At 40.8% G+C, this 243,793-nt stretch overlaps 2 protein-coding genes and 1 long non-coding RNA gene across 14 annotated transcripts; 2 read left to right on the top strand and 1 right to left on the bottom strand.

Moving 5' to 3' along the window:
- Positions 1-414: 414 nt before the first annotated feature.
- On the bottom strand, positions 415-14,350 carry LOC105483451 (RNA binding motif protein 11). Its single transcript, XM_011744351.2, has 5 exons — positions 14,172-14,350; positions 10,685-10,847; positions 9,207-9,279; positions 4,256-4,355; positions 415-1,913 (listed from the first exon to the last, which is right to left on the bottom strand). Exons 1-5 carry the CDS (start codon positions 14,265-14,267, stop codon positions 1,500-1,502), a joined length of 846 nt encoding a protein of 281 aa, XP_011742653.1. The 5' UTR covers positions 14,268-14,350; the 3' UTR covers positions 415-1,499.
- Positions 14,351-14,409: 59 nt separating this feature from the next.
- On the top strand, positions 14,410-125,295 carry LOC105483449 (lipase I). 8 transcript variants are annotated; one of them, XM_071095490.1, is made up of 12 exons: positions 14,410-14,887; positions 15,443-15,493; positions 19,656-19,917; positions 41,364-41,749; positions 44,665-44,773; positions 47,237-47,338; positions 56,484-56,573; positions 57,561-57,728; positions 59,458-59,562; positions 70,094-70,205; positions 78,002-78,178; positions 123,632-124,303. In XM_071095490.1, exons 3-12 carry the CDS (start codon positions 19,872-19,874, stop codon positions 123,717-123,719), a joined length of 1,383 nt encoding a protein of 460 aa, XP_070951591.1. In that variant the 5' UTR covers positions 14,410-14,887; positions 15,443-15,493; positions 19,656-19,871; the 3' UTR covers positions 123,720-124,303. The 8 variants fall into 8 exon arrangements, 7 of the variants coding, with proteins under 7 accessions (XP_070951591.1, XP_011742651.1, XP_070951587.1 ...); XR_988287.3 differs by lacking the exons at positions 14,410-14,887; positions 15,443-15,493 and adding exons at positions 16,779-16,902; positions 124,497-125,295 and having other exon boundaries at positions 123,632-123,825; XM_071095488.1 differs by lacking the exons at positions 14,410-14,887; positions 15,443-15,493 and adding exons at positions 16,781-16,902; positions 39,127-39,177 and having other exon boundaries at positions 19,656-19,809; positions 123,632-124,297.
- A 22,762-nt stretch (positions 125,296-148,057) lies between these two features.
- On the top strand, positions 148,058-194,919 carry LOC105483446 (uncharacterized). 5 transcript variants are annotated; one of them, XR_988283.3, is made up of 5 exons: positions 171,451-172,765; positions 173,213-192,666; positions 192,750-192,920; positions 193,022-193,142; positions 194,438-194,919. It is a non-coding gene; the product is annotated as an uncharacterized lncRNA (long non-coding RNA). The 5 variants fall into 5 exon arrangements; XR_011622670.1 differs by lacking the exon at positions 171,451-172,765 and adding an exon at positions 148,058-149,557 and having other exon boundaries at positions 173,213-192,920; XR_011622669.1 differs by having other exon boundaries at positions 173,213-192,920.
- The last annotated feature ends 48,874 nt before the right edge of the window (positions 194,920-243,793 follow it).

Raw genomic sequence — 243,793 nt, 5'->3', positions numbered from 1 at the left:
TGACTCACAATTCAGCACTGCTGGGGAGGCCTTCAGGAAACCTATAATAATGGTAGAAGGCAAAGGAGAAGCAGGCACCTTCTTCCCAAGGCAGCAGGACGGAGTGCCAGCAGGGGAAATGCCAGATGCTTATGAAACCATGAGATCTCATGACACTCATTCATTATTTCAAGAACAGCATGAGGGAAACTGCCCCCATGATCCAATTACCTCCACCTGGTCCTGCCCTTGACATGAGGGAATAATGGGGATTACAAGTCAAGGTCAGATTTGCGTGTGGACACAGAGCCAAACCGTATCAGCTACAAAAGGAAAATTGTTTTGCATTTTGATTAGCTAGAAATAGACTAATATTTATGTTTCAAACATCACTATATTATATATTTATAACCAAGATTAAAATTCAGTTACTCCCTTCATTAAAAACATATCTTTTTTTTTTTTTAAATAATAAATATCTGTAAAATGCTAGGCAACATGCAAAAGAAACATCCAAGCATGGCTTTTACTATTGAATTGGGTGGTTAATTCCCAACTGAGTTGCATGACTCCTTCAATTAGCTTTAGTAAATACATATTTTCATCACTCTAGTTTGTAATGAGCTATAAACAAAAATGCTCAAATAAACAACACATTTTATTTTTCTTTTAAAATAAATAAACCAAAAATAGGAAACTTGATTTAGACAATAAGTATTACATATCATACATTAATAAAATATTATTCTATTTACTTGCTCATTTTCATGATTTATATATGTTAATATATCATCTCAAACCTTGCTAGCAAAAGAGGTGAATAATACACACTGACATAGCCAACTTATTTTAATGACATACAATTAATACATGAGAAGAGGCAGGTATCCCTATAAATACACAATTGTATAAAAAGGGAATGATCCAAAAGTTGGTTTCATGAGAATTATCTTTCCTTTGGTATCATTATCATATGTCCTCGCTTTATAAAATAAGCCTGAAGAAGAGTATGGCTCAGAAACATCTTTAGATACTAAAAGAAAGGGGTACTAATGTCTTATTACATCCTCATTAGGAACAATATGCAATCCTTAAATATCTGCACGACTTTCTTTCAGGAAATCCACCACTCCACATTGAATCCCAGCCTATTTGCAGTTGTGTGTTGGTTACAGGGTATAATTAAAGGGAGCGTGGTGCTTTATCAATGTGTTCAATAAGTGACTTTTGATTAACAGTTTGGTGAAATGTCATCATTGGTACTAATAAAATGACAATAGTCTATTTATTTCCAATGGGTCAAAAATATCATGACAAATACAAAAAGTGGTACATTACATTATTTTTAGAAAGCTTTTGTCATTCAAGGCAAAAATTGAACAGCAACCAGAGATAAGTCTTATTATTATATATTTCAAAAGACAAGATAGCCATGACATTGGTTATTTGATGGAAAAACATCTTATTTTTTTCATAAGAGAACTAAGATCAGTATAGGTAAGTTTCATTTGTAGGAAATACTAGTATCTTTTCTTCTTCTTAGACTTTCGGAACTTTTGGCTACATTCATTGCCTCTGTTGTTGTCTGTGCTACTATCACTATCACTTGTTTGCTTTTGCCTCTTTCGTTTATTCATCTGATAAAAGTCAGAGTCACTTGGTTGTTGGTGTGTCCATTTATATGAGGTGGGTCCAGCCTCAAGATCGGGAACATGATTCAGTGAGGAAGACACGGATGCACTACTAGGAAGTGGAGCTGTCATCTGATAAAGGTCAGAGTCACCTGGTTGTTGGTGAGTCCATTTATATGAGCTGGGTCCAGCCTCAAGATCTGGAACATGATTCAGTGAGGAAGACACGGATGCACTATTAGGAAGTGGAGCTGTCATCTCATAGTAAGGAAGCTGCAGCACTGGATTATACGCATGCCACTGCTGTGAAAACAAAAGACATTCATCTACCAAAGCAAATCCAAAAGGTTAAGGAAAAAAGTTAACAGTTTACATGTATTATACAATAGCCATGAATAAACTAAACTGTGTTTTGGTATAAGAAAGACAGTGATCTCTCATAGTAGAAAGGTAGGTGTTTCATTAAAGGGCCAATATAAAGAGTTGAGGTTGTGTATAGCTCACTACAATACAGATTAGTGCTATCCAATGGAAATAGTATTTTGTTTGTTTGTTTGTTTGTTTTGAGACAGGGTCTCACTTTGTTGCCCAGGCTAGAGTGCAGTGGCGTAATCTTGGCTCACTGCAACCTCCACCTCCTGAGTTCAAGCAATTCTTCTATCTCAGTCTCCCAAGAAGCTGGGACTACAGGCGCACACCACCACACCCAGCTAATTTTTGTATTTTTAGTGGAGACAGCATTTCACCATATTGGTCAGGCTGGTCTTGATCTCCCGACCTCAGGTGATCCACCCACCTCGGCCTCCTAAAGTGCTGGGATCACAGGCGTGAGCCACTGTGCCCAGCCCTCATGTAGTTTTAAATCTAATAACTGCAATACAAAAGTAAAAAGAAACAGGTGAAATTAAACAATGTATTTTATTATCCCAATATATCAATTTAAATGATATAATTTTAATATGTAAATAACATAAACTTAATGAGATATTTCACTGTTTCTTCACATGAAGTCTTCAAAATATGAGGCATATTTTATACTTACAGCATATCGCAATCTGAATGCTAAATTTTTCTTGAAAATACCTGATCTGAATTTAGATTACATCAAATTTAGAGTTGAAAAAAATATACTCACATGCCCAAGTTGTTTCAAATATACCTAAAAGTTTTCTGAAAACTGAACCAAGTAGCGGTTTTAAATTTTAATTTAAATTAATTAAAATTAAATAAAATTTTAAAACTGAGCTTCCTAGGTGCACATGTGGCTAACTGCCCCCATATTGTACAGCATAGTTATTTATTGTTTAGACAGAGAGATACTTCCTTTAAAAACAAACAAGCTCTTAACTCAAATTTCTAACTATTCAAAGCAGATTAAAGATTAATAGAGATACCATGAACTTGGGTCTCCCTCCTACCCCATCTCTACCAAAAGATAAAAAATGCTCAGATGAAGATATTTAGAGTTTCAGATGAGAACTGATTGCTTACTAATGTTTTACCATAATTAAGAAAAGGTTGTTTTTTTTTTTGTTTTTTTGTTTTTGTTTTTGTTTTTGTTTTTTACCAGAAGTTTAAAAGTATCATTTTACAGGAAAATTTTTTTCCGTTTAAAAATTGAAGATGGATATTTAACAAATCTCAACCTCCTGTATACGTTGGGTATTTGCAAAAAATAACAGTATGTGAGTCAGAAGACCTGGGTTAGTCCTACACCTGTCACTAACAAGCTGAAAATCTTGGGACTGTTGATTAACAACCCTGGACTTCAATTTCTTATTTATGAGGAATTGAAAAAAATAAGTTCCCCTTTCACAATGAAGTCCATAATTAAGATTTCTGGGTCAAAACCAATTTTTGGTAGTCTCTGGAAATAATTTAGTTTACTTGACCAATTGAGAACCTTCATATAGTTTTGTCTTTAATTAAAAAGAGAAATTTACTTTCAAAATCCATGTCCAAAAGCAATCTATTTGGGACTGATGACATTATATAAAAATACTTCACTAAGTGAAATTATTGAAATTATTCAATTCTGCAAACATCTTTTTTTTTCTCTCTCTCTCTTTTTTTTGAGACAGAGTCTTGCTCTATTGGCCAGGCTGGAGCACAATCTTGGCTCACTGCAACCTCCACCTTCTAGGTTCAAGCAATCATGTCTGAGCCTCCCGAGTAGCTGGGGTTACAGGTGTGCACCACCCTACCTGGTTACTTTTTTCTATTTTTATGATGGAGAGGGTTTCACTGTGTTGGCCAGGCTGGTCTTGACCTCTTGACCTCAACTGATCCTGCCCTGGCCTCCCAAAGTGCTGTGATTACTGGTGTGAACTACCACGTCCAGCCACTGCAAACGCCTTTTAAAATAGTCATTTACATTAGAACTCTCTACTCAAATTTCACTTGGACTGCAGTGTGTCGTCACTGCCATCCACCCCTTTTCTGTTGACACCGTGGCCATTTGCTAAGGCGTTAGAAGTGAAATTTAGGATGATGGTGTTAGGGCAGGACAGCACTGGAGGACAGTGCTGGGACATCTTGTGCCTTCATCCCAGTTTAGATTTGGGCACCGTATGTTACAAACAGTCTTCATGTTCTTCATAGTTTGTATCATATTATACACTGAATAAAATGCATATTAAGCTTACCATCTTCTGAAAGGGAAAATATTCTTGAGGTAAAGAAGTATTATGAATTGGTAAACACTGCATGGGAAAGGAAGATCTGCCCACCACCATTTCTTCATTCCTTTGAGGACATGAAAGAAGAAGTAATAAAATCTTAAAATTCCTCTTACAAATGTCATTTTCTCTTAAGAAAAATGTAAGTTCTTCATAATTACAAAGATAGAGAAGGCAAGCTTATCGGACAGCATTCAGTTAAAGAGTAATTAATTACCTTAAACACATACACAAATAATCAGTTATTATTACTGATAACACAGTGACACAGCAATAAATCAATTACTAAATATTGAAGCCTTGATACTTAGAGTCAAATCTGGCTTTCCGATAGAAAATTGCTGGACAGTATTCTATTTATATAAAGATGAATAATACTTAGATATTGAAAGAGCAAAGCAAGTTGTTAGTATTTACAAAGGGTACACTTCAATCTTTTCCAGATATAAAAAAAATTTAAGAAGCCAGAAATTTTCATCAGTTTTTTAAAATGTAACTTAATTTTTTAAAATTTTACCTTAAGTTCTGGGATACATGTGCAGAACATACAGGTTTGTTACATAGGTATACGTGTGCCATGGTGGTTTGCTGCATCTAATGACCTGTCTTCTAAGTTCCCTCCCCTCACCCTCATTTATTTATTTATTTATTTATTTTTTTTTTTTTGAGACGGAGTCTCGCTCTGTCGCCCAGCCCAGGCTGGAGTGCAGTGGCGCGATCTCGGCTCACTGCAAGCTCCGCCTCCCGGGTTCACGCCATTCTCCTGCCTCAGCCTCCCGAGTAGCTGGGACTACAGGCGCCCACAACCGCGCCCGGCTAATTTTTTGTATTTTTAGTAGAGACGGGGTTTCACCGTGGTCTCGATCTCCTGACCTTGTGATCCGCCCGCCTTGGCCTCCCAAAGTGCTGGGATTACAGTCATTTATTTTTAAAGATACCTTTACTGTTTAACTATAAAAATTATGCTCTTTCCTAAACCGACTGCTAATGCTAACATGAACACATTTGCTGATGTCTTCCACACGTTAATTAATGAAACACCTAATTTAAAAACTGTACCAAAGTTTCATGTATACATTTATAAATGTTATATGTGCTTCTATGGAGAGGTTACAAATGCTAGCCAGATTCTATGGCTACTCTTAAATAGTCTACTTGTTAATTTTAATGCTAATATTAGTAATTCTTAGGATAGGAAGTGTACCATGAAGAAGGCTAAAATTAGCACAGGAAGGTGGAGACAAAGATGAGTCAAGGAGAATGACAGGAAGCAGTCAGATGGCTAGGCAGAACCCCATTTACAAGTGGTGAGAGCACTACTACAGAAAGGCAGCAGAAGCAAAAACTCCATTAAGAAAAGAATTAGGTGTCTGTTGTTACAGGAGAGTAAACTGGATAAGCACTGGGTCCTCTGAATTGCTGGTCAGAAGGTACCCGATAACCTTCAAAAAGAGCAGCTTCTATATAACAATGAGTTTGAGGCAAGAATGGGAAGAAAGGATGTGAAGGATGAAAGATTTTTCAGTAACAGAAAGAGAAAAATATAACAGCCTGTTAAGGAGAGAGTGCTCAGGAAGACCAGAACGCATGTGGGGAAAGTGACGGCAAGGAACAAGATGAAAGGTAGAGTGAGGTTACCGAGTGGGGAAGATATGACTCAGTAGCAGAAGTGGTGATATTAGCACCATGATGAAAACAGCTGCAGATAAAACCACTGTCTTTCCTCAGGGGATGCAAAGTTGTCTGCATAGGGGAACCGCATGTAAATTTGGAAGTCTGATGGGCTGACATGTCTCCCCAAAATTTAAGTCCTAAACCCCAGTATTTCAGAATGTTACCTTATTTGGAAAAAGGGTCATTGCAGGTATCGTTAGTTAAGATGAGGTCATATTGGAACAGGATGGGTCCCTAATCCAGTATGAGTGGTATCCTGATAAAAAAGGGAAATTTGAAGACAGACTGTTTTAGTCCATTTTCTGTTGTTACAACACAATACCTGTTTGTTATAACAAACTGGTATCATATAACAAACAGGTACTCTGTTTGTTATGAAGAAAAGAGGTTTATTTCGGCTCGTGGTTCTTCAGGCTGCAGAGTCCAAGATCAGGTAGCTTCTGGTGAAGGTGGCTATGGTTAGCTTCCGGTAAGCTATACTATGTCATAATATGGCAGAAGTCCTCACAGGCAGGAGGAGCTCACGAGAGATGGCCAAACTGGCTTTTACGACAGATCTACTTGTGATAACAAACCCATTTCCTCAATAACCAATTAATCCAATAATCCATGAATGAATTAAAATATACATGAGGGCAGAGCCTTCATGACCCAGTCACCTCCCAAAGGTCCCCCGTCTCCACACTGCGGCACTGGGGACCAAAATTTCAACATATGAACTTTTGAGGGCCACATTCAAACTACAGTACAGATGCCCACAGGAAGAATGCCATGTGAAGATAAAGGTGATCTCTTGGCAATGCTTCTACAAGCTGAAAAACACCAACGACTGACATCAAACCGCCAGAAGCTGAGGGAGAGGCATGACACAGATGATTTCTGATAGCTCTCATAAGGAAACAATGCTGCTGACACCTTTATCTTGGATGTCTAGCCTTCAGAACTATGAGACAATGAACAGCTATTGCTCAAGTACTCTGTCATACTTTGTTACAGCAGCCCTAGCAAACGAATACAGGAAATATTCATAAAAGCAGAAGGTACAAGAAACAACAAGAAGTATAAAAATCCATTTCCAAGGAAGAGCAAAGACTGTTAAAAAAGCACCATTTTTCTCTGTAAATCACTTTGGGGACATGATAACCCATTTTTTTATCCTTTCTTTATAATATCAGAAATATTAGAAGAATAAAGTATTATTAATGAAATGTCATATCCAATATATACACATAACTCAGGTTGTCTACTCTAGAAGTTGTGATGACTTAGGGTGAGTGTACCAAACATAACTAGAAAATATCAGAGTTTTCCTGCTACATTCTAGTGCCCATCTAGTCTTTTCTCTTCCGTCTAAATCTTACCAATAGCTTGTTCCTTTCTAACTCCCGAGGAAGACGAGATCTCTTTTCCCACTTGGTACTAGTAGAAGAAAGAAGCTCTTACATTATATACGTGGCTCGACACACGAGTCTATATAGTGCTTCCCCCACCAAAGTAATACATCCCCCTTTATGCCAACATTTGCGGAACGTTGTATGCTCAGTCTTTTAAGCACCTTGTGTTAATTATAAAATTCAATTCTCACAGTAACCTTTTAAAGTTTTATCCTCATTTTACAGATGGGGAACAGAGTGGTAAAATAACATATCCAGTTCTTGTCTGAATTTGCATCTTGCCTCTGCTACTTTATTAACAGTGTTAACGGACTGTTAATAAACTGTTAACTGACGTTAATAAAGTGGCAGAGCCAACATGCAAATTTAGGCAATCCAATTTCACCACCTCCTTTCCTAACTTCTGATTTCACTGATGTAGAAAAGTTGGGGTGAATGAAGACAAGGAGCACACTGTTTTATCTGGGGTGCAATACTGCTCTGAAAGGTAACCCTGCATATTTGACAGTCCCGAGGGGCCACTCTCCTATGTTCAGAGGGTTGATATAACACAAAGGGATAAAAGGGTCAGCTATTGTTAGTTTACTTGAGAATATTCACTTCTGCCAAAGAAGACAAGAAAAAAAGCAGTATGGACGATATACATGTCTAATGTCTATCATAGACTGTAAACAAGCTAGTAGAGCAATACTTCTCTCTCTATATATAATATCTATATAGAGGTATGTAGATCTATATCTCTACTCTGAATAGAGTATATCTATTCCTCTCCTCTATATATAGATATAGATGTCTACATCATACATCTATATGATGTATCAGAACATAATATACCCTGACCTATTCTATCAGCCCGTGTAAGTTAACCGGACAGTACCAGAGAGCATGATGAAGCCAAACATTAAAAAAAGAAGAAGAAATGCAAAGAGAATGCAAAGAGAAGCACTTTCCCTTTGCAAGAATGCATTGTTTTTGTTATTCGTATTTGTTTTTAGCATAGCAAGAGAAATTTAAAAACCAACAAGTGATACATGAAAAAGCCTGAACCACTTAGAGAGGCTGCAGAAGTACTGCAGTCAGGAAGGGGAGGCTGATACAGCAGAGAGAAACAGGGCATGTGTTTATTAGTGTAACCACAACTCAGCTAGTTGGTCCTTCTGCCTGCTTGCACCTTTTCCTAAGTGTGCTAAGTTATCCAATATCTTTCTTCTTGCTTTTCATTGCTTTTAGAATGGATGTAAAAAAAAAGTGTAATTTGAACATTTTCATTTAGTGTGGGAGCCTTTCAGTTTCATGACCTCTGGGATAGCTTGCCAGATAGTGTACGTGGAGGCTACGATTGCATCAATAACTCAGGCTATACAAAATTCTAGAAGAGTTTGAAAATTAACACAGAGACGTTATTTCAAAGAGTAAAATAATTAATTGAATGGCTTAATGCCAGAAGGCTTAGTTTCAAAGCTAGGACTTTATCATCCTGTAACCTTAAGAACTGGTTAACTTTTGCAACTCCATTTACTCAAATGTGAAGCATAAATAACAGTATCTCTATGATCCATGATGAAACCTTGTATGTCTAAATGATTTAACAGCTATGAAAAGCATGTGGAAAACTATTTTAAAAAAACTACAAATATAAGTCTCTATCCCCTACTACTGAAAATATTAAGACTGAACTTTAAATGAAAATATTTTCTATCACTTTTCATGGGCTCAGAAAAACAAATATTCCTTAATTTTATCCTATGCCTAAAAAGTAAGGTTTTACAATAGCCCAAAATATATAAAAACTCCTCTTAGCATAAGAACATATTTGCTTCACCTTTAATGAGGAATATTTTTAAAATTACCTGTAGCTGTATGAATTTATCTTAACACAGCTCTCAAAACTTTGGTTAGCTGGTTCAGAAGAGTGAGAACTCCCTTTAAAAGAAACAGAGTAACAGGTTACTTCACGGTGCATTTTTCTTTTTTTTGAGTTCTAATATTAAACCATAAAATGACTCAAAATATTTTAGGACATAGTAGTGATTTAAAAATTCTATACTCAGAGAAGATATATGCATATCTGACCTCTCAAATCATATTTACAGATTGTTTATAGTACTATGTATCAATGAATTAAAATCAAGCTTTGTCTAAATCAATGACTGTAAATAAGAATGACACTGACATTGGACTTTGTAAGATACATGATGGTTTGTTCTAGACACCTGTAAACTAAAAATGGCAAATAAACAAATGTTATTTGCTTCCAGTGTACAAGGTAGGAGTTTAACCCTCATGGACAAAAGCCAATTCAACCTTATACATGATGTGACAGAACATAATATACCCTGGCCTATTCTACAGACATTAAAAAGTAATGGCAAAGCCTCACTTACTTTTGCACCAACCTAATACCAGGCTGTGTAAGTTAACCAGAAAGTACCAGAGAGCATGATGCAACCATGTATTAAAAAAAAAAGAAAGAAAGAAAGAAAGAAAGGAAGAAAAAAAGAAAAAAAATGCAAAAAGATGCACTTTCGCTTTGCAAGAAAGCATTGTTTTTGTTATTACTATTTGTTTGCTTTTAGTATAGCAAGAGGAATTTAAAAACCAACAAGTGATAGATCAGTAAGCCTGAACCACTTAGAGGAGGCAGCATACATATTGCAAGAATTAACAGATGGCCTCTGTTAGTCTCCTGAAACATGAAAGGGCTGGAGTAATGTTATAACATTCTCTGGGCAGCTAAATCACGAATGATCTGTTCCTGACATGTGTGCAGGAGAAGGTGCTGAAGTCATTCATGTCAGGAAGTTTTTTCCACCACTAGGAAGGGTAACTCTACAGTTGCCTTTCGCCACTTTGCTCTTACAGGGGCTTAAAATCCTGGGCAACATGTATAGAAAGGTTTCCCCAGATGGACTAATGCCCTCTCTCTATCTTCCAAAGAGTACGGATTCAATACCATACATTAGCAGTGACAAGATTAGTAAATACTCTTGCTATATAAATGCTACAGTTGTGTGACCCCAGTTCATTTAGATTTGATCAATTTATAAGGGCCAATAGTAACCATCATAGCTATATGCTGGCTGATACTAAAATGAGTATCTTACATTTTATTTTTAGAAAAGATGCTATAGGTTTGTCAAGACTAATTAACTATATAACATTATGAATTAGACATGTGTTCTGAGAAAATTTAACAGTGACCAGATGGTACTTTTATTTTTTATTTTTATTTTTTGGTCTTCCACTATATAGGAAACAAATTGCTTACACCTCTGAGAATAGTACCAACCACAAAACACTCTGAAGATTAATCAGTGACAGGACCTACCAAATCGATACTGCACATTAATTGGTCTTCCATATAAACGAATTCCATTCAGCAAAGCTATGGCATAAGACACCGATTCTGGGTGTTTAAAGCAGACAAATCCAAAAGACTTCGGCTTTCCTTCTCTGTCTTTGCATATAGTCACTTTGGTTAGTGGCCCCGCCTATAAGAAACTTAAAAATTATTTTCTCATAAATCCAAAGATTTTTTTCATACTCAAATAATTCAACTTTAGACTAAAGAAATGTGTTAGCAATATCTTTATGTGGCTCTGCTGATAATGTATCTTTCTAATAATAAATATTACACTTCCTCACACTTTCTTTGTATTTTCTGGCTCACTGGGGAAACATGCATGGTGTTAAGAACAGGAAATTCTAGGTATTAGTTTCAAACTGTAAAAGAAATGGTAGACTATCCTTCTGTGAGGCTTAATAAACCAATTTAGAAAACACATAAATCTAAGATTAAAATACTACTTTGTCTCCACATATATTCACAGTGTTGAATTCAAAAATTAACTGAAATGAGAAATTCAATTTTGGTTGAGTTATCCTCAAAAAAGCTGGCAATGTTATATCATAGTTTAAATTTTCTGTCATGAAGATTACATATCTTTACAAGAATAAATAAATTTATTACGCATTTTGATTTGGAAACTCCATTTGGTAAATTTCCAAAGGAAAAATGTTTAAATATGTTTAAGACTTTTAAGTATATTGCATTATTTGTAAGTGTGAGAAATTAGAGACTCTAAATCTAACAACTGGAGATATTATTTCATGGTGTGTTATTAAAATGGAATAAAATATAAACTATAAATATTCAGATTATATTGACAGAAAAACCTATAATATGCAATGAAGATTTAAAAACACAGAGCCAAATATCATAGAAAATTGTTAATTACAACTAACAAAAAATTACATCACAGCCATGATAATGACGGGAGGAGGCACTTACAAATACAAAAACTGATTTAATGCTGAATGGTTCAGACTTTAATGACTGATTATTTTTCTCTGTAGAGTTGCATACATTAAAAAATTGCTTTTACTCTCAAGAAAAATATTAATGATCATATTTAAAATAATTCTGTGTGTTAAGATTTAGTCTTTTCCTTTCATTCTCTGTGCTCTCCCAGGGATTAGCTTCCCTTCCCATCTGGCTTTAAGGACCACCTCATCAACAAATCTACTTTTCCCGCTATGTCTCTTTCATGGAGACATCTCCTGGAGACATCTATGTTTTTGTACTTCAATCTCAACATATTTGAAACTGAATTATGTTTTCTCCAAATCTCAACTCTAGTATTAAAAGTGCAATGATAATAAATCTGATTTTCTCATTTCCAATCAGAAATTGGAAAGAAAACAGTAAAAGGATAAATATACTGTAATATAAACAAAACTAATAAAATTGGTGATTTTTATACTGATATTAAATAGATGTAATCAGTATGGGACAGAATATGCTTACATGATTTGAATTTTGACATAAATTTAGATAATCCAAAGCATTTTTAAAGATAAAATTCAACATGAAGACTTATAGCAACAATCACATTATCTTATAGTATTTTTTAAACCACAATGAAATACATAGTGTGATAGCTGTCAAGTTTTGCTGGGTGTTGGAAGCCTAAAGTGGAAAAGAAATTCCACTTTGGCAATTCCTTTCAATATCTAGACAAAAATAAGAACTTATGCTTCTTACCTGATCTATTAAATAAAATTTACATTTTGCTTAGGTGGAAGAAGGAAATTATAAAAAGTGAGAAGATAATATATAGTCTTGTGGATCCACACAACTGATATTGATCGAGTCCTGATTAACTAAAAATAATGGTTATTGGATAATGCAATCCCACCCTAGTCTTCCACTTTCCTTTTTTTTGAGGCTCAGAGTGAAAGAAGTCTTCTGGAGAAAAACAACTCTAAGTTTACTTTATATTTCTTTCGGTTTTTGGTTTTTTTTTTTTTAACTTAATATAGTAAGTTTTAAATGATACTGAATGAAAAAACTGACATGGATTAGAGCTGATAAAAAAGGAGACACATTTACAAAGATGAATTAAAAGGATGAACCTGAAAGTCTTAAAATCAAAAATAGTTTTCAAATAATAAAAAAAAAATTTACGTCCAGGAAAGGAAACTGTATTTCTGGAAAGAACCCTCTCTACCAAATTGTATCTATAATCAAAAGAGGGTTGCTTTAGTTGTTTAGAGACAAAAGTAAGTCCTTTCACAACCAAATAACCCGTATGACCCATTCAATCCTGAAAATTTAGTTCTGCAAACGACTCCCTCGGAACCTTCCCTTATTCTGATAGGAGGAAGTAACTATTGATTTCTCTTGATGTTAGTCTTATCACTAATAACAGCAGTACCACTAGCAGTAGTAGCGGTAGCAAACAGTGAGTTATTATGGCTATCATAATGAGTATATGAGTGATAAATGAATATATAATGAGTGATAAATGAATATATCACTCATAAATGAGTTAAAATGGCTATCAGCTGTAGCCATTTTACCATTAGGCCATCTATTCCGACAGCCACATTATACTGCAGATCCTATTACTCTCTTTTGACATATAAGGAAACTGAGGCACTGAGGAATTCATTGACAGGCTCAAAGTCACACTGCTGACCTCAGAACTCGCACTCGGAACCACTTTTCTATCTATGTCCCCTTCACTTTTTATCTGTAATTTTAAGTTCTCCCTTTTAGGAAGATGAAAGGGTGTCTCTTCAATTTGTATTCCCAGCACCCTCCTTAGTATTTGGTAATTCCCGATCATTACACGGTTAGCGGAATGGCTGAATGACGGTATCTTTCTGGCAAGTGAGACCTAGCTGTATAGGACAATACGGTAAGTGAGCGTGTATACAGGACACAGCAGGCTTAATCCTAGAGGTACGAGATCTCAAAGTTTCTGAAGGTCCTCTTGGCATAAATGAAAGGGCCTTGGCCAGGGAACCAACTGATCACAGTCACGGTAAGTTGGCTGCAAATCATCTCAAATCTCACTTCTCATGCTGGAATAAAAATACTCTCCGCATAAAAGGACTTGAAGGAAGAAGCAAGGTGTAAAAGGAAACATTATAAAAGCGACCTCTCTCCTTTTGCGGGATGTCAGCGTGCTTACTACTAGACGAACAGTGACCAGGCGGTTTTCGGTTCTGCCTGAGCACACCCGAGGCCCAAGCAGCCTCTTGAAAGCCCTTAATCAGAAACCGGGGTTGAGGGAACCCCGTCCCTGCCCACCCCCAGGACTCTGCAGCGGGAATGGGGACGGCGGAACGCTCCATCACTTCACTCCCCAGCCGCTCGCCTGGAGACAGGTGCGCCAAAGCGAAACCAAATTAAAACCCCTGCTCAGGATGGGGCGGAAGGGGGCCGGGCTCCGGGTGGTCCAGGTGCGCTCTATGCTTCCGGCCCGACGGGCTCCGCCCCTCCGCCGCCCCTTCCCGGAGGACGGTACCTGAAGGAACAGCTCGTACAGAATCTCTTCCCGAACTCGGGCCTCTAAATTCCCCACAAACACGGTCCTGTCGGCCTCCTCCTGAGCAGGGAACATCCTCCGGTCTCGGCCGTAGAATGAAGTAGGAGCTGAGACCCCGCCCCTTCTCCGGCTTTACGGCTCCGCCTGGGTGAGGGGGCGCGGCCGGCGCCGGGAGCGCGCGCCGGGGCGAGGCGAGGTCTCAGGGCCACGCCCCCAGCGGACGTGGGGAACCGCCCACCGCACGGCTCCCTCGCCTGCCGTAGGGCTGGTTGGTGGGAGAGTGGGTGAGAGTAAGAAAGATGAATGCAGAAAGGGCCTTACCCTTTAGCTCCTGGGGTGGCTTCCTTTTTTTCTGGCACATTAATTGATTTTGGATTTATTCAGTCAACATTTTAAATACAATGACTGTAGAGATTATTTAAATTGTAATAACTTCATTGCAGAAGCTCCCAGGCGAATGCAGGGAGATTCATTTCTTTGTGTCCGAAGAATAAAGGAACAAATCACGAAGATATTAAATTATAAATAATTTTTGAAAGAATCGATGTTTGCATGGATGTGGATACAACAGAAAACTAGAATTAAAGTTTATTTTCCTAGAAAGTGCTCCCTAGATGAGTTTTTGAAACTGGTCACAGAGGTTTTAAGTGGACTCCAAAAGGAACTTGAAAAAGCGAATACCAAGGGATATACTGGTGAGACTGAGCAAGTTTTGTGTCTAAGCCAGTTTTTAAGGATGGCAGCTGAGCCGGGCGCGGTGGCTCACGCCTGTAATCCCAGCACTTTGGGAGGCCGAGGCGGGCGGATCACAAGGTCAGGAGATCGAGACCATGGTGAAACCCCGTCTCTACTAAAAATACAAAAAAAATTAGCCGGGCGCGGTTGTGGGCGCCTGTAGTCCCAGCTACTCGGGAGGCTGAGGCAGGAGAATGGCGTGAACCGGGGAGGCGGAGCTTGCAGTGAGCCGAGATCGCGCCACTGCACTCCAGCCTGGGCGACAGAGCGAGACTCTGTCTCAAAAAAAAAAAAAAAAAAAAAAAAAAGGATGGCAGCTGGGGCTGTGCTTTGTTTCAGGGCTATACTTTGTATATGGTGTACCAGGCTAGAGGCTTAGTTCTTTCTTGGGGATAATTTTGTTTTTAATAAAAGTCTTAAGAACAATAAAATTACAAGAAAGGAGAGAGAAACCTTAGAATCTCAGTACTTTGATAAATCAACTGCCAACTGTTAACTTGGTTTCCTTTCTGAAGCTACCATACGTCTACATAGGACCTTGAGATCATCCCATGAATATCATATAGGTAATCAAAACATTATTTGACCTTTAGTTTCGCATCGTGATAAAATTTCATTTTGAATTGAGGAAGCATGCTTTTATCTGGTCGATGGACCAACAAAAATCATCTTTTCTAATGAAAAGGTACACATTTTAGGAAATCCTAATTTCTAATTGATCTCTGACATTACATAGTTTTATTACTTTGAACAAGTGATTTCTCTTTGGAATTCGGATTCTGTTTCTTAAGGAATGGATTGGACTAAATATAGTTACTTCATTTAATAGGTATTTTCTGAATGCTTAATTCATGGAAAACAAAGGTAAATATAAAAATCTGACCTCCTAAAGCTTATATTGTGGGAAAGACAGCCTTTCTACCCTCACAAATATAATATAAATGCTAGTGACTTCGGTAGTTACCTTCAACTGATATAAGTCCTGTCTCCATTTTTTTTTCCTTTTTCTTTGCTTATCATCAGTATAGTTGTGGTACAGTAAGAAGGAGTTAAGGAAACACTCATATTGTAGGCAAATAAATATATGTTGATCAAATAAATGGATACTTGCAAGTCTCTGTTATGTGTAGACCTCTCGATTTATTAGTATTCATTTGCTTCATAAATCTTATCAAACCAACAGATTTCTTCCTTAAATTCACCTCAGACATTTCTTATATGGGAGCTGTATCTTCAGGTTTCACTTTAAACCACTGCATGCATATGAGTGTGTATGCTACGAACCTTTAACTACACTTGTAATTAATGTTCATATTATATTGTTCTATTGAAATTTGCATCCTTATTTGTCTACAAATGTGCATAATTTTGGTGTTCTAATATCCTCTTCTAGCTGTACATAAATTTATAGTGCTTATAATTCTAGAGTACTTAGTTAATATTATGAACTCTGAAAGTCAGCTCCTGTAGTTAGCAATTTTCTCAGAATATGATCTCAATATATCATTTTTCTAATGTAAGCATACTGTGTTTCTTAACTCATATTGAATGCATGCATGGTAATAAATCTAGTAGGTTAAAAATAATTCACTTCACTTTCAGTATTTACTGGACCGTTAGTCATATATCAGGTTTTAATGGGTTAAATACATGTAACACTCTATAAAGAGCTAGCCTTTCTTCATTTATATCAGGATGTCTGATGTCCCTAACTGAATGAACATATAATAAATGAAAATATATGTATATGTACATGTATACCTCTGTATGTCTATATATGTATAATTAGAGCTTCTTTATCTTCTTTTGCCCAGCCAACTCTTTTTTTTTTTTTTTCTTTTATTTTGAGATGGAGTTTTGCTCTTGTCGCTCAGGCTGGAGTGCAATGCCGCAATCTCAGCTCACTGCAACCTCTGCCTCCCAGGTTCAAGTGATTCTCCTGCCTCAGCCTCCAAGTAGCTGTAATTACAGACAGGTGTGTGCCACCATGTCCGGCTAATTTTTGTATTTTTAGTGGAGACAGGGTTTCACCATGTTGGCCAGACTGGTCTCAAACTCCTGACCTCAGGTTATCTACCTGCCTTGGCCTCCCAAAGTGCTGGGATTACAGGCGTGAGCCACCGTGCCCGGCCTTGCCCAGTCAACTCTTACTCTCTCTTGTAGTTAAGCCCAGGCAACATGTCCTGCAATGCTTCTCTGAACTCTGCCTTCCAAATTAGCTGGCAACTCCACTTGTGTGGTTCCATAGTTCCCTAGGTACACTTCTGTCATGTCCTTCTCACCAGGAGCTAGTATAAATATTTCTCAGTACCTAGGACAATCTCTGATACACCTGTGGGTGTATAATAAATAGCTGTTGAAATAATTAAGATTAAATAAATGAACGTCTTTACTTTGTATCCCCAACAACAAAGTCTGTGCCTGGAAATCAATAGGTACTTAATAAAAGCATAAATGAATGAACAACTGAAATGGAACAACTGAATGAACAAATGAATGAACAACTGAAATGGAAGGGAGGGAGGGAGGGAGGGAGGGAGGGAGGGAAGGAAGTTGGCCAATTACTATTAAGGGATTTTATTGGATGCTTTTTTAAATTGAACTCATTTTTGTCTTCACTTTTTTAAACCCTTATTTTGTCTTTATTCTGATTTTTTCCTAACCATCTTTTTGTCAAGTAAATACAGTTTTTAAATTGTTTTACATGTATTAGATGTTTATTGTAAATAAATATTTTTAAAATTTAAGGAAATAAAGTAAAAATACTGACAGATTTATCATGCAGAGATAACTATTTCAGAGGAAAACCTTCCAGACTTTGAAATATATATCACACTTTAGGAAAATAAACCACGCTATATAATACTGTTTTTCAGCTTGCCCTCTGCCCTCTAAAACTGTAATGAGGCCTTTTACACCAATAAATACTGATCTATCTGTATCATTAGTTTTAATCCATAGTAGATATCTAATTAGACTAATCTCTCATTGTTAGATTTTATATTGCTTTCATTTTTTGACTGTTATTGGAAGGGTGAGATGAACGTCTTTGCTCATATATTTGTGCACATGTGGGCCATTTGCCACATATAAGGACCTTGGATGTGTCTGTAGGAAAGTGTCTTGGATTTCTGTAGGAAGTATCTTTGATGCTTAATTGCTGAATCAAAGGGTAAGACTGTTAAACATTTTGACACACTGACAAATTAATAAAAGGTTGTGACAAAATATATTGTGATAAACAGTGATTTTCCATCTCAATAAACACTAATTAACTTACTTGTAAAGTGCTTGAAGAACGCCTGGTGCATAGGACTCAATAAATTTTAAATCTTCATCGTCATCATCACATCATCATCATGAACATCCCCTTTGAGTTAATGTTTATTGTGAGTGTGTATGTAAGCTACTTACAATCATTTTTTATATCCAAGGAGGACTAAACAAGTGCTTAAATAGATTATGTCTTACTAAACTATTGGAATTTTGTAACTTTGTCATCCCCCAATATTTTCCTGTTTAAGGCAATAAACATTAATAACCTCATCTTTCTCATATTAGCAGTATGTAAAATACATGATAATGAAGACGCATAATTTTAAATTTTGAAACTCTGTATTATACTGCCTGATATGCCAGTATTTTTCAGTATGAACTCTTTAGAATTGTAAAGATGAAAGTAAATGTGCAAGACTCATAGTGCTGCGTCGAAAGCACAAAGAAAAAAGGAAATTATAAGTGACGGAGGAAAGATTTGTATTTTAATTTATTAAGTAAAGCTTGTTAGGAAAAATTTGTTGTAGGAGGTACGACACATTATCTTTCTTCCCATATTCTGAAATGATGTGGCTTATTTACATCTTTGTTAGAGAGGTGCAACTCTTACAGCTAAGCGCTGTGGAAGGACCTAGATTAGTTTTGGTCTCCAAACAAATTGTAGTGGTGGTATTGTTTTAAAAATGGAAATCTCGTGTAAAACACCCAGAGATCAAACGGTTCAAAATAATGATGGAATTTCCTCAGCAGTTAAATTTTCGTGATTATTTTTAAACTAATACCTCATTTTGTTTGTGAATTTTCTCAAATACTTCCCCAGACCTCAGATTAGTTTATGCAGATTTATAACATATAAAAAACACTCCTGTTCTTACTGTGCTTTTGGAGCTTTAGAGAAACTTGAATTTTTGAAAAATGAATTTAATTTTTAAACTTGTAATTTACGTACTTAGAACAACTCCCAATTTTTCTTGCTTACTAAAAGTCCACTGCTGGTAAGAAAAAAAGATAATTATGTAAACATGTAAAAAGAAAATGCACGCTAATTTTAAAATGGTCATCATATTAAAGACTTTTTTTAATATAATTTTCACCTTTTAGCCTCAAGTGATGAGCCAGAATTTTGAATTTTAAAATAGCCTCTGCTTTGGGGATGTAAAATAACATAAATATGAAAAGCTCATATTTTATACTTGACAGAGCTTGGTGGATATGGATTTCATTACTGATTTATGGTATATAAAGATATCTTAGTTTGTAATCAAAGTGAATATAAACCACAACTTTTTCTGACTCTTTCCATTTCTAGCATTTTCTAACATCACATTTGCATATTTTTCCTGACCGCTTCTGAAATCCTGAGGTTAAAAGGATACAGAAAGATGTAATTAGATTTATCATTCCCTTAAATTCAACTTGTGTAGCTGAAGGTTTGTTTGTGACTTATTACAGAGCCTGTGTCTTAAAAATCCTTCCCACAACCACAAGCTAAAATGGGAGAAAACAAACTACCTCACCTTTTCAACCAAGAGGGAGGAGCAAAAATCAGTGAACTTTTACAGTAGAACCTGCCAGCCTGTGACGATCCTACCAAAAAGAAACCTCAGTGAGTTACGGAATTTCCTTTTTGGTGAATTGAGTGCTGCTTTTGCTTTTCTCAGATTCCAAATGAGAGTATACATTTTTCTTTGTTTGATGTGCTGGGTAAAGTCTGGTAAGATATTAATAATTTGATTTATCTTTAAAAATTGCATATAAAATAGTGTGGTCTATATTCTGGGATATAGAATGTTATGATATAATGGGATAAAAATATGCTATGATTATTGGTACTAATTATAACAAACATTACTATCAAGAAAACTTCTGTGTGTGTGTGCATGTGTTTGTTTAATAAGTTGACATTTTGCATTTTATTTACTTGCCAGATAATTAGTAACTAGAAAACCTTTTTTTTAAAAAAAGATGTAACTAGAGACTAAATAGAAATACTCAAGAGAAAAAAAATTCGGTAATGGAGAAATTAATTCGGTATTCAAAATTATGCCTTAAATATCTTGTTTCAATTTTATTTGTTTCACTAGCTCTACTTTTGAAGAAAATTCTTACTTGGATAAATTATTGATTGCAAAACAAAATAAACATATACTACAACTTTTGCTCTCATTCAGTATGACAAAAAACAAAGCTGTTTTATGGTAATAAGGTAGAACTTTATTCTGGTTTATTGGTGTATAGTAATAAAGTTTATCAATATTAAGACTCGTTTTCTACTTTATGATAAAGTAGAATTACTTGTTCAACTTGATAATTTGTTCTGCTTTATGGTAATAACAGTGACAAATTTAAAATTGAAGATGAATAGTTTTCCATAGGGGTTTTATGAGAGCAGATTATTTCCTTTATGTTTTAAATTTATTTGAAATTTGTTAATGCATACTTGAATAACTTTAAAAATTAACTAGAAATTAACGTTATTTCTTATGTTTTTAATTGGCTATTTGAGATAACCATAAATTCTGGAACTATTTGAATTTTATATTTAAATATAGAATCTAAATAATACTGATATGCAGTTTATAATTTATATTATTACTCTGAAGTTTCTTGATAGGGATTTTATGTTATTATAATGTATAATAGTGGCATCTTAAGTTGAAAGCCAGAGAAATTTGAAGTCTAGGCCCCAATCTTATGTGTCATTTTTAATGCAGTTATAAACATTTTAATATCATAGTTTACATTAAAAAGTTATTTGGCAGACTTTCTGATATTATTGTTTTGATTAGTATTTAGTCAGTTGCCTACATTTTCAGTTGGGAAAATTCAAACGTAATTGCTTTGTATGTTTCTGTCTGCTAATTCTTCTATAATGGTGATTAAAATACAATAGTAGAACTTTTAGATATTAACAGTAGTAAATAGAAAATAAGTGATTTAAAAAGTTTACTGATCCTCAAATTCATTTTTACCCCATGTAGACTCTATGCTTTCTCTCATTTTCCTTGAATCTCTACTTCATTAAAAAATTTTGTTGATTTTCAGTAGTTTATTTCATACAATTGTGTTTTATTTATTACACATGCTCCTTTCTTCTCCACTAGAGATTCTGATATATACCTCCAGGAGGGCATGTTTCATGTTTCTCAACATGAAAATCATTGATTACATCTGCCTTTAATAAAGAAATGATATTCTGAAAAGCAAATTAGTCAGGTGTTTTTAAAAATTGTAAGTAGAATAAAACGGGAGGGGAGAGATAGGTCAAAAAACTTTATACAAATATACAGTACATTTGTGTATCTACATATTCAAATTATATGCATATATGCATATTTATTCTTAGTACAATTGCCAACTTATTGTAACTATTTACATTGAAATTTTTGTTGTTGCTATTATTATATTGCAAGGGTCAGAAATTCTTTTTTTCTTTGGACAGGGTCTCATTCTGTCACCCAGGCTGGAGTATAGTGTGAAGGTCATGGCTCACTACAGCCTCGACCTCCTAGTTTCAAGCAATCCTCTGGCTTCAGCCTCCAGGGTAGCTAGGGCTACAGGCACACACCACCACGCCTGCTAATTTTGTAATTTTTGGAGAGACAGCATTTCACTATATTACCCAGGCTGGTCTCCAACTCTTGGTCTCAAGTGATCTGCCCGTCTCAGCCTCCCAAAGTGCTGGGATTATAGGCGTGAGCCACTGAGCTGGCCAGGAAATATTTTTGTAAATGACCAGATAGTAAATATTTTAGGTTTTGTGGGCCATACAGTCTCTTTTGCATCTACTCAGCTTTGTCACCAAAGCAAGAAAGCAGCAGTAGATAATGCATAAACAAGTAAATGTGCATGTGTGCTAATACAACTTTATTTATGGACACTCACATTTGAATTTGTTGTAACTTTCATGTCACCAAATATTATAATTTTGATTTTCTCCCAACCATTTAAACATGTAAAACACATTCTTAGCTTGTCAACCAGACCTGACCACAGGACATAGTTTCCCACTCCTGTGTGCTTTGAAAGAGATGTTAAAGACAGATTAATTCAGGTTTCTCATTTCACAGTCGAGGAAAGTGAAATGCACAATAAAATGGAGTTATTTTTGTAAAGTCACACAACTTGGAGTATGTGGTAAAAATGCAAATTCTTATCCATAGGCTGGAGGTGAAGCCCAAGATTAGCAATTCTACTAAGCTCTCACGTGATGCCCATGGGTACGCAGACCACCTTCTATAAGGAAGTTATAGAACCTTAGAAGCCTGTTTGTAGGGCAGTAATCTTTCTAGAACCCATGGGATCCTGAGCTGACTGCCTCAACAAAATCATTATTTTTCTCTAAATTGTGTCAGTATTTTTCTGGTATGATCTGTGATTAATTTTTCTTGACTTACTAAAATCAGATGCCCTCAAGGAATTTTAATTTATTGTACCACAATCTCTTTAAACAAGGATCATGTGAAAGAACATGAAATTTGGAACTAAAAGACCCAGTTTCATGTCCTGGTGGCATGTTATCTTGTGCCAAGTCACTTAACCTCTATGAACCTGTTTCCTCATTTCTAAATGCAGTTAATACCTGTAATACTATCTCACTCTATCGTGAAGCTCGAAGAAGGTAATATGAATGTTGATTTGGTCACGTAGAAAGCAATATTAATTAGGTTAGAATAATCCACTGTGTTTTCTTCCGTGTTCATTTTCTCTTTAATTCTTTTAGATAATTTCCAGATATAAGACTTCTCCATGTGTGGTTCATGAACTACCATATGAGAATTCTCTGGGTTACCCACTTAAAGAGTGCCAATATATCTACCAAATCAGAATTTCTGGGGATGGCCCCAGGAAATTACATTCTGAAAATTCTGCTGTTCCCAGTCATTTTTTTTTTACATCCATTTTTAAAATCATTCTTGAGAATTCCTGGTATAAAGACTTGTTAGACACCCTACTTTATTTTGCTTGTGTAGTCCGATTCATTTTCAACAGCTTTCCTAACATTTGCATACATGAGTTGCTGACTGAATATCTTGTTTTTTCATTAAAAATTAATCAACATAGTTGTGCCTATTATTTCTAGAGTACATAGTAATATTTTGATAGATATAATGCATAGAGATCATATCCAAGTAATTAGTGTATTGATATCTCACACAGTTATTTCTTTGTGCTGGGAACACTCAGCATCCTCCTAGCTGTTTGAAACTATATATAATTGTTAACTATAGTCATTCTACATGATGTAGAACACTAGAACTTATTTCTCCTATCTAACTATAATTTTGCATTCTTTTTAAATGTGTGTTTTTGATTGGTTCATGACTACATAATTAATGATATATTTGCCTTTTATTTTGCCTTCTGCCACTAGCGTTCAGGGATTTTAACGTTTTACCTACAGTGTTGTGTCTTAACTGGCTCTGTGGCCATAGAAGCCACTGTCTTTGTAGCATCAAGTGGGTCAATTGTTTCGTGCTTGGAATTCTGCTGGCCCAAAAGGGTCTTCTTTCTTATTACAGATGAATAAACAGAGAGCTAGTGAACTTCTGATAGGGTCTTATTTATGTTACTCAAATGTTTACATAATAACTTGTGCCAAAAATATAGTGCTCATGCTTTTCAGTTGTCACCCAGAAATGTCCTGTGGCTTCTAGTTGTGTGCCTGAGATCATTTAATCTCTTTTAACTTCACTTTCTTCATATATAAAATGAAGAAAAGAATAGGAAATATAAAACAACACTGGACTTGCCATGAAGTGATAGCTAAATATAAACTATTATCATATGATTAATATTGTTGTTGTTCACAAATCCATGTTTTTCCAGAAATGAGGAAAGAGAAGGAAGGAGGTTTTCATGTAGGATTTTTGGGATGAGAATGGGGGTTTAGATTATCAGAAAAAAAGGGTTAAATCTTTCTAAGATGTATAGGGATTGTAGCTTTTTATGACTAAGTTTTAAGGCTCTCTGTTCTTGACTTGAGTCAGCAAAACTAGTGGTTTTTTTGTTCATTTTGATTACAAACTAAATTCTTTATACACCATAAAATCAATAATGAAAACACTGAAAATTGCAAGACAAACTTGTCTCAGCAGCTTGCCCAGCATGAAAAAGCACTTGAAATCAAAGAATGTTGCAGTAACAGGAGATCATTTCTTTCAACTCCTTCCATTTAAACATGAGAAAACTGAGGCTCAGAGATGAGAGGTAAATAACTTGCTCAGAGTCACAAGAGATTTTTGAGAGAGGCTAGAGGTACTTGAGTCAGCTGTTCACGTGCAAGGCACTATGCCTGCCTCTGGACTGTCTGTTTTAATCTCCTTGCTCTCAATTTCACAGGCATTGTAACTGTAATGGAAATATGTTTCAGAGAGAATGCTGGACAACCTACAATTACTATTTATAACTTCCCCATGTGTCTTTGGCATTTTTAACATTTTTGCTGCTTCTATAATTTGAAACCTAACAAGATTTTCAGTATTACTTCTCAGCTTACCTCTCTGTTGAGGTTACTGCTAGAGTCATTATCTTCCTACATCTTTGGAAATAAAGTACTATATTATGTACCTGCTAGTGAATTTTGAATCACAATAGAGTTACTTAGTCTATTTCTCAGATCCTCAATTTGTTAATTTTTCAAACAGGTACAAAAATTAATACTAATCTTTCTGTTTTAGATATATTCAGTTTTTTGCTGATACCATTCATTTTGGCAATTTTTATTTTTAATTAACTGAAGTCTATTAAATCTATTTTCTCTCATTAAAAAACTAAGAAATGAATATTTTAGATATAGAAAACTAAAAAATATTAAAATAGAGACAATAGAAATCACGCAGAGAAATACAGATAGAGAACACAATTTAATCAGCATCACTGCAAACTACATTTGTGTTGGTTAATATCTTACCCAATAAATATGTGTGTGTGTGTGGGGGGTGTGTGTACAAATATATGCATGTGTTTACAGTGTATTATATATATGCTATATCACGGATGAAATATTATATAAATATGGGCTGTATATATAGAAATAGATATTCATGTGGTTAGTGTGTATGGTTTTCATTATCTTCTTATTGTATTTCATTTTACATAATACATGTTTTCTGATGTTATCTTTAGTTTTCAGAAACATAATTTCTTTTTTTTTTATTATTATTATACTTTAAGTTCTAGGGTACATGTGCATAACGTGCAGGTTTGTTACATATGTATACTTGTGCCATGTTGGTGTGCTGCACCCATCAACTCGTCAGCACCCATCAACTCGTCATTTACATCAGGTATAACTCCCAGTGCAATCCCTCCCCCCTCCCCCCTCCCCATGATAGGCCCCGGTGTGTGATGTTCCCCTTCCTGAGTCCAAGTGATCTCATTGTTCAGTTCCCACCTATGAGTGAGAACATGTGGTATTTGGTTTTCTGTTCTTGTGATAGTTTGCTAAGAATGATGGTTTCCAGCTGCATCCATGTCCCTACAAAGGACACAAACTCATCCTTTTTTATGGCTGCATAGTATTCCATGGTGTATATGTGCCACATTTTCTTAATCCAATCTGTCACTGATGGACATTTGGGTTGGTTCCAAGTCTTTGCTATTGTGAATAGTGCCGCAATAAACATACGTGTGCATGTGTCTTTATAGCAGCATAATTTATAATCCTTTGGGTATATACCCAGTAATGGGATGGCTGGGCCATATGGTACATCTAGTTCTAGATCCTTGAGGAATCGCCATACTGTTTTCCATAATGGTTGAACTAGTTTACAATCCCACCAACAGTGTAAAAGTGTTCCTATTTCTCCACATCCTCTCCAGCACCTGTTGTTTCCTGACTTTTTAATGATCGCCATTCTAACTGGTGTGAGATGGTATCTCATTGTGGTTTTGATTTGCATTTCTCTGATGGCCAGTGATGATGAGCATTTTTTCATGTGTCTGTTGGCTGTATGAATGTCTTCTTTTGAGAAATGTCTGTTCATATCCTTTGCCCACTTTTTGATGGGGTTGTTTTTTTCTTGTAAATTTGTTTGAGTTCTTTGTAGGTTCTGGATATTAGCCCTTTGTCAGATGAGTAGATTGCAAAAATTTTCTCCCATTCTGTAGGTTGCCTGTTCACTCTGATGGTAGTTTCTTTTGCTGTGCAGAAGCTCTTTAGTTTAATGAGATCCCATTTGTCAATTTTGGCTTTTGCTGCCATTGCTTTTGGTGTTTTAGACATGAAGTCTTTGCCCATGCCTATGTCCTGAATGGTACTACCTAGGTTTTCCTCTAGGATTTTTATGGTATTAGGTCTAACATTTAAGTCTCTAATCCATCTTCATAATTTCTTAAATGCTGTATAGTCCTCATCTTAGAAATACATGATAATTTATTTTTCCAGTCTCTAATTTCCATGGATTTAATTGAATCCTAAATATTCTGTATTGAAATGTTGCAATATACATTGATGTTAGTAGTCAATGAGTATAAAGGTAAAAATGATATGGTAATTTTACTTTAATTAAAATTTAGTGATTTTTTTAAGGAGACTAAGCATATGTTAATACATTTATGACCTCTCTGAACATTTTTAGAAAATGTCGGTTTATATCCCTCACCTGGTGTTCAACTATAGTATTCTTTTTCTTTTTTCTCATTTACAGTTTTGTATATCTGTATTAGTTCCTTTCCTACCTTATATTGAAAACACTTCCATAGTTCATTTTTTGTCTTTTGTCTAGTTTATAGTGTTTCTTTATGTACAGATGTTTTAAATGTATGTGCTGTGAAACCTATTGGCTTCATGGTTTCTTTGTTTTTATGCTGAAAAATTATTCTTCAATCTGAGATCATATATATATTAACTGTATCCTTCTTCTAGTTTGTATAATTTTACTTTTACATGGACTGCTTTAATATAACTAGAATCAAATAATTATCCTAACATTTTTTATTTAAAAATCCATCACCTTTGACTGCTTTTAATTGCCATAATTATTCTAGCTAAAATGGTGTATTTCTGGGTGTCCCCATTCTATTTCATTAAACTGTCTATCAATTTTTGGTTCTGTTTCACAGGCCTCTTTTTAATTGGTTTATTATGTAAACATAATTTTAATCATGGTCCTATTATCTTCAAAATATCATTTATTTTTCTTACACACTTTCTGCCTCTCCTTAGTTATAGTATTGAGACGTTATTTTAGAATTGCACTGCAGATATACATTAATTTGAGCAGAACTTACTTCATGATATTAATGCTTGTATTCAATCATGATGTATTTCAGTACTGTATTTTTAAAAATTTCTTTTTTCATTTTTTCCTTTTTTCTCTTTTCCTCTTCTTTCTGTTTTCTTTTCCTTCTTTTCTCTCTCTCCTCCTCAATCTTTCCACATCTTTTTAAAAAAAAACTAATTTGCAAATCATAGGAACCTAGTTTAAACCAGCTTAAACCCACTCACCCTTCAAAAAATAGGAATTTATTATATCATATAACTGAAAAATTTTGAATTAAATACTACTACATTTATTTATACCACTGCACGTATTAAGCCTAGCATCCATTAGCTATTCTTCCTGGTGCTGTCACTGCCCCTAACCCCCATGAACAGGGCCCAGTGTGTGTTGTTCTCCCCCATGTGTCCATGTGATCTCAGCGTTTAGCTCCCACTTAAAAGTGAGAACATGTGGCATTTGGTTTTCTGTTTCTGTGTTAATTTGCTAAGGATAATGGCCTTTAGCTCCATTCATGTCCCTGCGAAGGCTATGATCTCATTCATTTTTAAGGCTGCATAGTATTCCATGGTGTATGTGTACCACATTTTCTTTATCCAGTCTATCACTGATGGGCGTTTAGGTTGATTCAATGTCTTTGCAACTGTGAATCGTGCTGCAGTGAACATGTGTTTTTTTAATAGAATGATTTATATCCCTTTGGGTATATACCCAGTAATTGGATTGCTAAGCTGAATAGTTGTTCTGTTTTTTAGCTCTTTGAGGAATTGCCACACTGTCTTCCACAATGGTTGAACTAATTTATGTTCCCAGTGATATCATGTAAGTGTTCCTTTTTCTCCACAACCTTGTCAGTGTCTGTTATTTTTTGACTCTTTAAGAGCCATTCTGAATGGTGTGAGATGATATCTCATTCGGTTTTGATTGACATTTATCTACTCATCAGCGATGTTGAGGTTTTATTTTCATGTAATTGTTAGCCACATGTATGTCTTCTTTTGAAAAGTGCTCATGTCATTTGCCCACTTTTTAATGGAGTTATTAGTTTTTATTCTTGTAAATTTGTTTAAGTTCCTTATAGATTCTGGATATTAAACCTTTGTCAGATGCATAGTTTGCAGAAATTTTCTCCCATTCTGTAGGTTGTTTAGTCTGTTGATAGTTACTTTTGCTGTGCAGAAGCTCTTTAGTTTAATTAGATCCCACTTGTTAATTTTTGTTTTAGTTGCAGTTGCCTTTGGTGTTTTTGTCATGAAATCTTAGCCTGTGTCTGTGGTCTGAATGGCATTGCCTAAGTTGTCTTTCAGGGTTTTTGTAGTGTTGGGTTTTACATTTTATGTTTTTAATCCCACTTCAGTTAATTTTTGTATATGATGTAAGGAAGGAGTCCAGTTTCAATCTTCTTTATAAGGCTAATCAGTTATCCCAGCACCACTTATTCAATAGGGAATCCTTTCCCATTGTTTTTGGCAGGTTTGTTGAAGATCAGATAGTTGTAGGTGTGCAGCATTATGTCTGGGTTCTCTACTCTGTTCCATTGGTTTATGTGTCTGTTTTTGTACTAGGATCATGCTGTTTTGGTTACTGTAACCCTGTAGTATAGTTTGAAGTCAGGTAGTGTGATGCCTCCAGCTTTGTTCTTTGTGCTTAGGATTGCCTTGGCTATTTGGGCCCTTTTTTGGTTCCATGTGAATATTAAAATAGTTTTTTTCTTGTTCTGTGAGTAATCTCAGTGGTAGTTTAATAGTAATAGCATTGAATCTATAAATTGCTTTGGGCAGTATTATCATTTTAATGATACTGATTCTTTCTATCCATAAGCGTGGTATGTTTCTCTATTTTTCGTGTGTGTCATCTCTGATTTATCTGAGCAGTGTTTTGTTGTTCTCCTAGTAGAGATCTTTCACTACCCTAGTTAGATGTATTCCTAGGTATTTTATTCTTTTTGTGGCAATTGTGAATGAGAGTTAATTCCTGATTTGGCTCAAGGCTTGACTTTGTTGGTGTATAGGAATACTAGTGATTTTTGCATATTGATTATGTATCCTGAGACTTTGCTGAAGTTCTTCTTTATCAATTTAAGAGGCATTTGGGCAGAGACTATACGGTTTTCTAGAGATAGGATCAGGTTGTCTGCAAACAGCAGTAGTTCGACTTCCTCTCTCCCTATTTGGATGCCTTTTATTTCTTTCAAATCTTGCCTGATTGCCTGGGTCAGGACTTCCAATACTATGTTGAATAGGAATGGTGAGAAAGGGTATCCTTTTCTTGGCTGTTTTCAAAGGGAATGCTTTCAGCTTTTATCCATTTAGTATGATGTTGGCTGTGGGTTTGTCATATATGGCTCTTATTATCTTGAGGCATGTTCCTTCAATACATAGTTTATTGAGAGTTTTTAGCATGGAGCAATGTTGAATTTTATTGAAGGCCTTTTCTGCATCTATTGAGATAATCACGTGGTTTTTGTCTTTAGTTCTGTTTATGTGATGAGTCACATTTATTGATTTGTGTATGTTGAACCAACCTTGCATCCCAGAGATGAAGCCTACTTGATCATGGTGGATAAGCTTGTTGATGTGCTACTGGATTCGGTTTGCCAGTATTTGTTGAGGATTTTTGCATTGATACTCATCAAGGATATTGGCCTGAAGTTTTTTGTGTTGTTGTTAAATCTCTGCCAGATTTTGGTATCAGGATGATGATGGCCTCATAGAATGAGTTAGGGAGGAGTCCCTCCTCCTCATTTTTTCAGGAATAGTTTCAGTAGGAATGGTACCAGCTCTTCTTTGTACATCTAGTAGAATTCATCTGTGAATGCATCTGGTCCCAGGCTTTTCCCAGGTTTTTTTCCTTTTTTGGTTGGTAGGCTGTTTATTACTTCCTAAATTTCAGAGCTCATCATTGGTATGTTCAGGGATACCAGTTCTTCCTGACGTCTGTCTTGGGAGCATGTATTTGTCCAGGAATTTATCAATTTCTTTTAGGTTTTCTGGTTAATATGCATAGAAGTGTCTATAATATTCTCTGATGATTGTGTTTCTGTGGGTTAAGTAGTAATATCACCCTTATTGTTACTGGTTCTGTTTATGTGACTCTTCTTTTCTTCTTTATTAGTCTAGCCAGCAGGCTATTTATTGTATTAATTTTTTCCAGAAAACCATCTCCTTGATTCATTGATCTCTTGAATAGTATTTCATTTCTCAGTCTCCTTCAGTTCAGCTCTGATTTTGGTTATTTGTTGTCTTCTGCTAGTTTGTAATTTGTTTGCTCATGGTTCCCTAGTTATTTTAGTTGTGATGTTAGATTGTTAACTTGAGATCTTTCTAACTTTTTGATGTGGTCATTTAGTGTTATCAATTTCTCTCTTATCACTGCCCTAGCTGTATCCCAAAGATTCTGGTATGTTGCATCTTTTTTCTCATTAGTTTCAAATAATTTCTCGAAACGTTAATTTTACCCAGGATTCACTTAGGAGTAGGTTATTCTATTTCATGTAATTATATCATTTTGAGTGAATTTCTTAGCCTTAATTTCTAATTTGATTACACTGTGGTATGAGAGACTTTTTGTTATGATTTCATTTCTTTTGCTTTGCTGAGGAGTGTTTTACTTTCAATTGTGTGTCTGATTTTAGAGTATTTGCCATGTGGCCTTGAGAAAAATGTATATTCTATTGTTTTATGTGGAGCTATCAGGTCCATTTGATCCAGTGCTGAGTTCTGGTACTGGATATCTTTATTAATTTTCTGTCTCAGTAATGTATCTCATATTGTCAGTGGATTGTTGAAGTCCCCATTATTATTGTGTGGGATTCTAAGTCCCTTGGAAGGTCTCTGAGAAAGAGCATGCTTTACAAACCTGGGTGCTCCTGTGTTGGGTACATACATATTTAGGGCAGGTAGATTTTCTTGTTGAATGGAACCCTCTATGATTATGTAATGTCTTTGTCTTTTCTGATCTTTGTTGATTTAAAATCTGTTTTGTCAGAAACTAGAATTGCAACCCCTGTGTTTTTTTCTGTTTTATATTTGCTTGGTAGATTCTTTTCCACCCCTTTATTTTGAGCCCATGTTTGTCACTGTATGTGAGATGGGTTTTTTGAAGACAGCATACAAATGGGTCTTGGTACTTTATCCAGTTTACCACCCTGTGTCTTTTAATTGAGGCATTTAACCCATTGACATGTAAGGTTAGTATGGATATATGTGGATTCGACCCTGTCATCATGATATTAGCTCGTTACTTTGCAGACTTGTTTATGTGGTTGTTTTATAGTGTCAGCAGTCTGTGTACTTCAGTATGTTTTTGTAATGACTGGTAATGATCTTTCCTTTCCCTATCTAGTGCTTTATTCCAGAGCTCTTGTAAGGCAGGTCTGGTGGTAACAAATTCCCTCAGCATTTGCTTGTCTGAAAAAGATCTTATATCTCTTTTGCTTATGAAGCTTAGTTTGCCCAGATATGAAATTCTAGCCTGGAATTTCTTTTCTTTAAGAATCTTGAATAGTGGCTCCCAATCTCTTCTGGCTTGTAGGGTTTCCGCTGAAAGGTCTTCTGTTAGTCTGATGGCTCCCCTTTGTAGATGACCTGGTTTTTCTCTCTTGCTGCCTTTAACATTTTTCTTTCACTTCAACCTTGTAGAATCTGATGATTTTGTGTCTTGGGGATGATCTTCTTTTAAAGTATCTTACTGGGGTTCTTTGCATTTCCTGAATTTGAACGTTGCCCTCTCTAGGTAGGTTGGGGAAATTCTTCTGGATGATATCCTAAAATATATTTTCCAATATATTCTCCCCATCTCTTTCAGGTACACCAATGAGTCATAGATTTATTTGGTATCTTTACATGATCCCATATTTCTCTGAGATTCTTCCTTTTCATTCTTTTCTCTCTACTCTTGTCTACCTGTCTTATTTCAGAAAGGCAGTCTTCTAGCCCTGAGATTCTTTCCTTTGCTTGGTCTATTCTGCTGTTAATACCTGTGATTGCATTATGAAATTCAATCACAAGTAGTGTGTTTTTCAGTTCTAGCCAGTCAGTTACATTATCATCTATATTGGCTATTTTGTCTGTCAGCACCCGCAACATTTTATCATGATATTTAGCTTCCTACTTTTCAAATCTTAATGCTACATTAGAATATTAAAAAATAATACATAGTGTGATAGCAGACACTTTTTATACTTTTTAATTTTAATGGAAATATGCACTAGTGTTTTATCATTAGTATGATTATTCCAATTGGCATAAAATAAAAAAGCATTCTGTTATTTTATTAAGTTATACTTCTATTCTAACTTATATTTAAAATAGTATAAATTAATTTTTTGTTCTTACGCTCTGTATTTTTGTGATTTGGGAATTTTGCCTTTAGATTGTTGTATGGGTCGGAATGACATATCTAATTTATCTGGGTGTGTGTGTGTGTGTGTGTGTGTGTATTTGTCCTATCTTTATGTTTGACATTAGGATTATTCTAGCTTTTAAGAATTATTTGTTGAACTTTATATTTTTCTATTATTTGAAAAAGTTTTGGATCTTTAAGTTTCTAAAAATTAATTTTATTGATGTTGAGTATAAATACAATAAAATGTACACACATTTAAATGTACTTTGATTATTTTTTGTTGTTGATGCTGAGATAGGTTCTTCTTCTGTTGCCCAGGCTGGAGTGCAGTGGTGCTACCATGGCTCACTGAGCCTTGATCTTCTGGGTTCAGGCAATCCTCCTACCTCAGCCTCCTGAGTAGGTAGGACCACAGGTGTGTACTACCAGACCTGGTTTATTTTTCACTTTTTTTTTTTTTTTTTTTGTAGAGACATCGTCTTACTACCTTGCTTAGACTGGTCTTGAACTCCTAGCCTCCAGCAATCCTCCTGCCTTGACCTCTCAGAGTTCTGGAATTACAGATGTGAGCCACTGCACCAGGCCTAATGAGTTTTGGAAAAAAAAAAAATAGGTGCATCATACTTCTTATGGTATATAACAACCATAAAGTCAAGATATAAAACATTTCCTGCACCCTTAAAATTTAGCTTTTTGCAATTAATCCCTTCCACACCTCTGGTTCTATATAACCCAGACCTTCTTTATGACACTATATTAAATATTTCTTTTGTAGAATTTCATATACATGAAAATTTAAAATATGTGCTTTTTTGTTTCTGGAGTCTTTTGCTCAGCATAATGCTTTTGTGATTCATCCAAGTTTTTGCATGCATAAGAAGTTTATTTCTTTTTATTGCTGGGTAGTATTAATTTATTACAATTTAATTACCCGTATACGTCTTGTACTTCTTGATTGACTTTTTTTTTTTTTTTTTACAATTTAGTGTCGTTATATAAAAACAAAACAAAACAAAACAAAAAAACACTATGAACTTGTAAATGTAGTAAGGACACGTTTTTATTTCTCATGCGTTAACATCCGCAAGTTAATTTTTGGGATCATGTAAGTGCATAGAACATTATAAGAAATTAACAATAATTGTATCATTTTGTCATTTTCCCCAGCAATGTACAATGGTTTCAGTTGTTTTACATCCTAGTTGGTTTTGTCAGTTTTTAATGTTAGCCAGTCTCCTGGATATGTAGTGGTAGATTATTTTGGTTTTAAATCACGTTGTTTTGATGACTAGTGATGTTGAGTATCATTTCTTCAGCTTCTTAGACATTATGCCATCTTTTGTAAAATGTCTTTAACTATTTTGCCAATTGAAACATTGAATTTTCTTATAATACGTATACATGTTAGTCTAGATACAAGTGTTTTTCAGATACATAACTCTGCATATTCATATTTTTAACAATGTCCTTTTGGAAGATACGTATTATTATGTAAAACTCTAATTTATCACTTTTTTCTGTTTCATGCTTACTGTGTATCTTTTATTAGAGTCCTTTGCCTATCCCAAGATTGTTAACATTTTCCTTAAATATTATATACATAGCCTGTCCTTTGTCGGAGAATGAGGCTGAATGAAAGCAAGCAGAGCTTGGAGAATAAGAGAAGGAGGATGGCTCTACATTCTCTTTTATTCTAGACCTGGTTTAGTGCCATTTAAACTAAAGTCTGACCATTCTAGGGATTCTGCTGAATGTTCCTACTGTTTATTAAGGTCTTCCTACTTTGCCTAGTTGGAACTTCAATCTCTCCTAGTCTAATGTAACCTCGAAAATTGTTCAGCTTTCAGCTCTTTGTGGTTCTATCCCATGTATGCAAAGGATCATATCCAGCAACATATGGATCCAGTAACATCCAGATATAAGCGACCCCTATGCAGATTTCAGAGCTTTTCTTCTGCCTGGTTCCTTCCTCTCTGGCACTTTGCCTTTCAAATTCTAGTTGTCTCAGACTTCCCAGACTCTGATGTTTCTCCCCAACTTGACAAGACTGCTATACTCTGATTAACTGAGCCCTTTTTACGCAGCAGTCTGGAAATGACCTCCAAGCAGAATGTTATGAGTTTATAGGGTTCAAATAAATTGCTTCCCTTTCAGCAATCACAATTCTATGTTTTTTGTTGTCCAGTGTCTAATTTTGTTCGCATATATTTTACCACTGTTCTCGTTGTTTACAGCAGTAAGGCAAATCTGGGATGAGGGGATGAGATATCTGTAATGACAGAAATTGGATTCTGAATGTTTTGTTTTGTTTTCTTTCAATTGTGGTCAAACACAGAGAAAAAATTATGATTTTAGCCATTTTAAAGTTTATAGGTTAGTGGCATTAACTGCATGCACACTGTCATGCAACCATGATCATCACCCATCGCCAGAATTTTTTAACTTTTCAAACTCAAATTCTGTACACATCAACTCTGTGCCTATTAAATGATTCCTCATTTCCCGTTTTCCCTCAGCCCAGAGCAACCACAGTCCTACTTTCTTTCTCTATAAATTTGACTGCTCTTGGTATCTCATTTAAATTGAATTATATGGTATTTGTCCTTTTATATCCAGTTTATTTGCACTTGACATAATGTCTTCAAAGTTATTCTTATTGTAGTATGTGTCAATTTAACCTTTTCAAAGCTGAACAATATTCCATTCTAGATATCTACCAGGTTTTGTTTATTCATTCACCTGTTGATGGATACTTGTGTGGCTTCCATCTTTTAGCTATTGCAAATAATGCTTCTATAAACATGGGTATACAAATATCTTTTCCAGTTACTGTTTTCAATTCTTTTGGGTGTATATACAGAAGTGGAATTGCTGGATAAAACGTTAATTTTATTTTCAACTTTTGAGGAGCCACCATACCATTTTCCACAGCAGCTACGCCATTTTATATCCCCATCAAGAATGTACAATGGTTCCAATTTCTGTACATCCTTACCAACAGTTGTTATTTTCCATTTTTTTTGTGTGTGTGTATTTTTAGCAAGTTATCATAATAGGTAGGAAGTGGCATCTCATTATAAGTTTGATTTATGTTTCCCTAATTATTAGTGATAGTGATATTGAGCTTCTTTTCATAAGCTTAGGGAACTTTTGGATATCTTCAATGATATGTCTATTTAAGTTCTTTGCCCAGTTTTAATTGGATTGTTTGTGTTTTCGTTGTTGAGTTATAGAAGTTCATTATAATATTCTGGAATTAATCCCATATCAGATATATGATTAATAAATATTTTCTCACATTCAGTGGGTTGCCTTTTTACTTTGTTGATAATGTCCTTTGATGCATAAAAGTTTTAATTTTGATTAAGTCCAATTTACTCATTTTTTTTGGTTGTCACCTGTGGTTCTGTTCTTGTAGCCTTCAAGAAATCATTGCCAAATCCAACGTATGAAGGTTTCACCCTTGTTTTCTTCTAAGAATTTTTACTGATTCAGCATTTTAATATATTTGTCTCTTGTAACAGATTTTAACTTAGTTAATTTGCTTGATATTAGTGCAGCATTTCTGCTCGCTTTTTGTTACATTTTGCATTGAATATCTTTTTTCATTCTTTAAGTTTCAATGTATATATCTTTAAATCTAAACTGAGTCTCTTATAGATAACATATAGTTTGATCCTGATTTTTATTCATTCTGCCAATATGTTTCCAGTTGGGGGGGTTGTTTAGTCTACCTACATTTAAAATTATCATTGATAGCAAAGCACTTATTTTTACCACTTTGTTATTAGTTTTCTGTATGACTTAACGCTTTTTGTCCCTCATTTCCTCCACTACTGCCTTTCTTTGTGTTTAATCGATTTTTTTTTTTTTTTGGTAGCAGTGTGTTTTGATTCTCTTCTCATTTTCTTAAATATTCTATAGATGTTTTCTTTCTGATTACATTGAGGATTACACATAATAGCCAAAAGTCATTATCTTTTTAAAATTGATACTGACTTAACTCCAATACCATAACAAAATTCTCTACTTCTTTACAGTTCCACCCTCCCCTACTTAATTTTACCGATGACACAGATTACATCATTATATATCGTGTACTCATTAACATTAACATGCATTCATAATTATTTTTATGCATTTGTCTTTTAAGTCTTGTAGAAAATAAAAAGTAAAGTTACAAAGCAAAACTGTTTTTATTTGTCATATATTTGTCTTTACCAGAGAACCTTATATTTTTATATTTTTGTATGACTTCTAGTTACTTGTCTAGTGTACTTTCATTTAAATGTGAAGGACTTGCATTAACATTTCATGTAGAGTGGGTCTAGAGGTAAGGAATTCCCAACTTATGCTCGTGTAGGAATGTTGGGATGTTTTAATTTCTTCCTCATTTTTAAAGGATAATTTTGTTGGATATGGAATTCTAGGTTGACAGTTTTTTCTTTCAACATTTAAAATATATATTTCCATTGCCTTCTGCCCTGCAAAGTTTCTGCTGAAGAGTCCACTTACAATCTTATCAGGGATTCCTGTAAGGTTTTGTTGTCTAGAATCTTATTTTTCTTTCTATTCCTAAATCTAGCAGAATTGAATCAATTTAATGTTCAAGAGTTTGACAATACATTAGTTTACCTTTTTTTGTATCATTTGATAACTGTTTTGTTGTTGTTGTTTGTTTGTTTGTTTGTTTTGAGACAGAGTCTTGCTCTGTTACCCAGGCTGGAGTGCAGTGGTGTGATCTCGGTCACTGCAGCCTCCACCTCCCAGGTTCAAGCGAGTCTCCTGCCTCAGCCTCCCAAGTAGCTGGGATTACAGGCGCCCACTGCCATACCCAGCTAATTTTTGTATTTTTAGTAGAAACGAGGTTTTACCATGTTGGCCAGGCTGGTCTCAGGTGACCCACCCAGCTCGGTCTCCCAAAGTGGTGGGATTATAAGCATTAGCCACCGCACTCACTGTATCAGTTGATGACTTGTTTTTATTCTCTTTACTTGATATTAATTTTGCTGATGAAATCGACTATATGATGTCACAGTGATGCCAAAATAAAATAAAACTCTTAACCTTCAGTGGGATTTGATGTTAAGCAGCTATTACTCACACTTGTGGAGTCATATGGGAGGTGGTTAGGTAACTCTGTTTTTCCTGGTTCAGTTCATGTCTGGCTATTGAATGACTGTCAGTCAGCTGGGGTGACTAGAACCTAGCACACTGGAGAACTTTACACTATTACACCTGTCTTTCCTTTTCTAACAGGCCAGACTAGGGATGCTTTTGTGGTGATAGCAGAGGTTAGAATGTCCAAACCCACATGCACAAGCTGATTTTAAGCCTCTGCTTGCATTAAGTTTCCTAAGGTTCTATTTTCTAGGGCAAGCCCTACATTTGTGTCCATATCAAGGAGTGGAACAAGTCACCCCACTTATGATGTAACTAAAATTTCCAAGAGAAATGAGAAGGATTCAAGAGTGGTAAATTGGTGCCATTACTGCACTATAACACACCAACCTATTTTATTTTTATTTTATATAGAATACATTTAGTTCTCTATTTATTTAAAATTGCCTGTGTACCTCCTTTAAATATCTTGTTACTTTTTTAAAAAAATGTTTATTTTTATTTTTTGCTTTTTAATAGGGTACAGAACTGCTCACATATCATATATATTCTTTTCTCTAGTGTAATATCATCATTTTGTTTCATTCTGCTTTATATATTTCCATTTTCACTTCTTCTTATATATATATATGTACTGTTTGCTATAACTTAATATTTTCTAGTGTGTAGAAATTTATGTGTACTATTTTACATAGCACAGCATTTAACATTTAAGGTTTTTAATATCTTTTTTAAACCTCTACTTATGTATCTATGAAAGTCAAAAAATAATAATCTTGCAAATCCCTCAGTTGATGAATTTTTGCAACAAGCTTACTTCCTCTGTATTTTTAACTTACATCTCATCTTGTTAGTATAATTTGGAAATACTGTACAAGAATGATTTTTGATACCACATTCATGTTTTACCCAGTTTCATAAATTTAAAATCAATATCTAATTTTATTCCATACTCACTTCAAATCTTTGTATACCGAAAGTTTCTCTGGATCTTGTCTTTGATAAATCTACATTTATTTAATAGTGACAATGTCAGGGACTTTACTATGCTTTTTATGAGTGGTGTACTTTAGGAAAGGTATAAAATTATTAGGGCACAAAACATTCCACTTGATGACATTTTTATCTATCTCATGTTTTATTTTAAAAAAGAGAATTATGAAGTCATTAGAACTTTATTCCTTCATACAATAGAAATTTGTAACTTGGATTTTCTGCCTTGATATTTTTAGGGTATTTTTCTCTTTCATCGAAATCCAAACCAGTTTCTAGGAAGTCTCTTGGTGAGTCTGATTTACCGATTTTATCTAGATTATGGTGAGCCTTTTCCATGTGCAAATCCCTGTATACAATTATTTCCTTAGTTGTTGTAGCTGCTACTTTCTCTTACCCTCAAATGATTACCACCCCACCTCAGGGAAACAGCAATCATTTTTAATTTGAATAAGCAGACCCTGTCCTCTATCTGTGTTTCCCTTAATAATTTTAATATCTTTCTTTCTTCAGTTCTTACTATAAGAAGAGCTTTCCATGGTTTGTTATAGCATTTATAATGCAGATTTTAATTTTGCAATTGCATTTTTACTTTTTCTGAATTGGAATATTTCATTACTGTGTTTTTCATCTGATCCTATTGTTGTTTTCTTAATTTTTTTTTTTTTTTTTTTTTTTGAGACGGATCTCACTCTGTTGCTCAGGCTGGAGTGCAGTGGCACAATCTCGGCTCACTGCAACCTCCGCCTCCCTGGTTCAATGGATTCTGCTGCCTCAGCCTCCCGAGTAGCTGGGATTACAGGCATGCACCACCATGCCCAGCTAATTTTTGTATTTTTCACTCCTGCTCCGGTTTTTGAGATGTAATTTTTCTTGCATTCTAATGAAAAATACTTGTGTATCTGTTAATAGATAATAGATATCTTTGTTGATTGTATTAGGTGATGATTTATTTCTGTTATATTTATCACCAGGATCCTACTGGTTTATTCCTCATTACTCTTTCTAGGGCCAGGTAAAATTGACTTTAGCTTGGAGTGGACCAGGACTTTGGATGTATTGATTGGTACTGATATGTATTAAATTCTTGTCAGAATTCCAGGTGGTGGGAAGGTGGATGTATAGATTTCCCACACAATTTGCACAGTGTAGCTTGCTTTCATATTGTATTGTGTTTCAATATATTTCTCTTCCTCATTCTCTGATATTTACAACAAATGAAATAATTTTTCCAAATATCTCTCAGCTGTTAATATAGGAATGGAATGCAAGTCTTGCTTCTCCTTTATTGCCTTCCTTATTTTTCTTCATCTAATCAATTGTGACAATATTGTGAATATACTTGAAAACTAGAATTATTGTAGGAAATGCATATTATCTCAGTATTAAGTTTTTCTGGGATAGATTCTTTAAAGTGGAATTACTGGCATAAAGTGCACTAATACTTTTGTTAATTTTTGGTATGGATTGAAAAATTATTTCCTAAATATTCTTATCAAATTAAAGTGCTAGAAGCAGTATGAACATATACTATCATCTGGAAAAAAAAACACTATGGGGATTATTTGCTTATTGTGAAAAAAAAAATAGAATCACAAAAATCTGTGAAAAAGAAAACAAAAGGCAGTCATCATTTCATTGTCTAGCAATGACTCTTACTATAAATCTGGTTTAGTTATTTTATTTTCTGTCCTAGTTCTTTCTAGGGTAGATAGATAAGTATATAGAGCAATATGTAGACAGATAGTTAATAGTGATAGAATGTACACATGGATGAAAATACTATAAGGATGAGATTTAAGATGTTTTACATTTTTGTCCCATTATACATAACCCAGTGATTAATGTCTTTACACTTATTACAAATGGTAAGTCCTAGAAAGAAAATTAAGAAAAAGATTTGTTAAGTTTATGTGTATAGTAAACACACACATGTAAAATTTCAAAGGAATGTTGTATCAACTTATGATCTCAACATTCATGTTATATTAATATTTATTATTTAATTTTCTAAAACATTTTAAATTTTATGAGGAAAATATTACTTTATTGTTTTGTATTGATGACCAGTTAGGTTAAATATATTTTATTCTAATGCTTATTATACAAGGACTATTCTGTAAAACTTTTGTTAAAGTTTATGATCAATTTATCGACTTTGATTAGTACCCATTGCACTTTATTAACAATCTTACTGTTTTCACTCACACCATTATTGTTACATTTTGTACAGATAAAAATCTCTTCTTAAATTTTTAACCAATCACATTTGTATTTTCCATTACTTTTAGTTCAGAAAATCTTTTTAGATAATTAATGCATTACCTTAAACATTGCAGTTGCTCAGTAAATTATGTTAAAGGGCTAATGAAATGAAGTCTTCCCTACACTCCACATTTAATTCTGTTCTTTGCAACAGCAACAGGAGTAAAATATTATTCCAGTACTTAACTTGATTGACATTTTCTTATTTCAGAGAATGAAAGACCATGCCTTGAATTCTCTCATCTAAGTATAAAGGATTCCTTCAGAGATTTATTTATTCCAAGAATAGAGATAATTCTGATGATATATACAAGGAACAACCTAAATTGTGCTAAGCCACTGTTTGAACACAATAACTCACTTAATGTTAATTTCAACACACAAAAGAAAACAGTCTGGCTTATTCATGGATACAGACCAATGGGCTCCATCCCATCATGGCTTCAGAACTTCGTAAGCATTTTGCTGAATGAAGAAGATATGAATGTAATTGTAGTTGACTGGAACCGAGGTGCTACAACTTTTATTTATGATAGAGCGGTTAAAAACACCAGAAAAGTTGCTGTGAGTTTGAGTGGGCACATTAAAAATCTTTTGGTAAGTCTTGGAATTTTATGTATTATACATGCTATACAATATACAGTGTGCTACATTCAATACCCCAAAGTGATAATAAACGATATACTTTTCCCCATAAGCATTAACAATTACTGGTTTAATATACTAATGTATGCAGCCATCTTTTCTTTGTCTGCCTAAATGAATAATTCCATACCTAGAAATATCTTGTGTTATTTGTAAAACATTATATTAAAATTTAGTAGTTATTATGTTTTATTTAAAAATCTTCTGAGATTTCTTTTAACACTACCTATACCAACCTCAGAATAAAATAGTTATCCTATGTGGGTGGGGGAAATAAACTTTACAATTATTACATTCTTAAAGTATCTTTAAAAATATATGGCTAAAATATTGGCATATAATTAAGTGTGAATCGGTAAAAGTAAAGAAAAAATCCTTTTTTTTTTTTCTTTTTTTTTTGAGACAGAGTCTCACTCTGTCACCCAAGCTGGAGTGCAGTGGCACGATCTCGGCTCACTGCAGCCTACACCTCCCAAGTTCAAGTGGTTTTCCTGAGTAGCTGGGATTACAGGTGCCCACCACAATGCCCAGCTAATTTTTGTATTTTTAGTAGAGACAAGGTTTCACCATGTTGGACAGGCTGGTCTCAAACTCCTGACCTCAGGTGATCCACCCACCTTGGCCTCCCAAATTGGTGGGATTACGGGCAAAAAATCATTTCGAAAAGTAGCATACTTCTGTCACCTTTGGAGGCAGACCTCAGATTCATTCGAGTCTGCTCAGGATTTGAATGGATCAAATAAAGTTCAGGCCAGTTCTATGTTATCTGTATTGTGAATGATTTTTGTTTACAAAGTCAACCCTTTGGGAGATCCATGTCTATCCTAAAAGAAAGTAGGTGGTCGTGGGTACTTGAGAGAAGGAAGGGTGCTATCTGGTTTGGGGGCATTATTGGGCTTGAAATTTGAACTTGAGTTGTGTTGTGCTGAACTTTCCAGACTCTGCTAAAAACGGAACAAGTAACAACATTTCCAAGAAGCAGTTATGTGTAGTGGCCAGGGGTCAGACTGGATGGGTTCAAAGTATATGTCCATCTTTTATCATCTGTAATTTTGAACAATTACATAGCCTCTCTGTGCTGCATTTCCTTATTTGTAAATATGGAATAACAAAATGTTACCAAAATATTTATATGAAAATTGAATTGATATATATGTGCTTAATCAGTGGGTGACATTGAGTCATCGTTGAGTAAGATCAACTTTCATTATTAATTTTACACCCCCAAATTTGGACAAAACAATACCGTTGCTGTAGACAGACAGAGGAGATAATTGATTCAACCATCCCCACCAACAGACTTAATTACATCACTGATTTTTCCCGATGTTACTGGTGTTTTCTCAACTAATAAATATATGCCTCAAAGTGTGGAGAATGTGAATGTTAAATAGAAATATTTAGGAAAATTTGTAATATTAGGGTAAAATTCTAACAGTGCCTTTGCTTACAGAGGCTTCGTATTACAGAGGAAGATTTAAATGACCAGCAGCACTGGAGTCTTGAGAGATACTCCCTCCTATTTTGGGGCATGGCTGTGAGATCTGAAGGAAATCATAACCTTGTGCCTTGAAAGCCTGAGTGTAGTTTTTCATTAGTGGCAAGTGCTCCACATCTTTCTGTAAGCCATCAGACGTGTCACTGTGTGGGCTGGACCGTGATCTGCCCACAAGTCTCACACTAGCTCCCGAAGAGTGTGGTGAAAGTACACTCTCATGTAGTCTCCTAATTCCCTTCCTGGAGCTGAGACTAAGAGGTATTCAGAGGTCGGCCTTGGAAGATTGGACGCATCACTCCTTAGCTGGTGATCAGGGGAAGTCACCTAAAATCCATGAAATTAATTTTATCATCTCTGAAGTGAGAATCATTATTCAACTTTTGTGAATCTTCCTAAGGTTTTTGACACAACCTGATCAGATAAAACAAGAAAGCAAATTAGCATAAATTTTGGAGTGAGACCTAGGCTTGTGTTTTAGTCCATTTGGGCCGCTATAACAAAATACCATAGGCTAGGTAGCTTATAAACAACAAAAATGTATTTCTCAGAGTTCCAGGGTCTGAGACATCCAAGAAGAAGGCATCAGCAGATTCAGTGTCTGCTGAGGGCCCAGTTCCTGGTTCATAGATTATGCCTTTTCACTGTGTCCTCACATGGTGGAAGAGTCTAAGGAGATCCCTCAGGTCTCTTTTATCTGGGCACTAATCCCTTTCATGAGGGTTCCACATTCATGACATAATTCTCCCAACCCACAAGAAGGCCTCACCTCCAAATATCATCACCTTGAGGATTAGAATTCCAACATATGAATTTTAGGGAGACACAAACATTCAGAATCTATCTTTTCGTCTTATGAATCTATGTGGCTTTGGGAAAGTCATTACTTCTGACACTGTTTCCTTAATAAAATAGGAATTGATCCAGTGTTATTTATTTAGCATTTAATAGGTGCTGCTGACAGTTTTAGGCATTAGGATAAAAATGAATAACTCATAATGAAGTTGGAAGTATTAAATATGAACTTTATAAGGCCCATATCGAGGTAGCTAACAGAAAGTAAACACCTAGTAATGTTGATTATTATAAAACGCTTTGCTAATTAATTGGATTTTGCATATACTGTTCTGCATGAGATGATACAATTTTAAAATAAAAAATTAATATTGAAAATGAATAAAGAAAAATCAAATATTTTAGGCAAAAACTGAACAAAGATATAGTTGTTTTGAAATTGTAAAGTCTCTTTCCCTGTATCCTCAAAATGAATTAAGCCAGAAAAAATAATGAATTTTAAAATGTTGATATGTGAGGGAGGCATGATTTGTTATTACTTGAAATGAATACTGTAATATTGCCTTTTTAATTGCAGAAGCATGGTGCATCTCTTGACAATTTTCATTTCATAGGTATGAGCCTAGGGGCTCATATCAGTGGATTTGTTGGAAAGATATTTAATGGTCAACTTGGAAGAATAACAGGTAAAATTATTTTTATAAAATTATTGCTTTAGCATACTTTTAAGTCTCAGAAGTTACTTTGCTAATTTTTTTTCTTTTTCCTTTTTTTTTTTTTTTTTTTTTTTTTTTTTTTTTTTGAGATGGAGTCTCACTCTGTCGCCCAGGCTGGAGTGCAGTGGCCGGATCTCAGCTCACTGCAAGCTCCGCCTCCCGGGTTCACGCCATTCTCCTGCCTCAGCCTCCCGAGTAGCTGGGACTACAGGCACCCACCTTGCCCGGCTAGTTTTTTGTATTTTTTAGTAGAGACGGCGTTTCACCGTGTTAGCCAGGATGGTCTGGATCTCCTGACCTCGTGATCCGCCCGTCTCGGCCTCCCAAAGTGCTGGGATTACAGGCTTGAGCCACCGTGCCCAGCCTTCTTTTTTTTTTTTTTTGAGACAGAGTCTCACTCTGTTGCCCAGGCTGGAGTGCAGTGGTACAATCTTGGCTCACTGCAACCTCTACCTTCTGGGCTCAAGTGATTCGCCTGCCTCAGCCTCCCGAGTAGCTGGGATTAAAGGCACCTGCTACCACACCAGCTAATTTTTGTTTTTCTTAATAGAGACAGTGTTTCTTAATAGAGACAGTCTGGCCAACCATGTTGGCCAGACTGGTCTCGATCTCCTGACCTCAAGAAATCTGCCCACCTTGGCCTTCCAAAGTGCTTGGATTACAGGCGTGAGCCACTGTGCCCAGCCACTTAAAATTTAGTGGGTACAATAATTACTCAATAGAAATTATGTACAAACATTTATTATTTTCTATGTTATATTTAAATATTGGCTTTGTTTTAGTTAGACTCTGAAGTTTTGTTAAGCTCTCAACAGAGCTTAAGTTACCCAAATGGAAATGGGAGAAAAATACCTATTTCTGTAGTCCCAGCTAAATTTTAAGGACATACTATCCTAAGAATACAGAAGTAAATGTGACCCATTGAACAAAAATACTTTATGTATTAGCTAAGAATATAACTATTTACTTAGTTATTACAAACTGATGCATTTCAACTCTCTAAAAATTTTTACTTGAATGCTACAAAGGAAACAGGGGTTGTATCCAATTTGAGGGGCTCTGGGTCCCCCTTCATATTTCTATAACAAAGTTACTGCATCCAGAAAACTCGGTCATCTAATAAGGCTGACATGGATTTTCATTCTTTCCTCTATGAGTGGTAGTGATTTTAGGAATAGGAGGATAATATTCCTTTCAACCAATTTACCTTTTTTATTTTGAAAAAAAAAAAAAGCAATTATTCATATATATGGCCATAAAAGACTTATAATAACTTTAAGTGTTGATAAAAGAAAATAGCGTCTTTAGTTAAGTTTCAAAGAAGGAGGAGAGAGGTGAATAACATATAGATAGTTATCTTTGCAAACCTTAAGCATATCCTTACTCTGATTAGTTTTAATGTTAACAAACATGTGTGAAAACATTAACTGAATGAATGTAGGAGGGTCAAGAAGTAGCAGTTTAGCCAGGATTTTTTTCTACAAAGTTCCCTAGTGCTTAAAGCCCATTCTATTTCAAAAACCACACTTGCTCAATTTGTACTTAAATTGCGTTTACACATATTAGTCTAGTTTGAATGGCCCCAAATACCAGGCAATCATCAGGGACTAAAAGGCCACCAAACATGGAAGTTCTACATCAGAATAATTTATAGGAAGATAGATGATTCTGTCTCATTCAGTCAAGTGGGTTAAATAAAATGGGGATAATAGAGGTGTTTGAAATGAAAAACATTATATTTTACTTTCAAATATCTTTTTAAGATGATTGTTTCTTCATTGTATAGATGTTCTCAAGAAACTGAATTTTATCTTCTCTCTCCGCTTTTTGACAGTTCCCAGAAACTCATGAGCCTAGAATTTTTATTTAGAAATTAGGATATCCCAGAAATAATATTCACACTCCACAGAATTTAAAATATATTTTCCTTTTCTTAAGAGTGTGTGAGAAAGTCTTATGAGAAATGGATAAGATAACATGGTTTATCCCATAGCCCAAATTATATTTGGCACCTGAAAAAGCTTTTCAGGTCTGTCTACAGATGAATCCAGAGTGAGCTAGTAAGGTACAGAGTTCAAGAGAGAACCAGATGGTATTCATTATTTTTTTCCTTCAGGAGAAATAGTTGTAGTTATTATTAAATGTAAACTACTATATTACTCCTAATTCAGTCTCACATAAAAATTCTCCAAAAAATCCTACAATATTTTGTTGTGGCTTAACTTGAAAAGTTCTGAAGGTTAGTATTATTATTCAAATAATGAAGTTACCTGCTATTCATCCACTTTCATTTGTTTTTAGATATGTTTTTGGATAGGTTTAAACTAAAAGTATAAATGCTTTTTATGTTTATAATGTAGTAATAATGGAAGTATGCAATGTAAGGAGCTCTGTAGACTTGATTAGACTGGTAGTTTCTTTCTTGCTTTCCAGGTCTTGACCCTGCTGGGCCAAAGTTCTCCAGAAAACCACCATATAGAAGATTGGATTACACTGATGCAAAGTTTGTGGATGTCATCCATTCTAACTCCAATGGTAACAAATCAGGATTTATTACCTAATTATTTGAAAATGAAAAGGAAAATGTAGACCCTGGGCAAGGGGAGAGCATAAGAAGAAAAAACATCATGGATAAAATGATTTTAAATCTGTAATTATAGAATGATAATATTTCCCAAGTAATATTTCTTAGGGTTAGTGATTTCCTGCATTGTCAAATGGCACTCTTTGACTTCAGTTTGCCTCCTTCAGGTTTCAAGATGTGTCATGTCATCCTAAAACACTGAAATAAATAACGAAGAGTTCATTCTGTTCATGCTGTTGACAGTTTTATTGATTTGATCACATTTTCCCCCATGTTTAACGTTCCTGATGTATTTAGGATACCATTCTCCCCACTTATTTTCTTGCTGTGATATATATCAACTAGAACTGAACACAGCATTTCAGCCAAAAATAAAGAATAGTCTTCCTTAAATGTAAGGAAATAATTTTTCTGTTGTTTTTAAATTATCTTAGCTGAAAATCTCTAACAGGGTATTGGATTTTTGGCCAGAGTACAATTGAACAGACACTTTTAAGAAACAGACTGTCCTCATGCCTTTCCTGATTTGAATTTGTTGATACTAATATTTATTGAGCACTTCCTATACATTAGGCAGTGTTTTGAGTGCTTGTATGAATTAATTAGTGAATCCTACTAAATTTCCATTAGATAGATAACAACTATCATTCCCTTTACAGTTGAGGAAGCCAGAATAAAGGTTGTAAGGTCAGTAAGTGGCAGAGTCAGAATTTGAAATCATATGTTTTGATTCCAGATGATGCACTTAACCAGTATATTATTCTTATAAACTGAATCAGGAGAGGATATGGTGCTGAGATAGAGACAAGGGCAGTGACACTAAGATTGCTCCTCTGAATTAATCTTGTGGTAATCTATACTACCATACTAGGGTGTGTGTGTGTGTGTGTATGTGTGTGTGTGTGTGTGAAATACGTAAATGCCATAGACGCAATTTTTCAACCCCCATGACTACATGTCAATAGACTGAGACTCCAGTGGTAACAATTCTGCTCCTTATTTGGAATCTATGTTCACCTACTTCTATAAGCAGTCAAAACCAAAGGAGTCATAGTTGTAGTGTTATCCAAACCTCTCATGTCTTTATTATCTCTAACTCTTTATATCAGCTTGGCACATCCACATACAATACACCTATTGGCCAATTAATCTGTAATCTCTTGTCTGAATTTTTTCTGAAACTCTAACTTATTGGGAGAACCCACCCCCAATATTTCAACGTAAGTTCTTTCTATTTTCCATAAGTGTCGGCCGGCTGAGAAATAAAGAGAGACAGTATAACGAGAGGAATTTTACAGCTGGTCTGCCGGGGGTGACATCACATGTCGGTAGGACTATGATGCCCGCCTGAACCTCAAACCAGCAAGTTTTTATTAAGGGTTTTAAAAAGGGGAAAGAAGCCAAGCGCAGTGGCTCACACCTATAACCCCAGCACTTTGGGAGGTGGAGGCGGGCAGATCACAAGGTCAGGAGATTGAGACCATCCTGGCTAACACGGTGAAACCCCATCTCTACTAAAAATGCAAAAAATTAGCCAGGCGTGGTGGCGGGTGCCTATAGACCCAGATACTTAGGAGGCTGAGGCAGGAGAATGGTGTGGACCCGGGAGGCGGAGCTTGCAGTAAGCCGAGATTGCACCACTGCACTGCAGCCTGGGCAACAGAGCAAGACTCCATCTCAAAAAAAAAGGGGGCAAGAGTATAAGAACAGGGAGTAGGTACAAAGATCACATGCTTCAAAGGGCAAAAAGCAGAACTACTGATAAGTTTCTGTGTTCAGCGGAGCATGTATTTTCTTGATAAACATCTTAAACAACAGAAAACAGGGTTTGAGAGCAGAGAACTGGTCTGACCACAAATTACCAGGGCGGAGTTTTTCCCCACCTTAGTAAGTCTGAGAGTACTGCAGGAGACCAGGGCATATCTCAGTCCTTATCTCAACCACATAAGACAGACATTCCCAGAGTGGCCGTTTATAGACCTCCCCCCAGGAATGCATTCCTTTACGAGAGTATTAATATTCTTTGCTAAGAAAAGAATTTAGCAATATCTCTCCTACTTGCACATCCGTTTATAGGCTCTCTGCCAGAAGAAAAATATGACTCTTTTTGCCCAACCCCACAGGCAGTCAGAACTTATGGTTGTCTTCCCTTGTTCCCTAAAAGTCACTGTTATTCTGTTCTTTTTCAAGGTGCACTGATTTCATATTGTTCAAACACACATGTTTTACAATCAATTTATACAGTTAACACAATGATCACAGTGGTCCCGAGGTGACGTATATCCTCAACTTATGAAGATAACAGGATTAAGTGATTAAAGTAAAGACAGGCATGAGAAATTATAAAAGTATTATTTGGGAACTGATAAATGTCCCTGAAATCTTCACAATTTATGTTCCTCTGCCACGGCTCCAGCCGGTCCCTCCATTTGGGGTCCCTGACTTCCCACAACACTAACTTCAATTCTGCCTATGGCCTTTTGACTTAGTTCTTCATACTTCTTATTATTTTTGTTTGTATTTTTTACTTATCCTAATGAACTGTTTTGGATTTTCTTATATTCTCAACATCTTTTGATGATGCAACCTATCAGATCTAACCTGCCACTAGAGGCCACATAGTTGGAACATTGGATTGATCTTTATGACTATCACAAATAAGAAACACAGATTTTTGATGCTGCATATGTACCTGTCCTGAGGAATTTCTGAATGATATGCGTGGACTCAGCACATACCTGGTGAACTGCCTTTTCCTTGAATACTAGACAATGACCACATCTTCTACTTGCCAATAATCCTCATTTTTACTCAGTTGTGAGTGTTCAAAAAGCCATGTGGCCTTTCAAATTTGTGGATTAGATAATTAGGGCATACATTCTTGTTGAGATATTGGGGAAAATTATGAGTCCAATATCCAAAAGATAGATGCTTTTGAAACCTTCATATTGGGTTTGCAAAACATCTCATCTGTTATTCTTGTCTGGAACTCGAAAGGACATTACAGAATCATAGGTAAAGCTGAACAAATGAGCCTTCTTATGGTCGGCAGGAAGCTTCTAGTTATCTGAGTTGCCTCCGCCAAAATCACATTTACTGAGTTTTTGTTTAAGTAGATTCTGAATTGTTAAAGCTCCTAGTTATCTGACAGAAGCAAACAATAGCCTTCTTTGTAGGAAATTCACATAATTCAGTGTCAAATTAATTTTACAAAAACAGTTTAAAATAAATGTTTAGCATCCAAGATAGCCAGGCACACTTGAAGCAAGACAGCATGAATGAGAAAAAGCAGAAACAACAGTAAATAGACAAGACCCATAGGCCTCCAGATATTGGGATTATTATACACTGGCTATAAAAAAGTGCTTATTATTGAGTTGGTGCAAAAGTAATTGTAGTTTTGCTATTAATATTTTCAAAAAGGTAGAAGATAAGACCGAAAAATTTAACAGAAAATTAGTAAGTATAAATTTGATCAATTATATTTGACGAAAATAATGAAATTATTCTTACCCTAAAAAGTAAAATAATTGACTTCCATTAAATGGGTTTAACAGAAAATTAGAAATGGGTAAAGAGAGAGTGAGCAAGTGAACTAAAAAGTAGGTGAAAAGTAAATTTCTAGACTGAAGCAAATGGGTACCAAAGAATAGACAATATAGACCAACAGTTAAGAGATGCATAGGATAGGCAATGAGATGGTATATTACATTGTCTTAGAATTCTGGAATAAAACTGCAGAAAAATGGAACAGAGGTTATATTTAAAGAGATATTTTCTCATAATTTTCCCAAACTGAGTAATATAATCAATCCACAAGTTCAAAATGCCCAATTAAGAAAAATAATAAAGATTAATCTCCATTTAGATGAATGATAGTGAATTGCAGAAAAGGCCATCATCAAACCATACAAGTTTATTTAAATAAGGTGAATAAGATTGACCAGAGTTACAACTGAGTTCTCATCAGAAACAATGGAATATAGGAAACAACAGAATGGTTGCTTCCATATGGTGAAAGGAAACAACTGCTAAGATAGTATCCCAATCTGTTTCAAGAATAAATGTATTTTGTTTCAGGTAAATTTAACTAGTTAAATCTAAGCATATGCTGATGGCATAAAATACTGTTAATAATTTTTTTATGGATTTGAAATATAGAGAAAATTAAAATAAGCTAAAATAGCATATGATTTTGGGCAATAAATGAATTTCAAGCTTTCTGTGTTCCTTTCATTGTATAGAAAGAAGGTGAAAGTGACCTTCAATAACTGAGGTTCATAAGTATAGTATTCATGTTGAATCTTTAGGGTATCTAGCAAGAAAAGAATAAAAGAGTACTTCCAAGCTAATGAAGGACAAAATTTGAATAAACTTTTTATGAAGTCAAAAGAAGGTAAGAAAAGAAAGAAAGAATGCATAAAACAGCTAAAGCAAATAGAAGGTAGATAATAAGATAGTAAAATTAAACACAACTATACAATTAATATAAATGGACTTGGCCGGGCGCGGTGGCTCAAGCCTGTAATCCCAGCACTTTGGGAGGCCGAGACGGGTGGATCACGAGGTCAGGAGATCGAGACCATCCTGGCTAACACGGTGAAACCCCGTCTCTACTAAAAATACAAAAAAAAAAAACTAGCCGGGCGAGGTGGCGGGCGCCTGTAGTCCTAGCTACTCGGGAGGCTGAGGCAGGAGAATGGCGTGAACCCAGGAGGCGGAGCTTGCAGTGAGCTGAGATCCGGCCACTGCACTTCAGCCTGGGCGACAGAGCCAGACTCCGTCTTAAAAAAAAAAAAAAAAAAAAAAAAAATGGACTTATGCTCTAATTAAAATATTGTGGTTGTCAAACTTGATTAAAAAGACAAAATCCAACTCTTATTTATTAAAGACATATATAAAAGCAAGATAAAAGCAAGGAAGCAAAATATTTGAAAGTAGAAGGGTGATAAAATATATGCAAATATTATCCTCCAAATGGTGGTAAATCTATATTAGACAAAATTGATTTTATCATACAAACTAATAAAAATATGGATGGACTTTAAAATAATAAAACTTTGAACTCACAAAGAAGATATAACAATTCTAGTTTGTATCCATCTAATAACACAGCTTCAAATACGTAATGCATTATTAACAATAACACATTACAAAAAAAAGGCAACCGCATAATCATAGTGAATAATTTTAATTAACACAATTGATCTCATAGACATTTATAGAACATTACACTTGAGAACTGCAGAATTTACAGTCTTCTGAAACACACATGGATATTTTACCTAAAGTTCACCATATACCGAGCCTTAAAAAAATGCTGAAACATTTCGATATACCTAATGTAAATGACAAGTTAAAGGGTGCAGCACACCAACATGGCACATGTATACATATGTAACAAACCCGCATGTAGTGCACATGTACCATAGAACTTAAAGTATAATAATAAAAAAAGAAAAAAGAATACATAAATAAATATAATCAGAGATATGAGGGCATTAGCCAAATGTAACAAACAAACAAAAAAGAATTGAAAGCAAATAAAAATGTTTGGATCTGAAAAAAAACAATATTCTCAAACATTTCAAAGTGTAGAAATCATAGAGTAATCTTCTCTCTCTTTAATGCACTTAATCCAAATAAATAACAAAAATATAACTAAAATCCATACATTTTTGAAAGTGAAAAATCACACTTAAAAATAACTAATGAATACAATAATAAATAACATAAATATGAAATATTTTGAATTGAATATTCACATTATTGCATATTAAAACTTTTTGGATTCAGCAAAAGTCACGTCTAGAAGTTAATGTATAGTTTTGAGTACAGCTATTTTAAAAGGCTGAAAAATCAATCACTAATCTAATAATCTTGAAAAATTAAGAATTAAACAACATAAACACACAGAAATGAAGAAAGAAGCAAATATTAAACATACCAAAGAAATTAATGGAATAAAAATTATGAATTGCAGATGCTTTAAAAAGCCAAAATTTGCACTTTAGAAAAGATAAAAATTAATTATTATTTTAAAATTTATTTATATCACTTTTGCCTTCTTTCCATACAATGAAAGGAACATAGAATGCTTGAACTTCATACGTCTCTTCTAAAAATAAATTCTTGGAGAGAAAAAACAGAAAGAACAAAAAGAGAAGACACAGCTAGTATCAGTAATTACGTGGTTCTGTTTCCGTCAACTGGATTCTGAAGCTGAAAAAAAACCTTGCACTCATGTAAAACACAAAAATTATTTCCTTGTGGTATGCATAAATGTGAAAGGAAAATAAATGGTTTATGAGCAATTATTTTTAAAGCCTTCATAACACTGGGATAATGAATAATATTTTCCCAAAGTACACAAAAATCTCTAACCCAAATGAAAACATTAAAATGTCAGATTATATAAAAATTGAGAATGTTATAAATACTTTAAGAATGTGAACAGCAAGCCATAAAAAAAAGCAGGAAAAGAGATAAAGACCCACTATCAGTCAATAATAAAGACAAAGATAACCTCGTTAAGAAAAAGTCAGGACATTAGGAAGGATACATCTGAATAGGCAATAAACATATAAAAAGTTCTTAAAGTTAGAAACAAATATAAATTAAAACCCAAATAAGAAGCCACATGCTTAAAATTCAAAAGTTTGACAAGAGCATTTATTGGCAAAGATATGGTACAACTATTCAGCATTGTGTATTAAATCAAAGATACTCATATTCTATAACAATTCCACTCCTAGGTATATAACCAACTGATGTACCTTCACATATGCTTTAATATATGTGTTCAAAATGTTCACAGTTTGAACACATTAGCCCCAAATTGGAAACAACACAAATGTACCACAATAGGAGAATGGAAAAATAAATTGTGATACGTTCATACAATGAAATACTATATGACAATAAATTACTGTTTTTACACCTGACAATGTGGATTAATAGCACAAACATAGTAATAATCTAAAAAGCCAGAAACAAAATCATACATAAAATATGAGTAAGTTCATATATTTTTTCAAAGGGGAAATCTAAACTATAGGGTTTTGGGAGTCATCCTTAGAAGGTAAAGAAGAAAAACAGGCTGGGTGCGGTGGCTCACACCTGTAATCCCAGCACTTTGGGAGGCTGAGGCGGGGGGATCACGAGGTCAGGAGTTCGAGACCAGCCTGGCCAGCATGGTGAAACCACATCTCTGCTAAAAATACCAAAAATTAGCTGGGCATGGTGGCACGTGCCCGTAGTCCCAGCTACTCGGGAGGCTGAGGCAGGAGAATTGCTTGAACCCGGTAGGCAGAGGTCACAGTGAGCGGAGATCATGCCATTGTACTTCAGCCTGAGCGACAGAGTCAGACTCCGTCTCAAAAAATAAAATAAAATAAAATAATATCAACAAATGATTTTATTTTTAAAAAGAGGATGGGTTAGCGATTAGGGGACAGAAAGAAACTTGTGACTGGGTAAGGGCACAATGGAGGCTTCTAGGTGCTATTTCTTTACATGAGTGTGGTAGCCCCATGGCTGTTTGCTTTATAATAATTAGCCTATAGATTTACGTTGAATGTTCTTTTTCTGCATGTGCCTTATATTTTACAATAAAAGGAAAATTAAAAAGTCATAGCTGCTCTCCCCACCCTTCTTGAAACCAAGAGAATGAATGATCTAAACAGACCAAGCTGCCCCCCACCCATCTGATAAAAGGGAAATAGCATGCCTGAATCAAGGGCTGCTTGTAAGTTAATGACAAATTTCTTTTTTTTCCCTCTGATTCCTAAGGAGCGCTGTTGGTTTGAGTCTCCTTCATTGGCAGATTGGAGAAAATGACAGTTCCAAACTGGAAACCCCTAGTCTTGGAAATCCATGTGGAATTCAAATATGAGGAAATTTCACAGATCTCTAACACTGTTAATTTTTTTTTTCTTGTTTTTAAAACTCCCCTCTCCCCAGCCTCAGTGTACATGCCCAGTGTTCTAACGTGCTACTAACAACTCATCAGAGGTTCTGTTACATCCTAGAACTAAGTCGAGTTGCAGCATCTAAACCCTTATTGTCAGAATCATCTATTTATCTTTGTTTTATACTAAATCTATGACTGATCTCTTTCATGAGTTCACTGTGTTGTAGGAAATCTTTTGTGCCCCAGATTAAAGCATTGTAATCTTATTTGGCAGCACAATTTTATATCAAATCACAGTCCTGAGTATTCTGGGCTTGCTAGCCCTTTTCACTGTTAAGGCTTCTCTGAGTTATATGCTGGTAACAGGCTCAGAATCAGTACATTCGCCGGTGCCCCAATGATCTACAGGGCTACACAAGCCCTTGAATCAAAGCTTTGAGTTTCATGTCACTCTGACTCAAACTGCTCCAGCCGAGAGGCAGCTTAGTTTTTAGATTTTTTTCCAGTTAGTGCATCCAGCACCAGCAGATCTTAAAAATTATGACCCAAAGTGAAAGCAAATCATCACACTGATTGAAAAGGCTCTGTAGGACTTGGCTTCCTTTGCTCCGAAGCTCCCTGTTACACATTAGGCTTCAGCCACGCTGGCTTCTTCCCCGAGCATATTCACACAAATATCCATGGGGCTCACCGCCTCACATCCTTCACATTTTTGCTCCACTCCACCTTCTTCAAGTAGCAAATTCCTTAACCAAATAACTTAAACATGCAACTACCACCCTCACTAGACCCTTCCTGTCCTCTTGTTCTACTGAACTGTTCTCCGTAGCACGTATTATTGTTTGACATACTCTGTATTTACTTGTTTATTATGGTTTCCTTCCACTATAAAGTATTTGTCACTGCAAGTCATTTTGCTCTATTTCTTTTTTCACTTATGTGTTCATACCACAAAAAACTGTGACTGACCCATAGTAAACTGGTGACTGGCAAACATGTTACATTAATGAAATATACTTTTCATGAAGAATTTATAGAAGTAAACCTTATCTTTATAAAAACACTTATTTTCAATTCTAATATTTAAAGAATAACTTTGAATGGATTTTATAGGATATTTTGTTTTGTGCAAGCTAGTCACCCGATTATATACACATGATGATCCTTGGTGCTTTTCTTCTCAGGTTTAGGCATTCGAGAGCCCTTGGGACATATAGATTTTTATCCAAATGGAGGAAGGAAACAACCTGGCTGTCCTAAATCAATTTTCTCAGGTATACTGATAGTATTTTTGAATGAATTATATAATATTTGAAATGACGAAAGAAAATAACTTACTTTCCCCCTCTTCATCTGTAGGCAGTGTTTTGATTTCATCACCATTGCCCATGACTCAGGAGAGTTATTGGTTAACAGTGGTTTAATTTGACCATGCTTAGTTCATAAAGGTTACCAGTAGACGTCCATTTGGTCATGGATGAGACCTCTTATATTATATTTTTAATAATTTTAGTTCATCATTTTGAACATTAGGAGAAGTTGTAAGTCACTGTGAGGAAGCACACGTAGCTAAAGTATCATATAATAACACTTTGATCTCAGGATTTAATCTTAACCATCACAATATTACTGTACAAAGACAAATTTAAAATCTCTTGACACTTGATTGTTCTGTACATAAAGATAGCCGAGCAGCTTCCCCAGGTGTGGAATTTGGTTCACGTCAGAGCCATTGCAAGAAATGTTCTCAGGTCCACAACGGCAGCTGGTCAAACAACACGTGACCAAAGGCCACTGTAGCTAAAGAAGTTTGGTGAAAAGCATGAGGATGTGCAAGGTTGGAAAAGGGGTTGGAAAAGAAAAGAAAGGTAATAAAGTTTTAATGTCACCTGGTTTCATGGTCATCTTTGTCATTAGGTGGAAACGTTAGGAGTACAGGATTAGAAGGAAAAGATGTGTACACTAGTGATTAAGTATAGTAGCACTGTGTAGAGCTTGTGAAACACTGAAATGAAACATTTTTGCTGTGTTAATTATTACTTTAAAATTTTATTATAAATCTCATGCAAAAGACATACTACATTTAAGTTTTCATTGGTACTATTTGTTTAGTGGTTTGACATAAAACTGTATTATAGTCAGTAATATTCATAAGGTACATAGTATTTAGCAAAACTTCATCTTTACTTTGTTTTTAAATGTACTTGAACATGGATTAATACATCTACAGTTCTTTGCTTTTTTTTTTTTTAACTCTTAAGGAATTAAATTCATTAAATGCAACCACGAGAGAGCAGTTCACTTGTTCATGGCATCTTTGGAAACAAACTGCAATTTTATTTCATTTCCTTGTCATTCATACAAAGATTACAAGACTAGCTTATGTGTGGACTGTGACAGTTTTAAGGAAAAATCATGTCCTTGGCTGGGTAAGAGAGATTATTATAGTTACTATCACTCTTATTTAATATGAATAACATAATTTTTAGTATTTTCTGCTGGAAGCTAAACTGTGTACTCTGTTTACTTGTTAATACATGACCATTTTATGGAAAAATTATCTGTAGAGATGTGGTACAGAGTAAATATATCATTCCCTACTAAACATTTTTAATATATTTAATGAAAGGAACATAATCAATTCCTTTTTATGTTCAGCAATGTGGGCAGATTAGGTGGCTTTATAATGATCCTTGTTTCTGATGTACATCTAACTATCATCCAACTATATTTTCACTTAAAGAAAGAAACTTGCACAGTCTTGGCAACACCGAGGTGTGGTTTTTTTGTTTGTTTGTTTGTTTTTGTTTTGTTTTTTGGAGGTCTTAGGCACAAGTGAAGAGGTATGAGCCATGGTTAGCTTCTTATTTGCTATCAGCAAGTAGACATGAAACATGGTTACATGGTTCACACCTTCTAAATGGATAAAGCTTGCTAAGAGCAGTTCAGTATTGCTACTTCTGATAACTAAAACCTGCCAATAGGAAATTATAGAGAAAAAAATCCGCATAAAAATATAATATTGGAACTGGAAAGAATTTCAGAGGCTGTTTACTCAGGGTTTTTCAAAGAGAGCACCAGATCCAAGCATGCCGTGAGCATGTAAACATCTGGTCAGTATCGTGGCAGAATTCTCCAGAGATGTTTCCAAAGCCAAAGGGGTTCAAGGAATGGGTAGTGATTACAAAGGCTAAATTAAACCAAACTCTGAAGCACGATTAGCACACATTGAGAACACCCTAGGAAGGGGATGCACCGTTCAGGCATTGCCAATTTGATTTTTCTCATAGACCTTTCTGTCTGTAAGACATCATGTGGGATTAGTTTTCTTCAGACCTCCTGTTGTGGATTGCTTTTCTGGTCCCATCCTTCTTCCATGTAATGAGAAAATTGTAACCCAGAGTGAATATATAAATTACGTAAAGGCATAAGTTAGAACTTGAGTAAAACCTCTGAATTCTTAATTTACTATTCTTTCTACCATATTCAAATCACAAATTTGGAGGTAGCAATATGGGAACAAAGAAATACATGAAGCATATTAAATATATATTAATATAAAGTTTATTTTATAAGTATTTTTATCAATATATCAACATATTATAATAAATATGCTACATGTACACATAATATATTTATCTGAAATATGTATATTATATGCACAATATATAGTACATGTAAAGTATACCTATACATATATATATAATATATATAATGTATGCACACGCATGCCATATCTGTATGTATTATACGTATTGGAGAATTAGGGAGCTATACTCATGGAGCTATATTGTATGTTTAAGTTTTATGTAGTCAATTTACTCTGCTGAATTTATTAGAAAGAATTACAGGTAAAATTCTGAATTTATAACAGTAAAACTTCTACAAATGGACTATAGCCATATGGATAGAGTATGCTAAGCTCTGATAAGATTTTGAGGGAGCAGATTTATTTGTGAATCCTGAATTTAAGAGTTGTTATTGTAATTAAAATAAATGGAATGCTGCGTTATTTGAAAAAATGCTTTTTAAGCTATCAAAATCCACGATGATCATGATGATGATTATACACACTGATCTTTTAGTTACTTTAGTGATTTGACATTTTTGTTACTTGATGGAAATCCAATTTCTAATGTTCTATTTCTCAAATCTCAGGTTATCAAGCCAAGCTATTTAAAGATGTTTTGAAAGAAAGGATAAAAGGAGGACCTGTTAGGACCACTGTGTTTTTGGATACTAGTGGCATATATCCATTCTGTAGTAAGTTAACACTTTCAACAAATAAACACATTTTTAGTTTTTTTTACACTAATCTACATTTGATTCAAAGTGTTCTTTGCACCCACTCAAATTCCATCATGTTCTTTCAGGCAAATTTAAAATTTGCTATAGCAAATTATATTTGCTATAGCAAATAGCCAGTGGGACAAATTCAACTAAGGACTTGATCTTTTTTTAGATAAAATGGAGAGACGCTTGGGTAATATTTTCACAAAGAAACAATCAAGGTTGCACTCCTTCATCCTAAATTTACATATTGCCCTTTTCACCTCTAGAGTTATTTTGGCATATAACATTTTAAGGAGCCATATATATTTTATATATATATAAATAAATATATATATTTATTTATATATATATATACACTATATATATATATATATATAGTATGAACACCTATTTGGAAACCAAAACTAGATTATTAATATATAAATATAAAAAAAGGACAAGAAAGTAGTAATCCTCATAATACATTCAGAGTTAGACAAGAGGAGAAAACTTGTAGAACAAGAGAGAATCTCATAGAAATATAATAAATCATTAGATTTATAAGGAAGTATTAAAGCAAAATTATTCTGTTTGGAAATGAAAAACTAGAAGTGGTTTGCAAATAAAATGAGTCCTTTTATGTGAAGAATCTTATGGAGGAAGTTTCGAATGACTGTCATTAATTTTGATTACTGAGAGATAAGTACTTAAAATAGATTCTCATAAAATATTTTAGGTCAGTCATTTTTAGTGTCTTCCAGTCACAGTCACTACCAACTTCAATATATTATTCTTCAAACATTAGTGATGTGTCCTATCAAATAGAATTGGAGCTGTCCATTTTTCAAATTAAAAATTTTATTGAGTTAATTTTATTGAGTTAATTTTAGATTTACATGTTGACATAAGAAATAATACACAGAGATACTGTATGTACTTTAATTTCCTTAAATGATAACATTTTGCAATGCCATAGAGTAGTAGACATTGGTACAATCCACCCATCTTAATCGGATTTCTCTATACATCTGCCTGTGTGTGTGGCTATATGTGTATTTGGCTCCATACAAAATAGTCACATTTCTAGGGCTCTGTATCTACCACCACAGTGAAGATGCTGAACAGTTCATCACCCCAAGGAATCTTTGTGTTGTGCCTTTATAACTACATACCCCATCCCCCACCTGTTGGTTTCCAATCCCTGGCATCCATTCATACATTTCTAGAACTTTGTTATTTCAAGATTGTTATATAAAGAGAATCATCCAGCATGTAACCTTTTTAATTGACTTATTTTTTCATTCAGCATAATACCCTAGCGGTTCATCCCTGTAGCATGTATCAATGATTCACTATACTTTTAGTCACTGAGTAGTATTCCACAGTAATATATCCAGAGATATGATATAGATATCACTATATATCGATCTATCTATCCTTAGGGATAGAGATATATTCCCATGGAATACTACTCAGTGACTAAAGGTATAGTGAATCATTGATACATGCTACAGGGATGAACCTCCAGGGAATTATGCTGAGTGAGATAATATATATCTCTCTCTATATATAAATAGAGAAATACATATATCTCTATATTATATATCTATATTATATTAATATATTATATGTAATTATATATAATATGTAATATATAAATATAGAATATATCTATATTGCATCTATATATTATCGATATCTATATAGTAGACCTATTTCTATATGTAATGTGTAATATATAGATATTATGTCTATGTATATATAATATACATATATAACATATATATCATATGATAGATATTATATATCTATAGATAAAGATATTACTATCTACATATATTAATGTATATTATATATAACTATATATTACATATACATCTATAGGGATATATATCTATATATAGATACTATTTATGGAATATACATATACATTTCCATAGATATAGGATGTACCACCATTTGTTTAACCAGTCACCTGTTGAAGAGCAGCTGGGATGTTTTTAGATTTTGGCTATGACAAATCAAGCTGCTTGAATATTGTGTATTAGTTTTTGTGTGAATATGTCTTCATTATCTGTCATGAATTCCCAGGAGTGTTATTGCTGGGACAGAAACGAATTGCACATTTAGCTTTGAAAAAATTTGACCTTTTTTTTTGGAGTGACTGTACCTCTTTACATTATCCCAATTAAAATATAAGTGATCTAATTTTTCTGATTTTTTTTTGAATTTGGTGTCATTATTTTAAAAATTCTTATGCATTCTGATAAGCATACAGTAATACTTCAGTGGTTTTAGTATTCATTGCCCTGATGACTACGAATGTTGACTATTTCTTCTTATCATCTTTGGTGAAATGTGTATTCATGTCTTTTGGACATTTTTCAATTGGGCTTTTTTTCTAAGCTGTTGACTTTTGATAATTCTTTATATAATTTCTAAACTAGTCCTTGTCAATATTTGATCTACAAATATTTTCTTACAGTTTGTAACTTGTCTTCTTATCTGTTTCACAAAAGCATTGGCAGAGAAAAAGTATTAGTTTTGATGAGGAGTAATTGATCATTATTTTCTTTTGGTATGTATCATGCTTTAGGTGTCAAGTCTAAGAACTCTGTGTTGAGCCCTAGGTCCTGAGAGTTTTCTCCTATAACTTTTTTTCTAAAAATAATATAGTTCTATGTGTTACATTTACATCTGAAATCTATTTCTATTTAGTTTTTTTATAGCTCCAGCATCATTTGTTGACAGGTTCTCTTTTATTAAGTGCTTTTGCATCTTTATCAACAATTGGTTAAAATATATCTCTGATAGAGATATATAATATAGATATCAGTATGTATCGATATATTTATTGACATATTTTTTGTACCTGTTTGTGTTGGGTCTATATTTTGATCTATATACTTTTTTCATTTATGTATGTGTTCATTTCTTTTTCTAGTACCACATAGCATTTAATTAATGTAGCTATATAGTAAGCATTAACATCACGTAGACTGATTATTTCCTCTTCATTCTTCTTTGTCATGATTATTTTAGATCTTCTAGTGTATGTGCATTTCAATATAAATTTTAGCATAACCTTGTGTATATCTGCAAAAATTTGTCTGAGGTTTCAACAGAAATTACATTAAACATATCTTTCAGTTTGGGGAGAGCTGATATCTTTACCATGCTGAATATTCTAATTCATGAATATGATATGTCTTTCCATATACTTTGATTCTTTGATTTCTTCAGTCAGCATTTTATAATTTTCAACATACAGATCCTGTGCATCTTTTGTTATGTGTATACCACATATTCATTTTGGTAGTAATTCTAAAATGTATTTCTAAATTTTGGTATCTCCACATTCATTGTTAGTATATAGAAATGAGATTGCATCTGTTGTGTTGAATTTGTTTCCTGGGAACTTGCTGAATTCATTTATTGTTTCTAGGTTAAAAAAATAGATTCATTGGAATTTTCTACGTAAGCAATTATGTTTTCTGCAAATAAGAATGCCCTTATTTCTTCTATTACAATCTGTTTGCATTTAATTTTTTTAAATCTACTTATTGCAGTGGCTAGAACTTCCAGTGCTATTTTGAATAACAGTAGTAAGCACAGATACCTTTGCCTTAGAGAAAAAAAAAAAAATCTAATCTTTTGCCATTAAAGCGTGATGTGACTTATAGTTTTTTTTGTAGGTACACTATAAAATTGAGTTAGTTCCCCTCTATTCCTAACTTGCCAAGAATTTTACCTCATAAATATGTGTTGGATTTTGCCATATGCTTTTTATGCATAATTGATTATGATCATATAATTTTTTTCTTTAGTTTGTTGATATGTTGAACTACATTAATTGATTCTAGAATGTTGAACAAGCTTTGCATTCCAGCAATAAATTCTACTTGGTCTTAGTGCATATTTTTAAATACATTGTTGAATTTCATTTGTTAATATATTGTTGAGAATTTTTCTAAGTCCATAAGAAGTATTTGTTAGTAGTGTTCCTTTCTTATTGTCTTTGTCTGATTTTGGCATAAGAGTAATAGTGTATTCATATTACTATAGTAATACAACGTCATAAAAAAAAGTGAGCAAGTTTTCCCTTCTCTATTGTCTGTTCTGGAAGAGATCATGCAAGATTTCTGTTAATTCTTTAAATGTTTGGCAGAATTTTCCAGTGAAACCATTTGTGTCTGGAGATTTTTTGGGAGGAAGTTTTACTACAAATTTAATTTATTTAATAACTTTAGGACTACTTGGATTATCTATTTCAGCTTGGTTGAAGTTTTGTAGTTTGTGGTTTTTGGGGAATTGGTCCATTTATTTTAAGGTGTTGAATTATGAGCAGCAGGTTTTTAAAATTATCTTTTTAATGATTGCATTATCTTTAATAATGCCTTTTGTTTTATTCCTAACAGTGATTTGTGTCTTGATTCTTTTTATTTTGTCTGTCTTGCTAGACAACACGGTTTATTGATTTTATTGTTTTTTATTCAAGAATCAGATTTTTGTTTAATTTTCTATCATGTTCTTTTATTAAATTTCATTAATTTCTGCTTTGTTCTCTCTCTCTCTATATATATATATATAATATATATATATTTCTACACACACATATATATTTCTACATACACATCTTTTCTTCTACTCTATTTGGGTTTATTTTATTCTTTTTCTATTTTCTTGAGGCAGAAACAAACTATTGGCCTCAGATATTTCTTCATTTCTAATGTAATCATTTAGTCTATGAAATTTCCTCTTGTACTGCTTGAGCTGTGTCTTATGTGTTTTGATATATTGTATCTTTTTTATTCTGTTCTATGTATTTTTTAGAGAACTCTTCTTTGACCATGGGTTGTTTATAATCATGCTGTTTAATTTCCACTGTTTAGAAATTTTCCTTTTGTCTTTCTGTTACTGATCTTTAGTTTAATTTTATTATGGCTAAAAATCAAACTCTGTATAAATTTTTTAACAATGTCCTGAGGTATTTTTAGTAGTAAAGGATTGATTTCTTTAGGCTCATGCTTCATGGGTACTGGCAATACCCATTCGCATTTTTGGGTATAAAATAATATTTTGTTGGCTGATCTCAGACATCATCGTCATTACAGCATCAACTTAAAGTAAAAAATTCTCCTCTAAACTCAACAGGTCCAAAGTTCTAAATCTTGTTGTCTAATTCATCTAAATCAGATTTGGCTAAAGCTGTGGATATAAGTATTTGGACATAATTTTTCTTCATCTGTGAACCCGTGAATCTCAGGAATCAAATTACCTCCTCCTCAAATACAATGATGAGACAGGGATACAATACCAGTTATAGGCATTCTTGTTCAAAGAGAAGAAAAGTAGAAGAAAAATAGAGTCAACACTCCATGCAATTTTTAAATTCAGCCAGGCAAGCTCCATTTGATTTAAAGACCTGGGAATAATTCCCTGTGGTTCTTAGCTCTGCTCCCTGGGTTCATGGCTTCACATGTTGATCTCTTAGAGTCCTTCCCTCTCTCTTTCAGCCCCTTCTTCTTTAAATGTATAAATGGTAGCATATGCTTGCATCTGAGTAGTTTTTTCATCTTGCTTCTTGTTTGTAGAAATTTTCCAGGCCTCAAAACTTTCCCTCATTTTATACTCTGTTGCTTGTAGTCCAAGTTGGCACTATTTATACCACTATAACCTTCACCAAAGTCTGGTGGATCTCTGTATATGTCACAGAGAGTCATTCATTAAAAAAGAGACTCCTCATATCATTTCTAGATGATCCTGCCTCTATTATTGGCCTCTGCTGAGATGGCTAAAGGAATCTGTGAGTTATATGCCTAATATTTTCAAAGACCCTTTTGTGTGACTAAATGCTCTGATTTTAAAAATCTTTCTGAGGGAAAAGGTTGTCCCAGCTATACCCTCAGCTTTTTCTCTAGAGCTTCATTTCCCAATAATAAATTTCTTAACTTGAGCGTCTTTAGTAAACTCGCTAGGCTGAGGATCTCCTCAAGTCAGGATTCTTTTTAATTTAACAGTTTCATCTCAATTTCTGTCTTTCCTCACACAATTCATGATGAGCACCAAGGAGAAATCTGGCCACACTTTCAACCCCTGACTTATAAATCCCCTTGGTTCAATTTCCGATTTCTTCATTTACAATTTCTGCTTCCCACATAAATTGCAGTATGTAATTCCACTAAGCTACCTGCCATGATGTAGTGAGGATTCTTTTTCTACCAGTTTCCAATAATATATTTCTAATTTCCATCTAAGTCCTCAACAACAGCAAGATTAACATCCTTGTTCATTCCATTAGACATCCATATTTCTAACCAACAGCCTTTTTGCAATGTGGATTTTCTCTGCCATGTTCCTTATTTCCTCATGTGTCCTTACTAGTACATTTCTACTAACAGTTTATTCAAGGAAATCTAGGTTTTCCTATTATGTTCCTAACAATTCTCCCAGCTTCTTCTCATTTCTAATTTAGAAGCCACTTGTCCACTTGTACATGTTTTTTATAGCTATATCACATCATTTGCATCAAAATGTATATTGATTTCCTATAATGACCCTAACAAATTACCACAAATTTGGTGGCTTAAAACAACACAAATGTATTATCTTAAAGTTCGGTAGTCCAGAAGTCTAATACAGATGGAACTGTGCTAAAGTCAAGGTGTTAGCAGGTGCATTCCTTTCTGGAGGCTCAGGGGAGAATATAGTTTCTTAACTTTTCCAGCTCTAGAAATCGTTCGCATTCCTTGGCTTGTGGCCTTTTCATTCACGTAAGTGGACTGAGTCTTCATGTTATATCATTTTGACCCTTCCTCGGCACCACATCTCTTTTTCTGATTCTCTTCTTTTGTCTTCCTCTTCCTCTTTTAAGGCCCCTTGTGATTACATTGGGTCCACCTGGGTAATTCAATATAATATCACTATTTTAAGAACAGCTGGTTAGCAACTCTAATTTTATTTGCAATCTTAATTATCCTTTGCTATATAAGATAACATACTTGTAGGTTCCAGGGATTAGGACAAGGATATATTTGGGGAGGCCTACAACAATTACAATATGCATACATTATTTATCACTGTTTAGCGATTCCAACATTTAACCATTTCAAGTAAAATGTGGAAACCTCACTTCCATGTAGGCCCGTTTACATTCCCCGCTTTTAATTATCATGATTTTGAATATCAGATTGTGTAATAGTTTTTGTTTCATTCCTTAACATTTACAAAATCAATGAGAAAAAAACCTGTTGTATGTACCCATACTTATTCTTTTCCCATTGTTCATTCTTTCTTCATAATGATTCATGATTATTTCAGCAATTCCTTTCTGTATGAAGAAATTACTTCTGAAAATCTCTAAGGATAATTCTGCTAGTAAGATTTGTTTTTTACTGTTTCTTTGTCTAAGAATGTCTCTGTTTCTCCTTCATTCTCAAAGGACAGTTTTGTTGGATGTAAGATTTGAGGTTGGCAGTTATTTTCTTTCAGCACTTGAAAAATGTAATATTTTCTTTTGACCTCTATAACTTTCAGATGTGAAATCCATATGATTCAAATTGGTGTTCTGTAGGTAATGCATCATTTTCTTCTGGCTGCTTTCAAGACTTTTATTTCTTTGTTTTTACTTTTGCAGTTTTATTATGATGTGTCTCGGTTAGAATTTCATGAGGTTTATTATATTTCAGGTTCACTTAGCTTTTTCAATCTGTGGGGTTTTTTTTTCACCAAATTTATAAAGTTTTTAGCCATCACTCTCTTCTCTTTCTGACACTCTAATAGCACAAATATTACATCTTTTATTATAGTCCCACAGATCCCTGAGGCTTTGTTCATTTATTTTTCTCCATCTTTTTCTCTCTGTCATTAAGATTGATTGGCCCTCAAGTATACTGATTTTTTCTTTTATTATCTCCACTCACTATTGAGTATATCCTGTGAGTTTTGTATCTGCAATTATATTTTTTGTTTCTGTAATTTTAGAAGTCCAATGCACTATTCATTGCACAATGGAGCCACCTTTGCTTCTGTAATTTCATTTTTTCTTTTACAACTTTTTTTTCTTTGCTGAGGTTTTAATTCTTTTCTCATTTTTTCAAGAGACATGTTAACTTTGAATCATTATTGTGATGGCTCCTTTAAAATAAATGTCAGATAATCTCAGCATTGAATTTATCTCAGGGTTAGCATCAGGTAATTTTCTTAACAATGTTATGATTTTCTTTGTTCTTGGTATTTTGGGCAATTTTTGATCATATCCTGGACATTGTATCTCTTGTGTCAAAATCTGAGTTCTATTTAAATCTTTTATTTTAGCAGGCAGTTCCCCTGTTAGGTGTTGGCTTTAGATAGTCTAAGGCTATGATTTTTAGTTGCGTAAAACTTTCGGGGCTATCATATTTTCTCAGTAACTAACTTTTTTTTTTGCTTTTTATGCATTTATACATGAATATAGATCTTGCTTCACAAACTTTTATCGGACTCTGTCACAGCTACAAGTTATCTCATAGAGCCTTTGAATCTTTTTTCTTCTTTTCTATCTTCAATATTATATCCTGTAGTATTTTACTTCCATTTCTCATTTAATAATACATATTAATTATAAATAGTATCATCAAATACTTCCTTATATTTACCAATTTCAGTTGTCTACGTTTTGTCTTATCCTTTCATTCAACTCCTTCCTTCTGGGTTTAACTATTTTCTTGCCGAGGTATATCCTAGTAGTAGCTTTTCAATAGTAGTCTCTCTCAGTCTTTTTCTTTTTCTTTTCTTTTTTCTTTTTTTTTGCCTTTCCTGAAAATGTCCTTATCCTTCCCTCACTCAGGAATGAAAAGATAGTTTAGGACAGAATTCTATATTGAAAGTTTATATGCTCAGCAAATTGAAAATATGAATTCTCTTGTTTTCAGATACATTTTTTTATTTATCTTCAATCTAATTTTTCCATGAAGATAATCTATCATTTCATCAGACTGAATGTATTCATTGATTTATTTTTTTATATTGTTATTTTCCAGTCTCAATGGTTTGTTCAAGTCTGGATTAAAAATTAATTTAAAAAAACTATTTGTGCTATTTCAAAATAGAGATTCATGTCTATCTTTGATATAGAAAACTCTCAGAAATCAGCTCTTCTTCAAAGTTCCCCTTCAGAGCAAGTCAGATTTTCTTTTTTCAGAACCATATTACCACAATCCTGAAGCATTTTAATGTAAATTTGTGGGAGTCTTTTAACATGTAACTAGTGTAAACTTAAATTTCATGTTTCCTGGAGTTTTATTTAATCTCAAGAAACAATTTATGTTTTCACCTAAGACTCACACTGAAAAAGTAGGAAGAATTTTCCTAGTTCCTCTTTCAATGGTGGGTCAGGGAATTTCAATTATAAGGTTCATGGCTCTGTGCAGGGAGCTCCATTTCAGCTTTGTCCTTTAACATCATGTCTCCTGTTCCTGCATGGAGGTTGACAGTTCAGCCTCCATCTTTGTGCCACAACAGGCTCTGAAGTCCCAGAGGGGTCCAGGGCTTCAGTTCTTCTGGCCTTGGTGCTAATTTCTCTTTGTTTCTGCTTTCTGACACTTCCCCTTCCTTCTTCTGAGTTGGTTGCATATTGAAACATGGATTGTACACGTAGCATTTTCATGTACTTATAGTGGGAGGGTGGCTTAATCTGTAACATCTCAATATTCTATGCTGTCAGAAATCATCTGAGCAAGCCTGAATGCCCATTTTTATGGGCAAGGTGAATCAAAGTACCTTGCCTAAGGCTGTGAAGTAACTTCAAAGTGAGAACTGCTTATTTATACCTCTTGTGTCAGAAATGGGGAAAATCCAATTATAAATCCATTGTGTTCTAGGAGGTGGGTGCACCAAACTTGGGATAACTCCCATAGTCAAAATTTCCTGTACAGGCCTGGCAACATATAGAAGTGAGTTCAGCATCCTTGCCTGTGAAAGACATACTATACCAAAGTTTGGTAAAGGCAATTTGAATAAGAACTGCTATGAACTTACCTTATATATGTATATATTTCACAGTCATTCTTGAACAGCCAGTGAAATTAGGAATTACGTTTGGCAAGCAATAGCTGGTACTATTAATCAGATAATTAAGAAATCTTATCATATTTACCTTAGATCTGCTATTGAAAAGTAAAAGTTGCTTAATTGGCCTAATTTCTGGAAAGTTTTGGTTTTCAGACCAGCTAGTATTTAGGAGCTATTTGTTCAATACTTCACCATAACCATTACTGGCTAGCAGGCTTTTTCATCTCTCATGTTTAAGAGTAATCAAAAATTGACAAGCAAAAGGTAAAATATATTACCCATTTACCAAATGAGTCCTCTCAATAATATTATTTGCATATGTAATATGAGCCTAGATTATATATCTATCTATACATACACACACATATTTATACACACACACACACACATATATATATATATATCTGAATATGTACCAAAACCAAAAAATTAAAAAATAATGTGAGTTGCATTCTACATTTTTATTTTGTAGCCTATTATTTCATTCTCAGTATAACTGTTCCGGATAAAACTGTGATGGATGGCTTTTTTTCATTTAAATTATTAAACCAGCTTGGAATGATTGAAGAGGCAAGGTTTTATAAGTAAGTAAAATTTACTATTTTCCTCTCTCATGTATTCAATGTTTGCTTTCTTCAGTATCCCATCCAACAGATAATTTAAAGAGTATAGTTTATTTTTAATCCAGAGAGTCTTAAAATGCTAAATATTAAAAGGATCTCATGTGTTATATTCTAATTCCTTTATTTTACAAAGAAAGATAACATATGTTAAAGACGCTCCCTTACTCTAAACAACTAGTGACTTTAAAAGTTATAGGAGTATCAGGAGATGGAGACCATCCTGGCTAACATGGCGAAACCCCATCTCTACTAAAAATTCAAAAACATTAGCTGGGCATGGTGGCACACACCTGTAGTTCCAGCTACTCAGAAGGCTGAAGCAAGATAATATCTTGAACCCAGGAGGTAGAGGTTGCAGTGAGCCACGATCATGCCACTGCACTCCAGACTAGGTGACAGAGCAAGAATCCGTCTCCAAAAATAAATGAATAAATAAATAAATAAATAAATAAATAAAATAAGTTAAAGAGTAAAAGGCGACTTTGTTTCTTTCTCTCTCTTTTAACTCTCATTGCAGTGTTTTTCCTAACCGTATTGCCTTCTAACTCTCTCCAGTTTTCAGGCAATATCATGTTCACAGTGATGTGAATAAATGTTTAGTGACTTCTGTAAATAGAGTGACACAATTTTAGTGTTTCAGGGAACTATTCCCACCTACAAGGCTCCCAAATAATAGGGGAGGGTTTTGTTTTTTTCTCCATCTTTTATTTAACTTTTTATGTACGTACATATGTATGTGCAAGTGTATATGCATATTTTTAAGGTTATATAATTATATAAAAGAATGTTCTTGGTTTCAGCTGGTTGAATATATATTTCTGTGTTTAATAAATTCTTAAACTAGAAAATTATTTTTTTTCTTAAATAAAAGAATGATATAAACTGGCACACTACTATATAGTTGTGGTTTCCAACCTGCTGTGCTAGACTTCTAACTAGCCATTAAACAATGAAATGATTTTCAAAAGGCTCACAGGCACCATATCTAGTGATTAAAAGAAATATCAAAGTGTATTTTGTTGTGGATAGAGCAATTTGGCTTAAGTTTTGACTGGTTATTGAACACATTAGGATTTCAGGAAGCATGGTTGGTATTTCCAACATTTACTGCTGTCACAGTATAGGTAGTTACAGTGCATGAATTAGCTAATTAACTAAATTATTGTGTGATGGACCTTGGACCTTGAGAATACAGTGACATCCAAACTCTGTGAGCCAGGAGAAAGTCCCTGACTACTTATTTATTTGCACATTCACCAACAATGGCAGTGAAAATATTTAATGTTACAGTATTATTAGCACAGGTAAAATCTGAAACGATATTAAAATATAAAAAGTAGCCATAGCTCGTAACAGTAGGTAAACCTTTCAAACGTTGGAATCCACAAAAAAACTAATGATAAGTTCTCCATAACGAAAATATAAAATACCTGTGTACTGAAGTAACATAAAGACCATTCCATCATGGGATGCCATGATTATCCTTAGCGATAATATCCTGGGTTACAAGTCCTGCAAAATTTTTAAAATTTTGGATAAACATATGTTTAATATTAGATTGTGTAAATGTAATTTTCTTAAAGTTAATAAAGACATTGCAGATGATTTAACAGTTGTATAGAACTGGTAGTGAAAGAGTAACAATTATCCGTTTTCCTTTCCCTTTTTAAACTAACCTTCAGTCACCCAAAGAAGATAAAATAAATTAAACAAAAATTCCAATCCAAATTCTTGACTTTCGTCAAGACCCATCTTTTATTGAGAGAAACTTTTTGGCCCTTTTCACCTAATTTTGAACACTGAATGTTTTAAAATAATAACTGACATTATTCCATAATTGTTCATTACTCTAAATTGCTTACAATTGTATTTATGTATGTATATACATATACATTCACACAATATCTATTGTTTGTTCTTATAAAAAACATGATTTTTGGCTATTAAATTGATTCAATTACTTATTCAAGTTATTCAGCATCAAACTTATTCAGGTATTTCTCAAAATAATGAGAATCCAAACTGATACAGACAGCATTTTGTTCCCAAGAAAGTCACAGAATACTGGAGACTCATGCATAATTGCAGCGTTTAGTAAAATGTTTTATAAAAGAAGATCACTTAATGTACTGTTGGAGCACAGAGAAGAATCAAGGAAGTATTTGAAAGCAAGGCAAAACAGTCAAGGAACAGAAAGGATGTAACAAAAACCTAGAGATATGAGAGTACCTGATATAGTTTGGCTGTTTGTCCCCACGCAAATCTCACCTTGAATTGTAGTAATCCCCACGTGTCAAGGATTGGACCAGGTTGAGATAATTGAATCATGGGAGTGGTTTCCCCCATACTATTCTCGTTGGTCCTGTAGGTTGCAGAAGACAAGAATTAGGGTTTGAGAACCTCCACCTAGATTTCAGAGGATGTGTGGAAATGCCTGGAGTTCCAAGCAGAAATCTGGTGCAGGGGCAGAGCCCTCAAGGAGAACCTCTGCTAGGGCAGTGGGGAAGGGAAATGTGGGATTGGAGCCCTATACAGAGTTCCCACTGGGGCACTGCCTCGTGGAGCTGTGAAAAAAGGGCTGCATTCCTCCAGACTCCAGATTGGTAGATCCACTGACAGCTTGCACTGTGCACCTGGAAAACCTGCAGACACCCAATGCTAGCCATGAAAGCAGCTGGAAGAGGGGCTGTACCCTGCAAAGCCATGGGGTGGAGCTGCCCAAGGCCATGTGAGCTCACCTGTTGCATCAGTGTGTGCTGGATGTGAGACGTGAGTTAAAGGGGATCATTTTGGAACTTTAAGGTTTAATGACTGTCCTATTGGATTTCAGACTTGGATGGGGCCTGTAGCCCCTTTGTTTTGGCCAATTGCTTTCATTTGGAATGGGTGTATTTACCCAATGCTTGTACCCCCATTGTATCTAGGAAGTAACTAACTTGCTTTTGATTTTACAGGCTCATAGGTGGAAGGGACTAACCTTGTCTCAAGTGAGACTTTGGACTTGGACTTTTGGGTTAATATTGGAATGAGTTAAGACTTTGGGGGACTGTCAGAAGGGCATAATTGTGTTTTGAAATGTGAGAAAATGAGATTTGGGAAGACCATGGTGGAATGATATGGTATAGCTCTGTGTTCCTACCCAAATCTCACCTTGAATTGTAATAATCCCCATGTGTCAAGGGCAGGACCAGGTGGAATCCTGGTTGAATCACAGGGGTGGTTTCCCCCATGTTATTCTCTTGATAGTGAGTAAGTTCTCAAGAGATCTGACGGTTTTATATGGGGCTTCTCTATTTGCTTGATTCTCATTCTTCTCTCTCCTGCCACCATACGAAGTAGGTCATGTTGCTTTCCCTTCCGCCATGTTTGTAAGTTTCCTGAGGCCTCGCCAGCAATGCAGAACTGTTGAGTCAGCTAAACCTCTTTTCTTCATAAATTACCAAGTCTTTGGTATTTCTCTGTAGCTACATGAGAACAGACTAATACAGTATCTAAATTCAAAAATTGCACATGAACACAGGCCTAGAACAGATGTTTCAAATTTGTTCAGAAGGCAAAGAAACTGTTGGTCTTGAGTTAATTTACAAACATTATACTCTATGTGGAACAGCATGAAATAGTGATTTTTATTCAGATACTTGGATTAGTGCATTGTCATGAAGGAATGTAAAATATGGGAACATATACACATGTGTTATAATCTGTCCACCTAATCTTGGCTAATGGGTTTACTGTTTTTCTGTTAATAATTATTTGCTAATACAGTCATTCATCATTTAACAATGGGAGTATCCTCTGAGAAATGCATGGTTAGGCGATTTTGTCATTGCTTGGACATTATAGAGTGTATTTACACAAACTTAGATGGTATAGCCTGCTACACATGTAGGCTATATGGAATGTAGTATAGGTTTATAACCTAGAAGCAATAAGTCACAAACCTGTACAGCATGCTACAGTATTGAATACTGGAAGCAATTATAACACAATGGTACATATTTGTCTATGTAAAAATATCTAAGCATAGGAAAAGGTACAGTGAAAATATAGTGTCATAATCTTACGGGACCGCTATCATATATTAAGTCTTTTGTTTACAAAAACATCATTATGCAGCACGAGTATACATTTAATTATGTTTTGGGATTTAAATTGTCTTTAAGATGCTACAGGAATCAAATAATTTTAAATGATCTTTTATTTTCCTTGGTAAAATGGAAACAGGAATATTTACTCACTGTAGAAAATGTATAATATTATATAAAATAGGAATCACCTATAATTATACCATCCAGGAATGCCTACACTTTGCATTTGGTTTATAATCATTCTTCCCCTTCCTCCTTCTTGTACATGCCCCTATGTATAGACACATCATTTTTTTATTTAGCAAAATTAGGATCTGATTGAAATGTGTTCTGCATCCTGATTTTTTATACTGAATGTTATTTTTTCTGTGATACTAATGATTCACTGGACCAGGCATATTAATATGCCAGTATAGGATGCTAAATGGGAAATATTAATATTGGATATTCTCAGGCTCAGACATATGAGTAATGCAGAGATTAGAGGGAACAAGACATGAGATAGGAGGCTACAGAAGTAGTTACTTTGATCATTCATATGAAAGATAATGTGAGCCTGGATCCAAGTCAGTGGGAATAAAAAAACAGGCTAAGGGGGATTCTAGAGGTTTTGGGGCTGTAGAACAGACGTGTTGTGTGTTTGCATGGTTAATTGAATAAGTGAACATTAAGGAAAGAAACCAATCTAGAGTGACTTCAAGTTTTGAGCTTTGTGACTATTTAAAAAGTATAATGCTATTCTATACTGAGCTAAAAGGTACATGGAGAGAATCCAATTTAATCCATTCATTACAAATTATTGAGTTCTTCTATAGACCAGGATCTGTGCTAGGAATAGGGGATACAATTCTGGACAAATTAGATGTCTGCTGTTATATAAATTAGATGTCTGTAGCAGATAGATTTTTAAATAATAATAAAAATAAAACAATGATGCCCATCATTCTACTATTCAAAGAATTTTTAATGAGCATCTACACTGAGCCAGGCACTGTGTGAATTGCTGGGGATACTGTGGTGAGAAAATCAGTCATAGTCTTACCTTCATTAAGCCCGTAGCATAATGAGACATATAAGGATAGTCAAATAATTATAAAATTATATAAGTAAAATCTGCTCATGAAAAAATGTCTTGACATAAATCATAGTGTATATAGAAAATTAAAATAGGGGATGTAAATTAGTGGGGTGACTAAAAGTTTCTCTATTGATGCTTATATTGGTCGAGTCCTAAATGGTGAACAGGAGTCATTGCCCTTCTGCATTCCAGGCAGAAGGACCAATAAATACAGAAAATCTGAAGCGTAGAGAAGCATGACCGACTTCAGGAGCTGAAGGCCATTTAGTATGTTTAAGAATAGAGGTTGGGGCCAGGCATGGTGGCTCACACTTGTAACCTCAGCACTGTGGTAGTCCAAAGTGGGTAGATCACAAGGTCAGGAGTTTGAGGCCATCCTGGCCAATATGGTGAAACCCTGTCTCTACTAAAAATACAAAAATTAGCTGGGTGTGGTGGGACGCACCTGTAGTCCCAGCTGCTCAGGGGCTGAGGCAGGAGAATTGCTTGAACCTGGGAGTTGCAGTGAGCCGAGTTTGCGCCACTGCACTCCAGCCTGGGTGACAGAGCGAGACTCCATCTCAAAAAAAAAAAAAAAAAAAAAAGAATAGAATAGAGACTGGGAAAGCAAGAGAGAAAGGAGAAATGTAGAGAACACTTAGATATATCATAGAAATTAGAACTCATAGGCCATGTTCCAGAATTTATATTTTGTTCACTGGGCACATGAAAACCACTGAAGTATTTTAGTTGTGGTGGTCAGGTTGAGGCCACAGTTGGATTTTTCTTTTGGAAAAACAATTTAACCACAGTGGATTGGAGAGATACAAAGCAAGATGCTGTTACAGGAATATAGACATGACACAATGGTGTGCTGGGCTTGAAGATTTATCGTTGAAATGGAAAAATGAGGGATTCAAATCAGTTTTGATATTTCAGAGGTAAAGTCAATAGAAATTTCTGATAGATTGAATGTGGAGGTTGAAAGAAGGGTGCTATCAAGGGTGAATCCTATTTATTTGACTTGGGTAATAGGTGGTGGTGCCATTTAATACTCTGAGACAATGTAAGTTTTAGTTTTAGGTTTTTTTTGTTTGTTTGTTTTTGTTTTTTTGTTGGAGAAAGTGTTGGAGAAGATAAGTCATTTAGATTTGAACCTAGTGAACTTCAGGCATCCTTCTGATATCCAAATGGACATGGTGAATGACAGTGGATACATGTAACTAAAACTTAGCATACAGGCCTTAGCTGAATGTAGAGATTTTGTAGTCATGAGCAAACTGTTGGTAATTGAAACCACTGCTGTGGGTGTGAGTTTGTATGGGAAGATAACACATTCCTGTCTGGATATGCTGAATTTGAATTATCTCTGAAAAATTTAGATACGTTCATGGAAAGACATTAGTGATACATCTAATGACATTGTAGTCTGTGAAATAGAAAGTGGTAACCCTGCCAGGAGGTAGCAGAGATGGACTTTGAGCAGAATGATCATGTCCTCTTTTTGGTGTCTAGCTGCTGCAAGGAATCAGAAAGAGAGCAGAAAAAAAAATGAGATGGCAGGGAGTGCTGGGTGCCCCACTGGTTGCTCTTCAGCTGTTCTCTGTGTGATTGTCACCTTTGATTAACCAAGTTGTTCTTGACTCAAAAGAGAAACTTCCTTAAACTGATTTTTAAAAGAACTTTTGTTTCCTTCACTTCTGTCCTCTTCTTTAGTCCCTTCCCTTTCTCCTCCTTCTTCTCCTCCACCTCCACCTTCTTTTCTTCCTATTCCTTCATCTCCTCCTCCTACACCTCTCCTTCCTCCTTCTCCTTCTTTTTCTCCCCTTTGCCATCAGTTTTGTCTAGTGAGAAAAAGTGCAATAGAGTAGCTGGAGTTCCTCTTGGGGTCACGAAAGCCCATATTGAGATAAATGAGTCCAGGGACCCACATTTCTGGCACATAGGGATGAGAAATTGAGCAGAGCAGTGAGGAGCGTTATTAGCTTTGTGGCTTTGGGAAAGACTTTTATATGCTCTGATGTTCAGTTTTCTTATCTGTAAAATGGTAATACTCGTAGTACCTAATAAAAGAGTCTTTCAGGTAGTTAAATGAGGTTAAGTTTGTAAAGCTTAATTATATTGTAAATGCACAGAAAATTGTACTTATTAAACACTGTATTTCTGTTTTGAATCTCAGGCCTTTATAAGTTATTGTTCTAGATCAAAAATATTTGATAAAATATTTTTAAGTTATCTTTTAATCATCTAGTCTATTTAAGGAACTACGATAGTTGTTAAACGGTCTAAAAAACACATATAGGATGACTTCTCTAATTCTAGTCAAATGTACAATCTAGATATCTACTCAGAAAGACATGTCACTTTTTCCCAAAAGAAGCATTTTCAAAATAGTTCTATGAGGGAATGCATTTATTATTATTTTGCATTTATTATTTTGTTCTGTTATAAATTAGTTTTAATTATTTTAATAAATATCCAATAATATTTTGTTTGGCCTTCTCCCCATAGTATTGTTCTCTGTGGCCTCCCTTATTAGGATTATATTGATTTTAGAATTGAATTATGTTTCAAATTATTAATATGCTAAGTGTATCAAATTTTCTCTCTAGAAAGAACAAACCACTTTGTAAACTTCAAGAAATCAAGATTCTTGCTCAATTTTACAATGACTTTGCAAATATTTCAAGCATTGGTTTGACGTATTTCCAGAGCTCAAATATGGAGTGTTCCACATGCACATACAAGATCCAGAGTCTCATGTTAAAATCACTTACATATCCAGAAAGGTAAGAAAATTAAATTTTGATTTCAACGTGTTATCTTGTAAACTTGAAAATATTGCTTTGTTAAGTAATGGTTTAAGAATTCATGTATTCAAATATCTGTTTATTGTGTATTTCAGACTATATTTTACATAAATATTAGAATCTCAAAAAGGTTTAAAGGTTTTTTTTTGGCTTTAATAAAATTTATTTGGGAATCTCATTGTCTAATTAAAGAAAAAACACACACAATCATTTCATAGACACAATAAAGATAAAAAACAAGTAACACCTATGCCTGCCTTAGAAGTTTACCAGTAATTTCTTTCATATACATACATATTAACAGAGTGGTGAGAGCCCTTTTCCACAATTTTTTAGATGAGGGTCAATGTCTAAAACTCTCTAAGAAAACATATGGTGACAGAAGATAGACTTTATCGTGACTTCCAGCAATATCTTCTTTCTCTTAACTTCATTGCTGTTTACTTAGGAAGACAGAAAAGCCCACTTTAATCTGCTGTATCTAAGATCCTATGGATCACTTGAGATTCAACCCCAAGAATACACTGACAGGAGTGAGATTCTCAGATGTTTACTATAACAGCGCGAGGAGAAGCTGACACTTTACATTCCCGTTTTATAGTCACATGTCTTGGTTTGTCAGTATATCACAAATATCTCCATTCCTATTAAAATGTAACACAATCCTGACTGGGCACCATTTTCTTGAAGGCGATATGCTCTAGAAGTGTTTTTCTTATCACATTTAATATGCTCTTCTCAGTTCTACATCCTCACAGAGGTTTTCCCACTATCCTTGTTCCACATGGTATAGATGTACATGTTTGCTGTAGAAAAATCTATATTTCCATTGACAACACCCTGTGAAATCATTAAGAACTATTAAAAATCTCTTTTATAAGTTGGTCATCTGTCAATCTGCATGTATGAGTTGTCCAAACAGTAAGCATCAGCTGAGAGCCTATAGAAATGGGTGTGTAGATTGTTGGGAATCTCTTTTTCTTAGTTGACTGTGGTGCTTCCTCTTTATTTCTCTTTATGTTCCTGTATTTATATATATTTATTTCCCAGTTATCTTCTTGTCAATGTTGAACATAGTACACAAAAACCTGTGGAGAGTAAAAATAAAAATAATAAATGATAATAATATACATTTAGATGAGGCCTGTATCAATAGAAGAGAGTTGGGAAGTCATTTTATAACTTTTGTTGTGATACTATTTAGTTACTGAAAAGTCAGTAAATCAGATGTCACTAAAATTGTAATTGTATTGTTCCATGCCTTTGATTGAAATACTTAGATTATCTATAATCTATAACTATACTTATATAATACACAATTATTATAATCTATAATTAAACCATTGACCTAATATGCTGATATTTTTGCTTATTTCCTTTAGGTTAGTTTATGTATTCATTTATTTATTCAATATTGTTTCAATTTGTTCTATTTTTTAATTATAATTTAAGTTCTGGGATACACATGCAGAACGTGCAGGTTTGTTACATAGGTATGCACATACGATGGTGGTTTGCTGCACCCATCAACCTGTCATCTACATTAGGTATTTCTCCTAATGCTATCCCTTCCCTAGCCCCCCAAGCCCTGACTATTATTTTGAAGATACAAAGCCTCCACTACACATAAGAATGGAAATTATATTTGTAGTCTACTAAGGCTAGGCTGTAAAGGGGCCAGGAGTTTTGCATCATTGTAACAGGGGTTGTTGTTCCCTAGTTGCCTTATTAAAACCTTCTAAATGTAAAGTTGGAGTATAAATAGAGATGTCTAGAAGTTATAGTGCATGCTTTCTTCCTGGGATTTAAATGTAAAGAATTTATATTATCCAGGGATAAAGTTTTCTCCCTATGGTATCATAAATACAAGAGAATTTCCTTCTCAGTCCAGAGTCGGCACACATTGTAAATCTTGGCCAGACATCAGAAATTTAGCTAAAATATTTGCATATAAAACAACCTGTAAGCTCAAGATGAGAAAGAGAAATTTAGTTCCATTCATGTGGACAGTAAAAAGAACCAAGGATAATCCACCCTCTGTGTACATGGGCAAATGCCAGGTCAGCTGCCACTTTCATCATTTAAGCAGAAGTGAACAGGAAAAACACAACAAAACAACAACAAAATGAGGCCTAATGCAGCATAGCAATGCAAGAAGAAAAAGCATAACAATCAAGATTTAGAAATATGGTTGACTTTTTAAAAGATTTACAACAGGAAACAGAAGAAAGTTCCATAAAGCATTGCTCAGTGTTCTCAATGGTATTTAACAAAACAAAAATCCATATAAGAACTGATGAAGAGTGAGATGATGAGACAACTGATTGCCGTTAAAAGAAGGTTGACTGAGTTTAAAAAAAAACAAACAACTAAAGTTATTTGGTATCAACATCAAAGTAGTAAATAATAGATTTGACCAATAATGTAGAAAATATATTTATTGATAACTTATGGAATAAGGAGATACAAAAATAGAGAAAATAGGGTCTTAGGGTGAAATAACTGAAATGCAATATTGTGGATACCTAATGTTGCTGAAGAGGAGACACAACAGAAGAACTAACTGCAGACGTAATGAAAAAAATTCCCCTTCAACTGAGGAAAAGAAGACACAGATCTCAAATGGAAATGATGAACCAAAAACCGGGAGTAAAAGAACTAAAAAAACAAACATTTAGGCCTATTCTTATAAATTTTATTTTAAAACTTTGATGATGAAGAGAATTCTGCAAATATTCAAAGAATTATCAAGGGAGTAGAAGATTCAATGTTGTAGCAATAGCAACTCTTGTTAAATGCACCTACAAGATTCACATGACTCCAGTGAAAATCTAAGGTAGATATTGCATGGTTCTTCCTGATCAATTTGGAGTTACAAATAATAAGATGAGCCAAATGGTCTGAATAATGAATGTTGTTTACAGCTTTATGAAACAGTAATATTCCAAAACAACAATAAAGATATTTGATACTTGAGGAAGAATATAATGGAATAAATGGAAAATTCCAAAACAGAATTTTGTAGATAAGAATAGCATTACAGAAAATGATGCCAGAATAAATGGCAAGTGAAAAAGACTTTGATATGCATTATATCAAGATTAATTTTAGATATGGTAAAGTAATAAATGTATACTGGTAAACAAAAAAAATGGAAGAAAATCTAGGCAAATGTTTATATTTGCACAATAATGAAAGCCAAGACAGAAAACTGAAAGGAAAATATTACGGTTGCCTATAAATATACAAAATTAAAACTGTGTGTCACAAACAGAATTAACAAAATTAAACTGAAAAAACTTTTGTAATGTATATGACATAGATTGATTTAAATTATTTATATATAAATAACTTTTACAAAAATATTTTTAAAATACATTCTAGTTGAAACATGGAAAGAAATATCCTTCCAGTTGTTTAAGCCAAGAAACCTGGGTTCATCACAGACTAATCTTTTTCTTCTCACTCATCATCCAATCATGAAATCTCTTTGTTCCTACCTTCTGAAAATATCCAGAATTCTTCACCACCTGTATTACTACAAACTCACTAAGTTTTATCGTCTCTCCTTGAATTATTAAAATAGCCTCTTAAGTGTTCTCTTGCTTTTAGCTTTGTGTCCTATAATTTGTTGTCAGTACAAGTGTCCAGAGTGACCCTTTTAAAAGTGGGTTATGTCACACCTCTGCTCAACAATCTCAAAAGTCTTGCCTTCACACTTCAAATAAAAGCCAAAGTCTTCACAATAGCTTACAAACTCCACATGACCTAGCTAGTATCTCCACTGCCTGATACCTCCCAATCTCAATGCCTTGACTACTGTACTTGTAAACTTAGCTATATCCCAACAGCCTTCTTTGCTGTTCCTTGAACACACCGGGTAGTATTCTCCTTAGAACCTTTGCACTGGATGTTCCCTCTGCCTAGAAATTTCTTCCCCTTGAAGCGCCGATGGCCAACTTTCTCACCTCCAAGCTTTTGCTCAAATGCCATTTTCTCAATGAAGCCTACGTTTATCATCCTGTTTACAGTTGTGAGCAGCAGCTCTACCACTCTCAATCGTCTTACCTGGAATTTTTTGTTGTTGTTCTATAGCAGGACGAGCTGCAGACAAAACTCCTCAGACACCAAGTTAAAGAAAGAAGGGGTTTATTCGGCCGGGGGCATCAGCAAGACTCCTGTCTCAAGAGCCGAGCTCCCCAAGTGAGCAATTCCTGTCCCTTTTAAGGGCTCACAACTATAAGGGGGTGCGCATGAGAGGGTCATGATCAATTGAGCAAGCAGGGGGTACGTGACTTGGGGCTGCATGCACCGGTAATTAGATCAGAACAAAACAAGATAGGGATTTTCACAACGCATTTCTATACAATGTCTGTAATCTATAGATAACATAACCGATTAGGTCAGGGGTCGATCTTTAACTACCAGGCCCAGGGTGTGGCACCAGGCTGTCTGCTTGTGGATTTCATTTCTGCCTTTTAGTTTTTACTTTTTCTTTCTTTGGAGGCAGAAATTGGGCATAAGACAATATGAAGGATGGTCTCCTCCCTTATTCCCCCCCCTTTGAGACGCTCACTCAATAGTGGAAGTTCTCACTTTCATTTTTACTACCCATGTCTTCTAGCAAGACAGATCGATAGTGATTCACATAGTACACTTGTGCTGAAGCATTTTGGTGAACTAAGGTAGCAGTGAGGCTTTTTATCATTTGAAGAAGTACAGGTAGCAAACAAGGGAGTAAGCAAGTTCCTGTTACTATTATAACTCTTATTATAAGAGTTTTAAATCCTCCTAGCGCTGGAAACCATTTTCCAAGCATGGCCCCAGGATGAAATCCATGCCACACTTGCACAGTCACATGTGCCAGTTTTGTCATATCTCTAACTATGTCTTCAACTACTTGCCCTTGATTATCTATGTGTAGGCAGCAATTAGTAAGGTTAAATTTCTTACAGACGTCTCCTTCAGCTGCTACCAAGTAGTTGAGAGCTAATCTATTTTGATAGATAGCATTTCTTATCTGAGTTTCTTGCCAGACCAGAATAGACAAAACTCTGCTGGCTTTATTAGTGATTATTTTTAAGGCAGCTTGTAACCGTATGATTCGGTTGATCATGTAAATGGGGGTCTGGTATCCCCATGAGCCGTCTTGTGCCTAAGTAGCAGGCCTATAATATTGTATGATTCTCTCAGGGTGCCGTTTATCATTTTATCAATTGCCTATAGCTATGCTTCTCTTTTCGCGGGAAGCACGGACAGGGAAGCTCAGGAATTTGCCTGTTTTTATGGGCAGTAGGAAGAAAGATGGTTTAATAGTGCCAATAACACAACTACCTGCCCACTGGTCAGGTAATTTGGCATAAGTTCTATGTCCACATATCCAGTATAATCCAGTGGGGACTGTCCAGTACCAGTGGGACTCCGAGTGGGTCCACACAGTTTGCAACTTTGGGAATTTACTAAATGGATTTCTTTCTGTGTGATTTGAACTCCAGCAAGTGACAGTTTTTTGGTACCATTATACAACTTCTGTCTCAGACAACTAAGTCATCCTACTGGGTGAGTGAATTATTTTCCTTCTCTAGCTATGCAATATTGTCCAATAATTGAGGCTTTTAGGACCCAGAAATTATCAGGGTCATTCTTTTGAGCCAGGAATTCATCAGGAACTGGGTCTGTAGGTACTAATTCTCTGGCTTCCCATGGCCATTGATCTCCTACTACAGTTCCTCCACATACATAACATGAAGCGACATTCAGAGACTGGGCTACATGCTCGGCTAATTGCAAAAACAAATTTCTTGTTTTTCCTGGAATTTCTGGTACTGGCACATTTAGTTCATCATAGAAAGTTTGAAACACTGGCTCAGGAGAGCTTTTGTAAACTTCTCCTCGAACCAAAATATTTACTCGAGGATCCAGTCTGGCCCCATCGATTCCTAAGGTCACATGCTCCTCTTTTTTCCAGCAAGGATCAAGGGAATTGATTATTACTAGCTCTAATGGGTTACATTGTCCTTTAGTACAGGAAGGGCCATTTTTTCCTTTCTGAAGGTGGACTGGATCCTTTTCACTTTTTTTTAATCCAAGTGGCCTAAATGACACAAGACTAGTATTTACATTTATTTCCACACGGTCTTAATTTATGACAGATGTATTTATTTTCTGCCATATAGTCTCTTTTCTAATTAAGAGAACCACATCTTATTTATTACTATTAATGACAGCACAGGCATCAAATTTTAAGGTAACTTGTTTGGGCACCTCTTTGTCTTCTGTTATGGCTAACACTTTAGCTCATATCATTTATGAGCTCCCACCTGTCCTCAGTCCTTAATCTTATTTTAAAAACTGTGGTCATGGGAGGCTCAGATGGGTCAAAACACACATCAGGTTGGTCATTTCATGGGCTACATACCTTGCGTAGAATAACATTATACAAGCAAGTTATTTTTACAGTTCCAGTACACTTATAATAACCATAAAATAATAGGACTGTAGCAACCTTTTGTCCTACCTCAGTAACTTGATGTATACACTGAGAATAGTCCTCAGTCTGAGGAAGGTCAGTCAAAGTCCTTACTGCAAAACTCCAAATTTTAAGGAAAATGAGTCCCGCGATGAGTCTCCTCATGCTTGGGCCGTGAGTGGACCAGTCAGCTTCCGGATGTGACAGGAGCAGGGCTTGTCGTCTTCTTCCGAGTCACTTTGCAGGGACTGGCGAAGCTGCTCCCATCCATGTACCACTCACAGTCTAGTGATGTTTAAGGATGGTCTTGGAGGTTGGGCCTGCTAGAATAAACTGAGTCCAAAACCTCTACACAGTTATGTTCAACTGGGCTCTCTGATACTGGGAGCAAAGTGGTGGGGTTTAGGGTGTGGCAAACTTCAATGGTTATGTGGGGATTTTCACATGGCAAGCTTTGGTACTTGGTTAATCTAGCATTTGTTAACCAATGATGTCCTTTGGTAGTCATTAAAGTTACCATAGCATGGGGGGCCTTTATATTCAGGTTTTGCCTAAGGGTTAGTTTATCTGCTTCTTGTACTAACAGGGCCATTGCTGCTACGGTCCTTAGACCTGGGGGCCAGCCTTTGGAAACCCTGTCTAGTTGTTTTGAGAGATAGGCCACTGGCCTTGGCCAGGGCCCCACAGTCTGGGTTAAAACTCCAACTGCCATTTTTTCTCTTTCTGACACATAGAGTGTAAAGAGTTTTGTCAGGTCAGGTAGCCTTAGGACTGGGGCCCACATGAGTTTTCCTTTTAATTCATGAAAAGCTCGTTGCTGTTGGTTGTAATAGATGTAGTTTATCTAATCTACATTTTTATTAACTGTTACCTACCAAAATATTGACTCAAATCCTGCAGCTCTTTGATTTCAAGCTGTAAATTGATCTGGTATTCCTAGTGGGACTCCAGTTGTGTCTAAATAGACATGAGAGTTGAAAGACCCATAAGGGGCTTCTCTCACTTTACGATGTCTTATTTTTTTCCTTCTGGTTAATGAAATGCCAGGGTGAAAGGGATAGCCAATTGGACTAAAGTCCAAGTGCCACTCCAGTTATTCGGCAGAGTGCCTACTAAAGGTCCACCACAATACCACCACACATCCACTCAGGGATGAACAAGGGCTGACTGATTGATAAGCTCTTGAAAATTCTTAAGGTCACTGCATCCTTTCAGGTCTCCAAGGAACGCTAAGTTTCCTCTCTGTCATGAGAGACATGAAGTGAACTTAATGTTGGGAGCTAGAGGCTGGATGGCCCTCGGGGGCTGACCCGCAGGGTGCCGGACTTTGGGATATAACAGAGAGCTTGGCATGACTTATTACTCCGTGCTGTAGAATCCTGGAAAACAGCTACCATGCAGCCCACACCTGGTCGACTGCAGGACCACCTTAGTGGAAAGGGGACAATCTGGGCCTCTGGCCTGCCATGTGCACAAGCATAACAATTGCTTTTGTTTAATGTGCAGATGGAATACTTGATCCATTTTCACCAGGCATTTGCATCATGGTATCCTGTCTTAACTGCTAAAGTTTGTTTTAAGTCTTTAACTTCTATGATCCTCTAGTAAAATGAATATATGATTTTAGGAAATTACAAAAACCAGTTGGGGCAGTCCATCCTTGCTCTTTAGTGGTCCACAGAACATTGGACTAACTATGACATGAAAGCTCTACATCGGGGGGCAAGACTCCTGGTTGGCACAGGGGTATTTATCAAAATCTCCCAGGATTAAATGGTCCTAGTTTACTAATGCCCAGTCTGAGGAGAGTCAGGAGGGACAGAAGTACTTTTCTGAAGTAGAAAGCTATCTTTGACTTGGCAAGTCCTTACATGGTATAACAAAGAAAGCATTAAATGCAATAGCTTGAGGCAAAATTGACTTCGTTATGTTAATAACCAGATGGTCAGCAATAGAACGAGGAAAGAAGAAAGAGTAATAGAACAGATAAAAGAATTAAATTTTTCTTAGCTTTAGTTTGGTAGGGTTTTCCCCTGGGACTATGGTGCATGACTCTGGAGGGGATGGCACTTTCTTGACTTGGGTGTGATAAGTCCATCTTTTTTTTTTTTTTTTTTTTTTCCCTGTACAAACAGCAGTCTTGGTGGTTAGCAGAACAAGGTAGGGTCCTTCCCAGGCTGGCTTGAGTTTTTCTTCTTTCCACCCTTTGATGAGAACGTGATCTTCAAGCTGGTGCTGGTTTATCGGAAATTCTAGGGGTGGTACATGTGCTAAAAGACTTTTAGTTTTTGAGAGAAAGGAAAGCGGAAGACAAACCAAGTATATAATTTTTAAGAAATTGACCTTTTGTTTTAAATGTGGGGACCTTGGCAGTGGATTTGATAGTCCTTAGTGCCTTTTTACTGAGAAATTTCCTTTAGCACCTAATTTTATTAGTTTTTAAACCAAAGAAAGCTAAATATCATTTTACATTTAACAATTTCTCATATGATTTTTATTTCAGATAATCTAAATTTTATATTAGTGTGGTATTAATGTTAAACCTAATTTGAATAAAACCTTGTAGATATATTTATCTAATTTTTAATGTTTGACTATAAGGTAAGATTTTGTAGACACTTTTTAACCTTTTATAATTTTTGCTAAAGAGCAGGTTCGTGCTTTAAGAAAAACTTGTTATGCTTTTACTTTAATGTCCAGTTCACAGAAAAACTGGATGATACTTCTTTAACTTTAGCTAATATGTTTATACACAGAATTTTTTTACAATTAACGTTTTAAAACTTGCTTAAACCTTCAAAACAATAATTTTTTTTAACTTTTAAAAATTTATTTATTTATTTATTTTTTTTTTAGCATGATGCCTCCAGCTTTTTTTTTTTTTTTTTTTTTTTTTATACTTTAAGTTCCAGGGTACATGTGCACAAAGTGCAGGTTTGTTACATATGTATACATGTGCTGTGTTGGTGTGCTGCACCCATTAACTCGTCATTTATATTAGGTATACCTCCTAATGCTATCCCTCCCGCCTCTCCCCCATGCCACAATAGGACCCGGTGTGTGATGTTCCCCTTCCTGTGTCCAAGTGATCTCATTGTTCAATTCCCACCTATGAGTGAGAACGTGCAGTATTTGGTTTTCTGTTCTTGCGATAGTTTGCTAAGAATGATGGTTTCCAGCTGCATCCATGTCCCTACAAAGGACATGAACTCATCCTTTTTTATGGCTGCATAGTATTCCATGGTGTATATGTGCCACATATTCTTAATCCAGTCTGTCACTGATGGACATTTGGGTTGATTCCAAGTCTTTGCTATTGTGAATAGTGCCGCAATAAACATATGTGTGCATGTGTCTTTATAGCAGCATGACTTATAATCCTTTGGGTATATCCCCAGTAATGGGATCACTGGGTCAAATGGTATTTCTAGTTCTAGATCCTTGAGGAATCGCCACACTATTTTCCACAATGGTTGAACTAGTTTTCAGTCCCACCAACAGTGTAAAAGTGTTCCTATTTCTCCACATCCTCTCCAGCACCTGTTGTTTCCTGATTTTTTAATGATTGCCATTCTAACTGGTGTGAGATGGTATCTCATTGTGGTTTTGATTTGCATTTCTCTGATGGTGAGTGATGATGAGCATTTTTTCATGTGTCTGTTGGCTGTATGAATGTCTTCTTTTGAGAAGTGTCTGTTCATATCCTTTGCCCACTTTTTGATGGGGTTGTTTGTTTTTTTCTTGTAAATTTGATTGAGTTCTTTATAGGTTCTGGATATTAGCCCTTTGTCAGATGAGTAGATTGCAAAAATTTTCTCCCATTCTGTAGGTTGTCTGTTCACTCTGATGGTAGTTTCTTTTGCTGTGCAGAAACTCTTTAGTTTAATTAGATCCCATTTGTCAATTTTGGCTTTTGTTGCCATTGCTTTTGGTGTTTTAGACATGAAGTTCTTGCCCATGCCTATGTCCTGAATGGTATAACCTAGGTTTTCTTCTAGGGTTTTTATGGTTTTAGGTCTAACATTTAAGTCTGTAATCCATCTTGAATTAATTTTTGTATAAGGAGTAAGGAAAGATCCAGTTTTAGCTTTCTAAGTATAGTTAGCCAATTTTCCTAGTACCATTTATTAAATAGGGAATCCTTTCCCCATTTCTTGTTTTTGTCAGGTTTGTCAAAGATCGGATGGCTGTAGATGTGTGGTATTATTTCTGAGGGCTCTGTTCTGTTCCATTGGTCTATATCTCTGTTTTGGTACTAGTACCATGCTGTTTTGGTTACTGTAGCCTTGTAGTATAGTTTGAAGTCAGGTAGCATGATGCCTCCAGCTTTGTTCTTTTGGCTTAGGATTGTGTTGGCAATGCAGGGTCTCTTTTGGTTCCATATGAACTTTAAAGCAGTTTTTTCCAATTCTGTGAAAGAAAGTCATTGGTAGCTTAATGGGGATGGCATTGAATCTATAAATGGGCAGTATGGCTATTTTCACAATATTGATTCTTCCTAACCATGAGCATGGTATGTTCTTCCATTTGTTTGTGTCCTCTTTTATTTCGCTGAGCAGTGGTTTGTAGTTCTCCTTGAAAAGGTCCTTACATCCCTTGTAAGTTGGATTCCTAGGTATTTTATTCTCTTTGAAGTTATTATGAATGGGAGTTCATTCATGATTTGGCTCTCTGTTTGTCTGTTACTGGTGTATAAGAATGCTTGTGATTTTTGCACATTGATATTGTATCCTGAGACTTTGCTGAAGTTGCTTATCAGCTTAAGGAGATTTTGGGCTGAGACAATGGGGTTTTCTAAATATACAATCATGTCATCAGCAAACAGGGACAATTTGACTTCTTCTTTTCCTAACTGAATACCCTATATTTCTTTCTCTTGCCTGATTGCCCTAGCCAGAACTTCCAACACTGTGTTGAATAGGAGTAGTGAGAGAGGGCATCCCTGTCTTGTGTCAGTTTTCAAAGAGAATGCTTCCAGTTTTTGCCTATTCAGTATGATATTGGCCGTGGGTTTGTCATAAATAGCCCTTATTATTTTGAGATACGTTCCATCAATACCGAATTTATTGAGAGTTTTTAGCATCAAGGGCTGTTGAATTTTGTCCAAGGCCTTTTCTGCATCTATTGAGATAATCATGTGGTTTTTGTCTTTGGTTCTGTTTATATGCTGGATTACGTTTATTGATTTGCATATGTTGAACCAGCCTTGCATCCCAGGGATGAAGCCCACTTGATCATGGTGGATATGCTTTTTGATGTGCTGCTGGATTCGGTTTGCCAGTATTTTATTGAAGATTTTTGCATCGATGTTCATCAGGAATATTGGTCTAAACTTCTCTTTTTTTGTTGTATCTCTGTCAGGCTTTGGTATCAACATGATATTGGCCTTGTAAAATGAGTTAGGGAGGATTCCTTCTTTTTCTATTGATTGGAATAGTTTCAGAAAGAATGGTACCAACTCCTCCTTGTACCTCTGGTAGAATTCAGCTGTGAATCCGTCTAGTTCTGGACTTTTTTTGGTTGGTAGGCTATTAATTATTGCCTCAATTTCAGAACCTGCTATTGGTCTATTCAGGGATTCAAATTCTTCCTGGTTTAGTCTTGGGAGAGTGTAAGTGTCCAGGAAATTATCCATTTCTTCTAGGTTTTCTAGTTTACATGCATAGAGGTGTTTATAGTATTTTTAATGTAGGCGAAAATGTACGTTCTTATGCTTCCTTATAATCCTTTTACCAAAGGTATATTTTACTTTTCTTATACATCTTGAACATAAACTGTTTTTTTTTTTTCAATAGTTTTACATTCAGGAGGCCTAGTTACTTTCAAATTATACAATTTTTTGCATGCATTCTTTTTTATAGCATTTTTCTCTTTCATGACTTTCACAGACAATTCTTTGACATGCCTTAACTTTCTGAATTATTACAATTATTTCTTTCTTTAAACAACAAGTTAATTTATTTCAGGACAAGAATTTACAATATAATACTGTTTTTCTATAAATTCCACCCCTTCTTTTTTCCCCCCCCCTTTTTTCTTTTTTTTTCCTTAGGATACTTCTGAACTGGTGAGGGGTGCTTACAATGAGGTTTCCTGTAAAAGTTTTTTTTTTTTTTTTTTTTTTTTACTTTGTTGTTGTTGTTGTTAGCAAAGCAGTTGCTGCTAGAATGCATTTGGGACATCTGTGGGTTACTGGGTTAAGGATTTTTGATAGGAAGGCCTCAGTGTTTTCGGGAAACACCCTTGTTTTCACTGACAACAAAGCGGTATTGGAGTCTTACAGGGGTAAGGACAACACCTTCAGTTATCAACTATAGGTTTTAAATTTACCTTGGCTTTTAAAGGAATAGGGTACACTTTTTTTTTTCTTAACTACTTGTGTATCTCTCTCTTTCTTTCTCTCTTTTTGTCTCTCTTTGACTTTCCTTTTGCCTCTGTCTCTTCTTCTCTCTGCCTTTCTCCTTCTTTCTCTCTCTCTCTTTGACTCCTTTATCTGTCTTTTCCTCTCTGTCTCTTCTCTCTCTTTGCCTCATTTCCTCTTTGTGTCTTTCCTTTCTCTCTTTCTGCTGGTCTTTACTTGCCTCCGACAGCTGCTTATGCTGCTGTTCTCTCAGCCACTGTTTGTTGGGGGCGGGGAGCCTAAAACCAGCTGTAACCAAGTGTCTATGTATGGGAATTGGTCTGAGTTCCCTGCCTTACAGGTTACCTTGTGCCTTACCTTTGAAACAAGGGGCCTGTCCAGGCTTCCTTCTAATGGTCAACCTACCTCTAATGCTGGCCAGTCTATCTTACACAAAGTTTTAAATTTTCCTGGTGTCATAGTACTGCATAGTATCCCTTAAATTCTGGGTTTTTTTTGAAAATTTTCAACATAGTTTCTAGTAGCGTGGGCTTATTTGTGCCTGGCCCATGCTTCTTCAAGACAAAACACCATGCTCATACCACACGCACACCACAAAAAAAAAAAAAAAAACGGGTAAAAAGGGCACACACACACTTTTGCAGTTTGTACCAAACCAAAATCAAAACCACAATCAGAATATCCAGAAATCCAAGCCAAGTCAAAACCAAAACCAAAGTATCAAGCAATCCAAATCAAGTCAAAAACAAAAACCAACGTTCCAGTACAGGAACACAGTGGGTGATCAGGCCATGCTTCCACTCAAATGGAGTAGGCAAGTTCCCAAGACCAATCCTGTCAAGCAATTCAAACCAAGCCAAAACCAAAGTGCTGATAAAGGCATGCCATAGGTGATCAGGCCATGCTTCCACTCAAATGGAGTGGGCAAGTTCCTAAGACCAGTCCTGTCCAGCAATTCAAACCAAGTCAAAACCAAAACTAAAACCAAAGTGCCGATAAAGGCACGCCATGGGTGATCAGCCCAGGCTTCCACTCAAATGGAGTGGCCAAGTTTCAAAGACTAATCTTACCAAGTTTTAGATGTCCAGACTCCAAGTGCCTGTTCCTGCCCAGTGTTCAGCCACTGCGTTGATCCTCCATGGGGGCCTGACACTCACTGCCCTGGAGAGGTGTCCTACCAGGGCAAATGCCTACCCCAGAGCGCTCTCAGGATCTGCTTCAATGGGGCTGGTCAGAGTTCCCTGCAGGGATGTTCCACAGGCCAGGCTTAAGCCACCTAAGGAGCTGCCTCGGCCATCTGCCATTCACCTGGCTTCCCAGTCAGGGAACCAAGAAATGCAGCAGGACAAGCCGGAGACAAAACTCCTCAGACACCGAGTTAAAGAAGGAAGGGCTTTATTTGGCCGGGGGCATCGGCAAGACTCCTGTCTCAAGAGCCGAGCTCCCTGAGTGAGCAATTCCTGTCCCTTTTAAGGGCTTACAACTCTAAGCGGGTGCACATGAGAGGGTCGTGATCAATTGAGCAAGCAGTGGGTACTTGACTGGGGACTGCTTGCACCGGTAATTAGATCAGAACAAAACAGGATAGGGATTTTCACAACACATTTCTATACAATGTCTGTAATCTATAGATAACATAACCGATTAGATCAGGGACCGATCTTTAACTACCAGGTCCAGGGTGCCGTGCCAGGCTGTCTGCTTGTGGATTTCATTTCTGCCTTTCAGTTTTTACTTTTTCTTTCTTTGGAGGCAGAAATTGTGCATAAGACAATATGAGCCGTGGTCTCCTCCCTTAGTTTTCATAGGAGTTATTATCGGTACTGTCCTCTGTACTTATGTTTGCTGCTTATTGCTTGTATCTCTGCAGGTAGAAGGTAAGCTTCTTGAGGATATTGAGTCTATGTATTTTCTTCAAAGGCTTATTTCAAGTGCATTGAACTGTGCCTGGTACATATTGAGCACTAAATGAATAGTTGTTGAATGAATAAATGCAGAAATAAATACATTGGCATGGAACAATTTTAAAAAGAAAGAAAAAATGATGAATAGACATGTTTTTAAATGCTTAACTCAATAGTATTGAAATAAATTAAAATTAAGACAATGAGACATAATATATCTCTTCCCAAATTGGAAAAAAAGTATTTTGTTGAAGTTATAGTGAAATTGCCATCTTGCTTCTCCAATTGTAGGTATATAAAATTGTATACATATGCTGGAAATAAGGGAATAAAATACATTAATAATCCCCACTAATAATAAAATACATTAATATTACAATTTATTGTATACAATAAATTGTATACTGGATACAGTATACAATTTGGAAATAAGTAAATAAAATACTCTAATAATCCCCAAGTGTTAATACTTCTGGCCCTATCCTCTTCTGGAATTTATACTTCACAGACACAACAGAAAGTAACATTTAAGAGTATCAGCTTTGGAACCAGAGTATCCTGGATCAAATTTCAGTACAGGTAATTACTAGCTTTATCACCTTGAAAATATGATTAACCTGTCTGTGCCTCATTTTCCTTACCTGTAAAATGGGAATAATTATAGTTTATTTTGCAAAATTGTTAAGAAGATTAAATAATGTAATATTTATAAAGAATGTAATATATTGCCTGGCATATAATAAGTGTTATGCAAATGTTTGTTAAATAAATAAAAGGAATGATCTAAAATGCACGTATGTCGTTCTGTAGAAGACATTTACAATTTGACATACTAAAATTATAAATAAGTTGCTCAATAATAGGGTAATTTATAAATGATTATGGAATAGCTGTAATATTAAATGTTACATAATCATTAAAATTGCAGAATTATCACAACATAATAATGGCTAAGGACAATATTTTCCAAATATATAATAAATATATAAATATTCCATAAATGGAGAAAATTAAGTGACTTTTTCTTATAAAAATATCTTGATAAAAAAATTAGTAAAATGTATATGGATACCAAAATTTTGCTGCTTTAGTTTGAGTGCCTTGCACACTTGTTTTAACTCCTGTAGTTATTCAGCTTTAATTGGATTTAATTCAATCATTTCCAGATTCTTTTAAAAATATTACGCTGTTCTTTAGATAAATGAGAGCACATATTCACTGAAGAACAGCCAAAAAGCTGTCTTTAAATTAGAGAATAAACTCAGACAAGCCAATATACAGTTATATTATTTGTCCTGAAATCTTTTATTTTTCTATCTACCTATCATCTATCTATCCAGTTATATTATTTGTCCTGAAATCTTTTTTACATTTTTTAGTCTTTATTTTTATTTTTTAATATATGTTTAGAGGGTTCTGGTGCAGATTTCTCACATGAATATATTGTGGAGTGGTGAAGACTGGGCTATTAATGTGCCCAAAACCTCAATAATGAACATTGTAATCAATAGGGTCTGATATCTATGAAATCCCTCAGGTTTTGTTTCTCTGGGAAAGTCTTTATTTCTTCTTCAGGTCTGAAAAGTATTTTCCCTGGATATACTACTGTATGGTAAACTTATTTTTTCCCTCAGCACTTTAAATATGTCGTGCCACTCTCTCCTGGCCTACAAGGTTTCCACTGAAAGTCTACTGCCAGGTGGACCGGAGCTCCATTTACATTTTATTTGTTTCTTTTGCTGCTCTTAGGATCCTTTTTTATCCTTGACCTTTGGGAGTTTGATTATTAAATGCCTCCAGGTAGTCTTTTGGTTAAATCTGCTTGATATTCTATAACTTTCTTGTACTTGGATATTGATATATTTCTCTAGGTTTTGGTGTTATCCCTGTTTTTTGTTATTATCTGGGATCTGTTATTATCCCTTTGAATAAACTTTCTACCCCTATCTCTTTCCCTACCTCCTTTTTAAGGTGAATAAATCTTATATTGCCCCTTTTAAGGCTATTTTCTAGATCACGTAAGCATGCTACATTGCTTTATATTCTTTTTTCTCTTCTGACTGTATTTTTAAATAGCCTGTCTTTAAGTTCACGAATTCTTCTTTCTGCTATATCCATTCTGCTATTAAAGGGCTGTGATGCTTTTGTTAGTGTGCCAAGTGCATTTTTTTTAGCATCAGAGATTCTGCTTGATTCTTTTTAATTATTTCAATCTCTTTGTTAATGACATCTGATAGAATTCTGAATTTCTTCTCTGTGTTATTTTGAATTCCTTTTAGCTTCCTTGACACTGATATTTTGAATTCTTTGTCTAAAAGGTCACATAGTTCTGTTTCTCCAGGATTGTTTACTGGTGCCTTATCTAATTCTTTTGTTGATGTCATGTTGTCCTGGATGGTGTTGATGCTAGTAGACACTCTTCGGTGTCTGAGTATTGAAGAGTTAGGTGTTTATTGTAGTCCTCACTTTCTGGGCTTATTTCTGGTCATCTTTCTTAGGAGAGCATTCCAGATATTTTAAAGGAATTGGGTCACAACTTGAGTGTCGTGATCTAAGCTGTTCCTGCTTTAGGGAGCACCCCAGGCCCAGTAATCCTGTGGTTCTTGGAGACTCATAGAGGTACCACCTTGATGGTCTTGGACAAGATCCAGGAGAAATATCTGGATTACCAGCGGAGACTCTTGTTCTCTTTCCTTATATTTTCCCATACATACAGAGTCTCTCTCTGCTCTGAGCCACCTAAATCTGGGGGTGGAGTGACACAAGCACACCTGTGGCTGCCACCACCACTATGACTGTGTTGGGTCAGACCTGAAGCCAGTAGAGCACTGGGTCTTGCCCAAGACCTACTGTAACCCCTTGCTGTAAACTGCCTATGTCCACTCAAGGCACTGGTGTTCTACAATCAGCAGGTGGCCAAGCCATTCAGACCTGTGTTTTTCCTTTTAGGGTGGTGAGGTCCCCCAGGCCCTGAGTGGATCCAGAAGTACTGTCCAGGAGTCAGTGACTGCAGTAAAAAACCTTAGAAGGCTACCTGGTATTCTACTGTATTGCAGTTGAGCTGGCACTCAAATTATAAGACACAGTCCTTCCCCTATTCCCTCCCCTTTCCAAAGACAGGGGAGCCTCACCCCATAGGCACCACCACCCTTGGATAGAAGAAGTACTGCCAGACTACCACTGATTTTCCCTTAAGTCCCAACGCCTTTACAGTCAGCTGGTGGTGAATGCTAACTAGCCTGGGACTCACCATTCAGGGCAGTGGGCTCCCTCTGGATCAGGGCAGGTCCAGAAATGCCATCCAAGAATCAAGTCCTGGAATTGTGAACCCCATGAGCCCACTTGGTGCTCTAACCTCCTGTGGCAGTTTTGGTCCTTGAAGCCAGCAAATCTCCAAGGCTCACCAAGACCCTTCATGTAGTATCTGGGTATTGCTGTTGGTTATTCAGGGCCCAAGGGCTCTTCAGTTAGCAGATGATGAATGCTGCCAGGACTGGTTTCTTTCCTCAAAGGCAGTGGGATCCCTTCTGGGCCAGAGCATGTCTAGACATGTTTTCTAGGAGCCAGGGCCTGGAATGGGGCAGAGGGGGCCTTAGGACTCTGACTGTTGCCTTATCCTGTTGTGGCTGAGCTGCTATGCTAGATGCAAGAAAAAGTCCTCCCCACTCTTACCTCTCTTTTCTTCAAGTGGGAAGAAGGGGTATTTTTTTGGAGCCAGGAGTTGTGCAGTCTGGGGTTAGGGAAGGGGTAATGCCAGAACTCCCTGAACTTCCCTAACTGATTTCTCAGTATGTCACGTGGCCCCTCAATCTATTGCCTCTGGGCCCAGTTCAGCCCTAGGACTCGCCTACAAGTTGCAGTCCTGAAGGCCTAGATTGCCTTTCACGTTTACTTAGAGGCAAAGAGTACTTTGGCCCTCAGTGGTGAGGTCATGACACTCAAGTTTAGACCACTGGGGTTGCTGTTTCCCCTCTGGCAAGGCGTGGTTTAAATGCTCCCTCCGTGGGCTGGTGTCAACTGAGTTTGGTCTGGTTTTTCCTTTTGTCCTAACAGAACAGCACAGAATTCAATGCCTCCCAATTGCTGTGTTCTCCTTCCCCTAACACCCAGATAGGGTCTCTGCACCATGCTGCCACTCCTGGGGATGGGGGAGGAGAGGTGTCAGTGACTCAGGACTGGTTTTTCTAACTCCTCAATTCCTCTTTTAGTAAGAAGAAGTTAAAACTAGGTACTATGAGTGCTCATCTGATTTTTTGGTTATGAAGGTTTTTTTTTCCGTGTAGATACTTGTTAACTTGATGTCTTTGCAGTGGGGAATGGTGGAGCTTTCTATTCCACCATCTTACCCTGCCTCCCAAAATCCCACTATGCTTTTGATTTGCATTTCTCTGATGATTAGTGATGTCAAGTGTTTTTTCATATATTTCTTGGTTGCTTGTATGTCTTCTTTACAAAAATGTATGTTCATGTCCTCGCCCACTTTTTAATTGGATTATTCTTACTCTTTTTCTTGTTGAGCTGTTTGAGTTACTTATAGATTCTGAGTATTAACCCTTTTTCAGGTGCATACTTTACATATAATTTTTTCCCATCCTGTAAGTTTTGTTTACTCAGTTGATATTTTTTTCTGTGTAGAAGCTTTTTAGTTTAATTAAGTCCTATCTGTCTATTTGTTTCTTTGCATTTGCTTTTGAGGATTTGACCATATATTCTTTGCCAATGACCAGAAGAGTTTTTCCTAGGTTTTCTTCTAAGATTTTTTGTTTGTTTGTTTGTTTCTGGTCTTATGTTTATGTGTTCAATTTATCTTGATTTAACTTTTGTATATGGTAGGAGACAGGGGTCCAGTTTCATTATTCTGCCTATGGCTATTCAATTTTCCTCTACTATTTATTGAATTGGGTGTCCTTTTATCAGTGTATTATTTTGTTGACTTTGTTGGAGATCAGTTGGTTGTAGGGGTATGGCCTTATTACTGTGTTCTCTATTGTGTTTCATTGATCTGTGTGTCTGTTTTTATACCGGTACCATGCTGTTTTGGCTACTCTAGTCTTGTAGTATAATTTGAAGTCAGGTAATATGATACCTCCAACTTTGTTCTTTTGCTTAGGATTGCTTTGATTATTTGGGCTCTCTTCTGATTCCATACAAATTTTAGATTTTTTTCTAATTCTATAAAAAGTGACTTTGGTAACCCAACAGAAATTGTATTGGATCTACAGATTGCTTTGGGCAATATGGTCATTTTAATGATATTTATTTTTCCAATCCATGAGCATGGGCCATTTTCCATTTGTTTGTGTCATCTATGATTTATCTCAACAGTATTTTGTTGTTCTCCTTACAGAGTTTTGTTTTTGTTTTTGTTTTGTTTTTTGACAGAATATCATGCTATCATCCAGGCTGAAGTACACTGGCATGACCACAGTTCACTACAGTCTTGACTTCCTGGGCTCAAGGGATCCTCCCACCTCAGCCTCACAAGTAGTCTGGACCACAGGCATGCACCACCATGCCTGACTATTTTTTAAAATTATTTTTGTAGAAATGCGTTCTCCCTATGTTGCACTGTAGAAATAGGTTCTCCCTATGTTGCCCAGGCTGATCTTGAACTCGAGCTCAAGCACTCCTCCAGCTTCAGCCTTCCAAAGAGCTCATAGCCTCTCACAGTGGCATTAGCCACTGTGCTTGGCCAAGAAATTATTTATCTCCTTGATTAAGTACATTCCTAGGTATTTTAATGTGTTGTAGCATTGTAAAATGAAATTATCTTTTTAGTTTTGTCCTTGGCTAGATCATTATTGGTGTATAGAAACACTACTGATTTTTTTATGTTTATTTTCTATACTGAAATTTTTCTGAATTCATTTATTAAATCTAAGAGTTTTTTTGGTGGAGTCTTTAGAGTTTTTGAGATATAAGAAAATATCAGCAAACAAATAAATTTTACTTCCTCGTTTCCAATTTCTGTGCCTTTTATTTTGTTTTCTTGCTTGATTTATCTGGGTGATAACTTACGTACTGTGTTGAATAAGAGTGGTGAAAGTGAGCATCCTTATATTTTTCCAATTTTTAAAGGAAATGCTTTCAACTTTTCCCCATGAAGTTTGATGCTGGCTGTGGGTCTGTCATTTATTGTCTTTATTATGCTGAGATATGTTCCTTCTATGTCTAGTTTGTTGAGAATTTTTCTCATGAAAAGGTGTGGAATTTTATCAAATGCTTTTTCTACATCTATTGAGATGATGTCTTTCATTCTATTTATGTGATGTGTCATATTTATTAATTTGCACGTTGAACTGTCCTTGCATCCCCGTGATAAATTCCACATGATCACAGTGTATTATCTTTTTAATGTGCTATGGCATTTGATTTGCTATTTTTGCATCTATTTTCTTCAGCAATATTAATCTGTTAGTTTTGTTGTGTCTTTATCTGGTTTTCATGAGGGTGATACTTGGCCTCTTAGAATGAATTATAAATGATAGAATTCTCCCCTCCTTAATTTTTGGAGTTGTTTCAGGAGGATATATATTAGTTTCTTGTGTGTTTGGTAGAATTTGGCTGGAATCCATCTGGTCCTGGGCTTTTTGTTGTTGTTGTTAGATTTCGTTATTGATTCAATCTTGCTACTCATTTTTGGTCTGTTTAGGTGTTTTATTTCTTCTAGGTTCAGTCTTGGGAGGTTGTATGTTTCTAGGAATTTACTCACTTCCTCTAGGTTTCCTAGTTTGTGAGCATATATTTGTTCATAATAGTCTGTCAAGATCTTTTGTATTTCTGTGGTGTCAGTTGTAATATCCCTTTTTTCTTTACAGATTGTGTTTATTTGGATCTTCTCTGTTTTTGGTTAGCCTAGCTAGTGGTATATCAATTTTATTTATCTTTTTGCAGAACTTTGTAGTTTTATGAGATTCTGTAGTGTTGCCATTTTATTCCTGTATCTTCTTCCTTTCTGTGACTGTTTTATAAGAACTGTGAGTTTTATATTTGTGTGTTTTTGTAATGGTGAATATTGACTTTTTGTTTCCATGTTTAGGACCCCTTTGAGCATTTCCTGTTGGACCTGTTGATTGGTGAAAAATTTTCTTTGCATTTGCTTGTCTGGGAAATAATTTACTTCTCCTTCATTTATGCAGCTTATTCTGGCAGAATATAAATATTTTGGCTAAAAGTTGTTTGTGTGTGTGTGTGTGTGTGTGTGTTTTCAGCACTTTGAAAATGTCATTCAATTCTCTTCTGGCTCATAAGGTTTCTGCTAAAAAGTCTGCTGTTATTCTGATGGGGCTTCCTTTATAGGTAACTAGACACATTTCACTTGCTAATTTAAAAATTCTTTCAGTTTGCCTTTAGGCCTCCTAAAGGTAATATGCCACAGTGAAGTCCTATTTGCAATGTGTTTGCCTGGGAAATAGTGGGACTCCTGTATTTGCATGTCTGACTCTCCTGTTGGACTTGAGAAGTTTTTATCCACTTTCCTTAAGTAGGTTTTCTAAGCTTTGTTATCTCTCTTCCTCCTTTGGAATACCAATAATTAATAAGTTTGGTCACTTCATGTAGTAAAAGATGTTAAAGTCTCTGTTCTTGTCTTTTTTTTCTTTTTCCTTTTTTTTTTTTTTTTTTTTTTTTTGCCTGACTGGATTATTTTAAAAACCTATCTTTGAGTTCTGAGATTCTTTCTTCCTCTTGGTCTAATTTATTGTTGAAGCTTATTGAAGCTTTTGGAGGTATTTTGTATTCCCTTAAATGAAATTTTTACTTCTAGAATGTATGCTTTTTTTCTTTCAAAAAACTTTGTAAATTTCTCATTAATATCCTGAATTGATTTTCTGATGTCTTTGTTTGAGTTTTCAGATTTCTCTTACATCTCACTGAGCTTCTTTAAAATCTATATTTTGAATTATTTACCTGGCATTTTGAGGAATTCTTTCTGGTTGGTATCTATTGCTTGAGTACTGTTGTGGTCCTTTGGTGGTGTCAGATTTCCTCAGTGATTTAAGGTAGTTATTAGTTGATGTTGTGGCAAAGTTTTGATGGGGACTTGGATGCTAAATGAATGAGGTTTCAGACCCCGGTGGTGGCAGAGTGGGGTAAATGTGCCTGTTTTTAGGCCCCAGAATAGCTTATACTGGCCCCAGTGCTAGTTGGTCCTAGAGGGCTGATTTTGGGGCCTCCAAGTCGCTTGTTTAAAAGTTAGTAGTGGAAGTGGTGAACCAGCTTTGTGGGAAGACTCTCAGATCTCTGAAGGCATGTGGATGATGACAATAGTGGTGGTGGAGCAATGCACTGGGACACAATTGGTCCATGTTGGTGTTCCTGGTAGCTGTGATGGGTTGGGCAGGCTAGACCTCAGTCCCACAGCTGCTGGCATTAGGGCAGTAGTTATTGTCTTAAGTGTGCTTCGAAGAGCTTGATCTCTCCATCCCTCCTCTGGCTGGTTAGCAGCTGCAGCTGCATCCCCTCAAACTTGGCCCAAGGGTCAGGCACAGCATATCATTAAACTCTCAAAATGATGCCAGGTGTGGGCTTGTGACCAGAGAGGAAGGGGCTCTACTCAGGAGTGCAGAATGAGCATGAAACTGGGCAGTGCAGTCTGCTCAAATCTTGGTCTCTCAGCAGCCCATAGCATGGTAGTAGGTATTATTCTAGATACATGGAGCAGAGAGAGTCTGGTTTCCTCTTCCCTCCTTGGTTAGGTGGTGGTTGTAGCAATGTCAACTTGAACTTGGTCCACAGATGCTAAAATATTTCATATTTCACTTTTTTTTTTTTCCTCTCCCTCTCTCTCTTTTTCTTAGACAGAGTCTTGCACTGTTGCCCAGGCTGGAGTACAATAGCACAACCTCGGCTCACTGCAACCTCTGCATCCCGGGTTCACACAATTCTCCTGCCTCAGCCTCCCAAGTAGCTGGGGTTACAGGTGCACACCACCACACCGGTCTAACTTTTACTTCTGTCTTAAACATTATGGCTAAACTTTGTGAGAATGTGGGGATTGGGACTCTAGAACTCTGAAGAGTGTTTAAAAGTAGCAATTTTTTAAAAAACTAACTTTACAATTTTACAAAGTTTGTTCATCCATCCTAAAATTTTTCCTCCACTGTCACTCTCCACCACCCCCCTCCCCAATTTTTCCTGGGTCCTCAGATGATGCTGTCCAGGTTCAGATAAATGTTGAAAAGTGATACAAATAAGGAACAGGAACTTCAAACCAAATCAACAGTGAGAGTAGTATATGTATGTTTTTCTATGTTGTGTGAGTTGTGGCTCACTTAAGAAGAAACAAGTTATTTAAGGAAGGTGAGAAATAAGCTTTTTAAAAAAAATACAATTAGAGTCATTATTGAAAATAAAGATTATTATACTTAGGTATTTTTAAAAAATCAACATTTTACTTATATTAAGGGATATTTTAATTCACAATCAACTTTTAAAATTATGATTTTTTCTTTTTTCTTACTTCATTCTTCCATCACACTAAACTGTTTTTATTAATATTTTTTTCTACAGTTACATTATGTAAGAATTTTAAAATACAAATAATTAAAATAAATGATTCTCTCTTTAGTTTGCCTAAAAGTTGTCATGACATAATTCTAGGTGGTAATTGTATAATTGGGTACACAACTTAATTAAGAATTTTTTAGTTTGAAATCCTGAAAATTACAACACATATATTTTCACTAACTGTTGTGGGACACAATTATAGTTATTACCCAAGTATTCAATAATCAATACACATCTTAACAAAATTTGATTAAGATATATTGCAAATATATAAAAATACCTTCAATAATTCTCATTCATAAAATGGTTGCTTTTCTTTCTATATTTGTCTTGCCATTCTGTATATTTATTTTCAGTGGCATTATATATGTAAAGTGTTTAGTTAATATTAGGTGCTAAATCATTTCTTCTCATTTTTCTTCCCTTCCCTGATTGGTCCCCAATTTGACTTTCATTATGCCTTCTCTTATCTATAAATACACAGCTCAATGAACAGACTGACCATGTCATACTTACATAAAACATACTTGTCTATTTTGTTGAAACAATTCATCAACAAAATTCCTTATTCCAAATAATTCTATGAAACTATGCCTCCTTTTCTAACTATATAAATACTCCTAGATTCTTGAAAAAATATATTATTACTACTTTCTAAACATCTTGTTCAAACTCTTTATTCACTTCTTCTACCCTTCTCAGTCTGAGAACTACAATGATCAATACTCTCACCCAGGAGAGTTGTTGAGGATATAGGAAGGCTTTGAGTACAGTTGACTAAGAAAGTTAGATAATAAAATCTGTGTTGATTGCAATTTTACCTCTTAAAGTAGAATTTATCTTTACAGTTATCTGCCCCAAAGTGAATTTAATTATTTCCTATAGAGAACTAATATGTAAGCAAGGAATTTTTAGTTTTCTCCAAGATGCATGCCTTGGATGACACACATGATTTAAGATATATTGTGTACCTAACATTGATGATTTCTTTGACTATTTAGGCATCTTTAAGGATATATCCTTGATAATTATTTTATATTAGTGAACTGCTTTCTAGATGAGTAACAGTAGAAACATTTAATTAGTGTATACTACATTACAAATGCTATTTTTTTCAGTCCTTGCAACAAATCTATGAGCTATCCTCTCTATTAGTTTAAGAAATAGAAATCCAGAGTTGATACATAGGCTAAGGTTTCTCAGCTCAGAAGCACCTTTGCAATGATTTGAAACTAAAACCTTCCTTGGAGTTTTTAATTTGTCCTTGTTTTATTTTTCTTTTGTTTTTAGTTATTATTATTTTAAAAATAACATAGGTTTTTCAATAAGAAATATAGTCAATTATTCCCATTGTGGAAGATTTGGAAATTTTAATTCATATGTAATTCTACAACTAAGAGATAGTAATTGTTAATATTTTGTTATATTTACTCATAAACACACGTTACAGTTGAAGCATGCATTTAATTTTTTACATTATATGACACAGTGTCTGTGTGTATACATCATTCAGCTGACACTGCAGTATCTTCAAGGCTCATTATTCACATAGAAAACAAGGTGAACACAACGTTATTTGTGCTATGTTATATCACGAACTGGGTCGTAAGCATTTTTTTCTAAGTTAATGGCTGCATTGTATTCTATCTTTTGTGGATTATTAAATTTAATTAGTCCTTTATTATTGGATCCTTCATTTTCCCAAAGTTTGTTTTACCATAAACAGTTAATATCTATGCATATGTAACTATCTTCATTTTAGACAATTTCATTTTTATATATGCATAGAAGAGACATCAAGGAGGAGGAACATTTTTACATCTTCTATCTCGGGTTATGATATTTACACCTTGGTACAAAATGTTGGTGAGCACACAATCATTGTTCTCTGCATACATTTCTTTTTCTTAGCCACTTAGAAAGGAAAGGGAAGAGACAAACAGGTCTGTCCATATTTTAGTTGTCTTACTGTCTTCTTAATCATTTTTACATAGAGAAATATTATATTTTACTGATTCCTATGTTAGGTAAAAAAAGGTGAAGTCATTTGGATATGCAACAGAGCAAAATAAAACAGAACAAGTATGTAATTTTAATTTTTATGTAAAATTTAAACATGGATAAACTATGAAAATTTATTAAATTTATGAGATCTGGATGCACTTGTTTCTACTCTGGGGAGAAAAGTACTAAAATACATTTCGTAGTTGTTGAGCAAAACTCTCTACATTCCGTGCTGGCTGGAGATGCTAACAGATGTTTGGATGAATGTATGCTTAAGTTTAATTACCTACATCATTGCTGAAACCATCTATCTGCTTTTCCTATTTAGATCTGTCCATACAGATAATGTGCAATTAGTGAGATTTAGTACTTCTAATTATTGGGCATGTGAGTTATAAAAATGTGATGCCTTATGGTCCAGATTAAACTATGCGTGCACTCAACCAGTAATTATCTTTCCATAACAAACTGTGATAGAGACAACAACAGAGCTCTCCTTCTAGGTGCTTCCAGTAGAGTAGGACCTCTGACCTTAGGCTGAGAGGGATTATGCATGACAGAGATGACCTGAGATGACTTCTAGAAATAGTGGGTTAAAGTTACTTTCAAAAATTTTATGTAATAGTAAAATTTATTCTTCTGTTGTATAGTTCTATGGATTTTCATATATACAGAGAGTTATATAATCACCATCCCAATCAAAATTTACATTTTCATCAATCACAAAAACTTCCTCATGCTGCTTTTTGTGTTTCAAGTCCACCTGCTGGCAACCACTGTGCCCAATTTTGACTTCTCCAGGCATACACATAGAATTAGAGTTGCTCCTCAGTATCTGTGGCAGGTTGGTTTCAGGAACCATGTGTATATAAAAATCCACAGGTCCTCAAGTACTGATATAAAATTATGTACTATTTCCATATAGTTTATGCATATCCTCCCTTATACTTTAAATTATCTATAGATTACTTACAATATTTAATGCAATATAAATGATATTTAAATAGTTGCTATACTAAATTATTTAGAGGATAATGACAAGGAAAACAGTCTGTACATGTTCAATACTGGCACAACCATCTATTTTTCCTCCAAATATTTTTGATCTGCTATTGGTTGAATCCATGGATGTAGAATCCATAGATACAGAGGGTTGACTGTATAGCATGAGGTCTTTTAAATATTGTTTATTTCACTTAACCATATACACATAACATTTATCTATGTTGTTACTTATGTCAATGGCATGTTATTGATGAATAGTATTCTATTGTATAGATATACTACAGTTTGTTTATCCATCCACCAGTAAGAGGACATATGGTTTGCTTGCAGTTTTTGATGTTTATAAATAATGCTGCTGTTAATATTGGACATATAGGTTTTTAAGTGAACGTAAGTTTTCATTTGTCTTGGATAGATATTTAGAATTGGAATATCTGGGTCATAAGGTAAATGTGCGTTGAACTTTATAAGAAACTGCCAGACTCTTTTCCAAAGTGACTGTACATTTTGCATTCCTACCAGCAAAATGTAAGAGCTCCATGGTCTCCTAAACCCAAACCGCACATTCACCAGCCTTTTTTTAAAAAAAATGTTTGGTTTTCATTTTATCTTTTCTAATAGGTGTGTAGAGGTATCTCATTTTTCTTAAAATTTTCATGTCTCAAATGAAAAATGATGATGATCTCTGCCATTTAATTGAGAATATTTACATCTTTTAATGTAATTTCACTACTGATATAGTTGGGTTTAAAACTATCATCTTGGCCGGGCACAGTGGCTTATGTCTGCTATCCCAGCACTTTGGGAGGCTGAGGCGGGAGGATCATGAGGTCAGAGGGAGACCATCCTGGCTAACACGGTGAAGACCTGTCTCTACTAAAAACACAAAACACACACACACACACACACAGACACACAGACACACACTACAAGCATGGTGGCACGTGCCTGTAGTCCCAGCTACTCGGGAGGCTGAGGCAGGAGAATCGCTTGAACCTGGGAGGCGGAGGTTGCAGTGAGCTGAGATCACGCCACTGCTCTCCAGCCTGGGTGACAGAGTGAGACTCCGTGTCAAAGCAAAGCAAAGCAAAACAAAACAAAACAAAACAAAACAAAACACTATCATCTTGCTGTTTTGTTTTCTGTTTGGTCCATCAGTTTTTTGTTCCATTTTTCCTCATCGTCTGCCTTTTCGGATGAACCAAGTAGTTTCATGATTAAATTTTTTCTCTTTTGTCAGTTTGCTAATTATTATTCTTTGTTTTATTATTTTAGTGATTTATTTAGGGTTTATAACTTTACTTTATTACAGTCTAACTTCATGTGAGTTTTACCTCTTCACATAAAAGATGAGAACTTTACAGTAGTATACTTAACATTTCTCTCATCCCAGGTTTTGTGCTGTTCTATTGAAGAGATATAAATAATTAAGTGAACGCTTATTTATTTGCCCAAGGAGTTACCATTTCTAGTGCTTTTCAAACTCTTATGTACATGTGTATTTTCATCTGGTATAATTTAACTTCTGATTGAAGGAGTTTCTCAAACTTGTTTTTTTGTAGTATAGTGCTGGTAGTGAATTTTTCAACATTTAATGCCTAAAAATGTCTTCAAGTTATCTTCACTTTGAAAGATAATTTCTCTGGGTATATAATTCTAGTTTGACGTGTTTTTTTTGGGTTTTTTTGTTTTTTTTGTTTTTTTTTTGTTTTTTTTTTTTTGAGACAGAGTCTGGCTCTGCCGCCCAGGCTGGAGTGCAGTGGCCGGATCTCAGCTCACTGCAAGCTCCGCCTCCCGGGTTTACGCCATTCTCCTGCCTCAGCCTCCCGAGTAGCTGGGACTACAGGCGCCCGCCACCTCGCCCGGCTAGTTTTTTGTATTTTTTAGTAGAGACGGGGTTTCACCCTGTTAGCCAGCATGGTCTCGATCTCCTGACCTCGTGATCCACCCGTCTCGGCCTCCCAAAGCGCTGGGATTACAGGCTTGAGCCACCGCGCCCGGCCTGTTTTGGTTTTTTTTTGAGGCAGAGTTTCACTCTTGTTTCCCAGGCTGGAGTGCAATGATCTTGGCTCACTGCAACCTCCACCTCCCAGGTTTAAGCAATTCTGCCTCAACATCCCAAGTAGCTGGGATTACAGGCATGTGCGTGCCACCATGCCTAGCTAATTTTTGTATTTTTAGTAGAGACGGGTTTCACTGTTGCAGGACAATCAGAGATAAGAGAGACTGAACAGAGTTCAAGAAAGGTCTTTATTAAAAGGTGATCACCTGGCTCAGTTGGACTAGTGTCCAGAAAAGTCTGAGCCCCAGAAAAACAAAGCAGCCACCTTTTAAGCAGTCAGTGGCCAGGAGCTACTGGATGCAAGAAGGTAGGTAGGCAGTTGATCAGTCTTTTACATTTGTTTATACTACGTGTTCCACATCCCTGGGAAACCATGTTTCTGTATCAACCTTGTAACGTTGTAGCTGCACTAGGGAGGTGAAACAGGAACTCACTGAGCCTCAAGGAATGTGAAACTAGCAAGTACAGATAAGCCTCGCTGAGCACAGACGGAAAAACGCAGTTAGTATTCTACTGGCGGTGGAGGAAGGTTGCTACACTCCACTTAGCTTTTGAAGGAAAAAGTAAAAATGTCTTGTTTGTCTTTGATTATACTTGTAAAATTCCTGAATTCCTTTTTCATCCCCCCCTTTGGTGCTCGCTGTAAACGTAGATTAATAAAGAGCACCACGGTCGTTTATCTCTGTCTGTGTAGGCACATATTCTTCCCAGGGGATTGGTTGGTATTTTTGTAGTGCCATCATTTTGGTGGTAGTTTTTTGGTCTACTATTGCTTCAATAGTAGACTGAATGCTTCTGATAAGGAGAGGTAAAAGACAAGGCAGTATGAGACCTCCTCCAATTAAAGCTACAAAACCAATTATCAAAGTTTTAAAGCCTCCAAACCACGAGAACCATCCTCCAAAAAATGAGTCTGGGCTCCACTTGGACCAAGTCTGGATTGGGACATGGGCCAACCTCCGCATTCTGGCAGTAATTTCCATAACAGCTCTTCCATTATCATTGATTTGTAAGCAACGGTTGGTAAAATTAAGCTTGCCACAACTCCTCCTTCTGCGGCTAGGAGGTAGTCTAATGCTAGCCTATTTTGGTATAAAACATCTCTCATTTGAGTGACTTGTATGGCTAACAGATCCAAGACTCGGGCTCTCTCATTAACTATGATCTCTAGTACTGCTTTGCAATCTTACAATTGAGTTTTACATGTAAATAGGGGTGCTGTAGCCTCATGATCCATCTTGGGCCCATGCAGCTGGCCCATAGTATTTGATAATTCTTTCAGGAGGCCATTCGTTATCTTTTCAGCTACCTATCTTAATGTCCTTCTTTATGTTTGTGGTTATCTTTTCTACAGTACTTATCTGAGTAAAGATGTTTCTTCTGGTCCTTTTTCTTTCTTCAGTATAGACCGGGTAACTTAAATCTTCCCCTTGTTTCAGTGGGAGCAAGAAGAAGGATGGTCTTATTGTCCCTAACACACAGGCTTTGGTCCACTTCTTGGGCAATAGTTGGTAGACTTTTGTCTTACAGATCCAATATAGTCCTGCTGGTGCTCTCCAAACAGTTGGAGTGTCTAGTTGATACTACAACTGATTCAGCGTTGGAAACTGAGAGAGAGGATTAAAATCTGGTACAGAGGAATTATCTATGAAGCTTCTCCACTGGATCTTGTTCTTAGACTCTTCAAAATATTGCTGACCTAAACAGGTTGTATCTCCTACTGGAGTTTGAAAGTCTTTTTCTATCATGCTATGCAGCATCTTCCAATGATAGCGGTTTCTAATAGCCAGACACTTGGGTTTGCATTGAACCTTGTAACAAATTCCAGTATGGTAAAGTTATTTTGTGGCATTAGTTTTCTAGCCTCCAGGGCCATTGGTTACCTATACTGGTACCTTCACATACATAACATGAGGTGACTCCAAGATTAGTAGCAATACTTTCAGCTAGCTGAGCGAACAGGTTCTTGGCTAACATTGGTGGAATCTGAACTTTTGCCTCCTTGGGGTTAAAATATTTATTGAAGGATTTGAAAAATCTGAACCGTGACATTGGACTGACTTGAACTTTAGCTCACTGAGTCTTTTTAATAATGACCAATGGAACACCTAGGTTTGCTCTTTCTCGATCAAAGCTTAGCTCTCCTTGATGTCCTTTTGTCCAAAAAGGCATGTTTGACTTTAATATGGTCAGATTAAGGGGGTTGCATGTGTTAGTCACACAACAAATCTTTACTTTTTGGCTGGCAAGCAGAGCTACTCTCCCTGTATATAGGTGTTGGTTGAACTCATGTGTGGTCCATTGAAAGTTACAATCAGGACATTCTTCTTCTGGTTCTCCTATTATGGTCTTAGCAGCCTTAGTGCTGACTCTTTCTTGTCCTAAGTTCTTGCAAACTTCTCGTAGATTAGGTTGCTGAGGTGTGCAGCCTGACAGGCATCAAAATATATAGAAACAGATTCTTTATGTGAATAAAGGAATACCTGTGTTTTGCTTTTGAGTTTCGCAGTTCCAACGTCATTAGGATTGGCATATGTGGGTAACAAAGGTTTCCCTATTTGTATTTCAAACCAGAAGTTGTAGGGTAGGAGGCCTGGATCATAACATACTTGTGGTTGCCCATGACCTGGGTCACAGACAGAGTAGCTGGTTTGCTTATAAACACAAGTCCCCAGGGGAGTTCCGGTACACTAATAATAAGTTTGATATAACAGGGTTTTTGTTATACCTTTACCAGACCAACCTTCCACTATATAATGATGACAATTATCTTGGTTTCCTCCTGTGCCTTTTAGCATTATTGTCACTAGTGTGATCAAGTTTACACTATGCACGGGCATCCTCCTGGGCAACAAGTTTGATAGCAATTGCAAAGATAGCATGACAGCAAAACAATCAGTATAAGCAATAGTATAACTACACTTGCAAATTTAATTCACATTTACTTATCTGGCACCAACTTCCTCAGGCTTCAGCCATGTGTAGACTAGTCAGCTTCTAGTTGTGTGACTAGCACAGGGCTTGACGTTTCCTCAAGCCTTATCCGTGCATTGATCGACCAGCCTCTGGTGTGGTTGGAGCAGGGCAGTCATCTTTTCCTGCTGTGCCTTGGTTCCTCCACAAGGTCAGTCCAGTTGGATGATCTGGATCTTGCTGACTCGTCCACTGATCTTGAACTGAGGCTGCAGGTTTTAGTCGGCTATGATGGATTCAAGGTGTAATACTTGCAACTTTAACAGTGGTAGGGTGAGACATGATTACAATATAGGGGCCATCCCATAAGGGCCCGAGGGTGGTAGGATTCCAGCGTTTAACCCATTCAGAGTTACCAGGTTTAAAGGGATGTGTTGCATCTGTAAGGCTAACAGGTATTCTTTCTCTTACGCACCCTTGAACTTCTTGCATTCCCTCACCTAATGCCTGCATTTGTCTTCTTAGGGTCAGTTCTCCAATTTCCTTTAAATTTCCTTTTACCTGAGATGTAAGTGGGGGTGGTCGGCCGTACACTGTCTCATAGGGTGAATGGTGAATACCCGTTTAATTTAGTAGGGGTACACCTGACTCAGAGAAGGACCATGGGTAATACCTGGTCCCATGTTAAATGAGTCTCTTGGCAAAACTTCTTCAACAGTTGTTTCAGTTTCTGGTTCGTTCTCTCAACCTTTCCAGAACTTTGTGGGTGATAGGCTGTATGCAGTTTTCATTTAATCTTTAACATCTGAGTCAGTTGCTGTACTACTTCTGCCACAAACGCTGGTCTGTTGTCTGAGCCTAAAGTTAGAGGCAGTCCAAATCTAGGAATAATGTCTTTTAATAATATCCTGGTTATTTCTCATGCCTTTTCTGTCCTGGTGGGGAATGCCTTGACCCACCCTGAAAAGGTGCAAACGCTAACATGTATCATAGTCTCCAGCCTGAGGCAGCTTGGTAAAGTTTACAAGTAGGTTTTCACATGGCACTGCTCCTGTTTCCTGAATTCCTGGGTCTGAGTAGGCCCTTGCTTTAGGTTATTCTGGGTGCAAGTAACACACTGCTCACAGATGGCTCGAGTGATGGCGGTGAGGTATGGCACATAGAAATATCGCCCTATGAGAATTTCTAAAGCTGTCTTCCCCATGTGTGTTCCTTGGTGAAACTGCTTTATAAATTGGGGGGCAATGGCTTCTGGAATGGCAAGCCTCCCGTCTGACAACTTCCACCAGTCTCCTTTTTGATAACTCCCATTTTCCTGTGTGAACCACACCTTCTCTTTGGATGAGTAGTTAGGAGTCTCTGCAAAGGGAGGCTCTAATAAGGGCATAGCATAAGTCTCTTCTTCCTTTGTTATTTCTGTCATTGTAGCCCTTTTCACTTCTTTGTCTGTTTTTCTGTTTCCTGTAGCCTCATCACTTCCTCCTGTTTGATGTCCCTTACAGTGGATGACTGCTACTTCCTTTGGAGCCCATACAGCCTCTAGGACCTGCTGTATTTCCTTCTTGTTCTTTATTTCCTTTTCTTCAGTAGTCAACAGTTCTCTTTCTTTGTAAATGGCTCCATGAGCATGCAAGGTGGCAAAAGCATATCTTGAGTCAGTATAGATATTCACTGACTTTCCCTTTGCTAGAAGTAGCAGTCTTGGGAGAGCTATTATGACTTCTGTGCTGAGGTTCCTACCGCTAGGGGGCGGGCCTTGGCCACCGAGCTTAATGTGACTATGGCACATCTGGCCTTTCTGACACCCTTGGATGTGAAGCTGCTTCCATCAGTAGAATATTCAACATCTGGGTCTTTTAAGGGTTGATCCTTTAAGTCTTTCTGGCTTGAAAAGGCTTCATCCACTGTTTCTACATAGCAGTGGTACCCTGGGGCACATAATGGGGGCTTCCCATGTTCCACATATTCTATTGGTAACAGTGTGGCCAGATTTAGGGTATTCACAGTCTCTAAGGTGATGTATGGATTCTCACATAGGAGCCCTTGGTATCTCAGCATCCTACCGTTAGAGAGCCAACGATGTCCTCTCTGTTCCATCAGGGTGACAACTGTGTGGGGCACCTGAATTATCAGCTTCTGTCCAGATGTGAGCTTGTTCGCATCCTCAGCTAACAAGGCAGTGGTGGCCAGTGCCTTGAAACAGGGTGGCCATCCCTTAGCCACAAAGTCTAGTTGCTTGGACAAATATGCTACCGGCCAATTCCATGACCCCAGCGTTTGCACTAAGACTACTGTAGCCATTCCTTTTCTTTCATGAACATAGAGGTAAAAGGGCTTTGTCATGTCTGGCAGCCCTAGTGCTTGTTCCTGGATTAAAGCTTTCTTGATTTCCTTGAAAGCCATATCCTGTTCTTTTCCCCAAGGGAGGGGCTCCTTTCCCCCGCCTTTCATTGCCTCATGTAAAGGTTTTGCTAGGACCCAGTAGTTGGGGATCCATGTGCGGCAGAAACCAGCTGCCCCTAGGAATTCCTGAATTTGCCGCCTTGTGTCTGGCTGAGGAATGCTACAGTCTCCTTTTGCTCCCGCCCAACCTCATGCTGCCCTTGTGAGATGAAAAAGCCAAGGTACTGAACTTCTTGGCCACAGATCTGTGCCTTTTCTTTGGACATTTTATAGCCAACTTTCCACAGCACTCAAAGGAGACTCTCTGTTCCTTGGATACATTCCTTTCTGGTGGGTGCGGATAGCAACAAATCGTCTATGTAGTGCAGTAAGACTCATCGGTCGCTAGGTGGCAAGAAAGCCTTTAAGTGTGAGGCTAGTGCCTCTTCAAAGATAGTTGGAGAGTTTTTAAATCCTTAGGGAAGTCTCTCTCTGTCACTCAAAGGCAAAAATGTCTCGGCTTACAGGGGCTAATTGGATGCAGAAGAACACATCTTTTATGTCTAAGCATGTGAACCAAGCAGCACTAGCAGGTACTTGTCCAAGCATAGCATATAGGTTAGGCATAATAGCATGCAGTGTAGCCACCATCTTGTTGACTGCCCTTAAGTCTTGTACAGGCCAGCAGTCAGTAGAAGGTTTTAACACCAGCAATATGGGAGTATTCCATGAGGAGAGACACCTCTCTATTATTCCAAATTCAAGGAGCCATTTTAAGTGCTTTGCAATCCCTTGGTTAGCCTCTTTGGGAACGTTATACTGACAGATCTGCACCAGGTAGGTTCCTCATAGTAGCTCTACTATGACAGGTGATTGATTTTCTGCCAGCCCTGGGGGATTGTCCTCTGCCCAGACTCCTGGTAACTTAAGAATTAAGTCTGTGGAGAGTTTTTCTCCTTCAGCTACACTGTATCTTTTTCCATACTCCTGGCAACTACTTTCATAAAGTCTCCATTCCTGTTTTGGGGATTGTGTTAATACCATAACCTTTCTTTGCCTTAGGCTTAAGGTCATATCTCCACTAAAGAAGATCTGAGCCTGCAGATTTTGTAGTAAGTCTCTTCCTAGTAGTGGCACTGGGCAGTTTGACAAATATAAGAATTTCTGTTGGACTTTTCAGTCTCCAGTCATACATCTCTTTGATTTGAAAAAATGTGTCTTTTCTGTGATACCTGTGGCTCTGATATTAGCATAGTCTTTTGACAATGGCCCAATTGTTTGAGTCACAACCGAGTGTTCTGCACCTCTGTCTACCATAAAGTCTATTTTTCAGCCCCCTACTACCATTGAGACCATATGCTTCTTGGGGCCTAATGAGATGGAGCCCGGTCTGTCTCAGTCTTCAAGGTAGTCATTGGCTTCTGCTAGCCCAATTAGATCCATGTTGGATCTTACTTTGCCTTGCCCGGTGGCAGAAGGAGGCTCTGTCCAGTCATTCTGTCTCTGGTTGTTGCCCTTATCCTTTTCTTTATCTGGACATTAATCTTTCCAATGCCCTCTTTGCTTGCATCTCGCACATTGATCTCTCTCTAGTCTAGGCCGACCTTCTTGACCTGTCCTTGTCTCCTGATCTGGCCTAGCTTGTCCTCTACTGTGACCACATCCATGACATGTTCACATCCTCTTGCAAATCCAGCGTCTCTTTCAACCAGGGCTGTGGGCAAGAACTCTGCCTTTTCCTTCACTCTACACTTGGCCTCCCACTTTGCTTTTTCACCTTGATTTACAAACACTTGGGTTGCCACCTGGGTAAGCTGGGGAATGTTCATACCTTCAGACCCCTCCAGCCTCTGCAACTTTGCTTAATGTCATCTTGTGCTTGACACACAAATGCTGCATTAACCATGCACTGATTCCCTGCTGCTTCTGGGTCAAAAGGTGTGTAGAGTTAGTAAGCCTCACAAAGCCTCCCATGGAACTCACTGGGGCTTTCATCTGGTTTCTAAGGAACCTCTGAAACCTTTCCAATGTTTGTTGCCTTTTTCCCTCCATCCTTTATTCCTTGTATCAGAGTCTCTCAGTATCTCAGAAAGTTTAGCAGTCCTTGGGCCTAATTTCAGTCTAAACCTAGATCAGTTTCTACTGGTAAAGTCTGTTGTGCATACTGTTTGACATCTGCCATGCCTACTGGGGTGTTGCTTTCTAGCCACTTATTAGCCACTTGTATTACTCTGCAGCGTTTTTCTGTATTGAACAGTGACGGAAGGAGCTGCTTGCAGTCAGCCCAGGTTGGGTTGTGAGTTAAGAAGATGGACCGCATTAGATCAATAAGAGCCTGGGGTTTTTCCGTATAGGAGGGAGTATGCTGTTTACAGTTGAAAATGTCTGTAGTAGAGAAGGACTAATAAACATAAAGCTGTTCTCCTCATAAAGTCGTTCTCCTCTTTGAACCTCATTTTGTGCATCTAGATAGATCTGTCCTCTAGTTTCTCTGAGGGGCATCTGCATGGCTTGAGTGCGTCCTGGCCAGAGACGGGCAACCTCATCCTGGAGTTCCTCCTTTGCTTTATCGGGCAGTGGCCCTGGCTCTTCCTTATGTGGTGAAGTTTGGGGGGTATTCTCCTCTGAGTCTGACCCTCTATAGGCAGCTGCTGGAGCGGTTTTCTGCCTAAGCCTTGCCGGAGATAGATAAATTGGAAAATATAGGGGGTGGAGTCTCTAGTTCTGCTGGCCTGGAGGAACAGGTTTTTCCTGTTTTCCTTGCTGCTCTTTCTCCTGGGCCTGTGCTTTGTGGGTCTTTTCTATGGTTCCTTGTTTTGTTTGAGCCCTTAGAGACTTACAGTAATCTTCAAAGCAGGCCTGTAGTCATTTTGGACAGGTCTGAATCACACACAGCCAGGAGTCTATGTATGGGAACTGATCAGGGTACCCAGGCTATTGTCTGACCCCAGTGACCACCCAAAACACTCGGCCAATTATTTCCCTATCTATGCTTCCCTCAGCTGGCCACCCTACATTAGAGGGCCAATCTCAAAAAGGGTTCTTAGCCTCTGCGATGTTAACTTCATTCCATAATCACCATCAAAGCCTTTCTTAAAGTTCTTCCACATACATTCTAATGGAGTTGGCTTCAATGCTTTTTCTTCCATTTCCTCCCTCACAACACACTTTCACTCTCACTTTCACTCTCAGATTCACCAGACCGAGTCCTATTATGGGAGGTCCGGGCCCTGCTTGGTCAGGTCACACCCAAGTACAGCTGTGAAGCCATGACTAATCCTGTTGGCCTTACACAGTGACCTAGGTCTGGCTCATCCCACACTTGCTTCGGAGGACACAGTCTGCTCTAAAAGATCTGCATCTCCTCCATCACTCCCCACATTGGCCTCTCCTGAGACCATCTCTTTCACACACTGTCACACACCTCCCCTACCCTAGGACTCCTCATCGGATGAAACAAGCCTCTCCCATGTCCCAGGTGAGCCTAGTTAGGCTCCCACATTCACACACATACACACACCACTCCTACCCCAGGACTCCTCATCGGACGAAACGAGAATCTCCCGTGTCCCAGGTGAGCCTAGTTAGGTTCCCACATTCACACACATACACATACCACTCCTACCCCAGGACTCCTCATCGGATGAAACAAGCCTCTCTCGTGTCCCGGGTAGGTTCACACACACCCACACCCAGTTGGAGTGGCAAGCCACTCTTGTCACCCTGCCAGGAAGCTCTACCTTGCTGCACTTGCCACTCTTTTGGCTCATTTTCTCCCTTTTTCCAGTTCCAGTGTGAGTGGGGACACGAGGTTCATCCAAATTGGCAAGCCACTCCTGCCGCCCCCAGCTGCTCTGGGTTGGATAAATGGTCATTCCCTGGGAGGTGATCAAGCTCCCCTTCTGTCCTTATGGGACACACTTTCCTAGGGACCACCCTTACTGTGGTTCAGTAGTCTGCCTGCGCGCTGCTCCAGTGACTCTCCTGCAACTCCTGAGTGGGTTCCGTTTGCGTTGTCAAGGGAAGACTCTAAGACACGGGAGAGCTGTTCTCCTTCTGGGCTAAGTCTTACCCAGTGGTGCCAAGAGTCCCAAATCTCCCACATCCTGGGGCTATAACCCATAGTCAAAGGAGACAAAAACCTGCCATCTCCAATCCCAGATGAGCCCCCAGAAATGCTGTGGGACAATCAGAGATGAGAGAGACCCAACAGAGTTCAGGAAAGGTCTTTATTAAAAGGTGATCACTGGCTCAGTTGGACTGGCATCCGGGAAAGTCTGAGCCCCGGGCAAAGAAAGCAACCACCTTTTAAGCAGTCAGTGGGTGGGAGCTATGTGAGGCAGGAAGCGTACTTACAGAAGTGAGAACAAAGGCAGTTGATCAGTCTTTTACATTTATTTATACTATATGTTCCACATCCCTGGGAAACCATGTTTCTGTATCAACCTTGTAACTTTGCAGCTGGTCTAGGGAGGTGAAGCAGGAACTCGCTGAGCCTCAAGGAATGTGCAACTAGCAAGTACAGATAAGGCTTGTTGAGCACAGAAGGAAAAACAGGCAGTTAGTATTCTTCTCTAATTTAGACTACGGGTGGGAGGGGGCAGGGAGGTTGCCACACTACACTTAGCTTTTGAAGGAAAAAGTAAAAATGTCTTGTTTGTCTTTAATTATACTTGTAAAATTCATGAATTCCTTCTTCACTACCATGTTGGTCAGGTTGGTCTATCAATTCTTTAAGGATGTTGTTTTGCCATCTTCTACCATGCACTGAACCTAATGAGAAATCTGTTGCTATCCTTTCTTTGTTGCTCCAAAGATAATTTACTTTCCTGCTTGGCTCGTTTTAAGATTTTTCTCTGTCACTGATTTTGAGCCTTTTTATTATGACGTACCATGCTGTATTTTTCTTCATACTTCTTGTTTTTTGAAGTTTGTTGGCTTTCTTGGAACTGTGGGTGACATGGTTTGCCCATGTCCCCACCCAAATCTAGTTTCTCTGAGGGGCATCTGCATGACTCAGGCACGTCCTGACCAGAGACGGCCAACCTCATCCTTGAGTTCCTCCTTTGATTTATCAGGCAGTGGCCCTGGCTGTTCCCTATATAGTGAAGTGCAGGGGGTACTCTCCTCTGAGTCTGACCCTCCGGAGGCAGCTGCTGGAGCGGCTTCCTGCCTAAGCCTTGCCAGAGAAGGGTAAATTGGAACATAAGGGAGTGGAGTCTCTAGCTCCTCTGGCAGGGTCTGTGGGACAGGTTTTTCCTGTTTTCCTTGCTTTTTCTCCTGGGCCTGTGCTTTATGGGTCTTTTCTATGGTTCCTTGTTTTGTTCGAGCCACTAGTCTTAACAATAATCTTCAAAGCAGGCTTGTAGCCATTTTGGATGGGTCTGATTGTAGTTCCCATAATCCCCACATGTTGTGGGAGGGACCTGGTGGAGATAATTGAATAATTGATTCACTGTGGTGGTTCCCTCATCCTGTTCCTATGGTAGTTAGTTCTCATGAGATCAGAACTTTTTTTTTTTTTTTTTTTTTTGAGACGGAGTCTTGCTCTGTTGCCAAGACTGGAGTGCTGTGGCGTGATCTCGGCTCACTGCAACCTCTGCCTTCTGGGTTGAAGCGATTCTCCTGCCTCACCCTCCCAAGTAGCTGGGACTACAGGTGCATGCCACCACGCCTGGCTAATTTTTTGTATTTTTTGTAGAGACGAGGTTTCACTGTGTTAGCCAGGATGGTCTCAATCTGCTGACCTCATGATCTACCTGCCTCGGCCTCCCAAAGTGTTGGGATTACAGATGTGAGCCACTGAGCCCGGCCAAGATCTGAAAGTTTTTAAAGTGGCTTCCCCTTTGCTGGGCACTCATTCTCTCTCCTTCTACCCTGTGAAGAGGGGCCTTCTGCCATGATTGTAAATTTCCTGAGGCCTCCCAAGCCATGCTGAACTGTGAGTCAATTACACCTCTTCCTTTATAAATTACCCAATCTTGGGCAGTTCTGTATAGCAGTGTGAGAACAGAATAATACAGTGGGTTTATAGTTTTCATCAAGTTTCATCTAAATTTCCAGCCATTTTTTTAAGTTTTTTTCTGTGTTCCTCTACAACTTCTCCTTTTGAGGATTCCAATTTTAAGTATTTTTGGCTACTTGAAGTAATATCTAATATTTGATAGTACAACAGTGTGATGATAGCTTTGTTAATTTTAAAATTCTATTTTCTCTTTGCATTTTATTTTGAATAGTTTCTGTTGCTATGTTATTAAGTTCACTGATTTATTTCTGCAATATCTAATCTGCTTTTAATCTCGTAAGTGTATTATTCATCTCAAACATCATAGTTCTCACCTCTTCGTATCTCTCATGTCTCCACATCTGAAGTAAAGGTATAATAACTGTTTTAATGCATTTATCTGCTGAGTCTCACATTTGTGCTAGTTCTGGGTTGGTTTCAATTGGTTGATTTTTCACCTTATATGGGTCCATTTTCCAGCTTTGCAATGCTTAGTAATTCTCAATTACATCATAGATGCTGTGAATGTATCTTATTGAATGTTCTATATTTTGTATTCCTACAAAATGTTACTGGGGTTACACCTTTCAGGTCCTGCTTTCAAAATTTATTAAGCTAACTTGGATAAGTGCTCAGTCTAGGTGTAATGATTCCCACTACTTAGAGAAGACCCTTCTGTGTGCCTTATCCAGTGAACTATGAATTGGGTTTTCTCACATGGCAGGTGGAAACAGGCACTATTCCTTTCCCTGGTTATTGCTGGAAACCTTATCCAAGTAATATTTTAAAAGAATATTAGGAATAAGTTACGTTGCAGAATACAAAATCAATATACAAGAATTAATTTTTCTTTATATTCATGAAAAGATTCATAAGATATTGCCTGGTGAGAAAAGCATGATGTTTTATAAGAGTATGATTCGATTTTTAAAAACAAAATACATGAATATGTATAAATACTAATATAACATTCTCAAAGATAGCTTTGAAAATGCAATATAGCAAAGTATCTGAAAAATAAATCAAGAACACAAATATATTTACAATAGCTATATGATGATAAGATACCTAGGAATAAATTTAACCAAAAAGGTTAACAATTCTTACACAGAAAACTGTAAAACAGTGATGAAATAAATTGAAGAAGACACAAATAAATGAAAGATATCCCATGTTTGTAGCTTGGTTAATATTGTTAAAAATGTCCATAATAACCAAAGGGATCTACAGGTTTAATGAAATCTCCATCAAAATACCATTGAAATTCTTCAGTGAAATAGAAAAAAAAATCTTAAAATTTCTATGAAACCACAAAATACTTTAAATAGCTAAAGCAATCTTGAGCAAAAAGAACAAAGCTAGAGACATCACACCAAATAACTTCAAAATATATTAGAAAGCTATAGTAACCAAAGTAGTATAATACTAGCATAAAAACAGAGATGTGGACCAATGGAACAGAATAGAGAGCCTAGAAATAAATTCACGCATTTAAAAATTAATTTTCAACAAAGGTTCCAAGAGCACACAGTGGAGAAAGGACAGTCTCTTCAATAAATAGTGTTGGAGTGGGTACACATGGAAATACAGGGGGAAATAATCAATACTGGGATTCTAAAAGAGATTACAGTGGGAGAAGGATGTAGATTAAAAAATTACCTCCTGGCCGGGCGCGGTGGCTCACTCCTGTAATCCCAGCAGTTTGGGAGGCCGAGACGGGCGGATCACGAGGTCAGGAGATCGAGACCATCCTGGCTAACACGGTGAAACCCCGTCTCTACTAAAAAAATACAAAAAACTAGCTGGGCGAGGTGGCGGGCGCCTGTAGTCCCAGCTACTCGGGAGGCTGAGGCAGGAGAATGGCGTGAACCCGGGAGGCGGAGCTTGCAGTGAGCTGAGATCCGGCCACTGCACCCCAGCCTGGGCGACAGAGCGAGACTCCGTCTCAAAAAAAAAAAAAAAAAATACCTACTGAGTACAACATTCACTATTTGGGTGATTGGGTACACAGGAAACCTAAACTTCATCATTACACAATATATTCTTGTAGCAAACCTGCACATGTACCCCCTGAATCTACTACTTTAAAAAAACAAAATAAAAATAAATGGTGTTGGAAAAACTGTATATCCACATTCAAAAGAATAAAATTAGACCTTTATGTCATACCTTATACAAAAAAAAAAAAAAATCAACTCCAAATGTACTAAAGACTAAAATCTAAGACTTGAAACTATAAACTTGCTAGAAGAAAATATAGGGAAAATCTTCTTGATATCAGTCTGGACAATGATATTTTGGATATGACCTCAAAAGCACAGGCAACAAATGCAAAGATAGACAAATAGAATTACATTAAACTAAAAAGCTTATGCTCATCAAAGGAAATAATTAACAGAGGTAAGAGACAATCTGCAGAATGGGAGAAATTATTTGCAAAGTATATATATGATAAGAGATGAATCTCCAAGATATATAAGGAACTCAAACAACTCAATATCAAGAAAACAAATAACCTAATTAAAAATTGGGCAAAGGATCTGAAAAGACATTTTTCAAAAGAAGGCATACAATTGGCCAACAGGTATATGAAAAAGTGTTCAATGTCACTAACCATGAGGGAAATGCAAATTAAAACCACAAAGAGGTATCACCTCACTACTGTAAGAATGGCTATTACCATAAAGACAAAAGTTATAATAAATGTTGGTGAGAACATGGAAAAAAGGAATGGTTGATAACTACTGATGAGAATGTAAAGTAGTATAGTTGTTAGGAAAAACAGTTTGGAAGTTCCTAAAAACATTAAAAATAGAAAAAATAATAAATAAATGATTCAGCAATTCCACTGCTGGGTATATATCAAAGGAAATTAAATCAGTATGTTGAAGAGATATCTGCACTTCCATGCTTATTACAGCATTAGTCACTATAACCAAGATAAAAAATAAACCTAAGATTTCAATAGTGGATGAAGCAGTAAGAAAAATATAGTATATATGTGTGTGTATATATATATCACCTATATAGAGACAGATAGATGATAGAGATCTATAAATTGGAATACTATTCAGACATAATAAAGATGGAAATCCCATCATTGGCAACAACATGAATGAACCTGAAGGACATTATGTTAAGTATAATAAGTCAGGCACAGAAAGACGAAGACTGTAGGATTTCACTCACATGTGGAATCTGAAAAAGTTGATCTCATAGAAGCAGAGAGTAGAATCATGGTTACCAGAGGCTGGGCAGTTGGGAGGGGAAGGTGTTAAGGAGATGTTGGTCAAAGGATAGAAAATTACAGTTAGATAGAAGGAATGAGTTCAAGAGATTTATCGTGATTTATCGTGCTGCAAAATATTATATTCCTGAAAAATGCAGAGTAGGTGTTGAATGCTCTTGCTGCAAAATAACTATATTAAGAAATGTGTATTTTAATTAACTATATTTAACCATTCCACAATGTATTTATTCTTCAAAACACCATGTACACAATGAATACATATAATGTTATGAATTTAAAACAAGCAAATAAATAAAAAAATGAAGTCAAATTTAGGGGCCTCTATATTAATGGCAAAAAAAAGAGAATACTAAATGGATAGATGTGGTGATAGGTTGAGCAAAAGCCTTAAGGAGATTTTTGAAGTAAAGAAGCTTATATATTTTTTGTACTTTGATATAATATATATGGATTAAAATAGAAAACTAGATTGTATTTGAATTTTAAAAAATTTTATTACTTGATTTCTTTTTTATTATTTTAGATCAATCTTATACTTTATCAATGTAATGTGCTCATTTTTGGTAATGTGTGGTAAGCATAGCATTAGAAGTACAAATTCAACATGCATTTTGAAATTAGAAAGATAAATATATAATATTATTTTCCCTTGGTAATTCAAAATATATCACAAAATTATAGTGTTTTTATTTTTATTGCCTGGGAGAAGGAACTATTAAACATAAGATAAAAAATATATCAAAATTCATGACAGTGACACTAGATGAACTTTTACAATGTAAAAGGACAGCAAATTATTTTTTCTCAAAGGTTTTGGTAAAATTTAACATTGATAGGCCTTGTGTACCTGCCTAAGCTGTTTTGTAAAGCTTGTAGAGGCTTTGTAAAATATAGAATATTTCAAAAAATATGTATTTATTATATATGTATGAATAGAAGATAATTCAATGCTATGCTAATAAGGTCATGAGCTTTTAGTCAATTGTAGAAAAAAGAAAACACACTTGTCTTACTATTTTATTATAAATATGTGAACAGTGCTGCAGTGACTTGGCTTCTTGGGAAGCTTGAAATATTAAATATAAAATCTGTCCAAGATATAGAATACTTTAGGACTTATTATTTCCATTTTAGTAGGTGGCATAAGAGGATTGATTAAGTTGCTTCGGCAAACTTTGTCTATGCGATTCACCCTGACTCTCTTCTGGTGACCATCATGATGGAAGGAATGGCCTGGATACTGAGTTGAGTTCAAGTTTCAACTGCATCAGTATCTAACTGTACCTCTCATACAATTAAGTTTTCTCATACAATTGAGTTTTCCAATAAGGCAGTGAGAAAAGAAGTTGAAACAGATTTTTTTCTTTCTTATAAGCATTATGTCTATTTCATCCCTACACAGCCAAATGAGATAGAATGGAAATGATCCCATAGATTTGTTCCAACTCCCTACATTTTGAGAACTAGCTAGTTACAGGCATGGACTATTCTAATATTTATGAGAGAAGGACATCAACTCTGTTTTTTACTAATAGTTATTTTTTTGTTCTTTCCCTTTTTCTCTTTCTCAGACCACCTCTTTGCAGGTATAATATTGTACTTAAAGAAAGAGAGGAAGTGTTTCTTTATCCAAACGCGTGTACACCAAAGAAAACATAAGATGCCTTCTTCTATCAAATGCACTTGTTTATGAATTAACGGACTTGTAAACAAAATAATGCAATCAGTCTTTCTTTAATAATGCACTGTTCAATTTGAGATTCAGGTATTTCTATTTCTTAAAAAAAAATTGAGAATCAAAAATAAAGAAAATAAAAAATGCATACAGTTAAGCATTCCAAATACATGCTGAAAGTTGTTTTTTTCTGTCTACTTTTTCTGCTTCCTCATTTAATACTTATCATTGACTATTTACTAGTAATGAATAAATGTCTTTTGAAAAATAGGCAAGTTTAGTGAATACTTCACTGTTTTAAACAGAAAATTTATTTTACTACTAAGGTAAATAATGAACACATTATTTTATTTGTAAATTTTCATTTGGAGAAATCACTTGCATTAATGTGAACCTAGTAAACATATACACTTATATAATCATCTACTTGGCATCATTTTTAGTCATTTGTAAATAATGGCTTTGTTTCTATGGAGTACAATAAATAACCTATGGGTGAAATACTGGTTCCATTACTTATTAATGGTGTGATCTTGAGTAAGTTAATTTATCTCACCATATCTCAGTTGCCCAAGTAATTTTTGTGAAAATTGTTTCTAATAAAGTATTTTGAGCAGTGTCTGTTCATAATGACAATAATAAAATGATAGCTAACTCTTATGTATATCACTGTGTTCCTGGAACTGTTTAAATGCTTTATACATATTAATTTATTTAATCCTTATGAAAACCATATGCAGTTAGCCATATTATCTCCGCAGATGCAGAAGCCAAGAGACAGAGGCCAAGCAACTTATCCAGAATCATGCACAGGACCAGAATTCAAAACTAAGATGTCTGGGTCCATATTCTTAACTCCTATGTTAAGTGAATCCCCTAAGTTCAATGTGTGTTATCTGTTACCTTGATTTACAAATGATCACATTCAAAATCCTAATCTAAATGTTCTTAGCATTCTCTAATTCCCGTGATCAGTCCAGTAAATTCTAGTGCTGAGCTCTCTCTCACTTGTGTCTGAATACCCCAAGGATTTATGTGTGTTTCTAACACTCTACCAACCACAGTCACAGCCTTTGTATTTTGATTGCCCGTTGAATTAGTTTGCTTGAGCTGCCATAACAAAATACCACAAACTAGGTGGCTTAAGCAGCAAAAATTTATTTTCCCACAATTCTAGAGGCCAGAAGTCCAAGTCAAGGTGTCAGCAGGCTCGGTTTCTTATTGACATGGTTTGGTTCTATGTCCCCACCCAAATCTCATCTTGAACTGTAATCCTCATGTGTCAAGGGAGGAACCTGGTGAGAGGTGGTTGCATTATGGGGGCTGTTTCTCCCATACTGTTCTTGCGATAGTGAGTCTCATACAATCTGATGGTTTTAAAAGTGAGTTTTCCTGTGCTCACACTTCACACTTCTGTCTCCTGCCACTTGTGAAAAAGGTGCCTGCTTCCCCTTCTGCCATGATTCTAAGTTTCCTGAGGCCTCCTCATGTGAGTCAATTAAACCTCTTTCCTTTATAAATTACCAGTCTTGGGTATTTCTTTATAGCACTGCGACAATGACTAACATGCTTATGAAGCTCTTCTTTTTTCTTTGCAGATGGCTGCCCTCTTGCTGTGACCTCACATGGTCTTTCCTCTGTATATGCACATCCCTGGTGTCTCAGTAAGTCTATATTCCCTCTTCTTTTAAGGGGACCAGTCAGATTAGATTAGGGCCCACTCTAGCAGTCTCATTTTAACTTAATCACCCACTGAAGGGCCCTATCTCCAAGTATAGTCACATTCTGAGGAATGAAGGGTTAGGGTTTTAAAATATGAATTTTTGTGGGGACACAATTTATAACACCTGCCATGACCTGTTAGTATCATAATGATGTATTTTGATAATAATCCACTTGAAGATGAATTGGGGCCATTGTTGGTGCTCACCTGGAAGTAGGTGAAGGTGCTTCAGGTATTAGAAACAGGTTCTACACAAAAATACATTCTACTTTTTCCCTTGGGATTTAAGCAGTGCTGCCTGTACCTCTACTGTCTGACAGATTTTCATTAAAACAGTTTCTTCAGTTTACACTGCAGCCCTTCCCTCCACAGTCCTTTCTCCAGTCCACAAAGATACTGTTTCTCTCTTCTCCACCACTTGGGCATCTACTCACAATCTTCATACATTGTTTCACACACACACACACACACACACACACACACACACACACACACACACAACCTCATGCTATTTTACTGTTCTAATGCCCCCCATTGATTTTCCATATATCCCCAGAAGCTTTTCAATCTCACCCTGTGACATTAATGACACTTATGAAATGCACTGCAAACGTTACCAAAAGCAGAAATTTTCTTCCTGTCTTCCTGATTGCTTAGGGCCTCCGGGTAACAAACAAGGCAGTAGTCAACCGTTTCATGTATATTAGAACCCGTTAACCTCCTAATGAAACTTCCTTGCCAGAGGTGATAACAGTCTTCCGGAATAACTCAAAGACGTAAACTTGTGAAATGTGTACATGTTGCCACACTGCAATATCTTAGACCACATGGCACATGTGTGTGAATGAGTGTTTGTAATGTATATTTTGTCTGTTTCTATATATAATGTATATTTTATCTATATATTATAAATAATATACACATAATATATAGCATATGAAAAGAATACACACATATACATTACATGACTGAAAACATGTATTTTATTTATTTTACTTTTTCTTTTATTATACTTTAAGTTCTAGGGTACATGTGCACAAAGTGCAGGTTTGTTACATATGTATACACGTGCCATGTTGGTGTGCTGCACCCATTAACTCCTCATTTACATTAGGTATATCTCCTAATGTTATTCCTCCTGCCTCTGCCCCTCCCTACAATAGGCCCAGTGTGTGATGTTCCCCTTCCTGTGTCCAAGTGATCCCATTGTTCAATTCTCACCTATGAGTGAGAACATGCGGTGTTTGGTTTTCTGTTCTTGCGATAGTTTGCTAAGAATGATGGTTTCCAGCTGCATCCATGTCCCTGCAAAGGACATGAACTCATCCTTTTTTATGGCTGCATAGTATTCCATGGTGTATATGTGCCACATTTTCTTAATCCAGTCTGTCACTGATGGACATTTGGGTTGATTCCAAGTCTTTGCTATTGTGAATAGTGCCGCAATAAACATATGTGTGCATGTGTCTTTATAGCAGCATGACTTATAATCCTTTGGGTATATTCCCAGTAACAGGATGGCTGGGTCAAATGGTATTTCTAGTTCTAGAATTGCCACACTGTTTTCCACAATGGTTGAACCAGTTTACAGTCCCACCAACAGTGTAAAAGTGTTCCTATTTCTCCACATCCTCTCCAGCACCTGTTGTTTCCGGACTTTTTAATGATGGCCATTCTAACTGGTGTGAGATGGTATCTCATTGTGGTTTTGATCTGCATTTCTCTGATGGTGAGTGATGAGCATTTTTTCATGTGTCTGTTGGCTGTATGAATGTATTTTATATATATAATATATATATTATGTATAGTATATATATATATTTTATATATATATATATTTTTTAGATGGAGTCTCGCACTGTCACCAGGACTGGAGTACAGTGGCATGATCTTGGCTCACTGCTACCTCCGCCTCCCAGTTTGATCTCAGTACTTTGGGAGGCCAGCCAAGGTGGGCGGACCACTTGAGGCCAAGAGGTGAAGACAAGCCTGGCCAACATGGCGAAACCCCGTCTCTACTAAAAATACAAAAAATTAGCCAGATATCATTTCATGAGGCTGTATTCCTAACTACTAGGGAGGCTGTGGTGGGATAATCACTTGAACCCGAGAGGCAGAGCTTGCAGTGAGCAGAGTTCAGGCCACTACACTCCAGCCAGGCTGATAGAGCAAGATCCTGTCTCAAAAATAAATAAATAAATAAGTAAATAAATAAATAAATAAATAAATAAATAAATAAATAAAATGAGCATGAACATAATTTATCTTTTGTATATTTCTCTATTGTTTTTTGCATCAGGTTTCAATCTTTTTTAGAAACTTTTGCCATTTTAAAGATCTATTCCACACTCTTCTGCCAAATTCTCACTGCCAAAACCTTAGCTTTCTGAAGTTTTTTATTTTAGTCCCTGACTCCTGTATAGCACCTCTGAACCAATCTAGGGCCTAAAGAAACTTGCTAAACTGAAGGCAGTAATCAAGGCCTGGCTGACTTTTTCATTTGCTGATTGCAGAGCCACAGTGCCTTGAATGAACATAGACAGCTGTTGTAACTGAGCGAGTTACAGAAAACCAGCACATGCTGAGACGAATCCAGGAATCCTTTATTAGCTGGCAGTGGAGAGATGGCTAGTGCTCAAAATTCTCTCGGCCCTGAAGAAGGGGTTAGATTTTCTTTTATACTTTGGTTTAGAAAGGAGAGCAGGGGGAGTCTAGTTAAAACAATCTTACAGAAGTAAAGCAGGCAAAAGTTAAAAGGATAAATGGTTACAGGAAAGCAAACAGTTCCAGGTGAAGGGGCTTTAAATCCATTACAAGGTGACAGACGCAGGGACTTTGGGTGCTATCAACTGGGTGAATTCTTAGGAACTGCAGATATAGCTTGCTACAGTATCTTATTAGTTAATTGCAACCTTGGACGTGCTGGGAGTCTGCTTGCACAAGTTAAGTCTTTGAGGAAGGGGGTGGGCAAGGGGCTGTAAGTGAAGGAGCCAAGATGGAGTCTGTCTGGCTCTCTCAGCTAAGGGGGAGTCAATTCAGGTTAAAACAAGGTTGGGTATTACACAGTAACCAGGAAACTGATGCCAGGCCTTGGGTGAGATCAAGCCCTCTGCTAGATTCAGGTCTGACCCAGTACAGTCTTAGTGGTCATGGCCACAGAGATGTTTGTGTCACTCCACTTCACTTTCGTGTGTCTCAGAACACACACACACACACAAACACACAGAAAGACTCCATTTGTTTGGGAGAAAGTAAAAGAAGAAGAGCCTCTGCTAGATAATTCAGAAAATTCTGGAAGACCATGTTGTCCAAGACCATCAAGGTAGTCCCTGTGTGAGCCCGCAAGAACCACAGTGTTACTGGGCTTGAGATGTCCCCTAAAGAAGAAAGAGCTTAGATCACAACACCCAAGTCCTTTTGAATATCTCTAAAGCCTTCCCAGGAACAATGACTACTCTCTGGGGAGAATGCATTTTCATTATCAAGGCTTTTAGGCTTTTAATTAAGAAACCAAAGAGCAGTGTCTGGAGCGAGGATGCAGGGACTCTGCGTGACCCACACGCTTGCTCCTTTCCATCTGGTGCAAAAGACCCTGGAGTGCGAGTGCAGTGCCTGCTCTGAGTCACCAGCACACTCGTCATTTTACATAAAGAACTCCGTGAGTCTGTTCCAGGACTTTTTAGCCTAGACCTAAAAATTCTCAACCCAGGAAACCCTAACCATTTTAGGAACCTGAGGGGTGGGCCAAGGGGATCTCACAGAGTTTGGTGCTGGCTGTGGGGCCAGAAAAGGGCGGCTGGGGCTTCCCGCAAGCACTCCTGGGAAGCCGTGCACTGGCTGGAGGCTGGTTCTGCCTCCTGTCCTCGGTTCATATGCCCAGCCATGAGGGGAGCCCCCCATTCAGGAGCGGTCTCTGGCTCCAAACGTCCATGTCCAGGCCCCTGGTGGGGCAGCTTCTACCCCACAGAGGCTGGGACTGGAGACAGCCTGGAGCTCTAGGCAATCCTGGCAGCCACCTGCTTCCCGAAGTGGCTGCAGACAAACTCCTGCTTCCAAAACCTGGCACGGGTTGTGTGAGGCCTGGAACGCGGGAGGCGCACTTCGCAGGGTCCCTGGGTCAGATGTAAAAGCAAGGCTAACAGCAGGAAAATTGTTTAATTACCCTCTCATGGTTATCAAGTAAAATCATAGTCGCTTAGACCTATGTGTGACTGGAAGGATACACATTATAGAAGTGTATATAAATGTAAATACATACATGCTTATTTTCCTTTTATTTACCTTACATATATGTGTATACGTGCATATGTATAAAACATGGATGGTAAACCATAGTTAAGATTTCAAATCTCAGTCACAAAGATCTCAGAAGCAAATTACTATCCTTAAATTCTAAACAAAGATGTAACATTTTACATTCTTACAAATAAAACGTTCTCTATTAGCATTTTACTTTAAAAACTAAGAACGCATTGTACTCTCTCAATTTCCATTTTAAATAATCACTTTCACTGATTCTATAACTTGCTACACCTTGAAGATTTCCAACAATAGCAGCTCATTAGTTTAAGCATTAGGGAGTTTGTTTTTAAATACAACCACTGATTAAGAAAAACTGCTCTACAGGACTTTCGCTATTTTAAAGCGTAATGATGTCTTTCTCTCTATACTCAAGAACAGAAAGATGCCCGTGCAGATGCTTCCAAAGCAATTCAGATGAGATGGTCTAGAAATACAGTTTAAGACAATCACATTTTCAAGGGCAGAAGATCAAGACCAAATCCAGGATATTCTGAAAGTGTCACCTTATATTTAAATTATTTCATATATTTGAAATGTGGGTGGAACATGACATCCTTAAAGATAACCAAATAATGCATCACAGCCCTTAAAAACCCATAGCATATCTCTTTTGTTTTAAATACACTTAATTTTGTCACATTTTCATTTTATAATTTCAAAATTTCTAAAGCTCCTAAAGCCTCAAATCGAGATAGAATTTGACTTTGGCAATTCCCAAGTCACAAGCAGGTTGTATGTCCACAGCTATTCGGAATGTGGTTTCTGATGGAAGCTTTTATGAACGCACATGAAATCCCTCTGGACTGCAAAGGCTGACTCAGCATGTCTCAGAGTGAAAATACATACATTTGTGATGGACAACAGAACAGATACTAATTACTGAAACAACAGGAAAGTCTACAGCACTTCTCATACATAACGAACGCAAAGTGTTTGAAGAAAAGTCTTTCCAACTGAAAATATCCGAGCTGATTGGAACAAAGAAGCTTCTGAAGAAAATCCTGGCTGCTTTATCAGAATTTTCCTCATCTGCAAGTGAAAATGAACCTCCTGCTTGCCCACTGAGGACAGGGAGAGAACAGGGTGGGATAACAGGCCTTCAAATGCTTCACAGGGGGAGAAAGGAAGACGGGCCAGCCCCGTACACCCATCGGCACACCCACACCAGCTGTGCAGATGACTCAGCTAACTGCGATGGCCGGGCATCTCAATGAGACAGCCGGGCACGGGTGACCTGCCAAGCGACAAGATGGCCAAGTTTGGGCGGAATCCCTGGAGGGTGGTCACTCCAGGGCCTCTCAGGTCTGTGCCCAGGAATCTGCATTTCCAAGTAGCCCAGGTGAGCTGCTGCCCAGAGGCCCTCACCAGTCATGGCTCACACAGGCAGTGGAACTCCGCACGCCTGCTCCTCCTGCAACGCCTGGCGTAGATTTTCCTTAATTGCCGACACCGTGCTCCTCTACGCCTACTCTCACCATTGGTCCCGAGTTTACTGAACTGGTCCCGAGTTTACTGAGCTTACGAACAGAAAAAGAGAAGGTAACTACAAGAGAAAGCATCCACCTGAAACAGGACTGACCGGGGCTTGCGTCAGCGGACACAGCAAACGCAGCACATATCTGTGCATGGCTCATCACTCACAAAGCCCACAGCGGCACAGTTTCCACTCGGAACGTCCGGTGGTTGTGGGCAGGGAGAGCACAGCTGTTTCTATGCTAAATACTTAAAGGTGTGAATTTTATTACATATAGAAAAATGTGTGTTTAGCATACAAATGTGTGCATTTATGTTAAATACATGAAAACACATAATCCAGGTGTTTCGGTTCATACCACTGTGGAGACTTTTCAGTTTCTTTTCACACAACTGCCCAGCTGGGGCCCAGAACCAACACCCGCCAGCTGTGTCACTGCATCTGCTGTTTTACTGTCACACACCAGCCCTACCCCCCCCCACACACACACACACAAAAGCCATGGCAATTAATAAAAAAATAATTTTACGTTATTAGACACAACTTGTGGTCCTCTTTGAAGAGACTGCAGCACATGAAGGATTTCAAATACAAGTATGTTCTGGGTCTCCTGATCTCAGGACCCGTCCACACTGGTGGCTTTAACAGTGCTTCCTGGAAACTTCCGGAAGGCATGTGTGTCATGTCTAAGAGCAAACTAGAGTTCGCGCCTCAGCACGGTGTACCTCTTCTTTCTTCCATCCCACGGGCACCGTCTTCTCCCAGGGAGCTCATGCTGTGCTCTGAGGCTCTGTCCCACCTGACAGAGCCTTGGTCCCTGGTGCCATTGTGGAGAACCAGCCTCCGTCTGTCCAGGTGTGTTGTGCAGAAACCAACCCATCCAAATCTGTTTAAAAACCACACATTTGCAACGCCTATAGGCCTCAGAAGGTGGAGGCAGACAGGATAAGGGCAGCTGGTGTGGGGGCTGAAGTTCAAGGGCATCTGTCTGGTGATTGATGGGCGCTGTCTGCAGTGAGTCACCGCACATTTAGCGAGGCTGTCTGGCTCCTCACCTCCGCCAAACCTCCACCCGTCGCGTCTGGCCTGGATTCTCTGATGCCTGCACGGTCTTCACCTGGTTCATAACTCAGTTCACAAAGGCCCCCGTACCGTGGCAAGGATGGTGGTGGTCGCACCTGTGGCCATTTATCCTCTCTGCGTCTAGCTCCTCTCCCTGACACAACAGTACCTCTGAAGTCACAGCCTGGCTTCCCAACTCTCGCCCGTCCCGGGCTGCTTGGCGTGTTGCTCTGCTGCACACACCTCAGCAAATACTGCTGATTAGCCAGAATCACCCAGAAATCTCTTAATGTTGATTCTGGCTGCTTTTGTAATTTGTAATATTTGTACTTCTGGTGTGATCTGAGGAACAACAAATTTTAAAATTAGCCAAGATGTGGTTTTTATTCTCTCCTTTCTACTTGCAACCTTGAAAATTCAAGTAGCAGCAAGGGTTTGTTGAAAGTAACTTCCACCAAATAGAACCTATTACAAATGTACTACAGAGTGTCAAATAACCACACAGATGTAAAATAGAGATGCAGACACAGATATAAAATCCAATGGTTAAACCCAATTGAGAAATGCTCGCCAGTTTGTAGGACTTCTAAAACTTGACATAAATGTTGGCAAAGGGATATAAGATGTTATGAGATGAGTGAGATGCTTGGCCTAGGACCACAAGCTCTCTCCTTTTTACAGCAGAATATCCATAAGGAAGTAAAATCTGAAAGAACCAGGTACCGTTGAATGACATAATCAGTGGTCCTTCCCATCCCTGGGCCAGCTGCGGTGAGTGCAGCCAGTCGTTCACCAACATCCATCATCCATCCTCCAGGCCATGGCTACACTTTACTCCCAGTTCCCTGCCATTATGTAGATTAGGTAAATCATGGCCACTCTCACCTTAAGCCTCCTCCCGCCAGCGTGGCAATCACCCAGCCCCAACCACAGCAAAGACGGCCGTGTCCTTGGTAATGCAGAGCAGGGGTCTGGAAGGAACCTGGATCCCTGAATACCTCATGGAGCAGTCACCAGCCTGGAACATCCTCCCTTATGGGTTTGCAAGAGAGAACACCTCTTTGGTTCCTCAAGCTAGAATACTGCAGAGTCTCTGGTCACAGCATCTTTACCTACCTTCATCAGGAGCCATTCATGCTCATCAAGACGTGAGAACAAAACTGCAGTGGCACAGTCACACACACCCAGAACGCAGACCACCTGCTGCTCACATTCATTGTATTAACACCAAAAAGCCACCGTGGCGGATATCCTGGATGTGGACACTCAGCAGCATTTTGCTGGAGATGCGCTTTGTGTGTTTATCGCACGACCATCTTGGCATCAGGAGGGGCTGCGCAGATGGCAGCTGGGCACGTCACAGGGAGTCTCATTCACTCGCTGGACTCTCGGCCAGCTCCCAGCATCAGCGCCCGCAGGGTCTTCTCCTCCGGGAGCACTGCTTGGATGCCACAGTGTCCTGTGAGTCCATACAACCACGCTGTGTGCCCCAGGAGCTTAGAAAGTACCACTGCATCAATGCGTCCACAGGTGAGGCCAGGGGCAGAAGCCAACCTCAAGCAGATACGGTCCTCCGTGGGGCTGGCATCCAGGCAGGAAGGCGGCTCAGCAGCTCTCCTCTTACTGTGGAACTTCCTAGGTCCCCACATGAACAGAACCTAAATAACACGCAACAAACAACAGGAGCGAGAATGCTACCAGCAGCTTCTGAGATGAGCAAGCTGGGCTGATCATGAGACACCTGACGGGGACGGTGCCAGAGCCCCTCCCAGTGACCTGTGAGGACAGCGCTGCCAGCGTCTCCCCAAAACCAGCCCAAGTTGATTTAGACTCGAGGCTTCCCAGGAGTGGTCAGATCCATTCAATCCCACAGTCTGAACCTTCTACGCCATCTCATGGCCCTCATCTCACTAGATGGAAACCAGGACACTACACCATAGACCCGGCCCCAAGCCCCCATTCCTTCTTCTACACCACACACCAGTACAGTGAGCACTTAGGGACTGGGCATTCACGTAAAATACTGCTTAACTAAAACTTCTGATTTAGAACATGTTTAATTCCTACTCACAGAGCTGAAAGTGTTCTGTCCTAGGAGGCGGCAGCTGTAATTAAGCATGAGAGAAGAAGGAGGGATCAGAGTGGTGCCAAGTACTAAATATTCCTCTAAATCTATTCACGTCGCCACGCTCCTGTCACCTGCTTCATTTTCTGTCCTTAAAAGACACAATAGTTACTTTTCAAAATAAACAACCTGTTTAACTGATGCTTAGCTATAAAGTAGCGAGCTACGTATCCAAAAGGGAGATATGGGAAAACAGAAAGTGTCTACAAGCGGTTGGGTGGGAGGGCAGCTGCAGCAGCACCTGGCTCTGTTCCGTTGTGAGCCAGCCACTTGGGCTGGACAGCTCAGTTAGCCACTGAAATTACCTCATCTAAGTTTTGTTGCAGTTACTTTGATAAATTATCCCTCCTGCTATGAAGAGTAAGGTAGATGGCTTTTTTTTTTTTTTTTTTTTTGCATCAGAGTCTCGCTCTGTCACCCAGGCTGGAGTGCAGTATTACAATCATGGCTCATCGCGGCCTTGACCTTCTGGCTCAAGCAATCCTCCCGCCTCAGCCTTCCAAGTAGCTGGCACCCACAGGTGAGTTTGATTTCTTTGCTAATGAATTCCTAATTCGCTGCGTGGCAGGCCTGTCAGGGCCATCTGCCTGGATGTCTACCTTGCCGACCAGCTGTGTGGTCTCTAAGGTGGATGCACTCTGGTTGCCTGGACTCTGCATGCGATGCTTAGTCTCCAAGTCTGCCACTGTCTAAGGGACTGACAGCCCAGAGCATCCCAACGTTCCACCACAAGCCGGGCTTTATTCCACAGGGCGACTCTGCTTCCTGTGATGAGATGCAGCCCGTGAGCACAGATCAAAGGGTGTCAGCAACTAACACATTCCCCAGGTACTAAGCAGAGGACCAAGGGTTTAGTTCCTTATTTGCTATAGGCTTGATTCAAAACAGCTTTCTGGGATCCTGGGAACAAACATCTCTAACTGGTGAGAATCCTGGCTTTAGTAACGGAAGAATCACCTAATGCCCACTTTGTAACTGCTGTTCTCATCAGAACTTGAGGCCAAAGGGAAAAATAAAAGGGGGGCCAAAATCGTGACACCCCAGTTTGCACAAGGCCAACCAGCCTGCTTGACGGGGAGAAAGGAGTAGGGTTTTTAAACTGCTGAGTTTTAAAAACATGGCTGTAGGCTGGGTGCACTGGCTCACGTCTATAAGCCCAGCACTTTGGGAGGCCGAGGTGGGAGGATTGCTTGAGGCCAGGAGTTCAAGACTAGCTTGAATAACACAGCAATACCCTATCTCTTTAAAAAGAAAAAAAGATTATTAAAATAGTAACAAAAAGGTTAATACAATAAATTACTATGTCAACATGGCACCTCCTGCTGTCAGACGAGGTGCAGTCTCTGTGGCTACGATGAGGCCCGGAGAGAAATGTAACTGGCATCACAGGGAAGAAGGTCGACCCCAAAGCCCCACGGCACTAACTCCTGTACAGTTTGTTAACCAGCATGAAGTCTCCTCCGCAATCAGACAGAAGCCAGGTTTAGAGGAATGCTGCCCACGGGACCTGGGTGGACTCTCGACGCCGGCCGACCAGACAGCCCCACCCTGGGACCCTGCTGGCAGCCCCGACTGGACAGAATGGCCTTGTGAGTGTCCTTTCCCACCACAAGCTGCAGACCCTGAGCCAGTCCTGGCTGTGACTGAGGCTGCGCATAAACGTCTGTGCCCAATGGCTCTCCTTTGTACATGACACGCTGAGTCCACCTCATTTCAAATGTTACACTCGCCCCAATGCGAAGATGGATGTTACAGGTTAACTCACTGTGCGTGTGCTAGACTTTCCCTGTAAGTGTTCAGACAATCCACGAACCGGATGAAGAAATCCCACTTTCCCTGTAAACGTTCAGACATTCCATGAGCCCGACGAACACACACAGTGAACAAACCCCGGAAGGTTCAACGCCGCGGCCTCCTCCCTCCTGAGGGGTGCGTGCTTACAGTTCCCCCAAGACCACATTTCCCAAAGCACAGACTGTTATTCTGAAAATAAAACCTCCTTTTTCCTTCCTCTGTACATCTCGTGGTCATGTCAACAACTATTGTTACAAATGCAGAGAAATGGGGTATCATCCGTGCTGGTCACCGAATTCCTAGCACCAAAGCTTCAGGGCCCCCTAGTCTGAAGGAAGCTTCTATCGCCCTAAAGCCAACTCTGGAGATGAAGGCCGAGCTGGGGAAAGGCTGTGTCACCCACAAATCCACACCACGGGGCCTTCTGCAGTTGTGTGTTAGAATTCTTGGCTTGTCCTGGGGTTTGGGGAAATCAGGATGCAAGCAGATACCCCACGCTCTGCCACGGGACCGTGAAGTCTGCGGAACCTCAGGAACACGGACAAACGGCTGCACGAGTCCCACAGGCCAAGCCTCGACGAGCGCCCGTGTCAAGAGCACAGACACACCGGGAGGGGCAGCCAATGCAGGCAACGCTTGCAGCCCAGCACGCAGCAGCGTCTGATGTGGGGGTCTCTGGCCAAGCTCCACCACAACTGCCATATTCTGTGGCAAAATTTTAAAAATAAATTTTAACTAGTTATAACTCTAACTTGTTTTACAGATAAACAGAACACAGGGTACCAACAGGCTCCAAAATACTTCGCCTAGAACCAAGTCTAGAGTGCAGATGGCTGCTGCTCCGAGTGTGACGAGTCCCCTGTAGTGCCATAAATCCTAGATCTAGGTGACTAAGTGCTCTTCCTAAACCAGAAGGTACCCTGAGGCTCTGAGGGCACCCTCTGTCCCCAGGCCAGTCCATCAGCCCCGGCAGAAGCTTCTAGAATAAGAGCCTGTGGATTTTTACTGGATGGATGTAAACCAGGCAAAGTCACAGGGGCTCATCCTAGAAGCCCATCCATTTACCCACTCATGCCCTGGAGAGCCCTGCCCCCAGCTCCACACCCGCAGTCACGCTGAACCACAGGAACTGGCTTCTAGGCCCTCAAGCCACTCGCTCTCTCCCCTGGACAGACCCTTCTCAAACCATGAGGCCCAGAGTAGCCTTAACAGGTGGTCCCAGCAGAACTGGCCACTGCATGAATTAATATTATTTGTGTGTGTATGTGTGTGGTGGTTCTTGTTCTGTCACTCAGGCACAGTGCACCATAAGTACAGTGGTGCTATCATGGTTCACTGCAGCCTCAACCTGCCAGGCTGGGGTGATCCTCCAGCCTCAGCTTCCCAAGTAGCTGGGACCACAGGTGCACATCACCACTCCTATTTAATTTTTTGTAGAGTCAGGGTCTTGCTATGTTGCCCAGGCTTGTCTTGAATTCCTGAGCTCAAAAGGAAACTGCCCACCTCAGCCTCCCAAGGTGCTGGGATTACAAGTATGAGCCACTATGCCCAGCCTAGAACTGGTATTTCTTAAACCTGAATTTGACACATGAACCTCACTTACATAGACATCAGCACACTCTCAGAGCTCGAGGGTTTTTCTGAATCTCGATTCTGTCTGTTCAAGGTCAATATCTAAGAAAGGCTCAGAACTGACCCTCCCTCAATGAAGCCTAAGGGCAAATGCAGCAGCATCTCAGGGTATGAGGAGACAAAGTAAGAAGGGTGGAAAATACACACTGAAATTCTAGTGTTAGAATCATAATCACCAACACTTTAAGAGGCAATCTGCTTTCCAAAACATGTAGCTGCTGGATTAACTTCAAAGTCACCAGATTCCACAGGCAGGAGCTCAGAGGGGCATAGCTTTCTAAGGCCACATAGCCTGGGGCAGCCTAACAGCCTTGGGGCAAACTAAACAAAGGCTTTGTTCTCTCAAGGATGAAGGTGCTCAAGAGTCCTTCCAAATAGATTCTTCTTCTAAGTAAGTTAGATGCCTCCTACAACACTGTTTAGAGTGCCAGTGTATACAGAAGCCTGAAGTTGAAAATACATCTCAGGACACCAAAATCACTAAGCTAAAGGGACGTCAAGGTGGGGAACAGCTTAGGGCAAACCTGCCTCCCATGCTCTTCCTAACAGAGACAGCTACTAGGGGGAAAAAAAGCCACGTACCTCCCTCACAACCGGTCCACAAGGAAATTCCTCATGGACAGAGGACAGAACTCAAAGTCACCATCTGCACATGGAGATAAATGCGGATCTGATGGCTTCCTCTGGAAAGGTTCACCTGAAACGCATTTGTCTGATCTACCTGTGACCTGGAAACCCCTCCCCGCTTCGAGCTGTCCCTCCATCCTGGACACAACCAACGTACATCTCATATATATTGATGTCTCAGGTCCCCCTAAAATGTGTAAGACCAAGTTGTGCCCCAAACACCTTGGGCACATGTCCAGGACCTCCTGAGGCTGTCACAGTGTGTCCTCAACCCCTCCTGAGGCTGTGTCTTTAACCTTGGGAAAATGAACTCACTATGGGCTGAGAACCATCTCAGAGACCCTTCTGGTTTGCAGGAAGCATTCTCTCCTGTGAGTATAACGATGAACTCATGTGGAATTACAAAATGCCACTTTAATAAAGGGCGAAGGAATTAGGGTTCGATGTGCTTAAAAAAAAAAAAAAAAGAAAAAGTAATGTTTGTCAATAGACCAGGAAGCCCACACCCCCTTCTGCAATGAAGATGTCAACTGGGACCAGGGGATCCTCCTGCGGATGCAGCAAAGGCTACCCTCTGACCCCACTTCCCAGAGTCCAGGCTCCTGCTGCTCAGGGAACAGCAACCCCAGCTTCAAGGGGCTCAGGCCTCCAAACCCAACTCCTACCCATGCTGGAGAATCACCCCAGGGACTAGCGAAATGGCAGGTGCAACTCTCACCTCATCCCCTTAAAGGAGAAAAGGCACCTTTCTGCTCCTCTTCCTGCTGGTGGGAACAGGGGCAGGAGCTAGAGGAGCAGGAGTCGGGCGGCAGGAGGGAAGCAGCCTGGGTCCCTGCTAGTCACAGATGGCAAATGCCAGCCAGCCCCGACCTTCACATTGCAGAGAAGAAATCTTTCTCTTTTGTCAGGTCCCTGTTAGAAGTTCGCACCCATTCCTTTAAAAAAAAAAAAAAAAAAAAACTCAGACACAACATGGGTGTTTTGCTGACAATATTTCAGTTATTTGGGTCCTTGGGTCAAATGACGCCAAAACAGGGAACTGAACCCTGTTATTCAGGAAACCACCTTCCAAGCCCCATCTACCCTCCCAGGCTGTCACCTTATGGTGTTTGTCTGCTAGATGATTAACAACAACTGCTCTTAAGAGCTAGGTGTACAGAACAGACAGGAAGTCAGCTCGGGTTTAGGGGAAGCAGGAAAAGACCCCTCTCTCTGCAGGATAGTGGAGGAGGAACTTTCAGCACCTGGGTTTGCGGGATGCTGGATCTTTGAAAGCACCTATCACAGTTAAAGTACGGCCAGACCCTCGTCTGCCACAACCTATTCAGGCGAAGGTGGCACCTGCCCTAGAGACCCACAGCCCTGTGCGGGGCTCAGCTGGAGCTGAAATTTCCTCCCTTGGTAAGAGTCAGGGCCAGGGATGGTGAGAGGAGAGAAGAGGCAGGCCTGAGGGGCACTGTGGAAACTCCATGCCATGCTAACTCTCGTCTGACGTGCTCCGGCCAAAGCTATGCTTCTCGGAGGGCATTTCCCTTCACACATCCGAAAATCATCAACGTCTAGTCTCCCCACAGAACAGATCGTTCACCAGGAGGCAGACGCTTGGCTGTAACACGTGGTAATGAGGGACACGCCTTCGTGCCCATTCCGTAGTGTTTCCTGTTACCTATTTTACCTTAAGCTATAAAGTGTTCCCGTTTACACTCTGCAGTGACACAGACAGCAAAACTCATGAGATTCAGTGTGATCCCACATCTGTCACTGCTGACCTCAAGTTCTTTATTTGTTTGTTTTGCTTCTAGAGTTTGTAATCTATCCCTGGGTTCCAGGCCTGTGGATTCAACCAACCATAGATCAAGAATTTTTTTTAATGTGTTTGTACTAAGCATTCAGACTTTATTATTCATTAAACAATATAGTTTAACAACTACTCGCATGGCATGTCCATGGTATAGCTGTTACGAGCAACCCTGACGTGACAAAGTCTGCAGGAGGATGTGCGTATGTCATACGCAAACATGATGCCATTTTATACCAGGGACCTGAGTGCCCACAGACCTTGGATTCCATAGGCAGTCCTGCAGCCCACCCCCATGGGCACTGTGGAATGGCTATAATAGAAAATATAGAGGTTTTAAACAGTTATGTACTAAATCTAATCTTTTCTTAAGAAATTACTGTGTATCATGTGTATTATTTAGAAGTCCTTCCTGGCCCAGAGACTTAACATGTTCTTATCTTTTGTCCACTGATCTAGTCATTCCAGTAAGTTTATTGAACACAAATCAATTTTATAATTAAATTCTTACAGGAATCACACTCATACTGTAAGCTGCTTTGGTTTTTAAAGTGAAATAACCAATAGTTTTGCAAACCAGCTATATCATAGAATAACAGGATAAAGCAGTCCCATGACATGCAAAAACATGGGGTTTCAAAGCTAACCAGTAATAAAACACGTTACAAACCCCTAAATATGAAAATGTTTTACACCACAACAGATATTCCAGAAAAAAACAAGGTGTTCAAAAAAGCCCTTTGCAGAAAACCACTTCATTGTTCACACGGTTTCCAGAAGCTTGTATTTGGCAATGACCATGAAACCAGAAGGAGCATCCGCTGCAACTACTGCTCTACTGCTATTGCAACACAGAATATTAAGGCAAAAAAAAAAAAAAAAAAAAAAAAAAGACAGCACATTTCCTATTGATGAGAACAGGTAGAGCGTTACAAAAATGAGTGTGTTCTAAAGTCAACAGTGTTCAAATTCTAGGTCTCACCAAAGCTTATGTACTTGGCAACGTTCAAGGAGACAAAGTTCAATGTACTTGGCAACGTTCAAGGAGACAAAGTTCAGAGCTGTCACAATGCAGCACCATCCTCACGCGATTATCTCAGGCAGGTTTGAGAGCAAGTGCCCCCGTCACAGCGGGAAAGCTGCCCAGCCCGGCACTTCCTGAGATCATAGACCTTCGCCTTCCCACGTCTTCAATAGCTCCTTTACACTGGATACCAGAGATCAAAACCTAAAACACTTACTCAAATCTCAAGACAGTCTTGAGAGCTCTTCTCCTTGCCCTTCTCTTACTGAAAAAGCCTATTTTGCAAGCAATCTGTTGTGCTTACCAGAGCTGGGGCAGGAGGAGACCTAGTGTTTGGTAGACTGAGTTTCAAGCGTGGGGAGACCAGGAAGTTCTGGAGATGGATGGCGGTGATTGCAGCATGACAGTGTGAACACACTTAATGCCATCAAACCATACACTTAAAAATAGAGTGCTATGTAATTTTACCACAATAAAAAGACTGAGAAAAGTCATCTATAATTACCGTCTCCAATATCTTGCATCCTGTAAGGTGCATTTGCTTTTGGAAATCCTCAGAGCAATCATGAAAGACAATACCCTGTCATCTCTGATAAAATAAAAATTGGGGCATAAATTATATTATAGTTTGGGTAGAGGTTGAAAAAAGTGGATGAAAATTTTAATGAGCCCTTTTTGCCTGCACTAAACTTAATCTTACAGGTGAACATTATAATATATATAGAGTACCTACTAGCTATCTAATTTACTTTTTACGCAATGTATAAATCCTAGCCTATTGTTCTTAATGTCTGAACCTAAAATAACACAAAAACATGCAAGAGAACAAAATAAGGAATAAATGTATGGAGACAGTGACATTATCAAGACTGTCTTAGGGGGTCCCTACTTTTATATCCCCCTGCAGGAATAAAAACTAGTCAGCCATCCATCTACCAAAGTAACTTTATGAGAGAGCCAGGCACAGTGGCTCATGACAGTATCTCCTCCATTCAGGAGCCTGAGGCAGGAGGACTGCTTCAGGCCAGGAGATCAAGAACAGCCTGGGCAATATAGTGAGCTTCAGGATACAGGGCATTATAAAACCTTGCTAAAACCCAAGATTGAGAAGAGTCATTTTGAGAAGGCAAGGCCTTTGGTTAATAAGGTGTCAAATTATCCAAAGCAATCTGTAAGTTAACTCAAATCCCTACCAAAATCCCTGTCTCACTTTTTATAATAATAGAAAATGCAAGTCTACAAAGTAGGCTGAAAGGCCAAACCAATCATGAGGAATAAGAAAAAAGCTGGGGACATCATCCCTGTGACCCACACAAAACAGTTCAAAAGTCCCTGTTGATAGATGACCTGGGGAAACCCTGCTAGGTACTCAGTGGAGCCACACTCACCCACACATCTGCTATTAGGCCCACCATACAGCAGAAGCCTGCCCTAGTGCCTGCTCCACAGAACAAAGCCCTGAAACAATCCAGTCTGCCCAAAAACATGACAGGATTCACAACCACAAGTGCTCCTGGTAACAAGCCCACTAAAGGTAAAACCCACTCCAGATTCGGTAGCCACCTTGTGACCCAGCTACAAGCCTTTTTACTGCAAACCGAGTAAAGATCTCATCAGCCTTGAGACCCAACAGATGAAGATCTTTACCTGCCAAAACCAGTTTATAAAAATGAAAAGAGGTGTTTGCTCCTTCAAATGCACAAACACCAATGCAAGTCTATATTATGCCCATTCTAATGGTCCTATTTTAACATAGAACTGGAAGTCCTGCATAGAATAATTAAGTCCTACATCAAATAATTAAGCAAGAAAATCTAAAAGATCCAAATGGAAAAGAAGAAAAAAAGTCACTGTTTGTCGATGACATAATGTTATGCATAAAAACATAAATAGTACATTTAAATAGTGCATTTAAGCTAATAAATGCACTCAGTAAAGAAGCAGAATATACAATTAACATACAAATATCAGTTTTGTTTCTATATACTAGCAACAAACCAGTAAAAAAGAATAAAAATCTCTTTTACAACAGCAACAAAATAGTAGACTTCTTAGCAATAAATTTAACCAGTGTGGTGAGTGAAAGATCTTAACAATAAAAAATAAAAGATATTGATGAAAAAAATTAAAGAAGATACAAATAAATGTAAATATATTACATGTTTATGGATTAGAAGAATATTGTCTAAGTGCCATATTATCCAAAGCAATCTGTAGATTAATTCAACTTCCTATCAAAATTCCTGTGCCACTTTTTACAGTAATAGAAAATAAAGTCTGCAATGTACATAAAACTATAAGAAATATTGAATGACCAAAGCAATCAGGAGGAATAAAATGAAATCTGGGGACATTATACTTTATTATTTAAAACTACATTTCAAAACTATAGTAAACATAAGATAATGGTATGTTTATAGGAACCAACACGAAAACCAGTGGAACAGAATACAGAGCCCAGAAGTAAATCTATGCATCTAAGGTTAATCTTTGACAAGGGCACTATGAATACTCAATACAGTGTAGCCTTTTCAATACTTGGTGCTGGGAAAACTAGACACTCGCAAGCACAATAATAAAATTAGATCACATTTCTTATGCCAGACACAAAAATTGACTTAAAAAAGACTTAAATTTAATAAATAAATCCTTAAGAGAAAATCTTTAAAAAAGCGTATGAAAAGCCTCCATGATACTGGCCTTGGCAATGATTTTTTTTAAAATATGATATCACAAGTATAGCAATAACACCAAACAAAGTTGTAGTGTATCAAACTGTTATGCACAGCAAAAAATAAGAAAATCTTTAAGATGGGATAAAATATTTGCAAACCACATATGATAAGAGGTTAGTATTCAAAATATAGCAGAAAGTTACACAAATCAGAAGCAAAACAATAATAATAATAATATCCAACTAAAAAATAGGCAAAAGACTAAATATTTTTAACAAACATATTCAAATGGCCAACAGTTGTGTAGAAAGCTGCTAAACATTACTATTCATCAGAAAATCGCACATCAAAATCATAATGAGATAGCACTTTACAGCAGTGAGACTGGCTAATATCAAAAAGAAGAAATACGACAAGTGTTAACAAGGATGTGACAAAATATTTCTGTACAGTCTTAATAAGTTGTAAACTGGAAGGGTCATTATGGAAATTAGCATGGAGGTTATTTAAAAAAAAATAGAACTATTGTACAATCCAGAAATTCCACTTCTGTCTATAACCAAAATAAAATCAGTATCTCGAAGAAATATCTGCACCCCTGTGTTCAATGCAGCATTATTCACAACTGTCAAGGATATATTTTTTTTTTAAAATGACTTATCTGTAGATTCCAAATGGATTAGGAAAATGTGGCATAAATAGACAACCGAACATTATTCACCCATAAAAAAGAATGAAATTCTGCTCTTTCAACAACATGAATGGATCTGGGTACATTATGCTAAGCAAAATAAGCCAGACACAGAAAGACAAATGCTGTGTGTTCTCACTTAAATGGAGAATCTAAAAAGCCTGAATTCATAGAAGCAGAGAGTACAATGGTAATGACCAGGTCTGGAGGTAGAAAAAATGATAAGGTACTCAAATAGTACAAAATTTCAGTTATAAGATAAATAAATTTTGGGGCTCTAATGTATAGCTTTAAAATGTAGTTAATAACAGTGTTTTGTATGCTTAAAATTTGCTACAACAGTAGGAGACCTCAAGTGCTGTCACTACAAAAAACAACCATGTGAGGTGACATAAATGTTCATCAACTTAATTGTATTAAACATTTTATAATATATAACTATCAAATTATTATAATGTACACAATACATAATTATGCAATTTTTATTGGTCAAAAAATTAATGTTATGTATACATACATATATACACATAAGTGTGTATATACAAGTATGTAAAACATATACATGTATATCAATGACATATGTTGTTATGTATATAATTGTGTGTGTATATATATATACACACACACATACATATCAATGACACAGTCCTAGTAAGCTTCAAACTAAACAAGAGAAAATTATAAAATGATAACTATTTAAAAATCAGGAAGCAAATGGGAATTTAATACATGCTCAGCAATGTTCTAACTTCCTCAATGGCAAAGTACATGTTTTAAATGTAGAAAGTAGATACATTAAATCATAATACAGTTTAGGAATTAGGCACAGAGTGTTTACAGTATTAGCCTTAATACATACCAAAAAACTTAAAATTTTGAAGTAAAATAACATTAGGTTTTATTATATGGGGCAGATGCTTAGTGTTCTGATACAATTTTTGAGTATGAATTCCTGTAGAATCACAATTGAAACCTTCATAGGATATGAAATTATAAAGTAGAAAATATACAACATCTGGATGTGGTGTTTCTGGGATTTCTAAACCAAATCCCAATATCTCCACTATTCTCACACATTTTAGACAAGACTCAAAATGGAAATTAGAAAATGTTTAACATACAGTTCCTTAAAAATCACAGACAGCCCCATGTCCTCAAAAGCAATAAAAGAGCAAGCAGCCAGGTCCTCCAGTCCCTTGTAAGCCATGCAAAGGGCTTTGATTTTGTTTGTAACCTGGAAAAATGATCGCTGAAGGGGAAGTCCAGTCCTAGAGAATTGAAGAGAGTGGGACAGAAGATATCTGTCTCTATATGACAGCAAGAGAAAGAAACCAGGGCTTCTCAGAAACCATTTCCATTGGAGCATAGCTTCCCAAACCACACTTTAAGATCTATCTGGCTTTCTCCTTGACTTTTGGACATCTCATCTGTGTCATCTGCTTTATTCACTCCCACCTATTTGGATGTTTGGCTACTATCTCCTGTCTCCTCACAGTTTGGGGCTTTTTCTTTTTCTCAAGGTAGGTGAAAAGGTTTAGCTTAGAGAACAGCCAAGAACTCTGTATTAGAAAAAGTAATATGACTTCTGCTGTGATTTTCCAATTACTACTTAGTACTGTGCTCAATGGAAAAAACAGAACATTATAAAATAGTCTAAAAATTTAATACCAAATTCTGTTTCCTCACAGAAACGTTATGATATTTAAAAACCTTTCTAAATTTGTGGGTCCTTAGCTCCACGACCCAGTGCTGCTGAATCAAAACTTGGAGGTGGTTGGCTGGGCATTGTGGCTCACACCTCTGATCCCAGCACTTTGAGAGGCCGAGGCAGGCAAATCACTTAAGCCCAGGAGTTTGAGGCCAGCCTGGGCAAAACGGGGAGACCTAATCTGGGGGGTAGGGGGAACGGGGAAGGTGGTGGTAATAGGAGGTGGTAATGCAATTATAAAGTGTGGACAACCATATTTTGTGCCTCTGAATTTCTGAAGTTACCACTAACCTAAAATTAAGGATACAGATCAACTGAAGAAAGAAAAAGATTTATGTCAAGATGAAGCCTCCTCGTGGGGGTCCGCAGCTGCAGCACCGCCAGGCAGCATCCCACCTCTTCCCCCTGGCTGCAGCCCCACAAGGAGCCCGGCTCCAGCCGGGGCGCTGCGGCAGGTACTCGACCCCGAAGGCGCAGGCGTGGGTTTCCTGCCGTCCAGGGTATCTTCCCAAATTACCTAATTCAATTCATTCATCCAGCGCCCCCGCAACCGTCCAAACCGGAGGAAGGGGCAGCGGGTCCCACAGACGCCAGCCAAGACCTGCGCTCCAGAACCCGTGGGTTGCTTTCCGGGGGAAGGATATTGTCTTCGCCCGCCACGAGGAAATCCGTCCCTGTGCACCCGGTTTCCCATTGCCACCGACTTCGTGTAAACTGCAGTCCCGAGGACAAGAGAGAGACCCAGGCCTCGGGCTGTGGAAGCGCTCAGCGCCACGGCTCCCGCCGGACAGACGCGCGCACTCTACAAATCTCGGGGCCCACAGCACCAAGGAGACAGAAAGAAGCAAACAAAGGAAGGACCCTATGAAAGGCACCCCCAAAACAACCAACGAATCCAAGAAAAAAACACGTCTCAGGGCTCCGTTGATTTTCCCGCATGAGGGGCCCTACCCCCCTGTTCTAGCCCGGCCCAAGCACCCTCCACCCTACCCCGACCTGCTCAATGGGGCGCTGTCTACCTGAGCAGAGCCTCCCTCTGCAAGGCTCTGTCGCTCTCGCTCTCCAGTTCCCCCACCCTCTCCCTTTCTCTGCTTCCCCCTCCACCTCGCGCTCTGCTGTCACCCTCTGTCTCTCTCAACCCCTCCATCCACCTCTCTCTCTCTCTCTCTCTCTCCCCCCCTCTCTCTCCCCCCCTCTCTCTCCCCCCCCACCCCTCCGTTTCTATCTCTCCATCCGGGTCTCCCTAGCTCTCTTTCAAGCTGTGTCTGTGTCTTTGTATGTCCGTGTGTGTCCGTGTTTGTGTGTCCGTGTGTGTGTGCCCGCGTGTGTCCATATGTCCGTGTCTGTGTCTTTGTGTGTCCGTGCGTGTGTGCCCGCGCGCGTGCGCCCGTGTATATCTGTGTGTGTGTCGGGGTGGGTTTGCTAGTGGTGGTGGTGGTGGGGTGTGTCTGGGTGTCCCACAGCCCCTCTCTCCCGGGATCAGGCTGCCGGCTCTAGTGCGGGGCAAAGCAGAGCCTCCCCACCCCCCTGGTCACTGGCCGGGTCCTCTTGGGGACAAGCGACGGTGGTGGGGGCGTTGTGAGAAAAAGATCCCGCGGGGCTGGGCCAGCTGGGCGTCCCCGGACAGCCCTGGCGGCTCGGGGTGGGTGGGGCAAGAGGGGGGCCTTGCAGGAGGGGCGGCGAGGGATCCAAAACATTATTTCCGCGGCAAGTCGGAGGACCCGAGGGGATCCCAGAACCGTGACCCTTGGGCCCTGACGCCTCGGAGCACACTTGGTCCTGGGCCGGCCCGATGTATTGGAAGCTAGGGAGCTGGAGAGCCGGGGAAGGCCTGGAGCGTCTGCGAAAGGGAGGCCGCCCGGAGAGCACGGAGCCTGGGCAGGGGATGGAGGCATCACGGCCTGACGACGGATTCTTGTTTCTTGCAACAAGAGGAGTCTCCACCGTGGCCAGTTTGGAAACTGGAAAGGAGAGCGAAGACACGGTGCTGCTTTTCCACGCTTCCCTGGAGGTTTCTGGGTCCCCACAGAGCTCAGGAAACAAACTGTCAACATGATCACTCTTTCGGGGGCTGGAGACACGCGAGCAACAGGCCCCCTTGCAGAGGGCAAAGGAACGTGGAACCCGAAACCACGCTTCAGTCGGCCTGAGTGCGACTCCTGTGTGGCTGGAACTATCCGCCTCGCGCTCTGTTGCAGGCTCGACGTGGGGCTGTGTCATCTGTGAACCATGTGGATGAAAAACGGGCAACCACCGGAGTCTCGGCTCATTGCTCTCTGGGCATTTTGCTCATTCCTTGGGAGACGAAATTCGTTTGAATCGCTCCGGGATGAAGTGACCCGGGCTGGCGATCCGGAGGGGCCAGTGAGCGCCCCGCAGGCCGACATGGCTGTGAGCCGGGCACTCAGCCCGCACTGGGCACCCAACATTTTCCCGGAGTGCTGGGTCCTGTTGGTCCTGGAGGCAGAAGACCGCCTTTCTCTCTGCCTTCCTTTCTGTTTCTTGCTCCTTTTCTCCCTCTGTCCATCCTTCCCTCTGTTCTTCCTTCTCTCCCTCTCTCCCTCCCTCCCTCTGTTCTTCCCTCCTTCTCTCTCCCTCCATCCATACCTCCCTTTCTCCTTCCTTCCCTCCCTCTCTTCCTCTCCTTTTCTTTCTTTCCCTACCTCCATCCCTTCCAATGTCCCTCCGTTCATCCGTGCTTTCCTCCCTCCGTCCTTCCCTCCCACTTTGTCTCCGTTCCTTTCTACATCTCTGCCCGGCTTCCCTCCCGCCTAGAAAGGGCAGAACCACGGTTTGCGCGAGATCGCGGGGTCTACATTTAGTTGCCGGGCGCTCCACGTGATGCCGAGGAGGCTGGCGGGGCACTGGTGGGCGAGTGAGGGTGGAGCAGGGAGGCAGAGGAGTCCAGCTGCGGAAAGGAGAGCAGGCCTGGAAGCTGCCCGGGCTTGTTCCGGGGGTGGAGGTCTCCTCCTACCCCACTGAGGAACGGTGCGCGCGGATGGGCTGAGAGCTCTGCCTGGGCTGGTCCCAAAGCCTAGCCGGCTGCCTGCGGACCCACGTAAGTGCAGTAGATGGCCGATCTCTGGGTACCTGGGCGGGCTCTGATCCCCGGGATGCTCAGGAAAGAATGACAGCCCTCCTCTGTATGGAGTCTCTCGCCGGACCTGGAACTCAGAATCCTAGACAGGTAAGCTGGAAGGGAAGAGACGCCTCTCCATACCGAGCCAGAGACTGACCGCGAAAGAGGGGCCACCGCCCTGCCCCCACCCCGTCCCAACCCCGCGTCCTAAAGCTCCTCCAGCAGAGCCCGGTGTTCTTCCTGGCTGAGGAGTGGTTCCAGCGGAGCGGGCTCTTCCACGTCCTTCAGCTCTGCCAGTGGCTCCGTTGCTAGAAAAGGTTGTGCCTTTTGCTGAAATTCTGGGGTCCACAGGAGCTTATATAACAGGGCTGATGCGAGTGCAGATGAACGCTCCGGCTCCTGGAGCAGTTGGGAGGGCGCCTGAATGGCTTGCATCTGCTTCTGCCACGCAGAGGCCTCCGTGGGCACGGGCTGCGGAGGTAGATGTGCCTCGACTTCGCATTCCCACGCGCCCTGGCGACCCGTGGCCCCTGGGTCCAGCCCCAATACGGACTCATGTGGAACGCGTGCGGCGCGAGTACATCTTGGCCCTGTGACTCAGCCTGAGCGGGCCCAGGCTGTCCCATTGAGCAGGCGCCCAGAAGGCCGCCGGGCTGCGGGTCCTGAATCTCCTGCCATCTGTTCGGGTGCGGAGGTCCCCCAGGCGTCTGAGGGTGGGACAGCAGGGCTGTTCCACGTCCTTCAGCTTCCCCAGTGGCGCCGGATCTAGCCAAGGTTGTCCCTTTTGCTGAAATTCTAGAGTCGACAGGAGCTCATCTAACAGGCTGCAGGGGAGTGCAGACGAGCGCTGAGTCTCCTGGAGCGGTTGAGAGGGCGCCTGGATGGCTTGAATGTATGCTTGACGCTCGGAGGCCTCCGGGGTCGCGACTCCGGACTTCGAGGTGCCCCGTCTTCGGGTTCCCACGCCGCCCTGGAGACCTGGGGCTCCAGCCCCACCAGGGATTCCGCTGGGACGTGGGTGGCGCAAGCGCACCTTGGTCCTGTGACTCAGCTTGAGCTGGCCCAGGCTGTCCCACTGAGCACGCGCCCAACAGGCTGCTGTGCTGTGGGTCCTGGTCTTCCTGTCATTTGTTGGGGGTACAGAGGCCACCTAGGAGTCTGAGGGTGGGACAGTTCCACTTCCGGAGGAGCCAGGGCACCGAACACAAAGCCCCGAGTGCAGGGGCAGGTTGGGAGATTCCTTCTGCCCGCGCAGCCTGGCTGGGCTGCAGCAGGGGGACGGCCTTTGCTCCCTGGCTCACGAAAGCCCCCTGTGGGAGAGCCCCAGGCGTGCAGGGCATGTGGGGTGCGGGAAGCAGCTTTCCCCACGCCTGGGTGTGGGTGAACTCAATAGAAGAGGGAGGAGGGCGACACCTGCTGGGGTATCAATAACCACAGTGGCCTCAAAGAGCTCAAATGAAAGGAGGAATTGCACATCTCTCGAGTAAGTCCAGAGCTAGAAATGATTAAGCTTGGTGAAGATGTAGAATTGTCACCGCTAGAGAGAAGTCAACGCTTGGCTTCAAAACTTCAAAGGATGGGCCGGGCACGATGACTCACGCCACCACTTTGGGAGGCCGAGGCGGGTGGATCACAAGGTCAGGATATCGAGACCATCCTGGCTAACACGGTGAAACCCCGTCTCTACTAAAAATCCAAAAAAATTAGCCGGGCGTGGTGGCAGGCTCCTGTAGTCCCAGCTACTCGGGAGGCTGAGGCAGAAGAATGGCGTGAACTCAGGAGGTGGAGCTTGCGGCGTGCTGAGATCGCGCCACTGCACTCCAGCCTGGGCGACAGAGCGAGACTGAAAAAAAAAAAAAAAAAAGAAGGAAAGAAAAGAAAAAAGAAAAAAAGGATTGTTGCTTATTGACAATTCACCCAGCTACCCAGAAGCTTAGATGGAGATGTACTTGGAAATTAATGTTATTTTCATGGCTGCTAATACAATTATCTATCCTTCAGCCTGTGGATCAAGGAGTGATTTTGACTTTCAGATCTTATTATTAAATAAATAAATGCATTTTGTAAAGGGATAGCTGTCATAGACAGTGATTTCTTTGTTGAACCTGGATAAACTGAATTGAAAATCTTTTGGAAAGTATTCACCATTAATCCTTTCATGATATTTCAACCTCCTCCCAAGAATCACAAATGTCCTTAATAGCAATCCTTAAATGCCATTAAGGACATTTGTGATTCATGGGAGGAGACTGAAATATCAACATTAACAGGAGCTTGGAAGAAGTTGATTCCAGCCCCCCTGGATGACTTTGAGGGCTCAGGATGTCAGTGGAGGAAGTTCCTGCAGATGCGGTAGAAATCGCAAGACAACTAGAATTAGAATTAGAGCCTTAAGATGAGATGAAATTGCTGTAAACTCATGATAAAACTTGAACAAATGGGGAGTTGCTTCTTATGAATGAGGAAAGAAAATATTTTTTTGAGATGGAACCTACTCCAGGTGGAGATGCTATGAACATTGCTGAAATGACAGCAAAGGATTTAGGATATTCCCTAAACCTGGTTGAGAAAGCAGCTGCAGTGTTTGACAGGGTTGATTCCAGTTTTGAAGGAAGTTCTACTATGGATGAAATGCGATCAAACAGCATCACATGCTACAGGGAAATCTTTTGTGAAAGGAACAAACTTCATTGTTTTAGTTTAAGAAATTGACATGGGCACCCAACCTTCAGCAACCCCCACGCTGATCAGTCAGCAGCCGTCAATACAGAGGCAAGATCCCCACCAGAAAAACATTATGACTTGGTGAGGCTCAGATATTCATTAGTATTTTTTAGCAATTAGGTATTTTAAGTTATGTGCACACTTTTTAGACATAATGCTATTAATTACTAATTAATTATTAAATAGTCATTAGACGACAATATAGTTTAAGCATAACTTTTATAAGCACTGGGAAACAAAATGTTTGTGCAACTAACTTGATTGTAACATTTGCCTTATTGCAAAGGTCTGGAACCAAACCCACACTATCTCTGAGGGGTGCTTGTAGGTTTTTTGTTCTTTGTTTTGAGATGGGGTTTCGCTCTGTAGCTCAGGCTAGAGTGCAGTGGCATGATCATAGCTCACTGCAGCCTCAAACTGCTGGGTCAAGTGATTTTTCTACCACAGCCTCCGGAACAGCTGGGACTACAGGCATGCAGCACTATTCCTGGCTATTTTTTAAAATATATATATATATATATTTTTTTTTTTTTAAGAGATGGGGTCTCACTATGTTGCCCAGCTGGTCTTGAACTCCTGGGCTCAAGCAATCCAGCCACTTCAGTGTCCCAAAGTGCAGCCATTACAGGCTTGAGCCACTGCACCCAGCTTGTCTGCAGTTTTTAAAACAAAAATGGCCGGGTACGGTGGCTCAGGCCTGTAATCCCAGCACTTTGGGAGGCTAATGCAGGTGGATCACGAGGTCAGGAGTTCGAGACCAGCCTGGCCAAGATGCTGAACCCAATCTCTACTAAAAATACAAAAATTAGCCGGGCGCAGTGGCGGGCAACTGTAGTCCCAGCTACTAGGGAGGCTGAGGCAGGAGAATCTCTTGAACCCAGGAGGCAGAGGTTGCAGTAAGCCGAGATCATGCCCCTGCACTCCAGCTTGGTGACAGAGCAAGACTCCATCAGAAAAACAACAACAACAACAACAGCAACAAAACACCATAATTTAAAAGATTAAAAGCTAAGGTAGATTTTTACAAATGTATATATCTACCATTATAGTATCATACAGAATGGTTTTACTGCTGCAAAGATTCCCTGTGTTCTGTGTATCTGCCTCTTCCTTCCCCTCGGTCCATGGCAACCACTAATGTTTCTACTGTTCCCACAGTTTCACCGTTTCTGGAATGTCATATAATTGGAATCGAATAGTACGTAGACTTTTCGGATTGGCTTCTTCTCTTAGCAACATGCATTTAAGTTTCCTAATCACTAGTTATATTCATTTATACTAATTTATGTTGATTTAACATATTAATTTTGACTAAATGGCATTAAAGAAGGTTTGAGGAGTTTGTGTGTCACATTCTGGATGAGAGGGCTCAATAATATTAACTCTTTAGTTTGCTGTAAATCATTTAAAAATATGCTCAAATTCCAATAAAAATACCAAGAAAAATATTTTTGAACAAGAAAATGTGATTTTAAATTGATCTATTGAACACACACGACAGCCAATATTATAAAATGTACTATAAGATATTAAAGATTATTATTACCATTCAAAATTAAACAAATTTGAAATGGCACAAAAATAAACACATTAATGAAAGAGAATTAAAAACAGAAATGGAGCACAATTTTATCTCATAACAGGGTGGTATTTTAAATCCACAAAACAAGAGCTATTGTTCCATTTATGGTATTAAAATATTGGGTAATGATTTGAAAATATAAAATGATAGAATTGAATCACGGTCCCGCATCTTGCATAAAAGTTAATTCCAGTATTAAATGTAAAAGAGAGAGAGAGAGAGAGAAAAGAAAATTAGCTGTGTGTGTGTGTTTTATGACCTTGAGAATGAATGTCTTCTAAAATCAAAATTTCAAACAGAAACCATATAAAAAGGAATAATAAACCTAATGTACCTAAAATGTAAATTCTTACACATTTCAACACCAGGCAAATAGCACAAAACAAATGGGAAATTTTTACAATTATGTTACATAAAAGTTAAAATCCTTACGATATATATAATGTATAAAACAGTATGATTACTGCTATTATTAATACCATTATGATTATCTGGTCTTCCCGCACACCAGTCCTCTTCAGGTGCCCGGTGGTGAAACAGAGCCCTCCCTCTCTGGTCACAGTGGAGGATCCAGCAGGAACCTGAGCCCAGACAGGCTCCAAACCCTGAACCCTGCCTAGACTTATGAAGGGTGTGAGCCAAGCCGGGACCTCACACTCCCTCTTGCAATGACGCAGATACCCACTCACGGCAGAGATTCGGTCCCTCTCTGGAACAGCTGTGTAACAATTATTGCAGAAACTTGTTTCTTATGTTCCCAGACACATGGAGAGAGCTGATCTGGAAGACTGATGTCCACATGCCAAGGGAAACACTCATGACACACACGCTGCACACACCACACCATGTGCACACGCACACACCCCAGACACCATACACACTGCAACACACCATGTGCACATGCACACACCACACACACCACACCCACTACACACGCCACACCATGTGCACACGCATACACACACCACACACACTGCACACACACCACACACACGAACCTACTACACACATACCATGCACATACAGCACCACACACACACCACACCCACTACACACACACACCACATACACTGCATACACCACACCACACACAAGAACCTACTACACACACATCACACATGTACAGTGCCACACACACACCACACACACATCAAACACACACCCCACACATACTCCCCACACACTGCACATGTACATATAGCACTACACACACAGAGCAAACACACATATCACATACACACACCACACACTGTGCACACACACACCACACCACACACATCACATACATACAACACATGCATTCAACACACATGTCAAACACTACACACACTGCACACACACAGCACCATACACAAAACAAACACACATGTCACATACACCACACACACTGCACACACACATCACACACACACACCACACCACCCATAGTACACATACACACCATGCACACATACACCACAAACACAGCACATACACACACCATGCACCACCCACAGTATTCATACATGACACTCATAATACACACCACACACACATATACATACCCCATGCACTTACTACACATGCAGACCACACACACACCATACATACACATCACACGCATACATCTGCGCACACCTCACAGCATACATACAATCCTCACTTTTAGAACTTAATTTGGTTTTTGAGGAGCCTGGATATTAAAATATTTTACTGGCATTTGAATGAGCCAAGAAAATGTGGATAAATACACATGCGTAACACAAGGGCACAAGTGGCACTTTCGAAATCACAACATTAGATTAAACAATGTAAATTTTTTATTGTTTTTTAAAAATCAAGTCTTTCTCATCTTACTAGAAACTATTTACCAGAGTAAACTAATGAGATTCTTACTGAGGTCAAAAGACTTTTTGGAAAAACTTCTCCTTGATGAAATTGCACTTAAAACATCACTTCCATTGTGAAGTATTTCTTTAAGATGTTCTTGGTCCCTTTCCTGTTATATGGGATTGTCAGTTCAAATTTTAAAAGTGACTTTGATATGTTTTTCATCTATTATTTTAAAAATGTTGAAGGGGTTTTTAATTCTGCCTTCAACAGAGATGGACACACCTCTGATTATGATGGAAAACTGAATACGTTACTCCAACAGTAAGGAGTGAACACATTTACTCCATGCAAAATCTATATTACCTGCGTTATAAAGAATAGAAATCTAATTCTCACTATGAAGGCAGATAAAAGTAATCCCTTCAACCTACAGATGACTGAATCATTTACCAAAGCACTCAGACTTTAAACAGCATTTATCAAATGTGTCTATATTTCTACACAGATTCATATGAATAACATGTAGTTTAAATCTTTGCACATTTTATGCTTTTAATGAGTTGTGATGGTCATTAACATTTTTATCACATTTCCCCAAAGGTAGGTAATTACTGTTATTATTTTCAGCTAGAAATACAAAATGCATTTTCTGTTTTTGATGACTTTGAAACATAGCTCTTGGAATATAATATCTGTGTATAATATCTGTGGAAAGCATGAAAGTAATATTCAAACAGTATGCATTTTTTCCAGAATGAAAATGTCCTCTACAATAACATTCACCTTTTTTTCCTGATGGGCACATAAAAGTCCACATTTCTAACATTGCTGGACGTTATTTACATTAAACTTTTGCATCAGCTTCAGATGTTGCAGAAACTGGGCAAGAGGCCACAAGGTACACAACACACACACACACACACACAAAATACACACACACATACACACACAACACACACACATATACACACATACACACAATACACACACACAAAATACACATACACACACAATACAAAACTTGTATTATTATACTTACCTAAGTGTCTAAAGAGGTGGATATATATATTAGATTGCTCCAGAACAATGATTTTTATGGGGCCTATTGGAAAGTATGACTGTAGTTTGAGTGAGATGCCTGTAAGAGATTCAATTTGGCCACTATTTATTGAGTACCCAATGTTGAAAATACTAACAGAAGGCTCATGAGATAGGAATTTTCATCTAAATCTATTGGAAATGTGCTACTAGATGCTGTAGTAAAATGACTGGTGTGGTAATTGTAAAGCACATCTAATATCTAAACCTTTGTTTTTTACCTGAAATCCTTATGGGGGTGATTGTGTATGTCAATTTGAATCTTCCCATCAACAAGATAAATAAATAAATAAATAGCCAGCCTGCCTAGATAAATTAGTTCATCTTTTCTATATTTCGAGGGCAGTGCTTCTCTTCCTTTGACAGTCACAAGATTCACCCGCGGATCTCCTTAAAATGCAAAACCATAGACCACACTTTGACTAGCTGGGATAAGGGGTCAGAGCATCGAAATGAGTGTGTAGGTGACTGTGCTGAGATTCTACTGCTCATTTGGGCACTGACTCACCATACAAACAAAGCTTAGGACCTCTAGTCCTTGTCCTTGCTGGCAAAGAAATACACATACATAGGATGTGACTATGCATATGGAATATCTGTTGTGTTCTGGACATTGCTCTAGACACTAGAGATAAGGAATCAAATAATCCCTTGTCTCTATCTCAAAGGAGCTTCCTACACGGTGTCTTCTGAGTTCTTTGAAATTAGATTCACTTTCAGATTTGATTATTATATTTATGATTTGATATTTTCATTGAACCCCATGATACGATAATTTTTTCCAGACTCTTATGGTTCTAGGCTTTTATTACCTTAAGGTATGTCACTTCTATGTCTTTTTTGGTTCCATATGAATTTTTCTAGTTCTATGAAGACTGATGTTGGTACTTTGATGGGGATTGCATTGAGTTTTTAGATTGCTTTTGGCAGTATGGTATTTTTACAATATTGATTTTACAATCCGTGAGCATGGGATGTGTTTCCATTTGTTTGTATCTATCAGCAGTGTTTTGTAGTTTTCCTCGTAGAGGTCTTTTGCCTCTTTGGTTAAGTATTCCAGATATAATTAAGATTTTTGTCTGCAAAGATTGTATGCAATTGACAATTATAGGAATATACTATTATAATTATAGGAATTATAATATTCCTAAGGTTTTTATTGCAGCTATTGTAAAAGGGGGTGAGTTCTTGATTTGATTCTCACCTTGGTCACTGTTAGTGTATAGCAGAGCCACTGACTTGTGTACATTAATTTTGTATCCTGAAACTTTGCTGAATTCATTTACCAGTTCTGGTAGCTTTTGGGATGAGTCTTTAGGGTTTTCTAGGTACACAATCATGTCATCAGCAAACAGCGACAGTTCAACTTCCTCTTTACCGATATGGATGCCCTTTATTTCTCTTATCTGATTGCTCTGGTGAGGACTTCTAGTACTGTGTTGAATGGAAGTGGTGAAAGTGGTCGTCATTGTCGTGTTCCAGTTCTCAGGGGAAATGCTTTCAACTTTTCCCCATTCAGTATAATGTTGGCTGTGGGTTTGTCATATATGGCTTTTATTACCTTAAGATATGTCCCTTCTATGTTGATTTTGCTGAGGGTTTTAATCATAAAGGGATTCTGGATTTTGTCAAGTGCTTTCTATGTCGATTTTGCTGAGGGTTTTAAGCATGAAGTCATGTTGGGTTTTGTCAAATCCTTTTTGTGCATCTATTGAGATGATCATGTGATTTTTGTTTTTAATTCCGTTTATATGGTGTATCACATTTATTGACTTGCGGATGTTTAACCGTCCCTGCATCCCTGGTCTCTCTTCAGATCATATACATCTTTCACCTTATGATGGTTAATTTTATTTGCCAAGTTGGGTTGCCTGATATTTGGTTAAACATTCTGGATGTGTCTGTTGAGGGTGCTCCTTGATGAGATGAACATTCGAATATGTAGACTTAGTAAAGTAGTTGCCCTCTCCGTTGTGAGTGGGCCTCATCCAATCCATTAAAAACCCAAATAAAACACAAAGGTAGAGGAGGACAGAATTCACTCTCTTTGTCTGATGATTTCAGAGCTGAGATGTAGATCTTCTCTCGCCTTTGAAGTCAGATTTGGACTTCAACTTATGCCATCAGCTTTCCTGGTTCTCAGGACTTTAGACTTGGACTGGAACTCCATTATTGGCAGTCCTGGGTCTCCAGCTTGCTGACTGCAGGTCCTTGGACTTCTTAGCCTCCATAACCACATGAGCCAATTCCTTAAAACAAAGATAAATAGGTGGAACTTAATTAAACTAAAAAGCTTCTGCACAGTAAAATAAATAATCAGCAGAGTAAACAGATAACCTATAGAGTGGGAGAAAATCTTTGCAATCTATACTTCTGATTAAAGGACTAATATCCAGAATCTGCAAGGATCTCAAACAAACCAGCAAGAAAAAAAATCCCATCAAAAAATGGGCTAAGGACATTAACAGACAATTCTCAAACGAAGACATAGAACTGGCCAAAAAACATATGAAAAAATGCTCAGCATAACTAATTATCAGGGAAATGCAAATCAAAACCACAATACAATACGATACCACCTCACTCCTGCAAGAATGGTCATAATCAAAAATCAAAAAATAATAGAAGTTGGCATGGATGTGGTAAAAAGGGAACACTTTTACACTTTTTGGAGGGAATGTAAGCTAGTACAACAGCTATGGAAAACAGTGAGGAGATTTCGGAAGAACTAAATGCAGATCTATCATTTGATCCAGCAATCCCATTCCTGGGTATCTACCCAGAGGAAAAGAAGTCATTATATGAAAAAGATACTTGCACACACATGTTTACAGCAGCACAATATGCAATTGCAAGAATTTGAAACCAGCCTAAATGCCCATCAATCAATAAATGGATAAAGAAAATGTGGTATATATATTTATCATGGAATACTACTCAGCCATAAGATGGAATGAAATAACACATTAACAGCAACCTGGATGAAACTGGACACCATTATTCTAAGTGAAGTAACTTAGGAATGGAGCACCACACATTGTATGTTTTCACTCATAAGCAGGAGCTAAGCTATGAGGATGCAAAGGCACAAGAATGATACAATGGTCTTCGGGGACTCAGGGGAAAGGCTGGGATTTGGGGGGTGGGTGCGGTGAGGGATAAAACACTACACATTGGGTACAGTGTACACTGCTTGGGTGATGGGTGCACCAAAAATCTCAGAAATCACCATTAAAGAACTTATTCATGAAACCAAACACCACCTGTTCCCCAAAAACCTACCAAAATAATAATTAAAAAATTTATCTCCCAAAAACCTATTGAAATAAAAAAAAATTAACCACAATGATCTTAGGCATTGGGTATGGGGGCCTTAATGGATGGGAGCACTGCACTAACATTACAGCAATCCACTGTGAAACACCATTTGTAATTTACAGGTTTAAGAACAGACCAAATTCTACTGCTAAATGTTGAAGCAGTGAGGATAATCACCCATTCACTAATTAATTATGTCTTATATAATAAGTTTTATTTATTTGAAGTCATGTTGTAATTTATATTGGACCATATTTGCTAATTTATCAAGATGGGGAGTCTAGGCACCATGGCTCACGCCTGTGATACCAGCACTTTGGGAGGCCGAGGCAGGATTGCTTGAGGCCAGAAGTTAGAGACCAGCCTAGGCAACACAGCAAGACGTCACTTCTATAAATTTTTTCAATTGGCTGTATTGGTGCATGCCTGTAATCCCAGCTACTTGGAAGGCTAAAATGGGAGGATTGCTTGAGCCCAGGAGCTCGAGGCAGCAGTGAGCTATGAATGTGCCACCACACTTCATTCAGGCTGGGTAATGGAGCAAGATCCCATCTCTAAAAAAATGAAAAATTAAACATAAATCAAATTTTAAAAAAAACAGTAGAGGGAGTTCTGTAAGGTTACATTTGGTGAAGTCAATGTGTAAGTGCAAATGATTTAATTTCAATTTGTTACTCATTAGGTCAGAGCATCCAGGTCCCCTGTGGACAGAGGTTTCTATGACTACGGGAAATTTAGGCAAGGTAACAGATGTGAGGCATAACTATGTGTCTTCTATTCTATACACAGTTACTCTGCTAGGATTGGGGGTGCAATGTTTAAATTTAGTGGATCCCGGGTGTAACAAAGTTTGAGCTCCAGTATTGATTAAGTTTGTGAAGGTATGCCAGTTGGTAGATTTCAGCAGATGTTAAAATTGATTCAGAATATATACTGGAGAGTTACAAATACCAGTCAGCACCCTGTTATCTTTGGACTGTATTAATTGTTTTAGCAAATAGTAAATTTCCAATTAGGTCAGATGACAGACTTGTGTTTTAATTTAAATTTTGTTTTTGTGTATATCCAATTTCCTTCCTTCCTCCCTCCCTCCCTCCTTCTTTCCTTCCTTCCTTCCTTCCTTCCTTCCTTCCTTCCTCCCTCCCTCCCTCCCTTCCTTCCTTCCTTCCTTCCTCCCTCCCTCCCTTCCTTCCTTCCTCCCTTCCTTCCTTCCCTCTCCGTCATTTTTTTGTCACTGGATATAGGGAAAGTTGTTCTCTTTCCCATTCATATTTATAGTTTTTTTTTTTCTTTGAAAGAGAGCCAAATCAGTATCTTCAGAGTTAAGGTCCTCCTTTCAAGCAGATTGTGTGGTTTAAGAACCCTGGACTTAAGTCAGGTTGAGATTTCTCCCTTCTCTGTGCCTTAGGGGTACCGCAGATGTATTTTCCTATAACCCCGGGAATTAGATCTTTGTTGCAGCAGAACCATAAGTGACAGAGTGATGCAGCACAACCAGCCCACAGTTCAGGGGTCAGTGGATTGAAACCATCCTCTGCTACTGCTCCATCTTGTTCTTCCGGGACTTCCCTCCCCCTCCACTTTTTTTCCTTTTAGGGTTTTGAAGCTTTAGTAGTATACACATTGCCTCATAATCAGTCAAAACTCCCTTTATCCCACATCATGGATTAAAGAGAACATTGCCGAGAGCCCTTCAGTCTTCTAGAAGGACTTTATCTGATAGGTCCTTTTTCCATGGTTTAGAATAAAAGAGGCAATAATTAGAAATGTCTCCCTCATAATAGGCTGTACAGCAAATTCTACTTTAAAGGCTGTTGTTTGTGTCTTTAACTGTGGCTGCCCTTAATGTTTTTGTCATCCACAGACAATTGTTGTCTCATTTTGTTCCTCTTTAAATGATGGTTTTATAATCAGCTATAAAATTTAACAGATGCTCTTAAATGCAGGATTCTGATTAATAATGCTGGAGATTGTGACATTAGAATAGAGGAAAAACTTTCAAATAGAAGAGTGAATGGTGTTTGATCTACTTTGGACTGTATTTTTATAAATGTTATTAGTATGTGTTCCAAAATTATTGGAAACTTCTATAGAAATGTAATCCCCAGTGTCAGAGCTGGGGCCTGCTGGGAAGTGGCTGGTCCATGGGAGCAGTTTCTAATGGTTTAGCATCATCCGCCTAGCACTGCTCTCATGATAGACTTCTCATGAGATCTGGTTGTTGAAAGTGTGTAGGACCTTACTGCTCTCTCTCTTCCTCCTGCTCTTGCTGTGCCTTCCACCATGATTGTAAGTCTCCTGAGGCCTCCCCAGAAGCTGAGCAGATGTCAACATCATGCTTGCTGTACAGGCTGTGGAATTGTGAGCCAATTAAACCTCTTTTCTTCATAAATTACCCAGCCTCAGGTATTTCTTTATAGCAGTGCAAAAACAAACTAATACACTAGTGCTCTTTTTTCTTTCTTTCTTTCTTGCAGATCCACATTTCATTTGTTATTTTTGCCTAAGAGACAGCTTTTTAAAATTTATTGTAGTGTTGATCTGCTGGTGATTAGTTCTTTCAGCTTTTTTATATGAAAAAGGCTTCATTTTGTATTTGTTTTAGAAAGGTATTTTAGCTTCCCATAGAATTCCATAGAATTTTCAGTTGACAGGCTTTTGTTCTATTTTTCAGTACTCTTCTGTTTTCTAGATTAAATCATTCCTAGGGAAAATTTTTCTGTCATCCTTATTTTATTTTTAGCACATAAGACATCCTTTAAAAAATCCTGTTGTGTCTTATTTTAAGATTTTCTCCTTATCTTTGGTTTTTTAGTGATAAGTGGTTTGATAATGAACTACATTCATATAGTTTTCTTCACATTTCTTGTGCTTGAGGTTATTTGAGATTCTTAAAACTGTGAGTTTATTGTTTTAATCAATTTTATAATTTTTCCTACTATTATTTCTTCAATTTTGTGGGGCTTTTTTAGCATCTTTTTTTGTTTGGTTTGGTTTGGCTTTTTTATTCTCCTTTGGGTATTCCAATAACATGTGAGTTAGGCTACTAAAAGTTGTCCTACAGCTCACTGATCTTTTTTATTTTAATTGTAATTTTATTTTTATTTTTTTAATGTGTAATTTCTTTCTGTGATTTATGTTGGGGGGTTTCTACTGTGTTTGCAGGGTTGGCTTAGTGCAACTCTGTGGCTTTCTTGAGACATTTGAATAGTACAGAATTTTATTTAAAAATTTTAGCCAACACATTATGTTTACTCATGATTGAAGGCATGGCTCTTGGCTGTTCCTCTTTTTTCTGCCTCACTCTTACCAATGTAGATGACAGAGCCTTGCAGACTCATCTAAGCCTTGTGAGACTCCATACCGTGTTTAAAAAGTCATAACTGTTTTTTTGGTTACATATTATAGAGTCATTATTTAATTCTGAATCTAGCTTTAAATTTTTGTTTAAAGTAGGATTTTTTTTGTTCCCACTTAATGCTATTGAGTAGGTATACTTGTGTTGCTGCTTACTTGAGGACTAATAACTGTAGTTGGCCATGAAGCAAAAATCACATATTTCTAAATTATCCTTTTAAAAGATCCATTAAATTGCCTGTAAATCACAATGTAGACCAAAGTATTTATGCAGTACTTTAGAGACTCTTAATACCGACAAATATCCAGGTTTATCTCTAGTAGAAAAGAACAGTTGAGTATCAAATAAAGTAGTTTGCATTTTATCACCTAATGTGCATCAAAAATAAATTTTTAAGCATGAGAACACTCAGAGTAGTGTGATGTTTTTACTATGAGAGGCATTTAGGATGTGAAAGTGAGAAAACAAGGTTTTGTGAGTGTAGTCTTGGGATTATTCACTGTGTGCCTTTCAGCCACCTCCCTTCTCCCTCTCCTTTCATTGCTTTCTTCTCCTTGATTTTAAGTTGATTGTTGTATATGTATAATGGAATTCCCCAGGGTCATATTGTTTCAACAGCACATTATGAAACAAGTACTTTTAAATTCACATTCAAACACAGAGTCAAAGTAGAGGTTCTTCTTTGAATGAACCCTACATTGCCTTTGGGGGGTGGTCATCATGTATAATTTTTAAAATTTGTTAACCTCTGAAGCTAAAATTCATTTTTTTGTATTAAGTCTAATAGATTTGAAAACTTAAGTGTAGATTTTTAAAAAATGTTCAGTAAGGGTATATTTATACGATTTTTGTCACTGCAATTTGATTATTTCATTCATTGCTTTCTTTGTAACACTATTTCTTCCAAATATCATGCTTTCATTGGTTTTATGAACAGATTTATACTTTAGAGTGTGAGCAAGGATGTTCTGTTAAATAAATGGGAAAATTAATCCTCCCAAATTTATATTGTCATGTGGAAGTGAATAGTATGTTTCCTTTTGTAGCATTTCATCCAGTTTTCTCTCCATCCTTTATTTGATACATGAACGAACTACATGAGTGAAGAACACCACTGTGTTTTCTTAAATAACTTTTCAACTTCAGTAAGTCATGCAAGGATCAAATGTGAGAGAAATAGAGAACCTCACGATCAACTCAAGTGTTTGGAAAAAAGTACTGAAAATGAGGTGGGGTAGTTTCCAACCTGACCTGCTCAGCATTGAAAGGATTCTTGTTTCTTAAGGAAGCCATGGAGTTTTATCAGCTTAAAAGTGAGTGGTTTGTACAATGAGTTTTTTTTTGTTTGTTTGTTTGTTCTTTTAAACTTACTTTTGAAACTTCCATTCTTGTTCGTGGATTGTGGTTTGTTAGAATAGTGATTATTTTGTTTTTATGAGATGTTTCTTGTATTTTTATTTATTTTTAAGGCAGAGTCTCACTGTCACCCAGGCTGGAGTACAGTGGCTCGATCTCAGCTCAGTGCAACCTCCACCTCCCAGGTTCAAGCAATTCTCCTGCCTCAGCTTCCCGAGTAGCTGTGATTACAGGCGTGTGCCACCACACTCAGCAATTTTTTGTATTTTTAGTAGACACAGGGTTTCACCATGTTGGCCAGGCTTGTCTCGAACTCCAGACCTCAAGTGATCCACCCGCCTCGGCTTCCCAAAGTGCTGGGATTACAGGCGTGAGCCACAGCACCCTGCCATTACTGGTCCGCTAATGGATCTGGAGCACCTCAGTTCTCTGATTGTTACCCTTCTGTGTTGAAAATTAACGGTTATTTTCATTTCATGTCTAGGATGTAGTATGTTCTTGTTGGGAAAAAATGATGTTGCTTGAGAAATAAGTGCCTTCAGTATCACTCTGTGTCACTTAATAAATATGACTAATATCTACTTTTACCAATTGCTGCAATTTGATCCTTAAACAGCCATCTTTAAATTATACTTTTTCTTTGGTTAAAGTAATTATATTAGACATTAATTATTTTTACATAATTTTCTTATGTAGACTGACATTCTTAGAACTAAAACTTTCAGATGTTTATATTACAAGTATCATTATTATTTTGTATTATTATTAATGTGTCATCTCTTTTTCTCTGTAGCCATATGTAATCAACTGTCTTCCTTTTACTTCCTTTTTTGAATCAAAATGTTACACTGTGTACAAGCAAGAGCAACAGCTCTATATCGGGTTCACTGCAGTGCTTAGAAGATGCAACAGCACAATTTACAAATCCAAATTTCCAGGAAGTCTCTTCAGGGACCTCTAGTACAAAAGAGACTAGAGGGTCAGAGGGCAAAAAGAAGAAATCCAACTCCCAGCTCAGGTCAAAAGGGAAGAAAGGCTGGTATTGAAAGAAATCCAAGAATGACTGTGTCTGCAACTAGCCCTTTTCTGCAAAGTATTCATGATGTTTCAGTTCAAATATTTGTTCTTATGATGGTCAATAATATGAATAGTTATGCTTCTAAAAGAATTCTTACAATTAATGGATCATTCTAAATTATTATATGTTTAGTTGCTATAGTAAGATGACGTCAAAGATTTATTGCCTGTTAAATGTTTCTGGGATCTTTGCTTTATTTTTATATTATGATCTGTGCTTCCAAAGTTGAGCTGTAATTTTATTGTTTATACAAATGTAGAATAAAGCTTAAGTTTGGGGAGAAAAATAAAAGCCAGAGTTTTCCTTTCAGCTCTATAGAACAGTCATTCATTTCTATAAATATTCTTTATGTACCTTTCCTAGTTCCACATTTAAAAAGATAAATGTGGGGATCTACACAGGTCTCAGTAAATAATAGTTGTTGATTAATAATGCATTTATTATAAAGCTTGAAGTTTAAAGTAGAATTTTGCTCAGCCTGCATATCTTTTATGGTCAGGCTGCTATAATTATGTAATACCCAGTTAAATTTCTTTTTTTTTTTTTTTTTTTTTGAGACGGAGTCTCGCTCTGTCACCCAGGCTGGAGTGCAGTGGCCGGATCTCAGCTCACTGCAAGCTCCGCCTCCCGGGTTTACGCCATTCTCCGGCCTCAGCCTCCCGAGTAGCTGGGACTACAGGCGCCCGCCACCTCGCCCGGCTAGTTTTTTGTATTTTTTAGTAGAGACGGGGTTTCACCATGTTAGCCAGGATGGTCTCGATCTCCTGACCTCGTGATCCGCCCGTCTCGGCCTCCCAAAGTGCTGGGATTACAGGCTTGAGCCACCGCGCCCGGCCAACCCAGTTAAATTTCAATTTCAGATAAATAATGAATATTTTAGTTTAAGCATGTCCCAAATATTGCATGGGATATACTTACACTGAAAAAATTATTTGTTTATCTGAAATTTAAAATTAACTGGGCATGCTATATTTTCTGTGGCAACCCTGTTTTATAGAGAACAGAGTAACTCAGCTAAATTTTAGAATACTTAACCTTAATCTGGTGTTCTAGGTCTTTACCTGTAATTATTATTATTATTTGGAGTCAGGGTCGTGCTCCATCACCCAGGCTGGAGTGCAGTGGCACAATCACAGTGCACTGCAGCCTTGAGCTTCTGGGCTCAAGTGATTCTGGCACCTCTGTCTTTGCCTCCCAAGTAGCTAGTACCACAGGTATGTGGGCCCAGCTAATTTTTTTTTTTTTTTTTTTTTTTTTTTTTGTAGAGACAGGGTCTCAGGCTGTCTGGAACTCCTGGGCTCAATCAATCCTCCCACCTCTGCCTTCACCTCCCAAATAGCTGAGACCACAGGCACATGCCACCACCATACACAGCTTATGTTTCATCACTTTGGTGCAAAAGTAATTGCACCACCCTAATCATTCTTTGTGGAGACAGGGTCTTGCCCTGTTGTCTAGGCTGGTTTCCAACTCCTGGGCTCGAGTGACCCTCCTGCCTGGGCCTCTAAAAGTGCTGGGATTACAGATATGAGCCACTGCACCAAGTTACTTTGCATAATTTTTAACATAAACATAAGTATTTTGAGAAGTAGAAATGTTAAAACCCTTGGAGGAAAATATAAAGTGTACAATAGAAAAAAAAAATCAAACAAATATAACAAAAAATTATCAAAATTTTCAGAGGAACAAAACAAAATCCAGTTTTTACAATCTTCAGGATTCAATCCCATTATATCAAACATATAAATAAACATATTCAAAGAAAAAGGCAATCAATAGAGACTGACCTCAAGATGACCCAGATGTTGGAATTAGTGTGAATTTTTAAAGTAGTTATTATAATTCTTACCAAAATAAAAACTCCAAAAACCCTCATAATAAATGGATAGGAAATCACAGCAGACAAGAAGAAACTACAAATAATAACAAAGGTTCAAGTGGAAATTCTAGAAGTGAGAAAGTTTTCCAAGTTAAAAAATATAATCAGTTGTTTTCAGGAGCAGCTTGGAGGTGGTAAAGAGTCAATGAACCTAAAATACAATTGAAGTTATTCAGTCTGAAAAATGTGAGCAGTCACAGGTTGTGGTGTGTGAGCTTTTCCTTTGGTTAGTGCTTTTAGGTAATCTTGGTTTTGATAAGATTACTAGACTGATCTGTCAGGGGCTAAGCCATAGTTCATCTTGGTTTCAGTAGTGGTTTAAACAAAACTCATGATATCCTTGTGTTCAAGATGGAAGAAGAGTGGACCAGATGACAATATTTAGATGCAGTCATTCTTAACCTCTTGTTGCTCTCCCAGTGGTCTAGCTGGGGTTTGTATAAAGCGGAATGGGAGAAACAGGGATGGAGACTCCACCTACCCTCTCCATTTGTCCACTTGTCCTCCTTCACTAGTGGATAAAGTCCGCGGGAACAGGCGATGTATTATTTTAAATCTGTATCTTCTGTTGTCAAGATCTGTAGTTAGTTCTGCTCCCTGGACTGGGGTCAGGAACCGAAGGAACATGAGGGTGAACGAGGTGACATGGAGTCCAAGAATACACTGTGCCTACATGCAGAATGTTTGTGCCAGGAAAACCAGTCAGCAGTCAGATGGTCTCAGACACCAAGTGGGAGGCAAGATTCAGTCTCGTGAAGGCGGTGATCCTCAATGTGTGCTTCCTATCGCTTGCTTCCGAATGACCTGGAGTACTTCTTCACATGCAAATGTGGAGCCCAGTCCTAGACCTGCTAAGCCTGTGTCTCCACGGATGGTCTCAGCAGTCGACACTGGAGACCTGCTAAGCCTGCGTCTCCACGAATGGTCTCAGCAGTCGACACTGGAGACCTGCTAAGCCTGCGTCTCCACGGATGGGTCTCAGCAGTCGACACTGGAGACCTGCTAAGCCTGCGTCTTCATGGATGGGTCTCAGCAGTCGACACTGGAGACCTGCTAAGCCTGTGTCTCCACGGATGGGTCTGGGCAGTCGACATTGGAAATGTGCAGGTCCCTCGGAGACGCTTATGTAGATAAATTTGAACTGCTGTGTTTAAGGGTTAGGGAGCTGTCAAAAGCAAGGAATAGACCAGGCCCTTGGGTGGGAAGATTGCACAACCTTGGCACTATTAGCGTTCTGGGCAGAACAGGATTTTGCCACATGCTTCAAAGCATCCCTAGCCTCTACCCTCTAACACCATATCCCAGATGTGAAAAACCAAAAAATGTCCCCTGGGAGGCAAAATAGTCACCAGCTGGGAACAGGAACCACTGCTTTGCGGGATCAGAGTAGTTACTTTGTTCCCAATCCAAGGATCAGAACCCAAGATGAGACAAAGTGCAGCTATCGGAACTGGAGGGCCAAGCTGAAGCTAGACCTACAACAAACGCTCCAAAAGCTCCTTTCTAGGCCTGATCCCGTGCCTCAGCTACCGAGCTTGTACAGATGCCATGTAACTCTAGATCTGGTGACAGATGGAATCGAAAGGCTAGAACTCGATAGGGTCTTTCAGGTTGGGCCAGCACACAACATGGACTTTTGACAACATCTAGATGCTTGAACCAACCTCAGTCCTGAGGCAGAATTTCCCGTGACATCTGATACACAGCCTGGATTTGGAGCACTCACTGGGATTAGATGCCACGGGAAGATTGTGTTTAGGAACTCTGAAAGAGACGGGCTTCAACAAAGCAGACCTAAGCAACACTTAGCAACTGAACTTCTTCAGCTTCCATTCCAGCCCACAAGGACAAAAGCTTCCCATACATATCCACTGTGGCTAACCCGTCCTCAGTAGGGAGTTTCCCCAGCATTGATCTCCCCTCTGTTCTGAGCCTACTTGCTCTTTTGTAATGTTTCCACTTTCGGTCCCACTCCCTAACAGATGATTTGTCCTCTCCGCCCAGCCCCCTAGTTCTGATATTTGGACTGTCTGTGATCTGGGTAGTACTTCAGAGGTAGAATCAAAGCCTTGTTGATTGGATTGGGAATTTCTAACTTCCTATTAAAGGCACTGATCAAGCGTCTATTGTATAAAGTAAAGACTATGATCCAGTAAGACAGATTCCACAAGCAGTGCAGGAAGAATTGGTTTCTAGTACACTGCATGCTTCAGGACAGGAAATCCAGAAAAAAATTCTGTGGTACATTAAATGTGTACTATAAGTTTCATTTCCATGTGCAAAATTGTAGTTAGCTAAAAAGTACATCCATGAAGAATCTTGATTAAGCTTGTTTCATCCTGGTTAAACTAGTTACTAAACAATAATTTCACAACAACTCAAGAACTCTGTAAAAGCATTTCCTCTGAGTATTTTATTCAGAACAAAACACAAAAAGATAAGGCAGAAACAAAAATCCCTGTCATTTGCAGTATCTGTCGGCTTTCAATTTGGCTCTCCTAAGCAAAGAAAAGTAATAAAATTAATCTATGTAAAACATGCCATATATATTCAACTGCTACTAAATATAAAAAGCTTTAAAACTCTGTGGTCAATTTTGGTTATTATATTACCACAACACTTATATTAAAATATGTATACTTTTAAATTTGGTTTCTATAAAAAATGGATTCTAATCTTATAAAAGTTATTTCCTAATAGTCAATAAACATTGCCTAAGGGCTTTTTCAATCCACAATAGCAATTTTAATTATTCTGGAATTTAAGGGTGCTCTAAATTTCCATTCAACATGGTGAGAATGCTGTATTATTAGACGTGATAAAAGTTACAGGACACAGAGCTTATTCTGTTTTAGAGTCCACATCCTGATTGTATTTTATATCCTCTTCTTGATTTCTTCCATCTAGATATGTATTCATTTGCTCAGCTGGAAAAAATTCTTAACATTATGTACTGACTTTAGGTATGAAGTCTACCAGCTAGTTAACAGGAAATATGTAATTAAACATTGCCTTATCAAGAAATGTAAAAAAAGGGTAAGAGTAACTTTGCAACATAGGACTTCAATGAGCGGCTGGCAATTATCAAAATCTGGCACTTAATTGATTTATACTTGTCCACTCACAGCTAAACGTCTCTGCCTGTTTTCCTATGTTGTAAATCTAGGACATTACTTATCCACATAGGAAGAGTAATAAATGTTAATAATGTGCTATGATAAACATCCTGCACTCTTCCAAATCTTACAATAAAACTGCTTCAATTTCACTTGTTTAGCTTTTAGATTTTTAGCTGATCTATTCTTATTTTAAGGAACCTGAACTACTCTAACAGAATCCACATAATTTTTATATTAGTCAAACAGCTTCTTTCTAACTCTGGTTCTAATAGTTATAAAAAGATAATGATAAATTTATGAAGTAGGTACAGTCAAACCTTAATTTCTTAAAGTATATACTTAGAATCGGTTGTAATTTTTAGATATTCTTTCTTGACAGTCTTTTCCCAAACTTATGATGTCCTCTCAAAGTAATATTGCCACATTCATAAATTAGAAATAAAGACAAAAATGTGAAAACTATAGTAATTTAAGAGAACACAGGTTTTCTACACACCATTTCTACTGGCTACTGAAAATAGCGGAAATAAGTAAATAGCTACCTGTCCAGAAGCGTCTCATGCAAAAATCCATCTTTCCGAGCCTTTTTAAGAATTTTACTGTCTTCTTTACTTGTTTTAAGTTTGTGGTCTTGGAAGCTCTGAAATTTATTTCTGCAAAGAAAATATCTTCATTGAAAAATACCTCAAACTCTGATTATACATATTTACTATTAAATTTATAAATACTGCTAATTTCTTTTTCACTTATTAAAAAAGTCTAACTGTAGGCCAGGCACAGTGGCTCATGCCTGCAATCCCAGCACTTTGGGAGGCCAAGGCAAACAGATCACCTGAGGTCAGGAGTTCGAGAACAGCCTGGCCAACATGGTGAAACCCCATCTCTACTAAAAATACAAAAATTAGCTGAGCATAGTGGCGCATGCCTGTAGTCCCAGCTACTCAGGAGGCTGAGGCAGGAGAATCACATGAACCTGGGAGGCGAAGGCTGCGATGAGCCGAGATCACGCTACTGCACGCCAGTCTGGGCGACAGAGAGAGACTCCATCTTAGGGGAGACAAAAAAAAAAAGTCTAATTGTATTTTTTTTTTAAATAAGCTGGAGATTTTCAACAACAAAGATGACCTCCATGACCCCTCAAAAGGAGGGCTGCTCATTGGGAAGAACCACAAGGCCCCACTTCTATTAGGGCATGCCGGCTGGAGTCCTCCGTGTCCTGGCCATAGCACAGCCTTTGACTGGCATCACACCCATTCTATGAATGAACAGGGAGACGATTAACCCGGATGATGTTAAACCTAGTTAACCCGGATGAAGGTAGACCTAGTTAAGAGTGCACCTGCGTATTTAAAAATGATTCCTATTCTCTTTCCCCTGTAGTAAGTATGAGGGGATTTTTCTCTTGTATTTACTTCAAGAACTTGGTTGAGCTTCTGGTGGTACAACTCAAAAGCATGAGACCCATATGCATAGGCCTCCTGGAGGTTTTAACTCTCAGAGGTGGCCACACCTCACTGCAGCAATTTGTCAATTCCAGTTCAGGTTTTCCAGTCCCAGTGTGGGTTCCTTGGAGCATTGTGCTCCAGTGTACAGTGATTCTCCGCTTTACCTCTTCAGCCAATCTGGGGACAGTGGCTTTCCTGTGACCTCACGTCTCTTGCAGGTTTAAGAAGAGCTGCTGATTTTTCAGTTTGCTCAGCTTTTTACCTGTGAGGAGGGAGTGACAATTCTCAAGATTTTTGTGTACGGAACCAGAAATTCCCCAACTCCATTATAGTAAAAAGTGTCTTCCCTTCCTCTGGCTCAAGAATTAAAATATTTTCTTTCTTTGACACATTGTAATTTGATTCCCTAAATATTTATAATTGTAGATTTAAAAACTCGGTCTTCTGCTGTATCAGACATCTAGACTGGCACTTTCCAACAGAATTATGAGAGTCCTGTCATAGAACTTGAAACCTTCGTTGTAGCCTCATATAAATACATAAACAGGTACAATTAATTTTACTAGTATATTTTTAACTCAAAATGCTCATACTATACTTTCAATAAGAAATACAAATAGGCCGGGTGCGGTGGCTCACATCTGTAATCCCAGCACTTTGGGAGGCCGAGGTGGGTGGATCACGAGGTCAGGAGATTGAGACCATCCTGACTAACACGGTGAAACCCCTTCTCTACTAAAAATACAAAAAATTAGCCAGGTGTGGCGGCAGGCACCTGTAATCCCAGCTACTTGGGAGGCTGAGGCAGGAGAATGGCATGAACTCGTGAGGCAGATCTTGCAGTGAGCCGAGATCACGCCACTGCACTCCAGCCTGGGCGACAGAGCGAGACTCCGTCTCAAAAAAAAAAAAAAAAAAAAGAAAGAAAAGAAAAAAGAAAAAAAACACAAATAAAATATTTTCTATTTTTTATATTAACTGGCATATCTTTCAGGCAGCAAATCCACTTCAGATCGGGCGTACTTCATGTGCTCAGCCACCGCATGTGGTGAGTGACAGAGACCATCCTGCATGTGTGTGCACTTTTTACTGCCTTTTTCTTGACCACAGATTCTACCTCCAGTTTCTCTATGTATGCAGTGATTATTCGCTGAATATTACACATTGTGGGTAACATGTTGAGCACACTCAGGATCCCTGACCATCCTCTGAAGCTTTCCAGCTCTTGTTTTAGCAGGTAGCACAGTCACTGCTGGGTCATCGTGACATGGGCAGGCTTGGATTGATTCAGCTGCTGGTGTGGATCTGTGGAGAGCTCCAATCCTGCACCCACTCCGATCTCCCCCTCCTGGACGTGGTAGGATGGCCATGCTCTACCCACACCTGAGCTCTCTCTGATCTCCCCCTCCTGGACGTGGAAGGGTGACCATGCTCCGCCCACACCTGAACTCTCTCTGATCTCCCCCTCCTGGATGTGGTAGGGTGGTATGCTCCACCCACACCTGAACTCTCTCTGATCTCCCCCTCCTGGACGTGGAAGGGTGGCCATGCTCCACCCACACCTGAACTCTCTCTGATCTCCCCCTCCCGGACGTGGTAGGGTGGCCATGTTCCGCCCACACCTGAGAGCTCTCTGATCTCCCCACTTCTGGATGTGGTAGTGTGATATGCTCCACCCACACCTGAGCTCTCTCTGATCTCCCCCTCTCGGACGTGGTAGAGTGATATGCTCCGCCCACACCTGAGCTCTCTCTGATCTCCCCCTCCCGGACATGGTAGGGTGATATGCTCCGCCCACACCTGAACTCTCTCTGATCTCCCCTTCCTGGACGTGGTAGGGTGGCCATGCTCCGCCCACACCTGAGCTCTGTCCAATCTCCACCTCCTGGACGTGGTAGGGTGGCTATGCTCTGCCCACACCTGAGCTCTCTCCAATCTCCCTGCCCCTCCTGGACGTGGTAGGGTGGCCATCATGCTCCGCCCACATCTGAGCTCTCTCCGAGCTCTGCCTTCTGGACGTGGTAGGATGGCCATGCTCCTCCCACATCTGAGCTCTCGGCGCCGCGATCTGCAGGTGTTCTCCAGAGGGCAGGTGTACTGTGGGTGTGTCTCATTCATTCTCCTGCCCTCCCTCAGGTTCTGGCTGGCACAGCTGTGGTCACAGACTAAAAACACTCACCTCGTTCGTTTTGTACAGTTTTACAGTTGTTTTTGGCAGATGTGTGATTTGGGTCCCTGTTCTCTCATCATGGCTAGAAGAAGTTTTGGCAAATTATTCTTGTATCTTTACTTTTGAAAACTAAAGGAAAGTTTCACCTATAGAATATTAGCGTTGCGACAATCCTAATGAGAGTTTCTCCAGAAACTATGATCCAGGTCAGCAACCAGTCATTTCATAGAAGATAAACTTCAAGAACATTCTCTGAAGGGCAATGAAGCTGAGTAAGCTCTAACCATTGTTACCAAATACCAAGAAAAATAGGTAAGAAAATGCAGCTAAGATTTTGTTCAAGTAAGTGCAGTAATAAACATGCAAACTATCACTAAGCACAAAATAGACTGGGAGTAAAAAATTTTTATGATATCGACATTTATGATTTTACAAACTGCCCCATGTGATATCAAGAGGACTCCTGATGAAAATTTACAAAGGATGTTTTATGGTTTATATAAAAATGCTAATCAAATAAATCCAAATATTTCACAAAAATAACATTTCAAATAATATTCTTTTATATTTTGCAGACATCTGTACAATGAGGTTATTCATCACGCATGACCTAGTAACATTTCTCAGCAGTTGGATTCAATACAAGAAATAAGCAAATAACCGCACTACTTCTTCCATTTCAAAGTCATTTCTCTTATAAAAAGTGGTCAAGAAAAATGCCTGTTGCCTTAAATACTGGTTAATGCCAAAAATTTGCTTTAAAATATTTCAAATGGGTTATCCTTTTACGTCCATGTTGTTAGTTACACAAAGAACACATACAAATACAATTTTTTTTACAATAAGTTTTGGCAAATTATAACCATAAACTAAACAAACAGGATTAAGCATACTATTTTTTGAGATAGGGTCTTGCTCTGTTGCCCAGGCTGGAGTGCAGTGGCACAATCACGGCTCACTGCAGCCTCAACCTCCCTGGGCCCAAGTGATCCTCCTACCCCAGCCTCCCGAGCAGCTGGGACCACAGGCACACAGCACCATGCCTGGCTGATTTCTGTATTTTTTGTAGGGATGGGGTTTGGAATGTTGCCCAGGTTAGTCTCAAATGCCTGGGCTCAAGCAATCTGCCTGCGTTGGCTTCCCAAAGTGCTGAGGTTAGAGGCATGAGCCACCATGCCTGGCCTAATCATTTTTAAAGAGTCTCGATTTATTATCGTTATCTTTTTCTAATTGAGATGGGGGTCTTGCTCTGTTGCCCAGGCTGGAGTACAGTAGTGCAATCTCATCTGACAGCAACCTCTGCCTGCCGGGCTCAAGTGATTCTCCCACCTCAGCCTCCCAAGTAGCTGAGACTACAGGTGTACACCACCAGGCCCAGCTAATTTTTTGTACTTTTGGTGAAGACAAAATGTACAAAAGGTATTTCTGTACATTTTGCCATGTTTTCCAGTCTGTTCTTGAACCCTTGGGCTCGAACTATACACCTGCCCTGGACTCCCAAAGTGCTGGAGTTATAGGCATGAGCTACAGTGCCCAGCCCTTAATTATGTGCTGTGGCTTAATATTAAAATAAAGAAAGGGAGGAGCCCAAGGGAGCACGTTGGCATTCACTCCCTTGCATGCTGGTACTGTGTTCTTTACATGAAGAACATGTTATGTGTCAATGAAAAACAAAAACAACATAGGAACACCCTGTCTCTACAAAAACTTAAAAATTAGCTGGCTGTGGTGGTGTGCACCTGTGGTCCCAGCTGCTTGAGGCTGAAGTGGGAGGATCGCTTGAGCCCAGGTGGTCACAGCTGCAGTGAGCCAAGAGCTGTGAACATGATGCTGAATTCCAACCTTGGTGACAGAACAAGACCTTGTCTCAAAACAAAAAGCAACGAAAACCCAAAATGATGCACTGTTTAAGTTCTGTCCTGTAAATTTCAGTACCTTCATTTGTAAAGGTACGTAAAGGTGAAACTCAGGAGCTGCTTGGAATAATGTGGGCGTACGCTTGACCTCAGCTCTGATCTGAAGCACATCCTTCTGTCTCACTGCTTGCCAAGACTAAGCTAAACTTCAAAAGTAAAAATACTCCCAAAAATGTTGTACATTTTCAACTATTCATATTGTACCTTAAATTTCTCTTGTATTGGAGGAAAAACATGGTGTCATTTAAAGTGATATGTAGCTTCAACGTGGGATGTAAGGTGATTCAGGTCCTTTGAGAAGACAAGCTTGCAACAACGACATGAATAGTGTTGGAATCAAAATCACAGAAACTAAACACCAAATAACGTAGGTTCAATCCATATTTCTAACAAGTATCTGGATAACCAAACTTTCTGCTTTACTTGGGTGTGAAGATCATGAAATGTAGTTTATAATTATCTGGGCAGAGAAAATAGAGAATTTGGTTAGTTATGTAAAATTCAAGATTAAATGAAAGCAGTATTTATATAACAGAAATATAAATTGGCTATTACCTTCAATAATTTAGATCAGGGGTTGGCAGTTCTGTGCACCAAATCTGGTCTGCTGTTCTTGTAAATAAAGTTTTATTGGAACACAGCCATATGCACTTGCTATCAACCATGGCTGAGGGCATAGCTGAGTGGTTGTGAGAGATCTTATGGCCTGCAGGAACTAAAGTACTATCTGGCACCTTGCAGGCAAAGTTTATGACCTTATTCGGGTAACTGCCTAAACTGTCCAATTTGCTCGTTCTAAAACAATCCAACAATATAGCACACTTATCTGAAGATTTGAGAACACGCATGCACCAGCCTAATCAGAAGAAAAGTCCAATTCCACCCAGAAGGCTGCAAACTCTTCCCTTTTCCCTACAAAGAATTAAATGAATAAAATTGTGTGAGATTTTACTGGTATCATATGTATGAGTCTTGATGAAAAGTTAAAAACGTGTATTTATACAGATACATAATAATGTTACTTTTCCCTCCATGTTTAACTCATACACTATTTTTGGACTTCTGATTCACGAAATCTGCATTTCTGCACCATGATTTTTAAGGTAAAAACCCGACTGCTGGGCTAGTGGTCAATTCTGAGGCACCCAGCATGTTCAGGAGGCAGCGTCGAGGAGCGTGTCCCTTACCTGGAGGGGTGTAGGCGTCCATGGAGGCCTGCATGACCGGGAACCTGCGTTTGGAAGGCACAGGCACCGCCATCTTCTGCTCTTTGTGTTTGGCCAGAGCCGCTTGGACAGCTTCTGTGTGGACATCTGAAACAGAGACAGCTCAGTCACTCAGTTCTCAGCTGAGGTCCCAGAGGCCAAGCTGCACCCTCCTCTCTGTCCCTGCAGCACGGTTCATCCACCTTCTGAAACTCACCAACAGATGGGTGGGCGAGGAAAGAAAATCAGTGTTTACAATTCCAGTAAAGACATTAAAATTTATTCACAGACTTTTAATTATTCATTTTATTACTGGAGAATCCATATCCACAAGCAAACACTGGTTGTAAACTGCGCTGAGATTTTTCTTTTTAGGGTGAATGGACCTTGATCTTTGGAGATTCTTTGTAGGTCACACGTTTGAGCCTCCAAATCCTTTCACTGTACCGCTGAGAGGCGTGTGCACACCTCACACTCCAACTCACACAGCCACGGTCGCAGCTCAGCTGAACAGCAGCCATAGGCCAGGACTGTGTTGGCTATTGATATGGTTTGGCTGTGTCCCCACCCAAATCTCAACTTGAATTGTACATCCCAGAATCCCCATGTGTTGTGGGAGGGAGCTAGGGAGAGGTAATTGAATCACTGGGGCCTGTCTTTCCTGTGCTATTCTCGTGATAGTGAATAAGTCTCATGAGATCTGACGGTTTATCAGGGGTTTCCGTTTTTGCTTCTACCTCATTTTCTCTTGCTGCTGACATGTAAGAAGTGCCGTTCGCCTCCCACCATGATTCTGAGGCCTCCCCAGTCATGTGGAACTGCAAGGCCAACTAAATCTCTTTTTCTTCCCAGTCTTGGGTATGTCTTTATCAGCAGTGTGAAAATGGACTAAAACAACCATTAACACATTTTGTGGCTATTAACCCATTACATTAATTCCACACATTCACTGAATGCCTCCTCTGTAAGTCCCTACGGGCTGGGGATGCAGTGGTGATAAGGCAGACAGTCTCAAGGCATCTCAAGCAGGCCACTTACTAATGGATGAGACAGGTGATAGATAGGGTAGAGAATTAAAGCAGAGACAGACACAGCGGCAACTCCAAACTGTGAAGCCAGGGAAGAACCCCTTAACACAAAATCAGAACAACAGGAATGAACCATACCGGCTGTCAAGACGAGAATCTTCGAGACACAGGCAAAAATCTGCTCAAAGGCCCTAAACTGTGAGTGAGAACAGTGTTAGCAGAAAAAAAATACCACCACCAAAAATGGCCGGTATGAGTGAAAACGGGTTGGGGGAGAGGGTCCCCAGGACAGGGAAGTTTTCTCTGAAGCTGTGAGAATGATCCCACTGAAAGGGAATCGGACGTGGCTTTCTGGCTTAAATCCCCCGCGCTGTCACCTGAGACAGGACCCAGACCTGCCCATCATGCTTGTGGACGTGATGCCCACAAGCAGCTCATCGCACTGCTTGGTCTTGGTCAGCCTTTGCGCATATATCTCTCCCTAACTAGATAAAGAGCCTGGTCTTCTGGCCACTATTTCTAATTCCCAGGTCAAAAACCACTATGTGACTGACTTGGCTCATGGCCGAAAACTGAAGGGATCAATGAGGTGACAAGTCCACTCACTTCCACAAATCACTTTTTGTTTCGCATATTCTCCGTTTTAAACTTTTTGGATGTAATTTCAAATACACAGAGAATCTGCAAGACCAGCGTAGTGAATTCTCACATAACTTACCAGGCTCAACTTAGGCCCAACTGCTCCTGTCTTACATCACTGCTTTCCCCCTCTCCCCCATGAATTTTCTAAGTCAAATGAAAATAAATTTCAGATACTATGTCCCTCCATACCTAAATGTTTCAATGTATTTCCTAAACACAAGGATATTCTCTCACATTCAATTTCCTCAAGATCCGGAAATTAAACTGTCATATACAAAGTTCACTTTCAAATGGTGTCAACTGCCTCCATAATTTTCTTACTTTGTCTTCCTATTTTAAGATCCAATCCAGGATCATGAATTGATTTGTCATGTGATTTTTACCCTTCCAGAATCCAAGTTTCTCAGCTTTTGTGTTTCTTGAAATTAGAAATGTTAAAGAATACAGGTCAATTAGTTTACAGCTTGTCCTTTATTTTGGTATCTTCCGGACTAGACTCAAGAGTATGCATTTTAGCAGGGACACCGCAGAAGTCTGTCCTGTGTGACAACGTTAACATCGGCAACTCAGTGAAGGTGGTGCTTAAGTTCCTCCAAAGCAAAGATGCTACTTCTCGCGTTGCAATTAAGATTTGGGAGGAGAGACCATGACACTATGTGCATATTCTGTTTTCCATCAATTCTTCACTACTAGTTTTAGCATCCACTGATTTCCTGTCATTCCTTCTAAATCATTAGATCTTCCATATTCACTTAAAAATAATTATTTTATCTTTCAGCATTCATTTACATATGTCAATATGTACTCATGGAGTCTGGCTTGGTGGGTTATAATTCATAGTTACAATGGTTTGTTTTGTTGCTCTACTGGTTCCAGATTTGACACCGGATTCCCCAGCCCTTGGACCAGGGCTCCTTCTAGTGAAGAACGGTGTTTGGAAGCTAAGACTGGGCACTGGGTGCTGCTGGGCATTGCCAGCAAGTAGAACACACAACATGCGTGTACATGCATGTACATCCACACCCATCCACAGGCACTTCTGTCCCTGTCTACGTCTGTCGGGAGCCACCAGCTTATACTGGTACCTCCTGCTGCAACCCAATCCCACATGATCCTTTCCAGGCTTTGGCCTTTTCTTATTTCTACCTCTCTTGCCAAGAAAGAAACCTGGTTCCTATAACACTCAATATATTCACTAATTTATTAAGTTTATTTGCTTAAGCCTGGAGATACAGAAATGCTTTCAGAATTTCTATCTAATACCACTGTGAAAAATCTATCAAGTAGAGTTCAGTGTTCATTTGTAATTATTTTTTCATTGTGTTTTTGGAAGGGAGGGAGCACAAAGTATACACAGTGAAATGTTCAGATCTTAAGTACACTTGGTGCATTTTGATAAATGGAAATCTAGTACTCTAATCAAATCTTTTGCCTCAAAGTTCCCACAAGTCCCCTCCCAGTCAATCCTGGCCCTCAAGAGACAGCCACTGTTCATTCTCAAGGAGTGTTCTTGGCGCTCTTCCATCACCCGAGACTCACAAAGCTTTTCCATCGTCACACGGACTCCACGGCATGGTGTTCACTCTCTGCTCAATTCAAGGCTCCTGGACCTCATCCCCGTTGTCTGTTTTGGTTTCACTATTTTGTACATTTTTCCTGATGGGAACTAGGACAATGTATGAATATATCAGAATTTGCTCATGTTTCTCCAGATGAGAGAGATTTATGCTGTTTCCAGTTTTTGGCTATGACAATTTACTCTGGAGATAATGTGCATTCTTTTACAAGGACACACATTTTCATCTCTCCTTGGTGAACATCTACAGCGTACCTGCTGGGCCATATGGAAAGTGTACACATTTTAAAGAAACTGCCACACTGTTTGCTAAAGTGGCTGTGCCATTTTAAGTTTCCATCAGTCTGAGATCCAGCCTGTCATATCTTCACCAGTACCTGCTACTGTCCTCCCTCTCCACTCTTGTGAAGGGGAAGCTCGTGGGTTTAAGTTGTACTTACCCAATGACTCCCTGGCGATCACCTCTCATGGGCCGCTGGGCATCTGTATACATCTGTTGCAAAGAGTCTATCTTGCATGCTTGCAAAATTCACACCATTTCTGGTTGTTTGTACATTTCCTAAAATGTTCTAAATAAAGCCCTGTGTCTTCTGTAAATCAAATATCTCACCGCTTCTAAGTCTTTATGCCTTTTAGTTCCGACTCACTTCACTGACGAGGGCTCCAGTGCATGCCATGCGAACCTGAACCACAGAGAATGGCCATGCTCCCGACACCCCTGACTGTGGGCAGAGCGCCCCGGTTGCCACCACCGAGGAGGGGGGTCAGCTCTTGTTTTTCAGGAATGGCCTTTATCAAATGGAGAAAGTTCCCTTCTGTTCCTGATGTGATAGGAAATTTGTATAAGGACTATTAAATTTCAATAGATGTTTTTCAGTGTCTACTGAGAGGATAAAATGGGTTTTCTGCTTCATTTTTTGTTAATATGGTGAATTACATTGATTTTTGAATGACGAGCCAAGTGTGCAATGCAAAACTACACATCATGAGAACAAATTCTAAGTGGTCATGGTATTCTTATCCCTTTTACATATTTCTGGGTTTGATTTAGTAAGAATTTGTTAAAAGCTTCGGCATCTGTATGTCAACAAGAGTGAAAGGCGTGAGATTTTGCCTCGCCTGCAAACTAACAAGGGAGCCAGCACCAGCCCAATGCGCTGACAGAGCCGGGACATTTCCGGGCCAGAAACAAAGGGCTTGTCACACACAGTGGGGCAGCAGGACTCACTCACCCCTGTCGATATTCAGGATCACACAGTGGGGCAGCAGGACCCACTCAGCCCCATCAATACTTAGTGACATCCTGTACCACTTAAAGGACTTTCAAGCTCATCTTATGTAACAAAAGTTGACTTCTCCACCTCCCTGTACAAAGACAAGATGTTATTTAGGCAAAACAAAATTAACGATCATGTAAAGAACTGCTTACATTTTTCTCTTCTGAGAAAATTTGTTTTTAGCAGCCATGGCTCTCAAGGCACTCACTTGCACATTATAAATAATACTGCTTGTGGCCAAAGTCACGGTACCTTCCTACTCTTAAATAATTTATCAAGAGTCCTGAAAGGTGAGCATTTTAAAGAGAAAAGTGGTATGTGGCTTATCTCAGGCTAAGGAGTGAGTAAGCCGGACTATTCTTGTGAAATATGTGATTTTTCTAATTAGAGAATCTGAGAACAAGGTATCATTGTGAGTCTGTTATCTCCGGGAAGGAGTGAAATGGGTGCTGGGAAATTGAGAGAGCCTCGGAACGGGAATCTCACAACCTCAAATGGGGAGTCCGGCAAATGGGAAAGCAGTCGCTCTGATTCACGGACGTTTCGGAAAGATTCACGTCCACTCCGTGCTGCGTTTGAGCGACTTTTCTTCTTGTGACGTGGACCCCACAGAAGAGAGGTCCCACGTAGACATTCAGCATTTGTGAGGGTCTGGCACCGTGACTCACTTCTACAGATTTAACATGTTTATGTATAAATTACAATGGCTCAACTGGATAAAAACTGATAACAGTTATGGATCAATTCCCTCATTTCTCACTTGGGCCACACTTCCTGTTTCTGCAAGAACATATCACTTGGCTGGAAGACACGATGTTGACATTGGAAAGAAAAAGGACCTTGTATAAAAATGATGCAGAGAATTCTTCTCAAAGGCCACTGTGACACACACTTTGTTGGTGACCAGCTGTCTACCAGCGGCAGCGAGAGAGACAGAGCTCCACGCGTGAGCAGCCACAGCTCCCGTGACCCACACCAAGACCCCGAGGGTGACGACAGGCCAACCAGCAGCCTTGGAACGTACACTTCCTTCCCAAAATAGCTTCCCGAGAGACAACAAACAGTGATAATTGCAGGCATTTCTATGACTGGGAAGCAAGAAACCCTCCCAGTCCTGTTCCTTCTACACCACATCCAGAACAGGCGTACACCCGGTGTAGAAAGCTCCCGTGGCCTGAACAGATCATTTGATTCTAATTCAGATTGACCTAATCTCTGCAGTGCAGTCCTACAAACAGATTTTCAAAAAGTTACCAAACCACTACCTCAAAACTCATGCTTTCTCTGCTTCGAAAGAGGACATGTGACTCAGTTTATACGGCCACCAGAACACACACAGGGGATTATCCTATTGCCCTTCAGTGTCCAGAAGAATCATGTGGTGTCTCGTGGTAAAAACAAAACCACAAACACCACAATCCAGCTTTTCAAGTTGCAGTGAGTTTTACAGCCTCTTTCTATGTCATCTTCCTTTTTGCCCCAAACTGGATATTCTTTTTACTTTCTCCTTATTTCCTGAATATAATTCGATCAATATAATGAAAGTGCTTGTGTTAGAAGCAACTTTACTTAAAAAGTATTGAAAGAACTACATCAAAATATTCAGAGTAGACATTTCAGGATGACAAGAGAACAATATATTGGTTTTTGTTCATTCTTTTCAACATTTGCAAAGTTTTTGCCTTGAGTATAGTCACTTTTGCCATCAGAGGTTAGAGTGCTTGATGGAATGAGGCCATGAAGCACACACACCACCCAGTTTCTAAGAAGAGCAATCATTTGGGGAAGGATGGAGACACAGGAAAAGTTCATCTTAAAGCAATGCAGGTGTTTTTTTCATAAAGGCAAAAGACATTTTTAAAAGTGTTTGCACCATACACGAGTCTGCTAAATTTGGTCAAAAAACAGAGAAAACAGTAACAGAAGAACACTTTAGCCCACAAGGAGACCAGCACCCGCAGCTCGAGGCCACTCCAGAGGACGGAGAGTAGTTTCCTCGCAGCTGACCCACAGGATGGGGTAACATGAGCAGGAGGGAAACACAGGGACCACAAAGACATCAGACTGTGGACTGCACAGCGAGAGACAGCAACACAAACTAGCAGAGTAATTAAAAACTATTGTAAAAAGATGTCCACATTCTATTTTAACCTAAAATCAGTGGCACAGAGACACTTCAAAACATCTATAAACAGTATCCCTGAAGATTCCGTCAGACTCTACGCTGAACAATGTTAAGACGAGGAACAATAACAGGATAGCCTCCCCACATTGCGTGATGGGGTCTTCCCAACACAGACCCTTAGAGCATGCTAACCCCATCACCAAAACACAGCGAATACAGGGAGAAGGGACAACCTGTCCAGGCGTGAAGATCAGCTTCTGAAGCACGCAGTGTAATTATGGCTGAAAGCATTTCCTGCGACACTGAGTGAAGTGTTTGAGTCAGAATCTACCTCCATGTGCTAAGTTGTTGCTGTGTTTAATAATCCCAGTCCAACTCAAAATATCCAAGGCAGAAAGCAGCATCCAACCCCGAACACCTAAAATACCGATTAAATGGACAGCACTTTGTGGAAAGGCCTTTCCCAACATGACACCTAGAGGGGACAAGGAGGCAACCCATGCCACGATGGCCCCCTGGTTCCTCTCGCTGTTCCTCCTGCGTCCTCAGCACAGCCGTGTGCTTTGCTAGTGCCCTGCTGCAGAGAAAACACCCCATGCGGCTACTGGGCAGGTCTTCTCTTATGACATCCAGCTTAGAAGGCCGCATGTCCACTGGCCAGGTGGCCCAAATCCCACAGGTGAGGGGAGAGATCTGACCACAGGGTGCAGGATGGACCCATCTCCTGTGAGAGCCAACGCCAGCGGGTCACAGGGAGTCCTGGCCAGTCTGAGGCCCCGGTGCGAGGAAGGGGGCAGTGTTGGATGAACACACAGCGCTGGAAAGGGTATGAGCTGAGAACAAAGATGTTTACAAAGCTCTGAATAAAACCCAAATCATTCTGAGAAGAGCTCATAAGATGAAGAACTTTTAGGAAAATATAACATGGGTAAACAGGTTGCTACAAACCAAATATTCCCTTGAAAACACAACATCCTTTTCACAAAATGAGCCGATAGATGAAATCCAGCAGCTGTGCAGCATCAGAAATCCATGAAAGCATCTGACCAAGTGCCCTCCAAAGCCTTAATTACAAACGCCCTGAATACAGTTTTACCCGGTCACATGAATGAGACACCGGATGAGAGGCCATGGACTGGAAACAATGAGAAACAGAAATATCCTGGGTAAAGGTACCAGGCAGGATTGCAGAGGAGTCTACAGACATGTGCGCGGACATCACCAGAGTAACAAGATTTGCTGGTCATGCTGGACACACAGACAGTGTCACGGACTCCAGCAAATGCCTGAAATACAAATGCTTAAAAAGATAGGGGAAAATCATCTGGAAGCTCAGCAGTTAAGACAGAGGGCAGTGACTTTCTAGTATTTCTAAGTATCTTTGAGGATGAGCACCGAAAGTGTCAAGGATATTTCCACCTACGGAGAGGCCGGGAAGTAATGGCTTGCAATTTCACATAAACAGAAAATGATTTTAGCCCAGGTGCGGTGGCTCAAGCCTGTAATCCCAGCACTTTGGGAGGCTGAGGTGGGCAGATCACAAGGTCAAGAGATCGAGACCAGCCCAGCTAACACGGTGAACCACCGTCTCTACTAAAAATACAAAAAATTAGCCAGGCGTGGTGGCGGGAGCCTGTAGTCCAAGCTACTCGGGAGATTGAGGAAGGAGAATTACGTGAACCCAGGAGGCGGAGCTTGCAGGGAGCCAAGATCGCGCCACTGCACTCCAGCCTGGGCAACAGAGCCAGACTCTGCCTCAAAAAAAAAAAAAAAAAAACCAAACAAACAAAAAGAAAATGATTTTAGCTTGGGATTCTAAAGTGGCATTAATGTGCTATCACAGCAAGGAGAAAACAAGCAGATGCATAAATACTGAGTGAGAAGGGGATGAGGGAATGAAAGGGGTACAGCTGGATTCGGGGCTGTTGGGGCAGACACAGCATGGGGGCTCCATGGAGAACACGTGGCCTGCGGCCGTCTCAGGCAGAGAGGGCTCTTGCTGGAGAAGCTCCTACAAAGCTGTCCGGGCTGGGGGTGAGCTGCTGCTGCCATGCAACACAGGGGCCAGAAACCCCAACAGTAGCAGGACCTGCTAGAGCCCTTGTGCACGGCCCTGGGACTAAGAAGTGAAACCACTATCCTGACATGCCTCTGCCACACTTCACCAACACAACTGAACAGAATTTGCAGGGCTCAGATCCATGGTTTCTGAAGAAGGTAATAAAGGTGAATGTGGAGCTGAGAGGCAATAAGTTGATAGAGGCACATTTGGTGACCCCAAAAGAGGCAGATCTTTCTCGTCTTTTCTCTCTGCTGTGGCTGTTTATGGTTCATTCCCTTTAGGCCTTTAAGAACCCAAAAGCACCCATCTATTAAGAGAAGGGATTATTCAGGATCAGCTTCATGCAGCATTGAATAGATCACTATTGCAAGTAAAGAATTTGTTGGTACTTCTTACATTTATAGTGTTAGATAACTTGGTTAACTAAAATACATTTTTTAATGGCATTTCTTAAAGTACTAAAAATGGCAATAAGCTACATAGTATGTCACATGATGCTGGAGAAATAAAAAATATCTTCTCTGGCAAGAGTTTATTAAAAGTTCAACATCACGGTACACACATTACATAGCCATTCCGTATGTCTCCATCTTCTGCAAGCACCCCTTCCTAAAATAATGAAAATGAAACATTCGTTTTTCTTTCCATTTAATTCTGCAAGCTGCGATTCCGTCTCACTGAGTTCAAACCCCAGCTCCTCTCTGACCTTGGGCCAATTACTTAACCTATGTGCTCCCGTTTCCTTGGGTGCAAATTAGGAACAGTGAGTGAGTCCCTGCCTGAAGGGTGTCTCATATGCATCTGTCTGCATATCTGTGTATTCGTTATTTATCTACCTGTCAATCATCCATTAACAAGCAGGAACATGAGAGGAAATCAGGGTGACATTGACATCCTAGTTGTGCGTCTGCACAGAGGATGGTCTCTGGTTCTGCAACCAGGGTGACTCTGAGATGCTCAGCTTATGCACCTGCACAGAGGATGGTCTCTGGTTCTGCACCCAGGATGACTCTGAGACGTCCAGCTCATGCACCTGCACAGATGATAGTCTCCAATTCCACAGCTACTTCTCTTTAGGGGATCAAGCTTACTGTGTGTAGGTTACAGGTGGTAGAATTTGCCTTAGCTATTCACTTATGGTGTAGAGGATACTATGAACAGTTGGGTAGACAGTCCTTGAAGTGTCATTTATGTGAGATATAATGGAAAACACTATTATTCCATGTATGCTGTTGTAGTTTTTAAAAGTTAGGTACACATTTATGAGATGGAGTTTTGCTTGTTGTTGCCCAGGCTGGAGTGCAATGGTGCGATCTCAGCTCACCACAACCTCCGCCTCGTGGGTTCAAGCGATTCTCCTGCCTCAGCCTCCCGAGTAGCTGGGAATACAGGCATGCGCCACCATGCCTGGCTAATTTTTTTTTGTTAGTAGAGACGGAGTTTCTCCATGTTGGTCAGGCTGGTCTCAAACTCAGGTAATCCGCCCGCCTTGGCCTCCCAACGTGCTGGGATTACAGGCGTGAGCCATCGCGCCTGGCCTCATCTTTGTTTTTAATCGATGACTGATTGGCATATGGAGCACACCCCATGGCCTTTGCATTGGCTGTGAAGTCTCAGGTGGTTCTCACTTTCTATAGAGCCAACATAGAGCATTAACCTTTATATGTCATGGAAGCCACCCTTCAGGAAAGCAGGAGGGGTATAGGGGTCATTACAGGGGTTTCTTATTCTCTATTTCCTACTGTTACAGGAATCTAGTTGTGAGTTCTCTAAATTTAGATATAATTTACTTTCTCTTGTAGTATATGCTCATGTGATTTTAACAATAAGATGTGAGATAAGAGGAGCTTATGTTAGTCCATTACTAACAGACATATTTCAGAATTTTGTCTGCTTTTCTTTCTCCTGAGCTGACTAGGAACACTGGTCATTCATGAGGAAAGGGCTGTGGCTCCTGGGGAAACTTGGCAGCTCGAGCTTTGTGACTACTCATCTTGCAGTAGAGCTACTGTGGTTGTTTCAGTGACTGAAATTATATATATTTTATTATACTTTAAGTTCTGGGGTACATGTGCAGAACGTGCAGGTTACATAGGTATACATGTGCCATGGTGGTTGGCTGCACTCATCAACCTGTCATCTACATTAGGCATTTCTCCTAATGCTATCCCTCCTCTAGTCCCCCAGCCCCCAGCAGACCCCAGTGTGTGACGTTCCCCTCCCTGTGTCCATGTGTTCTCATTGTTCAACTCCCATTTATGAGTGAGAACATGTGGTGTTTGGTTTTCTGTTCTTGTATTAGTTGGCTGGGAATGATGGCTTCCAGCTTCATCCATATCCCTGCAAAGGACATGAACTTACCCTATTTTATGGCTGCATAGTATTCTGTGTTGTACATATGCCATATTTTCTTTATCCAGTCTATCACTGATGGGCATTTGGGTTGGTTCCAAGTCTTCACTATTGTGAACAGTGCTGCAATAAATATACGTGTACATGTGTCTTTATAGTAGCATGATTTATAAGCCTTTGGGTATATACCCAATAATGGGATAGCTGGGTCAAATGGTATTTCTGGTTCTAGATCCTTGAGGAATTACCACACTGTTTTCCACAATGGTTGAACTAATTTACACTCCCACCAATGGTGCTTCTCCACATCCTCTCCAGCATCTGTTGTTTCCTGACTTTTTAGTGATCACCATTCTAACTGGCATGAGACAGTATCTCATTGTGGTTTTGATTTGCATTTCTCTAACAATCAGTGATGAGCTTTTTTTCATGTTTATTGCCCGCATGTCTTCTTTTGCGAAGTGGCTGTTCATATCCTTCATCAACTTCTTGATGGGGTTGTTTTCTTCTTGTAAATTTGTTTAAGTTCTTTGTAGATTCTGAATATTAGCCCTTTGTCAGATGGATGGATTGCAAAAATTTTCTCCTGTTTTGTAGGTTGCCTACTAACTGATGATAGTTTCTTTTGCTGTGCAGAAGCGCTTTAGTTTAATTAGATCCCATTTGTCAATTTTGGTTTTTGCTACCATTGCTTTTGGTGTTTTAGTCATGAAGTCTTTTGCCATGCCTTTGTCCTGAATGGTATTGCCTAGGTTTTCTTCTAGGGTTTTTATGGTTTTAGGTCTTATGTTTAAGTCTTTAATCCAACTTGAGTTAATTTTTGTATAAGGTGTACAGAAGGGGTCCAGTTTCAGTTTCTGCATATGGCTAGCCTGTTTTCTCAACACCATTTATTAAATAGGGAATGCTTTCCCCATTGCTTGTTTTTGTCAGCTTTGTCAAAGGTCAGATGGTTGTAGATGTGTGTTGTTATTTCTGAGAAGTCTCTTCTCTTCCATGGGTCTATATATCTGTTTTGGTACCAGTACCAAAGCATTTTGCATTTCAGTATCATGCTGTTTTGGTTACTGCAGCCTTGTAGTATACCTTGAAGTCAGGTAGCATGAGGCCTCCAGCTTTGTTCTTTTTGCTTAGGATTGCCTTGGCTATGCGGGCTTTTTTGTTGTTGTTCCATATGAACTTTAAAGTAGTTTTTCCAATTCTGTGAAGAAAGTCAATGGTAGCTCGATGGGGATAGCATTCAATCTATAAATTTCTTTGGGCAATATGGTCATTTTCATATTGATTCTTCCTATCCATGAGCATGGAATGTTTTTCCATTGTTTATGTCCTCTCTTATTTCCTTGAGCACTTGAGCAGTGGTTTTGTAGTTGTCCTTAAAGAAGTCCTTCACATCCTTTATAAGTTGGATTCCTAGGTATTTTATTTTTTGAAGCAATTCTGAATGGGAGTTCACTCACGATTTGGCTCTCTGTCTGTTGTTGGTGTGTAGAAATGCTTGTGATTTTTGCACATTGATTTTGTATCCTGAGACTTTACTGAATTTGCTTATTAGCTTAAGGAGATTTTAGGCTGAGATGATGGGGTTTTCTAAATATAAAATCATGTCATCTGTAAACAGAAACAATTTGACTTCCTCTCTTTCTATTTGAATACCCTTTCTTTCTCTTGCCTGATTGCCGTGGCCAGAATTTCCAATACTATGTTGAATAGGAGTGGTGAGAGAGTGCATCCTTGTCTTGTGCCAGTTTTCAAAGGGAATGCTTCCAGTTTTTGCCCATTCAGTATGATATCGGACATCACGGTCACCCTGATTTCCTCTCATGTTCCTCTTCGTTAACCCAATCTTCAGGTCCTATTGCTATTATCTTTTGAACATTTCTCAAATCTCACTGATACTGATTTTTTTTTTTTTTTTTTTTTTTTGGAGACACAGTCTCACTCTGTCGCCCAGGCTAGAGCGCAGTGGGGTGATCCCGGGTCACTGCAACCTCCGCCTCCTGGGTTCAAGAGATTCTCCTGCCTCAGCCTCTGGAGTAGCTGGAATTACAGGCATGAGCCACCACACACCCGGCTAATTTTGTATTTTTTGTAGAGATGGGGTTTCACCATGTTGGCCAGACTGGTCTCGAACTCCTGACCTCAGGTGATCAACCTGCCTCGGTCTCCAAAAGTGCTGGGATTACAGGCATGAGCCACAGTGCCTAGCCCCGACAGACATCTCTTAAGTACACATCAGTTTCAGGCATTCAGGGTTGTTTAGACTCCCTCACTTTCAAGCTCAGGCTCCATGCTGCTGCTAAAGTGATCTTCAAACCCTGACTGGCCCTCACTGGCCCTTTACCTAAAATCTTCAAGTAGTTCCCCATCATCTTCAGGATGAAGTACAAATTCCCAAGCATGATGCTCAAGATGCTATAACCCGGCCCCTCCTACCTGACTTCTTGCCCTTCCCCAAATGTGTCATGCTCCCTCATCTTCCTTCAAAATATAGAAGCCAGGCAATATTTCAGGTGCCTGGCCTACACGAATGAACAAAACAGAGATCCTGGCCTATGTGGACCTCGTATTCTTATGGGAGTAGGTGAGAGGTAGGGAGGTGGATGGTGGAAGAATGGCTGAGTAATTGGGTAAATGAATGAGATGTCTGATGATAGATGGATGGATGGTGGACATAAATGGATGATTGATAGGTAAGTAGATGATTGGTGAATGCGTAGACAGATATAGAGAGGTTGATAAATGGATGACTGACAGGTAGATAAATAACGAATACACAGATATGCAGACAGATGGACAGAGTGTCGTGTGGTTATAACAGCAATGGAGACATGAGTCAGGATGGGGAACGGGAGGGATTGTGTATAAAGAGGTGCCATATTTCACAATTTTACAAAAACAGGAGAAATGAACCATACTTCTCACGTTGGGTCTGGCTTCCCCTTCAGAGCAGAGCCTGCAGTCTCTGAGCTGAAGTGTCGGTCTCCTCCACCCACCCTCCCACTCTCAGCCACCCCCTCTGCCCTGTGCCTCTCTTCCCCACGCCTTCCTGCCTTTGAAGAGGTGAGGTAAGGTGCACGGGTGAACAGAAAACGCACCCAAAGCCAAGAGATCACCATCTCCTGCTACACCCACCTCTCTCAGGCTTTTATCGAGAGAGAAGAGCGTGAGACAACCACAACCCACCACACTTATCTCGTAGAGTAGCTGGGATTGTGAAGATGGCACGATCCGAAGGTAAACACAGGGTTTATCAACTCCACTGCAGCATCGTGGAGAGAGAATGTAGGAAACAGACGCAATGGTGACTGACGTGGATCTCCTCTCCTGTGTGGTAAGATGTCAGGCCAAAGGTAGGCTTGCATCCTCCTGCGAGGAGCGGCCCCATGTGATCGTCAGCCATGGGGCAGCCTCCCTGAATTTCAGTTTCCTCATCTATAAAATGGAAGACAAACCCCCACTGGCTTCCATGAGAACTGAAGCTATATGAACTCACGCCTGTGAGCACGTCTGGGTGTGTTGTGTGTTCAGACAGGGCGCCCGTACAGCGGCATTGACACACAGTGAGGGAAGCGTTCACCGCAGGCTGACAGCACGCGGGCACCTCCACACTCCTGAACTCGACAGGGGCCTCCGAGACACCCACGTGAGTAAGAGAAGGTCTCAATATGTGTCAGGGCTTAAGACAGCTGTGAAATAATGGAGGTTGGATTTGGGAGCAAATCCTCCTTTGTTCCATCCCCACACGTTTTCCTGGGGTCAATGCCTCCTTGGAAAAGGCAGCAGGGGGCGCCGTGGAGGTGGCACCGGCTTTTCATTCAGGCTCTCAGCTGCGACCTTCTCGTTTGCACGGGTGACACTCCCCGAGGCCATAAAACCTCTCTAGAAAGAAGAGCAGAGCCAAGAGGCCAGGCAGATGGTGACTGAGGAGGATGCAGAAGTGGCTGATCACATGAGCCTGTGTGGACCGAGAGATTTGTTAGGGCACGACTGACTCACAGCCTTTCCTCCACCACCGGGTGAGTTCCGAGACTCACAGCCTTTCCTGCACCACCGGGCGAGTTCCGAGACTCACGGCCTTTCCTCGACCACCGGGTAAGTTCCCAGATTCACAGCCTTTCCTCGACCACCAGGTGAGTTCCACCATCCCTTAGACTCAGTTTTTTCTTCTGACACAGGAGACAACAGTCACAACTTCACCTGCTTATCATGAAAGCTCCATGTGACAACAATGTGAGAACGCCAGTGAAGGGCATTTGAAAAACAAAGGGATTCATGAATGGGGTCTGTCACCAGCGACCAACCCCCTGCCCTCACCGGTGCCCTGGGAACTACACAAGAATTCACAGGTAATTTTCTTTTAAAGAAGCAACTTTAACCTACATGTTGGAAAAACTCTTTCAGAGTAATTCAAACATCAATCACAGCCTGAGTTTTTGTTGTTTTTCAGATGGAGTTTTCCCCTGTCTCCGGGCTGGGGTGCAGTAGTGTGATCTCAGCTCACTGCAACCTCCGCCTCTCAGGTTCAAGCATTTCTCCTGCCTCAGACTGCTGAGTAGCTGGAACTACAGGTGCCCGACAGCCTAAGTTTTCTGTTGCTAAATTAATGAAATTTCAGCTGGCCATGCCCAGGTAGCAGTGATAACTCAGGCTCCAGACAGCCCTGTGCAGATGATATCATAAAACACGGAGGAAAAACAAACAGGAAACACATGACAATGTGTGGTTTTCGTTTCTGTTTAGAAAAGTAGACCTGGAAAACAAATCACTGAGGGTAAGGAAAAGAAAAAACTATGCTAGCAACCACGATTAAAAAGTTATTTAACAGTGATGCCTAAAAATGAGAAAAATTTGGCATGAGATTATAATCTTTTTAGTTAGTATGAAATTCTGAATAGTAGACAACATGGGCTTGGAAACCACGTGAACAGCTATTTACCAGACACTGGGGTCTCCCAAGAGGGTGTGTCTGCACACAAAGCTGGAGGCCCATCGTGTGCTGGAGGCCCACACCCACCGCGCTTCTGCCTCGTCCAGTAGTTGGGCACAGGCACCCTCCTGGCACAAGTGGCAGATGGACGTATTGTCACACCCTACCCCGTGCTTACCTGACCCATAGTGCTCATCTCGTGACCCTGAAAACCTTCAGCGGTGGTAGCAAGAGGCAGAGGAAGGAGTGACAGGAGCCTGGCGTTCTTGCAGCAAAGCTTGGTCCACCCCTGGATTTCGGGGAAAACAGCAGAGTGAGGTGTGGCTGTGCTCAGCGGACTCTAGCAAATCATTCCCTCCATCCCCACAGCAAAGCCAGAGCTACCCATGGGACTGGGCATGGCGGCACCTCAGAGCCCACAGACAGGAGGGCCAGGACTGAGGGGGAAGCTCTCCCACAACCGGGGAGACCCCTCCTGCCTGGATGCCACCAAGGCCCCTCTCACAGCACAAGGGTCCACTGACAGGCAGGGAGAGACACAAACTCAGCCACAGGTAGCAACTGAATTCCTGGGAGTTACAGAAACAGGGCCCAAGACACAGACTCAAGTTATGACCTTTCATGTAATAAATATACAGAATAGGTTGTATAAGTTCTTAAGAAAATTTCAAAGTTATTATTAAAGCAATTTTTAAAACAAATCTTACAGGATAATTTAACAATATAATTCAGGTAACCAGGACATACCATGAATGTCCAGCTTTGCTCATTCCAAATTACTCTCTAGAAACTTACTCCATTTGATGCCAAGTGTTAACAGATTGTATTCGACTATGAACTACAATTATTTGATGAATTACAAAAAATGTTAATGTGGTCAGATAAAACGATTTAATGGTATTGGTCAAAACACTGACTTGAATCCACGTGTCACAGTACTGGTTATACTCAGGTAACAACAGGGTGGCAAGGAACACAACTAGACGAAACTAAGCCCCCAAAGGAAGGACATCATCATCACAGTTCCATGAAGAACTGCTCTGATATCGCGGGAAAAATGTCAGCCCCACAGTTCCATGAACGACTCTGAAACCACAGAAAGGACATCATCCACACAGTTCCACGAAGAACTGCTCTGAGTCCACGTGAAGGATGTCATCCTCACAGTTCCGTGAAGAACTGCTCTGAGACCACGAGAAGGATGTCATCCTCACATTTCCATGAATGGCTCTGATACCACAGAAAGGATGTCATCCTACATCATCCTCACAGTGCCGTGAAGAACTGCTCTGAGACCACAGAAAGGACATCATCCTACGTCATCCTCACAGTTCCGTGAAGAACTGCTCCGAGACTGAGCACCAATCATTAACAGATACTTCTTCAGAAATAGATCGGTAATATTTGATTGAAAGCAAACTAGAAATAAAGTTTTAAGTTAATAAAAGAAATATTTAGTCCCTGGTTTTCCACGATGGACTCTTATGACAGCTGTAGGGTCTGTGGGCTTCATATTCCTCTTACTAAGGTGGTTTCTGCACGTCAGCTTTCTATGGTGCATGTGCAGACCCTACGTATCAGGCTGGCAAGTTCAGAACTAAGTGAAGCACAGCTCCACACCCCGCCACCGCCCCCCACACCCTGCCACCACTCCCCCATCCCATCACAGTTCCCCCATCCCGACATTTTGTTAAGTCTCACGTGCTCTTCTTTCAGCAGCATCCAAATCACCATCAGTTCCTGAGCAACAAACTGCTGCTACCAACCTCTTGCAGTCATCATCTACAAATGATCTTTTAAAAACGATCTTCAATTACCTTTTTATCAAACAGATGCATTTTAGGAAATCAAAGAGTGTTATCAAGTCTCATGTGAAAAAGTAGTTATCTGGCACTTACGTTCATAAACATGGACTTACCACACGACTTCCTGAATTGTCCTTTAGACACCACACCTTACGCCACTGTGGTCATCATGTCAGGGTCTGCAGTGTGCTATAAATACCGTCCTATCTTATGCTTTTCAAAGATTCTGGAGTTAATACTTTTTATCTATTTTCCATTATCCTGGCTTTCAATGTACCTATTGCCAACCCTTTCACAGTTCTTCCGCAGAACTGAAAAACTCTTTCCCATACTTTCTTGCCCACAATGAAACACTGATAACCTGGTGAGAATCTCTGTTTGATTTTCTGGGAAATCCTCTTGGAGCCCCGCCCCCATCCCCAATGTGCTACTGTCACTGGGCCGTGCCTTTCTTTCCACTGGCCATGCTGCTCACTATGTTGGTCACTCAAAAGGGGGAGGGAAGAGGGAGGGAAGGGGTGGTGGGAAGGGGCGGAGGGGAGTGGAGGGAGGGAAGAGAGAGGGGGAGAGGGGGAGAAGGGGAGAAGGGAGGCAGGGAGAGAAGGGAGGGAAGAGGGGAGGGGGAAGGGGGGAGGGGGGAAGGGAAGGAAAGGGGGAGAAGGGGGAGGGGAGAGGGAGGGGCTGGGCATGCAGCCTTAGCCTCCCTCCAGCTCTCACCCACAACCCCTGAACATCCATGGTGCCCTTCAGATGCTCCCTTTTCTTCATATGTCTCAATCCCTTGGGATCCGTCTCTTCCTCTGCCTACACTCCTCCTGGGGTCAGCACATGGCCTGCCTGGACACTGTCCACAGAAGGTGCTTTCTGCCTAGAGCACTGTGGCTTCCCCTCCCCACTGTGCCCAGGGCTGTCTTCCCTACGGTGGTCTGTGAGGGCTCTAATGGTTCCATTCCTCTGCGTCCCGATGACCACAAGACAAAGCCCCCGACTCCTTCACCGGAACCGGATCCCTCCGTGGCTTCCTGTCCGGCTTCCTTTCCAGTTTCCTGGCCCTATCTTCTCTCGTGCCCCCAGACTGCAGTCAGATGGAAATGCCCACCATTCCCAGGTCTGAGCCCCGACCACCATGAACACTACTTCTTCAGATGCTCTCCCCCACATCAACATCCATGTACAAAAGGAGGGAAGCAAAGAAAAGAGCCATTTTTATTAAAACTTCCATTACTTCCAGCACCTAATTAAGGATTCCCCAGGGAAAATTCGTAACAATAGAGTACTGTCAACTGAAAAGCCCATCAATTCCAGGTTAGCAAATAACTGCAGGAGGATATTTCCTTGATACTGTGAAAAAACACACAGTGGACAACACGGCAATCCTCACGTCACCCTCAGAACAGGGCATGCCTGGGCTGCCAACAACACAGCGGCGCTCCACAGGCTGGGAGTCCGGCAACACGGACGCCATGCAGTTATTCAGGATGTTAAACGCTCTAGAAAAAAGTCTACTGCATTTCTAAACTTCTCAATTTCCACTGATTTCTAAATTCAGATAGAGAAACACACTGAAAATCTTGATTTTCAACATATTTTTAAAAGAAATCATCACGAACGTGTGGAGAAAAACTTACATTTTAAAAGTATGTAGGATTTAAGATGAGAAGGCCCTGCTCCAAATTCCCATCTTATTCTCAACTAATCCCTTGACCCAGCATGCTGAGGGTGCAGACACATCCAAATTCCCATCTTATTCTCACTCATCCCGTGTCCGGGCATGCTGAGGGTGCAGACACATCCAAATTCCCATCTTATTCTCACTTATCCCGTGTCCGGGCGTGCTGGGGCAGTGACACCTGCCCCAACCCTGTGAATTCTCACGCTGTCCTTTGTTCTTGTTGTTTTATTTAGATGGAGTCTTGCTCTGTTGCCAGGCTGGAGGGCAACGGTGCAATCTCAGCTCACGCACCCTCCACCTCCCAGGTTCAAGAGATTCTTCTACCTCAGCCTCCTGAGGAGCTGGGATTACAGGCACCCATCATCACCATGCTGGGCTAATTTTTGTATTTTTTAGTAGAGATGGGGTTTTACCATGTTGGCCAGGCTGATCTTGAACTCCTGACCTCGTGGTTTGCCCCCCTCAGCCTCCCAAAGTGCTGGAATTACAGGCAAGAGCCACTGTGCCCAGCCCCATGCTGTCCTCCTTTCTATCCATCTTCCATGAACCCAAATCTTTGTTGCAAATCACTATACATTTTCTTAACAACCCTTTTCCTATTATAATAGTTTAACTCGATTAGGGACTCAAGCATTGGAAATTGCCAGTGATCCGGGGTCAGGAGTGTCTGACATCTGCGTCTCATCTGCCAGCCTGAACCCCAGTCCACACTCACTGGATGAGTCTCATCCGCCAGCCTGAGCCCTGGTCCATGCTCGCTGGACAAGTCTCATCCGCCAGCCTGAGCACTGGTCCACACTCGCTGGATGAAATGCCAATCTCACCATCAGGGCTGGGGTTTCACGTTTCTGCACTTTGCTTACACCTCAGATTTTTCACAAAACCCACGTGAGCAGTTCCAAAGTGGGTGCTACCCTACCCACTGGAGACACACCGCATGGCGTGGGCTCAGCTGCACTCCCTCCCTAGCAGCTGACATCTGGGAGGAGGAACGCGATTCACTCAATATTGCTGAAAAGACCAGGAAATAAATGCACAGATCAAACCGACAAGTGTGTGTGACAGAACACGTCTCCAGCAGCTGAGCATGGTACCCTGGGAACACGGCTGACCTGGAACACAGGTGGTTCACCTTTCACTGCAGCAACTTGGTCTAGAAGGATTCATGCTATGTCACAGGCAGAGCAATCTGGACACCCACGTTTCCCCTCCTGTGGGATTGAAGTTTAAAGAACCTCACCTTGTGAGCTGCTGCATGGCCTAACCACTAAGTGGAGGCAACCAGCCAGGGACAGGCCCCCGGGACCTTCAGCCCAGGTGATGAGGCGGTCCCTACCCCAGTATGTGCCATGCAGGAAAGGCTGCCCTGGGGTCACCAGACTGTAACTCTCATAGCAGCACCCACTGTGCACCTGCCCCGGGAAAGCACAGCTCTGCTGACATGAAGAATCAGAACAACCAACGGCTGTCCCAGGCAAACAGGCGGGGCCAGCCAGCCACGTCTTCTAAAGACGACAAAACAAAACAGCATTTATGTGCTTAAATATAAGAAAGTTTCTCATTCCATATGTAACCAAAGAGCAAAATTCACAAATGCCGACTCCGGGGCACCTCCTCCTTCATGACTGTCAAAGCCCAGTGGGAGAATCTGCAACAGGTCCTCAGAGGAAGCCCCCTCCATGGGGACAGGGCAAGGCAGCCACTGCAAGCAACAGCACTCAGGCCAGAGCAGCTGTTCTTATGAGAACATGTGATCCAGTTACAGGATCAAACACTAGGATGCGAGCCAAGTCCCGAAAAGATAATTCCACGGACTGGACAGTGCTGAGGTACATGTTACCCTCTGTCATTCCGGTCATTAGTTAGCACTTACATGTTACCACCTGCCATTTAAATTTATCCAAATCAAGAATAAAAGTAAAACTGGCCCAGATAGACGCCTGAGGCAGTGGAAGGTCTGCGGTGCCTGTTTAGGGCGTTACGTGGATCTGAGCATCGTATGGTGGTGTCTGCCCTCAGGGACACTGCACATCCATCCTGGTATCACAGCGGGGATGGTCACCCAGTGTTGGGGGGAAGCAAGCACTGCCCCGGCCCGCCCCCCTGGGCAGACTCAGCCCCTCTGTGCCACACCCCAGCATTCATTCAGTGAATACCTGCCCAACGCCCACTTTCCGTGAGCAGGCAGCCGGGGCCTCGGGCGACCTACGTCCTGCTGCTGTGGAGACCGAGCATTTAGTAACCACCGCCCAACTACGACTGTGGCATTTCAGGGACAGTCTCCCGGCCCGCGGGATAGTCGAAGCAGGCCCTGGAGGAGGGGGTGGGAATTTGGGGAACAAGAGATACGAGAAATGGAGACAAGACAGTGCTCTGATCAAGTCTCTTTTTATGGCGGTAATGCAGTGCCTTATATACACTTGGAGGGAAAGGGGTTGGGCCAGAGGCGGAGATGATCTCATCGCAGAGGGCGTGACCAAGTAGGTATTGGTTTCTCTGGTCGAACGTCATGTTGCACCTGCGCTGTCAGGTAGTAATTTTCGCGGGCGCGGGAAAAATAGGTGAAGAAGCAGCAGGAAGAGCGCCATCTTTTATGAGGTATTAATACAGGGAGAAAAGGCAAAGATAGGGAGAAGGCGTGGGGTGGAAACGAACATAGCTCAGGCGTCTTCAATCGTCAGCTACTACTCGCTATGGCCGGGGCCTGCAGCTCCGGACAGGTCCCCCTTTTAATTATTTTATGATGAGAAAACGACCCCTCGGGAACTGCGCCTGTCTTAGGTTGGGTCAACTCATCCCCACCTTCTAGGCCCGTCATGGGATAAGGCAGCAGCAAGGGCGGCCCTCCTGTCTTAGGCTCCGATGGAGATAGTGTCCTCTTACCCGTCATTGACTGTCCAGTTCAGCACACAGGGGAGGTGGTCTTATTAAGCTAAATAAGACTCACCATTTTCAGTCATCTCAAGGCGATGATAATGGACCTGTATAGGTTTGGCCTGGAAGGCCTCGATTTGTTGTCTGACGAATGCCATAAGCTTATTAAAGATTATAGGCCCGAGAGTGAGAAAGAGTAGAAGAGTAAGTAAAGGACCAAGAAATGGCAGGAGATAGGGGAGAAGTCCATCGAGTCCAGTCCACAAGGGATTAGCGACCAGACCTTTTCTGCGCTCTTCTAGTTCTTCCTGTAAAGTCTTTATCTTATCTCTGACGATTCCGGATTTGTTGGCGTAAAAACAGCACTTTTCATTTCCATGACTGGTCTGGCATTAGGTAAGCTGTCTTGCCCGAGCAAGTCACCTGGGTGATTCTGTCTGACGGAGGTTCAGATACCTGTCCCCCTCTGCAATCACAAGGCTGGCCGTATTGTTTTCGTAATAATTCTCTTGCCTTACGAGGGTCACCAAAACCTGCATAGACTGTCACTATGTTATATAGAGCGATTATTCTCCAAAGGAATCTCATGTTAGGCTTCATTTTCTGAAAAACAAAAAGGAAAGAACTTCTCAGGGAGATTTATCTTCCCTGGACTGACAATGGTTATGATTTATTTGTCTTACCAATCTTTCAGGCAGCCATCTGGCTGCATCATTTTTTTGTGAGAAGATGCATACTGAGCCTCTTCCCCAAATTAAAACTGGATCGGGGCCATGCCATGAATTATCAAGTGGATCTTTCCATTTTACCATTGCAAACTGTTTTTGAGATTCAGGATGCCAGAAACGATCGGCAGCCGATTTTCCATGACTGTCCAAATTTAAAAAATTAAGGATAAACAGGGCATGATTATGTTTCTAGGGGTACCCTTCACGGGGTACCAGCTCCCCCCTTTTAATTTTGTGATAACAGTTTTTAAAGACAGATGAGCTCTTTCTACTATACCTTGTCCTTGGGGATTGTAGGGAATACCTGTGGTATGTTTAATTTGTAGGGTATTACAGAATTGTAAAAAGGTTTTGGCTATATAACCAGGGCCATTGTCTGTTTTGATTTGTTTGGGTATTCCTAAAATAGAAAAGCAATGTAATAAATGACCTATGACATGTTTGGTGGCCTCTCCTGTTTGGAGAGTTGCACTGATGAATCCACTATAAGTGTCTATGCATACATGGATATATTTTAGCTGACCGAATTCTAAGTGGTGAGTAACGTCCATTTGCCAAATTTCGTTGGGGATGAGTCCTCGGGGGTTAACTCCTAGATAGGGAACAGGCAAATATGTTATGCAGTTGGCGCATTGTTTAACTATTTGTCGAGCTTGTTCTCTGGTAAGTTTAAACATGAGTCTTAAGGTTTGGGCGTTTAAATGATGTAAGGCATGTGCTTTTTGTGCTTGTTGCAAATTGTCTGTAGTGACTGTGGCTATGATTTTTGTTGCCGCGTCAGCTGTTGCGTTACCTTGTGTTAAAGGTCCCGGTAATCCTGAATGTGCTCTAATATGCCCAAGAAAAAAGGAAGTAGTCCTTTTTCGAATAAGTTGTTGACATTGTAAAAATAGGTCAGCTGTGTCTGAAATATGTTTAATTTGAGGCACGGTCTCTAAGAGGGGTATTGAATGAGCCAGGTAGGTGCTGTCTGTGTAAATGTTAAGTGGCTGACAAGGAAAAGCTGATAGTGCTGCAATTATAGCTTGCAATTCGACCAGCTGAGCTGATGTATAAGTGGTCTGGAATTTAACGACTACATTATTATAAGTGTAAGCGGCAAGTCCTGTGGAAGATCCATCAGTGAAAATTAATAATGCGTCATTGAGAGGTTCTTTGCTGGTAATATGGGGAAACACAAACGCATGAAGTTTACAAAATTGAATAAGTTTGTTAGGTGGGTAATGGTTGTCAATTGAGCCAGTGTAAGAAGCGCAAGCAATTGGCCAGGCTTCCGTATTTTGTAATAGCCAATGAATGTGTGATTGAGTGTAGGGCTGTATAATGGTAGAGGGTTCTATTCCAAAGTATTTTCTACTGTTTTCTCTTCCCAAGATAATTAGATCAGCTATGGCATCATAATAAGGCAACAAAACCTTTTTAGGGGAGGAGGGCAGGTGTACCCACATAATGGGATTGTTCTGCCAAAATAGGCCAGTAGGGGTTATTGTTGTGTTAAAAATAAGGAATATTAATGGCTGAGAATAGTCAATACTGGTAACAAATTGTGTTGCAATGGCATGTTCTACCTGTTGGAGTGCCATTAATGCTTCTTTAGTAATGGACCTGGGAGATTTTGGATTAGAGTCTCCTTTTAATATATCGAAAAGAGGTTTTAACTCTCCTGTAGTGAGTTTTAAGTACGGTCGAAGCCAATTTATGTCTCCCAGTAATTTTTGGAAATCATTTAAAGTTTTTAAATGATCACGACGTATAACGGCCTTTTGATTAATGATTTTGGGTCCATTAATTTGAAAACCAAGATAGGTGTATGGATCTTGTAATTGTACCTTTTCTGGGGCTATTTGTAGTCCAGCTGCTGCTAACTCTTGTTTGAGTTGAGCAAAGCACTGTAAGACTTGTTCGCCAATTTCTCCTGCTATTAAAATATCATCCATATAATGTATAATATACATTTGTGCCCACGTTTTTCTGACTGGCTCTATAGCAGCAGCTACATATTTTTGACACAAGGTAGGACTATTAGCCATACCCTGAGGTAAGACTTTCCATTGATAGCGTTTCATTGGTTGTTTAAAATTTGTAGATGGAAGACTAAAGGCAAATCTTTTTTGGTCAGCAGGATGAAGGGGAATTGTAAAAAAGCAATCTTTAAGGTCAATAATGATTTTAAAATATTTTTGAGGAATCGCAACCGGTGAAGGTAATCCTGGTTATAAGGCACCCATAAGGATCATAGTGATATTTACTGCTCTTAAATCTTGTAAACGCAAAGCATGCCTACAAGACCAAAAACCTCATCACCTGGGTACATGGTAGATAAGTAAATAATGGTCTGCACCCCAGACGCAGCAAATCAGAAACTTGGAGAGCAGAGCTCTGCAAGCTGTGATTGAACAAGCCTCCCAAGTGAGTTTCATGCACACTGAAGGCTGAAACTCAATGAGAACCATTGTTTTAACCAATTAAAATACAATCTTCAGGTGGTTCATATACACTGCCAAAATTGAGAAAGCTTGAGAATCACTGAATAGTAATAATTATTTTCAGATGGTACTCGACAAATTTACAAAAACTGCAAACATGCAAGACCCGCCCAGCCATCCGCACATCCACTGGGATCCACTCCCACGATCACCCTCGAGGGAAATGAGACCCTCCTCCGTATCTTGCGGAGGCCCCGCAAGGTTAGAACAGGAGCTCACCTTTAAAATATGCTCTGTCTGAGCGACCGCAGCCATGACTTGCGAATCGACCTCCTTCCTATCTATTAAATCTCTAATGAGGTTCCAATAAGAGAAAACGGTCACAGGAATTTTTTCTGGCCCAAAAGTATTATAATAGTCCTGAAGACAATCCCCTACTCTACGCCATACCTTGATATCAATAGTTCCTTCCTGTGGGAACCAAGGGCAAATATCTTTTACAAAATCAAAAAATTTAAACAAGTCATTACCTTTAACCTTTACTCCTCGTATCTTTAAAGCCTCTTTTAATTGTCCTACATATATTTGATGCTGACTTAATTCTTGTCCCATTTCGGACGCCTCACTTACCTTCGATCCTGACGCGGCAGGTTCCCGCGGTGATCAGTTTAATTCCTTTTATCTTTGTTAGCGGTCGACCATCCTTTGGCGTCCTCTTCCTCACAGAGTCCCTCGTTTCCAGGTCCCTGTTCGGGCGCCACGTCTCCCGGCCCGCGGGATAGTCGAAGCAGGCCCTGGAGGAGGGGGTGGGAATTTGGGGAACAAGAGATACGAGAAATGGAGACAAGACAGTGCTCTGATCAAGTCTCTTTTTATGGCGGTAATGCAGTGCCTTATATACACTTGGAGGGAAAGGGGTTGGGCCAGAGGCGGAGATGATCTCATCGCAGAGGGCGTGACCAAGTAGGTATTGGTTTCTCTGGTCGAACGTCATGTTGCACCTGCGCTGTCAGGTAGTAATTTTCGCGGGCGCGGGAAAAATAGGTGAAGAAGCAGCAGGAAGAGCGCCATCTTTTATGAGGTATTAATACAGGGAGAAAAGGCAAAGATAGGGAGAAGGCGTGGGGTGGAAACGAACATAGCTCAGGCGTCTTCAATCGTCAGCTACTACTCGCTATGGCCGGGGCCTGCAGCTCCGGACAGGACAGGACGACGTGGAGATGGGAATCTGGATGGTCTAGACTGAGGGATCAGGGGAGAAATCCCTCAGGATGGTACATCCGAACTGAGCTTTAAACACTGCCTGGACATGGCTAAGGGCATGGCCTGAGCAGAGTTCCTCATGTGGACAGCAGCATGGCCATCGGGAGCCCTGGCAGCCGGGAGTGGGGAGGAACTGAGGTAAGTCCAGGTTTGTGATCAGAGTCAACAGCTGGACAGCACAGTGCAAGCCTGCAGGCCAAGGCAGTCATCAAGGCCTCCGGTGGAAAGTGTGGGGCTTCAATCACTGACCCAGGAGTCCTCTTCCCTGAGGAGGCTGCTTACGCGACCCCACTGTGGAAACTGTGTGGCACAGACTGACCCCCTCACAGAATCCTTGTAACTTGCACCTGGGCATCAAGCTGTCCGGTTGTTGAGGGAAAAGCAAGCTGGGCTTGGAGAGGAATACTGGATCTTCGTAAATCACTCAGTACCGGAAACATTTCATGGACAATCAGGTAAGAAGTTGAGAAAGAGGAGTTGTATCTGAGGAAGGAAGGCTCCACTATTTATAGCCACACCGAAGTTTTACTCTCAATCTCCATGGCCTGCATCATAAAAACAGTGAGGCCTTGTTATCCCAGTCGACGATGTTATTAAGATATCCCTGAAAAGGATGCAAGGCAGTGGATTCCATTTCCTATATTTGCAAGTTTGACTGGGCTTAGAGACTGATGAGGGACGGGTTTGAACCACAGAAGGGTGAGTGCCAAGTGGGCAGCTTCCCTAAGCCACGTCTTCTCCCTGAAGATGATCTTCCGGCCACTCTCTCTGACCTGTCTTTCACTGCACGTATAACTCACATTTCTTCCTGGCTCCTGGCACTCTTTTCCTCAGCTAGATCTAGGCAGCTTCTCAGCACTACACTCACTTCTGAATTCCGACCGGAGGCCCCATAACAGATGCTGCCCTCCTGAGCAGCTGGGACGCACCTGGCTGGCCCAGGGAATGGAACCCCCATTGGAGCTCGTAATTCTGCATCCCAAACAACATCCTAGAAACACTTTTAGAATAGTCTCTGGAGACATAGGAATGTAAATGTTAAGAAAAAAAGGGTGGAAGTTAATCAGAACACAAACCCCTTACAGGCAAAAGTGTGCAGCAGCCCAGGGGAACAAAAAGATGATCCTGCAACAAAGGAAGTCACGTCCCATGGGGCCAACCGAGAAAGCAGCCTCAGCTTTGGAAACGTCTGCGTTCCTCGATGCTTCCCAGGACAGGAGCACATGGTGCACGCTCATGCAACACCAGCAGCATCTCCAAATGAAGGTCGGCAGGGAAACGCAGCCTCGCTGGGGCCCCAGCACCCCTGTCCTGACTCCCCCCATCCCGAGTCCCCCCATGTCCTGAGTACCCCCCGGCCTGAGTCCAGTGTCTGGGCCTGAATCAGGCGGCCCGGGCAGTCCCTCCTCCTGTTTTCCTCACATTTCTGGCAGACAAATTCAGAAATGGACCTTGTGGCTAACACCCAATGCTGACGTCATCAGCTCTGCCACTGTCTCCTGAGGGCACGAGGGCATCAAGCCAGGGGCCTGGAGAGGAGGAATGCAGTGGAGGCCAGGAGATGAGGCAGGGTGTCCTCTTCTGAGACCCTGATGGCCAATTGTAATAATAAAGTTTGCCTCTATGACTTGATTTTACCTATTTTTTTTAACAGGTTCTCGCTCTGTCCCCCAGGCTGGAATATGGTGGCACAATCACAGTTCACTGCAGCCTCGACTTCTTGGATTCAAGCAATCCTCCCACTTCAGCCTCCCAGATAGCTGGGATCACAGGCACGCACCATCATGCCTAATTTTTGCTTTTGTAAAGATCGGGACTCCCTTTGTTGCCCAGGCTGGTCTGAAGCAATCCCCTCTGCCTCAGCCTCCCAAAGGGCTGGGTTCACAGGTGTGAACCACCACACCCGGCCTTGTGATTTTAAAACACATTTTGAGGTGTAACCCTGAACATGAACCTGAAACTTCAACCTGCATATGATTTTTTTCATTCTGTTGGAAAATGCATTGAACTCCTCTTTTGCCTCATGAAAAATTACTATATTCACAATACTGTCCACCAAAGTAATTTTGACCTTTGAACAGAATCCTTACCTCTAAGAATATACTCTATGATTAACTGGTTTTTCTATTTCAAAATCCCTTACGTTGCTCTTTGGAGATGGAAATCTCAAAATCACTCCCTCTAGCAGATCTCAGAGGCCAAGACTCATCTGCTCACCCTTTAATTGGGTCTTTGGCTATAAGACGAAAATCTGTAGAAGACCAGTGGCTTTAAGAAAAGTCCAGAGTTAGAGCCCTGCCATCTCATCCCCACCCTCTGGCACAGGAAGCCAAGCCCTGTGGCGAGGGCGCTCCTTAACTCAGTCAACGACAGATCCTGTGGCTGGCGGGGCCAGATGGCCGACACCAGCACCAATCAGCATCTTCTTCATTAACGAGACATTTCCTAATCAAGCGTTTCAGTCACAAGGACTTGAAGCCACCACAGTGTTTTTGTAAAAGGAGTGATGAAGGCCAAGGGAAGAAGCGAAAGGCATGAAACCTGCAGAAATCCAGGAGAGGAGAGAAAGATGCTTGTGGTGAGGCGAGAATCCACACGTTAAAGCCACGAGCTCACAGATAGCAAGGGGGCCACGCAGCGGCCGCACCTTTCCTGGGCCCAGCGCGAGCACAGACAAAACCACTCCATCAAACTGTAGAGGCCCTTCCTGATCACAACTCCAGCGCACACAGCATCCTCACTCAGCCTTCATTTTCTTGGATCTATTGTATTGTTTTCTAAGACTGATCAAACCATAATTCCTAGAAGAGTTAAAAATTCAAGCTTTAATAAAAATATAGCAAATGAGTGACAAGTTATCCTGCCGTACACACAAGGTGGTCAGCTCGCTTTTCCTAGTGAAGGGCGGGCACTCTCGGGTGCCACCTCTGTCTCCAGCAACTCACAGCTCACGACACAGGTTCTCTTCTCCCCGACGGAACACAAGGCCGACGTCTGAACACGGAGCCGGGAACCAAATGACACGGACCCTGCATCCACCCATCCACGAGTGTCCTTGATGCTAACTAGCCAGGGGGCCACCGTCGACAAAGGAATGGTTTCTACAGAAGTGTCGAAGCTTGCCAGGCACTCCACACCCGCAGCCATCAGCTGCCCACTACAAGACTGCTCTGCCGCTTCTGGAAATGCCTTGTTAACCCATTTTACAAAAATGTCCAAAATCTGAACCACACAAACAGCCACATGCGCACGTGCACTGGAGCTCAGGGATGAGTCACCTCCAATGCTGGCTGTGAAGTCAGGTTCACTCTTTTCCCTACACACTGCGACCCCTGTCCCACCACCAGAGAGAAAAGTATCTGGTTTTGAGGAAACATGATCAAAACAGTCTGTAGAGGAAACAAGATGCCAGAAGCCTGGAAGTTCTGTCCAGGCCCATCAATCACAGGAGACCTGGTTCACTGGCAGATATCCCCCTCCCCAGCCCTTCCACTTCAGTCCACTTGAGAGCAGAATTACAGAGCAAGAGGCATCCAGCTCAGGGGGCCTCGGCCGACCTGAGCTCCGCTCTCCTGCTGCTCCGCTCTCCTGTTGGTTCCACCTATAAGGGCAGAGCAGAAATCCCCCCGTTCCACACGCTCGGCCTTGGGATCCCCTGAAAAGGCAGCAGCAGCCGACCTGCTGTCCGCCCCATGGTTCCCAGTCCTGCCTTGAAGGTGGCTGCGTGAGGAGGAAGCTGCTCCGCCCCTTCCGCCCTGTGCTCAGCATCTAGAGTCACCCACAGAGCCTGCTCCCTGCAACTGAGGAAACATCCCGGCGAATAGGAAAGAAAGGACCAGAAGCAGATGGAACACAGCTGCACCCAGGATGACGACGGATGAGCAACTGCCCGCCACACAGCCGGACGCGCCCTCAGCACCAGGGACGCGCCCAAGGTCGCTCTCATGGCCCCTCCAGCAAGGCGCCTAGATGGCTCTCCCAGCCCCTCTAGCACTGTGCCCAGTGGCTCTCCCGGCCGATGGCCCCGCTGCTCTGGCATCCTGGTTTTGTGGTTGCCTTGCACAATTCTGTGATCAGGTCCCATCCTGAAAGCCCTGTCTACACCCAACATTCAGCTCCCAAGTCACTAATTTCTCAATTGAACATTTAAGCATGGGGAGCTGCTCCTCCTCAATTTTCAGTTGATGCCAGCATCAAAGAAAACTGACGTTGAACGGTCCCATTTCGGAAAGCTCAGATTGCCAAGGCCCCCAGCTGGAGGAAAACCAGCGCGTTGCTCTGGGCCATGGCTCCTCTCCCCAGGGAAGTCACCCCGGCAGGCCTAACTGGACATGTCTTCTCACGTTCCTCACCATATAGACTCCACAGCGAATCTCAGGATGGGGACGGGCCAGACACAAGGAGGAGCCTCTACTTAAGAGCAGACATTTTGCTGGATTTAAATCGAGCCTCCAATCAATCAGCAAAGCAAATTTTCAGACAAGACTTCAAGAAATTCTACCTTACTCTCACCTCTCAAAACCTAGGAGGTGGGAAAGGGCAGCACCACTGAGTAACTTCCATGGCCTGCACTTCCCCCAAACCAGGGTCTGCAAACTAAGTCTCGAGGCTGAGCCCAGCTTCCAGGCCACTCCTGGAGACACATTCTGTGCTCAGTACCTGCTCCCTCCCGAGCTGTAAGGCAAGACAGAGCTCTGTCCAGCTCTTCACAGGAGGGTTTGCCAGCCCATCCCCAAAGAAGATATTGTTTAATCCTTATAACAACTTATTTTACGGATGAGAATTTGAGGCACAAATGGTACTTACATTCCTCACTCAGGACCACAGATCTAAGACAAAAGTCTGTCCATCTCCAAAACAGTATCCCATTAAAACCACACCCAGAGTTTTACACTCTAAAGCTGGCGCAGTGTCCAGAGGCCACAGCCCTGGCTTCCTGGGCCTTCCTCGCATACTCACACCCCTGTATGTCTTCCTGACTCTGTAACCTGCCTGGGAAGTGCCCTTGTCCAAAGGAAACACGAGTCTACTTCCCGCTTTGCCCTCTCCTAGACCCTGCCCTGCATGGATGCCGCCTCTGGGTGCCCACAGCACAAATCACACACTGTAGCTTGCATGATGTTGTGGATGACTGTTTAAGGTTTATTTGTAACACAGAAGCACAGTTACCCTTAAAACCAGACAACGTACCAAGGTCCCATAGAACTGTACCCCAACCCCGTTGTCTTACGAACTGAAGCCAGGGTGCTCCTGCATGTACCACGTGTACACAGATGCCTGTGCCTGATGCAGAGAGACCTGCAGATAAGCGACTGGCTGGGCAGATAAGTGACTGGCTGGACAGATAAGTGACTGGCTGGGAGTGCACTGAAGACCTGGGCAGATGAGGGGCGATCATTTAGAGCAAGCATGGATATGCTAAGCCCCTCAAACCTGTTAATAGCCGAGGTGCTGACTAGGACTTATCTCCAGTAACCTGGCCCTGCCACACTGGGACCCGGGAAGGGGCCCCAACCTTAAGCCCAGCTCTTGTTCAGGTGGATTTCAAAGGCAGACAGGGTCACTGAGAGCAAGTTCAGACCCAGGGAATAAAACTAGGGACCCCTCAAGCAAGTGCAGACTCCTGCCAGTCTTCACAGGAGATGTGGGTTCAGCCGGGCCCTCCCTCCATCTGTACACGCCGGGGACCCCTGCAGGCAACGTGCACCAGCTTCCCTGACAACCGCCTCCCTGCTCATGAATGTCTGGGGCAAAGGTGGGTTCACAGCCAACCCCTGCCCATCTCAGGAGCAGGGCCCATGGCTGCTTCTGTGTTCTCATTCTGAGACCTGTGACCACCAGCCCTTGGCTGCTCCATCAGACATTATATGGTACTACTTCAGTAAGTCCTATGACCCCACAAATCCAGGATGCATGAAGAGAAAGTGACTGCTGCTTAGTAATTAATCACATAAATACTGCAGCTTTCACTTGGGCCTCGTTTGGTAACACTGTACATGCCTAGGCTGTACGTGAGAATCTCCAAATGCCATAGAAATTATCCTGAACTTTATTTCTTCATTCATTCTTTCATCCCTCAAATATTTAATACCTACTGTGTGCCATGCAATGGACAGAGCACATAAAACAGAAATCCTACACACAACAGAGAAAGAGCACATGGAACACAGACATAGTATTGCCAAATGTTTGCTGCATAAAAGATTTAAAAAGTTATATTTTAACTTAAAACCTTTTAAAAACTGGAAATAAAGGGATGCTTAATTCAATGACTCCAGTGATTTTCTTAAATGGCCACATCTGGGTAAGCAATGGAAAACAAAACGGGACAGGCCAGGTCCCATCAGGACAGGAATGACTGCGCTGTCTCCTGCCATGGGTTTCAGGCTTCAGAAGATGCTAAGATCTTTCTATCATCCTTAAAGCTGCATTTTTTTCTGACAATCTTGCTTTCTAAAATAATGGCTCAGTCCTGAAAAGGCTTGCCATTAATTTAAGAGGTCTGAGGTTTTCTTTTGGAGTGGAGGGGGCAAATGATCTACCAGAAGATGTATGTAATAAGATCAAGTTATTCCACAGCAGTTCGTACACACGTTATGACTTTCTCTGAGGCCAGTGAGCTGCGGGCATCCCTCCAGGAAACACTGAGGTTTCCTGTGCACTAACTCACATCGAGTCAAAAATACCGAGTTGCAGGGAGGAAAGCAGAGATGATTCCTGGTGCAACATGTAAATGTGATAAGATTTTGATGGTTTCACTAGCTATTTAAATAACAATGTTGATAGTACAAACTTTAATTTGTGGAAACATCCTTTCTAAACGGTCTTGCCCAACCTTTATTAAGTGGCAATGATTAAGAATATTCTTTATTTAGAATGCAAATAAAGTAGAATGTATGCAGTCCTATACTCACTGACATATTATGAGAAGTAGAACTTGTCAAGATCTCTGCTTTGCAATACCAACTCCTAATAAAAGAATCATTGTTCAGTTCGGGAAGGGGAACATCACACACCGGGGCCTATCATGGGGAGGGGGGAGGGGGGAGGGATTGCTTTGGGAGTTATACCTGATGTAAATGACAAGTTGATGGGTGCTGACGAGTTGATGGTTGCAGCACACCAACATGGCACAAGTATACATATGTAACAAACCTGCACGTTATGCACCTGTACCCTAGAACTCAAAGTATAATAATTAAAAAAAAAAAAGAATCAAACCTCCGTTTATGTAAGCATGTGTATATTCAAGGATTTTTATTATAACATGTTTATGAAGAGACATGCGTTGGTACCATATATCCCAATTACAGAGGGAAGATGAGAATATCTGATCAGAGAATTTGGGGGGGAACCTTCTTTCATTTAAAATGAAAAAAAAGTCAATAATCAAAGTGCAAAACTGCTTGAAGAACATGATCGTATTACAAGGTAACTTGCAGAACAAAACAGTCCAGACAGGCAAAAGGACTGACACAGAGAAACCCGAGTGAGTGAAATTACATTTAATTCAATACCTGGGCACCGCAGTATCCATTCACTCAGGAATATGCATTACGCATCGACCGCAGGCCAGGCACTGTCAGGTATGTGGCAATATCAGAACACAAAATATGAAACCTCTGTACCCTTGTGGCACTTCAATTCCTGGTCAGGTACACTGGCTCATGCTTGTAATCCCAGCGCTTTGGGAGGCTGAGGTGGGAGGACCACTTGAGACCAGGAGTTTAAGACCAGCCTGGGCAACATAGTGAAACTCCATTTCTACAAAAAAAAAAGATTAATCGGGTGTGACAGCATGCACTTGTAGTCTCAGCTATTCAGGAGGCTGAAGCCTGGGAGGATTGCTTGAGCCTGGGAGGTCGAGGTAGCACTGAGCTCTGATTGCACCACTATACTCCAGCCTAGGTGATAGAGACCCTGTCTCAAAAACATTCACATTCCCACGTGATAATTTTTACAACACCAATATATCATGCAACCATCTCCCTGGTAAGCTCAATTGTTTACTGGTCTAGGCACAGAACGTGAAGATATTATGAGGCACATGCAGGAACTAAACCTGCATGAATTTTTATCTTTTGCTAAAATGAGATTTGAGTGAACTAAATAAAACCACCATGAGTGTTCAAAGGAAATTACTTTTCAACTGAACTGAAACAAAAACTAAAATCTATGAAATGCAGCCAAAATAATGATGGGAAGTAAGTTTATAGCATGAAAGGCTCATATTTGAAAAAACTAAGGTCTCAGGTCCATAATCTAAGCTTCTATCTTCAACTCAAAGCCAGTAAAAATACATCATAATGAGCACAAATCAAAGAAACTGAAAACAGAAACGAGAAAACTCAAGTCATACCAAAAGCCTACATATCAAAATTCCCAAGGAATCTACAAAAGTCAGTCCTAGATCCAACACCTGAGTTTAACCAGTGGACCCAAAGAACAGTGGGCATGGAAGTTGCCTGTCTCTACGTCAGGTTACAGCTCGAAAAGAATAAAAACATTCTGTTTATCGTGCTGGTCATGCGAAGATTTGGAAATTGTTGGTAGGAATCAGTGTCAATTGCATACAGTTGACTCTTGTACAACACAAGCTTGAGCTCTGCGGGTCAACCTATATGTGGATTTTTTCAATCAAACTCGGGGAGAAAATACAGTGTTCTGCCATGTGAAAGGCGTGTCAGAGGGCCGACTCTTTGCACACACAGGTTTGGCAGGTCCACCTGTGGGGCTTGAATGTGCCTGGATTTGGTGTCCATGGGGTCCTGGAACTGACTCCCTGAGTACAGCGAGGCTGGCCCCGGGACCGGCTCCCTGAGGACAGTGAGGCCGTTTCTAGTAGCAGGTGGTTTATTTTATGTTTTCCCCCTGGCTGCACACCCCATTCTCAGGGACATGGTTGTCACAGGGGGACCAGCTGGAGCAGGGGAAGAGTGGAGGGCACCTGGTAGAAGTGGCCGTGGATTCTCTTAGGAACAATAATCGTGGCACCTACCATAGACGAAGATGTTGTCAGTCTGCGCTCTTCTCTTGTTGGTCTGGGGCATGCAGTGGCCGTGGGCTGGTTTGGTCCACAGCCCCGGTCTGGGGCATGCAGTGGCTGTGGGCTGGCATAGTCCACAGCCTCGGGCACTGTCATCCCTGACCCTGAAATTGCAACCGGTGCTGTGTCACCTCGAGCCAGCTGTCTCCTGAGGGAAAGGGAACAGGGAACAGCCTTCTCTGCGTGGCCTCCCCAGTACCACCCACCCCTAGGACCTCCAGTGTTGACCCTGCTGGGGGCTCCTCTCTCCTTGGGGGACCTTGTCCCAACAAGAGGACTCCATGGGCTGCAGGAGTTGTCGAGCTATTTTCTCTTCTGGAACTGGGTTGCTGGCAGCTAGCTCCCAGATGCAGGAGGAAAGGCTCAGGAGTGCCTCACTAATAAGGAATTGTTGATGTGAACTTTGGACAGCAAACACTGCTTACATTTCCTTTTCCATTTTGATGCGTTAATGGTGTTCAGCAACACCGTGACACATGGGGATGCGGGTGGTGGGTGACCCTCCGCAAGGGGGCCATGCACCTCTTTGATAATAAGAAGGCATGCTTCTCTTACTGCAAATAAAAACTTCAATGGTTTTCTGCCAGAAAGACCCTGTCCTTTACGTAGGATACATAGAGGATCATTTGGCAAGTGATTGGGGATTTGGGGTTAAACTAAAAATAAATTAATTTCATTTTATAGCACTCTGAACACATTTGAGTTAATTATTCATTGAGAATTTGAATAGCACACACTGTTCTGACTTCTGATTTCCCCCTAATGAATGGCATTTGCTGTAACATGACAAAACCCTGAGTCTTAGAAATATTGGGTAATGTGAAAAAAGGAAAAGTTGGTTCTCTGTTGTTTTGCTTTAAGGAAATTATATTATTTTAGAGTCACTTAGTTTTCTCCTTTCCAATAAAAAAAATTGCTTCCTTACTACCTGAAAATTCATGAAGGTCAAGGGGACACAGGCTGCAGTGCATTAAAAGCCACCATCAAATGTGGACGTGGACCCAGTTTCCCTGTGTTCTCGCCCATTATTAAATGTGGACGTGGACCCAGTTTCCCCCTGTTCTTGCCCACCATCAAATGTGGATGTAGACCCAGATTAACCCTGTTCTCATCCACCATCAAATGTGTACATGGACCCAGTTTCCCTCTGTTCTCATCCATCAACAAATGAGGACATGGACCCAATTTCCCCGTGTTCTCACCCATCATCAAATGTGGACATGGACCCAGTTTCCCTGTGTTCTCGCCCATCATCAAATGTGGACGTGGACCCAGTTTCCCCCTGTTCTCTCCCACCATCAAATGTGGACGTGGACCCAGTTTCCCTCTGTTCTCGCCCACCATCAAATGTGGACACGGACTCAGTTTCCCTCTGTTCTTGCCCACCATCAAATGTGGATGTGGACCTAGTTTCCTTCTCTTCTCGCCCACCATTAAATGTGGATGTGGATCCAATTTCCTTCTGTTCTCGCCCACCATCAAATGTGGACATGGACTCAGTTTCCCTCTGTTCTTGCCTACTTTACCACCATGGCTCAATTCACATTCACTCAGGAAAGGAAGAAGCATTATTTTTAATAGGCATGAAGGCAGTTGTTTTTAACCTAAGGAACAGGACATAATTCCAGCAGTGGAAATTACCAGCCGAGTGTGTCTGTGTGAGGTGTGGAAGAAAAAAAAAGGATTTTAACTTCCCCCTCTGTGAGTGCCCACGTTCCCCAGTTGAGAGTCACAGATTTAATTACTTTAATTTTGAGCTTAAAATAATTTGACAGCCTAATAAAAACTACTACAGTCCTATAAATTTCTGCTTGGGTGTTTGGTTTTTCAGTTGCTTGGCTTAATATGGTAAATGAATGCATTATGAGTTGTTAGTTTAGTAATTGCTATAAAAATTAATGTATGTTATAACCAAGTATTATAAAGTTAATTTAACAGCAAAGTAAAGTTAAAGCTGCATTGATTTCTCACTGTACTTGTGCTTAACGACGGCTCCATGAGGCAGGAGCTGTGACCCTGCAGGCTGGTGGGAGCAGGTGCCACCTGGCTGGTGCGGTTGACCCCCGTCCCCTCTTGCTGCTAGGCAGCTTTGCAGTTTCCAGGTTTTGGGGGAGTTGAGGCAGGTGGTCAGTAAGAGATGGTGGGGAGTTGGGTGGTGCAGGTTGGCGTGGGGTGGAAGGAGGCATGGAGAGCCTGGGGAAGGCTGGACAGCAGCTCCGGTACCTGCAGAGGGGGGCAGGGTGCGGCGGCACGGGGCAGTGAGTAGCTCCTGGAAACAACTCTTGGGGTTTTTATAGACGAGCCTGTCTTCAGCTCTGCACCACTTTCCTACTGAGTCCCGGTGGAGGGTGGAGGCGTCGAGCGCTTGTTTCTCCAGGTGAGGGCCCATCGGACACAGCCAGTGTTTCCTGGAGGCCCCTCACCTGGGAACGTGCCCCTGCTCTTCTCAGAACAAAACAAATCTTAGTTAAACTTTACACGTCACCTTTCCAGAAGGTGTTTAAGTCTGTGTGCCTGTTAAGTCACCTAACTTTAAAGAGTAATGATACAATATGCTTCTTTTTAGGAGAGAAAACCTAGCTGATTTAAAAGATAAAAATCAGAGGTTGGGGTCGCAGCATTTTGGAGGAGACTTGGTTTATGTCCTAGTGGGCAGCAGTGTTTCCTTAACTATTGTGTTTGCTCTATTATTACATTACAGAGGTGACACTTCAAACATAGGGAAATGGAAGGCAAAACAGCCCCCCCATTCAGAGATAAACGTTATCAACATATTCATGCACTTCCTTCTGCTGTTTTTGCTGTTCACTTTTTATTTTAAGACCATGTTCATAGGGTGGATATATAATTGTTTATGGTGACTTTAAAAGCATCTTTCTTGTTAAAAAGAGTATTTTTTCATTCTGGAAAATTCAGACAACATGTTTTGTTTAAAAATTAGTGATAATACCACCATCAAGTCATCAATGTTTTTATATATTTTCTTGGTCTCTTTATGGACTTAATATATACAATTTAACAAATTGGAAATAACATAATTTTATGAGTAAAATGTTTCTTGGCATTAGAGATGGAGCAGGAGAGGAGGCATAGGGCTTCCCGCTGGCTGAGGTCCTCCCAGGGTGTGACCAGCAGCCTCCCAAGTTTAGGGTCTACACGGAGTAGGATTTCTAAATCACCTTACACCACACCCCCTGCAGCCATGCGCCACTTCGATAAGGGGGTGTACTCTGATAGATTTTTCAAGACAAGACTTTGCTGGATCTGAGGCTGTTTCAGTTGCTTTTGGAGATGGCAGCTCTGGGACGTTCGTGCGAGCTCTCCCTCAAGACCCCACGAATGCCACGTCCTCGTCTTTTGGAATCCAGTGTTGTAGAGGAGAAGTCTGAGGCCAGTTTGATTTTTGCTTCATGGTAGGAACTGATGCTTTCAGGCTTTTCCCCTTTATTTCCATAATGAAGATGATGTCCCACCTCATCCAGAGGTGTCTTTGTTGTCTTGTCAGGAATGTCCAGCCCTTAGGTGCCTCTTCAGGTCCTCAGTCCCTTTCTCAACTCCCTCACAATCCCCCTCATCTCATCCATCTTCACTGTAACTCTATTATTTTTTTCATTTTTGCGCTCACTTTCCCATGCATCTTTTGTTCTTGTTTCACAGATGCCCATGCCAAACCTTATGTCTGAGGCTCGGGGGTCATGTTTCATTCTGTCTGCCTCTGCATGTACTTTTGAGAAGTGGGGGCAGAGGTTGCCCCCCAGGTGCTGTTTCAGCTGGACCTGCCCAGACTCTCTGAAGTGGGGACCTCGGGCAGAGTCCATGTGGCTCTCTGGTGGACCATGTTGCTGAACCCTATGTCTGAGGTTTGGGGGCCGTGTTTCATTCTGTCTGCCTCTGCATGTACTTTTGAGAGGTGGGAGTGGTGGTTGCTCCCTGGGTGTTTCAGCTGCACCTGCCCAGACCCCCTGAAGTGGGAACATCAGGCAGAACCCATGTGGCTCTACAGTGGGCCGTGGTACTGACAGAGCAAGAAGTCACACTCCCAGGATGTGCCTGCAGCTGTGGGCACGTCTGGGATTGTGACAGGATCATTTCCTTCTCTAAAATACATCTCAACTATTATCCAGAGGGTTGGTTGTAGGCTTTCAACAGTTTCACTCTTCTTAGTGACCAGGAGACAATTCACTAAACAGAGTTGCTATCAGGGTTTAATTAGGAATTTCTGTGAGAGGCTGGTGGGACAGCTCCCTCTGCAAGCCTCCTGCAGCCTCCCAGTCCCCACTCTTCGTCCCAGCCACCTGCCTTGGTCTGTGGAGGCTGCACATTCTTTGTTCTCCTGAGGGGCTCCTGGACTTTGGGACAGCCTTGGCAAGCTGATGTGTAACTCCCAGTCTCCTCTCTCTTTAAGTAGGGAATACGCTCATGGAATCCTGATCTTCTAAATTGTTTCATCTTTTTAAAACAGCCACAGGTTCCTGAGCCACCTTGTGTCTGAGTGTGAATCACTTGTTATTTTTCACTGCAGAATGAACAGAACTGGAATCGTAGGATTTAGAGGGTGATGAAAAGACAGAGGTTAGGATATTCCATTTTTCTCACCTCTTCCTTACACTTTTTCCTTAAATGCGCCCCTCGTACATCTGCGAAGTTCTTCCCAATTCTGTCACGTCACTCCACCCTCAAGTGGAACATTTGTGAACAGTAACAAGTATTGATGTGTGCAACTCTGCAACCCAGCTGCAATTAATGCTTTTTATTTATCAATGGATGGTCATCGGATGGCCAGAGGGATTCCTTGTGCATTGCAGGAGTCCCCGTGCCTGCTTGTGAGTGACATGCACATGGCGAGGGCTAGGGAATCTCAGCCTCTGTGATTCGAGTAGTGACATCGTTTATACAAGGCAGGTGGACGACTCTTTGAGCTTGGCATGCTCCTGGGTGGCACAGCACAGCTGACATGGAGTGGGGCAAGGACTTGTTCCATGAGCTTCTGTGTTTTTTTGTTTTTGTTATTTTTTTGAGATGGAGTCTCTCTCTGTCGCCCAGGCTGGAGTGCAGTGGCACGATCCAGGCTCACTGAAAGCTCCTCCTCCCGGGTTCACGCCATTCTCCTGCCTCAGCCTCCCGAGTAGCTGGGACTACAGGCACCCGCCACCACGCCCAGCTAATTTTTTTGTATTTTTAGTAGAGACAGGGTTTCACTGTGTTAACCAGGATGGTCTCAATCTCCTGACATTTTGATCCACCCACCTTGGCCTCTTGAAGTGCTAGGATTACAGGCGTGAGTCACCGTGCCTGGCCTGTTTTTGTTTTTTGTTGTTGTTGTTGAGACAGAGTCTTGCTCTGTTGTCCAGGTTGGAATGCAGTGGCATGATCTTGACTCACTGTAACCTCCTCTCATTGCAACCTCTGCCTCCCAGTTCGAGTAATTCTCTTGCCTCAGCCCCCCAAGTAGCTGGGATTACAGGCATGTGCCACCATGCCTGGCTGATTTTTGTATTTTTAGTAGAGACAGGATTTTGCCAAGTTGGTCAGCTGGTATTAAACTATTGGCCCCAGGTGATCCGCCCACCTTGGCCTCCCAAAGTTCTGAGATTACAGGCATGGACCACTGCACCCAGCCCTGTGTTTGATTCTTAAATCTTCTTTTTCTTTTTAATATTTCTCTTTCTGGAGGGCCACTCAGTGGATATGGAGGAAGAGATCACAGATGGCCGTATTACATTTCTTTCTTAAGTTAGCCTCCCTTGAACACTGCTATAGGGTACAGACGCATGAAGGGCTGAAAGGGTGGTTGGGTCCCAGTAAGTGTGAGCGTGGAGCTGGTCTGTGAGACCCCGGTGCCAGTGAAGGCACCCATGTGCGATGGCCTGGGACGGGGTGTGCAGAGCCCTGACCATGGCACACATCCTTCAGCTTTGACATTTCAGGCCATTGCTCTGGTCATCAGTGAGCAGAAGCTCTAACAGCAGTGATATTTATCATTAGCTGTGTTGGCCAATGTGTTAGGAGGGTGAACCTGTTTGACTTAAGCTGCTTGACTGGTTTGCATTTAAATAGACACCTGGTGACCTGATGCCTGGACACTTGCTCTGTGACCTGCCCCACGTGGCTTCTCCCTCTGCTATGCTTTAGATGAAATGGGTGTGTTTAGGGTGGTGTGGCCCTAGACTGGAATGCATTAGAAGTGCAAACTCTGCCCCACCCCAGACCTGCCCCACCCCACTGTGACTTTTGGAAGCAGAGGCCCAGCATCCTTCACCTGCCCTCCAGGTGGGTCTGATGACACTGAGGTTTCAGAGTGCTGCTTTGCTGGCACACCAGCAAGTCCTGCTTAAAGAGGCCAGGATCTGAAATGGCAGGTTACAAAATTGTATAGCAGAAAAATGGAAACGTTTCCTTAGAATGGGTGTAGGAAGAAAAAATGATTTCCTTCACCATATCTGGAAAAGATTTCAAATTAGTAGGCACTATTTGGAATTATTAGTGGTCTCCTGTATTTCTTATCTTTTCTTATTTTTTTTGATACAGGGTCTCACCCTGTTGCCCAGGCTGGAGTGCAGTGGTGCAATCTTGGCTCCCTGCAACCTCTGCCTCCTGGGCTCAGGTGATCCTCTCATCTCAGCCCCCTGAGTATCTGGGACTACAGGCACAATACCACACCTGGATAATTTTTGTATTTTTTTTGCAGAGATGGGGTCTTGCTCTGTTGCCCAGGCTGGTCTCGAATTCAAGCATTTCTCCTGCCTCAGTCTCCCAAAATGCTTCTGTACCCCTGCCCCAACAAGGAAGGACAAGAGGTGTGAGCCACACTCTCAGCCTCCTGTCTTTCCTTGTTGGATCAGGGATGTAGAAGCATTTGCCACAGCTGACTTGAGTACATCTCGTTTTGCTTTGTTTTCCTCACAGGTAACCTGGCAATGCTGTGCACCTGGACAGCTGTTTTTTCGATGGACTGGCAGAAAATCAAGCTGAGACCCGGCTTCCTTTCTCCCTGGGTACTGACCAGGTGGGAGAGGAGGGACGTTATCTGAGTATCATCTTCACAAGGGCTGGTGGGGAAACGTCAACTTGAAGGTGCCTGGGATCTAAGGCATGGAACCCAGCAGTGCAGCGGAACGTAGGGGATGTAGCCTTGGGAGCAGAGACGTGCGGGCCGGTGCCCTCGTTCCCGGCAGGGTCTGAGTGCAGGAACAGGCTGGTGACCCAGCCGAGGTCACGGAGCAAACTGCCAAGACCTGCCTGGATGCATGGCTGGCGGCCGTGCTGGCCCCAAAACTGCCCATTTGGGGATTCCCTGCAGTTGCAGACCCACCTAGGGGTCCGGAGAGCATCCCAACCATGACCTCAAAGAACGAGGTGTTGCCTTGAGATTCTCCAAGGTGAGGGTAGGATTTTTTTTTTTTCAATTAACAATAATTTGTTGTGAATGATTTTGGACCTATTTTCCACTTCTTGGTATAGGAAGAGAGACAGAATAAAAAGTCTCAATGTGCCAGATGCCATGTAATGAAGTCGTGGGGTTAACATTGTTGATTATTACGTAGCATCACGTTAATTGGAACATATTCACACATGTGCACAGCGTGTGCGTGTGCCCAGTCTGATGAGCACGTTGGGATGGGGTAGCTACTGGTTCATGCAGCCCCTCTGTGTGAGCTTTTCTCTGTGGCTTGCCCAGCACCCTTGCTGCTGCCTCTGTTGGAGTTCAGCCTTGACCGGCCTTGCTGCCACCTGGTTCTGGGGGCCTGTGCACCCTCTTCCCGGCAGGCACCCTCTTCCTGGCGCGCACCCTCATCTCCCCGAGCACCCTCGTCCTCCCTCCTATCCACCCCGGGGTCTGCTGTGTGTTTCTACTCAGGCCATGCCCGCGTCTTGCTGTGAGCTCAGTTTATTGAGGTGTGGTGAGAAACCAACAGAGGGGAGCAGTGTCCGAGGCTGTCAGGACGGGAGGGAGCCTTGGGCATCTCTTTCCCAGCTCTGGCGACCCACTCTTCAGGCTGTAGTGCTGGGGAGAGAGGTGAGTTCTAAAGGTAAGGCCGCCATGATTTCCTGAGTGTTAATTATCTAACACTGGGCCATCTGCCGTGTTGCCCCATCGAAGACCACCTTTAGAGACAAAGCAAAGCCTCTGGTGGCCATGGGCGGGGTGACCATGCCTGTCTGTGGGTCCTGTAGAGCCTACCCTTAGCCCCTCCAGCCGTGGGGATGTTCAGGCACTTGCTGCCTGTGGGAGGTGTGCGTTAGCCCCGTGGTAGGTGCGGACGCCTGGAGGGACAGGCACAGGCCCACAGGCATGGTGGGTGTGGGAGATTTCACCACGTGGGGACCTGTGGAGGGACAGGCACAGGCCCACAGGCATGGTGGGTGTGGGAGAAAGTGCACAGAGGGCCCAGCAGATGCCCTGTGGTCAGCGGAAGCCGTGAACACAGGCCGGGCTCCGGAGACACATTTGGAAATGCACTTTAAGCAACATCAATGGATAATGCTGCCATTTGGCTTCCTCCCGTGGTCCAAAACACGTTCTAGAGATGCCGCTGCTTTGTGTGTACCTGAGACAAGGGTCTAAATGTATTAGGGCCTTGATGTAATCTGTAAAACAGGCACAAAATGCCTATTTCAAAGAGGCAGTGGACAAGAAAGCGTGCTCTCTTCAGTGCAATCAGAAAGCTTCATTGTCGTAAGCAAAGTAAAATGCCTCCAAGGTGAGCTTGCCATGCATTTAATGACCTTGGACACGAGCTTCCTAAACCTGCCAGAAAGTGCCTCCAGCGTGGCTTCATGCAGTGGCTTCAGTGGAGAATGTGCATATGCGGCTGATACTGAGAGCTGGGCAGCACCCTCCTGACCTGACGGGTCCCCGTGTGTGGACCGTGAGCTGGGCATCCTGACCTGACAGGTCCCCATGTGTGAACCGTGAGCCAGGCAGCACCCTCCCGACCTGATGGGTCCCCTTGTGCCCATTGTGGGACCTCCGTCACTCAAGCAAGTGACACGCATCAAACTGAATGCAGGGAGGAGGGTCCAGTATTGCGTGAGGGATGTGTGTCTCATCCTTCTGAGGCCTTCTGGGAAGCCAGGAGGGCAGTGGGGTCTTCTGTGTGTTTCCTCCTGGTGGCTGCGGATTTGTAGCAATGGCTTCTTGCAAAAGGGCCCGGAGGCGGAATCAGAGCCTGTCCTGGAAAGGATGACGCCTTCGAGGGCACCTCTTTCCACCACTCCAGTGCTCCTGTGATTTTCAATGTGTACACCCTGCAGACTTCAGCCTGCTAGTGTCCTGGGGGAATAGATACCAGGATTGCTCCAATGCCTGCAAACCTGAAACAGGAATTTCTCTGCATTAAGTTGGTCACCAAAATGGGAGGTAAGGGGAGAGGGGAAGGAACTTCTTGGCCTCACCAGCCCTTTTCTTGAAACTCGTAGTCAAACTTTGTCAAATTCTAGGTGATAGTGTTTCAGGTGATGCACTTATGTATGTTATGTCTTGTTTTCTGAGTATGGTGCTTCGAGAATTTAAATATTAAGGGAAATTGCCATGCACAGTTGAATTGGCACCATAATTTGACTCTCTGTAAAGCTTTTTGGTTTCCTGTTAGAGTGACTTACCATTTTTTGAGTTAACTGAAGCAAACTCTACTGTCAGCATGAAGGAGCCACTGTATAGCTAGGACGTCAAATTAAATAGAATTCTCCTAAACAGAGTGTGCTCTTTTCATAAATTTTAAAAATTCATTTATTCATCAAGCACATATTGAGTACTTATCACCCTGGTTGCTAGTCATTGTTCATATATATTTTTAAGGAATTACTTCCACCTAGCTCTGAAATAACATTGCATTTAGAATTTAGCCCAGAGGTGATTAAGCATGAATTTTTCACAGCAGTCTTGTTTTCATTTTTACTTGAGAACATGTTGTCAGACTCAGTGCCCAGCTGACATTACCATGCGTTGCCTGAGGCACACACCTGGCCGGGACTGTGTCTCTAGGGCTTTAGAGCAGGAAGGAAGGGCTGCCAGGCGTCTGGCCCTTCCACATTTCCCTGGGGGAGGGATTAGGCCTTGGGCAGGAGTATTGGCTTGTCTTACTGGATTAGCTGATGTCTCTCAGTCAGCTCTGCCTTGGTGTTAAGCTCTGGACTGACTCTGACCTCTGAGTGGCAGAGGAGAGGACGGTGATTTAGAACCAGCCAAGCAGACCGGGGCACCCAGCAGGTCTCAGATAAAAAGTGGTGGCAATTGATCTCTTGCCCTTTTGGGAGAACTGTGTGGATTGACTCAGACCTCTTTCTTTTGATTTTATCTTGAGACTTTGTAGGAGCAAAAATGCCATTTAAAAAAATTAAATGATGGGCTTTTGTAATGTTTGTGTCTCCCCAAGATTCATGAGTTGGAATCCTCACCCCTGAGGAGATGGTGCTAGGAGGGGGAGCTTTGGGCGGTGAGGAGGTTGTGAGGGTCTCATAAATGGGATTTGTGCCCTCAAAAAAGGGACCACAGAGAGCTCCCCCGCTCCTTCCCCGGTGTGCGGACCCAGTGAGAAGGCGCCGTCTATGAACCAGGAAGCCCTCACCAGGCAAACCTGTCAGGCCTTGGCTATGGACTTCCCAGCCTGAGACTGAGACTGAGAGCTGTGAGAAATGAACTTGTGTCATGCATCAGCCCCCGCCCAGCCTGTGGTGTGTTGTTAGAGCAGCCTGGGTGAACGAAGGCAGGTCGTGAATTTTCTGTCGCACTTTTTGACTTCAGATACTTTCTAGGGAGGTGTCTCGGCTGCCCGCGGCCCCTCCAGACGTTTCTGATTCGGGGTGTGGTGCTGGTCACGGCCGCACCGTCAGTGACTGGCCGTGACCAGGAGTAGGAGTTTGCGCCCCTTGTGAACCAGCAGCCTCACCCGGAAGCTGCCGAGAAGCGTTTAACAGAAGGTGATCGCGCCTCGAGACTGAAACTTCCTGTTTACAGGGAATGGAGGTGCATAGTAGGGAATTTAATGATGGTCCAAGAAACAGATGCCTCTGGGATAGGGGACATTCTGCAGGACAATGGCCCCGGACTCTTGAAAAGTGAAGATCACAGATAAAAGGGGTGTGAGGCTGTCCCTGACAAAGATGGGGAAGGAGAGTCACTCGGCACAGTATGTGGCCCAGACGTTTTCGGGACGATTGTGCTAATTGAACATAAACTGGACAGCGATGCCCTGAAATCGTTTTTGTCTGCTGATGATGGTACTGCGGCTGCAGAGGGGCCCTTATTCCTAGGGAATGCATGCCTGAGGACTCGGCGAGGCAGCAGGAGCCTCTCACCTTCAAGTGGCTCCAGAGGAGAAACAAATCTGTCTCTCTGTGTGATCTACAGAGAGAGTGAGAAAGCAAATCTAACGAAATGTTAGCAGTTGTTGGAGCTCCACGTGGAGAAAACTTGGCCACTTATTGTACTGTTCTTCCACTTTTTAAATATGTTTGAACATTTTCATAATGAAAATGTGGGAAAGTAAAAATAAATCTGGAAATTAGAACGGAAATGAGTGCAGCCAAGCGCTCTTGGGTTCAGCCGGGAAGAGCCTTCGACCCGTTGGTTTTCTCTTGACTCCTCATGGGGATTTCCTCCTCCTGGGTTCACCACCTAGTTTTCCTTGTGATAAAGTTATTTTATACATAGCTATGAGCATAGGTGATGCTGAAAACACACATTTAGTGTGGTTTGTCATTAAGAATTTGGAGAACTGGCTAAAGAAACCACTTGTACAGATTTGAGATGAGTACTGCCTGCCTCAGCGTCTGTGGTAACAGCCTCACTTGGGTGCAGAGCTTGAGTGACTCTGTCTGGATGGTCTTCTGTTGGAGGACGAGGTTAAGCGTCACCACCGAGGGCCCTGTTGAGCCTCTGGGCTGGAAGTAACTTCCCCCGGGCTGGTAAGGCAGCCTCTGGGGGCCTTTCCTGACAAAGCCCTTCTCTGAGCTGCAGTTTGGCCACCTCTGCCCTCGCCTCCCCAACTGCAGGGCCTCGAGGTCTCACCACCTCCAGCCTGAACGCCCAGTGCCCAGGAGCAATTTCCTACCTTCCCTGGGTGCTCAGGATGCCAGGTCCCAGGGCAGTGCCTGCAACTGGGCCCCTCCTCCCGGGCTGGGGGTAAAGTTGGCCATGGCCTCCTGCTGTGTCCCACTGGCCACTTCACCATAGCTGCAGCCCACACTGGGTGGCCGTTCCTGCTTCTTTTGGATGAGAAGATGCAGGCCTTCACCGAGGCCCCCATGGGGCCCTCAATGGCCCAGAGACCCGGCTTCCTGGCCTCATCCCTGCTGGCCCCAAGGCTGTGCCACTTCCCCCTGCCCAGCCCCTGGTCTCTGTACAGTGTCTGTCCAGGATATCTGTCCATCCGTCCTTGATATTCTGTCCAGACGCGGCCACTGTCATCCTAGTCTGTGAGGGGTGAGCAGAGTCCTGGTGCGGCCGATGTGGAGACGCTGATGGACTTCAGTGTGCAGGGGAGTGAGTTCCTTCATATCTACAGCCTCTGCGCAGCCAGCTGGGAGCTCACCCCATTCACAGGTGGATGTGCCTTGTTTTTTGGCCCAATAGCCTACATTAAGTCAGAAGAATCACAGTTCCCTTCTTTTCCGGCTTTCATGACTGTCCGCTTCCCTCCTCTGCCTGGGGCTGAATGGTGGGGTCTGTCATGGGTTTGTGGAACCCTCTGTTCTTGTGCAGCCACCAGGGACTGTTTCCACAGGAGGAGTTTGGGGTGAGTTCCTGAGCGAGAGTTGGGAAGACTGACGTCTGTGTAAACCTTGCTTGTTCGTGGTTATTCCTCTCAGTCTTCTTAAATTCTGAAAAATGGGAAGCCAGTTTGAAATAAGGATTTAGGTATGGATGAGTGAGGACAGAATGTTGATCTAATTGACTTTACGTTGTGTTTGATAATTTTACACTACCCTCGGGAAGAACTGAAGATGTTGACAGTGTCGTTAGAATCATATCTTTCTTTCTCTCTCTCTTTCTTTCTTTTTTTTTTTTTTTTTTTTTTTTTGATGGGGTCTCGCTCTTGTTGCCCAGGCTGGAGTGCAATGGTGCAATCTCAGGTCACTGCAATCTCTGCCTCCTGAGTTCAAACAATTCTCCTGCCTCAGCCCCCCAGTAGCTGAGATTATAGGCGCTCACCACCACACCCAGCTATTTTTTTGTATTTTTGGTAGAGATGGGGCTTCGCTCTTAAGGATATTGTTCATTAAGTATTAATTAGTGGCCTGCCATTGAACTAATGTTAGTGTAGTACTGACATCATTAGCTATGGCAGAAACTTACTTGGCATCCCTGGAAAAAAGGGCAGGGAAGTGTAGTGCCCTGAAACCACCTCATTCTCCAGTGCTACTTCCAACTCTGAGCTGCTGGTCATTATGAGTGGACCTGCCCTGGACAAGTAGTTTAGTGAAGCTGCCTTGGACAGGCAGGTTAAAAGTAACAAACTGCCACAAAACTCAGCCAATAAAATGTCAGGAGAGACTTGGGGCACCAGGAAGGGGTGAGGCCTGTCTCCCTGTGTGCCATCTGTGTGGAGCCTCAGTACCTAGGGGACAGCATTTACACAGAGCCCCAGGTTTTTATTAGCGTTTCCCTGAATAAAATGTCACTTGTGAGCTGCGGACTGGGAGGCTCTTTCTGATGATTAGGTTTTGCAATGCGGGATCATTGGTAGGCAAGGTGGACCTGAGGGCCATAGGATCTGGAGACTGTCCAGTGCTGCTTTCTGGAAGGCGGCCAGCCTGCTGGAGGGGGATGACAGGCTTGTCCCTTCAGCAGTCAAGACACCAAAGAGAGTCTTTCTGAGAATGAAAGAGACAAGCTTTTAAGGAAAAAAGCAGTTTCTCTCTGTGTTTGGGAGTTGAGTGCATTTTCCTGCATTTATTCAGAGATGTTCCCCGGTTCCCACCACATGCCATCGCCCTGCTATGTGGTAGGGTCACCCCACCGAGTACCTAACCCAGGTGGGTAGAGTGAGTTTTTCTTCATACTGTTTTTAGTCAGTTTTCTTAATCTAGTCTGTTACTGGGATAAGTTCCAGAGTCGAGCAGTTTTAAAAACAATCTTTGTACCCTGGGTAGAGAGCAGTCCACCTGTAACCAGTTTGTTCCTGGAGGTGCTGCAGTGGCTTTGGTTACACAAGGGCCCCGTGGCTCAGGATGGGCCAAGAAAGGAGTGCGTGAGTAGTGGGCACTGGCCGGAGGCAGGGGAGGCGTGGCCACCTGTGGCTCGAACTCCCCCCACCCACTCTACCGCACTGTTGGGACATGAACACTCTCGCCGTGGATGTTTTCTCTGAATGCTCAGTGCCCAGGCTCTTGGGTACACAGGCGGCCCCAGGGTTTATTTGGAAAGGGTGTCAGGAACAGTGAAGTAACCCATGTGCCTAAGCTTTGATTGACATGAAGGAATGTAGAGGCTGCTGAAATCCTGGTCATTTTAGAACAAAATATTTTATTAACAGTTTTCCTAAAGAAAGAAATCATTAAAAAATTGATCCCTGTTGAGGTAGAAGGATCTCATCCTCATGCTCCTCAGTTCCTTCCAGAATCAGCTTCGAGTTCAGCTGCAGAACTGGTTCTGGTGGTGGCTGGAGCAGCCCAGGCAGGTGCTGTCAGTTCTGAGTTCACACCGGTGCCCGTGTGGTCTCCAGTTACGGTGCTGGCCATGGAGTCTGAGTTCACACTGGTGCCTGCGTGGTCTTCAGTTACAGTGCTGGCCATTTGCACCTTTCTGGGAAGTTAGAAGGAGGATCATTTTGTCACCTCTTTGTCCTCCCACACCTAACCTATGCTGGGCCACCGTGAATTCTTCCTTTTAACTGTTTCTCTCATCACGGGCAACACTGGTGTTTTGTGGTCCATGTTTGTCTTTCTGAAAATTGATTCTGTGTTGCTTTATAGAATCACGTGGTCTCTTTTATGAATTTTCCTTAAGAAAATAGTCGTGCTTTTATCTCTTCAATCTCAACTCTGTTCCCTGACACAGGCTCTTGCCAGCTCGAAAATTAAAAGTAATCTTTGATTATACGTAATACTTTCTAAAGTTTTCAAAAGTTTATCAGCATGTGGGTTACTGAACATTGACTGTTTATTTAATGGAAAATTACATTCTAAGTAGAGTATTAGAGTGAAAATGGTCTTCTGATTTTATTAAAATAGGTAAAAATATGAAAATGCCTTCACCAAACTTCATGCCTGTGTATCATGAAAACATTAAGCTGCTCTCTGCTCCAGGGAATGTATGAGTAGAGTATGTGTTTGAAAGTGTCATTCCAGTCTTAAGTTTTAGGTATTCTTAAAGGGGTTGGCTGGAGAAGTGACATTTAGCATTGAGTGAATGTTTGATAAAGATTTGTCTCAATATAAAAATAGTTAAAAACAATCTTTAGTGTTTCCTGTCAGGGTTCACCCATTAAAGAATGGTTTTGTAATAAACACATTAAGAGTGTTGGCACCCAGAGGTGCCACCCTGCCCACAGTTTCATCAACTACTGTCACCAGGCAACACGCCCAGTGTTTAGCTGCATGTCAGATGTAGCCATGGGGCCACACGACATCCCTGTGGACAGATGTGCTTAAGCAGATTAATGAGGATGGAGACCAACCGCTGCAGAACTGTAAGCCCCCCAGGGGTTGACGGAAGCCTGGGAACACCCGAGACACCAGAGTTGCTGCTGCACTGGGTGGAAGAAAACCACTCTGGAAGATGGGAAATGCAATAAAGAGAAAGTACCAAGGCACATGATGCTGTGAAAACTGAGATGTTTTAATTAAATTAACAATTAAAATCATTTTAATTATGTGAATTATTTGGGCTCATTTTAGTTCTTTTTAGGAAATTAATACTTAAGACAAGTCTGTTTTTTGAATTGTTTGAATTAATTGAGTCAGCACAAGAGTTAACATTGATATCTGACCCCCTTCCAGGGTTGGGGCAGAGGAGATGGGGGCAGAGGAGACGGGCCTCCCACCCACTTTCCCCTGGAGCTCAGCCAGAATTTCCCATTGAGGAGCCCTCAGCTCCCTGAGAGCCGGGTGCTCTTGCGGAGAAGCCGCTGTCGGCATGCCACCCACTTTGATGGCCCTGCTCTGCCATCTCTGTGGTCCAAGGGCCAGACCCTGCTGCTACCTGTTCCTGACGGGTCTCAGGGAGATGCCAGTCAGTGGGTATGCATGGCGAGGCCTGGGCATCGCGGTCCGGATTCTGTGGCTGCCAGTTTCATTCTGTCGCTGTTTGTCCCCCTAGCAAGACTCATGAGTTTCCTTGAGGACAAGATCCCCTCCTGCCACCTGGTCTGTTTCCTGAGCATTCTCTGCACTAGCACAGCCCCAGGATGCAGCCCTTGGGAATCAGGGCGTCAGCCACGGTTGGGCCGGTCGCACTGCTCGGCACCACGATGGATGTTAGCCACTGTGCTTCACTTTGGGGACACGTTTAAGTACAAAAGTAACTTTAAAATTTCACCATTATTTCAAGACAGCTGAGAGCCTATTAGTACAGAATCCCTGGTCTGAATGAAATCAAAGAGTTCTTGTTAATTATTCATGATGCCATGAATATGTTACCTTATGTTTTATAATTGCCTTTCATTTAGTTAAAGTACTTAACAGTAGGTATAGCTATAATTACAACCGTTTTTAAAAGTATATGGAAGAATGTTTAAATGTTTAATTAGAACCACTTTTTTTAGTTTCATAGAGAATTTTTTTTACTTGTCAACGAGGATCTTTAATTATTTAAACCAAAAGAGAAAAACAGACCAGAAAAGAAAAACAACTAGTAAAGCTCGGAACTGCAAAGGTGGCATCGTTCTGTTAGTCTCGGGTTTTCCTTGGCTTTGTGACGTGGTCAGAGTCCTTGTCTTTGATTTCCTACCACAAATTGTTAAAGTTGGAAGTGAGAGTGGAGATGAGTTAGTCCAACTTTATTCTTTCACGGATGAGAACTGAATTATCTTCAGCAAGGTGGGTGCAGGCCTGGTCCCTGGGGGTCACTGTGGGGAACAGGCCACCCTTGTGGGGAGCCAAGTTTGTCGTCACTGGGACAGATCCCAGGACACTTCCCCAGCTGACCGGCCTCTTCCTAGAACCCCACACATTGCAAAGGATGGAGTCCAGATCTATACCATAAAGAAACGAGGGTTGTTACAGAAAGCACCACGATCTCAGCTGAGTGGTTCTGAGCACCCCAATGTTGGGGCACCTCAGCATCATGTGTGGCTCAGGCTGTGCCCAGCAGGGAGGCCAGCCCGATCGAGCTGTGGTCTCCACCCTGAGAGTGAGGGCTCCTTCCCCCAGCGTGGTTTAAAGCACTGTGTGTCCACCTGTGCAGTGGCTGGTCCCAGTGTGCCCTGGAGGGCAGAAACCCTGGGTCCTGCTGCTGGTCCGGGGCATCTGCTTCCCCTTCCTGCAGTTCCTGGGAGGGTCTGTGTGTCCAGGGGGCTCCCATCCCTGCCTCAGGATCATGGGTGAGGGGTCAAGATGGCCCACTTTGGAGCTGGCCTGGATCTTGGTTCTGTGGATCCTCGCTGTGTGGCTCTGGAGCAGTTCTGTCCTCAGGAGAGGGATCCTCACAGCCGCCTCTTGGGGCCATGAGAATTAATAGGACGACCTCCGGGTAGCTGCTCAAACCCCTGTGTGGGGCCAGCCCTGTGTCTCCACCAGTTCCTTCCCTCTGTGCTCCCCACCACTGTCATATCGCCAGCCTTTATTTCCTCTTCCTTGGACCCAGGCAGCGAGTGCCCCGCTGGCCTTGGCAGCCCCTTCTCTAGTCTGTCCTCAAATCACTTCCTGACGGACAGCCCTGACTAGCCATTTGTGTGACCAAAACCCCACAAAATAGAACCCAACTTTCCTATTAAGCTGTGCAGAGCTGTCCCAGCCCCACTTCCCACAGGCTGGCCTCATTCGCCATGGGATCAGTGGTTCCCACCTGGGGCTGGGGGTGCCCCTGGCATCCGGTGGGGAGTGTCAGGGATGTCCTTCTAGGCCCAGTACAGTCCCCCAGCCGGTGGCCGGCAGACAGCAGCACACAGCCTGATGTCCCTGTGGCTTCCGGTTCCCCAAGGCCAGCTGTGCTTTGCTGCCTCTTCATCCTCTCAGACGGGTGCTCTCTCTCCACCTTCACTGGTTAGCAGTGTTCCATCCATTAGAGCTCAAAGCACTTCCTCCCAGCAGTGTAGCCCCTTCTCCTGGCCTGCCGTCTGCCTGTGCCCCACGGTCTGTGCCATGTCCTTGCGGGCCCACCAGAGTGAGGCTCCCAGGGACGGAAAGGTTCCTGTTTGTGTCTCTGTCTCACCTTCTCTGGACCTGGCACAGTGCCCTTTGCAGACAGAGATCTTGGGTTGATTGTCAGCAAAGCAGACAATCTATATGGCTGTAAATGGCTGTGAACATGCTTGATTGGGGTATTTTAAAAATAATTGGATATGTAAACATTTGAGTGTGACATAGGTGGATTTCTGGGCTAATGGTCTTGTTCTTCAGGGAATAACCACAGGCCCATCCACAAGGACCATTTCCAGCTGATTTATGGAACGCTGTTCTACCTGGTTAATTTTGAATGTTATCTCAGCCTGAGAGGTAGGTCAGCATGTGATGAAGATCACTGGTTTGAATCCTAATCTGCTCCTTAGGAGCTGCACCTTCCATGCCTCCATTTTTTCCTTGGTTAGGTAGGGAAGGTATGAGCTACCTCAGAGTTGTGAGTGAGGCCTGCATCGACTGACTGCATTAAAGGGCCAAGAATTGCACCCGGAGTGTTGATATTTAAAGACCTTTAAACATTCTGATGCTACATTTTAGTACCTGGGTAAAACAGCAGTTATTACAGATGCAGACGCAGACCCTCGGTGAGGTGGGGCGCTGATGGCAGGAGGTGGATCACCGACCCTGTAATGAGGGCGTGGTCTGTTTGAGGCTGAACAAAGTGCATGTCGTTGTGTGTACCACGGAGGTCCCTCTCGTGAAGTCCTAGAACGGTCCGTGTGGCTGAGCCATGCGGTCTGTCCATGATGTCCAGCAGGAGCAGAGCTTTCGGGTGCAGCCTTGCTCTTGTGTGCACGGCCCTCAACGGTCTCAAAAGTCTGAGGCTTAAAGCAGGCTTGGGGTTTCCTTATACCTCCTGGGCATCTAATTTGCCTGGAAAACATGTTTTTCTTGGGTGTAAAGGTGAAGGAGTGGGTGACTCTGGTGAAAGTGTACTAATTACTGCACTTCTGGGTCAGTGGCACTTGGCTCAAGACACTATCTGCCCTGGGTGGACATCTCTGGGGTGGTGAGAACCGGTGGCTAGATGTCACAGGGTTGCCAAGAAGATGCCAGCTTTTTCCTTTTTCCTCAGTAACAACACCCTACTTTGTTTAGGGAAGCAGCACACCCAGCTGAAAATCCAATTCTCTTGCACGGTGGAGCGGCTGGTGACACAGGTCCAGATGCTGGGATGCTGATGGGGGTTCCTGGAGAGGGAGGTGTCGGGAGGCTTTCCCGACCCATAGCAGCCCTGGACCCTTGTCTGGCCTTCTTGCCCGGGGCAGAACACCTGGAAGGAAAGCAGTTCCGGGGCCCGAGGGTCAGAAGGCGGAGTCCTGGCGTGTAGGGCAGGCCTGGGCCAGGCTCCTCAGAGGATGTCACAGAGCTGCTGCCCATGCAGGGACCACCCACCTCTGAGCCCCATGCAGATTTTCCTCCATAGCTGAGCGAAATCCTGGTATGGCGAGTGAGGCAGTCAGAGGCACCTTTTGTGAAAGGAGGACAAAGCTGGAGGGAAAGAAGTTTTCCTAAAAGGCACAAGGTGCTGATTCTGCATTAGGGATAACTCCTAGGAGTGTGGTTGCTGGTGGGTGGAAAACTGTAGCCAGAGAATAAGTGGGAATGACCCTTGCTGGTATTTAACTGATTCATTCACGAATGGTCCGAACAGTTCTAGTGAAAAGAACATTTTGGACACAGAAGTTTTCATCCTGCCTGACAATCAGCATGACCGTGGGCTGTTCCATCCTTCCTGGGCAACAGAGAGAGGGTCTCAGGCCCTTCCAGCCCTGTGCTGGCATTTCCCCAGGGTGTGTGTCCCATCCCAAATAGGCTGGAATGCCTCTGGGTACAGCTGAGCCTCTTGAAAAGGGAAGAGTCATATGACGTGCTCTGGGTGAACAGGAAAATGAGGGGGGACAGGGAGAGGGGCCTGGAGGTGAGGAGGATGGTGAGCAACACTGGGGACAGGGGACGGAGGGTAACACCGGGGACAGGGGATGGAGGGTAACGCCACTTCTCCATGTGCCTTTGGGGGATGCTGCCACCTCTCACACCCCAGAGTGAAGTCAACAGGATTCTGTCCCCAGGAGCCCCAGGGTCTGGCAGCTGGGATTGGCCTAGCATGAACCACTGTTCACTGGCTCTGCACCCTGGGACAGGCTCCCTGGTGTTTCTGCCCTGGTTTCCCATCTGGACAGTTGGACCATGAGTGTCCCCGTCATAGCTGCGCCCAGAGCCCTGGACTCCAGCGTGTCGTCGGCACTCGTTAGCGTTTCTTTTGTTGTGGTCCGCAGACAAAATGGCTCTCTCTTTGTGTGTTCCCAGCCCTCCTTCTCACTTTACCTTCTGGGAACACTTTTTACATAGCTTCATATGTGGGGAGGACTCGAGTGATTAATCGAATGTTTCATCAGATGCGGTTCTTCTGTTTCCCAGTTTTGACACAACATTTGGTGAAATTTCCAGGGACTCCTGTGGTCAGCCTCATGGTTTCACTCTGTCACTTTCTAATGCAGTATTCTTTGGGAGTCTTTTAAATTAAGCGCCATCATTTAAAAATAAGTTTCATAATATGCAATTTCAGGTTAATTCTTTACCTTTGTGTCTCAGGCAGTGGCTTCCCACCTGTGAGTAGTCAGAAAGGTTCACGCAGTTTTCCAGGGTGGCCTTTGCATTTCCTGGAACTATTAAAAGCTCTCCAGCCATCCCTGTCTCATGGCTCAGCAGGTCCCTTCAGATGTGTCAGCCAGTTGTGTGCCTGCATGTTCAGGATATTTGTCAGGGGACTTCCTCAGATCAGAGCAAGACAGACGCTCACCTCCTCCTTGAGACTTTGGAACCCACCCTGGAGAGACCCAGCCATGTCCAGAGGGGCCGCCCGGGTCCCTGCAGGCTGGTGGGAGTGACTTCTGAGCCACTCGAGACCCCACTTTGTGTTCCTACACCCCACAAAGCCACTTAAAGCACCATGTTCTGGTGCCATGTGCCTCTGGAGTGTGGCACACAAGCCTGGACGGGGATCTGAGCAGGCGCTGCCTTCCTCAGGCTGCGCTTGTGTTTTGGGACCCCTGGAGCACTCGTGGCTGTGATTCTCACTGCTGTCTGGGCTCCCCTAGAGGGTCTCACCCACAGCCTGAGGGCTACATCGGCAGCCATGGAGGAGCCAGCAGGTCCGGCGTTGGTCCCACTCAGTCCTTCTCGACTTTGGTGACAGAGGAGACAGCAAAGCTTCAGCTGGGAGCTCCACACCTTCTCTGCTTGGGGCCCTGGGACTGAGATAGCACAGAGCCTGCCATCCACGTGCTGGGGGCCCCACCGTGCGGCTCCGTCCTCTGGTCAGGGGCCATGCCCTTGGGCTGGGCAGCTCTGGGTCCTGGCACTCAGGGGCTCAGGGCGGGTCCTGGATGCAGAGAGAAGAAGGATGGCAGTTTGAGCCCAACTATGTTGGCTTCATCTTCTGCCTCTTGTCCCTAAATAAATTTGCAAAGTTTTCCAGATGAAAACTCAGAAGGGATTTTTAATGACTGTAATCTGTGAATACCATGGAAACCAAGTCTGTCCACCTCTTTCACCCATCTCACTTCTTCCTGTTGGGGCTGATTTTGGCAGCGTTCATAGGGGCATGGACGCAAGGGGAGGTGGCCAGCCCTCAGCCCTGCGTCCCTCCCCTCCTCCCCTCAGCACCACAGCATTTCGGTGTCATCCCCTTCCCTGCGTGTATTCTCATGAAAACCAAGTGCAGCTGGAGGGAGATGCCTGCGCCCGCTCCTGTGACCTTCCCGGCCAGCCCGGCCACAGCGGCCCTCGGCAGGCATCTGTCTGGTGCTGCCTCCATGTCACTCCCGGCACCTGACGCTCGTGCTCCTGAATCTTCATGCGTGTGCTCCGTGCAGCCACCTCACGGGTTCCCTGGGAATGGTGACAGTGTCTCACGCCGGTCAGAATGCTCGTCTCTGTCCACTGAATAGTCCATCACAGAATCATTCCTCTGTGATTATTTATGCTTTTTCATGTAGAACTGGAATAAAGAAAAAGTGAATTTAGACATTATAGCCATCGGGCTGAAGCCAGGTAATTGCATTAGGGAATTAAATGTGAGAGCATTTGAGCTTCTCGAATTCTAATTCCACATCTTCATATCCCCATCACCCCACACCCAGTGTCTAACACAGCTCTTGGTCTAGGAGTTTCTTGATAAATGCTTATTGAATTGAACTGGACTGAGCTTAACATTCCCACCCAGAGTTAGAAGCCAGTCCCTGAGCAAATTGCATTTAGAACGTGAGTTTGACATTACTGTGGTAAGGGGTATCCTACGTGTCATAATTCCTAGTCAATATCAGGTATTTAGTCAAATAGATTCAAGCATAGAGAGGCATTGGCCCATCTGGTGAAAGGGCAAGGCATGGTGCTTTAGGTCCAGGTCCCCAATATCTACTATGAAAACAAAACTTTGTCAACTCCAATTACAGCCCTGTCCTCAGTTGGTCACTGTTTACATTAACAATTATAAACAGCTTGAACTTGCTGTCCTGAGATGCAACACACCCTCCATTCTCTCTGCAGTGCAGCTGCCTTTGTGGATGGAACATGCCCCTCCTCCCTCCCTCCCCCCCTCCTCTCTCCCTCCCACCCCCCTCTCTCCCTCCCTCCCCCTCTCCCTCCCTCCCCCCCTCCTCTCTCCCTCCCTCCCCCCTCCTCTCTCCCTCCATCTTCCCTCCTCTCTCCCTCCCTCCCCCCTCCTTCTTCCTGTCTTCTCTCACCTTTCTCCCCCCACCTTCTCTCCTGGGCGAGGGGCAGAAGAGAAGAGACCTCCGGAATCTTCTGCTTCATCCAAGCTGCTTGGGGGCAGCATCGATAGCTGCAATTTGGCAGCCCCAGCAGGTGCCTTAGGGCAGCCTTTCTAATGGGAATCCTGGAATCATGTCTTTCCTTAATGTGTCCTAAAGGCTGGAGGACATGAAGTGAAACAATGCTCCACTCTCAGTCCTGTGATTTTGTGTATTTGTTGGACTCACTTTGAAATTAAACTAAATTATACACAAGGTAGAGCATTAAAAAAAGAGAAAATAGGCTATGGTGTTTGAAAAACAAACAAAACCATTTGGGTTTGTTGGTTTGTTCTTAGACCTTCACAGGCTCCTAGGTCACACGTTTCAGTTTCTCAGCGAGTGACATTCTCTCCGGAAGCCGTGTCAGCCTCTTGTTTGATGATGCCAGCCACAGCAGAAAGAAGCACTCCGTAGGCCCCATGCTCAGCACCTTGGCGTGAGCTCCTGCCATCTTCTGTTCACGCTCATCACAGCTCTGTGCAGTGGGCGTCCTCCTGATCCATGTGGGAGGATGGAGGATGGAGGCGGAAGGGTGAGTGATGGCAGGATCACATGAGGGGTCTCTCCTGAGTAGGGAGTGGAGCCGGCCCAGGACCTCAGTGCCCATCATGTCCTTCCTCGTCCTCCTCTGCCTCTCTGTGACTGTTTGACTCAGGCTGCAGGGACAGACGTGAGTATATGCAGAACATGTGTGCACCCTGGGGGTGTGTGCTCATATTGGCAGGGAGGGATGTGAGCGTGTACAGAGCGTGTGTGCACACCTTGGAGTTGTATGCTGGCGTTGGCAGGGACAGATGTGAGCGCATACAGAATGTGTGTGCACACCTTGGGGATGTGTGCTGGTGTTGGCAGGGACAGATGTGTACAGAGCATATGTGCACATCTTGGGGTTGTGTGCTGACGTTGGCATGGAGAGATGTGAGCATGTACAGAGTATGTGTGCACCCCTGGGGGTGTGTGCTGGTGTTGGTGGGGACAGATGTGTACAGAGCATGTGTGCATACCTCGGGATTGTGTGTTGGTGTTGGCACAGACAGACATGAGCATGTACAGAACGTGTGTGCACACCTGGGGGGGTGTGCTTATGTTGTTTTGTAAGCGGCAAATACGTGGCCCGTTGCATCGGCTGGCCCTGTGCCCGTGCTGAGTCCGTCAGTGGCCCTCAGGTTGGGGTCTCCATCTCCCCAGACAGCACTCGAGTGTCTTGAGGTTTCAGGTTCTTCCTCTCCAGGTACTTGGGCCTCCTCAGGACCAAACATCAGAACCAGACAACTGCAAACTACAAGAACATTCAAATACATCTTCAGTAGGAAAAACAAAAGTAATTGGAATAATTTTCCAACATGACCCCGTGGTTAAGCCGTTAGATACTCCAGCCAACAGACTGAGTCACTTTAAAATTCACACCAATTAAAATGGTTTTGAGAATTGCAGAGCTTTACTGCTAAACCTTGAAATAACTGAAGCGTTCTGCTCCACTTGCTTACAAACTAGGGTTGAGGATAACTTTCAGTCCAAAGTAGCAACCTTCTAAATCCAGCTTAGATGCAAGGCTCCCACTGACACAGGAAGAGACAGTGGCCCTTGTTTATTCTCCTGTGTTCAGATACTTTGTCATTTTTTTGTATCCTGATTGTCACATCTGCTTTTCCAATTCAAACTAAAGGGAGTTTAGTTCTGTTTTGGAGAAGCTGTCGTTAGTGGTTTCTTTTCATGGTTTGCTTAATCTCTTAAGTCTGGTGCTTACATTTACCCAAATAGACTTTTCTTTAGTACGACGGTGCCATAGCCCAGGGCTTCTCCCTCCATATCTGCTCCCCAGGAGGCCCCCTAGGAATGGGCGCTGGAGATCCAGCCCCTCTCCATGTGCCATTTTCTTTGAGTCCAATGTAGGTTTGGCTCAGAAAAGAAAACAGGCCTCCGGGTTAGGTGCCTCTGACGGCTTACTTGTGAAATGTTTAATGATAAGGCGCCTTCCAAACTAATTTTGCACATTGATAGTTGTAACTTGAAGTATCACTGCAGTCATGAGAACAAGAAACACTCCCATAAAGTAGATAGGCAGAAAAAAGCCATAAAATTTAATAAAGTGCAAATTAAATGGTGTTGTAAGAATGTATAGTGGGAAATGCTCTCAGTCCAGCCAGATCGGCTGTGGCGTCCTCCTGTAAATACATTCTGCCACATGTGGCCGTGATTGCAATCACTACTGTGAATTGTGATCCAGAATGTTCTTGGGGGCCAATGCCTGGACTGTGCCACCAGCTGCATCTGATTAGGCGTCACGTGGTGATGTGCTTAGTGCGGCCAGCTGGGCTGAGGGGTGGCCACCCATGCACTCATCACGTGCAACCATTATTCTGGTGATGGAGTTGCACGCGGCACGGCTGGTCCACCTGGGCTAAAGTACTGGGAGCCCAACCGCGGGCGGGGCGCCTCCCGACATGGGACCTGCCTTTTTTATCCAGGGCCTTCTGGCGCTACAGGCTCTGGCCACCAGTCCCTGGGCCCACGGGGAGGCACCAAAGGGCTCTGCTGGGCCATGGAGGTCCCCGAGCAGGTGGTCACTCATTGCTGTGGAGTGGTCCATGGCCCGTGAGTTTATTCCCGGGGTCGGTGTGGGCGAGAGTAACCAGTTCACAGCTGGGCACGTAACCCTTACACAGGTGACACTAGTTAAAGTGGAATCTATATTAGCTCGCACGGGAGTGCGTGAGGTGCTGGGAGGGTGGGGGAGGCTTGGCCCTAGCACTAGAGCCCGGGCTACTGACGTTCTGCATTTCCTGTTGAGGGGCCGTCAGAGTCACTGTGGGTCCTGATGACAGTGGGTGCCCTATGGACCAGGGGATGCGGAAGCCTCTAGAGGCTGTGGGAGGCAAGGAGACGGTCACTTCCCCGGAGCTAGCCCTGCCAACACCTCGATATTAGCTGGTGGGACCTGTTTTGGACTCCAGCTTCTAGAAACGTGAGAAAAGAAGTCAGTGTTTAGGGCGCTAAATTTGGGGTGATTTAGTGGAAAAATAGAAAACTAGCCCACGAAGGTGCACGCATTGAAATGTGCTCTGTCCAGGTGTTCACAGTGGCATGAGGGGGACAGCATCAGGGTTCTGGGAACTGTGCAGTTTTACTGAAGGAAGGGGGCTCGCCACGCCTTTCCTCATGTAACTGACAGTATGTATGCCTGCCACACCGCCCAGGAGACAGGGACTAGAACTCTCACTTTATTTCTTATGGGAACCAGGCCACAGTCAGAGCACGGTGAGGGCTGAAATGAGCTTCCTATAGCCTGAGCTGGGAAGAGGAATCGCAAGTAGTTTTGGTTTTTCTACACAGACCTGTCCTTTCAGGTTTTGTTAAGTTCTGGAAAAAGGGAGAAACCAGGCACACCTCGGTGAGGGACAGTGTTTCTGGAGGTGGTGCGGCTTCAGCCTGAACGTGGCTGTGTGGCTGAGCAGTGCGGGAGGCCTCTGGTCTGGATGGGTTTGTGTGGACCGAGGCCACGGGGCATTGTCCCATATGCTTATCCTGATCTAGCAGAGGCTCTGTTCCCAAATAATTATTCCACAGTTTCAGAGCCTGTAGCTGAGTGATAGTCTTTTAACTTTGTTGCATAAAAGCAAACAAAGTATGTCTTGAGGTTCTAAAAATCCATTTAGTAGTCATGGCTGTAAACTCATACATGGGGCTTTGGGATGGAGTGAAAACCACCGTCACCTGGCGTGGACGCTGCGTGGTATTTTTAGCGTGGTGGCCTGCTCGTGCCTTGAGCTCCGTCTGCAGTGTGAGCAACAGCTGTGCATTAGAGAAATGTGGGCAGGTCAGCTTGCTCCTCCAGAGGTCTGCGGGCATCCAGATGAGGGGCCTGGGATAAGGTCACGTCAGTGGGAAGGAGCTTGGTTGTGTTAGCAGATATGTCTGCCTCTACAGGCCTGCAAGCCAGCCAGAACCCAGTTTTCCTTTGGTCATCTAATGCCAGAAAAAAACCTGTTAGAGATTCTTGTAATTTATATTGATGAACCGTTTGACCATACATAAAATGTTATAAATGCATGAGGCTTTACCATTTGGCAGATGTGTAACTCACATGTTATGATTGAATCAAACTGTTGAAGATGTTTGTTTCACTTGAGGTTTTTTAGCATTTTATGTGCAAACCAAATGCCAATAGCATTTTGAAAGAGTATTTTGGAATTTTAAACAGAGTGGGACAGTGCTGGGTCTCTGGGATGCTGGTGAGGTGGACGTGACCTCAAGCTCTTGGAGCTTGCAAGCAAGCAGGATTCCTAAATTGTCACACCTGCAGTGCTGGAAGTCAAAGTGGATTTCTGTAAATGAGGTATTAGTGCAATAAGGAACAGATGAGTGCCCTTGGAGGGCAGTTTCTGAGCCTCCCAGACAGACCAGGAGGAAGTGGGGTGGGGGGAGTTACCCACCAGAACCTGGATGGTGGAGCTGGGTTTGCTGGTGACCCTACGTGGCAGGTCATCACATGCAATAAGGAACAGGTGAGCACCCTTGAGGGTGGTTTCTCGGCCCCCTTCGGAATCGCAAGTGGAAGACGCCCCAAGGTGTCGGGGATTGGGGGTTGGTTATCCACTGGAGCTTGGACGGTGGGGCTGGGTTTGCTGGTGGTCCTGCATGGCAGGTCATTACGTGCAATAAGGAACAGGGGAGCGCCCTTGAGGGTGGTTTCTCGGCCCCCTTCGGAACCGCAAATGGAAGACGTCCCAAGGTGGGGGGCCTCTTATCCACCGGAGTCTGGACGATGGAGCGGGTTTGCTGGTGGTCCTGCATGGCAGGTCATTACGTGCAATAAGGAACAGGGGAGCACCCTTGAGGGTGGTTTCTCGGCCCCCTTCGGAACCGCAAATGGAAGACGTCCCAAGGTGGGGGGCCTCTTATCCACCGGAGTCTGGACGATGGAGCGGGTTTGCTGGTGGTCCTGCATGGCAAGTCATTAAGTGCAATATGGAACAGGTGAGTGCCCTTGAGGGCGGTTTCTCGGCCTCCTTTGGAACTGCAAGTGGAAGACGCCCCATGGTGGGGTAGGGGGCCCCGGTCACCCACCGGAGCCTGGATGGTGGGGCTGGGTTTGCTGGTGGTCCTGCGTGGCAGGTCATTACGTGCAATAAGGAACAGACGAGTGCCTTTGAGGTCGGTTTCTCGGCCTCCTTCAGAACTGCAAGTTGAGGACGCCCCAAAGTTGGGGGGGTGTCAATTATCCAATGGGGCCGGGTTTGCTGGTGGCTACTGTGTGGCAGGTCACTGGAGTGGGTGATGGGAGGTAAGTGGAGTGGGAATAGAGGGCGCGCCCTCCACAGCTACTGCTGGGAGTTGGTTTTGGTGGCAGAGAGGGCATAGAGGGATTCCCATCACGGGCAACGTGGCTGGGGTCCCATGTGTGCTGGACGCTGAGGTGTGGCTATATGTGATCTCACTCTCCACAGCCTCCCTGGGAAGTGGGTTCAGTTACCATTCCCACCTCACATTTGAGAAATCTCAGGGGCTCACATCACAGCTGGGTAGGGTGGAACTGATGTCTCAGGCAGGACGTTGGCCCCAGAGCCCAGCTCTTACCCCGCCCCTCCCCCAGCTATTTTCAGTCCACCAAGCTTGTAGAGAGGTGTGTACGGTGGTGGGGGGCGGAGGTCATGCATTTCAGGGGGCGGCTGAGAAACCAATACAGTAAAGGGGGTCAGGAAATAAACCAGGCAGGAGACACAGGCAGTGCTTGGGAGGTCTGCGCGGGGTCTGGGTGTGGTAGGGGGCACCTCTGGGCCTGTGAACCCCGTTCTGTGCTCCCGGCTTGCCCAACCTTGGCCCTCAGCCACATGCTGCATGCTTTAGGTGAAATCTCAATCCCTCGTGTGGTGCGGGCATCTTTTCTCCTGGGCTTTGCCTCTCCTTAAGTCACGGAGTCTCAGTGGGGATGGTGGGGTGGTTGGTGGTCCATGGAATTTGCCCTCCACCTCCCCATCCTTGTCCTGTCTGGCCTGTTACCTGAATCTGTGTCTCTTCAGAGCCTGCAAATGAGTGGAGTCCAAGGGAACCTCTCACTGACTGGCCTCTCAAACTTTTTTATTCATCAGAATCGTGTTAAATGCTGGTTCCTAGGCACCCCATTAGACTCTCTACACCTGCCTGGCATGGGTAATTTGGGGAAGGTACAGAGGGTTGCTGGGCTGTTCCAGGGGGGAATTTGCATTTGTAGAATGTCCACTGTGATCCTTCCAGCACTCTACTTTCCACGCACACATGGCATTAAACCTGGAAGACCTCTGGGTGCTGTGCTGGTGAGGAAGCCCCGGCTGGATGAGGGGCTGCTCGGGCTCGGACTTGATTCCTGGGCTGGGGGCTGCAGGCTTATTCTGTTCAGTGGGCCTGCTGATGGGATGCCCTGGGAAGTCCTGCTGTGCCCTTGGGGGAAGGTACAGAGACAGGCTTAGGAAATACCATGGATTTAAAAATTCCTACTGGAAAATCTTTTATGAGCAAATTAATTTGCATCTGACTGAGGACAATCATTGCTTGAATAATTGGTTTGTTTACAGAATTGGTCCTATGAACAATAAACAGATTAAAGTTTTCATTCGTGCGTTGTCTATAACGGAAATAGGAGCTATTGCCGCAACCTAAATTAGTTTTAAATTTTGTATCAGATTGCGGTCCAGATTACAAACGGCTGCTTGATAATCTAATTGATAAAACGGAGGAATTTAGCACTTGAAACCCAGAGTGAAGAGAACAGAATTGCTTTGGGTTCTCAAAAGCATGTGACTCAGGGGTGACCTAGCGTGAAGAGAAGTGGCTGGAGTCATTACACTTGAGGAGATGATCTGCCCCAGCCTCTCTCAGCTGTCTTCTGGATAAAACAAAGGAGTGATAAATGTGGGAAAAATTCAGCACTGAGTTCGTCTATGCCCTGAGCTTCTCATAGGCTCATTAATGTGACCGGGCTGTATCTGTGAAGCCTCCGTACAGGCACAGACGAATTAGGCTAGAGTAAGGCGGCCGGCGACCTCTGGCGTCTGGGCCGCGTGTCATTTCCTAAAGCCCTTTCGAGTGAAATGACAGTCACAATGTCTTGTTCTGAGGAGTGTAATCTAATGTATGACATGCAGATTTTAAACCAAAGCCAGGAAGCTTGGGGGGAGTGGCTATCTTCCAAGGGATTTTCTGTGCTGCCATGGATGAGGCATGGATGTGTCATCTGTCGGTGAGATCCGCTGGTGAAGGGGCTAAGCAAACCCTGGAGGCAGCTGTGGGGGTGGGGGGGGGGGGTGTGAAGCTACATCTCTTCTGGCATCCCAAGTAAATGCATTTTGTAAAACTTGTGAATTTGACCCTGACCCTAATCCTGAGTGTTGAAGTCTGGTGCA

The sequence above is a fragment of the Macaca nemestrina genome, chromosome 4 (assembly GCF_043159975.1).
Source record: "Macaca nemestrina isolate mMacNem1 chromosome 4, mMacNem.hap1, whole genome shotgun sequence".
Classification (NCBI taxonomy): domain Eukaryota; kingdom Metazoa; phylum Chordata; class Mammalia; order Primates; family Cercopithecidae; genus Macaca; species Macaca nemestrina.
Note: the sequence above shows the minus strand (reverse complement) of the source record. Positions and strands in the feature narration are given on the sequence as shown.

Bases quoted from the DNA above. Each gene is read 5' to 3' on its own strand.
- LOC105483451 (XM_011744351.2), bottom strand. From the start codon at position 14,267: ATGTTCCCTGCTCAGGAGGAGGCCGACAGGACCGTGTTTGTGGGGAAT. The intron at 9,280-10,684 runs GTAGGTCCTGTC...TTTCTTTTAAAG, and splicing joins TAATGTGCAGTATCGATTTG to GGAGTTCTCACTCTTCTGAA. The intron at 4,356-9,206 runs GTAATTTTAAAA...ATGTCCTCAAAG, and splicing joins ATAAATTCATACAGCTACAG to GAATGAAGAAATGGTGGTGG.
- LOC105483449 (XM_071095486.1), top strand. From the start codon at position 16,813: ATGCCGCAATCTCAGCTCACTGCAACCTCTGCCTCCCAGGTTCAAGTG. The intron at 16,903-19,655 runs GTGTGTGCCACC...GACTTATTACAG, and splicing joins GTAGCTGTAATTACAGACAG to AGCCTGTGTCTTAAAAATCC. The intron at 44,774-47,236 runs GTAAAATTATTT...CTTGCTTTCCAG, and splicing joins TCAACTTGGAAGAATAACAG to GTCTTGACCCTGCTGGGCCA.